This window comes from Lampetra planeri, chromosome 4, assembly GCF_965212315.1.
Source record: "Lampetra planeri chromosome 4, kcLamPlan1.2.h2, whole genome shotgun sequence".
NCBI classification, from domain to species: domain Eukaryota; kingdom Metazoa; phylum Chordata; class Hyperoartia; order Petromyzontiformes; family Petromyzontidae; genus Lampetra; species Lampetra planeri.
In genome coordinates this window covers 415,001-630,013 of record NC_136110.1, presented here as the reverse complement: position 1 = coordinate 630,013, position 215,013 = coordinate 415,001, and the positions used below count along the sequence as shown (strand labels likewise).

At 55.3% G+C, this 215,013-nt stretch overlaps 13 protein-coding genes across 17 annotated transcripts; 6 read left to right on the top strand and 7 right to left on the bottom strand.

Moving 5' to 3' along the window:
* Nucleotides 1–299: 299 nt before the first annotated feature.
* On the top strand, nucleotides 300–18,104 carry SUFU (SUFU negative regulator of hedgehog signaling). Its single transcript, XM_078592905.1, is given in 12 exon segments — nucleotides 300–1,851; nucleotides 2,574–2,980; nucleotides 10,572–10,706; nucleotides 11,725–11,803; nucleotides 11,805–11,862; nucleotides 12,696–12,838; nucleotides 13,416–13,501; nucleotides 13,860–14,200; nucleotides 15,211–15,376; nucleotides 16,045–16,183; nucleotides 17,326–17,397; nucleotides 17,542–18,104. Coding segments are annotated over 11 exon segments (1,455 nt in total). The 5' UTR covers nucleotides 300–1,851; nucleotides 2,574–2,840; the 3' UTR covers nucleotides 17,638–18,104.
* Nucleotides 18,105–24,111: 6,007 nt separating this feature from the next.
* Nucleotides 24,112–25,055, bottom strand: LOC144717994 (C3a anaphylatoxin chemotactic receptor-like). Its single transcript, XM_078593852.1, has 2 exons — nucleotides 24,925–25,055; nucleotides 24,112–24,499 (listed from the first exon to the last, which is right to left on the bottom strand). Exons 1-2 carry the CDS (start codon nucleotides 25,045–25,047, stop codon nucleotides 24,269–24,271), a joined length of 354 nt encoding a protein of 117 aa, XP_078449978.1. The 5' UTR covers nucleotides 25,048–25,055; the 3' UTR covers nucleotides 24,112–24,268.
* Nucleotides 25,056–32,878: 7,823 nt separating this feature from the next.
* Nucleotides 32,879–42,460, bottom strand: AS3MT (arsenite methyltransferase). Of its 2 annotated transcripts, none has more exons than XM_078592900.1 (11): nucleotides 42,384–42,460; nucleotides 39,320–39,386; nucleotides 37,821–37,948; nucleotides 37,030–37,180; nucleotides 36,294–36,430; nucleotides 35,827–35,896; nucleotides 35,214–35,295; nucleotides 34,969–35,097; nucleotides 34,435–34,580; nucleotides 33,561–33,677; nucleotides 32,879–33,246 (listed from the first exon to the last, which is right to left on the bottom strand). In XM_078592900.1, the coding sequence occupies exons 1-11, from the start codon at nucleotides 42,443–42,445 to the stop codon at nucleotides 33,142–33,144; spliced, it is 1,194 nt and encodes a 397-aa protein (XP_078449026.1). In that variant the 5' UTR covers nucleotides 42,446–42,460; the 3' UTR covers nucleotides 32,879–33,141. The 2 variants fall into 2 exon arrangements, with proteins under 2 accessions (XP_078449026.1, XP_078449028.1); XM_078592902.1 differs by having other exon boundaries at nucleotides 39,320–39,411; nucleotides 42,384–42,455.
* A 316-nt stretch (nucleotides 42,461–42,776) lies between these two features.
* Nucleotides 42,777–47,497, top strand: LOC144717514 (vesicular integral-membrane protein VIP36-like). The gene is given in 9 exon segments (XM_078592903.1): nucleotides 42,777–42,990; nucleotides 43,189–43,286; nucleotides 43,288–43,308; nucleotides 43,462–43,579; nucleotides 44,032–44,114; nucleotides 45,331–45,492; nucleotides 45,989–46,103; nucleotides 46,446–46,562; nucleotides 46,986–47,497. Coding segments are annotated over 9 exon segments (984 nt in total). The 5' UTR covers nucleotides 42,777–42,878; the 3' UTR covers nucleotides 47,144–47,497.
* Nucleotides 47,498–51,159: 3,662 nt separating this feature from the next.
* BORCS7 (BLOC-1 related complex subunit 7) lies at nucleotides 51,160–56,717 on the bottom strand. Its single transcript, XM_078592904.1, has 5 exons — nucleotides 56,375–56,717; nucleotides 55,632–55,694; nucleotides 53,070–53,113; nucleotides 52,810–52,830; nucleotides 51,160–52,226 (listed from the first exon to the last, which is right to left on the bottom strand). Exons 1-5 carry the CDS (start codon nucleotides 56,513–56,515, stop codon nucleotides 52,175–52,177), a joined length of 321 nt encoding a protein of 106 aa, XP_078449030.1. The 5' UTR covers nucleotides 56,516–56,717; the 3' UTR covers nucleotides 51,160–52,174.
* A 1,757-nt stretch (nucleotides 56,718–58,474) lies between these two features.
* LOC144717512 (steroid 17-alpha-hydroxylase/17,20 lyase-like) lies at nucleotides 58,475–65,519 on the top strand. The gene is made up of 10 exons (XM_078592899.1): nucleotides 58,475–58,645; nucleotides 59,701–59,980; nucleotides 60,441–60,561; nucleotides 60,763–60,904; nucleotides 61,561–61,805; nucleotides 62,271–62,357; nucleotides 62,543–62,830; nucleotides 63,173–63,342; nucleotides 63,831–63,934; nucleotides 64,860–65,519. Exons 2-10 carry the CDS (start codon nucleotides 59,724–59,726, stop codon nucleotides 65,174–65,176), a joined length of 1,731 nt encoding a protein of 576 aa, XP_078449025.1. The 5' UTR covers nucleotides 58,475–58,645; nucleotides 59,701–59,723; the 3' UTR covers nucleotides 65,177–65,519.
* Nucleotides 64,375–70,416, bottom strand: WBP1L (WW domain binding protein 1 like). The gene is made up of 4 exons (XM_078592898.1): nucleotides 70,149–70,416; nucleotides 68,693–68,795; nucleotides 68,070–68,231; nucleotides 64,375–67,316 (listed from the first exon to the last, which is right to left on the bottom strand). Exons 1-4 carry the CDS (start codon nucleotides 70,266–70,268, stop codon nucleotides 66,289–66,291), a joined length of 1,413 nt encoding a protein of 470 aa, XP_078449024.1. The 5' UTR covers nucleotides 70,269–70,416; the 3' UTR covers nucleotides 64,375–66,288.
* A 3,457-nt stretch (nucleotides 70,417–73,873) lies between these two features.
* On the top strand, nucleotides 73,874–90,966 carry OGA (O-GlcNAcase). 4 transcript variants are annotated; one of them, XM_078592897.1, is made up of 18 exons: nucleotides 73,874–74,133; nucleotides 76,569–76,620; nucleotides 77,250–77,347; nucleotides 78,212–78,342; nucleotides 78,650–78,821; nucleotides 79,261–79,359; nucleotides 79,956–80,240; nucleotides 81,047–81,199; nucleotides 81,858–81,998; nucleotides 82,184–82,635; nucleotides 82,994–83,326; nucleotides 84,038–84,212; nucleotides 85,989–86,074; nucleotides 86,726–86,830; nucleotides 87,242–87,333; nucleotides 87,707–87,905; nucleotides 88,348–88,507; nucleotides 89,079–90,966. In XM_078592897.1, exons 1-18 carry the CDS (start codon nucleotides 74,016–74,018, stop codon nucleotides 89,213–89,215), a joined length of 2,988 nt encoding a protein of 995 aa, XP_078449023.1. In that variant the 5' UTR covers nucleotides 73,874–74,015; the 3' UTR covers nucleotides 89,216–90,966. The 4 variants fall into 4 exon arrangements, with proteins under 4 accessions (XP_078449023.1, XP_078449021.1, XP_078449022.1 ...); XM_078592895.1 differs by lacking the exon at nucleotides 73,874–74,133 and adding an exon at nucleotides 74,209–74,775 and having other exon boundaries at nucleotides 81,050–81,199; XM_078592896.1 differs by lacking the exon at nucleotides 73,874–74,133 and adding an exon at nucleotides 74,333–74,775 and having other exon boundaries at nucleotides 82,184–82,623.
* A 12,214-nt stretch (nucleotides 90,967–103,180) lies between these two features.
* LOC144717518 (carboxypeptidase N catalytic chain-like) lies at nucleotides 103,181–115,188 on the top strand. Its single transcript, XM_078592907.1, has 9 exons — nucleotides 103,181–103,879; nucleotides 106,096–106,292; nucleotides 106,542–106,703; nucleotides 107,216–107,401; nucleotides 107,793–107,904; nucleotides 108,114–108,253; nucleotides 108,536–108,635; nucleotides 109,356–109,474; nucleotides 110,692–115,188. The coding sequence occupies exons 1-9, from the start codon at nucleotides 103,528–103,530 to the stop codon at nucleotides 110,758–110,760; spliced, it is 1,437 nt and encodes a 478-aa protein (XP_078449033.1). The 5' UTR covers nucleotides 103,181–103,527; the 3' UTR covers nucleotides 110,761–115,188.
* BBIP1 (BBSome interacting protein 1) lies at nucleotides 114,295–117,043 on the top strand. Its single transcript, XM_078592908.1, has 2 exons — nucleotides 114,295–114,630; nucleotides 114,960–117,043. The coding sequence occupies exons 1-2, from the start codon at nucleotides 114,603–114,605 to the stop codon at nucleotides 115,199–115,201; spliced, it is 270 nt and encodes an 89-aa protein (XP_078449034.1). The 5' UTR covers nucleotides 114,295–114,602; the 3' UTR covers nucleotides 115,202–117,043.
* A 663-nt stretch (nucleotides 117,044–117,706) lies between these two features.
* On the bottom strand, nucleotides 117,707–151,601 carry PDCD4 (programmed cell death 4). Its single transcript, XM_078592906.1, has 12 exons — nucleotides 151,339–151,601; nucleotides 151,106–151,222; nucleotides 142,465–142,788; nucleotides 140,972–141,066; nucleotides 140,409–140,522; nucleotides 134,613–134,834; nucleotides 127,240–127,337; nucleotides 124,835–124,949; nucleotides 124,304–124,411; nucleotides 123,741–123,851; nucleotides 122,792–122,931; nucleotides 117,707–122,224 (listed from the first exon to the last, which is right to left on the bottom strand). Exons 2-12 carry the CDS (start codon nucleotides 151,155–151,157, stop codon nucleotides 122,164–122,166), a joined length of 1,440 nt encoding a protein of 479 aa, XP_078449032.1. The 5' UTR covers nucleotides 151,158–151,222; nucleotides 151,339–151,601; the 3' UTR covers nucleotides 117,707–122,163.
* A 10,531-nt stretch (nucleotides 151,602–162,132) lies between these two features.
* On the bottom strand, nucleotides 162,133–173,813 carry LOC144717509 (uncharacterized). The gene is made up of 5 exons (XM_078592893.1): nucleotides 172,554–173,813; nucleotides 169,455–169,516; nucleotides 168,395–168,433; nucleotides 165,179–167,312; nucleotides 162,133–162,843 (listed from the first exon to the last, which is right to left on the bottom strand). The coding sequence occupies exons 1-5, from the start codon at nucleotides 173,667–173,669 to the stop codon at nucleotides 162,715–162,717; spliced, it is 3,480 nt and encodes a 1,159-aa protein (XP_078449019.1). The 5' UTR covers nucleotides 173,670–173,813; the 3' UTR covers nucleotides 162,133–162,714.
* Nucleotides 173,814–185,753: 11,940 nt separating this feature from the next.
* Nucleotides 185,754–197,774, bottom strand: LOC144717508 (uncharacterized). The gene is made up of 8 exons (XM_078592891.1): nucleotides 197,651–197,774; nucleotides 196,709–196,856; nucleotides 195,576–195,674; nucleotides 193,952–194,085; nucleotides 190,818–191,038; nucleotides 189,395–190,143; nucleotides 187,238–187,374; nucleotides 185,754–186,788 (listed from the first exon to the last, which is right to left on the bottom strand). Exons 1-8 carry the CDS (start codon nucleotides 197,675–197,677, stop codon nucleotides 186,615–186,617), a joined length of 1,689 nt encoding a protein of 562 aa, XP_078449017.1. The 5' UTR covers nucleotides 197,678–197,774; the 3' UTR covers nucleotides 185,754–186,614.
* Between the last annotated feature and the right edge of the window lie 17,239 nt (nucleotides 197,775–215,013).

Sequence of the window (215,013 nt, the reverse complement as noted above, 5' to 3'; positions counted from 1 at the left end):
AGTAGAGAGTGGGAACATGGGATCAGGAGCGAGCACTGGGGAGAGAGGAGGTGAGGAATGAATAGAGAGACGGAAGAGGAGAGACGGGAGAGGGGGGGGAGAGGGGGGGGGAGAGGGGGGGGAGATGGGGGTAGAGGGGGGGAGACTCGGGGGAGAGGGAGGGGGAGAGTCGGGGGAGAGGGGGGGAGAGTCGGGGGAGAGGGGGGGAGAGTCGGGGGAGAGGGGGGGGTCGGGGGAGGGGTGAGTCGGGGGAGTGGGAGGAGGGATCAGGGTCGCAGATGTGACGGCGTCGTGCTGTGTGGTCCGGGCCGAGGCCACACACATACACACTGTACACAGACAAAGATCCCCCGTATAGTCTTAAAGAAACTCTTGGGGAAAGTGCTGTTAGCGAGCACCTTTGAATGCCGGCACGGCATGCGAAGCGATGGGTGGCCAGCACCACGCCCGACCGCCTTTGTCTCCCTCGTGGCGATGTTTATACTCCGCACCAGGTACTAATTTGAGGCTGAGTCTACCTAGGGGAGGCCCATGCCTGGTTTAGATAGCCATCACTGATGTTGGCCGTGAGCGGCAATCGAACTCGGGGCGCGCAGCGCGCTAACCACTGCGCCACCACTCCGCACGACAACACACACACCGAGATCCACCCAGTGCCCCCCCTGCCAGCCTCTCTACCGAGCCCGGCCACACACAGCGCCACCCCCACCCCCCCCCTGTGTATCCCCTCTCCTCCTCCTCTCCCTCCTCTCCCTCCACTCCTCTCCCCGTGCTCGCGATTCTGCGTGGAGCCGCGCTCCACGACCGCCACGTACGTTCCGCGGTGCGTGCACACACACACAGCCACGCACACACCGGTACACACACACAGGTACACACACACACAGCCACGCACACACAGGTACACGCACACTCGCACACACACTCGCACACACACACACACAGGTACACACACACACAGCCACGCACACACACAGGTACACACACACACAGCCACGCACACACACAGGTATACAAACACACGCACACTCGCACACATCGGTATACACACACACCGGTACACACACACACCGGTACACACACGCACACACACAGCCACGCACACACACACAGGTACACACACACAGCCACGCACACACACACACACAGCCACACACACCGGTACATGCACACTCGCACACACACACACTCGCACACACACACGCATACTTGCATACACACACACCGGCACACTCGCACACGCACACTCGCACACACACACTCGCACACACACACACCGGTACACGCACATGCACACTCGCACGCAGCCACACACAGACCGGCACACACAGTCACTCACGCACAGCCACAGCCACTCATACAGGCACACACGCACACATAGACGCTCACATACTCGCACACACGCACACAGACTCACACCAGACACTCACACCAGACACACACACTCATACCAGACACACACACTAACACCAGACACACACACTCACACCAGACACACACTCACACCAGACACACACACTCACACAGACACACACTCACACCAGACACACACACTCACCCCAGACACACACTCACACAGACACACACACACACACCAGACACACACTCACACAGACACACACTCACACCAGACACTCACACCAGACACACTCACACAGACACACACACTCACACCAGACACTCACACAGACACACACACTCACACCAGACACTCACACAGACACACACACTCACACCAGACACACACTCACACAGACACACACACTCACACCAGACACACACACTCACTCAGCCACACACAGGACGCAGGAACACACTCGCACTCACGCAGTGTCGCGAACACTTACAAAGGTGATGTTACATTGGTGATGTTGGGCTGTGATGGGGGTGATGTTGACTGTAATGGGGGTGATGTTGGGCTTGTGATGGGGGTGATGTTGGCTATGATGGGGGTGATGTTGACTGTGATGGGGGTGATGTTGACTGTGATGGGGGTGATGTTGACTGTGATGGGGGTGATGTTGACTGTGATGGGGGTGATGTTGACTGTGATGGGGGTGATGTTGACAGTGATGGGGGTAATGTTGGCTATGATGGGGGTGATGTTGGCTGTGATGGGGGTGATGCTGGCTGTGATGGGGGTGATGTTGGCTGTGATGGGGGTGATGTTGACAGTGATGGGGGTGATATTGGCTGTGATGGGGGTGATATTGGCTGTGATGGGGGTGATGTTGGCTGTGATGTGGGTGATGTTGGCTGTGATGGGGGTGATGTTGGCTGTGATGGGGGTGATGTTGGCTGTGATGTTGGCTGTGATGGGGGTGATGTTGGCTGTGATGGGGGTGATGTTGGCTGTGATGTGGGTGATGTTGGCTGTGATGGGGGTGATGTTGGCTGTGATGGGGATGATGTTGGCTGTACAGGATTGACTCCAACGTGTTCGTACTGAGCGCTGACGTCACTCGCAGCTGGACCGCTCCTGTCCACGCCCCCCGACTCCCCCCTGCTCCTACTCCAAGTCGCCGCTCTTCTCTCCCCATCATCATCCTCATCCCCCCTCTTCTCTCCTGCAGCTCCGGACCCATTCGCTCTGGGTTCCCGACACATCATCATCGTCATCATCAGGGGCTCCTCGGACCCCCGCGGTAGAGACGTGAAGATCCCTGTCAGGGTCGAGTTCTCGGTTGGGGTTCGGGAGGAGTGGGGGGGTCCGTGCTCCCCCTAACTCTCCGGCGTTGCCCCGTGGAGCCAGGCTGGGGGTACCGGGGGGTGCGGCGCCACTGGGGTTCGCCCGGGGCCCTGGGCCCCCTACTCGCCCGGGGAGAGCGGGGCCCGAGGCCATGGAGGGGGCCCCACCGACCCCTGCCTCCCCGGCGACCCCCTCGGCCCCGCTGGGGCTCCGAGCGATCTACCAGGAGTGCCGGCGGGCCTACCCCGACCAGCCGAATCCCCTGCAGGTGACGGCCATCATCAAGTATTGGTGAGTGAACGGGGTGCGGGTGGCGAGGGTGGTAAGGGTGGGGAATGAGCTGGGTGAGATTGGTGAGTTACCTGGGTGAGTGTGGTGAGAGTGATTAGGGTGGGGACTGGGGAGTAACCTGGGTGAGGGTGGTGAGTGCGATGCGTCTCCTGGGTGAATGATGATCGCCTAGGGGATGATGGTAAACACAATGACGAGGTGGATGAGTCTGTGGCGCTATTGGCAAGAGTGCTACGTTATGCCAGCCTCACGCATATACAGCTGGCGGTGACGTCTCAACAGCATATTCTTAGGTTTTTTCGGTAAAGTCACGTAGGTAAAACATCAAAATTAATAAACAGCACTTGTGCCAGGCTAGATACACTTTGAGGCCACGTGAAGTGTTCAAGGCTCGCTGACAGGAGGTCAGACACCAGACTCAGGTGCCATGGGTTAAAGTAGGGAGCACCAACTGTGCTCCCTACTTTACCTACTTTACCTACTCGCAGTGTTTCGTCCTCCCGGCGTTCCGCTCGTTGCCGTGAGCGTCGCTCCTCCGCCCTCTGCAGTTGTTGCTGGAGGGCGACTGCCTCCAACTGCCCAGCAGCAGCGTCCTTCACGAGCCTCCTCCACAGAGGCCAATCTTGACACCGCTGGTGCCGGTCATCGGCAAGTCCACTCAGCTCCACATCTTCCTGTACCACATCACTCCATCTCTTCTCTAGCCCGTGCCGTGCCCGTTTAGCCCCGGAAGCTGCTGGGGCATGCGGTGGCTGGGCGTGCGGATTCCATGACTCAACGCAGCCTTGCCTGCCGGAGGAGCTCACCGATGGGACTGTGTCAATATCTTTAAACGATCTGTGAGCTCACACAAGCAAGCCTGGTTAAAGGCAGGATGGATCGTAGGCAGTACAACCTGAATATTTAAAACCGGCGCAGATGTTCTATTAGAGGGGTCCACGTTTCGCTAGCATAGAGGTGGAAGGGCATAACTTTGGCCGAGATGACTCGAAGATTTGTGTGGAGCGATAGTAGCTTCCACACAGCGTGGAGCAGCTGATGCAAATATTATGCCGCTCGACCGATTCGGAGTGAGACCTCTCTCGAAGCGGTGCACGCATACACACACACACATCTTCACACCTTTAACACACACACCCACATCTTCACACCTTTACACACGCGCCTTAACAATAACAGTAACCTCCAATCAAAACGCGCCGCCACCACACGGTTGACCACTCGCTCTCATCGAGAGAGGCAGGGCGACTCGGAGGCGCCCGGTGGAGGGAAGGCATCAGCAGCATCCGCAGCAGCATCAGCAGCAGCATCATCAGCAGCAGCATCAGCATCAGCAGCAGCGTCGAGCCGGCGCTACCAACAGTTGGTCAAGCTCTGCGGTCCTCTGTATAGTGAGGTGCTTCGGGCCATCGATGATGAGTGTCTACAAGTGGGAGGAAACCAGAGCGCCCGGAGAAACACTGCGAGCGGGCAGCAGGCTCTCACGCACAGATGAAACAGATGGAGATTAGTCCACGTTCGCTGTCCTCCTCGACGACGTCCACCCTGCTCGCCGTCCACCCACGGGACGGGAGTTTCGCGACGTCTGCGCGTGGTCCACCAACGCTCGCTTCTGCCTCCACAGCGCTGCGTGACAGGGCGAGCCTGTAGGTAGCAAAGACCAAGTTCCCCGTGTGGTTATGCCGACTATTGGGGGCAAGTGCTGTTAGCGAGCACCTATGAAGGCCGGCACCGCGCATGGGGGGGAGGGTTGTGTAGCCAGCACCGCCCCCAGCCGCCTTTGTATCCCCAGTTTTAATGTTCGTACACTGCACGAGGTACTCCATTAGGGCTGAGTCGACCAAGGAGAGGCCCAGGACTTTGTTCACATTTCATTCCCGCTGATGGTGAGGGGCGGGGGGAGGTGAGGGGCGGGGGAGGTGAGGGGCGGGGGGAGGTGAGGGGCGGGGGGAGGTGAGGGGCGGGGGGAGGCGAAGGGCGGGGGGAGGCGAGGGGCGGGGGGAGGTGAGGAATGTGGTGAGGTGAGGGGCGTGAGAAGGGGCAGGTGCATGATGTGGGGACTGACATTCACCCAAAGATCGCTGGTTTGACGCGTAGGCTGTGAGCGCTGTTAGCGAGCGCCTATTAAGGCTGGGAATGCGTGCGAGGGGGTGGTGTGGCCAGGACCACGCTACGGCCGCCTTTGTCTCCCCGGGGCTGATGTTTACACACTCGTCAAGGGCGTCGCGTTCGGGTGATTCGACCTGGGGAAGTCACAGGACCGGTTCGGATATTCGCCGCCGTTGATTCGTGGTGAGCGGGAATTGATCTCGGGTGGCCTGATTCACGCAGCGTTTGCGTCACCGCGTCCCAGACATACACACACATACACACGTACACACGTACACACTCTCACACGTACACACACTCACACAAAGACAAAGATCCCCATATAGCCTAGAACAGACTGTTGGGGCAAGTGCTGTTAGCGAGCACCTATGAAGGCCGGAATGGTACACGAACGAGGGGGTGGGTGGCCAGCACCACGCCCGACCGCCTTTGTCTCCCTAGTGGCGATGTTTACACACCGCACCAGGTACTCATTTAAGGCTGAGTCGACCTAGGGGAGGCCCAGGATCGGTTCAGATAATCGTCACTGGTGTTAGCCGTGAGCGGGAATCGAACCCGGGTCGCCAGGTTCATAGTGCAGCGCGCTAACCACTACACTACCGCTCCCCACACACACTCACACGTACACACACTCACACGTACACACACTCACACGTACACACACTCACACGTACACACACTCACACGTACACACACACTCACACGTACACACACTCACTCACACGTACACACACTCACACGTACACACACACACTCACACGTACACACACTCACTCACACGTACACACACTCACACGTACACACACTCACACGTACACACACTCACTCACACGTACACACACTCACACGTACACACACTCACTCACACGTACACACACACTCACACGTACACACACTCACTCACACGTACACACACTCACACGTACACACACTCACTCACACGTACACACACTCACACGTACACACACTCACACGTACACACACACTCACACGTACACACACACTCACACGTACACACACTCACACGTACACACACACACTCACACGTACACACACACACTCACACGTACACACACTCACACGTACACACACTCACACGTACACACACTCACTCACACGTACACACACTCACACGTACACACACTCACTCACACGTACACACACTCACACGTACACACACTCACACGTACACACACTCACTCACACGTACACACACTCACACGTACACACACTCACACGTACACACACTCACACGTACACACACTCACACTTACACACACACTCACACGTACACACACACTCACACGTACACACACACACTCACACGTACACACACTCACTCACACGTACACACACTCACACGTACACACACTCACTCACACGTACACACACTCACACTCACACATACACACACTCACACGTACACACACTCACTCACACGTACACACACTCACACTCACACATACACACACTCACACGTACACACACTCACTCACACGTACACACACACACTCACACGTACACACACTCACTCACACGTACACACACTCACTCACACGTACACACACTCACACGTACACACACACACTCACACGTACACACACTCACTCACACGTACACACACTCACACGTACACACACACACTCACACGTACACACACTCACACGTACACACACACACTCACACGTACACACACACACTCACACGTACACACACACACTCACACGTACACACACTCACACGTACACACACTCACTCACACGTACACACACTCACACGTACACATACACACACTCACACGTACACACACTCACTCACACGTACACACACACACTCACACGTACACACACTCACTCACACGTACACACACACACTCACACGTACACACACTCACTCACACGTACACACACACACTCACACGTACACACACTCACTCACACGTACACACACTCACACGTACACACACACACTCACACGTACACACACTCACACGTACACACACACACTCACACGTACACACACTCACACGTACACACACACACTCGCACGTACACACACACACTCACACGTACACACACTCACACGTACACACACTCACTCACACGTACACACTCACACGTACACACACTCACACGTACACACACTCACACGTACACACACTCACACGTACACACACTCACACGTACACACACACACTCACACGTACACACACTCACACGTACACACACACACTCACACGTACACACACTCACACGTACACACACGTACTCACACTCACACACACTCACACGTACACACACTCATACGTACACTCACTCACACGTACACACACTCACACGTACACACACACACTCACACGTACACACACTCACACGTACACACACACACTCATACGTACACACACTCACACGTACACACACACACTCACACGTACACACACTCACACGTACACACACTCACTCACACGTACACACACACACTCACACGTACACACACTCACTCACACGTACACACACTCACACGTACACACACACACTCACACGTACACACACTCACACGTACACACACACACTCACACGTACACACACTCACACGTACACACACACACTCACACGTACACACACTCACACGTACACACACTCACACGTACACACACTCACACGTACACACACACACTCACACGTACACACACTCACACGTACACACACGTACTCACACTCACACACACTCACACGTACACACACTCATACGTACACTCACTCATACGTACATACACTCACACGTACACACACACGTACACACACTCACACGTACACACAATCACACGTACACACACGTACACTCACACACACTCACACGTACATACACTCACACGTACATACACTCACACGTACACACACACACACACGTGCACACACTTACACACACTCACACGTACACACACTCACACGTACACACACTCACACACACTCACACGTACACATACTCACACGTACACACACTTACACGTACACACACTCACACGTACACGTATTCACACGCACACGTACACACACTCACACGCACACACACTCACACTTATACACACTACACGTACTCACACGTACACACACTCACACGAGCTATTTCACAACACCCACGCACTCACACTCTTACACTCACACACACGCGCGCGCACACATTCTCACACACACACAAAGACAAAACAAAGACAAAGATCTCTCGTGTAGCCGACACAGACTGTTGGGGCAAGTGCTTTTAGCGAGCTCCTATTAAGACCAGCATGACGCATGACGCCTGGCCCGCTTTGTCTCCCCACTGCTCACATTTACACTCCGCACCCCGGTACTCTTTAAAGTCCAAGTCGACCTAGGCCCAAGTACGGGTTCGTTTATCAATCACAACCCATTTTAGCCTTGGCCGGGAATGGAACTCGGGTGCCTTGGGTGGTAGCGTGGTGCGCTAAGCACTGCGCCACCGCTCCCCACACGATCACTCGCGGGCGGATCGAGAGCGGCCTGGGTGGTCGCGCTGACGTCTGCGGCACCCCCACCCCCCTCTCTCCACCCTCCACTCTCCCCCCTCTCTCCACTCTACCCCCACCCACCCCCCTCTCCCCCCACCCACCCCCCTCTCTCCACCCTCCACTCTCCCCCCTCTCTCCACTCTACCCCCACCCACCCCCCTCTCCCCCCACCCACCCCCCTCTTCCCTCCTCTCTCCTCCTGCTGCCTGCCGCTCCCTGCACCCACTCTCACCCCTGAGTCTCATGCACTCTCTCTCTCACCCACTCTCACCTTCTTCACTCTCCACTCTCTTGTGCAGCCCCGTACGCTCGCCCACGTACCCCCTCGGTCTACTCCCCCATGCGCCCTTTCCCCACCACGCTCCCCGAACTCTTCCTCTGCCTCTCACCGAACTCTCTCCCACTCTGCCCTCCACTCTCTCTCTCCCGACGCTCTCTCCCGACCACCCTACCTGGTTGAGTCTCTCATCCCACTCCCCTCACCCTCGCCCGCTCTCTCTCTCGGGGTCTCACGCACGGTCCCAGCCACTCTCCCAGCCACGCTCCCCTCTGCTGTCTCATAAACTCACGACTGCCCGTCAACCTCTCCTCCGCTCTCTCCCCAGCACTCTCCTCTCTGCTGCCCACTGTCCCGTCCACCACACTCACGCGCTCTCTCCCTTCACCCCCCCCGCCCCCCCCGACGCTCTCTAGTCGCACAGACAAACACAAAGACGCCCCAATCGTTTTCAGCATTGGAGGTTTTTTTTGGAGCTACGGGAGGAGGGAACCGGAGAATGCGGAGGAGACCTTCGCAGAACAGGGGGACATCTCAGCAACTCGGCTCGCACTCGGAAACACAGAAACCCTCCCTGCATCGCCTTAGCAAGTGCTGTTCGCGAGCAGCAACTGTGAAGGTCGGCACGGCGCACGAGGGGATGGCTGACCAGCACCACGCCCAGCCGCGTTTGTCTCGCGAGTGGCGATGTTTACACACCGCACGAGGTACTCATTTTAGGCTGAGTCAACCTAGGGGAGGCCCAGGACAGTCTCAGATAATCGGTACCGGCGTTGTTGGCAATCGACCCCGGGTCGCCGAGTTCGCAGCGCAGCGCGCTAACCGCTGCGCCACCGCTCCCCACTGCACGCCCACCTCCTCCCCGCACGCTCCCCGCCTCTGCTGGAGGAGCTGGGCCCACTGAGAGACGCCTCCGGCCCGGCCGGCGGGCACCGACTCCGGCCGGCCCGTCTCGAGGGCGCGATGGCCGCGGTGTTTGGCGGTGCGGCTCTCCGCGCGCGAGGAAAGGGGACCCGAGAACTCGAGGCTCAAAGCTCCGCACAGATGGATTCAATAATTCTCTATGCTGTCGTGTTGCCATCTGCTGGCCACCTCGAAGCCCCACGCCTACAGGCCGCCTCGTGCTAGCCAGGCACAACTCCCATCCACTTACGCACCAGGCGCAACGTTGCTTAGCCTCCGAGATCCGGCGCAGGGAGACGCAAATTCGTGCAGGTGAGCGGCCCAGGTGGGGCGCGTGGCCGTGGGGGGAGAGGGCGAGGGCATCGTGGATTGAGCGTCTCCGACCTGATAATAGTGGTGCTGATGGTGCTGGTGGTGATGGTGGTGCTGATGATAATGAATCTATTGCTTATTCTGATGGAGACACTGCTGCTGCTGCTACTGGTACTGCTGATGGTGGTGGTGGTGTTGATGACGGTGGTGGTGCTGCTGCTGCTGCTGATGACGGTGGTGCTGCTGCTGATGACGGTGGTGGTGGTGCTGCTGCTGATGATGGTGGTGGTGGTGTTGATGACGGTGGTGGTGTTGATGACGGTGATGGTGGTACTGCTGCTGTTGATGATGGTGGTGCTGTTGATGGTGGTGCTGCTGCTGCTGCTGATGATGACGGTGGTGGTGGTGCTGCTGCTGATGATGGTGGTGGTGTTGATGGTGCTGATGTTGCGTTGCGCGTGCAGGCTCGGGGGTCCGGACCCCCTCGACTACGTCAGCATGTACCGCAGCGCGGGGGACCGCGCCAGGGGGGTCCCGGAGCACTGGCACTACGTCACCATGGGGCTGTCCGACCTCTACGGGGACGGGCGTGCACACGAGTGAGTGTACACGTGTGTGTGTGTGCACACGAGTGAGTGTACACGCGCGTGTGTGTGTGTGCGCGCAAGAGTGTGCGTGTGTGTGTCGACGTGTGTGTGTGTGCAAGACCGTGCGTGTGTGTGTATGCAGAAGAGTGTGCGTGTGTGTGTCGACGTGTGTGTGTGTCGACGTGTGCGTGTGTGTGTCGACGTTTGTGTGTGTGCACAAGCGTGTGTGTGTGTGTGTACGTGTGTGTGTGTGTGTCGACGTGTGTGTGTGCGTGTGTGTGTCGACGTGTATGGGGAGCGGTAGTGTAGCGGTTAGCGCCACGCTGCGCTACGAACCTGGCGACCCGAGTACGCTTCCCGCTCGCGGCCAACACCATTGACAATTATTTGAACCGGCACTGGGTCTCCCCTAGGTCGACTCAGCCTCAAATGAATACCTGGTGCGGTGTGTAAACATCGCCACTGGGGAGACAAAGGCGGCCGGGCGTGGTGCTGGCCACCCACCCCACCACCGTCTCCCAACGTGCGCCGTGGCGACTTTAACAAAAACATAGTTTCGTTTAGACAGCACTTTCCCCAACGGCACGTGTAGGCTACACGGGGGATCTTTGTCATTGTACACGAGTGCGCGGCGCACACGAGACACCCACCACCACCCTCGCACCCTCTCCCCACTCACCCTCCCCACTCACCCTCCCTCTCCCCACTCACCCTCCCTCGCTCTCACCACCCACCACGCGGCCACACACGAAGTCGCCGCTCCCCTCACCGGCGTGACGTCCATTAGCGGCGAGTTCCATCCTCCCCCCTCCTCCTCCCCCCACCTCCTCCCCCCCACCCCCTTCTCCTCCCCCCACCCCTCCTCACACTCTCTTCCCTCCCCTCTTTGCTACCTTGACTCCTACCCCCTCTCCCAGCGCCTCTCTACTCCTCGACACTCCCTTTCCTCTCTCCTGCTCCTCTCTTCCTCTCTTTCTCTCCTCATTATTTTCCCTCCCTCCCCCTCCTCCCTCCTCGCCCCGCCCCTCAGGAGGGGCTCCCCCGAGGAGCTGAGCGGCTTCGGCTTCGAGCTCACGCTCCGCGTCCGGAGGGAGGCGGGGGAGAGCGCCCCCCCCCACGTGGCCCGCAGAGCTGCTGCAGGGACTGGCCAGATACGTGTTCCAATCTGGTACCACAACCACCACCACCAGCACAACCACCACCACCAGCACAACCAACATAACCACCACAACCACCACTACCAACACAACTACAACCACCACCGCCACCATAACCACAACTACCACAACCAGCACAACCACCACCACAACCAGCACAACCACCACCACCACCACCACCGCCACGACCATAACAATCACCACTCCAACCACTACCACAAACACCCACCACGACACCCACCGCAAGCACACCAACCACCACAATACCCACAACGCCACTACAACTCGTCACACGTGGAGTGTGTCACTGGTCACTCACCACAGCGGTCACCGCCCCCTTCGCCGTCGTCTCTCGGCTCGTGACGTCACGCAGCGTCCGCTGGGGGGGGGGGGGCTCCACAGACGAGGGGGGAGGCAGCAGCAGCAGCCACGCGGCTAGGAGCTGGCACCATCAACAGTTGTCGCCGCTCTGGGGTCCTCTATATATGAAGGCGTTTCCGTTCAATGAATCACGAGCGTTTAGATGTGGCTGTGAAACCAGCGCGCCCAGAGAAAACCCCGCGTGCGAGGTGGAAACGCTGTATCCCCCATAGCTGGAACGGGTGGGGATCAGTCCACACTTGGCCTGCACTGCCGTCCCCGCGCCAGCCAGAGGGACGCCTCCTCCTCCTCGGCGCCCACCCACGGGCCGGAGGGAGCTTCACAGCCCATCCGTGCGCGATCCACCAACTCCCGCTGCTGCTGCTGCTGCCGCCTCCGCAGCGCCGCATTACAGGCGCACGCTCAGCAACAGCGCCCCCCCCCTCCTTCCTCACCGCCCCTTTCTCACCGCCCCCCACCCCAGAGAACACGCTGTGCGCGGGGGACCACGTGTCGTGGCACGTGCCGCTGGACGGCTCCGAGTCGCGCCTGCAGCACATGCTGGTGGCGCCTGAGCCGCAGCTGCAGCCGCTGCGCAGCCCCCTCGGGACCCTCTCCTTCCTGCAGGTCCCGTGGGGGGGGTGGGGGGGGGGGGAGACAGGGGAGAGGAGACACGGGGAGACACGGGGAGACAGGGGAGAGGAGACACGGGGAGACAGGGGAGACACGGGGAGACAGGGGAGACAGGGGAGAGGAGACACGGGGAGACACGGGGAGACAGGGGAGAGGGAGACACGGGGAGACAGGGGAGACACGGGGAGAGGGAGACAGGGAGAGGGAGACACGGGGAGACGGGGGAGAGGGAGACACGGGGAGACACGGGGAGACACTGTTGGGCCGGGGTGGTATCGAACACGTGGGGACACGGCGGCAGGGGGAGCGACTTGGAGACGTGGAAGGGATGCGGGGGCCCCACGGAGACACTGAGACGCAAGAGGAGACACGGGGAGACACGGGGAGGCAGAGAGAGGCTGGGGGGCTGGGGGGCGGGGCACATGGGCACACGCAAAGGGAACACTCCGAGATGGAGGAACACGGGGAGACGCGGGGACAGGAGGAGACGACACGGGGACCGGTGGCCCGAGGGGTCCCACGGCGCGGGGAGTGCGTCTGACTGACGGCCGGGGCGGTGTCTGGCCCGCAGGTGGTGGGGGTCTGCGCCGAGGAGATGCGGGCGGCACAGCAGTGGAACGGCCTCGGGGTCCTGGAGCTGCTGTCGTCGGTGCCGGGGTATGTGCCCTCCTCGCAGGGCCCCCCACCCAGCAACGTGGGATGTGGCACCGCCTGCTCAGCTGGGCCGCGTGCCACCCAGTGACCCCTTTCCCGCGACTCCCCTGTGCCTCCTACCCATGCCCACGTGACACCCTCCCTCCCCACGACCCCTGCTGTGTCCCCCCCCCCCATCCCATGATCGGTCATGGCCCGTGAACCCTGTCACCGTCACCTCTCGCGACCTCTTCTGAATCTCCGTGACCCTCCGTACCCCTTTTATCTGCTCCCCGTAATCCCCTACGCCCCCTCCCCCTTCTTCCCTGCACGAACCCCCCCCCCCCGTATCCCCCCCCCCCCGTGTCCCCCCCCCGTGCAGAGCGGGGGGCCCCTGGCTGGTGACGGACATGCGGCGCGGGGAGTCGGTGTTCGAGCTGGAGCCGCGCTCGGTGGAGCGCGTGGAGCGCGGCGTGGAGGCGGAGGGCTCCAACCTGAGCGGGGTGAGCGCTCGCTGCGCGTGGGAGGAGGAGGGGGGGGGTGGCGCCGGCGTGGCCGGGGGGGGACACAACCTTCACCTCCACCACCACCCCGACTACAACCACCAGGGCCACCACCACCACCCCGACTACAACCACCATGGCCACCACCACCACGACGAGGATGACGACGACGACGACTCCATCATCCTCCCAGGCGGCGGAGGAGACACGTGCGGCGTTGGTGAGTCGGCCAGGGTTGGTGGCAACCTCACCATCCTCACCATCCTCACCATCATCACCATCATCACCATCCTCACCATCATCACCATCATCCTCACCATCATCATCATCATCATCATCCTCACCATCATCACCATCATCATCCTCACCATCCTCACCACCCTCACCATCATCACCATCCTCACCATCCTCATTATCCTCTTCATCACCATCACCATCCTCACCATCCTCACCACCAGTGGCGGCTCCTGCAAAATCTCTCAGGGGGGGCAAATGTCTGGATGATTTATAAGGATAAGGTCCACCCATGCAAAGGATAAATTAACAGCTTAAGCATGTAAAGGCAACTTCACTTCTTTAATATTAATGAAAAATAAAGTGACTCGTACAATACATCTTGTTTGTTTCTATACTCACTATTAATACAATCCACTCATGTTTCTTTTATTAAAGATTCCACTAGGTGGCGACAAATAATTTTATTGGATGAAACGTGCTTACGTATGATGACGTAAGCACGTTAGTGCGAGCCCTCCCGGAAGCCATAGAGAATGCATTGCAGCGCCCCCCGTTCGAAAAAAAACATCTTTGAATGTAAGTCTATGGGGCCACTCGGGGCGATTCTCAGCCGGAGTGAAATCGCCCAAAAAGAGGCGGTACTCCACTGAACGTGACATGACGCTGATTGGACTATATCCAGAGGCACAGTGACGGCTAGCGTGACTCTGTGGTTGAATGACATTGGTGGTGCGTCGCCCAATCGCCCTAATGAAGAAACCGCCCCTGCTCACCACCCTCATCATCATTATTGCTCGTTTACCCAGGGGGGTGGAATGCCCCCCCCTGCCTCCCCCCTGCCCCCCATTGCTCGCGAGTCGTCAGCGGCGTGCTGACGCTGCTGCTGCTGCTGCCCTGCTGCTGCTGCCCTGCTGCTGCTGCCCTGCTGCTGCTGCCCTGCTGCTGCTGCCCTGCTGCTGCTGCCCTGCTGCTGCTGCTGTGCCCGCGGTGCAGGGGGTGCGGGGGGCTGTGGGGAGGAGCGGTTTGCGTGCCCCGGGCCCCCCGGGCCCCCCGCATCTCCGGGCCTGGTGCCCCATGAGCTGGTGCGTGCCCGCAGGCTGGGCGCCGTCTGCCTCCAGCTCAACATGGAGGCCGCGCTGCTGGTGCCGCTCGCCCTGAGGTAACCGTGGCAACGCTCACCGACTCAACACCGCCTCAACACCGCCTCACCACTACCTCACCACCGCCTCATCACCGCCTCACCACCGACTCATCACCGCCTCACCACCACCTCACCAACGAATCACCACCGACTCATCACCGACTCACCACCGTCTCACCACCGCCTCACCACCGCCTCACCATCACCTCACCACCGCTTCACCACCGACTCACCACCACCTCACCAACGACTCACCACCGCCTCACCACCACCTCACCACCGCCTCACCACCGCCTCACCACCGCCTCACCACCACCTCACCACCACCTCATCAACGACTCACCACCGCCTCACCACCGCCTCACCACCGCCTCACCACCACCTCACCAACGACTCACCACCGCCTCACCACCGACTCACCACCGCTTCACCACAGACTCACCACCGCTTCACCACAGTACTGCAACCCTCTGCCTTACCTCACCAACCATTTCCGCCTCACCTGTACCACGACTTCACACCTCGGCACCGCACCTGTGCCTCTGCCCCCCCCTCTTCCTTTGGCCCCTCTCCCATCTCCTCCCCTTGGCGCCTCCCCTTGTCCCTCCTCACCCCCCACAATGGTCTCCCCCCCACCTCTCTTTCCCCCATCGTGTAACCCCTCTTCCCCCGCCCCCCCCCCCCAGGGGCCGCATCCTGCACGGGAGGCACTTCACCTTCAAGTCAGTGTCGGGCCTCGTGGCGCTGACGCTCGTGTCCAGCGCGGTGCACGGGGCCCTCGTGCGCCCCTCCTGCCCCCACGCCGCACACGGGCCCTGGCTGCAGGTCGCCTTGCACGCTCACCTGGGACTCGCTCACCTGGGACTCGCTCACCTGGGACTCGCTCACCTGGGACTCGCTCACCTGGGACTCGCTCACCTGGGACTCGCTCACCTGTGCCTCACCTGCCACGATAATCCCACCTGTGTCTCACTCAGCCATTACTGTAAACTTGTGCCACGCCCGTGAGCTTACCTGTTATTAAATATCAAATACTCTCACTTGAGCCACGCTCGCCTGCACCTCACCTGTACCACGCTCACTTGTACCTCGCCTGCACCTCACCTGTGTCATGCTCACCTGTGCCTCGCCTGTACCACAATGTGACGACGCCTGCATCATGCTCGACACACCTGCAACGCGCCGAGAACGATCGTGGGGTCGCGAGTGACGGGAGCTCGTGGCCAGCGACGTGGCAGCGCGCGGGTCGTGAACCCGCGTGGATCGTGAACCCACGTGGGTCGTGAACCCGTGTGGGTCGTGAACCCATGTGGATCGTGAACCCGCGTGGGTCGTGAACCCACGTGGGTCGTGAACCCACGTGGATCGTGAACCCACGTGGGTCGTGAACCCACGTGGATCGTGAACCCACGTGGGTCGTGAACCCACGTGGATCGTGAACCCACGTGGGTCGTGAACCCACGTGGATCGTGAACCCACGTGGATCGTGAACCCACGTGGGTCGTGAACCCACGTGGATCGTGAACCCACGTGGATCGTGAACCCACGTGGGTCGTGAACCCACGTGGATCGTGAACCCACGTGGGTCGTGAACCCACGTGGGTCGTGAACCCACGTGGATCGTGAACCCACGTGGGTCGTGAACCCACGTGGATCGTGAACCCACGTGGGTCGTGAACCCACGTGGATCGTGAACCCACGTGGGTCGTGAACCCACGTGGATCGTGAACCCACGTGGATCGTGAACCCACGTGGATCGTGAACCCACGTGGGTCGTGAACCCACGTGGATCGTGAACCCACGTGGGTCGTGAACCCACGTGGATCGTGAACCCACGTGGGTCGTGAACCCACGTGGATCGTGAACCCACGTGGGTCGTGAACCCACGTGGATCGTGAACCCACGTGGATCGTGAACCCACGCGTGCGGAGTTTTGAATCTTCCCTCCCCGCCGCCCCTTCCCACAGATCCTCATCCCGGATGAGTTTGCGCGGAGGATGCTGGGAGACATGAGCGACCTCGTGAGCGAGCCCCACAAGGTGTGGTGATGATGTTGGTCTTGTCGATGTTTATGATGATGTGAATGACGTTGATGTTGCCGCTGTTGTTTTTGATGTTGCTGATGATGTTGTTGATGTTGCTGATGATGTTGTTGATGTTGTTTTTGTTTTTCGATGTGGCAGCTGAAGCTGCCGCGTGAGTTCTCGTGGCCTGATCGGAGGCTCCGCCTCCTCGTGCTGCCGGACGCCGACATCGACAGCTTCAGCACCCCCCACTAGCCACGGCCCCCCACTCCAGAGCCCCCCACTAGCCACGGCCCCCCACTGCAGGGCCCCCCACTCTCCACGACCTCCCACACTCCAGAGCCCTCCACTCTCCAGCCCCCCCCCCCCCCCCCCCCACTCTCTAAGAGTCTCCACACCTCAGGGTCCCCCAATATACACGCACCCACCCCAAACACTCTCCAAGGCCCCCCACTCTCTCGGGTCCTCCACAATCTTCAGTGCCCCCCACATCCAGGCTCCCCCCTCCCCCCGGCTCCACACCATCCAAGACCCCCCCCCCCCCCATACTCCCCGAGGCCCCCTTCCTTGTGGGTAACATGCGGTGCTGTACATAGACTGTAATTAATATAGACTGTAATTATAGACTGTACCTATAGACTGTATGTGAGTCTCGTTGCTCCTCTTCCTGTGTCTCTTGTCGCCGGTACCCAACCAGTAGTGGACCCTCCACGTTACTGTGACAGGACCAAGTATGTTTTTATTTTATTTGTATTAACTCGTTAAGTCCCTGCACTGAGTGATACGGCCTCAAGGGGCGGTACTCGTTTTACGACCCCAAAGAGATAATGATGATGATGATGGTGGTGGTGGTGATGGCAGTGGTATTGATGATGATGGTATGGATGATAATGATTGCAGTGATGATGATGATGGTAGGGATGATGATGATGGTGGTAGTGATGAAAGCTCTATTCATGGCCGTCACTCTCGACCAAAGCGCACCGTCTGCCGTAGCTCTGGGGCGGACGTTAAAGACTCTGTGATGACGTCGCAGGCCCACCGCTCACCTAAACTCGCCTAAACTCGCCTGTAAATGACAGCCGTGTGTGTGTGTGTGCACGTATGTAGTATACGTGAATGCATCTGTCTATGTCAGGGGTCGGCAACCTGCGGCTCCGGAGCCGCATGCGGCTCTTTTGAACCTTGACCGCGGCTCCGGGGCGGATGCTAGCGAGGGGAGGAGGCGCACTGTGACACCTGCTGTGGCGTTGCCGCTGCTGACAGGTCGCCGCTCCGCTCCACACTGCCCGCCCGGTGACAGGCAATAACGTTGCCGTTGCTTTGTCACATGTTTGGAAGAAGTAACAACCTTCCTGGGCAGCAAAGAGCTCACCTTTGCTGAGCTGGAACAGCCAGAGTGGCTGGAAAAATTACATTTTATGGTAGACATGACAGCACATCTAAACACGCTAAATACAACCCTTCAGGGGAAAGGAGGCACAGCCCTGCACATGCTGGAGGAGGTTTTGGCATTCGAGCGCAAGTTGACAGTGTTTGTCAAAGATTTACAGAGAGGTACACTGTCTCACTTTCCCTCTTTGAGAGAGTTCAAACAAAGTCATGATACGATAAATTTGGAATATTTCAAGTCTGCAATCACCACAATGCAAAGTTCGTTTGGGAAACGATTCTGTGAGTTCAGAGAGGAAAAAACGACATTATCCTTCCCTGTCACTCCCCTGGCGATCGATCCATCCCTATTGAATATGACTGCATTTGCAGGTGTAAGTCAACCTGATCTTGAGATGGAACTGGCCGATATAGCCGACAAAGATATATGGGTGTCCAAGTTCAAATGCTTGACCGCTACTCTTGAGGATGTTGCCCGTCAGAAGGCCATTCTGGCTCAGAATCATAAATGGAGTGATATTGAAAACCTTCCCAGAAGGACAAACTTGTATTCGAAACATGGAATGCCATCCCCAACACTTATATAAACATGAAAAAGTATGCATTTGGAGTCCTGTCGATCTTCGGCTCCACATATGTATGTGAGCAGGTCTTCTCCAACATGAACTATATTAAAAACAAACATCGATCACGCCTCACAGATGACAGCTTGCAAGCCTGTGTGAAAATGAAGGTGACGTCTTACAGCCCTGATGTGCAGACACTGTGCACTGAGGTTCAGGAGCAAAAATCCCATTAACCAGGTAATTTAGCTATTAATTTGCAAAAATATATTTTACATTGTTAAGTGAAAAAGTCCTTTTTTTATTCAGATTGACAGCTGACTGCACGATCCTGTATATAGCAATAAGGTAAGAAACAATATATGCAGTGTTATATTTGTTTTAAATGTTGCAATGGTTTTGCGGCTCCCAGTTTATTTTTTCCTTTGGAAACGGGTCCAAGTGGCTCTTTATGTCTTAAAGGTTGCAGACCCCTGGTCTATGTGTACGTGTGTCTGTGTGTACGTGTGTCTATGTGTACGTGTGTCTGTGTGTACGTGTGTCTATGTGTACGTGTGTCTGTGTGTACGTGTGTCTATGTGTACGTGTGTCTATGTGTACGTGTGTCTGTGTGTGGGGGGCGGCAGTGTCGTGGTTACCACGCCGCGTTACGAATCCATGCCACCCCAGTGACGATTATCTGAACCGGTCCTGGGCCTCCCCTAGGTCTACTCAACCTCAAATGAGTACCTGGTGTAGCGGTGTGTAAACATCGCCACTAGGGAGACAAAGGCGGCCGGGCGTGGTGCTGGCCACCCACCCCCTTGTGTGCCGTGCCGGCCTTCATAGGTGCTCGCTAACAGCACTTGCCCCAACAGCCTGTTAAGGCTACACGGGGGATCTTTGCATATGTGTGTGTGTTATTTTGTGCCACATTTAAGAAAGCGGACGTTCAAGACGGGGGTGATTCGCCATTCTCTAGCGTAGGCCATCATGTACCTATGTTGGGGCATAAAGTGCATCATCATCAACTCGCCAGCGAGTGTCCGTGAGTGTGGTACATCGTCATCTTCATCGTCGCCCAATGTGTTCAAGAGCGGCCCGCGGAAGATGATATCACAGAACCACTTCTGAGGTTAAATCAAGTGACCACTTAATAGTAGTGGTGATCGTGTAGATTGGTAACGCCACAGTGTCTGCTCGTGGCTCTCGTAGAGACAGCGAGAGAGAGAGAGAGGGCAGGGGATGAACCCCAGAGCAGCGACAAGGCAGCAGCAGCAGCAGGAGCAGCAGCAGCAGCAGGAGCAGCAGCAGCAGCAGCAGCAGCAGGAGCAGCAGCAGGAGCAGCAGCAGCAGCAGCAGGAGCAGCAGCAGCAGCAGCAGGAGCAGCAGCAGCAGCAGCAGCAGGAGCAGCAGCAGGAGCAGCAGGAGCAGCAGCAGGAGCAGCAGGAGCAGCAGCAGGAGCAGCAGCAGCAGCAGGAGCAGCAGCAGCAGCAGCAGGAGCAGCAGCAGCAGCAGCAGGAGCAGCAGCAGCAGCAGGAGCAGCAGGAGCAGCAGCAGCAGCAGGAGCAGCAGCAGCAGCAGCAGCAGGAGCAGCAGCAGCAGCAGCAGCAGGAGCAGCAGCAGGAGCAGCAGCAGCAGCAGCAGCAGGAGCAGCAGCAGGAGCAGCAGCAGGAGCAGCAGCAGCAGCAGGAGCAGCAGCAGGAGGAGCAGCAGCAGCAGGAGCAGCAGGAGCAGCAGCAGGAGCAGCAGCAGCAGCAGGAGCAGCAGCAGGAGGAGCAGCAGCAGCGACAAGGCAGCAGCAGCAGCCACACAGCGAAGAGACGGCGCAACTCACAATTGCCCAACCTCTGCGGTCCTCTACATATGAAGGCGTTATCGGCCTATTAATGACGAGTTGCTTAAACGTGGGAGAGTAATCCGGAACAGTCGGAGAAACCGCACGCGTGCGAGAGTGGACGAAGCGGAGTCCACGCCGCTGCTGTACCGCCGTCTCCTGGCGAGCCAGGGGACGCCTCCTCCCGGACACCCACTGGAGGGAGGTTGTTGGAGCATCCAACTCCCCGTGGGGGGGGGGGGGGTCGAGGAGGAGGATCGCTGGGTTCACCACCGCTCCCCGCAGGCCGCGACCTCACGGTGACGACGCTGCCCTGCCTCGCCTGGAGATCGAGTCTCGTAGCCTCGCGGCGGCAGATTTGAGAGTAGGAGAAGACTCGTGCGTGAAACTGCAGACGAGTGGCGAGTGAGCAGGGAGTGTTCACGTGTCAAGCTATGAAGGTTTTTAGGGGGTGCGTGGGGTGTCTGCCGCGAGTGGCATCGCTGCGGTGTTTTTCTTGAGGCCGGTGCCGACACCGGCCGACGAATGTCGTTCCTTCTCACGCGGCTCTCCAGGTGGATGAAGCGTCGCCTCGCGGGGCGTCGGGGCGGGCGGGGGGTCTATGTCAGAGCGAGGGTATTCCAGATTCGGGCTCCCATTCTGTGAAACCAAACGGGAAGTTCCTCCCCCCCCCCGCGTCACCTGATGGGCATTCGTGTTCGTCTGTCTCCTCTCGCTCACACAGCCGAGAGAAAGAAGCCCGTGAAACAGCTGCATTTTAATCTGGTGGTAGTGCCTTACGCCGATTATCATCCCCGACTCCACGCTATGCACCCAGCTGGCAGCGTTGCGGGAAATACAGAGTGAACAATCAATCAATACAGAGTGAACAATCAACACAGAGTGAACAATCAATCAATATAGTGAGCAATCAATCAATACAGAGTGAACAATCAATACAAAGTGAACAATCAATACAGTGAGCATTCAATCAACACAGAGTGAACAATCAATACAGAGTGAACAATCAATACAGTGAGCAATCAACACAGAGTGAACAATCAATACAGTGAGCAATCAATACAGAGTAATAAATAAATATAGATTGAACAATCAATACAGTGAGCAATCAATCAACACAGTGAACAATCAACACAGAGTGAACAATCAACACAGAGTGAACAATCAATACAGTGAGTAATCAATATAGAGTAATCAATCAATACAGAGTGAACAATCAATACAGTGAGCAATCAATCAACACAGAGTGAACAATCAACACAGAGTGAACAATCAATACAGTGAGCAATCAATCAACACAGAGTGAACAATCAACACAGAGTGAACACTCAATACAGTGAGTAATCAATATAGAGTAATCAATCAACACAGAGTGAACAATCAATACAGTGAGCAATCAGTCAACACAGAGTGAACAATCACCACAGAGTGAACAATCAATACAGAGTGAACAATCAATACAGTGAGCAATCAATCAACACAGAGTGAACAATCAATACAGAGTCAATACAGTGAGCAATTGGGGCAAACTTGTGATGTGTAAATTCGGTAAAAGCGAAACTGAAGACAGTGAATAATGCATGGAATGAATGACTGAGTGAATGGAGAATGAGTGGAGAATGAGTGGAGAATGAGTGATTGCCATATAATGAGAATCTAAACTCAATGCGGGTTTGAACTGGGAGCCGATTCAGAGACACGAGCAGAGAGGCCTCGTGAGCTACTTCAGTGCCCCTGTGGGTTCAGACATTCACTCCAACGACGTCACCACAGCGCAACTGAGTCTCTTTGGAGGGTTTTTTCTTATTTAAATATGCGAAGCTTCACACTCACGTTTGCGCAAATTAAACTGGGTAATAAACCTGATAAATAATTATACATTAATCGACCTGTTCATTCTATACATTCACCTCTGACCTCTACACATCCACACTCGGCTCCTGGCACCACGTGACGTGAGCCACGTGGCCCGGTGACCTACCTGACCCCTCGGGCCTCCCGGGGCCCCCCAAGCACTCGGGCCCCCTGGACTCCGCCGCCCCTCCGGGACCCAATGACTGTCGCGTCCCTCCTCCAGGTGCCTCTGACCCTTCGTGACCCAATGACCCCCCAGGGCCAACCGGTCCTCTGGGTCCCAAGAATCCTCCTTGACTCAATGGCCTCCCGGGTTCGCAGGACATTGTAGGGCCCACTAACCCACCGGGTCCCAAGGACCCTCCAAATGGCCCTTTGGGCCCCACTGCCCCTCCAGGCCCAGCATTGCCACTTGACCCTCCAGGCCCAGCATTGCCACTTGACCCTCCAGACCCAGCATTGCCACTTGACCCTCCAGACCCTCGGGGTCCCGCCGAGGCAGCGGCCTCCCTGAGCCCCCGTGGCCCCGACGGGGCCCCGTCGGAGCAGCACACGACGGTGGGGGGCGGGGCCGGGTGGACGCGCGCCCCCCCCCTCCCCCTGCACCGCCGCCACAGAGCCTGGGGGGGGAGAGAGAGGTCACCGTCAATCGCGACTACTCATTCGTCGTCGTCGTCTTTGAGTGTTCATCAGCAGTATCTTCACCAATTAACCATCGTAATTGATTAGCTATCAAATTTCGATTTAAAGCTTTCGTGACTGCAGGGATTCCTCTTCTTGGTTCTTTCGGTAAAGTCACGTAGAAGGGAAATAATGAAATGATAAAAATTAAACATAATAAAATAATTCTCACGACGTTTCGGCCACAACGCAAGCAGCCTGTCTTTCCGACAGACCTGTTCTTCACCTGAGGACGGCTGTTTGCGTTGTGGCCGAAACGTCGTGAGAATTATTTTATTATGTTTTATTTTTATTATTTTATTATTTCCCTTCTATGTTACTTTACCGAAAGAACCAAGAAGATGATTAGCTATCATTTTAAACAATTAAATAAAAAATAATCGTAATCATCGTGACGATCATTGCCATCACCATCATCACACGTCAATATCTGCAGGTTGGGGAGCGTTTAAGGAGGGTGCGGAGAGTGTTCAGTGAGAGTTTATGGAGAGATTAGCTAGAAATTAACTTAGACAGTCGAGACAGACGAGACAGATCGAGATGGGAAAGTTCTGGTCTGGTATTGGAGATGAGTTCCCAGTCAGAGGGAGTGTCGGGAGATGTGAGAGTGCAGAGGGAGATGTGAGAGACAGGCAGAGACTTGATGATGATGGGGAGATGAGGAGCAGGGAGCTGGAGAGGGGGGCCCTGCCTGGAGCTCTTTGCGGATGCCCGCGTGCATGAGGCTGTAGATGAAGGGGTTGACGGCTCCGTTGGCGTAGCTCAGGAAGCGAGTGGAGAAGTGAAGATTCCTCTGCATCGACACGGGGCCCTGGGGGGCGGGGGGGGGGGCTCCAAGGGTTCAGAGTTCACCACTCACAGGCCGATGTGGGGCAGTGTCAGGGGTAGAGTGCTAGGCTGTTCGGCTAGTGTTGGGGTGTGGTGTGTGTGGGTGGAGGAGTGTGTGGGTGGAGGAGTGTGTGGGTGGAGGAGTGTGTGGGTGGAAGTGTGTGTGTGGGTGGAGTGTGTGGGTGGAGGAGTGTGTGGAGGTGTGTGTGGGTGAGTGGAGGAGTGTGTGGGTGGAGGAGTGTGTGGGTGGAGGAGTGGGTGGGTGGAGGAGTGTGTGGGTGGGGTGTGTGGGTGGAGGAGTGTGTGGGTGGAGGAGTGTGTGGGTGGAGGAGTGTGTGTGTGGGTGGAGGAGTGTGTGTGTGGGTGGAGGAGTGTGTGGGTGAGTGGAGGAGTGTGTGTGTGACGCACGGTAATGGCGTGTGCGTCGGCGAGCAGCACCATGGCCTGGTACGGGGTCCAGCAGACGAGGAACGCCGCCACCACGCACAGCATCATGCGCACCACCTGCACCGCCACCACCACCATGATCATCACCGTCACCACCATCACCACCATCGCCACCATCGCTATCATCATCATCATCACCACCACCACAATCATTATATTAATAATATTCACTTTCATTAAACATAATTATTACCGCCACAATTCTTATGATTAATAATCAACGACGTCTCCGTCATCACAGCGTGACGATCACTTGGGGTATACACCCGGGAGAGAATCGCTGAGTCCCAAGACTTTTTCAGGAGGGTCCTGCCAAGTTTCTGCAGTAGGGGGGCGATGATCGCTGCTGTGCCTGATCCCCAGTGAGTCATCAGCGGTGTCACTTTCCACATTTGGGACCGTGAAGCTGGCACGCAATGGCCAACTCTTCTTATGAATGAGGTCACGGGATCTTTAACGTCCATCGTGAATGAAGCAGACGGCGCGGAGTGCTCGCACTGCGGCTAACACACCCGCAGTATTAATCGGGGCGGCCGCTGGAATAGAACCGCGAACCTCTGCACCGAGAGGTGATCGCGCCCCCATGAGGCTGTGCGCCGCCACCGTAGGCAGACGATGATGGCCATGGGCATCTTCATCACCGCCACCATTGCCATCGCTTCACCACCATAATCACCATCATCATTACTACGATCATCTCCTGTGGGGTCTGCCCTCGAACAAATGCCCCTCATGAATGCCCCTCATCTCAAACTCCCTGTGGAATCATCTCTTATCAAACACCCTTGATGAAAAATCCCTTATAAAATCACCCTCGATAAAAATGCCCTCCTTGTCAAATGCCCTCTATTAAATGCACCTATCACATACCCCCGTATTTAATGTCCCTGTAGCATAACCCCCCCCCCCCCCCCACTATCGAATTGTCCCGCGATGGAATTGCACTTTGACAAACAGCTCCCCTCCATCCCACTGCGCCCCCCACTCTGCCCCTCCATCCCCACTCTGCCCCCCCACCCCCCTGCCCCCTGACCCCACCCCTCCACTCTGCTCCCCCAACCCCCTGCTCCCTGACCCCCACCCCTCCACTCTGCCCCCCCCTGCCCCCACTCTACCCCCACCCCTCCACTCTGCCCCCCCACCCCCTGCCCCCACTCTACCCCCACCCCCCCACTCTGCCCCCCCCGCCCCCTCCTCTCCCCACGCGCCTTCCACTTGGTCCTGCGCTGCCCCGCGTGCCCCCCGTGCAGTCGGCTGGGCTCCCCGGGGCGGCGAGCCCCCCACAGGGCGCGCGCGATCGCCGCGTACGCGAGGCTCATGGCGAGGAGCGGCGCGGCGTAGGTGAGCACCAGCAGCGCCGCGTCGTACTGCAGCTTCGTGTCGGGCTGCGGCCACTGCTCTCCGCACCAAACCTCCAGGAAGTCATCCCACTCGAACTGGCTGGACGGCGGGGGGGGGGGGAGATAGGAGGGGGCGGTGGTTGCTGTGCACGTGGCTGCTGCCTGTAGCCCCAGCACAGATGATGTTGTGAAACTCCCTCCTCGCCTTGGGTGGGCGTCGGGCAAGAGCCGTGACCCTGGCTCGCCAGGAGAGGGCGGTACAGCAGAGTGTGGACTCATCGCCATCTGTTTCCATCTGAACGGAGTGTTGTTGCCACCTCGCGCAAGGCGAGGGTCGTCTCCAGGTGAATAATAAACAGGACGCCGCCTCATCGTTAATCGGCTTCAAACTTCTTCAAACAAAACGCCGACGTAGCGGCAGGCATCTCCTGTGGCTATCCTGGGTAAATCAATAAACGATTACAATCATGATACTACGACCACTACTGCTGCCACTGGTAGCAAATCAATCACAGCCACCAGCTCGTGCCCATCGTCATCATCATCGCTACCACTATAACCATCACCACAAAGACAAAGCTCCCCCGCGTAGCCCACACATGCCGTTGGAGCAAGTCCTGTTTGCGGGCACACCTATGAAGACCTGCACGAAGCACAACTGGGGCGGGTGGCCAGCCTTTGTCTACCCAGATTCCGATGTTGTTTACACACCACACCAACATACTCGTTCCCGCACCTCCGATTAGCACGGTTGGCTACGTACGGCGCGAAAGAAGTTCAACATACAAACATACGTAAGGCTGAGTCGACCTAGGGGGAGGCCCAGGACCGGGTATAAATATTCCGCTCCCCTTGCAACCACCACCATTACGGTTCTCCTCTCAATCATCACCACCACCACCACCACGTGCCTTCTCTCCCAGTCACTCACCACCACTAGCACTACCACCACCACCACCACCACAACGTGTCTTCTCTCCCAGTCACTCACCACCACCACCACGTGGCTTCTCTCTCTGTCACTCACCACCACCACCACTACCACCACCACCACTACCACCACCACCACGTGGCTTCTCTCCCTGTCACTCACCACCAGCACTACCACCACCACCACCAGCACTACCACCACCACGTGGCTTCTCTCTCTGTCACTCACCACCACCACCACCAGCACTACCAGGACTACCACTACCACCACCACGTGGCTTCTCTCTCTGTCACTCACCACCACCACCAGCACTACCAGGACTACCACCACCACCACCACCACCACCACGTGGCTTCTCTCCCAGTCACTCGCCACCAGGTCGACCAGCCCCTGCCGGCCAGCGCGGCGTGCCACTCACTCCTGGTTGGTGAAGAGGGCGGCGGGCAGGTTGAGCGCCACCGCCAGGAGCCACATGGAGGCGAGGGCCCCCGCCACGAGGCGGCGCGGGGGCCGCGGGCTCAGGGGCCGCGTGACGGCGCGCAGCCGGTCCAGGGCCACGGCCACCAGCGTGAACACGCTGCTCATGAACGTCACGCCTGTGGGAGACAGTTAGCGAGCACCTATTAAGGCCACCATCACCGTCATGGCCGTCGGTTCCACCACAACCGCCATCGCCAAAATGACCATCATTACCACCATCACCATGACCACAACCATCACAAAGACCTCCATCATCACCACAACCGCCACCACTACCATAACGACTGTTACCATCTTCATTATAATCATCACAATGACAATCACTACCACCACAATCACCATCGCCAGTCATCACAATCACCACCAACAATCATCGTCATCACCCCCACCATCAACACCACCGCTGTGACCGCGGCGTGAGCGTGGTGGTGTGGCACGCACCCTGCACGTGGTGGTGGTGTGGCACGCACCCTGCACGTGGTGGTGGTGTGGCACGCACCCTGCACGAGCGTGGTGAGGTGGCACAAGAAGTCGCCGAACACCCACGTGGGCAGCAGGTGGTTGACGCACGCGAACCACATCCCGAACACGGCGCTCAGCAGGTCCGAGGCGGCCAGGTTCGCGATGTAAGGCCTCGTGGGGGGGGGGGGGGGTCCAAGTAGGGGACGAGGGGGCGGGGTGGGGGGGGGGCAATGGATCAAGAGGGGGGGCGGGGTGGAGTTTTTATTTCCAGCACAATTACTGTATTAAATCCTTTATATTAAGTTCACTTGCTTGCTTGCTTGCGCGCTTACGACCGTGCAAATCTTTCGGTCGTTTTTTAACCCACTTCCCGTGATCCAATCGAGCTGACATTTTGCACACAGACTCGTTGTGCGTGACAATTTATTTTCGTGAAAATGTTTTCCTAAATTTTCCACTTTTTAGGAATTTATTTTTTTAATATTTAATTTAAAATACCAATGTGATAAAAATGAAACTCTTACTCAAGAAAAACAGAAATGAATAATAAAATAAAACCGATGCTACGCATATAAAGGATTTATAGTAACAGACTTTGTTTTTACGGGTTAATTTTTTTTACAGTTGCTGAGCTCAGGCCACAACGCGTTACGCGGCCAGCAACAAACAGCGCGAGTGTCGACGTTGTAGTGGATACGAGTAACGAACGCGTCTCTCTCGTTGAGCAAGGTTACTGGAATGAGAGCTCGGGGGAGGGGGGGGCGACGATGATGGGAGGAGGGAGTGCGAGGGAAGAAGCAGAGATAAGTGAGGTGACCTGCAGTGTGGTGAGCGGGTGGGTGAGTGGGTGAGCGAGTGGGTGAGTGGGTGAGTGAATAAGCGGGTGAGTGAGCGGGTGGGTGAGTGAGCGGGTGGGTGAGTGAATGAGCGGGTGGGTGAGTGAGTGAGCGGGTGGGTGAGTGAGTAAGCGAGTGGGTGAGTGAGTGGGTGAGTGAGTGAGTGAGTGGGTGGGTGAGTGGGTGGGTGGGTGAGTGGGTGGGTGAGTGAGTGGGTAAGTGGGTGAGTGAGTGAGTGGGTGAGTGGGTGAGTGAGTGAGTAGGTGAGTGGGTGGTTGGGTGGGTGAGTGAGTGAGTGGGTAGGTGAGTGAATGAGCGGGTGGGTGAGTGAGTGAGTGGGTGGGTGAGTGGGTGGTTCGGTGGGTGAGTGAGTGAGTGGATGAGCGGGTGAGTGAGTGAGTGAATGGGTGAGTGAGTGAGCGGGTGAGTGTGTGGGTGAGTGAGTGGGTGAGTGAGTGAGTGAGTGAATGGGTGAGTGAGTGAGTGAGTGAATGGGTGAGTGAGTGAGCGGGTGAGTGAGTGGGTGAGTGAGTGGGTGAGTGAGTGAGTGAGTGGGTGAGTGAGTGAGTGGATGAGTGGGTGAGTGAGCGGGTGGGTGAGTGAGTGGGTGAGCGAGCGCGCGGACTAAGTTACTCATCCTCACCTCATTCCGAAGTTCGCGGGGCCGCGGCTGAGGATGAAAAGAATGAGGAGGTTCCCTCCCAGGGACAGCGTGAAGATGACGAGGTAAGCCATCACCTTGGCCGCCGTCTCGCCCGGCCCGGCCCAGGGGAAGCCGGGGTACAGCAACAGGGAGTCCCCCGCCCCTGCCGAGGACGTCTCCGGCGAGGAAGCAGAGGGGGGGCTCGGGGTCCCAGGGTCCGGGCTCGACCCCGGGTTCAGGGTCACCGCGCCAGGCAGCAGCAGCAGCAGCGGCATCGCGGCGCCGAGGGCCACCGCGCCCGGGCCTTCGCGTGCCAGGCCCTTCAGTCGTTCATCACCCAGCTCATTCGCTGCTTCGTTCGTTCCTTCGCTGCCAAGGTGATTTAAGACGTCATTCCCTCGTCGCTTCTTTGAACCCAAGTTCTTCGTTCCTCAGGTCCTTCGATGATTCACTCCCAGTTTATTCACTGCTGCACGGATCGGATCTATTCGTTCACCAAGTCTTTCGCTGTTTCATTCATGAATTCATTATATAACGCATGTTCTGCATTTACCACGGTCACCACTCATTCCATTCTACTGCTGCTTTCCTCTCCGTTGTCCCCAAGGTCCCTTGCTCTTTCATTCCCGAGTTCATTCTCCTCGTTCTTCAATCCGTTGTTCCTTCAATCCTTCAATCGGCCACGTCATCAATCGCTGCGTTCCCAAGAGCTTTCGTTAGTTCCCTCGCTCAGAGCGCGCGCGATAGCCACGCGCAAAGACAAAGGTCCCCCGTGTAGGCCACACCAGCTGTTGGGGCAAGTGCCGTTTGCGAGTGGGACCCGAGCGATGAAGGCTGGGAGGGCGCACCAACAGATGGGTGACCTGCACCGCGCCCGGCCGCCTTTGTCTCACCAGTGGCGATGCGGACACACCTCGTCAACGTTGCCCATTTAAGTCTGAGCCGACCTAGGTAGAGGCCGAGGACGGTTCAGATGTTCGCCACCGCTGGTGGTGGCTGTGAGCGGGAATGGAGCTGGGCTCGCTAAGCGCTGTGCCACCGCTCCTCAAACACACGCACTGACTCACGTGTGTACACTCACACACATACACGTGTGTACACACACACACGTCTACACAAACACGTGCACACACACACACACACGTGCACACACACACACGTGTACACACACACACACACGTGTACACACACACACGTCTACACAAACACGTGCACACACACACGTGCACACACACACACGTGCACACACACACGTGTACACACACACACGTGTACACACACACACGTGTACACACACGTGTACAAACACGTGTACACACACGTGTACACATACGCGCGAGGGCAAACATGAAGTGCTCGTAAAGAGCGGGCGGTAGGTGAAGAGGAGGGGGCGACGAGGAGGTGGGAGGTGTGGAGATGAGGGAGAGATGCGGGGGGGGGGAGACGAGGTGGTGGAGATGCGATGATGAGTTGCGATACGAGGTAGGGGAGAGGATTCGAAAGGTTGGGGAGACGAGGTGGAGACACGGAGACACGGTGGGAGGAGTTGAGACGAGGGGAGACGCTGCGAGGAGAGAGCGGGGAGCAGGGGGAGAGTGACATGGGGGGGGGGGGGGACGAGGAGATGTGGGGAGACGCGGACGACTCGAGGGACGTCGGGAAGACGAGTCCAGAGATGTGGGGGGGGGGGGGGGGGGCAGCAGCAAGGGACGAGCAGCAACCCGCGTCCACCGCAGCGGACCCCTGTGAAAGCGCCCCCCTTTGGCGAAGGGGGTCAAGGGGGATCCCTCTGTGCCGGGTGCGGGGCGAGGGGGCCGTCGTCTGCCGCCGCGCGAGTCGGAAATGAAACCCGGATCGCTCGAGTTTGCTCGCTTGTTGCTTAATTTACGGCTGTGTCCACTTCACCGCCACATCCACGGGCACACAGACTCCACCTGTGGCCTGTCACGTCCACGACCCCCCCCCCAACCCCCTCCTCTAACAACACACGCACGTGGACTCGCCCAGCCTCCCGGCTCCTGGTCGCGCTGGGTAAGCCACGAGCGGCGCAGTGGAAGGATCCACTCGGCCGCTGGTGGGGGGGGGGGGGTCACGTTGCTCTGCAACAATATTTACGACTAAACGACAAACACAGCCGCTCACGCGTGCGCAGAGTAACAGTAATTGCGTCGCAGCGTAACTGTGTTTGCCTGGCTCATAACGTATGGGTGAGTGAGCAAGTGAGTGTATGGGTGGGTGAGTCAACGGGTGAGTGGATGGGTGAGTGAGTCAAGGGGTGAGTGGATGGGTGGGCGAGTGAGCAGGTAAGTGGATGGGTGGGTGAGTGAGCGGGTAAGTGTATGGGTGGGTGAGTCAACGGGTGAGTGGATGAGTGAGTGAGTCAAGGGGTGAGTGGATGGGTGGGCGAGTGAGCGGGTAAGTGGATGGGTGGGTGAGTGAGCGGGTAAGTGTATGGGTGGGTGAGTCAACAGGTGAGCAGATGGGTGAGTGAGTCAAGGGGTGAGTGGATGGGTGGGCGAGTGAGCGGGTAAGTGGATGGGTGGGTGAGTGAGCGGGTAAGTGGATGGGTGGGTGAGTCAACGGGTGAGTGGATGGGTGAGTGAGTCAAGGGGTGAGTGTATGGGTGGGCGAGTGAGCGGGTAACTGGATGGGTGGGTAAGTGAGCGGGTAAGTGGATGGGTGAGTGAGTAAGCGGGTGAGTGGATGGGTGGGTGAGTGAATGGGTGGGCGAGTGAGTGGGTAAGTGGATGGGTAGGTGAGTGAGTGGGTAAGTGGATCGTTGGGCGAGTGAGCGGGTGAGTGGATGGGTAGGTGAGCGGGTAAGTGGATGAGTGGGTGAGTGAGCGGGTGAGTGGATGGGTGGGTAAGTGAGTGGGTGAGTGGATAGGTGGGTGAGTGAGCGGGAAAGTGGATGGGTGGGCGAGTGACCGGGTAAGTAAATGGGTGGGTGAGTGAGCGGGTGAGTGGATGGGTGGGCGAGTGAGTGGGCAAGTGGATGGGTGGGTGAGTGAGTGGGTGAGTGCATGGGTGAGTCAGTGAGTGGATGAGGGGATAGGTGGATGAGCCGGTGAGTGAGCGGGTGAGAGGGTGGCTGAGCAGGTGAAGCAGTTATGTGGAAGTGTCGCAGTTTCTCCCATTTCTTTTCACTAAAACGCAGTAATTTTACCTTCAATTGCGGTAAGTTCTTTGGATTGGCCGATAAGAATCGAGTGAATCATTCGCATTATTTTTTAGTTTTTTATTAATATTGCAGTGCGTTATTTGCAGTCGTGGTTGACATAACGTTGAGTTAACGCTGTCACTGCTGCTGCAAACCCTCAAGGGGAGAGACTGCTGCTGCGTGCATGCGGCTCGTCTGTGAACCCCGCTGGGGCCGCGACCACCATCAGCAGAGCGTAATGGTGACGAGCGGCCCCCAGGGGACCACGTGGGGATGCACGCGGGGGCTCGGGGCTCGTGGGGGCCCAGAGCCGGGGGCCGGGCCGCTCAGCAGCAGCTCCTGGCCCCCCCTCCCCCCGCACAGCAGCCCTGCACAGCCGCCCCCTTTGCTCCCTCTCGCTGGAGCAGAGCGAAGGGGTCCACGCTCTCCTCCTGCAGAGACACGGCGACAGGAGAGGGGGGTGGTGGTGGGGGGGGTGGGTACACAAAGGCGAGTGAGTGACGAGCGAGCGATGAGCGAGTGACGAGTGATGAGCGAGTGACGAGCGAGGTGACGAGCAATGAGCGAGTGACGAGCGAGCGAGTGATGAGTGATGAGCGAGTGACGAGCGAGCGACGAGCGAGTGACGAGCGAGCGACGAGCGAGTGATGAGCGAGTGACGAGCGAGTGATGAGCGAGTGATGAGCGAGTGACGAGGCGAGCGACGAGCGAGCAAGCGAGTGACGAGTGAGTGACGAGCGAGCACCTGCGCGAGGTCTCCTCCCTGCTGCTTCGTCGCCGGGCGGATCATGAACGCGTCGGCGAAGCGCGACGAGCGCAGGATGGCGGCCAGCTCAGCGTCCACCGTCACGGGCCGCCCGCCCTCAAACGACAATCAACCACGATCCACCATCAACCACCATCAACCACCATCAAGCACCATCAACCACCATCAACCACGATCCACCATCAACCACCATCACCCACCATCAAGCACCATCAACTACCATCAACTACGATCCACCATCACCACCATCAACTACGATCCACCATCACCCACCATCACCCAAAATCAACCACCGCCATCACGGGCGTCGGTGCCACCGGTGCCATCTCATTTCCCGCCGATGGCGCGCGGGGAACTGCGCCGGATAAACACGATGGGAGCCGCGGCAGGGGGTGGGACAGGGTGGGAGCAGGGAGGGGACGCGAGGGGGGTGGGGCAGGGTGGGAGCAGGGAGGGGACGCGAGGGGGGTGGGACAGGGTGGGAGCAGGGAGGGGACGCCAGGGGGGTGGGACAGGGTGGGAGCAGGGAGGGGACGCGAGGAGGGTGGGACAGGGTGGGAGCAGGGAGGGGACGCGAGGGGGGTGGGACAGGGTGGGAGCAGGGAGGGGACGTGAGGGGGGGTGGGACAGGGTGGGAGCAGGGAGGAGACGCGAGGGGGGTGGGACAGGGTGGGAGCAGGGAGGGGGACGCGAGGGGGGTGGGACAGGGTGGGAGCAGGGAGGGGACGCGAGGGGGGTGGGACAGGGTGGGAGCAGGGAGGGGACGCGAGGGGGGTGGGGAGGGAGGAAAGAGGCAAGAATTTAGGAAGGGGAGGTGGTGGGAGAAGAGGGCGGGAGGAGGGGGAGGACTCACGGGGAATGTGGAGTGGGCGTCGAAGGTGAACTCGTGCAGGCTGCCCTCGATGCCGCCGTTGTACACGACCTCCGCCCCCCCGGCCGCCACCGCGCCCGGCGGCACGCGGAACAGTCGGTAGGTCGCCGAGACGAACCGCGCCCCGCCTGCAACCACACGCAGCGTGGTGCGCGTGGTGGCAGGCGGGGCACAACAACAACAATAACAACAAACAACAGTCGTCATTTGTCACTAAGTGGTGGTAATATAACCATGGCGCTTGTGCCAGACCAGGTGCACTTTGAGGTCACGTGAAGTGTGGATGGCTCTCGCTGCTGGCAGGAGGTCACGGGAGAGACCCAGGTGCCGTGGGCTGACAGACGGGAATGACTGGCAGAGGCACGACCTGTGCGCCTCACTGTGCCATCTTGCTGCGTGTGAGCTGCCCACCGATCCGCTCAAGTTCCGGGAGGGGGTACCGAGAGGGGGGTACCGAGAGGGGGGTACCGAGAGGGGGTGCCGGGTGGGGGTGTCGGGTGGGGGTGGGACGCTCACCCATGTTCGCCTGCAGGTCGGGGGACACCTCGGTGAGGGTGGCGCTCACGAGCCGTGGACGCAGGAACCCGGCGGCGGCCGCCAAGGTCAGGAGGTCGCACCAGTAGAGAGCGCCGCCCAGACACTCACCTGCACGCAAGCACGCGCCGTGAAGGCCGGCGCGGCGCACGAGGGGGTGGTGCATGTCAGCGCTTCGGCCTGTCCCCGTGTCCGTGCCATCGTCCGGGTTTCGGCCGACGTCTCACCCCACAGATCCTTGTCCCTGCGGACGTCCTCGGTCAGCGTGCGGTCAGCGTAGATGTCGCTGAAGTAGAGCTCCCCGCCGTCCTGGCCACGCACGCCCCAGGGTGACACCGCCAAAGTATTTACGTCAGTTTTGTAACAAATGGTTTATTATTTCTTTATTATTCTGCTTATTTACCCAGGAAGGTCTGGGTAAATTATTTTCTCACGAGGGCTCTGCTAAGATTCCACAGGCGGGGGTGACGGAGTAAATCCACGGTGTGATTATTCAAATTTGGAGCCCGTGACGCCGGCACACGGTGGCTGACTCCTCTTCGCGTCACACCACGGGGCCCTTGACGTTCACCGCTCGCCAGACGGCGCACAGTCCGAGTGCCATGAGGTTAGAACAGCTGCAGTGATGCCAGGGCCGCCTGCTAGATTAGAACCGCAAACCCCTGCAAAGGTCATATCACCAACCTAAGTTGCTGAATGCCGGCACAAAAGCTCAAAACATAAACAGCCAGCAACAAACAGCACTCTTATCAAAGTTGTAAGTGGAGTGAGTTAGTGTGAGTGACTGGGTGGGTGGGTGAGTGGTCGGGTGAGTGAGTGGGCAAGCGTGAGCGATCATACCTTGAGAACCCGGAAGGCTTCGCGCAGCACTGGGCCCTTGTCTGGAGCCAGGTTCACAACGCAGTTCGATCTAGCACGGGCAGCAAAGACAAAAATCCCCCGTATAGCCTCAACATGCTATTGGGGCAAGTGTTGTTCGGGAGCACCTATTAAGGCCAGCACGGCACACGAGGGGGTGCTGTAAATGTATGTACACGAGTATTGGGGAGCAGTGGTGCAGTGGTTAGTGCACTGCGCTCACAGCCAACATTGGTGATTAATATCCTGTACTGGTCCTGGGCCTCCCGAGGTCAACTCAATATTAATCTAATACTTTTTTTCACCATTGGGGAGACAAAAGCGGTCAGTCGTGGTTCTGCCCACCCTACCAGCTTGTTCCGGCCTCGATAGGGTGCCCGCTAACAGCACTTGCCCACACAGTCTGTTGAAGGCTACACGGGGGACCTTCGTATTTGTGGGAGGCTCACACGATGACGTCGTAGGACTGGTCCTGCAGCCCCACGTCCCCGAGGCGCTCGATGTACCCCTCCAGGAACTCCACGTTGGGCCGAGAGAAGCCAAACAGCTTGGTGTGGTACTCCACGTAGCGCCGCGCCACCTCCAACTACAAATACAAAGATCCCCCACATCGCCACCAACAGGCTGCTGGAGTGAGCGCTGTCAGCGAGGGCCTATTAAGGCCGGCACGGTGCTTGGGAGGGGCGGGAGGGGGCGGTGACGTGGCCCAGCAGTAGCGCGTATGCTGCTCGTTGCAAAGGTTTGCGGTTCGAATCTAGCAGGCCTACCCTGGTTAATACCGCCGTGCGTATTAACCGTGCAAATACTACACGCCGTCTGCTTCGTGTAAAGTGGATGTTAAAGATCACATGACGCCATTCTAAAATGGACAAATCTGAAAAGTTACCCTGCAAATCACTCAATTGCGACCGCAGAAAATAGTGCACCCCACCCTGCTGGCAGCAGACTAATGTCCGCTTGCAGGCCGGGCGCTAAGTCACCTTGTGCCGCACAGGGACAGCAGCCACTGGGGACGCCCTTCGAATGTTTAGGATGAGATGCGACCAAAGGCGCTTTGCGTTGCCGAGGCATTGAAGCCAACGGCATTACAAATCGAACGATTATTCAAAATTCTAAGGAATCGCTGGAGAGTTGTCGGGGAAGATCGGGGGTTGGGGAGGGGGGTCACGTGGCCGAATGGTGAACCTGCTCGGGGGTCATGTCGATGCCAGTCACGTGACCATCCTCCCCGACCAGCTGACTCAGCGCGAAGCAATCCCTGCCGCTGCCGCTTCCCAGGTCCAGCACCCGGCAGCCGGACAGCTCCTCAGGCACCACCAGGCCACAGCCATAGTAGCTTCAACAACAACAACAACACGTCACCAACAACAACAACAACACGTCACCAACAACAACAACTGCTGCTTCACACGAGGCTTATCTAAACCAGCTCAAGCCTCCTGTCAATCACGTGACTTCCGTGTGGCCACTCCCGCTCTGAACCCCTCCACTCTCCCCGCCGCCCCCTGCAGCTCACCAATGCTCGTTCCTCCTCCATTCTCTTACCTGCCCTGCCCCTCTCCCCCCCAACATCTTGGCCCGGTCATCCCATCTCCTTCTCCCTCCCCTTGCTTCCAGGCGCTCCTCCTCCTCCTTACTCTCTGCTCCTCATCTTGAGCCTTGCCCTCCTCTTTGTCCGTCTTGGGGACTTCTGTTCCGGTTTCTCTTCCCTTTCCCCGCTCATCTCGCCCTCGTCTGTCTACCCACTGTGTCAGTTTCAAAGTCGTCTGTCTACCCACGGTGTGAGTTTCAAAGTCGTCTGCCTGAGCCGACTCGCGAGACAGGGAATTTTATGTAATATATTTTCGAGTTTTCGTGTGATGACGCAGCTATTTTTGTTATTTAATTTGTTTGCTTCATTGCAGTATTTGATCTCATCTCCCCTGGTTACACAAATCAAACTCCAGCTGGACACTGCTGCTGCTTGCGATGCTGACCGGGACACGACCTCGTCGTGGACGTTGGCCAGGGCGGCACGCACGGCGGGCGGCAGCGGCGTGGCCGGCGTCACGCACGCCTTCGTCTGCAGGTCGCCCTGGCTCTGCAGCCGCTTGCCGTAGTAGTGCTGGGACACGCGGGGACACGCGGGGACACAGTGAGATACAGTGAGACACAGCCACTCCCCATAGTAGTCGTGAGACACGCGGAGACACGTGGAGACACAGCCACTCCTCATAGTAGTGGTGAGACACGCGGAGACACGTAGAGACACAGCCACTAGGGGTCGGCACGGTTTGAACCGACTCAAACTGGTTTCAAATTGAGCAATCCAAACCAAACCAGCGACGACTGAACCAAACCAAACCAAAACCAAACCAAACTAAGCTAAACCAAACCTCTTAAGTTGGCTTGCACCAAACTAGTTTGAGCCGGTTCCACCCTGTCCGAGCCAAACCGAGTCGGTTTTCGTAGCCCCAAACCAAACCGAACCAGTTCAAACAGAGCCAAACCAAACCGATTTGGTTCGGTTCAAACCGCGGTTTGGTGGTTTGAGCCAAACCGTGCCGACCCCTAACAGCCACTCCTCATAGTAGTGCTGGGACACGCGGGGACACAGTGAGACACAGCCACTCCCCATAGTAGTGGTGAGACACGCGGGGACACAGCCACTCCCCATAGTAGTCGTGAGACACGCGGAGACACGGGCAGACACAGCCACTCCCCATAGGAGTGGTGAGACACGCGGAGACACGTGGAGACATGTGGAGAGACACAGTAAGATATGGAGACAGATTGATATGGAGATATACAGAGAGACAGAGATAGAGACAGAGACACGTGGAGGCATGTAGAAACAGTGAGACAGATTACAAGACAAAACATGCACAGAATAACAAATATAAACTTGTAAAGTAACGATCCATTGATTATTCACCCCTCGGAAACAGAAAATTCTGCGATTGAAAGGTCCAATTGTTCCTCCCGTAATTGAGTCGGTCGGTACACTCAGGCCCCAGGTTAGCAGCAGGTGGGTAGCTGAGTGGGTGAGCAGGTGGGCAGCTGAGTGGGTGAGTAGGCGAGCCGGTGGGTGAGCAGGTGGGCAGCTGAGTGGGTGAGTAGGCGAGCCGGTGGGTGAGCAGGTGGGTGTGCAGGTGTGTAGTTAAATGCGGGTGGGTAGATTAGTTGGTGGGTAGGTGAGTGAGTAGGCAAGTGGGTTGATACATTGGCGAGGGGGTGAATGGGTGACCGGTAGCTATGTGAGCAGATGGTTAAGCACGAGCGAGTTGGCAGGTGAACAGGTGGGTAGGTGAGCGGGTGGAAAGGCGGACGGGTGAGCGACTGAGTAGGTAAGTGAATGGGTAGGCGTGCAGGTAAGTAGCTGACTGTGTGGGTAGGTGAGCGGGTGGGTAGGTGACTGTGTGGGTAGGTGAGCGGGTGGGTAGGTGACTGTGTGGGTAGGTGAGGGGTGGTAGAGGAGGAGGAGGCTGCCTCTCACCTTCACGTCCTCGTGAACATCTCCCAGCGGGGACGCCTCGCTGGGTGTCGCCATATCGCGCGAGCTCCTGCACAGGGGACGCGGCGGTGAAGCTGAGTGGGGGGGAGAGTGGGAGAGAGAGCTCGGGGTGATAACTACGTCCTGCGAAGTGGTGTCGCGTTTCACAATTCTGACCCTGACAAGGTCACCCCAGTTGCCACATTCCAACCACAACCGTAACTCTCGCGCGCGCGACTATCAGCGCAGCTCCTCGTGTACAACTCTCACACCACACACGACATTCACACCGAACAACAAAACACGAGTCGCACACACAGCGCCAACTCGCAACACACGCAGCACGGAGCTCACAATCCGCAGCACGGAGCTCACAATCCGCAGCACGGAGCTCGCAAGCCGCAGCACGGAGCTCACAATCCGCAGCACGGAGCTCACAATCCGCAGCACGGAGCTCACAATCCGCAGCACGGAGCTCACAATCCGCAGCACGGAGCTCACAATCCGCAGCACGGAGCTCGCAATCCGCAGCACGGAGCTCGCAAGCCGCAACACGGAGCTCACAATCCGCAGCACGGAGCTCACAATCCGCAGCACGGAGCTCACAATCCGCAGCACGGAGCTCACAATCCGCAGCACGGAGCTCACAATCCGCAGCACGGAGCTCACAATCCGCAGCACGGAGCTCGCAAGCCGCCGCACGGAGCTCGCATCACCTCGCGTGGGGCCCCAGTGGCGTTGCTGGTGTAATGCGGGCGTAAGCGACCTTCCGGAGGTGACGTCACGGGGGGTGGAGTCATGTGACGTGGGGGGAAGGTTCGGGGCTTTAAGCGGGGAAACCGGAAGGGGAAGTTAGTCCGGTGGTGAATGGAAAAGGGTGAGGCCACGAGGGCGAACGAGAGGAGGGAGGCACCGCCGGCGAGCGGGGGCCGACCCCAGAGTACAGCCAGGAAGGCTGTGTGTTAGAGGCAGCGGTGTGGCTGCAGAGAGAGTCGCAGGAGCGACGAAGAGAGAGGAGAGTACAGCCAGGAAGGCTGTGTGTTAGAGGCAGCGGTGTGGCTGCCAGGAGGAGCTGCGGGGAGAGAGAGAGAGAGAGCAAGAAGCTGTGAGAGCTGCAGAGGGAGAAGAGCAGCAGCGAGTACAGCCAAGGGGGGCTGTGTGAGAGAAACAGCAGCGGAGCTGCTGTTGTGAATCGGGCCGACATTGGAGTCAGCACCGAGGAGAAGCTACCGAGTCAAGACAGCCGTGTGGGTGTACAGCACGAACCGAATAATAAAGGACACTGGGACAGACATCGTGCCCCAGTCGTTTATTACACTGTTGAGCGCCAGACCGGTCCGGGCGGCCCTTGCCAGAGCGGTCCATCCCGCTGGACTCTACCCGGGTTGTAAACTTCCAGCCCGAGACTCGCCTGTCCTCGCCTGCACTAACCCAGGGCCACAAAGCCCAACAAGGTCCCGGGATATGGTGGCCTGTGTCCTGTGTCCCTCAACCACCTGCCACTGTTTGGATAACACAGCAATAGCACTGGGGAGACAAAGGCGACCGGGCGTGGTGTTGGCCACCCAGCCGCTCGTGTGCCGTGCCGATCTTAATGGGTACTCGGGAACAGCACTTAGATCTTTGTCTGTCAAAGTAGTAAAACTCCACTCGCGCAGGGACAGAGAGAGGGCGACTCACACGTGCCAGGAGAGAAGGCAGCAGCAGTAGCACCAACTTCCCAAGCTCTGCGGTCCTCTATATACGAAGGTGTTAGCGACCAATTAATGAGTGTTTACATGCGGGAGACAACTCACGCATGCGAGGGGGTAACACTCTATCCCATACATTTGTAGTGACATAGAGTGGGTCACTAGGGCGCGTGGTGGTGCTGCTGGTTGCTGGCAGAGAGGGAGGAAGGGATGTCGGGAAAAGGTGACGGAGGGGACACGTGGGGTGGAGCCCAGAACCTTCTGGTAGGTTCCAGAAGTGGGCGTGGCCGTAGGCGGAGCCAGGCCACGCTGGGGTATAAAAGGGAGGTCCCGACTGTGGGTCGGGGTTGTCGTGTGGAATGGAACCCGTCGTGCCTCGTGCTCGTCCTCACCTCCTCGGCGTTGTTGGTCAGGCAGTGTGCCAGCTGTCCTGACCAAGTGTACAGTTATCGCCTGCGATAGCTGGAATAAACGAGAGTGCCTCCGACTACGAGTGTATCCGAAGTGATTCACGACACGTTATTGCTGTGCTGCCCTGTGCTGACGAGCCAGGGCACGGCTCGTCACCCTCGCCCACGGAGAGAAGGGAGGTTCGCAACGTCCGTGCGCGACCCACCAACTCTCGCTGCTGCAGCCACGCACACGGCCACCACCACCACCGCCCGAACGCCGGCGTGTGTGCCATGCTTGTGTGTGCCATGCTTGTGTGTGCCATGCTTGTGTGTGCAATGCTTGTGTGTGCCATGCTTGTGTGTGCCATGCTTGTGTGTACCATGCTTGAAAGCCGAGTTCGATTCCCGACCACAGCCAACGTCAGTGGCGAGTGGTGCCCGAACACGCACGGCCTGGGTCTGCCCTATGGCGACTCAGCCTTAAATGAGTAATCTGGTGCGGTGTGTACAACTTCGGCACTGGGGAGACAAAGGCGGACGGGAAGGATGGTGCTTCCCACCCACACCACCCTCCTCCTGCGTCGTGTCAGCCTTAATAGGTGCTGCGCGCTCATTCGACTGTGTTGGTGTGTCCATTCCACATTCCTGTGGCGGGAGACAGGAGAGGCAAAACCCTCCCCCTGTCCCCCCCCCCCCGCCCCCTGTCCCCCCCTCTCCCTGTCCCCTCCTCTCCCCCTCTGTCCCCCCCCCCTCTCCCTGTCCCCCCCTCCCCTCCTCCCTGTCCCCCCCTCCTCCCCCTGTCCCCCCCCTCCTGTCCCCCCTCCCCTCCCTGTCCCCCCTCCCTTCCCTGTCCCCCCTCCCCTCCCCCTGTCCCCCTCCCCCCCTGTCCCCCCTCCCCCTGTCCCCCCCTCCCCTCCCCCTGTCCCCCCCTCCCCCTGTCCCCCCCTCCCCCTGTCCCCCCCTCTCCCCCGTCGCTTTCATTACCTGCGGTCGGGATCGATGCCAATTACGAACGCCTCACACTCGGGCGCTGGTGATTGGCTCATCACGGGCACGTGGTCACGTACGTGGCCCAATCGCGATCCTCAGCGACGACCAGTGGCCTCGACGTCACAAGGTGGGCTCTACGGCCGCCATGTTGGTTCAGTGTCGTGTGCCCGGGAGCGGCGCGTGACGTTACCCGTGACGTCTTCGTGACGTCATCCCGTAGAGGAGTCGAAGCGGCGCGCACCCCCACGTAAGATGGCCGCGTTGGCAGCGCGAGAACGCGGTCCGGTCTGATCAAGGGGTCCCCCGTGGGGAGGAAGGCGGAGCAGGGAGCCCGACTCTCCCCGCGTCTCCTCGCGCCCCTCCGCGTCTCCCCGCGTCCCCCCCCCAAGTCCCAGTCCCCTCCCTCTCCGAGGCGGCCCTGCGAAGTTGGCGGCAGGGACCCCCACGACTTGAACCCCGAGCTCCCTGCAGCCTGCACCGCGTCTCGCCATGGGCCCCTCTCTCGTGCTGCTGCTGCTGCTGCTCCGCCCGTGCGCCGGTGACCCTGGCGAACTGGGGGAGCACTACAAGCGGGAACACAGCATCGTCAAGCCCTACCAGGGTGCGTGCCGACCCCACGCGGGTCCCCTTGACGACTCCACACGGGTCCCCTTGACGACCCCACGCGGGTCTCCTTCAACATGTTGATGGTGCTCTTGATGATTCTGTTGATGTCGGTGCTAACGAAGGCAGCATGGCTCTGCGAGACGTGATGTTGATGATGGTGCCGGTCATGGTGATGTTGATGCTCTTCATGTAGGTGCTGGCTCGGGCAGCATGGCCCTGTGGGACATGGCCGGGAGCACGATGGTGACCAGCCAGTACGTGCGGCTCACGCCCGACCAGCAGAGCAAGCAGGGGCGCGCTGTGGAACCGCGTGGTGCGGCACCCGGCACACAGCTGCACCCAGCTGCACCAGCTGCACCCACCCAGCTATCTCGTTCTTTACACCAGGGCCCATGGCAATCACACTACCCCTCTAACCTATGACCCCTGTGCTTCCCCGTCCTCTGTGGCCGCGCCCGACCCCCAGCCGTGCTACCTGCTGGACTGGGAGCTGCACGTGCAGTTCAAGGTGCACGGGCACGGCAAGAAGAACCTGCATGGGGACGGCCTGGCGCTGTGGTACGCGATGGACCGCATGCAGCTGGGTACGTGCCGTGCCCGTTGCGCACCGGGCGTTTCAACGCCGTCGCCAGCCGCGCCAGTATTTGGTGGTGTTGCCGTCATTGCTGCTATTGTTGTTTACAGCCTCAGCAACCTGATGTGTGCGGTGTCCTCCACGCTGCATCACCCACCGGTCTCTGTGATTCCCCCCCCCCCAATCACATCATCCATCCCGAACGCGAAACCTCCACCTTCTCCACACGCCACTCCTCACCCATGCCCCCCCCCCCACAAATGTCAAGCATCACCTGATCCCCCTTTCTGATCCCCCTTCCTGATCCCCCTTCCTGATCGCCCTTCCTGATCCCTGTTCCACACCATCACCCTCCAAACCCCACCACCCACCTATCACCCTTCTGACATCTCATCGCCCATCGTCCACAAAACCCACCGCCCACCACTTCACCCATCTCCCACCTGACCGCGCTTCCCACAGGACCCGTGTTTGGAAACAAAGAGAACTTCCGAGGGCTGGGGATTTTCTTGGACACGTACTATAACGAGGGGAAGAAGCACGAAGTGAGTGGTGTCCTCGTGCCCTTCCCTCCCCCCGTCTCACCGTGCTCCTGTCCGTGTTGCCCCGTCTCCTCTCCACACCCCTCCCCCCACCCCTCCCCCCACACCCTCCGCATCCCCCCCCCCACGAACCCCCCTCGACCCCTCTGCCCCCTACCCCACCGCAGGCAGCGTGTTCGGCAGCCGAGATTTCTTTCGCGGGTTAGGCATTTTTATTGACACCTACGCCAACAACCTTAAGGACGACACAGTAAGTGCCCCCCCGCCACTCCCCGCTGCGACTCTCGTCTACGCTCTCCCCCTCTCCGTTTGGCACCACCTTTCCCTGCCTGCTGCTTGGTTTGGTGAAACATCCTCAGCCCTGGAAGGTGTCAATTTCCCCTTTGGTTTTTCTTGTAACGAAACATTCGGCTTGCCTAACCGCCCCTGCGCGAGCGTGCCGCGTGAGCTGCTTGCGCTAACGGAGCGCCGACGGTATAACTGGGTGTGCGGGTGATGCTCTTGGTTGGTGGCTTGATGATTTGGTGAGCGAAACCTTTATCCGGCGGTGAGTATCTGCGTGTGTGTGCGCATGTGCGTGTGTGCATTCTTGGTTTCCCCGGGATCGTCCTCTTGGTGAGTGAGGAGGCAGCTGCCGACATAAAAGTCCCAGTTATTCTTAGCTGCGTAATAATAACAACACTAATACCAGTTCAACACTCAAGACTGCATTTAATCATAGTTTGTGTGTGTGCATTTGCACCGTGCGTACGTATACCCGATGGGGAGCTCTTGTGCAGTGATTTGCGCACTGCGCGACGGACGCGGGCAAACAGTTGGATTTGCGCTCAAGGTCGTCATCCGTTTTGAATATTTGAACCCATCCTGGGCCTCCCCTAGGTCGATTCGGCCTTAAATGAGTGGCTCGTGCGGTATGCTAGCATCAGCATTGGGGAGACAAAGGCAGCCGGGTGTGGTGCTGGCCACCCAAGACCATTTTCGCCGTGCTGGTCTTAATAGTTGCTCGCTAACAGCACTTGGCCCACAACCCTTTTTTTACTCAATTGAGACTAAACATAGCAATCATTGCCCCCTTTTGCTGACAAATGGCCCAGATCACTCTTGCAAATGAGACTCACAGTATATTGGTCTGTAAGTTCTCATTCTGGTTTGTAGTGGCGCGTGTGGGCTACACGGGCAATCTCGGTTGTGTGTCCCCGTGTGTGTGTGCCCGTGGCAGCGCGTGTTCCCCTACATCTCGGTGATGGTGAATAACGGCTCCTTGCGCTACGAGCACGAGAAGGACGGCAGCAGCACGGAGGTGGCGGGGTGCGCTGCCGCGCTGCGCAATGTCAACCACGACACCTTCCTCTCCGTGCGCTACTCCGCCCAGCGACTCACGGTACACACACGCTACACACACGCTACACACACGCACGCACACATCACAAAGATCCCTCGTATAGCCTTTAACGTGCTGCCACCTTTGTCTCCTCAATGTGCTGATGTTTATACACGGCACCAAGTACTTAAGGCTGAGTTGACCTCGGGTATGGCCCAGGACTGGTCCAAATATTTGCTGCCACTGATATCATTGGTCCCGAGCGGGAATCGAACTCGGGTCGCCGGGTTTGTAGCACGGTGGTGCTTACCACTGCGCCGCCATACACGGAAGCACACACGCACGGTACACACACGCACGATACACGCGTGATACACGCACGCACATACACGGTACACACGAGAGACAGAGAATCGTCCCGTGAATGCAATCGCGTCCCCTGTGAAATGACATGATTGGGGTGGGATGGGGGGGATCGGGCGAATCGTTACACGGCTGGCCGAGGTTTGGGCGGTGCCTCTAACCCCGATTCCCTCTCCCCTTGTCGCTCACTCAGATTAAGGTCGACGTGGACGATAAGGGCGAGTGGCGCGACTGTGTGGACGTGCCAGGCGTCCGCCTCCCCACCGGCTATTACTTCGGCGCCTCCTCCGCCACCGGAGACCTCTCAGGTGAGTTCCACGCGTCACCGCTCACTCGTGCGCTCACGACTCACTAATCCTTGTGGTCACGCCCTCGATCAGTGGTTCATTCACCTGTGCACACAATCACTTTCTCACCGCCTCGCTCACTTGTGTTCTCACTCACTGGCTCACCCCTGAGCTCGCCAAACTGATCGCTCATCATCTTGCTCACTCGATAAGCTTACTCACCTCCCTCACCTTTATGCTTGCTTGCCTGCTTCCTCACCACCTTGCTTACCATCTCATTCACCTGCCTGATCACCAGCTTGCTCACCTGGTCGCTCACCTGCCCGCTTACCTGTGCATCGGCGTGTGTGTGTGCGCGCGCAGATAACCACGACATCATGTCGATGAAGGTGTACGAGTTGAGTGTGGAGCACACCCTCGAGGAGATGCAGTTCGACTGGAGCTCCGTGGAGCCGAGTGCCGAGTTCCCCCACCATGCCCGTGAGGAGGGGGGGCTCGGTGGGGATGGGTAGCGGAGGGGAGGACGAGGCTCGTGATTGTGTCTTTGTTTACACACACGCACACAAAGTCTGTTAAAGACTAGATGGGGATTACGTGTGTGCGTGTGTATATGTTTCCGATTGTACAGTGGTGTGTACGTGCATACATGTATACACGTGTGTGGACACGGATGGTGGTGGTGCAGTGTTCCGAGTTTAATTCCCGCTCAACATTGGTGACAAATATCTGAACTGGTGCTGGGTCCTCACTTGGTCGACCCAGCCTCAAATGAGTACTTGGTGCGGTGTGTGTTGGCCACCCACCCCCTCGTGCGCTGTGCCGGCTTTCATAGGTGCTTGCTAACTGCACTTACCCTAAGAGTGTTAAAAGGCTACATGAGAGGTCTTTGTGCGTGCACGTCAGGTCTCTCCGACGAGCCCAGCTACCGGAACGAGCCGCTAAGCGGAATCAAGGTGTTCCTCCTCGTCTTCTTCGGACTCATCGGCATCGTCATCTGTGCCGTCGTCGCTGTCATCGTCCTGCAGAAGCGGCAGGAGCAGAGCCGCAAGCGCTTCTACTGACCCCGGGGGTCGGGGGTCAGCTTGGGGTCGGCGTAGGGCGGGGGGAGGGCAGCTCGGTGACTTGCTCGGAAGCGAGGAGGCGATGCTGCCGACTGCCCCAGACCGCCGGGCAGGGCTCCGAGATCTGGTGTGGGCTTTGGTTTCTGGATTCGCATTGATTTGGATTGGGGATCTGGATTCCGGGTCTGGTTTTAGAGGTCTGGTTGAGGATCTGGATTAGAGATCTGGTGTGAGTAATTGCATTGAATTGGGGATCTGGATATGGGATCTGGCTTCCAAGATATGGTTTGGGGAACTGCATTGATTTGAGGATCTGGATTAGAGATTTGGTTTGGTGATCTGGATTGGGGTTCTGGTTTAGGGATATGGCTTGGGGGGGAGGGATAGAGCGTAGTGGTCCATGACTTTGGCTGCGTCTGATTGGCCGAGTGTGCGATTGAGTGGAGGGAGGGGGCGATGGTGAGTGGGGGAGTGTTGTGAGGAGCTGTGAGGTGGGTTGTTGTGGGAGGTGTGATGCCGCAGTAAGCTTAATCTCTTCCGTCATTATCTCCGGAATTTTTAGGCCTTAGCTGGTGGGGCAGTTGAACTGATTTATTTTCGCTTCTTTAAAAGTTTCCACAGAGGACAAATATTGTCGAATGAGCGGTGAGGAGGGTTAGGAAGCCACGATGGTCGGGGTGAGGAGCTTGAAGTGGACGTGAAAAGAGTCTTATGACTGCGTCTGCGTGTCAATCATTGGGCCCCCCTCTTGTTTTGTCGTTTTAACGTGGAGTGGTCGCATCGTGCGCTGTGCACCCACCGTGCCGTGCTCTGCCAGATCCCGCAGCTGCTGCTGCATGGCAAACTGCGACCTCCAAGTTCTGACCAGACCATGTCCACCACTATCTGCTGTTCGACTCTCAGAGACAGACCCATAGACTGGTATAGCGACCCAGAGATTTACATCGAGGCCTATACACTCACACAGAGACTGTAGACTCGCACACGAACCCATAGGTCTGCCAGAACAGCATCCCACCACCGGAGACCACCCACATGCCTGTCTCGGTGGCCGCCCGTCCACGCATCCCACCCAGAGCTGACGTTTTTGCAGAGTTCACATCTACAACACGGACGCTGTCTATTTTCAGATCTGTAAAATGATGGGAAACCCCATCACAACAGAACAATCGATGCAGCCGGAAACAGATTTAACGGCACATGGAGGTGCGCTGCTTTGCGTGTCCAGACACCGTCGACTTTGTTCAGACCACGGCACGGCCACGTTCTCTCAACTCTCTGGGCTGGCGCTTCCAAAACGACAATGGCCATACAAGTTCAGCTCTTCTGAGCCAGTGGTCTGGATACGTCCGAAATCTTTACACACGCGATGCTGCACCACCTTCATGACTTGTCAAATCCGCTCGCACCGTTTCCAATGACAAACCCAACGGTGAAGCCCATGCGAGGTCAAAGGTGGTGGGGTGGGGAGGTGTCTTGCTGGCGGTCGGGGGCGCCACCTCAACGCGGCAGCTCGTGCCGTTCGTATCGCCCCGTGCTCCCTCCTCACGAGCCCCCTCCTCACGAGCCCCCTCCTCACGAGCCCCCTCCTCACGAGCCGCCCGTTTAATTTCTCAGCCGGGGGATTCCTATCTCACCGAATATTTCCTGGCTCGCCGCCTGACTGGGGTAGGTGGCACGGGACTCGTAGCCGCGGGCAAAGCCACCAGCAGGGGAGGGGGCAGCAGAGGGGGCCGCTCCACCCTGGACGTCGCACAAGGGGGCTCCACGACGGGGCACCCTGCCCCGGAGATTCCTGGAACCCTTGGGTGGCCGCGGTCACAGCGGTGGGGCGGGGGTGGGGGAGCCAACCCCTCTGTCAGGTGGAACCGTCCCCGAGTCGCGCGCGCGGAAGGACGCGCTGCTGCTGTGTCGTCGCCTTCGCTGCCACTGCTGTGAATATTCGCAAATGCACTGAACTCCCCCCACCCCACCCTCACGGATGTGAACTTTTCGAATCGGCTGCGGCCCCCAGTGGGGAGCGCAATGTGCCTTAACTCCGCGTTGTCGCAAAAATTCCACGATGCCGCGACCGCGCTCCCTGCGCCGCCACCGCTCCTCACGCTCGGGCTCGGTGGTGCGGCTGGCGCGGGGCCGGTGCGACCTGGGTCGTCGCGACCTGCGACCTGGGTCGTCGTGATCTGCGAACGGAGCTTCGGGCCCCGGCCGAGGAAGGGGCGTCAGAGGGTCGTGGGGTGTCAGAGGGTCGTGTGGCCTCACCCCGAGGGCCGCTGCGAGCGAGGGTCCTAGGCCGACGAGAGCGGCGGTTTTGAAATGCAACAAAAAATCTAAACGCAGCGGTCACATTCTATTTTTGGTACAAATCTGATATACGGGCAAGTGGGTGGATAGCCTGGAAATTTTGAGAGTAGGGTAGGGGGGTGGGTAGCCTAGTCGTGTGGGTGAATAGGGTAGGGGGTGGGTGAGTATGGTAGGGGGGGGTAGCCTAGTGCTGTGGATGAGTATGGTAGGGGTGGGTGGCCCAGTTGTGTGGGTGAGTCGGAGAGGGGGATGGGTAGGTGTTGAATGTAGGTAGGTGGGTAAGGTAGGTCGGTGGATGGTAGGTGGGAGGGGTAGCTTGGCTCGTGTGGGTACAGAGGTGATAAGGTGGGTGTGTAAGTAATTGATTTGATTTTAATGGATAATCTTTTTCACAATGACAATAATCGCGCTTGTGGAGTCTGATCACCTTCGTTGTACATGCATCGACTCGCCTGCTCTCGCACGCACGCCCCGATGCACGAATCACGATTGCAAGAATCGATGTCAATCAAATATGCATTCTATTTATATATACCTAGTAGGTAGATAGAGTGGGTAGGTGGGTGGACAGGTCCGTATATGGTTGGGTAGGTACGCGGGCGCACCGGTGGACGTAACCCATCTCTGGGTGTCGTTTGAGATCTGTTTACACAGCTCCGGTTTTTCTCAAAGTTCAATAAACGTACCCCGTGCCATACACCATCTCCTCTGCTTGGATTCATCATCGGCCCCGCGCGACACGCAGCGCTGTCGCGTGCGCCAACCCGCCCGGGCAGCGTAAACAACCGTGCCGGCGTTGACATTGAGCTGCCAGGCGTCTCCTTGGGCCCACGGAGCCAAGGCCTCGCCGTGCCGCCAGCGCTGGCGGTGTCTCCAAGGACGGACGAGGAGTGACGCTCAACGCTGGCTCCTCATCCACTGTTGTTCCGGTCCTTTGAGCAGAGCAGCTCAAGAGCAGCAGAGTCAATGAGCATTGCGGCATCGGCGCTCTGCTCCTGTTTAGAGCCCTGCAGAGCCAGTGGTAAATGATCCACATTCCTATGCCAGGGGCGAGTATCCCCATAGGGTAACCACTGTTGACTTCCCCCACTGGTAGTCATTTGAATGACCCCGGAGGAAGGGATAATGGGCTGAGCCAACTCCCTACCTATCAGGGTTTGAACTCGCGACTTGAGTGCGAGCGGTGAAATCTCCCGCCAAGTCACCCATCTGGTTCGGAAAAGTTTAGGGCAGTTATTACCGACAATTCGTATCACTGGCAAAGGCTGCCGAAATATTCTGCATTGTAAAACTAATCCCATAGCTGCTGTCCCTCGCATAAATCACATGACTGCACAAGGATGTGTATACTCTTGACCAATCACAGTTTATCTTTTCGATAAACTCTGTGGGCCCTGGGCAGACTCCACGCCGTCACTCTACCACGGCCATACCAAGTCACGGTAAACAAGTTGCCGGTGACAGTTGCTGACGAACGCCCGAGAGGATCACGGTCCTTGTGGACGAACCTGGAGGCTGGCATCACAAGCGGCTCGGAGCAGCCGGTTGGTACGAACCACGATGGCCACAGCCCCCAGAGACACGAGGCAACGTACGGGGGTCACACCGGGGCCTCGCTGTAGCGCGTTGGCCGCTCGTTGCAGAGGTTCGCGGTTCAAATGCAGCGCCCGCCCTGATTAATACTGCGGGCGTATAAACCATGCAAATACAACGCGTCTGTAGATTCCGTTTATTTTTTGTGAGGCCCATTGAGCCGAGCAGCTACATTTTTGTTCCAACGGTCACGCAGCCAAAACGACTTCGTCCGCTCAACAGTGCACGTCAAAGATCCCATGGCGTCATTCCCAAGAGCAGGCCGTTGTGTGCCGACGTCACGGATCACATTCACCACGTTTGAATAATTAAACCGGAAATTTCTCGATGGGAATGTACGTGGCAATGATTGCCCCCTTCCTGCAAAGACTTGGCAGGACCCTCCTCAAAAAATGTCACGAGGGTAAACGAGCGCAACACTCATCCCTACGGCACTCTTCGGGACTCTGGGCTCAAAGTCACAAATAAAGTTCGACACTCGTGCCGCACGAGCCCGCGCAGGTTTCCGCACACGACCACCAGAGATTCCACTCCGTTAGTTGCGTCGCGTTTTTCTGTAAAATGAGACTTGGGAGGCGAGTGAGAGCCGACCTCGCGTGGAACGATCGTGCGCACCACCAAATGTACAATTGCTTGTTTTTTTTACAGTGTACAGCATAGTTGTACTGTACATGCACCTGTTTTGACTTTGCATGTGACCGGGTGGCATATGCATGTACAGTTTTACACGTATGCTTTGCACGTACAAGTTGACACGGATGCGTGGCGATGACGCCTTCGTGCTCCCGTGCGTCTTCAATTCCAGTTGACATCGTCGTGAGACTCGAACTCTCTCCCAGGCCCATGAGCGGTTTGTCTCAGCGAGGCGACGCCTGTATTTACAAACAATTAAGGAAACTATAATTTTAACGCCTCTCTTAGGTCGCTATAACGAAACCAACGATACAAACATTCCGCGCGGACGAGAGAGACCGTGCAAGAGAGAGGGTATGGATGACACCGACGGTCACACGGACTCGAGAAGCCAAACGAAATTAATAAATTCTTAGAATGGAACCTGTCGGCCCCCAATCCGGCAATTCGTGGAATCGCTGAAGGGTGAATAGTTCCGTGGTCTGGGTGGAGGGGGGGCGGCCGCTACTTGAGCAGGTGGTTGAGTTGATCGAGGACGTTTGAGGAGATCTCAACGCTGGGGTGGGGGGTTGGGGGATGGTGGGGGGAGAGACGGGACATCACGGCGAGTGAGTTGGAGCGTGGGTGAGTGGTACTTATTATTTATTATTGCTCCGCAGTATGAATCAGGGCGGCCGCTGGATTCGACCAGTGAACTTCTGCAACAAGTGGTGAATGCACTTCCACCGGGCCACATCACCACTACCGTGTGTGCACGCCAAGGTCAACTCAGCCTCAAATGAATCCCTGTGGTTTTGTGAATGTGCATGTGCGTGTACACAGGAGCGGTGGGCAGTGGTTAGCACACCGCATTACAAACCCTAAGACTGAGTTCTAATCCCAGCCACGTCTAACATCCGTGGTCAGTGATACCTGAACACGTCAGGGGCCTTCCCGGGGTCGACTCAACTTGAAATGAGTACCTGGAATGGTGTGTATAAACATCAGCACTGGAGAGACAAAGGTGGCCGGGCGTGGTGCGTTATACACCACCCCCTTGTGCGCCCTTAAGAGGTGCTGCTCGCTCACGGCCTGTGTAGGCTACGCGGGCAATTGTCACCCTGACGTTTGTGTCTGCACGGACGGCTGACGCTACTCACTTTTTCTGTATGGACTCCTGCCTGTGGACACGCGCACACACACGCACGTACACACACACGCGCGTACACACACACGCGCGTACACACGCGCACACACACACGCACACACACACACGAGACTCAATGTTAGCGATGCTGCTCATCACGAGCAGTGCACGTGTATGCGTCACAGTGCCAGCGTTGGTAAGCGACGTACAATCACGTATACGCGCGTAAACACGCACATGTAATCAAGGACACGAGCACACGCACGCACGTACTGGTATTGGAGATGCGACGTTATTATCTGCATCTTTTTCATGTTCTGTAAAACACACACACGAGTCGTGCTCACGGAGAGTGCACTCTCACCGACATCGTCACCGTCGTCACCACCATCACCACCTCCACGTGGCAGGTGGAAGCTCTCCGCTCGTCAATATCGACGCCAAGGTTTCTCTCGGCGGCCGTCGACAGCCCAAGGGCAGCGGACGCGAGGTCGCGTGTGCGGCCCCCGCCCCACAAACACCACCCCACAAACACCGCCTCACCTCCACGCGCGCTGCAGGGACCCGCGGCCCGCATCTCCACTCGTCGGCGTGGACTTTTCGGATGGCTACTCGACTGGCATTAATTTGTAAAAGGTCGCGTTTAAATCGATTGGTTTGCCCCTGTGATGTCATGAATGCCATTGACTTGTTGTGAGAACTGTTCTCCGACTCACCCGGTAAGCGAGCTGGAACAATCGTAATTGGCCCATTCAACGCGAGTGCTTAATTTGTTTGGCTCCGTCAGGTGGTGGAGGGTTACCAGGCAATATATTTGGTCGGATCATTTCGTGGCCTGACCAGAAAATCAATTGTGAATTATAGCCTCACCTGAGAGCGGAGACTCTCTACACTTGAGAACCCGGTTCAATCGCAGGCAGCGTCTGCGACCCGGCTTTGAACCCAGCGTCTCAGCCGGCTGAGCATCACTGACCCCTGAGACACTCGGCCACCTCGGAGCCGATTTAGAAATTGGATCATCGTCCAATGAAGTTGGCCGACTGAGTTGTGGCCGGGTGGAGTTGCCGTGGTCGAGTGAGTGGTTGTGGCGGGGTGAGTGGTTGTGGCGGGGTGAGTGGTTGTGGCGGCGTGAGTGGTTGTGGCGGGGTGAGTGGTTGTGGCGGGGTGAGTGGTTGTGGCGGGGTGAGTGGTTGTGGCGGGGTGAGTGGTTGTGGCGGGGTGAGTGGTTGTGGTTGTGGCGGGGTGAGTGGTTGTGGTTGTGGCGGGGTGAGTGGTTGTGGCGGGGTGAGTGGTTGTGGCGGGGTGAGTGGTTGTGGCGGGGTGAGTGGTTGTGGCGGGGTGAGTGGTTGTGGCGGGGTGAGTGGTTGTGGCGGGGTGAGTGGTTGTGGCGGGGTGAGTGGTTGTGGCGGGGTGAGTGGTTGTGGTTGTGGTTGTGGCGGGGTGAGTGGTTGTGGTTGTGGCGGGGTGAGTGGTTGTGGTTGTGGCGGGGTGAGTGGTTGTGGTTGTGGCGGGGTGAGTGGTTGTGGTTGTGGCGGGGTGAGTGGTTGTGGTTGTGGCGGGGTGAGTGGTTGTGGTTGTGGCGGGGTGAGTGGTTGTGGTTGTGGCGGGGTGAGTGGTTGTGGTTGTGGCGGGGTGAGTGGTTGTGGTTGTGGCGGGGTGAGTGGTTGTGGTTGTGGCGGGGTGAGTGGTTGTGGTTGTGGCGGGGTGAGTGGTTGTGGCGGGGTGAGTGGTTGTGGTTGTGGCGGGGTGAGTGGTTGTGGTTGTGGCGGGGTGAGTGGTTGTGGTTGTGGCGGGGTGAGTGGTTGTGGTTGTGGCGGGGTGAGTGGTTGTGGTTGTGGCGGGGTGAGTGGTTGTGGTTGTGGCGGGGTGAGTGGTTGTGGTTGTGGCGGGGTGAGTGGTTGTGGTTGTGGCGGGGTGAGTGGTTGTGGTTGTGGCGGGGTGAGTGGTTGTGGTTGTGGCGGGGTGAGTGGTTGTGGTTGTGGCGGGGTGAGTGGTTGTGGTTGTGGCGGGGTGAGTGGTTGTGGTTGTGGCGGGGTGAGTGGTTGTGGCGGGGTGAGTGGTTGTGGTTGTGGCGGGGTGAGTGGTTGTGGTTGTGGCGGGGTGAGTGGTTGTGGCGGGGTGAGTGGTTGTGGCGGGGTGAGTGGTTGTGGCGGGGTGAGTGGTTGTGGCGGGGTGAGTGGTTGTGGTTGTGGCGGGGTGAGTGGTTGTGGTTGTGGCGGGGTGAGTGGTTGTGGTTGTGGCGGGGTGAGTGGTTGTGGTTGTGGCGGGGTGAGTGGTTGTGGTTGTGGCGGGGTGAGTGGTTGTGGTTGTGGCGGGGTGAGTGGTTGTGGTTGTGGCGGGGTGAGTGGTTGTGGTTGTGGCGGGGTGAGTGGTTGTGGTTGTGGTTGTGGCGGGGTGAGTGGTTGTGGTTGTGGTTGTGGCGGGGTGAGTGGTTGTGGTTGTGGCGGGGTGAGTGGTTGTGGTTGTGGCGGGGTGAGTGGTTGTGGTTGTGGCGGGGTGAGTGGTTGTGGTTGTGGCGGGGTGAGTGGTTGTGGTTGTGGCGGGGTGAGTGGTTGTGGTTGTGGTTGTGGCGGGGTGAGTGGTTGTGGCGGGGTGAGTGGTTGTGGCGGGGTGAGTGGTTGTGGCGGGGTGAGTGGTTGTGGCTGTGGCGGGGTGAGTGGTTGTGGCTGTGGCGGGGTGAGTGGTTGTGGTTGTGGCGGGGTGAGTGGTTGTGGTTGTGGCGGGGTGAGTGGTTGTGGTTGTGGCTGTGGCGGGGTGAGTGGTTGTGGCGGGGTGAGTGGTTGTGGCGGGGTGAGTGGTTGTGGCGGGACAGTGATGAGGGCAACACGGACTCACATCTTCAGATCTCAGGAGGGCATCCTCTTGGGCGGCCATGTTGCGTGCTGCCTGACCCAGGAGCTACACACGACACACCACACATCACATCACACACACAATACAACACCACACATCACACACCACACACACCACACTTGTTACACACCACACTCACACATCACACAATACAACACCACACATCACACTGCTTACACACCACACATCACACACACCACACAATACAACACCACACATCACACACCACACACACCACACTTGTTACACACCACACTCACACATCACACAATACAACACCACACATCACACTGCTTACACACCACACATCACACACACCACACAATACAACACCACACATCACACACACCACACATCACACTGGTTACACACCACACTAACACATCACACAATACAACACCACACATCACACACCACACTGCTTACACACCACACATCACACACACCACACAATACAACACCACACATCACATCACATACCACACATCACATCACACACCACACATCACATACACACCACACAATACAACACCACACAGGTTATACTGCACACACAACACAAACACCACTCACGCGACGCGCTATCCCACTGCAGTACAATGACGGTCACCGACTATGTCAACAGGAACATGTGTCCCGTCTCTCCCTGTCCCCCCGTGCCGTGTCTCCCCGTGTCCCCGTGCCGGGTCTCCCCAGGTTGTCCCCCCGTGCCGTGTCCCCGTCACCTCGGCGCTGCGGGACCCCTTGAGGATCTGCCGCGAGAGGGAGACGAGGTCCGCGGTGCCGGACGCGACCTTCTCGCCCAGCAGCGACTTGGCCGTGACGCCGAACGGGCCGGGACCCGGAGCGGGAGCCGCACTCGCCATCCCCCCCTCCTCCTCCTCCCCCTCTTCTCCTCGCCCCACTCCCCCTCTCCTCCCACTCGTCCTCCTCCCACTCCTCTCCTCGCCCCACTCCCCCTCTCCTCCCACTCGTCCTCCTCGTCCTCCTCCTCTTCTTCCCCCTTCCTCTCTCACTCTTCCTTCGCCTACACCGCGGGGACCGCGGCCATTTGCGCCGTCAGCCACGGGCGGGGACCGCGTCAAACTGCCTCGCCAGAGGAGTCCCCCCCGCCGCCCCCCCACCCCCCGCCGCCCCCCCGCCCGCCGCCCCTCCCCCTTTTTCTGTCGTTTCTCACCGAGAGTTTAGTCCGACTTAGTTGTTTAGTCATCGACCATTCTCAACAACTCCAACACGCGAATATCCCGTGTGCTCTGTGTGTACGTTGAACTTCTTTCGCACCGTACGTAGTCAACCGTGTTAATCGGAGGTGTGAGGAAAGGACAACAAACTACACAACAACAACAAACTACACAACAACAACAACAAGCTACACACAACAAGCAGCTCTGGGTGTACGAATTGTTATTCTGAGTCTGTGTGCATTTAACTAAAAACAAACACACCCGCCAGTAAAGTCTGGCACTGCTGATGAGGCATTGAAGGTCGAAACCGGTACAAGGGTTTTGGTCATTGATGTGTGGAGTTTGTTGTTGTAGTAATCGGCGAAGTATGGATGGGAAACACGCACTGTGGCAAAGAGCAGGGAGGAGCAGAGGGGAGCAGAGAGGAGCAGATGGGAGCAGAGAGGAGTAGAGGGGAGTAGAGAGAAGCAGATGGGAGCAGGGGGGAGCAAAGAGAAGCAGAGGGGAGTAGAGGGGAGCAGAGGGGAGCAGAGAGGAGCAGAGGGGAGCAGAGGGGAGCAGAGGGGAGCAGAGGGGAGCAGAGGGGGGCAGAGGGGAGCAGAGGGGAGCAGAGGGGGGCAGAGGGGAGCAGAAGGGAGCAGAGAGAAGCAGAGGGGAGCAGAGGGGAGCAGAAGGGAGCAGAGAGAAGCAGAGGGGAGCAGAGGGGAGCAGAGTGGAGCAGAGAGAAGCAGAGGGGAGCAGATTGGAGCAGAGAGAAGCAGAGGGGAGCAGAGAGAAGCAGAGGGGAACAGAGTGGAGCAGAGAGAAGCAGAGGGGAGCAGAGAGAAGCAGAGGGGAACAGAGTGGAGCAGAGAGAAGCAGAGGGGAGCAGAGTGGAGCAGAGTGGAGCAGAGAGAAGCAGAGGGGAGCAGAGAGAAGCAGAGGGGAACAGAGTGGAGCAGAGAGAAGCAGAGGGGAGCAGAGAGAAGCAGAGGGGAACAGAGTGGAGCAGAGAGAAGCAGAGGGGAGCAGAGTGGAGCAGAGTGGAGCAGAGAGAAGCAGAGGGGAGCAGAGAGAAGCAGAGGGGAACAGAGTGGAGCAGAGAGAAGCAGAGGGGAGCAGAGTGGAGCAGAGTGGAGCAGAGAGAAGCAGAGGGGAGCAGATTGGAGCACTGACGAGCACCGGGAGAGGGGCTGAGGAGGGACGCGTGGATCGCAGGCCACACGGAAAAGAGGCTCCGCATTCAGAAGGGAGACGGCGAATTGGCTTTTGCCTGGACTCGTCGTGGCGAGCAGCAGGGATCATTGGCGGTGGACGAGGCTGGTGACGGAATGGCAGCCCACGGAGGGGGAACGTGCCCGAGAGGACGACCACCCGTGCGGATGGAGCGACGCTGCTGCTGGCGCCAACGCGACCCTGGGGCGAGTTGGACAGCCCCGGCGGGCGGGAGGAGCAGCAGCCAGGAGAGCGAGTGGGGGGGGGGGGGGGGCTGGGAGTGGGGGGCTGGGAGTGGGGGGCTGGGAGTGGGGGGCTGGGAGTGGGGGCGGTGAGCGCGGTCGCCGTGCGCGTGTGAACCGTGACCGTGACGCGACTCCCCCCCCCCCCCCCACGTGCTATCAATGACCCCCCCAACCCAATGCTGCATCACCATCACCACCAGCACCACCAGCAACCACCATCACTCACTCACTCACCTGCGGCATCGCGGGCGCCAGGAGCTCCCTCCTCACTCGCCGCCGGCCTCTTGTGCCGCAGCGCGGGCCCCGCTGGGGTGGTGCCGAGTCCACAGTCGCACTCGGTCCCAAGCTGCGCTCGGTCATTGGGAGCGTCCAGGTGAGAGTCGGCGGGGTGCGTGAAGTGGGGCTGTTGAGTTGTGTCTGTGTACACGTATGTCTGTGTACACGTGTGTCTGTGTGTGTGTGTGTTGTGACTGTGTACACGTGTGACTGTGTACACGTATGTCTGTGTACACGTGTGTCTGTGTGTGTGTGTGTTGTGACTGTGTACACGTGTGACTGTGTACACGTATGTCTGTGTACACGTGTGTCTGTGTGTGTGTCTGTGTACACGTGTGTCTGTGTGTGTACTACTGCGGGGTGCGGTAGTGTAGCGGTGAGCACGCTGCGCTACGAACCCGGCGACCCAAGTTCGATTCCCACTCACGAGCAACACATATCTGACAAGTACCGGGCCTCCCCTAGGTCGATTCAGCCTCAAATGGGTTCCTAGTGGGATGTGTGAGCATTTCCACTGGGGAGACAAAGGCGGCCGGGCGTTGTGCTGGCCACCCACCTCCTCGTGTGCCGTACCGGCCTTAATAGGTAACAAAGTCAGAGTGATTTCCTTTTCAAATGCCTTGCTGAGCCAGTGGTGTAAATTCCACATTCCAATGACGCGCGGTGTGGAGTCGATGCATAGGACAACCGCTGTTGACTTGCCGAACAAAATGGTAGCTGTTTTATCGACCCCGGAGGAGGGATGATAGGAATGAGTGAACCCCCACCCTGACGAGGATTTGAACTTGCAACCTTGCAATTGAGAGCCGCTCGTTCTGCCACTGAGGCACGTGGCCGATGACAGTATAATACTGCGTACAGTGCTATAGGATTACTTGCATTATGGATCGGCGTATTGTTCACGTTTGTGCTAGTGCTAGTGCCTTACGCCAATAACCCTTACTCCAAGCCAGGCAGCCTCAGCAACGTCCCAGACAACACCGAGATGAGAACTCAATCTTTGATCATCATTTATTCATCATCATCGTCGTCTCGTCAAGAGTAACGACGTTCAGCTTTGTTCTCCACTCTTAAGCGGAAGCCTCCCAACGCCGTGTCGGTCTTCGGGGTAGTTTGACCATACTTCACCGCGTGGGTCTGTAACCATTACAGAGGGGGCTGTGGGAGACAACGCGATGCCGCCGCTGCTGCTGCTGCTGCTCGTGGTGGTTGTGTCTCTTCTGGTTGCATCTTCCCGCCTCTTCGCCCGCTCTCGCCCTGACCCCGGGAAGGGCAGCGGGGTTGGGGGCAGCGACAGGGCAGCAGGGCCTGCCGATGCTGCTGCTGCCCTTACGGCTCCGCCCTGCCTGCCCTGCCTGCCCTTGCTGGGCAGCCTGCACGTGCTCGCCGGGCGCGGCGCTCTGCACCTGACGCTGCACGAGCTCGCCAAGCGGTAGGAGTCACGGGACCAGCGCACCTCGGGTCGATCCCCAGGTCACCCAAAGCTGCCAGGGCCCCTCAGAGGTGCCTGGGGAGGCCCGGGCCGCGTGGGGTCGGCCTCCTCATCCCACCGTCCACAGGGAGGCTCGCTCTGGGGCCCTTTGTGTGAGGCCCCCGGGGGAATCTTCCCCTCTGTGTGGCCCTGAAAGCTGACATCATTTAATGATCGCGACACTGCAGTGGTCTTCAGTCGGGCGCTCTTGCGAACGACGTCTGGTAAACCGGCAGTATTTGTTTAACGAGTCTAGCCCTGCTGATGAGACCCAAAATGTCTAGACCGGTTCAGAGACTGCCGGCTCGAACAAACCGGTTCAGAGACCGCCGGCTCGAACAATTGCTGCTGGATGTAGATGAAGCGGTGGTCTACAGCGCTGGGCTCTGCGTTCACCCGCGCCCTGCCCCCCCCCCCCCAGGCACGGCCCCGTGTTCGCGCTGCGCCTGGGAGCGCACCGCGCGCTGGCGGTGTGCGCCCTGGGCCCCGCGCGGGAGGTGCTGCTGCGCAAGGGACGCGCGTTCGCGGGGCGAGCTCGCATGGTGAGGCCGGCGGCAGAAGCGGCGGCACGAATGTCACCACCAACATTGATCCTAGCTACCACCACCACCACTCCCTCCACTAACACCATCCTCACTAACTCCCAGACCACCGTCACCAACTCCACCATCACTACCATCCTCTATCCTCACGAACTCCATCACCGCCGCTACAATGTCTCTATGTTGTGTGCCGGGCCGCAGGTAAGCACGGACCTGGTGAGTCACGGAGGACGCGACATCGCCTTCGCGGACGCGAGCCCCGCGTGGCGCTTCCACCGCAAGGTGGTGCACTCCGCGCTGTACGGGGCCAGGCCGCCCGGGGAGGACTCCCTCCACGACATCGGTGGGCGCCGCGCTCACCACGCTCACCACGCTCGCCACGTCCACCCGCCACACTCACGATGTAAACACTCGCACCGTGATTCTGTGGACCATGCGGTCCCAGTGCCCGCGGTTCCACTCGGCACACAGCGGGCCAAGAAGAGGAGGCGGCACGGGACCACACACACGGCCTCGGGATCCATGCGTGCGCCTGGTTTTGCCAAAATCCTCACCAAAAATAAACTCTCACGTGCCGACTGCGTAACGCGCCCTGCGCGTTGGGGCGCGCTCTGGGCGTGAAGAGTCCAAGAGGCGAGGCCGGGCACCTCGCGTGTGGGAAACACCGCAGGGTGGTGGCATCGCTTGCGCGGGTCACAGTTTCGTGGCGTGATCATTACAGGGCGCGCGGTACAATTAGCGCCAGGCCCCGTGTGCCGCTAACGGTGAAGCGACTTGAGGTGGTACCGACGTCTGATCTGGTGCATGGACCAAGAGAGTACGGTAGGTGTTAGGGCACCCGGGAGGGGGGGGGGGTTAGAGCTCCAGCCTGTCAACAAGGAGGCTCCCTTAGGCGAGTGGCTCACCGGCTTGCGGCTCCCTTCGTCGAGCCCCGCGGGGCAGGGGCAGGCTGCGTCGAGCCGTCACGCAGTGGACGGAGCGTGGCCGCGTGTGTTGCAGTGAGCCGGGAGGCGCGGGGCCTCGTGGCCTGCCTGGAAGCCGCTGGGCTCGGCGGGGCGCGCGCCGTGGACCCGGAGCCGTGGGTGGCGCGCGCGGTCACCGCCGCGATGCTCGCGCTCGTGTTCGGCGCCGCGGCCCCCGGGGCCCCCGAGGCCCCCGAGGTGGAGCGCGTGCTGCACTTCAACCGCGGCATCGTGGAGACCGCAGCCCGAAACCACCCCGTGGACCTCTTCCCCTGGCTCCAGGTGAGCGGAGACGGGAGAGCAAGGTGGGGGGGGGGGGGTCCTGAGAGAGAAGGGAGGGGTCATGAGAGATAGAGGTCGAGAGTCGGTGGGCCAGTGTGGAGGGAAGAGCTGTGAACCGCCGTGCGGATGTGATGAACCTCTGCGAATGCGCGCGTGCGTTTGTGGGGAGCGAGGGCGCAGTGGGTCGCGCACTGCGCTACCAACTCGGCGACCCGCGAGTTGCATTCTCGCTCACGGCCAATCAGAGTGCCGACTATTTTAACCAGTCCTGGGCCTCCCCTAAGTCGTTTCGGCCTCAAATAATGACTCTGGTATTGGGGAGTCGAACGCGATCAGGCGTGGTGTTGACCACCATTGTTATCGTGTGCCGTGTCGGCCTTAATAGGCGCTCGCTAACAGCACTTGGCCCATTCGCCTTTGTCGGCTACCCGGAGAATCCTTGCCTGTGTGCTGCGCTCCTCTCAGGTGTTCCCCATCGCGCACCTGAGGCGACTGCGCGCGTGTGTGGCCGTGCGAGACGACTTCCTGCAGCAGAAGCTCAACGAGCACAAGGTGATCGTCACCAGCACCGTCAACTTCATCATCAATTTCATCATCACCGTCATCTTCATCATCATCACCGTCATCTTCATCATCACCGTCACCATCACCACCGTCAACTTCATCATCACCACCACCACCGTCACCATCACCGTGCCCACGTGGACCGTGCTCATCATCGCGTGCGCTCGTGCCAGGCCACGGGACCCGAGCACGGAGCGCGCGCGCTGCTCTCGCTGCTGCTGGAAGCGCGGCGCGAGGCGGAGCGCGGCGAGGAGGGTGCAGAGGAGGGTGCAGGGCAGGGTGCAGGGCAGGGTGCAGGGGAGGGTGCAGGAGGCGGCGAGCCGAGCGCGCTGCAGCAGCACGCGCGCCGCCTCACCGACGACCACGTGATGATGACCGTGGCCGACGTCTTCGGCGCCGGCGTGGAGACCACGGTGACGTCACTGCGGTGGCTCCTCGCTTACCTGGTGCACCACCCCGAGGCGCGTGCCGTGACGCACACTCACCTGCACACCCGCAACACTGAACTGTATACAAAGGCAAAGGTTCTCCGTATAGCCTCAACAGACTGCTCAAGCAAGTGCTGCTAGCGAGCACCTCGCGTACTGGGGGCTGGGTGGCCAGCACCACACCCGCCCACTTGTTGTCTCCCCACTGATATTTACAGCAGGTCCTTATTTTTGGTTGAGTCGACCTCGAGGAGACCCAAGACCGGTGCAAATGTTTGCTCCCTGTTTCAGGCCGTTAGCGGGAAATCGAGCGCATCACTAACCAGTCGTCCCACCGCTCCCCCCCCCCCCCCCGTGCCACGCTCTCCCGAGCAGGTGCAGGCGCGAGTCCACGCGGAGCTGGACGTGGTGGTCGGGGCGGAGCGCGCCCCCCGCGCCTCGGACCGCGCCGCGCTCCCGCAGCTCGCGGCGGCCATCCTGGAGACGCAGCGCGTGCGGCCCGTGGCGCCGCTCCTCATCCCGCACGTGGCCACGGAGGACACCTCGTACGGGGGGTGGGGGGGGGCACGGGGGGGGGGGGAGCGTGGGAAGACGCGAGGTGGAGGGATTAATGTGGGTACGGGGAGAGGGGACACGTGGGGAAGGGGCCAAGCGCGGAGGTATGGGGCAAAGGGTCACGTGGGCCACAGGGGGCCACTAGGAAACCACGTAGGGGGCACGGGGTCACCACATAGGGGTCACCGTGTCATAGGGGAAGTAGACACGAGGGTGTATGGGTGGAGGACACGGGAGTGCGACCTAAACAGGACCGTGGAGGGGGTAGAGATGGAGGACACGCAACGTGTATGTGCATTGGAACTTCTTTCGCACCGTATGTAGCCAACGGTGCTAATTGGATGTGCGGGGGGATTACTGGGGATTTAGGGGGGCCGGGAACTAGGGGGGCCGGGAACATGGGGGGCATGAGGACCCGATGTTTTGCTCACCCCTCCTCTCGCCTTGCCCCTACTCTGTGCACCCCCACTCCCCACAGGGTGGGGAATTTCGCGGTTGCCAAGGGAACGCGCGTGCTCGTGAACATGTGGTCCATCCACCACGACGAGGCGGCGTGGCCCGACCCCGAGCGCTTCGACCCAGGTCCACTCCAGCTCCTGTCTCCTGTCTTACATCTCCGACTCCTCCTGTCTGCCGTCTCTCATCTCCCATTTTCTGGTCCAGTTTCCCATCTCCCGGTCCCATCGCCCGGGCCGTCAGGAGCCCCTCTGCCGTTTGATCTCCGTGAGGAATGCAGTGGCCCGCGGCCCTGGTGGGCAGCCGGCACGGCGGCCCAGTCTCCGCACGGAGCCAAATAAATAAATAGTTTTGGTCCACTCCTCCACCCTGGCCAATCGGCTGTGGTGAACCCCTGTCTACAGCTGCCGCTGGGTAGACAGAGGCAGTGGGAGCCTTGCTCCATTGTTTCAGCTGCCGCGCAACCGGCGACCTCTGGATCGCATGTCCAGCGTGCGATCCGTTGCTGTGCTGTGGCAGCTGCCTCCTGCAGCCTCCTCCCCCTCAGAGTATCACCGTGAACAATATAAATCCACCGCTTTATTGTATCATCAGCATCGCCATCGTCGTATCGCCACCACCCATCGGTGTGTAACCAAGGCACACCACATCCTTCGGTTGACCTCTCGCCGTGGCTACTCGTCACGCGCCACCGAGCCAGCAACCCGGGAGTGGTGGACATCCTTCGGATCGGTGCGCCTGGGATGTCTCTGGGGCGGCCGGGCCCCCAGTCACTGCACAACTCTCAACTCAACCCCACGAGGAGTCACGGCCTTCGCGAGGAGGCCATCAACCGACCGCGTAGCTTTACTAAGATTTCTCAGGACGCCCTCTAAATCCATCATCGACCCCCCCCCCCCCCAATATGGGTCACGTGATCCAAACTCGACTGCCGCCCCCTCCCATTGGGTCACGTGACCCAAATTTCAGTGCCCCCCCCCCACCCCAAACTCCAAACCCTGCTAATCCAGTCTCTCCTCTTCCCATGTCGCCCTCCGCCGCTCCCCACTAGGCCGCTTCCTGCGCTGGGAGGGGGGGCGGCTGCAGGCGGGGGCCCCCGAAGGTTCCTCCTTCCTGCCGTTCGGGGGGGGCCCCCGCGTGTGCCTGGGGGAGCCCCTCGCACGCCTGCAGCTGCTGCTCATGTCCGCCGCCCTGCTGCAGAGGTTCCGCTTCGAGGCCCCCCGATCCGGGGTGGGGGGCGCCCTCCTGCTCCCGGACCTGGCCGGCGAGTGCGGGGTGGTGCTGCACCCACGGCCCTACCTGCTGCACGCCGTTCCCAGGCCCCCCCTCCCTCCACCAAGTAGCCGGCCACAGGGGAGGAGGCCCTAGGAGTTGATGGTGGTGTTGTACAACAATGTGAACGTGGGATGCAGGAAGAGGCAGATTTAGAAACTTTAGAGGGGAGTGGGTGGGGGGAGGGCCGTCCTGAATGAGTTTTGAATAGGGACCCACTAAAAAAACCCAAAAGGGAGAGGATGGCACCCTCACTGGGGACCGTGGGCAAGGTGGCCAGGATATGGCAGTATAGCAAGTGGGCACGCGGAACCCATCCGTGCGGACCGTGGGAACGTTGGCCCAACATCCCCAGGGGCAGGACCCTCCTGATGCACAGCGAGCCTCTCCTGGATTGCCAAGGATCAAATTGCGTAGGTAAATAAATGACTATACTGTAGTAATAATGTTATCGTTATTGTTGTTATATCGTGTCCCCTCTATTTGTATGGGCCACCCTCCTCTCGAGATACTTGCCCCCCCACACCTTATGAAGCGTTAACATGCAATGACAGAACACTTTTCATTTCCACGGCGACCGCATCTCCAGCTGCCGAGTCTAACGGCCGCATTTCACGGGGAGGGGCTGCGAGTGTGGGGGGGTCGGGGGGTGGAGGCAGGAGTGGGTGACCGCGGCCCGCAGTTCACCCCCCACTCCTCTCCGCGTTTCCGAGGATCGTGCCGCTACGCGTTGTCGGGCGCGTCGTCCGACGTTCCGCTCCACGTGCCGGGAGCAGCTTCGGGAGCCCCGAGCGTTCCGTGGCCCGGACCGAGCGATCGGGGTCAAGAACTCGCGACGGCGAATACTCGCGAATACGCGAGCGCTCATTAATTCGGCACATAGAGCGGAACGTCGGACATCGTGCCAAACAGCACGCGGCGGCACGGCCCCCGCACGAGAACAGATAGTGACCACGAGCCAGCGCATTCCACATTCATATGACGGGAGCCTCTGTACCACAGCCACTGCACGAGTGTCGCTATTAAGTTTACCGACCCCCCTTGAGATAATGATGATGGTGGGGTGGTTGTTGGGGGGCCCCCCGATTAGAATCCCAGCCAGGGTTTGAACTTGCAACCTTCCGATTGCGAGGCCCAGGTCAGGTTTTGTGGGGGGCCCTGCAGTCCAAGAGTTGGCGCAGGACCGGCTTATCATTGGTAGGGGGCTGTCAAGGGGTCCTCGCCAGCTGGCTGCTTTGGGAGGCGCTCGCCTGCCCCCCATTGTGGGCCTTGGCGCCCAGCTCTGCGGCGAGTCTCCCATGCACGAGTGCCACCTCTTTATCCTTCTCCATGACCTCGTCGTCACCATCATCATCGTCACACACAGGGTCAGGAGGTCGGACGTCGATCCCAGAATCTCCGGTCAGTCGGCGGTGACGAAAATGATCCGTTTCTTCACCATCATCGACATCGTCGTCGTCGCCACACCCAAACTCTCCCCCTCCTCCATCATCACGATCATCGTCATTGCCATGGTTACCAGGCGGTTCCTCCTGGTGTGTCATGGTCCTGCTCTCCTCTCCATCGGTGATCTCCACAGTGACGTCGAGACGAGGACAGAAGCGCGCTCGCTTCTTGCCGGAACCGGGCCTTGGGGTCACGCTTTGAGTCACGCTTTGGGTCACGTTCGGGGTCACGCTCGGGGTCACGTTCGGGGTCACGCTCGGGGTCACGCTCGGGTTTGGGGTTGAGGCTGGGGTCGGGGTTGAGGCTGGGGTCGGGGTCGAGGTCAGGGTCACTGCTACTTCCTTATCGCGGCTCGGCTCCACGCCGCACACTTCTCCGCCAGCACCTTGTCCTGCACCCTGCTCGCCGTGCTCCTCCTCCTCCTCTGGACCCCTCATCACCGGGGGTTCACAGCCCCCCTCATCATCCTCGGAGGTCGCGCTCCAAGTGGCGGTGGTGGCGGCCGGAGAAGAAGGAGGAGAAGGCGGCGGAGGGGCGGGAGGAGGAGGAGGGGAAGCAGAGGGGCGGTAGTCGCTGGGGTCCGTGTGGGGTTCGGGGGAGCTGTCTGCACGGTGAAGTATGACCATGGCCCCCCCCAGGCTGGAGTCGGAGCTGGCCGTGGGGGGGGGGCCCACATCGAGCCCCCCCTCCTGCTGGGGGCCCAGTTCGCTGTAGGGGGGCGGCGGTGACGTGTCGGCCTGGGTCAGGATGGCCTCCTCGTAGGGCGGCAGGTTGCATACGGCCATGAGGCCTGGACAGATGAAGCATCAACATGAACAGCAACATGAACAGCAACATAATCAACATCAAAACAACATCGACAATGTCACCCAACAACATCATCAACATAACATCAACAACAAAATTCACCACTCACGCCTATTCTACCAAGACGTACTTGGTCAGCATGCAAGAGTAGGCCAAATACCCTCTGGAGGGGTTCTCGACCTGGTTAAGGCTCTCATCTGGTTAAAATGCACTCATGCGTGGGGGTGATAGCGCATGTGTGCGCACGTTTCTGATTGTGTGCCCATGCCAATGTGTGTGCTCCTGTGTCTTTGTGTCACTACTGGCACAGCGAGGAGCACAGCTGGTGCATGTGCCAGTCATTTAAGTGAACCCATGGCACCTGGGTCTCTTCTGTCACCTCCTGCCAGCGGGCCTTCACACTTCCCGTAGCCTCACGGTGCACCTAGCCTGGCACAGGTGCCGTTCTGACGTCACCGTGTGGAATGGTGGCTGTTGTTGTATTCTTGCACGTACCCCCATTTGTGTGTGTTCGTGTGTGTCGCCTCAAATGAGCACCTGGTGCGATGTTTAGTGGACATCACCACTTTGGAGACAAAGGCGGCCGGGCGTAGTGCTGGCCAACCACCCCCTCATGTTCCGTGCCGACCTTCATAAGTGCTACTCGCTAACAGCCCTTGGCCCAACAGTTTGTTCAGGCTATACGGGGGATCTTTGTCTGTGTGTCTCTGTGTGACCATGCCCGTGCGCCACTCACGTATGTCGAGTGGGGGGCCCGGGTAGTTGCAGGCCCCCCGGTAGGCGAGCATGTCGATGCGGCGCTGCCTGGCGCGCTGGTGCGAGCGCAGCTTCGAGCGCCGGTGCCGGTAAGCGCAGCAGCAGCTCAGCACCACGACCAGCGTCCACAGCAGCCAGAACCCTGGGGGGCACGGCGGCAAAGAGAGGCCAACGCCTTCCCGGACCTCGCCCTCAAGACGCTCGATGCAGTCTCAAGCGAGACATCGCGCTATCCGACCACTGCTGAATCTGTCTTCGAATTCTCTCAAAAATCTATTCTGAATTGTAAACAGTTAGTATTTCCACATCCAATAAATATTCTCTAGGGTCTCTCGGGTATTCTCTGAACACTCTCTCTGGGGTCCCCTGTGTAAGGTGGTGGCCGCTGCCAGCCACTGGGAGCGGTACTACACTCACACCGCAGTTCGTCGTAGTAGTAGGTACTCACACCACAGCTCGTAGTAGTAGTAGGTACTCACACCACAGCCCGTAGTAGTAGTAGGTACTCACACCACAGCTCGTAGCAGTAGTAGGTACTCACACCACAGCTCGTAGCAGTAGTAGGTACTCACACCACAGCTCGTAGTAGTAGTAGGTACTCACACCACAGCTCGTAGTAGTAGGTGCAGCAGCCGTTGTCTCCGCAGCAGTGGCCACTCTCGCAGTAGTACTGCTGCTCGTTGAGACCCAGGCACACGTCCTTGGCCTGCGGGGGGCACGGGGTGGGTGGAGACGATGGGGGGCCGAGGGTGGGAGCAGGGGATGGGAGCAGGGGATGGGAGCAGGGGGTGGATGCAGAGGGTGGGTGTAGAGGGTGGGTGCAAGGGGAGGGAGCAGGGGGTGGATGCAGAGGGTGGGTGTAGAGGGTGGGAGCAAGGGGAGGGAGCAGGGGGTGGATGCAGAGGGTGGGTGTAGAGGGTGGGTGCAAGGGGTGGGAGCAGGTGGTGGGTGCAGGGAGAGCGTGAGGGTATTGGGGTCAGAGCTCGAATCAGGGCGTGGGCTCGTGGCAGGGTTGGATCTCCTTGTCGGGGTCGGAGGGTGGGGGCTAGAGCTCGGGTTGGGGATCAGCAGTGAAGGTCAGGGTTAGAAGTTAGGGTCAAGGTGTGGGTTGGGGCTAGGGTCAAGGTGTGGGTTAGAAGTTAGGGTCAAGGTGTGGGTTAGAAGTTAGGGTCAAGGTGTGGGTTAGAAGTTAGGGTCAAGGTGTGGGTTAGAAGTTAGGGTCAAGGTGTGGGTTGGGGCTAGGGTCAAGGTGTGGGTTGGGGCTAGGGTCAAGGTGTGGGTTGGGGCTAGGGTCAAGGTGTGGGTTGGGGCTAGGGTCAAGGTGTGGGTTGGGGCTAGGGTCAAGGTGTGGGTTGGGGCTAGGGTCAAGGTGTGGGTTGGGGCTAGGGTCAAGGTGTGGGTTGGGGCTAGGGTCAAGGTGTGGGTTGGGGCTAGGGTCAAGGTGTGGGTTGGGGCTAGGGTCAAGGTGTGGGTTGGGGCTAGGGTCAAGGTGTGGGTTGGGGCTAGGGTCAAGGTGTGGGTTGGGGCTAGGGTCAAGGTGTGGGTTGGGGCTAGGGTCAAGGTGTGGGTTGGGGCTAGGGTCAAGGTGTGGGTTGGGGCTAGGGTCAAGGTGTGGGTTGGGGCTAGGGTCAAGGTGTGGGTTGGGGCTAGGGTAAAGGTTTAGGGCCAGGTCTAGGATTGGCGGGCGGGATTAGGGTTCGGGGTTTTAGGGCTTTAGTCTGCGGGATGTACAGTAGCACTGTACTGTATACGAATTGGCAGCGGTGCTGCTGTTGCGGTAACATCGCAACCCGGATGGGTTCCCTCTATGGGGTCCTCTCTGTGGGATCCTATGGGGTCCCTTCCCGGGTTACCATCTCGAGGATGCCCTCTCCAGGGTCCTCTATGGTTCCCTAAAAGGGGTCCTCTTTTCAACATCCCCTCTCTCGGCTCCCCTCTATAGGGATCCCTCGACGTTACCCTAGGATCACCTCGGGTCCCATCTGTAGTATCCCCTCTCTAGGTCCCCTCTGTGGGATCCTTGCCACTACATCCCCTCTCCCGGATGCCCTTTGCTCACCTCGCAGCGGGCGAGCCGCGGCCACAGCGAGTCGCACAGCACCAGGGCGAGGAGCGCCGACAACCAGGTCCCTTCGGCACCCCCTCGCCGGGGTCTCTGCCCCCTTGGAAAGACCCCCATGGCCGGCAGTAGCAAGGGCAGGGGAAGGGCAGGGGAAGGGCAGCCCTCTGCTGCCCACGCACACGGGGTTGCTGCTGCTGCTGCCGCCGCTGGTGCTGGACTCCGCCGCCCGCCGCACACGTGCGCGGAGACCCGGCCTGGCCGCCAGGGGGCGCCCGCGACGGGGGTTCGCTTATCCCGGCTGGGAAATCTACAACGCCGCCCCGCATACCGAGAACGGCGCGGCGGTTATGCACCTCACATTTGCTAGAGCGGATAAGCGCGGGAGATTCTCGCCACCACCGCGGGCTCGCTGCGTCCCCTCCCGGTGCAACGGCTCCTCTCTCTATGGGGTCTCCTCTCTATAGGGTCTCCCCTCTGTGGGGTCTCCCTCTGTGGGGTCTCCCCTCTGTGGGGTCTCCCCTCTGTGGGGTCTCCCCTCTCTATGGGGTCTCCTCTCTGTGGGGTCTCCCTCTGTGGGGTCTCCTCTCTGTGGGGTCTCCTCTCTGTGGGGTCTCCTCTCTGTGGGGTCACCTCTCTGTGGGGTCTCCCCTCTATGTGGTCTTCTCTCTGTGGGGTCTCCTCTCTGTGGGGTCTCCTCTCTGTGGGGTCTCCCCTCTATGGGGTCTCCCCTCTGTGGGGTCTCCCCTCTGTGGGGTCTCCTCTCTGTGGGGTCTCCTCTCTGTGGGGTCTCCTCTCTGTGGGGTCTCCTCTCTGTGGGGTCTCCTCTCTGTGGGGTCTCCTCTCTGTGGGGTCTCCTCTCTGTGGGGTCTCCTCTCTGTGGGGTCTCCTCTCTGTGGGGTCTCCCCTCTGTGGGGTCTCCTCTCTGTGGGGTCTCCTCTCTGTGGGGTCTCCTCTCTGTGGGGTCTCCTCTCTGTGGGGTCTCCTCTCTATAGGGTCTCCTCTCTATGGGGTCTCCCCTCTGTGGGGTCTCCTCTCTGTGGGGTCTCCCCTCTGTGGGGTCTCCCCTCTATGGGGTCTCCCCTCTATGTGGTCTCCTCTCTGTGGGGTCTCCTCTCTGTGGGGTCTCCTCTCTGTGGGGTCTCCTCTCTATGGGGTCTCCTCTCTGTGGGGTCTCCTCTCTGTGGGGTCTCCCCTCTATGGGGTCTCCTCTCTGTGGGGTCTCCCCTCTATGTGGTCTCCTCTCTGTGGGGTCTCCTCTCTGTGGGGTCTCCTCTCTGTGGGGTCTCCCCTCTATGGGGTCTCCTCTCTATGGGGTCTCCCCTCTGTGGGGTCTCCTCTCTGTGGGGTCTCCTCTCTATAGGGTCTCCCCTATGGGGTCCTCTCTTCAATGTCCCCTTCTCTATGGGGCCCTCGCTGTAGGGATCCCCCCCTATAGGGCCCCCTCTCCACCCCCCACCCCTTCTATAGGGCCCCCTCTCCAGGGTATCCCCTCCAGGGTGGCACTGACTCCACGGGAGTTAAAACTAAACTCTGTTTATGTGGCCAGGTAATGCCTACAGGTAATGCCTACAGGTAATGCCTACTGAGGAAGCGACCTGGCCACAAATGTCAGACCAACGAAGTGGCTCACCATCGTGTGGAAATTGACATCCGCCAAATACTCTGAACGCGTGGTGATGTTGATTCTAAATGTGGAGGGAAACCCCCGGAGGGTCCGGAGAAAAATCCACGCGACCACGGAGAGAACACGCGAACTCCGAATATGACATGGGAGTTCTTGACCAGTGTGGCATGATGATGATGGTGGTGGTGTGGGTTCGTTTAAATGAAGATAGCTGTGAACGAACCGCAAGAGATGTGGGTGAACATAGGAGTACGGTACAACGGGTGGTGGTGTTGCCCTGCCCTGCTTAGCTTCCTGCATCTGTCTCAGTGGCGCGCTGCGGGTGGCAGTCCTCGCCTAGGGGACTCCCCAGTGGCACGTGGCCCTAGGCGGCACAAGGCGCACACTGCCAGTCAATCGCCGCGTTATTATGAAACGTGATAAAAAAAGAAACAAATGTATTGTAACATTGTGTAAATGTTTAGCCTCTTGTCATTCCACTGCTGGACGAAGGCCTCCTCACGCCGTGTCGCGTTCATGGGTGTTGTTTTGATCATACGGTTGAACTTCTTTCGCACCGTACGTAGCCAACCGTGCTAATCGGAGGTGCGGGGGAAGGACAAGAAACTAAACACAACAATCTGATTTAAATAAATGAGTTTTCACTTGAGGTTTAAAAGTGCGTAGCTCCAGCGGCTTCCTGTGAAGGTGCGGGCAGGGCCCCGTGTTGATGCGCGTTAACCACGACGCCACCGCTCGCTCCACAAGGCGATGCCCTGCAATCGCCCACTAACGCCCCTGCTGGAGAGAGCCCCTCTAGAGGGCACTTTGGCCGACTTTTCCACCAACTATGATTCTCTCAAAGTGCCTCGATCCGGTCGTGAGCCAGTGGTGCAAATTCCAGATGCCAGTGGCAGGGAAGAGTCGCTAACATTGACTTCATTAATCAAGATCGTCATGTTTTTTCTAGATTTGGAGCTTTCGTGACTGCAAGGATTCATACTCTTAGGTTTTTTCGGTAAAGTGACGTAGAGAAAAATAAATAATAAACATAATAGCAATAATAATAGAAATATTTTATAATAATAGAAATAATACTAGAAATACAATTATTATAATATTTTTATTTCTATTATTTTAACTTTTATTTATTTATTTTTACCTACGTGACTTCACCGACAAAAGCCTAAGGGTATAACATCGTCATGGTCTATGCACTGCTGGATGAAGGTCTCCAGACGCTCACGGCCCCGTGCCGCGCAGTGTTGGCGACTGTCAGGCTGGCTGGCGAGGTCTCGCGGCGACACGAGGCTGGGTTCGAGACCCCCACCCGGACACGTGCGAGGAGCGGTGGCGCAGCGATTAACGCGCTGCGCTACGAACCCGGCGATCCGAGCTCGATCCCCGACAGCAGAGACGAATATCTGAACCAGTCGCGGGCCTCCCCTAGGTCGACTCAGCCTCAAACGCGTGTTACCCGGTGGTGTGTAAATATCAGCACCGGGGAGACAAACGCAGCCGGGCGTGGGGCTGGCATCGCACCGCCCCCTTCGAGTGCCGCTCCGCCCTTCGTAGGTTGCAACTCGGTAGCTGCACTTGCCCCAGTTGCCCCAGCAGTCCGGTGAAGGCTACCCGGGGAACCTTTGTCTGCTGTGCTCCATTGACCGACGCTAACGGCGGGGAGCCGAGTCGGCGATCCGGCCCAGAGTTGCGGCGGGAAGAATCGATCAATCGGCAAAGGGTCGTGGGGACTCGCGCCCCTTGGAATCGACGATTGGAAGGATGGGAAGGAAGCGGTGAAGATCAATCACCCTCCTTCAATATTGACTCGCTCCGCTCTCATTGATTGACCAACTGTGCGCTTTGCAAAAATAGGAATCGATTTGGCTATTAATCGCTACGTAAGGTGATCGATTACTCTAATTGAGTCCTGTATCCTCTACAAGTGCGAATCGAGCAACCTTATTACTCTATTGACTACCTTTAAAATCCCGATAATCGTAAGAAATAAATTAATCGACCGTTCTCGACAAACTTAACCGATTTACCAACGCAATTACGAATCGGCGACCCTAATCGACGATCAATTAGGCCGGGAATCGACGACCCGCGCGAATCGCGAGGAAAGGGAATCGCGAGTGAGACCGCGCGCGCGCCCGCTCCACCGCTCGCTGCTCGGAATCTCCGCGGCGCCCCCCCCCCCACGCGGAGCCCCCCACGCGGAGCCCCCCAATCGGAGCTCGCGTCCCAGGCCGGCGGAGATGGTGCAGCAGGAGGGGGACCCCCCCCACGAGGCGCACGCGCCCCCCATGGCGCAGGGAGGAGCGGCGCACGGCGGCGGCGGCTCCAAGAGGAAATTCTCGTGCGGGGTGGTGGAGGGTAGGCGCACACACACACAGACACACACACAGACACAGGGTGGTGGAGGGTAGGCGCACACACACACAGACACACACACATAGACAGACACAAACACAGACACACACACAGGGTGTGGAGGGTAGGCGCACACACACACACAGACACACACACACAGACACACACACAGACACAAACACAGACACAGGGGGGGGGGAGGGGGAGCAGCTCCGGCGTGCTCTGTCCACTGCTGCACGGATCCGCGCGGTTAACACCGAAACTCGATTCATCCGTCAGATTCGTTCATCGGTCGCCGTTAGTTGATCCGCGTCCTTTATCGCCCAGATTGAGTCATGGGCACCGTCGTCGCTAGTCGTGGTAGATCCACTGCTGGATGAAGGCCCTCGCAAGCCGTCGCCACCCTTCTCGGCCCAGCGGTGGCAGCAACATCCATCGGGCGCCTGCACAACGAGCGGAATTTATCGACCCATCGCGTGCTGATGTTCATTATCTATGAGGAGTGTGCCTCTAAACATGAATATCGCCTTAATTGTCTGATAAAATATAATCAATCACTGCGCAGTGATTTAGAGCCACCACTCATTGGGAAGGGCCGATCGAAAAGTCCTGGGATTGTGTTGACAATTCCACGTTACTATGGCGGTGAGAGAACCCGCTGTGTAATTACGACAAAGCGGTATCTGCTTTATCTGCTGGTGGCGATGATGATTGTGCTGATGTGCACGTGCTGATGAGCGTTGTGATAATTGTTGTGATAGTGATGATGTGGGTGATGCTGCTGCCAATGATGAACCGCTGAATGGAGTGGTGACGATGATGGTGATCATTCTAGCGGTGATGAAAGCGGTGACGGTCGTGATGATGATGGTCGTGATAAATTGTTTTGTGGGGATGTGCTGTGTGGAAGGGTCATTGCCCGAAGCGTTGCCGATTATATTTAATATGTTTAATGTTCTTTTAAGACCGAATGTGGCGAGTTGTTTGGTGCTCCTGCTGCCACAGCTCTATATATAACTGTCATGTGCTCGGTGGTGGTGGCAATAATGGTGATGTCGATGGTGATGATGGTGGTGGTGGTGGGAGTGAGGAGGATGATGTTGTTGTTGGTGATGATTCGCCTCAAGTCGGGGGATTGAACCAATGCCAGCGCCTTGTAGTTCGACAACGCCTGCACTCCTCAGAGGGCTGACGAACCTTCGCTGCTTATTGCATTGCGTCAATAAAACGCGAAATGCACAAAAACAAACACACGCACATTACACGCACTGCTGTATAAACCTCGCTGGGGGTTTATGGTTTATATATTTACATTGCATCTTGAAATTTCGCCTGACCGAGACCCCCTTCGGCCTTTCCCTGCCTGCGGGCTCCCCCACGTCGGTCTCGGCGTGGCAACTAGCCCAGCGCCGCTGTGGCAAGGCCTCAGCGGTGTCGTAGTTGCTGCTTTTGTTCGTAATATAATTAAATTTTTGTGGTGGTTTTTAAATCTATAGTGCTATTTTTCTTCTTGTTTGGGTCAAATTAAGAATTGTAAAGCTGTCGCTACAGTGTTGATTGCGTTGTGAATGCAATCACGGTCTTTGGTGGTGCCGTTGTTGAATGGCGAGTTGTTGTTGCTGTGGTTTCTGTGGTTGTTGATTTGGGTGCTGACACATTCCTTAAAAAAAATCATGTTTTTGACTTTGTGGGTAATGGTGTTGTCATAGTTGTTGTGATTGTGTTTATTGTTGATGCTCATGGCATGCCTGTTGATGTTGTTAAAGTACTTGTAGTTGTTTGTTCCTGCATTTTTTCTGTTTTTGTGGTTGCCGTTCTTGTTGTCGATGCTGTTATTTTTCCCTGTTGATGTGTTCGTTGTTCTGGACGTGAACTTGCATCCACAATAACCGCATCTCGTGTTAACGCTAAAGGAGATGTGTATATTCGGCGGCGCTTCGGGCAATGACCTGAGCACGTGTGGGTTCCTTTTAAGGCATCATCATTATTACTGCTACTGATGAATGTGTGGAGTTGCTTGTTCGTTGTGCGTGTGCATCACTACCAACGCAGCAGCATCACCAAGTGATTTGTGTCAGCTTGTTTGAGGATAATACATTTATTTATTTAACACTAAAATGAAAAAAAATAATGCGGTGACAACAATTACAATCATAACCATACAAATGTAAGTCCTTGGTGACATTTAGACAGCAATCATTAATTACTGGCATATTCATTCACTCCACATCTCCCGAAGCTCTGTACCGAATATCAAAACCTAGCAACATCACATTGTCTCTGTTCCTCCATAGCACATCATCATCATTAACCGACTTCAGGGGTGCAGCATTCCAGACCCCTGCCACTGCCTCTTCCCTAAGTAGCGAGGAATCCCTAACGAACCCCTACTCTGGACTCCCTGGCTGGGGTCCCCTTCTCTCTGTCTCCCCTCTCAGGATTCTACGGGAGACCATGGACCATGGAGCAGAGGAAGAACCTCTTCAAGCGGTGAGGAACGTGGCGCCATGCACTCACCCGAGTCACCCCGAGCGCATTGCCTCACTGCATTCATTGCCAGTGCTTGGCTGCTGGCGTCTGGTTGTAAGTTGCTGGTTGCTTCGAATGCTGGTGCTCGGTTGCTGATGCTGAGTTGCCAATTGCTTTTTTTACTAGTTTCTAATTCCTGGCTGCATACATTACTGATGCTGTTATTTGCATTGTTTGTTGATGCTTAGTTGCTGGTGATTCGTTGTTAGTTGCTGGTGCTCAGTTTCCTGCTCCTTGGTTTGCATCGATTGCCGGTGTTTGGTTGCCTGTTGCGGTGCCATTGGAACGTACAATCCAATGCCACAGTAGTTACAGTACAGAACTAAACTGGGACTGCCCGCTCCAGCATGGATGGGGAATGGAAAGCACCATGGAGATGCAGATAATCACAAGGCATCAACGCTTTGCACCCTTGTGAAATGTTGAGCTTAATGAGTGCGATTTTTAAAACATTTCCGATATTTTAAAGATTTTAGGCCTCTCCCAAAGATGACACCCGTTACACGCGGGTCACGGTATTTCCACCAACGTTATTTTGAGGGCAAGTGAGCGGCGCATCTCATCATAGCGGATGTGCTTTCGCCCGGCAGGATGCAGCGCTGGGGCCTCAACACCTACATGTACGCGCCCAAGGATGACAGCAAGCACCGCATGTTCTGGCGCGAGATGTACTCCGTGGAGGAGGCCGGTAGGTGTTGTGGTGGCGGCCGCGGCAGCTATGGTGTCGGAGTCACTGAGACTCTCGGCTGCCGGCGTGTGTTGTGGTGTTCTGGTTCCGTTTCCTTGTAAATGGTCGCTTGTTCCTCGTGACCGCGGTTCGCAGTTAGTGCTTGCGCGTGTGTTCAGGTGGAGAGATGATTGGTACGGGGCAGGTCTGGGCACGAGAACATCCGGAGAGCTGAGGTTTAATCAATTAAATGACTTACAAAAGGAATTTGTCCAGCATCCAAATTCGGGACCCTGTTGAAAAATGGATTTGAGATCAGAGGGTGTCCTAGATAAATAAAGGAGGATTGTTTTTATTTGGCAGTATGGTGTTGGTTAGATATGCGTATGTTATAATGCCAAGATAAACCTCCTGTAACAACCCTCAATGCGCTTTCCTACCTCTCCCCTCTCGTCGCACTCTACTCCACGCAGTCATGCCTCTCCCCTCTCATTTCACCATACTCTTCTCGACACTGTCACCCTACTCTTCTCTACACTGTGCTGAGAGGCGCTTTCAGGAACCTGAATACATTTCTCAGAGCTGAGCCAATCGGCGTCAACAACCGGAAACACCAGCAGCAGCTGGCAACTCCTCACGTAATCGACTGAAGTGACCTGCTCCATTCAGTTCCTTAAGGAGCTCCCAGCACATTGAACGAAACGTCGGACATCGTACAACCCGAAAGCACATTGGAGAAGTCCACAGAGCGAGTCTCGTGCAGGGCTCTGGTGCGGTTCTCCGTAGAGGCTGGCTGGTTTTCGCTGGTTCCTTTGCGCCGCCGGTGGTGTGAGCCATGAGTGGCTAACGCAGGTCGAGCCGTGCGACCCGCCTCCCCTCCCACAGATCAGCTGATGTCACTGATCGCGGCAGCGCGCGAGCACGACGTGGAGTTTGTGTACGCCATCTCGCCGGGCCTCGACATGTCCTTCTCCAACCCCAAGGAGGTGGTGACACTCAAGCGCAAGCTGGAGCAGGTGCGCTCGTACCGTCTCGTGTGCCCAATTTTTCACTGTTCATGTCCACGTGTGGCCCCTTTTGTCAGCACGTTGCTGGACAAGGATCTCCCCACAGTCGCGCGGGTCGTTGGGGGTCATTTGACTGTACTTCTCCACGTTGGCCCACGTGTATATAATTTGTATACATATAAAAATATCAATTATCACGTGTGCGATTGGGTTCGTGTATTGCAGGCTTAAGAATCAACATTGAACCATGAGACGGGACATTCTCATTCATCCCCTCCTCCCCCCGTATTTCCCTTGCCTCTCCCCCTCCACGCAGGTCTCTCAGTTTGGCTGCCGTGGATTCGCCCTTCTCTTTGATGACATCGACCAGAACATGTGCCCTGCCGACAAGGAGGTGTTCACCTCGTTTGCCTACGCGCAGGTGTCCGTCACTAACGAGGTCTACCAGCACCTCGGCGAGCCCGCCTCCTTCATGTTTTGCCCGACGGGTGAGTGCGTGCGGCCGCCCCTCGCTCCCGCCTTGGCGTGACTCCAGCCCCAGCGGTCGTGTGTAGCGGGGGGCGGGGTAGTCGCAATACCTCTCGTTAAGATTGTTCAATGTTAATTACATTTTGTGGTTAGTTGTGTTGCTTGTAGGGACTTTAACCTATAGAAAACAGACCCATTTGATGAAAAGGTTACTGAAAACAAAAAACGGTGCTTAATGAATGAGTCCTTTTAGCCTAGGCGATGACGTCATATTCCACGGGCGAGCCTTGCTTCCCCATGACGTCGTCACGTGTGACGTCATCTCACGATGTCGCACACGACGGGTGGCTGGAACCCAAATTTGAATCCAGGCTCTCGGCGTCTCTGACCCCTGAGCCACGCGGCCTCCTGCCCTCCCTGTTGATTGCGAGTGGCTCTTTGTCTTGGTGCGGCGTGCAGAATACTGCGGCTCCCTGTGCTACCCCAATCCCGCGCAGTCTCCGTACCTGCAGACGGTGGGCGAGAAGTTGCTACCCAACATCGACGTCCTGTGGACAGGTGCGTACGCGCCCGAGACTCTCTCACACGGTTTTTAACGGAGGGCTTCGGTGGTGGCAGGGTGGCGGTAGTGCAGCGGTAACACTTGGGCCCCGCGGCAAGAAGGGCCTGGGTTCGATTGCCGACTCTTTCGGGTGTGCCTTTCCACCTGAAGTTTGTCTGTTCACCCCTCTTCTCCGTTGGTTTTCTCCAGGTTCTCCAGTTTCCTCGCGTGGCTAAAATAATCATACAGTGCAACTGTTAATGTATTTTACCAAACATCGCAATGCTGAAAAATTACCGAAAAAATTCTCAGTTGTCATTACACTGCACCATTATCCCCTACTGCAAGAACTTAGCAGGACCCTCCTGAAAAAAATGTCTTGAGACTCAGTGAGGCTTTCCTGGGTTAACAAGGACAATCACAGAAATAAAACAAAGTAAATCAACAACGTACTGGTTGAGATATAGATTGGCTGATCCTTGTGGTTTAGCATTATTCATCCCACTAACGTCCATAATCATTTTTAGGTGAATAGGGAAACCAGATGGATGGACCTGTCCCCACCATAGGAATATGTAATTTCCTCCACCGGTTCGGATGTGCGCCACCGCAGGCCCCAAGGTGGTGTCCAAGGACATCTCCCTGGAGTCGGTGGAGGAAGTGTCCAAGGTGCTGAAGCGCCGACCCGTCATCTGGGACAACATCCACGCCAACGACTACGACCAGAAGCGCCTCTTCCTGGGGCCCTTCAAGGGCCGCTCCTCGGAGCTCATCCCCCGGCTCAACGGCGTCCTCACCAACCCCAACTGCGAGTTCGAGGCCAACTTCGTGGCGGTGCACACGCTTGCCACGTGGTACCATTCCAACATGCACGGCGTGCGCAAGGATGCCGTCATGGGTCAGTTTTGGCGGTTGGCATTGTACTTGTTGTTGCGGCGGTTGTTGTTGCGGTTGTGACGGTTGTACGCATGTTGAACTTCTTTCGTACCGTACGTAGCCAACCGTGCTGGTCGGAAGTGACGGTTGTTGTGGCGGTGAGCACACACTGCAGCCAGAGTGCTACCTTGCTCCCCATTACACACTTTGCCACCCCTGTGATGAAATTTGTATTGTTGTAATGTTCTGACCTGCCCCGACTGGACATCTGTGAAAAAGATCAAACTCATTGGATTCCTTCAGTATAAATAAAGATTCTGATTATATCTCCGGTGATGAAATCGCGCTACTGGCTATGTTCCTGCAAAATTCAGCATTGATTTAAAATAATCCTAATCGCTGCTTATGGAGCTGTTCGTCATCTCGTGCCTTCATATTTACAGGAATGGCTGACCTCTTACACTCCTAGTTGACGTGCCAAGAATCGGTCGATCCTGAACTTGTGGTGGATCCGAGAAGTTGCCTCATATCAGGAAGTGCCAGGGAGCTTCAGTTGGGCTGCTCGCTGCCTCCCAAGTTACATCAGAATTGCCGCTGGCTCATTGGAATCGACAAAATCAAATTTAACGACCGTGATTTGTGCGAGAAAGCCGCCCTCTTTCACGCCGTCTCGGAGCGCTTCACGCAATAAGAGGCCTACGCCTTGCGTCTGATCTCAACGCTTTCCAAAGGGAACTTAAACCCGTAAAATGTTTCTTTGACAGGACTTGGCCCAACATCCTGCGTGGGTTACATGTGGTGTCTTTGTGCGCGTGTGTGTGTGTGTAGCAGGCAGCGAGGACAGCACGGTGTCGGTGCAGATCAAGCTGGAGAACGAGGGCAGCGACGAGGAGCTGGAGACCGACATCCTCTACAGCCCCCGCACGGCGCTCAAGCTCGCGCTCGTCGAGTGGCTCCACGACTTCGCCGCCCAGCAGCCCAGTGAGCCCTCCCCTCACCCGTCCGCTCACCTGTCCACTCACCTTTCAACCAGTTGAGCCCTCCACTTACTTGTCAGCTCACCTATCGGCCAGGTGATACCCTTACCTGACAGACACACACAACACCCCCGCCCACCCAGCAGGCACTCAAGTAACCTTATTCAAACAGTTGTTTGTATTATTGTTAGCTTTGGATTGGATGAAACCCAGGCTGCCCTTGCCAAAGAGGCGATGACGTTTCTCGTGTCTCACCGGACTCGTGTAGCCTGCCGGGTAAGGAAGGGAGATTCACCGACTCGCTACACCTGCCCAAGAGCCGACTCTGCTGGCAAGTGCTGGCTGAGACGCGGCTAGGGTTGATTAATGGTAACCTGCTAAACGGGCAACCGCTTTCAGAATTGGTTACTGGTTTCTGACCGATTCCCATGGCACGTCGGAGTCGTTTGTGGACGTACAAACAGCACAGTAGCCTAAGCCACCACGTGGTTGATTCTCCCACATTTCTTTGTTTCAAAGGTAAATGCGCTACATTTATTGGTCTGGATGTTTTTACTCGGCTACCAGTTACGCAAGCAATACTACTGTAACAGCCATGGTCGTGACCCCCCTCCCATCCTCTCCTCTTCCCTCCCTCCCCCTCCATCCCCCCTGCCCCACAGGGAGACAAGTGACAGGGAGCGGACCCAAAACCAGCCTCAGCAACGTCATCACCGTGTCCCTGCCGGCTGCCTCCATGGCAACCGTTAGCACCTCCATCTACCAGCAGCCCATCATGTCTTCATCCTCCACTACCCTGCCAGGTGGGGGCCCTCCCTCCAATTATAGTTGTAGTTTTTTAATACCATCCCCTTGTCTCCTCATCGCTCTCCAGCACTCAATCCCCACGTGTCCCTTCTCTCCCTTTGTCTCCCTTTGTGTTTTTCCCTTTGTGTGTCTCCGTGTATCTCTGCGCTTTGACCCGTGTCTACCCGTATCTCCCCAACAGCTTCCCCGGACTCCGCGATCGACCCCAAGCCGCTCTTGGGCATTGACGAGGAGGTGGAAGAGGAAGGCGGAGACCTCGTTAAAGGGGGGGACGATGTGGATGATGGCGGTGGCAGCGGCGGTGCCGTCGACGACAGCGCCGGTGCGAAACCGGTGGTGGAGGAGCCCATGGAGACGGCGGCGTGCGAGAAGCCAGACTGCGGGGACGCCGTGACCGCCAGCGAGCCCCGGCCGATGGACACCGACCTGGACGGCGCCGCGGGTGGCCCCGTGGCCACGGATGGGGGGCCGCCCGGCGGCACCGTGGAGGGGCCCGGCGGCACGGAGGAGGGGCCCGGCGGCACCGCGCCCGCCACGCCGCCCGACCGGGAGATGCGTCCGATTGATACGGAGCGTGAGGGAGTGGCGGAGAGCAGCCCGGCGCACGGCGTCAGCGAGGGGGTGAGTGAGGAGGTGAGTGAGGGGATGAGTGGACGAGCGAGTGAGCGGGTGATTGGGTGAATGAGCGGGCGAGAAAGGGAGCGAGTGGGGAAGCGAGCGAGTGAGCATCCGAATGTCACCATATTTGAAGTTGCTGTCCATTTTGCTTTTAAACAGAGAGGCAGTCAGAGGCAAAGGTCCTAAGCCTGAGTCAACTGCACGGACGGATGGAGGGAAGGGATGTTCCAGACTACAGTGAAGGGTGGGGTGGCGGGGGGGCAGTATTTAACGAGCCTGACCTCTCGTTGGGGTCATGCTCGCTCGATGGCATCCCGTCCGTAGCGTTCACCCCGCGAAGCTCCCCGTGCGTCCCTCTCTCCTCGCTCTCCAGGTCAGAACGCCGGACTTCCTGCGTGGCAACATCGATGCCGTCGTTGTTGAGGAGGAGGAGGATGGGAGGAGCATGCAGGCCGAGGCGTGGCCCATGCAGACGGACGATGTGATCCCGTGCGGCGGTGCCGGCACGGCGGCGGGGAGCGGGGGAAAGTCCTCGGCCGTGGATCCGGTGACGGCCGACGACCTGGACCTCCTCGCCGACCTCTTCTACCTCCCGTACGAGCACGGGCCGCGCGCCGCTCAGCTGCTGCGCGAATTCCACTGGCTCAAGGTCAACAGCAGCGCCGTGGGCTGCAGCCGGAGCGTCGCCGAGCCCAACAATGAGCGCGTGAGTGCAGCCGTCTGTGGTGCCGTGTGCGGTGCCGTGTACTGTAGTGTGGGAGGTGCTGTGGGGAGTGATAGTGGAGTGTTTAGCACGCTGGACTACGAACCCGGCGACCTGAGTTCGATTCCTGCACGCAGCCAACATCGGTGACGATTATCTGAACCGGTCTTGGGCCTCTACTAGGTCGACTCAGCCTCAAATGAGTACCTTGTGCCATGTGTGGCGTGCCGGCCTTAATAGGCGTTCCATAACAGTCTCTTAAGGTAATACGGGGATCTGTGATTTTGGTGCTGTGTGTGGTTCTGTTTATGTATGTGTAGCTGTATATCCGTGTTGCTGTGTGTAGTATCTGTGTGCGTGGGTCTCCGTGTTGATGTGCGTTGCTGTGTGCGCGTGTCCACATTGCCGTGCATTTAGTTGTGTGCGGCTACGTTGCTGTTCGTGTAACGTTATGGCTGTGATGCAGTGCCTGTGCTGTGTGGCTGTGTTGTTGTTTGTTGTATTTTCAGCTGTGTTGACGACTCCATAGTCGTGTTGCTATGTCAGTGCACATGCGGTCCCTGCGCTCACTTCCCCTCTCTCTCCCTGCACTCACCCTTCCCCCTCTCCTCACCCACCCCCTTCTCTCCCCACGCTCACCCTCCTTCACCCTCCCCCCTCTCTCCCCACGCTCACCCTCCTTCACCCTCCCCCCTCTCTCCGTGGCTCTCACAGGAGGAGGAGTGGCGAGCCCGTGCCCTCGCCTTCGAGGAGCTGTGTAACCGCGTGACGCAGATGTTCACGCGCCTCTCCAGCATCGCCAACCGCAGCGTCCTCTACGACCTCTACCCCTACATCTGGGACATCAAGGGCATCGTCTCCATGGTCAAGTCGTTCGTCAAGTGGCTGGGTGGGCACAACGCGGCGGTGTGCCGTCCACGTGGGGTCCTACCTGTGGGGGGGCTGTCTCTGTGGGCGCGGGGGGCGCCTCTTGGAGGAGAGGGAGTTATAGAGGTGATCGATAGAGGGGGCAGGGAGCCAGGTTTTTCAAAGAGTTGCGCGGGTCCTTGTGTGGCACAAGCTGTGGGCGGCACCCGCCGGCAAGTGGACATTGGTCTGCCAGTAGAGGGCGGCATTCCTCTGCGCGCTGTTCCGATTGCGCAGCGAGCCGGTGACGTGCAGAGGTCAAACTGCACGGTCGCATCTCCCCCGCGGGCACGGCCACCCATCCCGCACCGATCCCTCTCGCCACGCTCTCACCCGGCTCGCCAGCGCGGCCCGGTGCTCTCCATTCCTGGCCAAGCGAAGCTCACCAGGACTTGGCTTTAGAGAGGCGTGGCGAGCGAGAGAGCGGTTTGTGGGTAGAGTGGCGGCACGTTGGTCACCGGTGGGGCTCGGGTGGCGGCCCGTGTGGGCGGCGGGGCTGGTGGGGGGGGGGGGGTTCTTGCGGTGGTGCGCTCCCTCCCTGTCTCTCCCCAGGTGCCTGGCGAGGAGGCGGCGGGCACGAGCTCACTCGCGCAGGCAGCTTTCCCGGGGTTGTGGGCCAGAGTTCAGGGTCGGACGAAGGTAGGAGAGTTGGTAAGGGGGCGGCTGTCGAGGCCTGTGAGCCGGCGACCCGGTTCGGTCCCTCGGCCCCGAACCGGCCTCTTCTTCTCGGTGCGTTTGAAGTACGGACGCCCGGTTTCCACTCGCAAAGAGAAATGAAAGTGATAGAGGCTTCCGCAAAATCCCATGGGAAATCTGCAAACACAGCGTGACCCAGCAATAATGTGGGGTAGTGCAGTGTGGGATGCCTTTGTCTGTGAGCGTGTGGCCTGGCACAAGCGTCGTGGTGACGTCACCACCACTTAGTAGCGAATGGCGGTTGTTGTTGTTGTGAGTGTGTGTGTGAGCGTGTGTGTGTAAATGTGTGTGATATCATGGAACCGCCATTGCCAGTATCAAAATATAAGATTAGGTTTTACCCTTTCTGGAAATAAACCAGGTGTTCAGATGTTAAAACACCAAACTGACACCTTTTGCAAGGAACCACGTCTGCATGAACTACATATACTCGTGGTCCACACCAGAGACAGCTTTCCTTAGAGCCGAGTCTCAAACAGTGCTAGACCAGATGACTCCAAAAGGTGAACAGCACAAAGAGAATGCCACTCTCAGGACATTGAGAGCTCGCGGTGAGTAGCTACATCATGGGACCTCCTCTGCCAAGAACATCCTCTGATAGAATATGCATATACTATGCATATACTATCAGAGCATATTTTTTTATTGCATGTTCACCACAAGTATATGTGGTTAATGCAGATATGATTCTTTGCAAAAGATTTCAGTTTGGTGTTTTAACATCTTACCACCTGCTTTATTGCCAGAAAGGGTAGAATAAATTATTATATTTTGTTGTGTGAGCGTGTGAACGTGTGTGTGCGAGCGTTTGTGTGCGAGTGTGTGTGTGAGCGTGTGAGTGTGTGTGCGAGCGTGTGTGTGAACGTGTGTGTGAGCGTGTGAACGTGTGTGTGCGAGTGTGTGTGCGAGCGTGTGGGTGAGCGTGTGAACGTGTGAACGTGTGTGTGAACTTTTTCTGGTTTCGCCCTTCGCCACGATTGCTCGCGCGTCGCGCCTATGGACCGGCGGTGCACGCCGTCTCGTGGTTGTGACTGCGCGTGCCGTGTGCCGTGTGCCGTGACAGGGTGCCGCAGCCAGACCCACTCGCAGTTCCTGAGCGGAGACCAGGAGCCGTGGGTGTTCCGCGGTGGTCTCGCCGGCGAGCTACAGGTGAGCCAACGCTCGTCTCGCTACATCCTCGTAATCATCATAATCATCGCTCGTTCACCTTCGTCGTGCTGGTTGATATCGCCGGGTGTGTTCAGCGTACAATGCTCCGCACCGTCCGCTTCACGCTGTGCGTTCAAGATCCGGTGATGTCATTCGAAGGGGAGTTGGCCACTGCGTGCCCGCGTCCAGCCTTCAATATTCACTTCCCTCGCCCTCCATTTCCTTACCCCTGCTGCCTCATCCAACCTCAACTACGGCACCTCTCTCCTCTATGGCCTCCCACCACGCCCCCCACACCCCCACCCCCCCACGCCCCACCTCCCCACCCCCCCCACCTGCCCACGCCCCCCACCTCCCGACCCCCCCACCTCCCCACGCCCCCCACGCCCCCACGCCTCCCACGCCCCCCACGCCCCCCACGCCCCCACGCCCCCCACGCCCCCCACGCCCCCACGCCCCCCACTCCCCCCACGCCCCCACGCCCCCCACGCCCCCCACGCCCCCACGCCCCCCACGCCCCCCACGCCCCCCACGTCTTAATAGCAGGTGACCCACCCTGCCCCTGCCAGACCGGGGCAGGGTGGGTCACAGGTCAGCTCGACGCGTCAAGTCGCCGCACTGATTCCCTGTCGTGTCGCGTCGCCCGCCCAGCGCATGCTGCCCATCGACGGCGCCAACGACCTCTTCTTTCAGCCGCCGCCGCTGCCCCCCACGGCCAAGGTGTACACGATTCGGCCGTACCTCCCGCAGGACGAGGTGAGCCCCCCCCCCCCTCCTCTTCTTCCCCACCCTCACCCCGGCGGTGCCGCCTGACCGGTGCCGGTGTTGGTGCAGGAATCGCCTTTCCCTCGGCGCTCGGCGTATATCCGGGCAGTGGACCGCGCGAGTGGTCATGTGACCACCAACGAAGAGGGTTGGTGGATCGCAGGAAGTTGTGTGGGCCTTGCTGGCCTCTCGGGGCTGCGGAATTGTAACTCGGTGTTATCCCCTTGATGTACGCGGTGGGTTTTCGCCACGCTCCTGTTATTTTACGAGGAAATTTGCCCAATATGGCAGGACCCTCTGTAAGAGCATCTTGAGACTTGGCGAGGCTTGGCTGTGTAGACGGGGGTGGGGGGGTGGGTGGGAGGCAGAGAGACGCGAGCGTTCCTGTCGCGTCTTCGCCAGGCCGCCGCCTACAAGGTGTGCCGGGAGACGTACGCTGACGGCTTGGACGGGACGCAGCTCTTCCCGGACAACCCCGACCTCATCGGAGACCGGTGAGCTTCGTGTGGCGCTCCTGCCGGCACTCCAGCCAACAGTCACACGTGAACGCTCGTCTTGGCTTTGAAAACCGCTGTTTTAGATGTCTGTAATGCGTCGTGTCGGCCGTGCGTAACTTCCCGTGCTTCGCGTGCGTTGTGTGAAACGTGGCGTGCGTGTGCGTTGCGTAGCGTGTGCGTTGCGTAGCGTGTGCCGTGCGTGTCGCGCGGTTCGTAGAGACGAGCCTGACGCGTAATGCGCGTTACGAGTCGCCCGTGCCGCGCGTGACTCTCCGCGCGTGACTCTCCGCGCGTGACTCGCCGCGCGTGACTCTCCGCGCGTGACTCGCCGCGCGTGACTCGCCGCGCGTGTCCTGCGTCTCGCGAGCAGGCTGGTGGGCAGCCTGCTGTCGCTGAGCCCCGAGTATTGCTTCGTGCTGGAGGACGAGGAGGGCGTGTGCGGCTACGCGCTGGGCTCCGTCGACGCCAAGTCCTTCTTCAGCCGCTGCGAGGTGGCCTGGCTGCCGGCCATGCAGGACAAGTACACGCGGCCCGCCGCCACCGGGGACGACGCGCTCTCCCTCTCGCTGGTACGACCACGGCGATGATGACGCCGCTCGCGTGTCCCTCTGTCGGGACGCTGCCGCCACGGCCGTGTCACGGTCAGCGGCACGCCGGACCTGCTGTCCGTCAATCTCCTCGCGCAGCAGTCGAAATAATTAGCACGTACAGATGGGTTCACCGGTCGCGTGTGCTGGGGTAAAGTGTGAGTGCTCTCCCATCTTCTGTTGTGCAGCAGCAGCAGCAGCAGCTGCTGGATATGACGGGGGGATGGTCGGAAGCTTTGGTAGCGAGGCGCTGGCGACCACGGTGGCGGTGCTGGTGGTGGCATCGGCGGCATTGGCCACGGTGGCATCACTGATCGTGCTCCATCCCTGTCGCCCTCCCTACTTGCCGTGCTCCCTCCGACTCGCCTCCCACTTCACCTCCACCCCACCCCCTGCCCCCACCACCCCCCCCCCCTCCGCCCAGGAGGTGATGCTGAGCTTCCACGAGGAGGCGCGGGTGCCCCCGGAGACGCTGGTATCGCGCTTCCCGTCGCTGGTGCGCGTGGACATCCACAGCCGGGTCACCGACCCCAGCGTCGCCAAGAGCATGATGGGCTGCCTGCTCTCGTCCCTCAAGGCCAACGGTACCGCTCGCTCGCTCGCTCGCCACTGCTGCCGGGCAGCAGGCGAGCCCAGGCGGCGTTCGCCGCGAACATCGCAGTGCTGACTAAACACCTCCACGTTACTCATTGGAGATCACACGCAGCAGCAGCAGCAACGTTTCCCCCCTACTCCTGCGAGAAATTGGCAGGACCCTTGAGACTCGGCGAGGCTCTCCCGGGTAAACGAGCGTATTTATTATCATTCTTGTAATCTCAGATAATGATGCTGCTGCTGTATTTGTTGTAATGGACCACCCCAGGGTTGGACCGGGCACTTGTGCTCATGAAAAGCACCACCGTTTCTCATGTGCAGTTGTGCAAGGGCATCGTGTGCTACGTCTGCCATGGCGAGATCTGGACTAATACATTAATAATACAATTGTTCACACACGCACGCTCACACACACGCTTACATGCGCACTCTCATGCACACACATACTCTCAAACACATACATTCTCACTCTCGCACACACACTCTCACACGCACACTCTTACACACACGCTCTCGCACACACGTACACACACACACATTCTCACACGCACGCGTACGCAGGATCGCAGGGTGCGTTTTGCGAGGTGAAGGCAAGCGACAAGGGCAACACGGAGTTCTACACCAAACTCGGATTCTTCGAGGTCCCCATGGCCGAAGGCTTCTGCAAAGACGCCGTCCTCCTGGGCCGCCCCATCTGACCCCTCCGCGCCGTCCCCTGCCCCCCGTGCCGGACTGGCTCACGCGACGGGCGGCTGTGGCGGCGGCGGCGGTGGTGGCGGCGGCGGTGGCGGCGGTGGTGGTGGCATTGCAGCTGGCTGGTGGAGCTGGGATCTCCCACTCGGTTTGGCGAGTAGGGGCAGTGTGGAGGTGTGCGTGTGTGTTCCATGGCGGTGTGTGTGGCACGGTGTGCTGCCCTCCTCCTCCTGTCAGCAGCTGCTGGGCGGGGCTAGGCTGACACAAACGGTTGCGAGTGTGTGCGTGCGTGAATGTCTGTTGGGTGTAAGCGGGGATTCATTTCTTGCACAATATTTTTCGGGTCACTCACGGACTGGAGTAGGTGGCGTGTGACGAGTCGACAACACATCCATAGCCAGAGGTATAATGGATGTGGTGTGCCTTGTGCGGAAATATTTTCTGTGTCGCCAACCCAGACGGACTGGGTCGAATATAAGCTATGGAGGTGTAATATTCTGGCAACGTCCGTGTGTGTGTGGGCGGTGGTGTGAGTTGTGTGCGATGCTGTGGATTGTGTGAGCTTTGATGTGTGGTGCTCTGTGTGGTGGGTGACTGGGTGGCGTGTGAGGCGTATGGTGAGTGGTGTATGTGGTCGGTGGTGAGGTGGGTGGTGTGTGCCAGGCAGTATGAATGTTGCGAGTGCCGTGTGTTGTGCGTGTGTGGTGTGGTGTGGCTGCGTGTGTGGTGAGGTGTGGTGCGGTGTGTGGTGCGGTGTGGTGCGGTGTGCGAGTATGGTGTGGTGCGGTGTGCGTGTATGGTGTGGTGCGGTGTGCGTGTATGGTGTGGTGCGGTGTGGTGCGGTGTGCGTGTATGGTGTGGTGCGGTGTGCGTGTATGGTGTGGTGCGGTGTGCGTGTGTGGGGCGGTGTGAGTGACATGCGGTGCCTCGCGTACTTCCCTTGGGCAGCTGCCGTCGTGGGGAATTTGCAAAACCTGGACCCGGAGCTTTTGATGGGCCGAAGTACTGAGTCTGGATCTTCCACGTCAGTGTCTCCCCGTGTCTTTGCTCACCCTCCGTGCCTCTCCGAGTCTCCCCCCAGCTCCTAATGTCTCCCCAAGTCTCCCCCTACCGCGTCTCCGATCACCCCTCGTGCGATGTTCACAACCAAACTCTGATTTTTGTTTTTATACTCGTTCTAAGCGTTCACTCTCCTCTTCATCCCGGATAACGACGATGATGATGATGATTGTTTTTTGTTTAGCATTCCTTGAATTAATTGTTCGCTAAACCTTTTTACGGATCTCCCACCCTGATTTATGAACGTGTGGGTTCCGTTGTTTTGACGGAAATATAAACGTTCACTGATGACGCTGACGATGACGATTTTGGCGATGACTACGACAACAGCTCTGACGACGATGGCGTTCGTGACGATGATGGCGATGTTGGCTACGATGATGTACAGGTTGTTGGTGCTGTTGACCCAGATCTCACTCCACTGCCCATTGCTGCCAAGGTTGTCTCAGGCTGCCCCTGATCCCCACTGCTGCCCCTGATGCCCCTCATCCACAGTGCTCATGCCCTGCCCTGGGCAGGCCTCGGAGGTTGACCTTCCATCAGTGCAAAGCGGTGTGGCGTGGGGTGCAGCGTTGTGACCCGAGGGTGCAGGGCGGCGTGGCGTGTGGGATCTGGGGGGCTCGTCCCGTGTACATTACCTGTACATACGTTCTGTGTAGTAATAGTAGTAATAGTGTAATAATTCTCCGGAGACGGATTCGGAATCAGTCCTCTTTATTTTCACTTGACGGTACACTTGCTCCCACACGCTCCGTTGCTGGCAGACAACGTAGCGTCAGCGGACTCCCACCAGCTCCCACCGCGCACGTGGCACCCGGAGCCCCGTACGCGCGTGGCTCTCGCCCCCGTTCAGTTCCCAGACTCCTCCTCGATCCTTCCTCTCTCTCCCTCTTAATCCCTTCGTCACGTGGTCCTCCCAGCCAATCCTCCATGGACAATCTCGACCGTTCTCGATGGTTCCCTGTCAATCCCGGGACCACGCCTCTTACCCGGGTCCCCATTGGCTGGGGTCCCAATTGGCTGGGCCAATCACTCCTGCTGACATGCCGTGATCACGCCGGCCCCACACTCCCTATCTCAACCCTTATTGGCTACAAGCAGGACCGGCAAGCCAATCCCCCACGTGAACCCACGATAGCTGTTATTACATCACCCCCCCCCCCGGTGAAAAAAATAGCCGTCTCGGCTGGGAAAGGGTGATAAACCAATTCCGAAACATATTATTAGGGCACCGAGGTGCGTTTAACGATATAAGGGTGAACCGGCGTCCCTGCGCCTACAACATATAAAAAGTCACCCATACAACAAAAACAACGACATACATTAGGGCGCCCCTGCAGCGCAGTAACAACAGGGAATAAAACAAACGACAAAGCGTTAACGAAACGGGAGAGATTTCGACCGCGTACGCGACGCGGGACCCCCTCCGCTCCCAGCGCCTGATCCCTTTGCTTCCGGATGGACAGGAGGTGGTAGGCTTGAAGAAGAAGTAGGTTGTGGATGCTTGGTCACGTCCAGGTCAGGTCTCCTTGGAGGGGGGGCGGCTCGGGCCACCTCAGCCCTCAGAACCTGTTCATCTGTAGGAGGCACAACACAGTCCCCCTTGGGATCAATGGGTGTGACAAGCGGCGTGGTCGGCTCGACGGAACCCGGCAGGTCAACTAATGGGGATGAAGGGCCGACGCGCGTCAACATAGGGTTTGAGCCGTGAGGAGTGGACATACCACCGCCGATTTTCATACTGAACACGGATACTCTGCAAGTTCCGAACATCTATTAGTGTTACAGGCCCCCGCCACGGCCTGTGCAGTTTGGGGGATGTGCCCGCCGGTACCTGGGGGCAGTGGAGCCACGCTCGGTCCCCCACTGACCAAGACATGTGCGTATGCGATCGACGCGCATAACGTTCGTTCCTCGCCTGAGCACGGGCTGTCGCACACCGGGCAGCCTCTCGCGCCTCCGTCACTCGTTTAAGCGAGTCACGCACGTGGTCAGGCAAGGAACGGGACGGCCGTTTGCCTGGCTCACCCAATTGCACGTCGATGGGTGGAACATTTTCACGGCCATACATCAAAAAGAATGGTGAGTATCCCGTGGATGTGTGCGGAACCATGCGGTAAGCCGCTAAGACGCCTGGTATGTGCAGGTCCCAATCGGTTTGCTTTTCACTGACCGTCTGACAGCATAGCCGAGAGGGTGCGGTTAAATCGTTCCACCATACCATCTGTTTGTGGGTAGTAAGGAGAAGTGCGAATTTTCTTCGTACCCAACGCGTCACAAACTTCCTTAAGCAATTTGGAAGAGAAATTCCGCCCCTGATCTGTGAGCAACCTTTCAGGTGCCCCCTTGTCCATGACATACCCGTTCAAGAAAGCGTCGGTAATGGATGCTGCCGTCTGGTCGGGTAGGGGCCAGGCCATCGGCCATCGAGAAAAATATTCCACCCCGACGAGAAGGTATTTATTGCCCCTCGCCGACGGGGGAAACGGGCCCAGAATATCGAGCGCGACCAATTCGTTAATGCGGGACACCTCAATGGAACGTAACGGTGGTACATAGGGGTTACGAGGCGGCTTCCTCTTTGCACAGTCCTGGCATGAGCGAATAAAATCATTGACGTCTGTTGTCATACCGGCCCAAAAGAAATCCTTCTGCAGTGCGGCCAAAGTCTTTTGGACGCCGAGGTGCATCAATTTATCAGCGTGCAAAGCACGAAGCAGGTCGTAGCGAAGTGAAGTAGGCACGACCAAGCGTGGCCGATCAGACAACCCGTCAGTACACATTAACAATCCCGACTTGCCTCGGATCATCTGCCATTTCCAACCCGCCAATCGAGATTTTTGTTTCCCTATCAATTTCCGTAGTGGAGACAGCGAGGCATCAGCCTCCTGCTCACGTAGCCAAACCGCGTGCGGTAACCGCAAGATATCATCCGTGTCCACCGACCCTTGCTGGTCGTCCTCCTTCGCTTCCGCCCCTGCCTCGTCATCCGCTATCGCCCCCATAACCGGACAAGGCGAAGCGGCCGGTGCCGCACAGCGGTGCGTGCCCGTCAGGCAAGCGCACGGAGGAAGGAGCGGCAGCCTTGAGAGCGCGTCAGCGTTCGCATGACGGGCCCCCTTTCTGTATGTAATATCAAAGGAAAATTCTTGTAACGATTCCAGCCACCTGGCCAATTGGCCTGACGGTTGATCTAATTTCAAGGAGTATTGTAAAGCCGCATGATCCGAGCGAACTAGGAATTTCCGTCCATACAGGTACGGCCGGTACAAACGGACAAAGTGAACAATTGCCAAAAGTTCCCGTCGTGTCACGCAATAGCGTGTTTCCGCAGGGGACAAAACCCGGCTGCCGTACGCCACTACTCGCTCTACCCCGTCCTTACGTTGCGACAAAACGGCCCCAATGCCGAAATCACTAGCGTCCGTATCGAGGATGAACGGCTGTGAGAAATCTGGGTAATCCAGCGTTGGCGCCGTGGCGAGGTGGTCCCGAAGTGCCATAAAAGATTTTTCCTCTTCCGCTCCCCATTGAAACCTTTGATTTTTGCCAGTCAGAACATGTAATGGCTTTGCCAACGTCGCAAAATTTTTAACGAAGCGGCGATAATAGGAAGCGAAGCCAATAAACCGCCGAACATCTCCCACCGAAGTGGGTGTGGGCCACTCTCGTACGCATTTCGTTTTCAGCGGGTCAGTGGATACGCCGTCCGAACTGACGATATGACCCAAGTAGCGGACAGAGTGTTGCAGAAGGTGGCATTTTTTAGGTTTAAATTTAAGGTCAGCCGTACGCATTCTTTGAAAAACCGCCTCTAGACGTTGGAGGTGTTCTTCGAACGTGCGGCTGAAAACAATTATATCATCAAGATATATGAGGCACGTTTCCCACTGCAGTCCAGTCAGCACCAATTCCATGAGCCGCTGAAACGTCGCCGGTGCCGCATTCAAGCCCATAGGCAACCGATTAAATTCAAAGAGACCTTGCGGCGTGCGGAATGCCGTTTTTGCCTTCGACTCATCGTCGAGGGGAAGCTGCCAGAACCCCGAGGACAAGTCAAGGGTAGAAAAAAACTTAGCACCCGATAAAGCGTCCAACGAATCATCCATCCTCGGTAAGGGGTATGCATCCGCCACCGAAATTTTGTTTAACCGGCGGAAATCAACACAAAATCTTGTACCGCCATCTTTCTTCTTTACCAGAACGACGGGCGCGGCCCAGGGGCTGTTGGACGGCGAAATGATGTCCGCCGCCAACAATTCATTTACCGCTCCGCGCACGTGATCCCTTTCCGCCGGGCTCATGCGATGAGGGTGCATAGAGATGGGAGGCGTCGCACCGGTGTCAATATGGTGCGACAAAAGCGACGTGCGGCCGAGGTCCAAATCATTTTTACTGAAAACATCAGTGTACTGTTTCGATTTAAAGCTTTCGTGACTGCAGGGATTCATCTTCTTGGTTCTTTCGGTAAAGTCACGTAGAAGGGAAGTAATAAAATAATAAAAATAAAACATAATAAAACAATTCTCACGACGTTTCGGCCACAACGCAAGCAGCCATCCTCAGGCGAAGAATGAAACACCCCAAGCTTGGAGCGTATATTTAAGCTGGGTTAGAGGGGGGGGAGGTGGGAAGAAGAGCGCCTAAACAAAATAATTTGCATATCAAGAGGAATTCAGCATATGGAAAATGCGTAGGAGGTGGGCGGGGGGGGTTCCAAATCAATACTATGCCCGTGCATTATGCAGGATTAGCAGCATCAAAGGGGGGGGGGGAAGGGGGGGAGCATTAACAAAGGAAAGGAATGTTAATAGTATATATTAACATTCCTTTCCTTTGTTAATGCTCCCCCCCTTCCCCCCCCCCCTTTGATGCTGCTAATCCTGCATAATGCACGGGCATAGTATTGATTTGGAACCCCCCCCGCCCACCTCCTACGCATTTTCCATATGCTGAATTCCTCTTGATATGCAAATTATTTTGTTTAGGCGCTCTTCTTCCCACCTCCCCCCCCTCTAACCCAGCTTAAATATACGCTCCAAGCTTGGGGTGTTTCATTCTTCGCCTGAGGATGGCTGCTTGCGTTGTGGCCGAAACGTCGTGAGAATTGTTTTATTATGTTTTATTTTTATTATTTTATTACTTCCCTTCTACGTGACTTTACCGAAAGAACCAAGAAGATCAGTGTACTGTATCAACAATGAACGCAGGGCGTTCCTTTGTTCGTTCGACAAGGAAGAATTTTCTCCGCACAAATCTGCGATCCAACGTTCTTGAGAGCGATCGTGTGGGGGCCTACCAGCGGGCATTCGTGCGCGCGGCGCTGCGTCGCAAGAGGCGAAGTCGGTAGTGGCGTGAGCCAACACCGACCCCTCTGGAACAATAACGCGGTCAGGTCCCCCATTTAACACCTGTATTAAAGGTGCTTGACCCGGTCGTACGATCGTTTGCGCCGCCGCTAAAGAAAATGATTTAGATGCCGAATTAGATGGGGATAGCAGCACGCCTTCTGCACCCTTCCCCATTCGAAGGGGTTTTCGGTAACGCAACGGTATCAACATCTGTGCTCCCGGCGGTACTTCTACCGTAGCAGCAACAACGGCAGTGACTGCGTTACCTGTAGGCGCGCTGGCCAACAAGGAAGGCAGGAACGCCATACGACGACCCCCCGGCATTTCTAAACAGTCCTGGTCGACTCGTATTTTCAGCGGCATCCGACGCAGGAAATCAGTACCGAATAAGCATGGAACAGCTAGCGAGCGAGAGATTAACACAGGTCCTGCGGCGGTAATATTACCGATAGCGATGCTCACATCCACCTGGCCACAGATACCCATGCTTCCCCCATTCGCGGCGACACACGCATCATTAACCCTACGTATCTGCGACGCAGGGATGGACAACAGATGGAAAATAACATCAGAAATGATGGTGGCCGACGCGCCCGTGTCCACTAAGATGCGCACATCAACGCCGTCGATGGTACCTCGTACCGTCGACGAGCCCGAAGCCGCAGCTACCACCCTGTGAGCCAATTTTTTCCACTGCGTAGCAGAGCGCGTAACTGTAGCGGGGGAAGTAAATTTTTCCCGAGGAGTGTGAGAATGAGTGCGAATGGATGGGTGATGTGACAGGACCTGCCGGGTGTCCGATGTGTGCCGACTCGCCCGAGGTTGTTGCAGCTCCGCGGCAGGTGGAGGAGATGGAGGTCCCCTCGTCGGAGGAGGCGACAGCAGAGGCCGACAGCGGCAGTCACGGGCGAAATGGCCCCGTCTGCCGCACTTGAAGCAAGCCGCCGACGTCGGCCGGCGGTCGGACGACCCGGCCCTTGCACGCGGACGGCCCATGTAGTTGCCACGCTGGTCGCGCAGCCGCCGTCCCGGACTCTCGTGCTGAACAGCAGCAGCCAGCATGTCGTCGTCGCCCGAGTCGTCGGAGCAGTGGACCACTAGTCGTGGAGACCACCCCAAAGGTGGCCCGTCGATCTCCGGCTTCCCCGTCCACGCCGCCATCTGGTCCCAACGCCTGATATTAAATTTTGCGTCCAGGCAACGCGCCACCCATCGCGATGTAAGTGGTTCGTGGCCGCACACTGGCAGCGAAATCTTGAGTTCCTGAGCCAACTCCAGCATACGGGAGAGGATGAGAGGATCCAAATGGTCGGCCGTCGCGTCGGGGTAGGCAGCCATGGCCAGCGCCATCAATGCCCCCCGATAGGCCAACGGCGATTCCTCCGATGCTCGGCGACGTAACATAAATTTTCTGGTGGCTGACGTCGGTGGGTCATAGAATTCCGCCATCTCCACGAACGCGTCCCGCAGTGTCTTCTTCTTGGCCGCCGGAATGGAACGGAAGACCCCCAGAGAAACATCGTCGAGCAGTGTAGGTAGCGCTCCCAGTGCTTCCTCCTCCGTCCAATTGACGGATCTAAAAGCTGATTCAAAGCGCCATGTGAAAGCACTCCAATCACCTCCGGCGATGAATTCTTTGATTTGTGGAAGGCGATGTCCGCGGTGGCAAGCGCGCGCCGCGGGCGTCTCCGATTGGCGTTCCCGCTCTCCACCCGTATCAGACAAAATGGCGGCCGCGTGGCGGTAGGCGCGCCCAAAATGGCGGCCGACGGCTCTGGCGCAGCTGCCCCACCCAAAACGACGGCGTCCTCCCGCGTAGCAGAAGGAATGGCGGACGCAGGTTCCTTCACCGGACTCCTTCCCACGGCGTCCAGTCGATCGGCAATCTGGCGGCCCGCGGCTGGTGAGGATGCCACGGCGGTCACCAGACTAAGCAGAATGGCGCGTAATGATTCGATCTGCTCCGCCATCAGCCGCCACTCGTCTTTTGTTCCTGCAGCGGTTGCATCTGCCGTCGGTCGACGCTGAGAGACGTCGAGAGGTACATCTTCAACAGGCGGCATAGGGGCTGTAGCTCCCAACAGCTCATCTTCATCCGTCTCGACTTCCTCCTCCGATAGAGGCACAGGCAGGTTCTTTTTTCTGGGGTGCTTGGACATCTTGACGATCGTCCAAACAGTCGCAGAAGTACTTCTGACACCAATGTAATAATTCTCCGGAGACGGATTCGGAATCAGTCCTCTTTATTTTCACTTGACGGTACACTTGCTCCCACACGCTCCGTTGCTGGCAGACAACGTAGCGTCAGCGGACTCCCACCAGCTCCCACCGCGCACGTGGCACCCGGAGCCCCGTACGCGCGTGGCTCTCGCCCCCGTTCAGTTCCCAGACTCCTCCTCGATCCTTCCTCTCTCTCCCTCTTAATCCCTTCGTCACGTGGTCCTCCCAGCCAATCCTCCATGGACAATCTCGACCGTTCTCGATGGTTCCCTGTCAATCCCGGGACCACGCCTCTTACCCGGGTCCCCATTGGCTGGGGTCCCAATTGGCTGGGCCAATCACTCCTGCTGACATGCCGTGATCACGCCGGCCCCACACTCCCTATCTCAACCCTTATTGGCTACAAGCAGGACCGGCAAGCCAATCCCCCACGTGAACCCACGATAGCTGTTATTACAATAGTAATAATAATGACGACAGCGACCACGTGGTTACCACTGTTTCTGTTCCCCTTTTTTTGCGAATCGGAGCATAAACGATGATCGTGGTGATGACGATACGAATAAAAATGTGGTGGAAGCAACAGGAAGAATAAGTGCCCTGGTGTCTGTGACCTCAGATGAATGGTGGCAGCTGCTTGGGCGCGCTGTGGAATTTGGCGAGAGTGGGGGTTGGAGGCGGCGGCAGCGGCGGCGGTGGTGGTGGTGGTGGCGCTGCAGGGTCTGCGTGGAAGCACGGCGCGAGATTTCCCAGTGGCTCCCTTCTGCAACCCATACACACCCAGTCACACACCCAGTCACACACCCACTCATCAACTCGGACATCCACTCACCCAGTGACCAACTCGTGGACTCACGCACCCACTCACTCACCTACACACACACCCACTCACCTACTCGCCCACTCATCCACTTAACCAGTCACACAGCCACTCACCCAGTCACACAGCCACTCACCCACTGACCAACTCACCTACTCACCCACTCATCCATTCACTCATCCAGTCACACACCCGCTCACTCGCTACACACATACACCCACTCACCAACTCACCTACTCTCACACACTCAACACCCACTCACTTGCCTACTCACTCACCCACTCACCCACCCCGACCCACCTACTTCTCACTCGGTGTACACTGGTGCGTTAGACAGGTGTGGTAGTGCACACCTGTGATTAAGCACTAGAGGTGATGGTGGAAAGATTTGTGAAACTCCCAAACCCTCCTAAGGCTGCAAGGTGGTCAGGATCACGACAGTGGAGCCAGTGGGTTTGCAGACCCGTCTGTGCGGACCCGTGAGTGCTACCCCCTCGTATCCATCCAGCGGCGCTGTCTCCGGGTTCGCTGCTGCCACGTGAAGCCAAACTTCCCTGCATTGAGCATCGAGGCAGTCGGTGGAGTACATCTGCTTTGCAGCCCTGCAGAGCCTGTTGTAGGAATTCCACAATCCTATGGTGGGGCCAAGTCTATCCATAGGACCACCACCGTTGATATCCCCACAAAGTGGTACCACTGGAGGGGGAGAGGAATGATGATGATGATGGGCCGAGTCAAGCCACCCACCGCAAACCTTGAGTTGAACTCACGACCTTCCGACTGCTGCTGCGAGGAGCTGAGCCGCCTGGATAAATATTACTAGTGGGGGGGGGGGGGGGGGCACTTGTGAGTGTTCTCGATGGGGGGTTCATCTGTGGGGTCCGCGAGCCCCCCCGCCACCTGCCTCCCCCTCCCCCCTCAGACACTGGGGGCCGCGCTGGCAGCGATGACGCAGCTCCTCGCGAATGTCTCCACCTCGCATTCCTCGCATGCGGCGGGCGTTTCGGCTGCGCAAGCCGGGGGCGTGCGGTCATCGCCACGCACTCCACTGCTGGATGAAAGCTCTGTCCGCCGTCATGGGGGCGGCGGCGGTTGTTTGAACAAACCTCGCCACGCTGGCCGACGCGGCTTGGTAGATGTCCCCGGTTGAGATGTCGCTCGCCGTCCATGCGGGCCGTGGCCGGGAGTCGAACTCGGGTTTGTTCCGGGCTTCTTCCTCGAGCGCTGCTGTGCCAATTGCTGCACCACAAATCCACCGCAGCTGCAGCCTGACCACTGTGCAGCCCCCCCCCCCACAACTCGGGGTACTCGGTGGGTCCTGGAGAGACCGCGTGGCGCCCCCCCCCCCCACCTTGATTGGCGGGGATGGACAGGGCAGCCTCACTCGGGGTACCAATTTGCGGTGGTACCTCGCCTCTGGTATCTCGCCTCTGGTACCTAGTCCCTGGTACCTAGTCCCTGGTACCTAGTCCCTGGTACCTGCCAGCGCAGCTGCCTTGCCTGTGACTCCACCGTGAAGTCGCCTGTGACGCCACCTTGAAGTCGCCTGTGAGCTCCTCGCTCGAGTTTGGGTTGCGCTGCTCGGGGGGGTCGAGGTCCTCCCCCGAGTCTCCTCGACCCCCAAGTTTTAGTCGTCTTCCTAAAACGCTCTCCCAGTTCTTCTGGGTGGTCCCAGTGCCAAGTGCCACCTTCAACCGCAGGTCAGTCGGTTGACCTCTCTGCCCTTTCTACTCTGAAGGAGGGCCATTGCCCGAAACGTCAGCCCGTTGTGTATGGTGTGTGTTATAAGGCAGCGTTAGCGACGAACGTGGGGAGTGAGTTTTTCGCCACTTGTACAGTTTGTTTATTTGCATTTAGCACTTTCAAACATTCCGCCCGCGTTGTTCCTCGAGGCGAAACGCCTCGGTTCGTCAGGGGCCCCGGGCTGCGGCGCTCTGGTGGGGATCGAGCGCCGCGGGCGATGTCGCCTTCATGCCGGTGTCGTGCCGCGAATCCATCCCCCATGTCAGTGGCATTGTTTCCGATGTGGATCGTCACTGCGGATTTCACGTCGTCAACACCAACAACAACGTGGATGTTGTGCACCGAGCTGCTGCTGCTGCAGCATCGTCGTCTCTGCAATCCGCGTCACTCGCGATCGTCGAGGAGGAGCCGCAGGCGAGCGGCGAAGTCGGGAACCCGGCGGCGATGAACCAGCGCTGACAACGAGTGCCCCAGCTCTGCGGTCCCCTCGATATATTCAGAACATTTTCGGCCAATGAATGAGTTGTTTGTATGTTTGAGAGAACCGGAGCACCCTGAGAAACCCCACGAGTGCGAGGGGGCAACATCCGATCCCGTGCAGAAGGAACAGATGGGTCGTCAATGGACCAAACCCATCGATTTTCATTAAAATTTTTCACACAAAGCAGTTCACGTTGTGTTTGCCGGGTGGTCGGGTGAGTGAGTGAGTGAGTGCAAGTGTCGTAGCTATAGGGGGTGCAGGCGGTACGACTGCACTCGGTCCCAGACGCCGGGCTGTGAGAAGCGGCTCACGGGCGCCCAGGGAACTCGCCGTGCTGCGCCACCGAGTGGCAGCAGCCTGAGAGGGTGGATGAGTTGGCTCCTGGGTGGGTGACGACTGAGTTCGTGACGAGAGTGGTGCCGGCACGAGCGGCAGGCGACACAGACAGCGCCTGCCGCGCACGACGATCGCCCATCCGAGCACCGTCCAGGCTCGCGGCCTGCTTAGCCTCCGAGGTCGGGCACATTCCGGGTGATTAGATGGATGCCATCTTCACTGTGGAGCACGTGCACTGCGGCGACGTCGTGTTACATCACGAGGCGTTGAAGAGTGCCCCGCGGAGCCACGATGGACTTCTGTTCATCTCCAAGTCGCCCTCAATGCGCCCCAACCCCCCCACCCTCGTGTGAGACCTCGGAAGTTCGTACCTCGCTGTTGAGACTGCTCTGTGGGGTGGCCAGCAGATGGCAACACATCGATGGATTCGTGAATCCGTTTGTGCGGAGCTTTTGAGGCGTCGCCCCCTCGTGTGCAGAGCACGCTGCTGGCGCCTCACTCCTCTCGCGCTGTTTGCGTTGTAACTTTCTCACCCGCCCCTACCGCATATGTCTGAAAAAGAGCTTCACATCTCGTCGGATTTCTCCAGGATGAATGAAGATTATAACTCTGATAGTGGTGGTGACGTCGCTACGGCGCTCGTGCCAGGCTAGGTGCACTTTGAGGCCACGCGAAGTGTCGAAGGCTCGGTCCAGCAGGTGCCACGGGTCGACTCAGGCGACCGGCGGATGCCACCGCCCGTGTCCCCCACTGTGCCAACTGCTCACTTTATCCGCCCGGCGCCCCGCTCGTTGTTGTGAGCGTTGTTGTGCACGGAGACGACCCCACCCCGTGAAGGCAGAGAGAGGGAGGGGGGAGCCAGAGGGCTGCTGCCCGCACTCGGGGCAGCCACCGCCGCCGCCGGTGTCTCAGCGGCCGTGCCGGCTCGACCGGTCTCCGGCTCGCAGCGCTCAGAGCCAAACTCCGCGGCGATGACGGAAACAAAACGACGGCGGCGACGACGACGACGAATAAATATCGAGGTGAGTGAGTGAGTGGTGAGGAGGAGCCGGGGGGGGGGGGGGGCTGCGGCCCCCGTGAGGCGGCGCGGGTCGAGGTCACGCCGCAGGAATGAGGCCCCGACCGGTTCGGGGACCAGGGACCCCCTAGAGAGACCCCCTACAGAGACCCCCTAGAGAGACCCCCTACAGAGACCCCTACAGAGACCCCCTACAGAGACCCCTACAGAGACCCCCTACAGAGACCCCCTACAGAGACCCCTACAGAGACCCCCCTAGAGAGACCCCCTACAGAGACCCCTACAGAGACCCCCTACAGAGACCCCCTACAGAGACCCCTACAGAGACCCCCTACAGAGACCCCCTACAGAGACCCCTACAGAGACCCCCTAGAGAGACCCCCTACAGAGACCCCTACAGAGACCCTCTAGAGAGACCCCCTACAGAGACCCCCTACAGAGACCCCCTACAGAGACCCCCTACAGAGACCCCTACAGAGACCCCCTAGAGAGACCCCTACAGAGACCCCCTAGAGAGACCCCCCAGAGAGACCCCCTACAGAGCCCCCTATCCCGCCAGGCACCTTACCCCCCCGCCTCTTCCGTGCACTCTGCAGGCTGCTGCACTCGCCACTGCACCCAGCGGGTGCGCTGCTGCATGTCGAGGCTGAGTCAACCTGCGGCGTCAATCGCAGTGACGTCGGCCGTGGCACAGCGATCGACCTCAGGTCGCCGGGTTCGAAGCGCAGCGCTGCGCTCTGCGCCACCGCTCCCCACGCTGCCTCGCCCGGAGCCCAACCCAGCCCTGCCGCTCGGAGCCCCGAGGGGACCCCACTGGGGCCCCCGGTTTGGACCCCTGCCGCTCCTCGTTAATGAATCTCCCGGGCGTCGTCAATGATTGTCGGGCGCGTGTGGAGGGGGAGGAGCGGGTCCGTGCTGACACGGGGGGGGGGGGGGGTCACGGAGCGAGCGACGCACCCGAGCCAGCGTCACATCAGCGTCCTCGGCGTCAGCAGACATCATCACAGACGACAGCCGTCATCATCACGTGTAGTTACTCCACTCATCGTTCAGTAAAGCACACGGTTATAATCATCAAATAGTAACCGCAATCATCATCAATTACCATCATCAACGCTGACAACCACTACCACCGCCTCCATCGTCACCACCACCACAATCGACCTCTTCTCCACCACTGAAACACGAGGAGCGACCAGCACAATCCTCCTCCTCCTCCTGCTCTGCGTGGCTCCTCCGTGCCCAGTCGCTCCTTTCCCTGCGGCCGCCGCGTGGCAGCTCGGCAGGAGATGGCTCCACGTGCCGCTCCCCAGCGCCTCCTCCTCCTCCGCGCCTCCGCGGCGCGACCCCCGCTGCTGCTGCTGCTTCTTGTCGCGTGGCTCAGCTCGGTGCGCGCGGTGCCATTGTCCGAGGACGGAGGCGACTACCACAACCACCACAACCTCTCCAACTCGGCGGCGGCGGCGGCGTCGTGGTCGCCGTCGTTCGTCCACCACGACTACGAGGCGATGGTGCGCGCACTCAGGGCCGTGGCGTCGCGCTGTCCCGACGTTTCGCGCCTCTACTCCATCGGGCAGAGCGCGCAGGGCCGCCACCTCTACGCGATGGAGATGAGCGACAATCCGGGCACACACGAAGTCGGTGGGTGACGGGGGTGGGTGGGTGGGGGGGGTCCCGACTGCACCGACACAGATCACGGACCTTGACCCTGTGGCCCCTGAAGCCTCAACTGGGATCTCCAGCGCATGACCTGACCCGGACTGTGACCTCGTCCCCTGACCCCTAACGCTAAACCCTGACCCCGTAAACCGAACCCTGAATCCCGAATCCTACCACTGACCGGTGACCCCAATACCGACCCCCGACCTCCCTCACCGCGAGACGCAGAGCTCTGGACGATTAAGTTGTTGCTCATGGAGTGGTTGGTGTTGCTGTGGGTATTTAGTAGTTGTTGACTTTGGTTGTTGTTGATGTCGTAGCGACGTTGTTGGTGTTTATGTTGTTGATATTGCGGCTGCTGATGTTGCTCCGTGCTGCCGTGGGCATGCGAGTCCCGGTCGGAGTGTGAGTGGATGAGTGAGACAAAGGCGGCCGGGCGTGGTGCTGGTCACCCACCCCCTCGCGTGCCGTGCCGGTCTTCATAGGTGCTCGCTAACAGTACTTGCCCCAACAGTCTGTTAAGGCTATACGGGGGGGGGTATTTGTATCTAATGCGTGTGTTGAATATGTGTGAGTGTTGAAAGTTTGTGTGGTGAATGTGTGTGTGGTGAATGTGAGTGGTGAATGTGTGTGTATGTTGTGTGTGTGTGTGAGTGGTGAATGTGTGAGTGGTGGATGTGTGAGTGGTGAATGTGTATTCTTTGAAACGCATCTGGATTATTGCCAAACTCCCCACCCCGCCAACCTCCCTCGTGTTTGGTTTTCATAACTTTTTGTTTAGGGATAATATTGACTTTACGTAAAAAAACATTTCAATCAATAGAGGCTTTTTAAAGAGAAGTATTCCCGTACGGATGATCAAAAAAGTCCAACGCCTTCATCCTAACACCCTAGACTTATACGATTGGTGAAGTAAGTACTGTATTGGCCTTCTGCACAGCATATTCGTTCTAAACACACAGGCAGCCCTGTGTGATTGATTGCTGGTAATTCTCGTGACATTTTTGTCTTTACATTATGATGACATCATTCATGACTTTGTCACAGCGAAAGCTAATGAGCGATTAGTGTTTTATGAATTTACCTTGAGTCTAATACATTTGTTCATTTTACGTCGATAAATAAGTAAACATGTTTGATTATTTAATACTTTTTTTCTCCAATATGTCATACATACTTGGGCTGCTCTCTCCTATTCGCCTTGGGCCCCTCATAGCCTCAACCCGGCCCTGGTTACAGGCAGCCACGTGCAGCACAGCGACAGCCACCACAACCACCACCACCACAGCCACCACCACAACCACCACCACAACCACCACCACAACCACCATCACCACAGCCACCACCACCACCAACCACCACCACCACAACCACCACCACCAACCACCACAACCACCAAAAAAACCTACAAAGACCTCTGCGTGGCCTGAACAGACTGTTGGATCAAGTGATGTTAGTGAGCAGCACCTATGGAGGCCGGTACGGCACACGAGGGGGTGGGTGGCCAGAACCACGCCCAGCCGCCTTTGTCTCCCCAGTAGGGATGTTTACACAGCGCACCAGCTACTCATTTGAGGCTGAGTCGACTTAGGGGAGGTTCCATGACCGGTTCGGATATTCGTCACCGGTGTTGACCGTGAGCGGGAATGGAACGCGGGTCGCTGGGTTCATAGCGCAGCGTAGCGCTACCCGCTACACCACCGCTCCCCACCACCACCACCAACGCCGCCGCCGTCGCCGCGTGGCTCGCGACTCACGCCGGTGCCATCCACGCCGAGCCACCCGGGAGGCGCTGGGAACTTGCTCCCGCGGAGCCAGCAGGGCGAGCGGCACGCAGGGCCCCGTTCCAGCACCGCACGCCTCCTCCTACGTCAGACGCCGCGCCTAAACCGGCGCAGGAAGCCTCCGCCACCTTCGGAAGTGCTCCTCCGCCATCCCGGCAGCGGCCACAGCGACCCGCGGGCGTCACCGAAGCTCGGCACCTCGTGCAGCGCGCATCTCACCACGGGGCTCGCCGCAGCCATCGGCGAGACCTCCCTCACGCTTTGCCCGAACATCTCCTCACGCCCTCCCCTCACTCCTGCCACGACGATGGAGGTCTTCCTCGCCCTGACCCAAGCTCCCCTCTGGACACCCCGACCGCTACGTCGGTGACGCACCAATTAATTACCGCCGTCTGTGCCCCCCCCCCGCCTCAGGCGAGCCGGAGTTCAAGTACGTGGGCAACATGCATGGCAATGAGGCGCTGGGCCGCGAGCTGCTGCTGCACCTGCTGCACCACCTGTGCAGCGAGCACCGGCGCGGCGCGGCGCGCGTCCAGCGCCTGCTGCGCTCCACGCGCATCCACGTGCTGCCCACCATGAACCCCGATGGGTACGAGGTGGCGGCCGCACAGGTGAGGGGGGGAGGGAGAGGGATGGAGTTGCGGGGTCTGTTGCGATGTTTACACAGAAGGCCCGGGACCAGTGCAGAGAATCGTCACTGGCAGTGGCCGTGAGCAGGAATCGAACTCGGGTTTGCGGCTTCGTAGCGCAGCGCGCGCCTGTCTCGCGTACTTCATGCCGGCGTGCGTGACCCGTGGCACGCGACGCTCCGTCGCCGTTAAAACCTCCACGCTCCCCCGTTACGGCGTGCAACCCCGCAGAGCCAGGGCGCCGAGGCCCACTGGTACACGGACGGGCGAGGGAACGCGCGCGGCGTGGACCTCAACCGCGACTTCCCCGACCTCACGGCCGTCTTCTACCAGCACGAGCGCGGGGGGGGCCCCAACCACCACCTCGCGCTCCCCAGCGGCTGGCATGCCCAGGTGCGCGCCTCCGGGCGGGGGGCTCTGGGGTCAAGAGGTCACGGGACCGTGGCGAGGGCGCCTCGTTGGGAGGTCACGAGGTCGAGAGGTTGCAGTCACGGGAGGGGGGGGGGGCATGACCCGGTCACGTGAGTTGTGACTTTGGACTGTGAGGTCGAGATGACCTTTTGGGTCAAGGTCGATAAGTAAGTGCGTCCACAGGTGTGCAGTATGGAGGTGTCCAGGGGAGCGGGTGCACGGACGTGCAGGCGTGTATTCACCCTCATCGGGACTCATCAGCGTGGTGGCGTTTGCTGCGGCCACGAGCCGCTGGGATCCGCGTGCGTGGGGAGGCCTCACGCCCTTTCGCCCTGGGGACCCCCATTGGCTTCCCGGTCGAGTTCTGACAACAATCTCTCTCGCCGTCCGCACACACACGTTTTACTGAACGTCGGCGGACGGGCACGGAGCGGGCCGACCGCGTGGTTCCCGCTCCCCCCTCACCCCCCGGCCCCCGTCCCCTTTCCGTCCAGGTGCAGCCGGAGACGCGCGCCGTCATCCGCTGGTTGCGGCAGCACAACTTCGTGCTGTCGGCGAACCTGCACGGCGGAGCCGTGGTGGCCAACTACCCGTTCGACAAATCGCGGCGCGGCCGCCAGCCGCTGCCCTCGCGGCTCCACCACTACGCGGGCACCCCCGACGACCCGCTCTTCCGCCACGTGAGCGCAGAGACAAACCCCCCCTCCCCCCGGATAGCCTTCATGGGCTGTGGGGCAGTGCTGTTAGCGAGCAGCAGCAGCAGCAGCAGCAGCCCTGTGACGGCCATCACGGCGTGGCACCTACTAGGTGGTGGGGGGGAGCGGGTGGTCAGCGCCACACACGTCTTCCCAATGGTGATGTTTACACATTAGGTACAAATTTAAGGCTGAGTCAACCTAATGGAGGCTCAAAACCAGGTCAAATATTCCTCACTATCATTAGTCGCCGTTTTTTGTAGCGTGGTGCGCTAACCACTGTGCCACCCGCCGCTCCCCACAAGCTCACACACAGCTGCACACGCAACTGCACAGATCCGTGTCCACACGTTTGAGGCCGTGCCGTTTCACGCAGCTCGCCATCACGTATTCCTACGCGCACGGGTGGATGCACACGGGGACCAACTGCGGGGACTACTTTCCTGACGGCATCACCAACGGCGCCAGCTGGTACTCGCTGAGCGGGGGTAAGGATCGTCATCAACATCAACATCACCACCATAATGATGAACGACATCAACCACATCACCAACATCAGCATCACAATCAACATCAACACCATCACTATCTTACTCATTACTATACCATGAAGCACATATCACCTGTGCCGGGTACTCAGGGGGTACTCACTCACCTGTGCCAGACTACTCAGGGGGTACTCACTCACCTGTGCCAGGTATGCAGGACTTTAACTACCTGCACTCGAACTGCTTTGAGGTGACACTGGAGCTGAGCTGTGAGAAGTTCCCCCAAGCGCAGGAGTTGGCACGCGAGTGGCAGGCCAACCGCGAGGCACTGCTCTCCTTCATCGAGCAGGTGGGCACCACCACCCACACCGCGCACACCACTCGCGCTACCTGCAACACCACCACCACCCGCACCACCCACACCACTGGTGACCACCCACACCACTCGCGCTACCTGCACCACCACCCGCACCACCCGCACTACCCGCACGACTCGCACCCCCACCTCACCACCATCGCTCACAGATGAAAACAGGTGAGCCGCGAGGCTACCGTCGACGATGACCACGAATGATCAATGATGACCCCTGATGGTCGCTGACTGGACGCTTTGGCGTTGGTGGCGGTGCAGGTTCACCGCGGAGTGAAGGGGGTGGTGCGGGGGGTGGGGGGGGTCGCGCTGCCCGGGGCCCAAATCTCCGTGGCCGGGATCGCTCATGACATCACAGCAGGTGAGACACGCAAACACCGCAACCGCCGCTTCAGAATGACTGTGTGTAACGCACGTGACGTCACTCCATGTCGACCAGCCCCCCTCATTAATAATCATGAACAGGTGACGTGGTCATCCCCCCTCCATCAATAATTAGCGGGTGACGTCACTCCACATGGGGGGGCAAGGCGCCTCCTCCAACCTCCTCGGCGTCAACTTACAACCCTCACTACAAAGGCAGAACCCTCACGTCACGTGATCTTCGTAACGCTGTTGAGACATCAAAGTAAAAATGACGTCATGATGAACAAGGGATTATAACCTTAAAATGAAATAGGTCTGTGTCACCGCGCCCTTACAAATTGCACGCGCATTGATGCAGTGAATATCACGTCGCGGGCTGCTTTTCGCTTGCAAATTTCAGATTTACTGCAATACACCCGTCCTTGGACGGGCAAAAGGCTAGTCACAGATTAAAGACAACCACCACAACAACCACAACATCATCACTACATTCACTGCAACTTTTCGCACCACCGATTCGCGCGGTTGGCTACGTACGGCGCGAAAAAAGTTCAACATACATGAATACGTAGTGTTGTAATCACAATAACCATCGCGAGGATAGAGAGACAGACACAGGGATACAGAAAGAGGGACATGTACCCCCACGCAGGGACACAGACCCCTGGTGTGGGAGTTCTCCCCGGGGTGGTCACGATGTCGTGTGTCCCCGCAGGGACGGACGGGGACTACTTCCGACTGCTGCTGCCCGGCGTCTACACGCTGAGCGCATCGGCCGCGGGCCACCTCACCGCCACCGCGGACGCCATCGTCACGGACAGCGAACCCAGCGAGGCATGCAAACACACACACACACAGATCCCTCAGGGAGCCTGCACAGGCTGTTGGGGCAAGTTCTGCGAGTGGGTATCACCTACGATGGCCGGCATTGATGCTCAAGGGGGTGGGTGGCCAGCACTACACCCGGCCGTCTTTGCCTTCCCAGCGCTGATGTTTACACACCATAGTATGGACTAAGTTTAAAAGTGAGTCGACCTAGAGGAGGCCCTGGACCATTTTAGATATTCATCATCAGCGGTGTTGTTAGCTCTGAGTGGGAATCGAACCCGGGTCACTTGGTTCATAGTGCAGCGCACTAATCACTGCACCACCGCTTCCCACACATGCACACAAGCACACTAACACGTGAATGCCTGACCGCCTGGGTAGAAACACGGACGCATTCCACAGAGCACAGTGCTGAGACATGAGTTCAATCATTCACGGAGGTTATGAAATCACGACGACCGCCACTGCCCTTACCAGGCATGCCGAGAGGAAGCTTGCGGGGCCGCAATGTGGTTTCAGAATGGGTTGGTTCTGGACGGACGCGATTTTCTTCGTCCATCTGCTACAGCAGAGGTGTAGGGAATTTCAACAGGAATTACATCAATGCTTTATTGACCTGGTCAAGCCCTATCATACCATCAGTAGGCCAGGGATCTTGGTTATTCTTCATTCTATTAGGGTCCCTTACGCTCTGCTCACAATCATTAAGGGCCTTCATGATGGTGGGCAGGCCAGGTTAAAGCTGCGTGGCCGGGAGTTGGCTCGAGAAGAGGCAGATGTAGAGCTGAGTGGACTTGCCGAAGACCGATCAAAGCAGTGTCAAGATTGGCCTCTATGGAGGAGGCTAGTGAAGGACGCGACTGGGTGACTAGGCAGTTTGAGGCAGTCGGCCTCCAGCAATAACGGAGGGCAGAGGTGTGATGCTCACAACAACGAGCAGAGCACCAGGCAGATAAAACACAGCAAGTTCACACAGTGGGGAGCACAGTTGGTGTATGTGCCAGTCATCTTAGTCAGTTAACCCATGGCACCTGGGTCTGTTCCGTGACCTCTTGCCAGCGTGCTTTCGACACTTCACATGGCCTCAAAGTGCATGGCACAAGCACCGTGGTGACGGCACTGCCACTAAGTGGTGAACGGCGGTTGTCGCTATTGTGTGCGTGTAGTTGTGTCCGTACACCTAACACGATGCGTGTACACGTGTGTGTGCTCCTTCTGCTCAGGTTGATTTCCATCTGGAGCCTCTTCCAGCACGTGAGAAGTCGTCATCGTCCTCGGCTTCAGAAGATTGAGAGGCTCAGCAACACAAAGCCGACCTAGAGGAAGCCAAAATCGGAGTTACGGGGTCAGGCTGGGAGGTGTGGGGTTGGGGGCACGGGAAGAGACAAAGGGGGTCAGTGTTGCCAATTCGGTGATTGTTGCTGTAAATTTGAGTTACTTTTTTGGGTTCCCCAATCACATTTTATCAAATCGACAAATCTTGAGACTGAGCGACAACATGATGCAGGGTGGGGAGCGATTCCAGTGTGTGTGTCCATAACCCTGTGCCAGGTCACCCTGTGCCAGGTCACTCTGTGCCAGGTCAATCTGTGCCAGGTCAATCTGTGCCACGTAGGGGTCGACCGAACGTTAATAATTTACTTTCGGCCGAAACTGAAGCCGAAAACGAAAGTTGAACTTCACTTTCGACTGCGACCGAAACAGAAAGGTATATAACCGAAGTTACCGAACACAAGATTTATGAAATATGTCATGATGCAATGCTACTTTAATTAAAAAGAAATCTAGAACTAATCATTCAAAGCCTGCAGTAAGAGTCGCTAAATATCAAATATTTAGATGTTACTTACTTAGGAATTATATCCAAACAAACAAATGTTGTAGTTAAGAAACAACAGTTTTTCCGCATTCTTGCCCAGCAGGTTGCTGCTGCGTCTTGCTTTGATCAGAATCGACTTTAGTGAAGTGATCCCACACCGTGTGTTTCGACATTCTTCACGGTGATTAACTGCTCCGTTTATTAACTTTAATTTTCTACTTCACTCAGATTCGTAATTTCGTTATCACTAATTTGATACGGAACTATTAACTAACTGAATATCAATATTGTCAGACTTCGAATCTCGGTATCAACACGCGTGTAGACTGAAGCGAACGCAACACATCAGCCAAGGCGGGCAGGCGGCTGGACACAGACAACAGAGAGGCACTTTGTTGTCGTCCCGCCAGAGAGACTCCACCCACGGATGTAGATGCAGGCTGCCGTCTGTTGACCGGTCGTATCTACATTAGCAGACCGTGCTAGCGGCTGTAACCTCGCTCCCAAGCTGCTGCTGCTGACGTGTGTGTGTTTGCAGACTATCGCATAGGATTGCCGAGCGCCGATAGACGTAGCACGAGCGTTATATTCTAAAAATAGATCTTCGGTTGACCACTGAAAATCAGTTCTAGATTTGAAGTTTTCGTGACTGCAAGGATCCATACTCTTTGGTTTTTTCGGTATTTATTACTGTAGCGTAATTTTGCTGGAGCGATTACACCTGACGCCGGATGCTTGTGTTGCTTCCGAAACGTCGTGATTTAATTTAGTTGTTTTATTTTTATTTTGTTTTCACCTACGTGACTTTACCGAAAAAAACAAAGAGTATGGACCGAAAATCAATATCAGTTTCGGCCGAAACCGAAACCAGACCGAAAGTGAAAAATGGACTTTCGGCCGAAATCGAAAGTTTGCCGAAAGAGGCCATTTGCCAAATTTCGGCGCCGAAATCGAATTTCGGTCGGCCTCTAGTGCCAAATCACCCTGTGCCAAGTCACCCTGTGAAAAGTCACCATGTGTGATTTTCCCTCTCACTACTTTTCACACTGTACAGCGACATTCTTGTCAGTTTGGTGACTCTCACCTCTCACGTGACACTCACACTGCCAGGCCAAGCGGCCTTCACCACAGCCCGTGTCTCAAGTCACCCGCGGTGGCTAGGAGATGTTAACTCCCTCGCCCAGTATACAGGAGGCCGTGGGTTCGATCCCCACCCTTACGCCTGCTGCTGCCGCTGTGTATTTGGAGTTTAAAGTTCTCCCCGTGGTCGCGGAGATTTCTCTCCAGGTCCTCTCGGTTTGCCCTCCACATTTAGAATCAACATGCGTTAAGAGTCAACATTTTCACGTGACAAGCCACTTCGTTGAGTTATCATTTGCGGCCAGGTTGCTTCTAAAGAATAGCTATGTAGCTCAGTGGGCCTTGCCCGGTTAAATAAATAGTCGTAGTCGCCACTGAGAAGCCTGGGCCAATGGAGGCAATTCCACATTCCCATGGAGGAGGCAACAGGCGATCAGTGTGGACTTCTTCCAACAAAGCGGTGCTCGTTTGTGTTTGGGCATCCGAGTCTCGGGCTCGCTGCCGTCCCCCAGCCCCAGTCGCCACGTGGATCGCGCCTCCCACGTGGAGCTGTCTCTGTGTCTCCCACGCAGAGCTGTCTCTGTGTCTCCACGTGGAGCTGTCTCCCACGTGGAGCTGTCTCTCATGTCGAGCTGTCTCCCACGTGGAGCTGTCTCTGTGTCTCCCACGTGGAGCTGTCTCCACGTGGAGCTGTCTCCCACGTGGAGCTGTCTCCCACGTGGAGCTGTCTCTCATGTCGAGCTGTCTCCCACGTGGAGCTGTCTCTGTGTCTCCCACGTGGAGCTGTCTCCACGTGGAGATGTCTCCCACGTGGAGCTGTCTCCACGTGGAGATGTCTCCCACGTGGAGCTGTCTCCACGTGGATCGTGTCTCCCACGTGGAGCTGTCTCCACGTGGAGCTGTCTCCACGTGTCCCCCACCCCCGCTCCTCGCCCCCGCTCCGTCTGTAAGGGGACGACGCTGATCTAATAAACAACACGAAGCCGTGGGCGGACATCGCCAACGCGCACTCGCCGTGGCTGAGGGGAGTGGGCGCCGTCTGTGCGGCGTGACCCAGGCGGAGATTTGGGGAAACTCGGAGAGATCAACTTGACAAGCCACGTCCTGTAGACCCATCACTGCCGACTGCCCGGAGCTAATTCGTACCCCAATGTAAGAACTGTTCATCAGGAAACTTGTTTTAGATGTCATTCTCCTCAGGCCCCAAATGCAGTTTTCAAGTCTTACCGCCACTCTGTCTATCTACTGGCCTCTCTACATGCCATGAAGAAGGGCAATTGCCCGAAACGTCACCGATTTTATATTTTAACCCCATTGCAACCTCATTTGCCAGTAGCAAAATTTGATAATTGGTTTTTTACCCTTTTATCTGGCAAAAAAACTGACACATTTTTTTTTTTACAAGGAATCATGTTTGCATTGATCACAATACCTGCGGTCGGAATGCAAACAAAAACACAACTCTGATCATGATATGCACTGTCCTTGAAGTTGATTGGTCCACACTCGAGACAGCTTTTCTTAGAGCCTAGTCTCACATGGTGTTGGACCAGATGACGCCAAAAGGTGCATTCCGACTGCAGGTATTGTGGCCAATGCAAACATGATTCCTCGTAAAAAAAAGTGTCAGTTTTGTTGCCAGATAAAAGGGTAGAAAAACAATTATCATTTTATATTTGTACTGTAACATTGCGAGGGGGAGAGAATTTAAAGCGCTTTGCCCCCCCCCCCCACTCGGTGACGTCACCATCCGAATCCATTTCCCGCGCTTTGGCCGCGTCACGTGGCCGCTGTTCCCTCAGGGACGGCGCGCGCCACCGTCTCCACGGCAACGGGGCGCGCCATGGAGGAGGGAGGAGTTTCGGATCATCTCCACCAATCACGCGGCGAAGCCGCCACGTGCCCTCCCCGTCACGTGGCGGGTGTTGGCCAATCCGTGCGCGCGCGAGAGACGGTGGTAGCCGCGAGACAACGGCAAGAACCACCACAACTACACCAATACAACAAACACCACCAATACAACCACCACAGATACCACAATAACTACACCAATACCACAACAACGACACCACAACTACACCACCAATATAGCAACACCAATACCACCACAGGGACCACTGCTGCACAAGGAGAGCCATCAACACCTCACCACGCGGCACTCCCACACCGCGCAGTTCTGCCGCTTGGCGGTGCAGCAGCAGCAGCGGAGGAGGCGGCGGCGCGTCTCGCAGGGAGATGTTCAAGGAGGTGCTGCCCAAGCAAGGTGAGGAGAGGCCCGCGGGGAGCGCTCAGCCGCTCATCCCCTGGGCCGAGGGACCCCGCCTCTAGTCGTGTCTCCAGCGGTGTGTGGGGGCTCTACGTTCACAGCACCCCACTCTGCTCGCCACCATTGCTAGAGAGGGGTTTATCCGCCTCTTGCACGCTCATCCGATTTGCTGGCACGGTACCGGGTCGGAACCCTCGAGGCTTAATCCCCCCGTGGCATCCGGTGCCGAGAGTTGTCCGATGCGGAGGTCGCGGTTCCGAGTCATGGTGTCGCAGCGTGCGTGTGTCGCCCCCTGTCTGTCCGCCTGTCTGTCTGTGGCGGAGCAGGGCAGCTGTCCGTGGAGGGCTCCCCGAGTCTCGCCATGTGCAAGCCCAAGCTGCTGCCCCTCAAGTCGCTCACGCTCGAGCGCATGGAGCAGCTGCAGCGCGACGCGCAGCAGGAGGTGCGCAGCGCTCAGCAGCAAGAGCAGCAACAGGAACAGCAGAAGCAGCAGCAGGAGCAGCAGCAAGAGGAGCAGCAGAAGCAAGAGGAGGAGCAGCAGGAAGAGCAGAGCGAGCAGCAGCAGTAGCAGCAGCATGATGAAGGAGCAAGAGCAGGAGCAGCAGCAAGAGCAGCAGCAGGAAGAGTAGAGCCAGTAGTAGCAGCAGCAGGAGCAGCAACAATAAGAGCAGAGCGAGCAGCAGTAGTAGCAGCAGCAACAGTAGCAGAAGCAACAGCAGCAGCAGGAAGAGCAGAGCGAGCAGCAGCAGTAGCAGCAGCATGATGAAGGAGCAAGAGCAGCAGCAGGAGCAGCAGCAAGAGCAGCAGCAGGAAGAGTAGAGCCAGTAGTAGCAGCAGGAGCAGCAACAATAAGAGCAGAGCGAGCAGCAGCAGCAACAGTAGCAGAAGCAACAGCAGCAGCAGGAAGAGCAGAGCGAGCAGCAGCAGGAGCACGATGGAGGAGCAAGAGTGGCAGCAGGAGGATGAGCCGCAAGCGTGTGGCAGAGCAGACCGAGAGTCTGTCATCCCGACCGGGAGCTCCCTCTCGTGACGCTATCTCAGAGTTCACGATCTTTACACGATTGGCGTTTGCTCGAGCAAAACGACGTCGTTGCTGTACGGTAAAAGGATGATGTTGAACCCAGTGACCGACTCGTATTGAAGGTTAACACAAACACACCCAGGCTGCTTGTCATGAGCTGGCCCAACACGTTTGAAACGTATTTGTGAGAGACAAATCCTTTACAGATATCAAGGGCAGTGCGTGAGCACACTGGTGGCGTTGCTACTGCACTGACGCGCCAGGGATGCCATGCCAGCGATATTCAAATGTGTTCTCCTTAACTGAGGTTACACCTCGTGTTGGGCGGCCTAGCACACGCAGCCTGGCTAATGCAGCTACCACGCAGCTACCTGGGCCGCGTTTCCCCGCAGGTGGTGTTGGTAACACGAGGCCGCACTGGCATCCGGCGGCGAGTGAGCAAATCCCGCTTGCCCAGCCGGCCGCACGACGCCGTGGGGCTGCATAGCAGCGCCTGGATCTTGCGAGGATTTGGGGCGGAGGTGTTGGTCACCGTGGCCATTGTGGGGTGACCGGTCCTCGCTGGCAGGCGTCCAGTCGCTGTTGCCTTGGCTGATGGGGATTTAATTGGGGTGGGGTGATTCGTAGCTCACTGCACTTGGCCGGTCAGCACTGGCCATGTTCAGGGGTTGTTTATCGACTTCAAGTCGATGTTAATAAACCCGGATGTAAACGTCGACTTCTGACTATTCTCACGCATATTTACCCAGGAAAGCCCCACTGGGTCTCACCACTTTTGCAGGAGAACCCTGCCAAGTGTTTGCAGTAGCGATCGATGATTGTCATCGTAATCCCAGTTGAATAATTTGCAGGTATTTTTTTCAGCACTGGCATGTTTGGCCAATACCACTTCTGCTGCGTGTGGGTGTTTAGCTATGCGAGTAAACCCATGTAGAACAGAAGGACATACTAACAATTTTTGACTGCACCAGCTGACGTTATGGGCTTGGCGACGCCGCCAGATTGGTGCGTGGTGGCTGCAGAATCTCGTGGCTAACTTCCGGCCGTGTGTGCCCCCTCCTCCGCTGCGGTCTGTGTGCTCCATCTCTGTGCAATGCTCTCATGAGGATGTCGATTCGTGTTTTCCTTGGGCCTCCTTTTGCGCCTTGTTGCCTCGATGTGTCCAAACACACAAGGACAGGAATCTGCTGAAGGATGTTTATTAATGTCGTCTAAGTTAACACACGAGCGTTTAAGGACAATGTACTGCAATGCTTGTGTTGACCACCAGAGGGCGACCGTCCTGTTAATCGCTCACGAGGAGAAGCCGGGTCTCGTAAGAGGTCATGGTCAAACCGGTTTTTGCCGAGGGAAAATAAAACAACCATCGTGGTGTTTGTGGTGAGAATACCTTTTTGCGAGCTGGGTTTTCACTCTAAAGTGTAAAGGGGCATGAGATGAGCTCTTGGAATTACACACTTGGGCTGGGTGTCGGCCACAAGTTGTTTGATAAGATGCAACCACCTTATTGAAACGTATTCACATTCCAGAACGCCCACCATCACGGCAGTGATTAATTGGAACGTACGGGAGCGTTCGTGCGCTGTGTAACGCAGCTTTGAATGAGCTGTTCAGTCTCACTGGGTGTGTAGCACAGCTGTTTGAGTCACGTGTCTTCATTTAACTGATTATTTAACGTGACTTCCTTTAGCGGGCGACACGTGAAACACGGACCCACCTTTGTCAATTCTAGATTTGAAGCTTTCGTGACTGCAAGTGCTAAAACCGTCAAGTGTTGCCAGGGCAAAAATATTTTCCCCTTTAGTTGTATTTACCCGATTAGTGCAGCTAAGAGGCTGGTAGCGACGGTAAATATTTGCGGCCGCTTTGCAATTGTAGGCTTTGTGGCTGCGGGTCGTGAAAAATGCAGTGGGGGGGGGGGGCGTTATGAAATGTCGCTGTGGGCCGCGTTTGGCGCACAAGAGCAGAGGTTTCCCACCAGGTTCAACTCGACGGTCACCGAGAGACTGAGTGCACGCGTTGTTGGCATGAACAAGCAGCGGATGCGTCCGGTTTTACTTCAACGCGTTTATTTGAGTTTCTCACTCCGGCACAGAGCCGGGAGGGTTCGCTTCGGTTTGGTCAGGGTCTCGACGCGGTCATCATCGCACGGACAGAAGCGTCGTTATCGGCATCGCGCCTCGCCTCCTCCCTCCTCCTCCACGAGCACACCACCACCACGACGACAATAACCACGGTTCACGTCAATCCACCCCCCTACCCTCCCAAGGGAAAACTCAGAAGTTAAACACGGCGGCTGTGCCGTCAACACCAACAGTGAACACAACGTGGGCTGCGCTCAGGGCCAGAGGTAGGGTTGAGGGTAACGCTGGATGGACAGCAGGTTTGGTCATTTCCAATTGTAGCCATGTCACCGTCACCGTGTCGCTGTTGGTGTAACAGCGCTTGACCGGAACAAAGAGCACCGCTCCCCGCACCTCCCGTCCACCACCATGCACGGATGGACACGCACGCTCACACACACGTGGGGCCATGCACGCCACCCGTACTCCGAGTCCGGGGCGAACAGTGCGGGGAGCCCACTGCACTCAGCGTTGGCGTGGAGCCGAGGTGAAATTCTGCGAAAGCGCCACAGGAAGACCGACCACTCACTGCGGACTTTGCACGAGTGGTGGAAACGTTACACCCCCCCCCCACACCCCTCGAATTCATGTCCATTACAATCAGTTTATCAATGATGATTACATGTCACTGAGAGCAGGTTTTCTTTGTGTTAAGAATCATGGCACTAACCGTACCACAGAGCATGGGCTGTTACTGATAGCGACTGTAGACGTACAGCCGCGGGATCTGGCGGCGAGGAGAGCGCTGTTGGTACAGCGAGGTGTGGCCGCGTCAGTGGCTCTGGTCACGATGACGCCTCGAACTTACAAGCAAAATTGCGGGTCAATTTAGTGGGGAGGAGGTAGAGATGTAGGCGTTGATCAAGTTTCACCTGACAGCCGGAGCCTGTTGCACTGCACCCACGCCATCCACACTTTAACGGTTTTTTCCCACCGACAATTTCTACAAACGCTTCCCAACCACGAGCGCTGGACGTTAACTCTGGAGTGATCGCCCTGCCCGCTCGCCCGCCCACCCGGAGTGACGACCGGGCTTGAGGGACGATGAGATCTGGAAGCCACCGTGAGCCGTGGAGAGGGGCGAGGACTCTCCCACTCGCCGCCATGCGTCGGCGCCGCTCGGCGCCGCCTGCCCAACATAGATTGGACTCGTTCACATTTTTGCCTTCGGAAACTGTGCAACACAAACACAAGCTTATTACAGATAGCCCAAGGGCAGACGCAACCCAAGAACTGCTGACTGGATGCAGCTGCAGCGGAGGTTTCTGTTCACAAAGTCAAATTGGCAATGCTTGGCTACTTCCTCTTTGGCCCAAATTGACAGTGCTGTTTGTTGCTGGTCCTTTTGACTATTGGGCCATTGCTCAACCTTGCCCAAGCCGAGCCACAAGGTTGAGTGTTCGGCTCAGCCCGGTCTTGGCCGTAACACTTGGCGACGGACTCAACAAGGCCGTTTGGTTGGCAGCAATTGATCCACCCCCCAAGATTCCACAAATCGAAATTGCGGGGTCATAAGCCATCAAACTGCGGCCGTGTTTTCACCGACTTGTGTGGTTTCCCGTTTCCAGTCCCACTTGTTTTGTTTATTTCCATCATCCCAATTGTCACAGCAGCTTATCATTTTAATTTTTTAAAGTTGATGACACACGATCCAACGCATGCATCATGAGCATAACAATGAATTGTAATACCCGCATCGATGCGTCGGTGCCCACCCACTTGGACAGCCTCACGTAAATGTTGTCCGATCCGCAAGCCAAATTCTGCCTTGCCAGCGCCCCCCACCCCCAACTCTCTTCTGCAGCTGCAACCTGGGCCCCCCAGAGCTGACGCAGAGCCCCCGCCCTCCAAGACACGCAAAGAGTCACGGCCTCGAGATAATTCGGCCCCTCAGCCCTGCGGGGACCAGTCAATAATAACTGGGATGCGCTTTCTGTTTTAGTGCTACAGATGTTTAAACAAAATAAAACGTACCCGCCTACCAACCGTTACCCCGTCTCTCTCCGCCGGCGCACCTCCACTGAGGGGCGCTCCCACCACCCCCCCCCCCCTCCAGTGAGCGGCGTCCGACGAGGAGAGGGGGGTAAGGGCCAGGCCCCCCGCGATTTCGCGGCGGTCTCGCGCAGGCCGCCCCGGACGCGAAGGAGCCGTCAGTCTTGCCGCTGCCCTCGACGTGGGCCAACAGAGCGGAGCGGCGGCGCCCGTGGTGGTGGCGGCCACCACCACGGGCGCCGCCGCCACCGCCCTCCACGAGCTTCACCCCCACCCCCCTTGATAAGCGCAAGCGATGACAACATACAAAACTAACACCATAAAAAAATAGCCTGAAGGGAAACATAAACTTCAGGGAGCTTTTTTTTACATTTTTACCTTTTTTCATTTTTTCTTATTTTTTTTACACCCGACTTTATACACGTACATTCACAAACGCCCCGGCGTGAATATGTTTTCCCCGTTAAGGGCTGATGCGCACGAAATTGTCGTACGACGGTAAAATCAGTTTGCGAGTGTGAATGGGTACAGCAGGGCCTGGCAGCACGCCCTCGGGTTGCGCGTAACACACGGGATTGCTGGGAGAGGGGGCCTGGGATTCGGGGGCGGCCCATATTCCGCCCTCCTGCCGGTGTGCCTGCGTCCACACCACACAGCGAGACGCCCCCCATCGTGCCTAGCGACTGGCAGTTGTCTCACCTCCACCGTCAATTGTCGAGGGAGGGTTTACACAAGTCTATGCACGCTCTACTTCCCCTCCCGGCAGTGTTTAACATATCATGGCCTCGAAGGAGTAGAGGGAAAGCCCGCCCCAACACACCGCTGTGTGCGTGCGTGGAGACACCTCCCCCTCTACCAAATTTATAAATGTCCCGTTCAAGACTGGGTTTGGAAGACGTGGGAGTTACCCACACTTTACTCCACCACCAGCTGGCAACCGCGGGTTGTACGGCTTCACTCCTGGGTGGACAGAGGCAACAACAGACCTCACCAGTCAAACGTTTCAACGACTACCTAGGAACCTTATCCTCGCAATGGCGGCTCCGATTTTGGTAAACAGGGGTCCCCCCCCCATTGGTGGCAATAACATCGACCAGAATTTAGTTGGCAGATTCAAGACTACGAATACATCTCTGCCAAAAACAAATAAAAAAAATGCCCGCGTACAATGGTGGCGACGGCAGTGGTGGCCGCAAACCCGGCCCCGCGAGCCTCAGGCAGAGCGTTCCTTCATTTCCAGATCGCCCGACTCGACTCGCCATGCCGGAATGGGCGTGGAGGGTGACCCGCGAACACGCGGTGCCGTGAACATCAACGGGGAGAAGGAAGCGGTCGTGTATGGAGGCTGGGTGGGGGAAAGAGTTCCAGACCAATCAGCTTGTAACTTTAGCTACGATCCTAACTCGAACTCCTTCTACCGACACTTCACTCGGCAATCTCGTCCTCCCCAATACCTCGTTGGCTTCCGGTTCGTTCTCACTTTTGAGAGTTCACAGTGGGGTCGTGAAAGGGACATTGGGCTCATTATAAAGATTTACAACTCCTCCATCAAGAAGTGGCTAGGGAGGGGGGGTCAAGGCACAAAACGTTGCAATTTGCGAGGGAAGCATAAACGAGCCCACACGTGGAGCCGGGTACAGCTGTCGCCCTCCCGAGAGGGCTCGCCAATCCGAGGCCTGCCCTGCTGCCGCCTTCCACACGGACACAGATTCATCTCGAATTAAGTGCAAGAGCCACGCCGGACACAGTCTCTCCGACGATTTAAACAAAAACTTAGCGGACCCAACTCTCACTCGGAATTTGCCGCCTGTGCACGTTTGTTGGCCGTGGCGCCCGTGGTGACGTTGCCACGGGTTTCCAACTCTCATTTTCCCTTTTCAGTTGGACGACGTAACCTAGGAAACACAGCAATGTCAAATATTGTAATTCTCAAGAGCTGGAATTTATCCCAATTAAGTTTAAGTACCATGTAAAAGTGTTTTTTGTGTGTGGGGTAAACAGTGACCGGGCTGAGACCGTAAACTCGCTACGCCTCATCGCAAGGCAGCTCAGCTGCCTTCGATCCCGAGTGAGAAACCCAGCGACGGTGCCTTGTCGGCAGCCCGACCCTCGAGCCACCCGGGCCACCTGGCCGACAGTCACAACTGCCCACGGCTCAACCAAGGGGCAACGGGAGAAATGAACACGTGCGGCAAATTCGACGTGACGAGGACTCATATTTAGATATTTAGCAGTTTCTAGGGAGTCGCTGAGTGAGCACTGGAAACCGGGCAGTCCCGGGCGGTGTGGTCCGGTGATGCGGCAGGGGGGGGGGGGGAGGTTGTGGGGGGTAGGTCGAGGGAGGGAGGGGAGGGGGGAGGAGGCTGTGCCGATGATCCGCTCGGAGTCCGTACTCTAGAAGGCTTCCTGCTTCACTCTCCCGCCGTCTCCCTCGCTCACAAAGCGCTTGCGGCCCCTGCACGCCACACGTTCAGGCACAGGTGTCACGCACAAGACGTGTTCATCACAAGCATAATTATTACCGCTGTGTATTAACCATAAAAATACTACGTGCCATCTGGTTCACTGTGGATGTTAAAGATCCCCTGGCGTCATTCAAAGAATAGTAGGCCAGTGCGTCATGGGCTAAATTTAGAAAATGTGAAAATCTACACTGAAAATTACTCCGTTACTATCACGCACAGTAGCAATCATGGTCCCCTACTGGCCGCAGATGAATGCCCACTTGCAGGCCAGAGCAGTCGCTGTGTGCGTGCACAGGGATAGCGTCCGCTTGGGGGTGCCGCCTTTTCGAATGTTTGAGACGGAGCGCAACGTAAAGGGTTCCGAGATGCTCAAACATAAAGGAGGCGCCCTATCATAATGAAGAACTTCAGAGAGCTCCCAAACAACATTTATCCCTAGAGGTAACGCGGGGGGGGGGGGGGCATGGGGGACCTAGCGGATAATGCGGGGGGGGGGCATGGGGGACCTAGCGGATAATGCGGGGGGGGGGGGGCATGGGGGACCGGTGTGCTGGTACCTGATGGGGCAGCGGTCGCGCAGTAGCTTGGTGACGACGCCGGCCTGGAAGCAGCTCTCCACGAACCTCTCGAGCAGCGCGTACGCACGTGGCACGTCCAGACTGATGTCGGGCAGCTCGCCAAACACGCGCTCAAAGCCCTGACACACGCACAAACACGGTTAACACACCACTCACAGTCGCATCGATTTGCAATGCTTTCCAACAACATTTAACGCCACCACTTTCTTTAAATGATGAGAAAGCCCATCACAACATTCAAATGCAGGATGGGATTCCTGCTGTTTGTGAGCACATCTTTACTCGTTGTTTGCATTCACTCCGTTGGTCTGCAGCGGTGGATCACGACAACCCTCGTGAACAAGATCCAATACAAATAGTGATAAAAGGTTGTCTTGCTATTAGGAACTTGCCCTTTAAAAAAACGGCCAAATTGGTCAAGGGGTAGTCCAAAACCTGATGATGATAAAAGCCCAGCGATGGTGGGAAAGCCTTTTCGGCCAAGGCCAACGTCGCATGACACGCACCTCGCTTCCCTGCGGGGCGCAATGCCGTGGACTCGTCATCTCACGACATCACACGTTCCCGTGCAGTGTGATGACGCCGTCTTGCTGTGTGGATTGGTGGTCGACGTTATAATGGCTAACTAATGCTGCCATGTGCAAATGCACATTGGAAATTGCTAAAGAATCCATGCGTGTGTGCTATTTTCCTTCCATGTTAACAACTCGGTGCATCACAGGTCCGCTGGGCCGTGCGAAGTAACGGTTGTGCATGCAGAGTAATGGATGTGTGATTTCCGTAGTAATCGTTGCGTTTGTAAAGTAGTGCTTGAATTCGCTTAGCAACGATCCCTGCGTCTGTGAGCCAACGGCCGTTGTGATCGTGTTGCACATGGTTGTTGTGTCGCCTCGTAGCGGCCGCTGCGCTGGTGGCGGCGTGCGCGTACTCGGTTCATCTGGTCCAGGGTGAGGACCCCGGTCCCCCAGAACACCTTGAGCAGGTTGACCATCATGGAGGACACGGCCTCGCCATTCGACTCCAGCACCATCACCACCGCCTGCACGACACGGCGCCAGATTTCAGACACGAGACACGGGGCCAGTCAGCCGAGCAAACGAACGAACACGGCGACACACACGGGGACACACGGCCGCCGATGCCACCTCCAGAAAGCCCCCCACCCCCTGCTCGTTACACAGCAGCGGAATTCCCATGCGCGCTTGTGCAGCTGGGGCTGCGCATTGCCTCGTTTCTCTTCTCGAGCTTTTGTCACGCACTGCTGCGGGCATCGAAGTTCAAACGACGACGCTCCCAGCAGTGCACGGCCAAAGCTCCAGAAGAGAAATTCTCAACACCGCGCTCAGATCGCAATGGGCTGTGAAGACCTGGGTGTCAAAAAATTAACTGAAAATTTACTGACGACATCGTTGGTATATCGGGCATGGCACAAGCGGCGGGCGGCGCAAGCGGCGGGGTGGGGCGTGTGGGAGCGTGTGTGGGGACGCACACCTCGAACACGAGCTCGTGGTGGAAGTGCGGGACCTCCAGCTCGCGCAGGCAGCGCTCGGCCTCCTTCACGTCGCCAGACAGCAGGTACTCCTTCAGGAGCAGCGTCATCTACACGCACGCACGCATGCACGCACGCCAGTGAGCACTTGTAATAATTCACCACCCTCCCAGAGCAACCGCGACGAATTGTTGAAATTGGAAATTGCTCTGATTTCTATTTGGTTTTTTTGATCCAATTTCCATGTGCCTCATTGTGGTATCGGTTTTTTGTGATTGCTTTGTCGTCTTGGTGACCCGGGTCACTCTTGCAAATCAGACTCTACCCTGGTCTGTCGACTTCTCACCTACGCGGGGATCGTTACTTATTTTAGAATCGTTTCTTTTTCCCCTCCCTGTCTCGTTTGTAATGTTGTGTGTGTGCTCTGCATCATATACATTCTACATGACCCACTAATAACAAAAGAATGAGATCACGATTCTACTCGTGGCGAATCATCCAATCGCGACGAGGGGGAGGGGTAGGCAGCGCACCTCTTTAACGAGGTGCTTGACGGGTCGCTGTCCCCCGCCCACCCCCCACACATTGTCGAGCCTCATGATGCCGCGCTTGATGCTCAGCAGCACCGCAGCCCGCTCCAGCGCCGCCCTGCACGCCCGGCGGCACGCGGGGTGAGCGGGGCCAGTGACGACAAACACTACGATGCACAACGACACCAAGATTTAACACGAGTCTCAAAACTCCTCTGGAGGAGAATCGGCAGCCTTGACTCTATCCCCAACCCTAACTCTTAATACTAAACCCCAACCCCATCCGATAATTTATTCCTATTCATTGCTGCCATTAATACGCGCGATGGCACCACCTGGGACCCAAAAACGATTGCGATTGGTAGCAGCAGTGTATTTCCCTACAGTGCCCACAGGCTATCCTTGCTTATTTCCAACCACGCAGAAATGTCGACTGAACCATGCGAAGCTCAAGGAGATGCTTACTCTCCCTCACAAAGACCTGAACGATATTAAAATCTACATTTTTACGTCACAGTTATAATTCCATATTTTGGCTGGTGTAAAGAAGACATAAGAACAAAGTAATGTATTTTTTTTATGAATGAGGTCACGGGGTCATTAATGTCGACTGTACAGCATACTGCGAGCTCTGGTAAGACACTCCTGCATCGGTGGTGGGGAATACGTGGATCGTGATCCACGGGTGGATTGCTAAACATTTTGTTTATGGATCTCAGGACAAATCAGAACAAACACAGACATCATAAGCAGACAATTCTCGTTAATGTTGATGGCAAATCCCTTAGAAATAATTACAGTAAAAATAACTTCTACCAACAGATGGCGCTAGTACATCGTACTGTGAGTGCCTAGTTCCTGCGCCTCGATTGTATTCCATTTGCGAAATGTGCGTAATAAATTGTTTATAATCATTATTATTACAGTAAATTACAGGGTTAAATCCATCCGGGTAATTGTTATGTCATAGCTATCTGGTGGCTCGTGGAGCCTGTTGAGATCGACAAGGATGGTTCGTCACAGAGCTTGGGAGACTGACCATCGCTGTCCTGCACCATGAACCCGTGTGTGGTTGACTAGACATCAAAACGAGTGGCAAATGGTTCTCCAGTGCAGTGAGTCGATGGTTCCAACCTGGTCACCCAATTACTGAACAACAAAAACCCATCGCATTCAATTTGAGATTTTCACTAAACTGGACAAAAAGTGTCGCAGGGCACATGGGAAAGTGCAGCGCTCCCAGCAAGTAACGTGACGGTCTTTCAGCAGTTGTTGATATCCTGCTTCTAAAGGATGACGCGCCGCTTGGCTAGAGTTCTCAACGGACACTTCGCCTCGTGATGAAGAACACGCAATTGTAATAACATGTGCGGGAAGACAAAAACACACGATACACGTGGCAAGCGCGTGCATTCCCAACCCATGGGCACTCTCGGCACAACACGGACAACGCCGCTTTAATAAATTGCCGAGCTCAGGTTTTTTTCCGCCTTTGCACTAAAGGCTGTGTGGGCGCTCAGCGACTCGTGCCTAACGTCCGATTCACAGGACCAGACAAACGGATCTTCACGTCTGCCCAGGCAATCACATAAACACACAAACGAGCCCTCTCACTTACACAAAGACAAAGCTCTCTCGTATAGCATAAATAGACTGTTGGGGCAAGTGCTGCGAGTGATCGCTTATGAAGTCGACCTCACAAATACGCGCTCTCACCAACACACACACACGCACGCTCTATTTAATTCCAGCCGCTCAATTTCTGTCATGTCATGAGTTGACGAAATCTTATTTGGAAAGATGACATGGCATCACCTTGTGTCAGAAAGGTGCTGGAAAATGACATCACATTTTGGAATATCCTTTCGATAGTCCCCCCCCCTCTTAACTACATGAGCTCACTGTTAACATGCCCTGCAAAGGGCGTTTGTGGAATGTCGATATAACAAGAACATTTCCAGTTTTATTGAAAAAAAATTAACACCACAACATTATTGCGATGGTTTATTTAGCGCAGCCATCGGTGACCCAGCTGGGACCATCAACTCGCTACTCCCAAGAGACTGGTTTAACTACAAGCAGATTGTTTGTTAGCTTTCGGGCATGAGCTCGTGACAAGGGTGGCTATTTGGTAATTGTTAGGGGTAGAGCTAGTCCTAGTTGCTGGTTGGCTAATTGGTTAGCTTTTTGGATAGGGGTAGTGGAAAGCTGGCGAATTGGTTCAAGATTATGGGTAGAGCTAGTACTAGTAAGCTGGCTGACTAGTTGGTTAGGGTTAGGCTCTTACTAGGGCCTCGTTGGCTATTTGGTTAGCATTAGTTGCCAGGACATGTGACCAGCTGTCTAGCAATCGCAGCCCGGCCAGGTAAGAGGAAGGCGCGCCTGGGCGGCACCGCGGCCTTGCCCACCTGGCGTGTGGGCAGTCCACCTTGCCCTTGTGGCTCTCCAAGAAATTTGGAGGAAGGACCTCGTCGGCCACCGCTCGTGCCACAAACTGCCCGACCATCTGCACGACAGACACGCAGAGACACGCACGCAGGATAAAAATGTTAGGCAGTGCACGACAGGCAGGGTCAATGACAATGACCGGCATGGCAATTCACGCTGTTTGTCGGATATCCAGGCCAGTGCAGTGGCCACGAATGAGTACATCATCATCTCCCACCCACCCACTTCAATCCAACACGCACACCTATAGATTATAGCCTGTCACTTCACTGCTGAATAAAGGACTCCTCATGTCATGTGAGTCCGAAGGGTTATATTTGACCATACTTCACCACTTTGGTCAATGCAGGCTGATGAAGGACGCTAACCCAGATCACTTACGCAAACGAGACTATCCTTGTCTCCCGAGTTCTCACTGTTAAACAAAATTAACGTGAAGGTGGGGAGCACAGATGTGGCAGCAGCGCAGTCTGATGTATTTTGCGGCACTGTCCTCTGCTGACCACCACTTAGCGCAGCCCTGCAGCCCCAGGTCCTGTGTCCAAGGCTTTCCGCTGTACATGGGGCCTGAATATTGTTTGATATGCGCGATGTGTGGTTCGGCAATGTCAACCAAGGCTTGCAGTCAAGTCCCTCCAATCACCCTTCACTCGGTGGGAGGTCACTCATTCTGCTCTGCTACCTCCACCCCAAGATCTTAAACTACTTTCCAACAGCCACCCTTGCTGTGGATTCCCAGCTACTATTCAAGTCCAGCCTCAACACCTTCCTCTTCTCTCCTCTGCCTAGGACTGACTGCATCTCTATCAACAAAGCACAGCCACGGTTCCTATACAGCAGCGGTGGCCAACTGGCCTCTTCAATCCACCACATGTGGCTCTATCGAAGGGGTAGAACGTACTATCGCAGTAGCAAAGAACAATAAATGTCTCCTCCTGTCCTGTGGCAAAAACTCAATATATGGGTAATTTTGGGCTCGGTGTGTTACAGGTTGGTCATCCCTGCAGTACAACATCTCGTGTGTGGTATATTGTTTTCACGGAAATATTTTCGGCATGCTTCAACGTTTGGTCAAGTCGCTCTCTCGAGGACCAAACTGTCCTCTCTGACAAGCGCCCTCAACTGAAGAGTTTCTGGACTGCGACAGAGCAGAGATGCGCCTGCAACTCTGTGGCCCTACTTACGTCACTCACTTTGAAGTGCCCCACACTTTGAAGTGAGATCTAAATAGCGGCGGTAGAATAAGAGCCTCATTTAAGTGATGAACATCAAAGGAGAGTTTGTGCAAACTCTTAAAATCCTGTCCACAAATGCTTTAGCTTGCACGATTACTTGCCTGTACCCGTGACTATGTGTTCAATTACGATGCGATCTTCATTCACGCTCTTTAAATAGGGCTCTACATTTATAACATTCAATGTCTGTTCTCTGGTAAATATCAATAAAATAAAAAATGTTGGGGCCTCAAGGCACTGCCGCCCAACCCCTGGATCCACTACGGACACGCACACACAGCCGATTCCCACATCTGCAGTCCTGGCTCGTGAAATCAAACGGGGCTCAGCGGTGAAATCTCACATGATAACCGAGGCTGAATTTTCATTTCCCATGGCTTCCTCCTCGCTCATGCAACGGTTCAACCACCTCATGGTGCCCGCGTGCGGTGACTAAACCAAGCTGGCGCTGGAGGTCTGGCACTGAGATCAATGGCAACAAAAAACCACGCGCGCCATGTTTCTACGAAGTGGGAACCGGGCTGGTTCTGTTTGTGAACCGAGCTCACCCCCGTATTGCCGAGCATTAAGGGGCTTGCTGAAAATAATATTGTGAAATAAAGTATCTGGTGCCATGGCGGCAGCACAGTGGCAACACTTGTGCCTCGCAGCAAGAAGGAACTGGGATCAATTCCCGACTCTGGCACCTTCCTGTGTGCAGTTTGTATGTATAAAGAGTATAGTTTGTATGTTCTCCCCCGTTCTTCATGGGTTTCTCTGGTTTCCTCCCAGAGTTGAAAAAAAAAAACACAATATAATTGGTATTGGTCAAACATCCCAATGTAAAAAACATACCTGTAAAATACTCAATTGAGATTACACTGAGCACCATCGCCGCTGACTCCAACAACTTTCAGGATCCTCCTGAAAGAATCCTGAAACTCAGCGAGGCTTTCCTGGGTAAACAAGCTTAGGAATAATAATGTAAAATTACATGTTCCTACAGGCAGTGCTACTGGGCCACTCCAACACCAAGATGGCTCGGTAAGTGGGCTTCCAGCACTCCCTCTCGTAAGTGAACAGCACAACATTACCCGGGCCGACCTCGTTATTGTTTAAAGCAAATTCGTTATCAGAATACATTTTGGTGGTCATTTACAATTCATCGAATCACTCCAGGGGGAGGGTGGGGGGATAAATCTATACACGAGTGCCATCCTAAAAACAAAACTAACAAAAGCAGGAGTCACGGGACCTGTGTTTTTCCACTGATGGGGGAATTTACTATTTGCTGGCCCGGTGGTTTGCTAGCCCCTTTGAGAAGGTGGAGGAGGTTGCCGGTGAACAGTCCTCTCGGCCACCGAGCAATTGCCGTGCGTGGGCGGCCCGTTTTTTTTTTAACGCTGTTTGCTGTGGCTTGACCTTACCGGGGGTTGAATGTGGCCACACAACAACATTGTTGCCAGTTCACGGTCGCGCTCCACCCAACATTCTCAAGGAGCCACACTCCTGCCTGCTCTGTTATGTCAGGCCAAGGCATTTCGGTATCAAGAATCCACATTATAGACCCGAAAACAGAACCATTCTTGGTTCGTACTGCGGGGAGTGGATCATCAATATCTATATGTTTATGCCGAGGTTGGCGAGCAAGCCAGTGGTCAGCTTCAGGAGCAGCCTGGTGCATATCGTGGAGATTTCACACTAGCATAGGGATCAATTTATGCACACAGAGGTCCATAGACTTACATAGGTACTCAAAGGCTCGCATAGAGATCCGTAGATTTAAATAGACAGTCTTATTTTGTATGGTGGGGAGTTGATCAGCAACGTTGGGTCCCGTGTTAAGGTTGGCAAGTCAGCCAGTGGGCGGCTTCAGGAGGAGCCTAGCGAATAGGCGAAACAGCCGTGCTCCGAGACGCTTCCCTACGTTACGGGTGCAACTTAAGTGTTATTATTGTTGTTACATTAACACACTCAATAAAATGTAGATGTTTCATCACCAACGTCCACCTCTACTCCCTTTGCAACAAGTGGAAAATATACTACATATATTTTGGTACTGGCAAAGGAGGTCCCATGATACTACAATGCCTTTTTGAACTAATTCATTCTCTGGGTCCACCTCCCCATGAACTTGTTTTGTGCACACAAGATAAAGATCCTCCGTATAGCTTTTAGAGACTTTTGGAAAAGTGCTGTTAGCGATCACCTATGAAGGCCGGTACAACACATGAGGGGATTGGTGGCCAAGCACCACGCCCGGCCGCCTTTGTCTCCCCAGTGGCGATGTTTACACACAGCACCAGATACTCATTTTAGGCTGAATCGACCCAGGGGAGGCCCAGGATCGGTTCAAATAATCGTCACTGGTGTGGGACGTGAGCGGGAATCAAACTCGTGTCGCTGGGTTCTTAACAGCGCGCGCTAACTGCGACACTACCGCACACACACATGCACACATGCACTCACATACGCCGAGATAAAGATCCCCGCAGAGCCATAAAGACTGAGCGAGCACCTATAAAGGCCAGCAGTGCACGAGTAGGTTTTGTGGTCAGCAGCACACCCGGCCACCTTTGTCTCACCAACAGTGCTGATGTTTACACACCGCACCATGCAAAGGGGTCCAGTGCAGGTTCAGATGACACTCGCTACTGGCGTAAGGGGAGGCTATGCATTGAATCCAGGTGAGTATAGCAGTGGTCTAACTACTACACTCCCGCTCCCCACACGCACATAAACACGCATGCAAACACACATACATGAACAACCAAATACACACGCACATGGAGGCAACACACACAACAATTCCACACACAGACGTATAGGACACGCACACATATGCCACATTCACAGGCCACGTGAGCAGCAGCAGCAGGCATCAACATTCTCCGAGGTCCCATCTATCGCTCCTTTAGCGCTGACGTCGCATATTCGGCCTTCCACCATACACGGGAGGAGCGCGGGGTGGTGGGGGGTGGAGGGGGTGGGGGGGAACTGACGGCAGTTCCGTAAACATAGTGAGCCGTTAGTTATGCAACACGGCCTGCCCATCACACACTGCCTCGTGGCAGCAAACACGCAGGGCAGGCAACGGGCCAGGCACACCACACGGCTGATGCAAGCTGCACATATGCGCCGCATACATCACCACGTAGGGGCCTCGGTTGCCCCCTCTTTCCCAAGAGAAAGAAAATAAATGCCCCTCCACTCTTTCTGCTGTTTTCTTTCTTTCCCCAGATGTCAACGCCCGCATGCGACGCGCCAGGTGCGCTAGCCGCGGCCAGCGCCGACAGCGCGGGCCCAAAGGCCCAAAACGTCAAACGGCCAGCAACATAAACAGCACTATCAAAGTTGTGAGAAATAAAAGAGTGCAAAGCATTTCTTGAATCGAGCAAGATGTGTAAGAGCTTGGGAAAAGAGACGATGGGAGGGAATTCCAAGTTGGGTATTGCAAGGGAAGAAGAAGCAGGGGAAGCAGCCGCGAGAGCAGGGGCCCAGAAGTTGCGCAATAAACTTATTGTTGCTGTTTTTTATGCTCTTAACTTAAGCAGCCAACCTTTGAAATGGGTCCAAATTCTCACAGCGCGGGCCCTCTCTCACACTCACGAGCTGTGAAAATTAGTATTTACCCCAGGGTAACAAGCAAGTGCAAATGTCTAACTTTTTTTCTCTCCCGTGCAAAGCTCCCACCACATATTATGATGGTCAACACACGTTCATGTAGCCGTGAGGCATAGCAAGCAGCAGGAATGTAGTCGTGCATTGATTACATTCTACATAAATCGAATCTTGTACCTAAGAATATGATCATTTGGAATTCACGCTAAATATATGAGAATGCCCTTTTAGAGTAACATAACACACTAGGCAACCCCACAGACCCTACACATAACAACAAAAACCCCATGCATAGCCCTACAAACCCGAGACAGAACTTTTGTATCTTTGAAGAATTGCTTAACATGAGTAAACCCACCTCCCGGCCCAAGTGTGGATATTAATTATAAAAAAAGATTTTCAAAGGGCTTTCATCAACATCTATTTCCTAATTTTCCTTACAAATGTACAAAGCAACTGTCAGACCTAGCCTGTTGGCATTCAGCGTCCATCACCAAATATTTTGTCTAAATGATGAAATCCTTGGCAGAAATAACACAGATATGATGTTAATCACTTGATACAAATTTCAGTTTTTTCTACAATCTTCACACTCGTAATCACTATCAGCACTGAAGAACGTTAAGTTGATAAAAAGTGCATGAGGCAGAGGCCCACGGCTCACACCGATGCGTATCAGCAGTTGTGCGGTGCGTATCAGCAGTTGTGCGGTGCGTATTGCACAAACCACCACCGCTGACGGCAGCAGCAGTGCCACAGGTCACAAAACAAGATTTACAAATCTATATTTAGAAAAACTTTTTTAAAAGACACGCTTTTATGAAATGTACTAAAAACATCGTGATAATTTTATTTTATTATGTTTTAGTTTTATTATTTTATTATTGCTCTTCTACGTGACTTTACCGCAAGAACCAAGAAGATGAATCCCTGCAGTCACGAAAGCTTTAAATGGAAATGTACTAAAAAGTTACCATTTTTTTTAAATGTTCAAGTACTTTGCATTACATCACGTAAAGATTCATAGCAGCCATCCAGCAGTATATCGACCCCGAAGCTTGCCATAACGTAAGGGACCGTGGGCAATTACAGCCAACGTTAGTTGACCGTGGACAATTTAGACCCAAGGCGAAACATAACAGAGTGAGTTAAATAAAAGCGTGTAATAAAAAAACAAAGGCCCCACTGTCTTCTCTGGTGTCAAACATTCTCGGAACGAGGGAAAAACGGTGGAGGCACAAGCTGTGTACTCTGCAATACTCCGCTGATAAAGCTTCCAAACTTTACGAGAAACGACGTTGACAAATAACAGTGTATTTGGAATGACAAAGTATTTACAAGCTATCTGCTCTGATAAAGCATTGCCATCGCTTCCATAGCGTTTCTTCAGGACAACAGGCTTTGGCAAGTCTCTGGCTATTTCTGCTGTGGTGCGATGCATAAAAAAAAAGCAGGCACAGTGCCTCCCCCCACAAAAATGCAGTTACGATGGCGTAGGACGAATCACTTCTCTTTCTCCTCCTTTCCTCACACAGCTCGACTTTGCAACTCTCTCGTATCGTCTCGCCTCTCAAATACCTTATTATAACTGTGCTCAAATCAAGAACTGCACTGGACCCCTTTGCATGGTGCGGTGTGTAAACATCAGCACTGTTGGTGAGACAAAGGTGGCCGGGTGTGCTGCTGACCACAAAACCTACTCGTGCACTGCTGGCCTTTATAGGTGCTCGCTCAGTCTTTATGGCTCTGCGGGGATCTTTATCTCGGCGTATGTGAGTGTCTTGAAGTGTAATTATTATCATGCTGTTTGTTGATGGCTGCTTTGCATTAAGGAGGCCTTAATGTCTGTGCTCAGCAACTGTTGCATTCGCAAGCTCCCACCCCATCACTCCAAGGGGATCTTCTTCGCACACCCCCAGGATCTTGGGCTGGCCATGGCCAGACGTGATATCGCATAGACTCGCACACACGTGAATATCCTTTATCCACATGCACACACAAGGAAACACAAGCGCACACAACGACAACCACCGTTCAACACAAAGTGGTGGTGACGTTACACCTAGGCTGACAAGTCAGGGTAAAGGCCCTGGTGTGTTGGGTTAACAGAGTGAGATGACACTACCTAGCAGTGGTGGTGCACACCTGTAATCCAGCACTGCAAAGGGAAGGGTTTCCTCCCAATTGTATAAACATTAATTGGCTGAAAACTACAGCGATGATTGCAGCGTTTGGGCAATTGTTGGTAGTACCGGCTCACCTGTCTGGCTGCCTTCCAGCTTGTTTGCAAGAACGAGCACGCTACATAAAACTAAACATTAAACACGACCAACAGATCCACCACCACCTGTGCTCCACACTGTGCCAACACAGATGCACGCGCACACAGATCTCCCATATCGCCTCAACAGACTGTTGGGGCAAGTGCTGTTAGCGAGCCCCTACGAAGGCCGGCGCTGTGGCACACGAGGGTGGGGGTGGCTAGCACATGGACGCACCTGCGGGGCATCGGGCGTGTCGAGCATGAGCTCAGGGAGCTCTTTGAGGAGCCGGTTGAAGGCGCGATTCATCTCGACGGGGCTCAGCTCGCGCCCTGCCAGCTCGGCAAGCAGGCGTGACGTGAACTCGCGGTGGCTGGCGCGGCCCTCCAGCGACAGCGACACGGCCAGCACCGGCAGCTGCGGCTTGCGCGAGCCCAGGTTCAGGTCGCTGAGCAGCACCTTTTGGGAGAGGAGGGGGCGCGCACGAGGGGCGGTCAGGGGTCATCGCACTGGAAGAAAAACCACGCACACACATCAGAGATTCTGTAACGCTTACAAACGTGCAGTTGTCCTCGAAAATATTTACTTAACGATAACGTTACCCTCCGAAGCCGCATAGTGAGATGATGCCACACATGATGATGCCATCACCTTGGCCGAAAAGGCTAACTAATTTAGTGCCGTTTTTTATTTTTAATCGCCAAGTTCTCTCCAACCCTTTGATCAGTTCGGCTGGTTCTTTACATGGTAGGTCCCCAATAGCAACACAACTCTAAAATATATAAAAAAAATTGATTTAAAACTTTCGTGACTGCAGGAATTCCGTAATAAAAATAAAATAAACACAAAAACCACGACGTTTCGATCGCAACACAAGCGATGACGACCGCTTGTGTTGCCATCGAAACGTCGTGGTTTTTGTGTTTATTTTTTACTTTATTTCTGAAAGAACCAGAATAAGTCTACATGATAGACTGCCAGTACGCTCACCAGCTTAAAAACCAGGCTACAGTCTACATTATAGACTGCCAGTACGCTCACTTTTTTATTATTACTTTTTCTATCTACATGACTTTACTGAAAGCACCAAATAATATCATATATTTTATTTATATTCGATCAAATTTACGAGTTATCATGACCCCTCCCTGGGGAAGCCCTCATCTAGCCTTGGATTGATTTGAGTCAATCAATCTAAGATTCATAACATGCTATTCTGCAACAAGCTGTAGATATATTTGTTGTTGAAGCAGGGCTCACGTGGGATCTGCCCCTACTAGAGACAATTCCCTGCACCACGACGTAAGAACCAATCGATTCTTGAATCAAACCGCAAACCCCAACTGTGACAATTCGCTGAGAAACGCTGGGCAGCCAAATTGTAAAGTCCTAATACACAGTACAAGTAACCCTGGCTCCTACCACCTTTTCTGTCCTGGTACACTATTACATGTTCACGCATCGTTGAGCTTGTGACGCAATCAGTTTAATAACAGAATTTACAACTCAACCGAGTCGTTGGCGTCATAATTTTTTCAGGCGCGACTCGACGCAATCCCGGTGAAGATTCTGACTCGCGCGAGTGTGTGTGTGTGGAGCTCCGTTTTGGCAGCTGCTTCTCTTTTGAATATGCTCGTGGGCATCTGCAGCAGGCATCTCAACACTCCTGCTACCCCCCCTCCCACCTTTGAACTGTTATATTTTGTCAACGGTTTCTGAGCCAGGGCCCAAAGGCTGAAAATGTCAGGCGACGAGCATAAAACAGCACGGACAAAAGTCGCAATAGATAAGAGCGTAACACGTATCTTGAATTGAGCAAAGTTACTGTAATCAGAGCTTTGGGGAAGAGAGACCGCAATGGGAAAGAATGACAGTGGAGCAGTGCGAGTGAAGAAGCAAAAATAAAAAATCTCGGTGACCTGCAGTGTGGCGAGTAGGAGGATGAGAGGCGATGTGACCTGGAGTGTGGTATTTGAAGTGTGGACGAGACAAAACCATAATTCTGGAAGACCGAGTCCTAAAGAAAGGCGCAGGAATAACAAGGTGCTGGGGCGGGAGGGTGGTTGGCTAGGGGGAAAGAACCCATCGTCCTCACGATGGATCAACAAGGGGCCGCAGTGAGGGGACCCGAGACAGGACAAGCACAGATGGATGGGCAAGAGGCCGTTCATCACTGCACGCATTCCTCTACTTTTATCCGGCGGGAAAGAAACTCTTCACGAAATAGGTTTCCAGGAAAGGGGAGGTCGGGGGCATATACTGGAAGGGGAGCAGGAATCTTTATAATTCAGAATTTTTAAAAGAAACTGTTTGTGAAAGCACACTCACAATGCACAACATATACTGAAACACAGTAGAGATGTCTCCTTCACGATCTGTTCCTCTGCATACATTTTCTTTACACGTCCCATCAGCCACAGCACTCGTAGTGCTCTTTGCCTGGTGAGGCAAACTGTGTGTGGGGCGTGCTTCTGGGCGCATTGAAAGACAGGGGACTGCCCAATGGGCTCTTTTTGGCTCGCCCGCAGATTAATGTCTCACCATTGTGCGTCGCGAGAGATTACAGCGCGTTCACCAGCGTACAGCAGTAATGTGAGCACCACGCATGCCGATAAGATGCCTATAAATAGCCCGCCCAGCGTGTTACTTACCAATGAAGGCAGGGATGCTTGCTGGAGGTAATCGTAGCAAACATGGCAGGTCTGCCACTGCCAAGGAGACTAGCGTCGGCATTGATCAGCAACAACGGCAAATGTAGCATGTGCAAACCCGCAGCGGGCTGCTGTTTAATGTAGTGTCAATTGAGACAAAAAAATCCAGTGTTCGTGACCCCCTCAAGAAAAATGCAACTCCACGCAAGTGGAAGGCTGCCTCGCACCTTAAAGTCAAGACCCCCTCCCATCAGCCATCTCTCTCTCACAGCTGAATACACACAACACAAAGCCTGCAGTTTGGCATTGGTAAAATAACTTTGTCGCGCAAAAGACGCGCACAAGACACAAAGATCATGCCACGCCACCAAATGTTACAGTCGGGTGGGTTTCTAAGAAAGGAACGAAAATACCAACTCCCGCTACGCCAAAGAAACACGAGCACTCAACAACTGCCGCTCGGCGTGATGGGGGTGGAGAGACCTTCTGTTGGGAGCACAGGTCAAGCTCAAGTTTAAGGGCGCCGCTCCGTGCCTGGGGCCTGGCTCAACCAGTTGGGCCATAAACGTCCACGGGGCAAGCTCACATTCGTCGCCTCACCTCAAACACTCTCCACTAACGGCCAATAGGCAGATGGGGTTCTCGCGGAACAAAAGGTCGAGCGGGCCGGCACGCCTATGCGACGAGCAGCAAGTGTACGGTGGGGTCACGTACGGGCAGGCGTGTTTATCACTCGCTGGTCTGCAGACGCAGCCCACAAGCCCATCCTAACACGAGGGCTTCCCAGCCTTCCACGGCTCACCGCCAACCAACGCCCGCGCCTCGCCTGTCTCCCCACCACCGTGCAAAGCTCACAAACACCCACAAGCTCCTCCCACCACAGCCAAACCCGCCCTGCCACACCCCCCAATCCAGCCAGCCACACTCACCAACAACAACAGCACTCACAACTTGTGACACCCGTATCGTTATACTCTCTCTCCAACGTGTATTCGTGTTGTTCCCGCATGTTATTTGGCGATGTTGCATGTTATAACATAAACCTCGAATAGCAAAACTAATATTTGTCCAGCTAGCTGCTAAAATCATGAATACCTACGTCAAAAGACGTTCGTATATGCGTTAAATGCATGCTTTTTGTTTTTCGTTTATTGTCCTTCCCCCGCACCCCAGAGGAACACTGTTGGCTACGTACGGTGCGAAAGACGTTTAACATACATGCATCAGTTTGTGCAGTGTGTGCTTACTGTATTGTCAACTCCTGTATATTACAGGACTGTCCATCCGTGCCACCATCTTACGCCCAACCATCGCCCCTCCCCTTCCACACCTCCCCCTCCCCTACCACCAACACAATTGCATTGTACACATTGTAGAGTCGCGCGCGCGTTCTCTGGTCGGTTCGGCAGGTTGTCGCTCCCCCCCCACCAGCCATTCTCTCCATCTCCCACGAGCACCCCATTATCCCCCAAAGCCCGACCCTCCACCCCAAATCCCCACCGCTAATGTGAGTACTGTATATACTCCAGGGGGCGAACGAGACTGCGTGAGGACTGCAAGGATTACTTTATAATTTAGACGACCTGGTTTCGGCTAAATGTGAAATCCTGTAAGTGCCTGGCTACACAGGGTTTTACTATATACGCTCCATTCCACATGCTGGTGGTCCCCCCAGCATGTGGACCGAAACGTGAAGGCATCTTGCCGATCACCCGGTGAAGCCTGTAAACAATCGGAGTGCTACCCAGCACAACCGAGAAAACCGAGACCTCTCTTATGTTCTATACCACAACAGCCGCCATTCGCCACTAAAAGGTGGTGACGTCGTAGCGGCGTGCCAGACTAGGGTGCAGGCCACGTGATGTGCGGAAGGCTCACTGGCAGGTCACAGGACAGACCCAAGTGTTATGATTGGACTGTGTAGCCTACACAAGCTGCTGGGGCAAGTGCTGTTAATGAGCACGTCAAGAGGGGTATGAAGCACGAGCAGGTCGGCTGTGGCCAGGACCACACATGGCCAACTCGGGCTCCTATTTGCCGATGTTCAATACACATTGCACCCGGAGCTAATTTAAGGCCGAGTCAACCTATTGGATGCCCAGGACAGGTTTCAGATATTCGTTACTGAAATAGGCCGTGTGTGGCAACTTAACTCGGGTCACTAAGTTCGTAGCGCAGTGGGCTAATCACTGTGCCACCGCTCCCCGTACACACACACATAGGGGGGCCGCACAGCCGTTGTTTTTCCCAGCGCACCTGCCCCGTGTCCCATGCACCGTGGCGCTCTCCTCTCAGGCGCAAGCCGAGCGGGTTGTACAGCCTGCGCCATCGTGTTTACCCAGCGCCAGCGTTTGTGAGCTCAAGGCCAAGGCTGGGTGCACCTTCACCAGGTTACGCAAGCACACCACGCGCACAACCTGCGTGCACTTAAGCCAGTAACGTCTATCACTGTCGGGTTCTCTTTGAGATGCATGGTAGCACGGTTCATTGGGGCGACTTGCCCAAGCCTGTTTTCCTGCAAATAATGTGGCAAACGCACACACACACGCGCGCACAAAGATAAAAAAAAAGATCCTCCGTATAGCCTTAACAGATTGTAGGGGCAAGTGCTGTTAGCAAGCACCGATAAAGGCTGGCACGGCACACGAGGGGGTGGGTGGCCAATACCACGCCCGGCCGCCGTTGTCTCCCTAGTGGCGATGTTAACACATCGCAAAAGGTACTCATTTGAGGCTGAGTCGACCTAGGGGAGGCCCAGGATCGGTTCAGATAATCGTCACTGGTGTTGGCCGTGAGCGGGAATCGAACCCGGGTCGCCAGGTTCGTAGCGCAGCACGCTAACCGTTACACTACCGCTCGCCACACGCGCGCACACACACACAGACACACACGATCCGCCGCGACCTACTTTGTCGTGAGGACAGCACGCCCAACTGGCAATGTGACACTCGTGGACACGCGTTGACAAGCGTGTGCACGAGAGCACATGTGCAGACCGCATAATGGCAGAGGGGAGAATGAGGTTAAACAGCATCGACTTGATTGGTGTTCAAGGTATGCTGCTCAAGAGAACCTCTCATCATTACCAATGTGTCTACGTGAGCACAAACCGTATGTACGAGGGGGGAGAGGCAAAGCCGACTGAAAACTTGTTTAAACTATTTTAGAGTTAATGAAGCAACAGAATTGGCTGGTTTGGTTTGAGTAGGATGGAGTTGTATAACGTGTTAGGGTTACGAACAGCGTACAAATACTTCTGAGATCTGTTCAGGCAGTCTTACTTCTATGCACATACTGGGAGGCGTACTTGACGTTTCGCCCACGAACTAATTGGTGCGGTGTTGCCGACGACCAAGCTGCTTGTGGTGGGGGCGGTGCTCACCATGACCTCGTTGGTGTCTCCGTGCTCAAAATACTCCTGCACAATGGGGGTCACCGTCTTCTCAAAGTTGCCGTCCTCCAGCTCCGGGACCACCGTCTCGTACACGCAGTTCTCCTGCACACGCCGTACAGAGGCTCAAGACGGTTTTTCAGGAGGGTCCTGCCTGGCTCTCAGAATGTTGCTGCTGTGTGTGATCCACAAGGAGTCGTTTAAAGGTTATTTTTCAGCATTTGGATGTTTGGCCAATATCACTTTCATTGTTTTTAGCTGGTGTTGTTGATGTTGGTGCTGGGGGGCCCCTGTTGCATTTTCCTGGCTTGTGACACGGGGTTGCTTAACCTCCTGCTGTTGCCCATAATTCCATCCTGACTCTCCAACCCAGCCTCCGTCTACACGAGCATAGGTTTTTTGTAAGGAGTCTTAAGATGTGATTGCAATTAGACGCTACATAAATGCAGTGTTGTCATTGTTATAATATCTAGCAGGCAAAGTAATGAGTTTCCTATGTGCCCCTTTAAAAAAAGCCGCTCAAGTTGAGGAGGCGCAAGCTGCTGTTAGCGCACCTGCGCGTCGTCGTAGTTCGGGTCCCGGGCATCAACGTTGATGTCGTCGTAAATTTGCCCGGGAACGCCCCAGACACCTTTGCCTCCAGCCCCACCTGCCACAACAACATCATGACACACCAACAACAACATTACAGCAATGGGAGTTTCTGTGACATGGTAGATAGATATGTAACCTCCCGGCTCCCCTCTACCATCTACCCTCCGGCCATTCACTGACTTGACAGTTACATCCTTTAGACCATCTCGTGTCGTATGGTTTGTTTAATTATGCTCAAGGACTTTAGTTTGTAAATAAAGGTGGAGCCCTGAAATGATCGACCACACCACTGCTGGTGGAGGAGCCTATGTAATAGGGAGCTCTACACAGCTGCTCTCTAGAGCAGTGGTGCGAGCAGGCAATTCCAATGCTGTATCCTTGGCTTGTTTTAAATATGGATTTAAGAGTTTATTGTGATTTCATGCTACGAACAGAGGCGGTTGGGGGGACAATTAATAAACTTAAACCATTATTTCAACTGCAGTTCCGGGAGATCAAACTGGCGACCTCTGGATTTCAAGTCCAGTGTACTCACCATTTAACACCAGGACAGCATCACACACGGTTCAATGCATGTATATTATTTGCATAAAAAAATATTCGAAAATTTATAATTGCATGGCTTTGTGGAACATCACAGATCGTTAATCACATCGTTAGCGTCTTATTCCAGCATGTGTACCCACAAAACAAAGCTCCTTTTCCATGAATTCCCTGCCATCTAATCCACTGAGGTGCAGCCTCCCTTGCTAAATTGATGAGACAGCATTGGCCAATGCCCTACACCAAAGTTATCTGCCTCACTGTTACGCAATACCTAGGGTGGTTGTTCCACAATGACACAAAAAATTAAGCAGTGAATAAAAAAACGCAGTCCACTTTTCGCCATATCCCCCCCATTCAACGTCCGTGCGCCCGGAGCCATTTTAAATGGCTTTGCAGGGTCCAATTTTATCATGAGATTATATTATCGACCGAATAGCTGAACATTCTTTCCCATTTCAAGTGGTGTAAGTGTGAGGCTGCACAACCCGTGCTGAACAATGGCACAACCTAATGAGGATCTCAATACCCCCCTACTGTGTCTTTGATTTCATAATTTCCCAGACGGACACATCCACCACTTGCTCGAGTCAATCCACCAAAGGGGGAACAGGATGAGCATCGACAATGTACACAGCTGCAGTAACCCACAGGGGGCTGCTCAAAAGGAGCAGGCATAATCCACTACCCCCCATGGACAGGAAACGGCGCACGGTGGGGTTTAGGTGGGGTCTAGTTCATTACCGGGAGGGTCACATTTACACACGACGCCGCCACAAACCCATTCATCACGACGACCTCAATGCGCAGCACACAGCTCCCCTAACGGATGGGACCGGTGACTCGAGGGAGGCGGGCGGGCAGTGCAAGCTGTACAACAGTGCCAGCAACAACAGCAACAACAACGCACCTTTCTTGGGTAGGCCTCGGCCCTTGTTGGAGCGCGAGCGCCGGTCGAGCAGCGGCAGAGCCTTGCCGCGGGGACTGGTGGGGCTCACCGAGAGCGTGCCGGCCCCACCGGGCCCGCGCACTCCGTCGCACCCCCGCGACTCCTCGGACAGCGACTCGCGTCCCGAGTCGCGCGACGAGCTCTTGCGGAGGCGGCGCTTCTCACGCGCGCGGATCCTCGCCTCGTGCAGAGCCTTCTCCTGCGGTGACCAGTTCCCGTTCATCTCCTCGCCAAAGTCCTCCGAGTCATCCACGTCGTCGTAGTCGTAGGCATCCACAAACTCCGCTGTGCGCAACGAGGGGTGGGAGTAGAGTCAGCAGCGGCAGCTAAGAGGTGAAGCTGAAGAGTCTGAAGAATCACACTCCGCCATTATAATTTTGTCATTATTATTTAATTTCTGTAAGAGTCATTCATGTAAATTGCATTTTATAACGCTGAACATTGAAACCACACCCATTTAACAATTGCTTTTCGTATTATTTATATTGCTTGCAGGCCACGTAACAATATGCCTATAATTAGGATTCAATCCAAAAATAAACGACTCCTATTTGTTTCACCTGTACCGTTTGCAGACTTGTAACAATTCACCTTACCGATTCGATACATGATCACAATTCAAGTTAAGAATTTACTCATTTGTTTAATTTGTGTTGTACATGCAGGCCAAGTAACGGTCTGTCATGTCACTATTTTGACAAATCGTAACCATTCTGGGCCACGATTCCATAGAAAATAATGTATTGTTGATTACGTTGGCCATACATCAACATGTGGAGAGAGAAATAGGGGGTAAGGTGCAGGGACAGATTAACGTATTACTCGCCAATGTTGTTCGGCATAGCCAGTAACCAAACTCAGGCGGCTGGGATCATAACGCAGTGTGCCAAACCACTGCGCCACTGCTCCATCAGTGTTTAAAAACAGACTATGGAAAACTACAAAACACACTCTTAAATTTGATTAGTCAACTTAACTCATGTAGATATTAAACTATGTTCAAAAGTAACTTTTAAAGATCACTTTTTGACCCCCAAAACCACCAACTACAAAGAGCAAGGGAAGATGGGATTAGTGGTTAGGGCAATGGTTCTCAATATAACGGTGGGGGGGGGGGGTGCCCGCAGGCTGCGACACGGTTACAGTTCGGCCACGTTGCATTGATAAAATACACATGAAACACATACCTCACTCACACAAAACACTGATATCCAACATGAAAAAAATGCCTGACACCGTTGTTGAAGGGAGGTGTGGACATGTTATTTTTATGTATCGTAGCCTCCGTAAGCTGGGGGGGCACGCGGAGGCAGGGAGATGGGGTGTGGGAATGGACACATGGACCTGCGCTTCGGTGCTGTGCCGAGGCTGTTCCTGGGCCAGCAGAGTCAGTTTTCCACTATTCATGACACCGAGGCATCAGACCTAGGACTTTGGCAGGGCTTTAACTTTAATTGGCTCAAGAAGATCCAGCTAAGGATGTGGTGGGAGATGAGCACAGCAGATGTGACGAGAGACGGAGCAAAGAGTAGAGGAACGTGGAAAGAAAATCCAAGCAGCTGACCCCTAGAAGAAGCATAACCACTTATGATCATTTCCTCCAATATGAAACGGGGCATACGGCATGTTTATTTTCTATATAGGGAAGTGGTATTGACGGACATGTTGAGTTTTTTTGTTGTTTGTGCGTATGCTCCACTGCCAGCGTAATATCACAAAAATGTGTCCCCTTATGATCAGGTCAGCGCAGGTAAACTTCAAACCCGATGTGAGCATGCCATCTTTTGTAGCTCTCCAGTCACATCAAGTTTTCAAGTTTCAAGTTTCATGTATTAGGTATAGTTCTAGATTTGAAGCTTGATACAGTAAATTTAGCTGTGACGGTCCCACCTGATGACGGAGACTTGTGTTGCCTCCGAAACGTCGCGATTTATTATTTTATTTATATTATTATTTGTATTATTTATTTTCACCTACGTGACTTTACCGAAAAAACCTAAGAGTATTAGGCGTAGCCCTGTGAGCCATGCGGCTCTTGAGTCGGGTGCAACCGCAACAAACAAAATACGAACGGAGAACATCTTAAAGCGATGACGCGCAACAGAAACATCCTGGATAAAGCAGCAAATCTTCCAAAAAAAAACGGTGTGTGCAAAAATCGCAGTGTGATGCAAGTCAAACAATAACAACCTTAATACAATTTAGATTACCCATGTTTTCGAAATCACCAATATAACGCTATAAAAACAATGTAACAACAGTAATTATGACTGACGTTTTCTACACTCTTACATCAGGATCTGATTTTGTCTACGACGATATCAAATATCATCAAATTTTCGATAACTAAGTCCAATCAATAACTCACACTCGAAGCCAAAATGTCAACGTTAATGGAAGTGGCAACGCATCATAATGTAGCAGCACCCTCCTGAAAAAGTCTTAATGACTCAGTTAGGATTTCCTGAGTAGACATACTACACTATTACTAACTACCATTAAGTATCTTGATTTGAAGCTTTCGTGACTGCAGGAATTCATACTCTGGTTCTTTCGGTAAAGTCACGTAGATAGAAAATAATAATAAGGTGACGGCCGCTTGTGTTGCGACCGAAACGTCGTGTTCTCTTTCGTTATTGTTTCTATCTACGTGACTTTACCGAAAGAACCAGAGAGTACCATTAAGTAGTTGTTGATAATTACCAATACGGCTACTTCAGCATTGCTGGGTTTCTATGGTGCATGCCAATGCTACGCCCAATATTGTTTACATCAACATTACGCAACCACACAGCGATCCTGTGCAAGTAAAACTCGTCACAACCAACCAGTGCAGGATTGGGACAATTACACCATCATTCACCGTGGAACCTCGCAATGGGAACTAATAATTCTCGTAAACACCGTGAACGGCAGGGGATACAAAGCCTGTCGACTGCTCCACCCCCCTTACACGAAGCAGTGCTTTTTTGTGGAGGATTCCACAAGCATCAGGCTCCACACGCCTCCTCCTCCCTGTGCCTCCGCCCTTCCCTCCCCACGCAGCACGGAACCCGAACAGGCACCACACGGGCCTAGTAAACAATGGGCAAGTCTGGACTTGTGCATTCAATTTGGTGTGAGGTTTGACTGTTTTTTTCAAATATTTCCTTAGGCTAATGGGCACAAAGATTTAATCAGATGGTACAAACGAGGAAGACGGTGCAGGCAAGGTGCTGGAGATGGGAATACACACAAGAGGTGGAAGTATTAAAATACCCTCTGTACTGTTACATTATAAAAATGTAACAGCACAGAGGGTATAAACAAAAGAACAGTACAAATGAGACAAAGAGTTTAAGACAAACGGCGAAGACTAATCATACAGCACACGACGGTAGATTGTGAAAAACAACAACAGTACAATTCACGTAAGACAGTACAAAATAATTCAAACAAGAATCGATCCAGGAATCCATCTTGTTTGACTTCAGGAATCGATCCTTATTAGACTTGTGAGCGGGCTGGTAAACATCGCTCAGAGCCCATCCTCCTATTGCCTCCTATTGGTGCAGCCGGCGTTGTGCTCCCCCACCCACGTCAGCCCATTTTCCAGCTACTCAGAACTGTTACGCTCAAACCAATCCCTGTTATCTCGAGCGACAGGGGCTCCTGCAGGGCCCAGTGATCTCAAGTTCTTTGCGTGGCGGGGGCCATGGGCAGCCCACAAAACCCAACAACGGCAACAGAGAGACGCCTCGACACGTCCAACATTCGGGCAACAATCACCATCGCAGGCAATTATTATCCAAAACGAAACGGCCTCTGCCGTGTCGCGACCACCACGGTGCACACAGCAAGGTCGCTTGTGTGCACAAACACACGCCACAGTACTACGTTTAGTTATCGAGTTGCAAGTGGAATGAATAATGAACATAATTGACAGATCAATAGCATGATAATGCACCCTTCATTGTGTCAATAATCGAGTATGATGAACATATTTCGATACATCCACAGCGGCACGTATCCATGAAGAGCTGTATTGGAAATCAACTGCTGCCTGCGGGCTAATCCCCATGCCATGAGGATCGTTGGGGTTAAGATGGCTATACTTCACCACGCTGGTCAGCATGGGTTGAAAGCAGGAAGCAGAGACACGAGAGCATAGAAGTACAGCGCAACAATGCATTTGCTTGCTGACATTTAGTCCTGCAGCAACAGCAGCCCGTGGCGGCGTGTGCTTGATGAATGGTCGCTGCTCAGGTAAACGCTGCGCAGGCTCGAACCTGCTTAGCTGTCGAGATCCAACTCGCTCAGGTGCATTCTGGGTTTCACGTTTATGCAAGTGACCTGGCGTAGCAGTAGTGTATGATAATAAATACATCTCTAAATGCATCAATCTTACAATTGTGATGACGATTACAGTGACAAAGACGAACATCTTTCAACAAAACAATCAGCGTGTGGTTAGAATTTACGTGAAAAAGCCGTCTGTCAGCTACCGTCCCAGGCAAGATCACCCCCCCCACCCATGTCGAGGCCAAGGTTATGCACCTTACAAACACACCAACTCGAGTTTCTGAGAGGAGGGGATTTGTACAGCTATTTTATTGTCATTTGCTCGAAGTTCTGCTTTTGGTTCCAGGGCTATAAGCAGAACGACAAACATGTTTTGTTATGTTGATCGAGATACGGTGAAGTGGTGTTAGGTCAATGATTTAAGTAGTAAAATCTGCACGTATAGAACCACATTTAAAACTGTTCTTCTCAAAAGCGTACCAACTATCCCTCCTCGGGGTGGTATTAACAAATTGTTTGTAAATAGGGCAAAGTAATCACCGTGCTCGTTAGAAGCCAGCAGCAGCTCACGCACAGCGACTCGAACCGGATCCAACTGACTGTGCGTGCGCGTGTGTTCGTGCGTGCATATAAACACGTGGAGGGCACAAAGGGACAGACTGGGTTGGATTTAGCGGATAGAAGGGGATGGGGGTTTGTGTTCGGGATATCTGGTTAGGGTTGGGGATAGTTTTTGGACAAGGTTAGGGAGTTAGGTTAGAGATTAGGTAAGGAATCGGGTTAAGGGACGAGGTTAGAGAGTTAGGGGATGGAGTTATAAACATATTTAGGGGGTTACAGGATATTATGGGTGTAGTAGGGGATAGGATTAGCGGTGGGGTGAGGCTCTGGGCGACTGATTTAGTGCAACGCTATTTTTGCACGACCGCACGCCAGTGTTGGCGGGCCCACCACGGTGCGCAGACGCTGGCGAGAGATCCACTCGTACACCGATTGGTGCCCCGGTGTCCTCCTACCCACGCCAAGCAAACACTGCTGCCTCGCACGGTCCAGCAGCACCCCCGGTTTACCCTGCTCCTCAATAGGCGCCTGAAGGCTGGGGCCGTCCTGCCTAGTAGTAAATACGTGTCATTGTCAGCAGGCCCCGCGCGCTCCGGCACGCTGGGCCCCCCATGCCTACGCAGCTCGCCCCCCTCCACCCCTCCACCACCGAGGGGCGGGCGAGTGACGTCTCCCGTAAACAACTGGGCCGCGAGGGGGCAGCCAGGCCTTGCGTCAGGCTCGGCCCCTTTGTTGTTGTTTTGCACGCACACGCGCACACACACACGCGCGCGCGCGCGCACACGCGCGCACACACACGCACACGTCCCCTCCACCCCCTCGGACTCGCAGGCTGGTTATCCCCGGGGGGCTTGCTGCCCTGTGCCGGGGCGAGCGCTCGCAGACATTCAAGGTTGCGAGGTCAAATCCTGAGGAGATTGGACTCAGCCCATCATCCTTTCCTTCGGGGTCGATAGAATAGTACCACTTTGTTCGGACGTGAACAGTGGGTTGTCCTGTGCATAGACTCGCCCTCGCCCATAAGAATCGGGCATTTCCACCAGGGCTATGAATAGGGCTAGGGATAGGAAATGAGCACCACCTCGATTATGATTTGAGCAGGAACTCGATTGAAATGTAAACTGATGAGTTAATTTCCACACATGTTGGCCAAGCCGATCCCATTGAGTTCCAGAACCGGGCTGAAATGTTGCACTCAAATACAGCTGACTACGGGAGCAGGTTGAGACGTTACACGTCTGTACAGCATAACAAGGGAGAGAGACCTCGGTGAACCGGTCCGAGCAACCCACACAGGCGAAGCGACTCAAATACACAGCAGCTAACACACACACACGCAGGCAACAACTGTAAAAGCGTGCAAACATTTCACAAACACGAAATCGTAGCACAAGTTCGGACGAAGCGGCCCGTGATGACACCAAAGTGCGCACATCGCGAGCCGCGGTGACGACTCAAGCCGCATTCAGCTCACCCCCAATACTGAACCACTCGCTTAAAATGTGAAATTGCCTTCAAAAGTTATACCCAAATAATCCTCGTGTAGTTTTAATGCATCTTAAAGCAAAGATTTGCGTTAAAATGCGTATTAAGAGAATGCATGCGGTACTTTACCATTGTTAACGATTTTTATCGATTAATATCAAGGGGGTTCTCTTCCCCCACTTGCAAAGGGGGCCACGGCGTTAAGCAACGTCCAATTCACAGCAGATACTTGTTCTAATATTATATTGTCGTTCAGCTGCATTGTGTCGCCGTGTCTAATTGTGCTACGAGTTGGTATCGTGCTGACGCAGTGCTACCGGCCGTCTCGCTGCTACTGCTGCATTGTAACTCTAATCTCATCTGGTTACCGAGTGAGTTGTCGTGTTCCTGCAGCAGTGTTCTGTGTCTGCCGTTGTCCCACTGCGTCATCACCCCGTGTCCCATTGCGTAGTCGTCCCGTAACCGCGTCAGTGCTACCGCTTATCGCCCTGTAGTTGTCTCAAGCCGTCGTACCGCGCGGCGTGGCCGAGTCGCGTTGTGTCGAGGCTGTTGCGTGCCTGCTATGTCACAGGGCTGCTATCGTGCCGAGCTCAGACGCACTGTGTTACACCCCGTCGTGTCCCCGTTGTGTCCACGTTGTCAGCTCGTATGCTGTGGCATGACATCACTGCGTCGCAACAGAGTCCCATTGTGTCCGTGCGTCTCCCCGTTCCGTCCTCTTGAGGCCCTTGCCTGTCGTGTGCTACTGTACACTCGTGTGTGGTTCGGCTTGTGGTGGTTTGCGTAGTGTTGTTTATTGTGCAGTGCTGCGTAGTGTTGTTGTGTGTGTGCTGTAGTGTTGTTGTGTGTGTGCTGTAGTGTTGTTGTGTGTGTGCTGTAGTGTTGCTGTGTGTGTGCTGTAGTGTTGCTGTGTGTGTGTGTGCTGTAGTGTTGTTGTGTGTGTGCTGCAGTGTTGCTGTGTGCATGCTGTAGTGTTGTTGTGTGTGTGCTGTAGTGTTGCTGTGTGTGTGCTGTAGTGTTGCTGTGTGTGTGTGTGCTGTAGTGTTGTTGTGTGTGTGCTGTAGTGTTGTTGTGTGTGTGCTGTAGTGTTGTTGTGTGTGTGCTGTAGTGTTGCTGTGTGTGTGCTGTAGTGTTGCTGTGTGTGTGTGTGCTGTAGTGTTGTTGTGTGTGTGCTGCAGTGTTGCTGTGTGCATGCTGTAGTGTTGTTGTGTGTGTGCTGTAGTGTTGCTGTGTGTGTGCTGTAGTGTTGTTGTGTGTGTGCTGTAGTGTTGTTGTGTGTGTGCTGTAGTGTTGCTGTGTGTGTGCTGTAGTGTTGCTGTGTGTGTGTGTGCTGTAGTGTTGCTGTGTGTGTGTGTGCTGTAGTGTTGTTGTGTGTGTGCTGTAGTGTTGTTGTGTGTGTGCTGTAGTGTTGTTGTGTGTGTGCTGTAGTGTTGCTGTGTGTGTGCTGTAGTGTTGCTGTGTGTGCTGTAGTGTTGCTGTGTGTGTGCTGTAGTGTTGCGTGTGTGCTGTAGTGTTGTTGTGTGTGTGCTGTAGTGTTGCTGTGTGTGTGCTGTAGTGTTGCTGTGTGTGTGTGTGCTGTAGTGTTGTTGTGTGTGTGCTGCAGTGTTGCTGTGTGCATGCTGTAGTGTTGTTTACTGTGCAGTGTTGTTGTGTGCATGGTGAAGTGTTGTTACGCAGTGTTGAGGATGTGTGGCGCTGTGGCGCTGTGGCGCTGTTGTTTACGTCACCGCCACTGCTCGTGTGTACGCTATTGTTGTTGTTGTTCAGCCTGTGTGTGACTTGTGCACTGCACTCGCTCAGTCTATCCTTGCTCGACTGTGGCGGTGGGATCGCGTCGTGCACAAATCACTCCCCCGTCATCTCCCGGAGCGAGCGTTGTTACTTTGTTGTGTTTTTGGAATTGTGTTATTACGCCACTTGGCGTGTTACTGTTGTGTACACAATGCAGCATGGCAGTGGCGTTATGTTTACACAAGTACGTCGTTGTTGTTGTGTTAATGTATTGTTGTGTTTTTATGCATAAATCAGCAGCCCATCTCCCGGGGCGAGTGTGACAAAGCAGTGTGGCCATGTCGTTACACCGTGGTGTGTCACATCTTGTGTTGCTTTACGTCGACTGCTTTGTGTGTCAATCACCCTCGGGCTCTCCCTCTATCATGATGCACTACGCGTCCGTGTTGTTCATTCTCGTGTCGCTCGTTGTGTATGACACTTTGTGTTGTTGTTGTGGTTGTGTTGTGGTTGTGGTTGTGTTGTTGTTGTGTTTGACCCCCACCTCCCGGGGCGAGTCTGCCCGCGGGCCGGGCCTCCACGGTCTCGGCGGCCATGGCTCGGCTCGGCTCGTCGGTGGCGATGCCCCTCGCGCCGGACGACGACGACGGAGACGAAGTTTCTGGAAAGCAAAGCCACAGCACCACCACCACCACCATCAACAACACGACTCCTCCACGGCCCCACGCAACTAATTGTAATTGCATAAATTGCCCAAAGATTTCCTCAGTAACTTACAGTGGCGAGCGCCTCTTTTTTTTCCTATTCAATCGCCTCGGAACAATAACAGCAGCAGAAGAAGAGGTGATGTTGATAATACAAATAATTACTTTTAAAAAAAAAAGTTCGAGATTTCGAATCTACAACGATTCGGTTGCAATTAATGACAGCGTGAAGCGAAAAAAATAGTGCGTTTGATGTTTGTTGTGTTTTGTTAGTTTAATGTTGGTTGTGAGGTAAAGTAACTACAACTAAGCAGGACCAGGGACTGTGTGGAGAGAACGCGGGGGCGCCTTTTATATAGCGGGGGGGGGGGTGAGGGGCGGGGCGGGGGTGAGGGGGCGGGGCGTGATTGACACGTGAGCCCCGCCCCCTTCGCGTCACAGTTACCGGGCAGAGGGATGCCAAACGATCGTAGAATCGATCCAATTGCAACGATTCCACCAATGGATCGATGTAGATGTTTACCATTGTTTTGTACATAAACATTTATGGCGCTGTATTCAATGTACTTTGGAATCAGCAGCCACAGGGTCAATCCATTGCTGGATGAAGCCACCCCCCATCCCCCGCCGCAATCTCTCACGATCCTGCGAGCGATGTCATAATCCAGCCAGCACACGAGCTCACTCTACCGCTCCATCTCTGCGACGGACGTCTTCTCGGGCGCATTTGCCAACCTTTAGCTGCCACTCCGTTACCAGGCTCGACCATCGCTCCTTCTCGCCGCCACGTGGCCTGCCCGAGCCCACTCGTGGATGCAAACCTGCGTGCGTTACATTTCGATTTAAAGCTTTCGTGGCTGCAGGGATTCATATTCTTGGATCTTTCGGTTAAGTCACGTTGAAGGGGAATAACATTTTTTTTTTATAATTTTATTATTTCCCTTCTACGTGACTTTACCGAAAGATCCAAGAATAAGAATCCCTGCGTACGTTCTCTCGTCGATGCGTTCCTCCTTCCATCTCAGCGTGGTGGGACGCAATTCCACTCGCCGTGATTCTTTGCGTACTTTTCAGATTTGGCTTCATGTTCATAGTCAATGCCCCACATGTCTCTTCATCTACGCGTCACAGCAGGTCATACGCACGGAGTTAAATATCCCTCACACACTCACGTGGCTATGTTTCGTTACAGTTTTCAAAATCACTCCATCCGGAGCTCGCTCGTCTCTTTATCCATTACTCAGATCCCGGTCCGCCTTTACTACTTGTCAATACTTACCAGAGATTCACAAACACAACAGCGATGTTGTTGGTGTGAATCAACTTTGCATGCGACGCAACAGAATGGAATCGACTCACGAATCGTTTTAATTTGAATCGTTAGAATCCATTTTTGTTCGTGGCTTGAATGCGGGCTCCGAACCAAGCCGCCCAAGTTCGATTCGCGCTCACGGCCACCATCAATGACGATGATCTGAATCGGTCCTGAGGCTCCTCGACTACGACTCGGCCTCAAACGAGCGCCTGGTACGATTTGTAAAAATCGCCACTGGGGAGACAAAGGCGGCCGGGCGTGGTGCTGGCCACCCACTCCCTCGTGTGCCACAGTGCCGACCTTCATGGGGAGCGAGTAGCAGCACTTGCCCCAACAGCCTGCTGAGGCTATACGGGGGATCTTCGTCTTTGTCCCCCCCCCTCAGCCCCACGTGACCGGAGGCAGCGCGCGCCCACTCAAATCCCCCACGGCCCCTCCCCCCGTTCTCCACCCTGGGCGCTACCCCCCCTCCCTGCTTCCTTAACCACGTGACTAGCGACAGCACGCGATAGAACGCCCCATTGAAGGGGGCCCACGTGATCGGAGACACCGCGCGGCTATTGGCTGAGCGGGAGCCGCGGTGAGGGAGGCGTGTCCCGCGGGGAACCAATGGCAGGAGGGTGACGTCACCTCTCGCCCATAACAACAGCGGCAGCTGTAGGGGAGCGTGGGGTGGTGGTTCAGCTCTGCAGTCCAGACTCTGGTGGAAATTCCACATTCCGATGGTGGGGGGCGAGTACGTCCAAAGGACAACCCAACTGCTGTATTCATCTTCTAAATTGTAAACGCGTTCATTTAGAACACTAAGACAGGTGTGAAGACCTTGATTTGAAGCTTTCGTGACTGCAGAAATCCATACTTTTTGGTTATTTCGGTAAAGTCACGTGGGTTTTGTTTGATTTTATACCGACGTGAACCAAATAGTAGAGAGGTGTGAAGGTGTTTAAACACCAAATAGATGAAGCTCTCGCATGGCACGAGCCACACACAGTTGTGGCACAACGTGCTCTGATCTATAATACTGTACACGCATTGCCTCTGAAACTGGCCTACACCATGACAGCCTTCTGCATGGCCTTGTCTCAGCTGTGTTAGACCAGAGGACGCCAAAAGGCGAACTTCTTTTTGTGTTTAGTTTGTTGTCCTTACCCCGCACTCCCCGATGGGCACGATTGGCTACGTACGGTGCGAAAGAAGTTTAACATACAGTAGTGTAATATCCATACAACCCCAACCAGAATTTGGTTTCGCGAAATCCCGACTGCTGCGAGTAGCGCGCTCTACCGCATGGCCACGTGGCCAGGGAGGTGAAGTATGGCGTGGCAGGGTCGTGAGGGTTGCTACGGATATGGGAGGCCTTCAGCAGAGGATTGATCAAGGCAGAGGATTGACGAACATTTAGTAATACTGCACTGCGTTGAGAATACTGTGTAATCACAAGACATTCACCAATTACTGCCCTTAAAATACACAGAAGGCGACGTGGCGGGCGATAGTCCTGAGGGGTTCCACCTTTCCCGCTGTAGACCAAACCCGGGCATTGAAATTGGCCAAATATCCAGAGAATTCCCTTGACAAAGGGGGCAGGTATAATCAATATCTGCAATTGCCCGGATTTCACAATATTACCGTAATGAACGACGTGCTCACCCAGAGGAATGTGGAATTTCCACTGGTTCAAAGCAGTGAAACACGAAAAGCTGCCAACGCTGCTGACAATTTCCATGGTTCAACGTAATTCAAAAATTGCCAACGTTTTCGTGAAGGCCTTCATCCAGCAGTGTGTAGAGCATGGCTGATTGATGAATGGCTTGTCACGTGATCGTCCTTGCTGTGGTAACACGTGTTACGCGCTGTCCTGGTGTATTGTGGGAGTACAACAACAAGACATTTGCATCAGCAGCCTGGGGGTGGGGGTATGTTTTTATTGCAGCACGTGTTTGTTTAATCGGCCAAACTCTGGACCGGTATCGATTAATCTGGGGTTCATCAGCAGAGCAAGGCCTCTTAAATGCCGACGACTGCTTGGTTGCCGGGTGTCACAGTCCAGAGCCCTCCGTCGATGCCGTGCTGTGGCCCCAGTCGCAGCAGAAACACGGCACTGCAATGCGCTGGGCAGATATGATGAGGCCCAGAGAAGTAGAAACCGGTAACAATCAACCCGGCGCCTGCACACGACCTCATTTCATGGCTCCATCTCCGAGGTGGGGCGGAGGGACTCTGGGGCGCGTTCCATTCCTTGGCTGACACCCGCGTCCTGAGCCTCACAGCCCATCGACCGTCGTGTCCCTTCTGGCCGTGACGATGGCATTCACCTGCGGTCTGATCTCCAATCCACGTCCTCTTCTTTCTCTCCGTCATTGTAATTTGAATCATGCAACTATCTATGTTTTCACAGCCACTGAGCACTGTGTTTAGGAACAACGGCGTGGTAGACAAATCACTTTGACCCAATAAGAAGTTGGTAAGCAACAATGACCCGCATTAATTCGGGACTCCACGACTATTAAAAAAATGACACCGCAAATGAATCACCAAATCGGGAGCACGCACACACAGCAGCACACACAGCACACAACACAGCAGCACACACAGCAGCACACACAGCACACAACACAGCAGCACACAACACAGCACACACAGAACACAACACAGCAGCACACAGCAGCACACACAGCACACAACACAGCAGCACACACAGCACACAACACAGCGCACACACCAGCACACAGCAGCACACACAACACAGCAGCACACACAACACAGCAGCACGCAACACAGCGCACACAGCACACAACACAGCAGCACACAGCAGCACGCACAGCACACAACACAGCAGCACACAGCAGCACACACAGCACACAACACAGCAGCACACAGCAGCACACACAGCACACAACACAGCAGCACACAACACAGCGCACACAGTAGCACACAGCAGACAACACAGCACAGCAGCACACAGCAGCACACAACACAGCGCACACAGCACACAACATAGCACACAGCAGCACAGGCTGGACCACACAGCAGCAGCATCGCCCTCCTGCTGTGAAAGCACGGCCGGCTGTGTCTCGCGTGAATCACGTCTCGCCTTGCTGCACTGTGAGCGCCACGCGCTACGAGAACGCCCGGAGCCAGTGCAACCCAATATATACAACATCGTCACCGCGCCGCGGCTGCGAGATGTTAACTGCCTCGCCTCGTACAAAGGTCGTGGTTCGATCCCGACCCTGACGCCTGCTGTGTATCTTGAATGTCCATGCTCTCACCGTGCTGCTCCGGGTTTCCCCTCCGCATCTATAAACACGCGTCTCTCGCGTATTCGGCTGCTGTGAATTCCCACGTGATACGCCACTTCGTGCCGCCATCACTTGTGGCCAGGTCGTCTACGAAAAAGAGCGATGTCGCTCCGTGGGCCTTACCTGGTAAAGTAACCAGATCAGAGATTCATTACAACCAGGGGTCAACTTCAGCCGGGTCTGTCCGGGTCAGTCACCCGGAAAACCCGCGGTCCGCATCCGGCACACTGCGTCCAGTATACCCCTCGGCACGTGTGTGTGGATACGGATTGAGCCGCGTGGCTATTCAAGTCCAGCAGCGGCTCTGGACAAATATTCAGTGAAAACGTAAGCCCTGGTTACCGACCACGGGCTGTCGCAGTTGCTCTGCTTGCAGTTCGCAAGGCCCCATTGCTGAGTAAACGTTTGCACAAGAAGATCAACAGTGCGTGGCAGATACCCGAGGCTCCATCCACCTGTATGGCGCTCCTCGTGCCGTGGACGGACCGCTCTCGTCCACCGGAATGTGGAATTGACATATGAGCATGTGAGCAGGGAGTGGCTGTCGACTTGAGACTGACGACCTGGTGCGTGGCCAAAGTTACCCAACCCGTTCACAATACTCAGGAGCAGACGGCGTGTGTGCAGTGTGTGTGTGTGGCTCAGCAGCTCCAGTCCCACGAGTGCGGAGAAGCCACGTGGCAGCCGCCACGGTCACGCGCCACGTGGGCACGCGGTGGTCGCGCCAGTTCCGCGACACCAGCAGCACCACCACCAGCAGCAGCACCACCACCAGCACCACCACCAGCAGCACCAGCAGCAGCACCACCACAAGCAGCACCACCAGCAGCAGCACCACCACAAGCAGCACCACCACCACCAGCACCACCACCACCACCACCAGCACCACCAGCAGCACCACCAGCAGCAGCACCACCACCAGCAGCACCACCACCACCAGCAGCAGCACCACCACCAGCACCACCAGCAGCACCAGCAGCAGCACCACCACAAGCAGCACCACCACCACCAGCACCACCACCACAAGCAGCACCAGCAGCAGCACCACCACCACCAGCACCACCACCACCACCAGCAGCACCACCACCAGCAGTACCACCAGCAGCAGCACCACCAGCAGCAGCACCACCACCAGCACCACCAGCACCACCAGCAGCACCAGCAGCAGCACCACCACAAGCAGCACCACCACCAGCAGCACCACCAGCACCACCACCAATATCACCACCACCAGCAGCAGCACCACCACCACCAGCAGCACCACCACCACACCGGCCCGAGAGCCACACGTGCCGTGGAAATCCGCGGAAGCTACAAAATCTACGAGAGCCGCCCTCAAAGTAACAGGCGGCACTGCGCGTGGAGGAAAGATAAAACAAGCGCAGCCCTGCAACTGCCTGCGCACATGACGGCTGACCTTCACTCGTGGAAGGTCTAGATAGCCCCTCTAGACTACAGAATGTTTGGCCTACTCTTCCACGTTAGTCAACATCTCAGAAATGGCGAGTACGGAGTACCCACATTTTATCCCAACAACGGCGAATGAGAGCAATGTTTGAAGGTAATAATCTTTAAAGAACCAAGCCAAGATGCAACCTTGCTCTCGCTTCGCGTAGGCGGTGTTTGTAAGAGACGTGGTTTTAGGGTTTAGGGGCCGTCCATAAATGACGTCACGCGATTTTGGACGATTTGACCCCCCTCGTCACACATCGTCACAAATGTCTGACCCCTCCCCTCCCCCTAGATGCGTGACGTCATTTATGGACGGCCCCTTACGGCCATGCTAGTGTCTGACTGATGCAGTAGTTGCGTCAGTCGGGCTGCAGCTGGGAAAGGGATTCTGCGGATTTCTGCTCGTGGTGTTGTTCTGACCCCAGGGGTCGTCTCAGGCGGACTCCGCGCAGACCCCCTCCCCCCTCCCCCCGTGGACGTGCAGACAGCAACCGCCTCGACACGTGGCCATAGCCACAACAACCACAAGCCCAGCCAGCAACCTCAACCACCAACAACCATCACTACAACCACCACCAACAACCACCACCACCATAAAGACAATGACCACCACCAGCAACACTACCACAATAACCTCAACAGAGACCCCCCCTGTAGCCAGTATCGATGAAGGCCGGGACACAGGGGAGTGGGTGGCCGGTACCACGGCCGGCCGGTTTCGTCTCCCGAGTGGCGACTTTCTCCACCGCAGCAGGCACGCATTGAAGTCCGAGTCGACCTGTCGAAGGCTCAGGACCGGTTCTCATATTCGCCACTATTGGTCGTGAGTTGGTTTCGAACTCGGGTGGCCGGGTTCGTAGCGCAGCGCGCTAACCACTGTGCCACCCCTCCCCACGACCACAAAGAACACGAGCACCACCTCTTTCATACCCAAGGCCACCTCGGCAGGCACAGCTGTTCTCTAAGAACACTTCCCGGCCAGACACCTCCCCTGTGCTCAAAGCTGAATCGAGTCACTTATTATGTATACAGGGGAGTCTCAAGACTCTCTTTCAGGAGGGTCCTGCCATTCGTATTATAACTCTGGCTCACCCAGGCAAGCCTCACTGAGACTCGGGAGGGTTCTACACAATGAGTTGTTATCGGGGGCGATGTTGCTACCTCTGTAATCCCAATTAAGTAATTTGCAGGTAATTTTCAGCATTTGGATGTTTACGGTCAATGCCAATTGCATTTCGTGTGTTGAGCTATGCGAAGAAAACGAAGAGCCAGGAGGAACCCCATGCAGAGCAGATGGAGAACATCAACCTCTCTACAGAATGGTGGCCTCCGTGTCGGAAATTGAACCTCGGCCTCTATTGCTGAGGAACGAGTTTTACAACTGCGCTGCCACCCTGCACTTGTATATCCGAGTGTTTTGCAATTTGCACGTGAATTAAATACTTGGGTGCCTGGAGAAGACGCAGGGTCAATGAGATGGGGGGGTGGGGGGTGAAGTGACTCGACTTGCGGTACTGCCATCTACAGGTCACCTCCATCACACAGCCAGCGCACGTGAGAGCGAGTTTCACAAATCTCGTTCACCAAACCTCGCCTCCTTCCACATGCATCCTGCGCGTAGTTGTGGGAAATATCCAAAGCAAACCAAAGTCACTATACTACAAACCAAAGTCACTATACTACAAACCAAAGTCGTTTCGTCGATTATATTCTCAACAACGACGCGAATGGTTATTGTTGTGTATTGCAGAGTTGTGCGTCAAACTAGGGCTCATATCTCACACAGAGGGAGTCCTTGCCCGTAAACATTTGGCAGTTCACCAGTGTTGGTGTAAGAATGCCTGAATCTGCTGATGAGGCCCTGAATGTGAAAACCCGTCCGAAGGTTTGCTAGTGCTGAACCAAAGGTTCATGCAAGCCCGACTGCTGATGAGGCCCTGAATGTGAACATCGGTAAAATTTTGCTTATGTTGAACCAATGCGGCCGACGTTCTGTACTGCCTAGAGGGTCGTACCGCTGATGGGATGTGTAAAAACGTTGTATGTGGGGGGTCAGACGGCGTGTGAAGGAGTATTCGGATTGCCTCCCACGTACTGGCTCACACGTGCGTGCCACCTAGCGTCGCGATGAGGAAACGCGGCTTTAGGGACGGTACTCCGGGGCCCAGGCCTGCGGCGAGCAGCATCCCCAACCTCACCAGACACTCCCCCTCTGTTACCGACCCGAGCTCGCCCTGTCACTGAACCGAGCACTCACCCAAGGGGCAACACTCTATCCCAGACAGATGGAACTGGTAGGGTCGACATCTGTGCCGCATTCTCTTGGCGAGCAAGGGGATGGCTCCCCCTCAACGCCCACGTGAAGGGAGTTTCACAACATGTGTGCGATCCGAGATTTGAAGTTTTCGTGACTGCAAGGATCCATACTCTTTGTTTTTTTTCGGTAAAGTCACTTAGTAGGTGAAATAAATAAAAAAATAAAACTAAATTAAATCACGACGTTTCGGGGGCAACACAAGCGTCCTAAATAAAACAGAGTATCTGTGCGATCCACCAACCCTCGCTGCCTCCGCAGTACTTTGTTGGAGGCGTGAGCCACTTCTGCAGCACGGCTCAGTGTTAAACGTTTGTACACTTGACAGTTTAATTTGTTTCGCTACGTTTGGTGGTGAAGGGTCTTACGACACATTTTGACAGATGATTACAGGGACAACCGAAAAATAAATAACTTGATCACTGCTCGATGTAGAATGCAGCATCAAAGTCACTGCACATTAATGACTAAAACTCGATGTAAGGAATATACACAAACTTTTAATTCCACACCAACAATTCAATTAAGCCACACATTTATCAAGTTTCACAATGTTCACAGGACCGGTTCAGATACGTCTCATCGCTGACAAGAGTTGTGGCTAGGGCAGGGGTCGGCAACCAAAATAACAAGAAGAGCCATTTCTTTCCAATTCGGTACAAAATTCAGTATTTCAAGAGCCGCAATGCATCTGAGTACATACTGTACATACGTACATATCGTCAAGAAGCAGTCCGTAAAGAGCCGCATGCGGCTCCGGAGCCGTACGTTGCCGACCCCTGGGCTAGGGATTAAAACTTGGGTAAAAAGGTTAACAGTACACTGTGCTAACCACTGCACCGCCACTGCACTCGCAAGCACGTAATTCACAAAACGCCCTGACCGCGGGATGAACGAGTGGCCGTGTCGGCTCGTCACGAGGGGGTGCAAATTGAGTTGAGTGTCTCAACCTTGCCATGAGCACGAACAGCCAAGCACAACGCTCACATGCCCACCACACAACATCATATATCCCAGCACACTTTGCACAACGCAACAATAACTTGAATTTGTAAATAACCCACAATATAACAAACGTCAGAGTGCAGAATAACACACGAAGAATGACACACCCTGCACAGTACAGGCTTCTTGAATGCGGTTCCTTCTCGCCACAGCTGCTCACATTCATCTCCCTTCAAAGTCTTAGCAATCATTTTACCGATTTATTTACACTACAGTATTTACGCTTTCAGTTGTTTCCAGGTAAACGTGTAATGAATGATTTGGCCACATTTGTGTCGTTAAAACCCTTCACCACCCACCAGAGCGAATTATCGTTTCAGCTGACCAGTAAGGTGAAGAACAATTCTCACAATCACAGTTCACAATTTGATTACAAATCACATTTTTTCTGACTAAATTTGGTTGAGATTTATTCTTACCAGGGACCTGAACCAACAATTGGCACATTAGACACCTTATAGCAAAACAAAGTTAATTAACCATGTTGGGCATAAAAACCAAACATGTTGATGTTTAAATCAGGACTGGAATGAATGGGCTTATGGAATAGAATCACTGAAATATAACCATAGAGGTCACAGTTCAAGTGTCCATGTCGCGGTTAGTCCTACCAACACTGGTCACCAATAAAAAAAACTACCAATGACCTAAGACTGATCCCTCTTAGGGCCAGCAGTGACAGTTGTAGCTGCCAACGTCGAGGTCCTCTCCTCTGTCAAGCAACACGTCCTCGCCAAAATCTGTACACGCTCACTGGAATAGCACCAGCAGACATTTGGAGCACTGTGGCGAGTCAAACGGCAAGGAGGCGACAAATTGAAGACAGCGGACACCCTCTACACAACCGCGCCGCTGCAGTCAAACGCCCGGAGCCACGCGGGAGCTTCCTCGCAACAGCACGGGCACTGGACGACTTCCCCGCGAGGAGACGTGGCGGGATCAACTCGGGGGGGCGGACCGCGTGGAAAAACTCTGAACCGACTTGGCACACATGTAAGTAGCTCAAGGTCCAACCTGGCCACGTGGTGGTGCTCTACAAAACCAGAGCTGCTGCTGCAACCGCTGTAGCGAGGTGGGGCCGTGCGACACCTCGTACTCTGCCCACTGCTGGAGAAAGGCTGCTGCACTGTGCGAGATCTTGCAGCGGGCGACCTGTGAGCAATGACATGTGCTCGCCATTGGAAATAATGTTGACACTAGTGGTCCGACAGGAGTGGCTGCTGATTTACTGGTTTGCCAATGTCCCAATTCAGCCAAGAGCACCAAATGATTTACTGACATCTCTGTAACACATATATGACTGCACTGATTGCATCACAGATAGACTATAAAAGTGAATCTGTACTTGGCAGGGGAGGGGTGTACAAATCTGTTTGGGGAATGCATTTCCAGCATACACTCTGACAGCCCTCAGTGGGTATGGTCGTTGTTAAATAGGAAACAATTCTTTAAAAAATGTGTATGCCTTTGATAAATGCGTAACATTATGCATGGGGAATAATTTATTTACAATTTGTGCAGATTACACGTTTGTGTTACATTCAGTATCCTGAAACGAATGAGACGGCACAAACATGGTGGAACAAATGAGCAACGGTAAAAACAAGGCAGTAATAACCGACATAAATCAATTGATCCTGGAATGGAATCGCGACTCCCAATCATGACTAATCGTGGGTGACTGTACACATGAGTTCACTTGTCTACCCAGGAAAAGCCTCGCCGAGTCTCAACACTCTTATTCAGAAGGGTCATGCCAAGTTTTTTCAGGAGAGGGTTATGTTGGTGCTGTGTGATCTCAATTGAGTAAGGTGCAGGTATCTTTTTAGTACTGGGATGGTCGGCCAACACCAGTTACATTGTATATGTTGTAGCTATGGGAGGAAACCAGAGAACCCAGAGAAAACCCGTGTGCAGAACAGGGGGTGAGAGAACGTCCAAACTCCACGCAGAAAGCTGTGCGAGTCGGGAATCGAATCCAGGCCATTCTTGCTGCGAGGCACGAGCGTTACCACCGCGACACCCTGCCGCCTGTGTGCGGGTGAATCATTACACGGATAGTTAGCGTGCGTCAGCGCGCCAACCGCCACCGCTGCTGTTGTATTCGTCTTTCCAGGCAGGCATGGCGCTGCGATACGGGCCGAGTGGCGCCCTCTCACCACTGTGGCGGTCGCCACTCGCCGGGTTGTCCTGTCGGAGCAAAGAGGACAGAGAAGATGGACACGCAGGGATCAGAACGCGGCTGAAACGCTCACCGCCTTGCCGGCAATCTCCCGACAGCTGTGTCATATTAGGTCTGACGGACCGACATCGCCAAGATCCTGGGTTTATATTCGAGTATCATCTGGGTAGAAACCCAATGGCAACCGTTCAAATAAGGCAACAGAACTGGATAGGAAATATCGTAAGAGGTGAGGGCTTGCTGGGGGATTCCAAAATGCTTCCGGACTCACGGTCCACTGTCGATCCTCAAATAAAAAGATTCACTTACAACCTTATCATTTGGTGCTCTGTCTCAACAGCAGGGCCTTGGCTGCCATATTCTCCATCCTATTCTGCTCTCCATCTGCTTCATTTCCACAAATGACCCATTTATTCCTCCCCATTCTTGGCCTTCCACTCATTATTTTTCCTTCCGTTCCTGTTTCTGTAATGTCTTTCATCAAACTACATCGTCACAGAATGTGTCCAAAACAGTTCCTCTTTCACCTTCTGATGACTTATTCATTCTTCTGTCGTTGACGCCATCCAAGATTTCCATCAAGCAGTATAAAATATATAAATTAGACGAAAAAAAGTGTACCTGGGACAGTTCCGCAGAAAACTTCCCATGGCCTTGCAGACCACCTGGAGTCTGATGTTTACAGGTTGGAAACCACTGCACTAGACGGTAGGATGACTGGAAAAGGTTGAGATTTGTAGAGGAATGCACCCCTCGACATCTTGAAAATTGGGATTTTTTTACCCCTCACAATTGATAAGCACATGTCCAATGTCCCAAAACGTCAAACACAAAACAACACATCAAACTCTAAATATAGTAGTTAACACGTTTCTTGAATTGAGCAAGTTTACAAGAACTTGGGGAAAATGATTATTCCAAAATTTAGCACGAGGGAAGGAGCAGAAAGAAAAGTGTTTTGGCCTGCAGTGTGGTTAAGTTGTGTTGTTGTTGTGATCCGCAGTGTGGTTAAGTTGTGTTGTTGTTGTGATCCGCAGTGTGGTTAAGTTGTGTTGTTGTTGTGATCCGCAGTGTGGTTAAGTTGTGTTGTTGTGATCTGCAGTGTGGTTAAGTTGTGTTGTTGTTGTGATCCGCAGTGTGGTTAAGTTGTGTTGTTGTGATCCGCAGTGTGGTTAAGTTGTGTTGTTGTGATCCGCAGTGTGGTTAAGTTGTGTTGTTGTTGTGATCCGCAGTGTGGTTAGGTTGTGTTGTTGTTGTGATCCGCAGTGTGGTTAAGTTGTGTTGTTGTTGTGATCCATAGTGTGGTTAAGTTGTGTTGTTGTTGTGATCCGCAGTGTGGTTAAGTTGTGTTGTTGTTGTGATCCGCAGTGTGGTTAAGTTGTGTTGTTGTTGTGATCCGCAGTGTGGTTAAGTTGTGTTGTTGTTGTGATCCGCAGTGTGGTTAAGTTGTGTTGTTGTTGTGATCCGCAGTGTGGTTAAGTTGTGTTGTTGTTGTGATCCGCAGTGTGGTTAAGTTGTGTTGTTGTTGTGATCCGCAGTGTGGTTAAGTTGTGTTGTTGTTGTGATCCGCAGTGTGGTTAAGTTGTGTTGTTGTTGTGATCCGCAGTGTGGTTAAGTTGTGTTGTTGTTGTGATCCGCAGTGTGGTTAAGTTGTGTTGTTGTTGTGATCCGCAGTGTGGTTAAGTTGTGTTGTTGTTGTGATCCGCAGTGTGGTTAAGTTGTGTTGTTGTTGTGATCCATAGTGTGGTTAAGTTGTGTTGTTGTTGTGATCCGCAGTGTGGTTAAGTTGTGTTGTTGTTGTGATCCGCAGTGTGGTTGTGTTGTTGTTGTGATCCGCAGTGTGGTTAAGTTGTGTTGTTGTTGTGATCCGCAGTGTGGTTAAGTTGTGTTGTTGTTGTGATCCGCAGTGTGGTTAAGTTGTGTTGTTGTTGTGATCCGCAGTGTGGTTAAGTTGTGTTGTTGTTGTGATCCGCAGTGTGGTTAAGTTGTGTTGTTGTTGTGATCCGCAGTGTGGTGGTTGAACGCGGTGTGGATGAGAGGAAACAGTGTCTGGGCGACAGTCTAACACAGCCAAATAAGTTAAATGTTCACGGGTACAAGAGTTTAACGCACAAATTATTGTTTCAGCTCTCACCAGTAAGTTGAATAATTTATCAGAACCAAAGTTAGCAATGAGATACATTACATTTAGTTTGCAACTACGCAAACCAACTTAGGGATGGAATCCAGGAAGTCAAAATAACCGCGTCGCCTGACATCGCTTCTTAATTGCGACACGGCTTCTTAACCGCTACACGGATATTGACACTTTCGACAATGGCCAGAGTGGGGTAGGAGACTTACACTGCCCCACTTGTCACAGTCTTCGCTCTCCTCCTCCAAGAGACAGCGCTTCCTGCCCGTCATGCCGTGCCGCTCCGGGGGTGGCGGTAGCGCCACCCTGTGGCTCTGCTGCGACGGAGAGAAGCACCATCGTTCGTAGCCAGAACCAGTAACAGCACCAGTAACGAAACCAGCTCTGGCGCCGCTGCTGCCGTCGCCGCCGTCGCCACCGTCGCCGTCGTGCTCCTCGGTTTCCCACGGAGCTTGCGATGTGCAGCTCACCATGTCGTGAGATTTTGACAGGAATGGGGCGCCTATGCCGGCATGATCGGTGGCCCTAGTAAATCTGTTTCCTCCAGAAGTACGAGGAGGACCAGACATCCTATCGAGGCCAGACATCTTGGCAGAGCCAGACATGCCTCGAGAACCAGACGCACCGTCTGACCCATAGGACAGTCGCGCTGCACCGGAAATGTCGGCACCGGCAGATCTCAGCGATCCACTGAAAGAGCTGAGAGAGACTCTCTCCCCCAAGTATGTACCACCACCAGGACCATCATCATCACTACCATACAGGTCAGTTTCACTACCGAACCCATCCACCCTGCCCCCACCGGCTCGCCTGTACACATCGTCACTTTTACCGTACGTGTCGGCGACATAACCTTTGCCGCTAACTCCACCGTAGTCATCAGTTTGGCTGTACTCGTACACATTAACGCCGCCATACGACTTGGCTACAGGGTACCTGCTGGCCCTGCTACCAAACTCATCGGCGTTGCTGCTACTGGCTGGTTCGGATCCACTGTAATTTCGGCCTCTGTCGTATCCACCGTACGCACCGATACCGGCTCCACTGGCTCCCCCACGGCGGTCACTGCTGTATGCAGTGTCATCACAGTATGCTTCTACACCACCATGCATGTCACTACCAGGCATGTCATCGCCACCACCATACATTCTAGCGCCACTACCAGACACCCTGGTCATACCAAGCATGTCACCCCTACCGGACATCCCAGCCCTACCGGACATCCCAGTCTGACCAAATGTGTCAGTACCACGAGGTGACATCCCAGCCCTCCCAGACACACTGGAACCACCGTACATGCCGGAGCGGTCACTAACATCAGCACCACCAGGCATCCTGGCCATGCCAGGTGTGTCACCACCCCCAGACATTCTGGCGCTGGCATACATGCTGAACCTATCATGAACGTCGGTCCCACCAGACTTGCCGGTTCTATCAGATATACTGGCATCGCTGTGCATTTCGGCACGACCAGATATTCCAGCCCTATCAGGGATGTTCCTGGTACCACCATACATCCTGGCCCTACCAGGCATGTCATCACTGCCACCAAACACGCCAGGTCTATCAGAAGCGTCAGGCCCACCAGACATGATGGCCCTACCAGATAATCCAGAACCATCGGGCATCCCAGCCCTACAGGTCATCCCGGCCCCACCTGACATTCTGGTCCCACCAGACATCTCGGATCCACTGGACATCCCAGCACCACCGGTCATCCTGGGCCCACTGGTCATCCCAGGCCCAGTGGTCATCCCAGCCCCACTGGTCATCCTGGGCCCACTGGACATCCCGGACCCACTGGTCATCCCAGCACCACTGGACATCCTGGGCCCACTGGTCATCCCAGGCCCAGTGGTCATCCCAGCCCCAGTGGTCATCCTGGCCCCACTGGTCATCCCAGCCCCACCAGACATCTTGGACCCACCGGTCATCCCAGCCCCACCGGTCATCCCAGCACCACTGGACATCCTGGGCCCACTGGACATCCCAGCACCACCTGTTATCCCAGCCCCACTGGACATCCCAGCACCACCGGTCATCCTGGGCCCACTGGACATCCCAGGCCCAGTGGTCATCCCAGCCCCACCAGACATTCTGGCACCACTGGTCATCCTGGCCCCACCAGTTGTTACGGCTCCACCGGACATGTTGGCCCCACTGGACATTACAGCCACACCGCTCACACCGACATCAACTTTGGCAGAGGTTGCGGTGCTATCCTCTTCCGTATCGCTTTCCAGCTCCATCTCCACCACGGCGGTGTTGACCGCGGGATCACTGGTGCCGTCAGCATTTTCTGCCTTCTCTTTGCTGTTGTTGTTTTTCTGTTCGCTGCTTTTGCTTTTTAAAAATTACATCAGAAGGAGGAAGAAGAACAAAAGGTTGGAGTTAGGGTTGGATTCCAGGTAAAGAGATCTCTCAAATAATCAAACAATTTGGTTATTTCAACACATAGCGGGTTTTCACAGCCAATGCTATTATTCATAATCGATGTTTGGTTTAGGCCACGTAACAACCTAAACCAATTTTTGCTGTACAACTCTCCACCACCTGACAAAGCCTAACATATTAAGTCGGCACGTGTGTACAAGCCTTTAATGTGACAAGTATTATTATGTCAGTTCACACCGGTAAGTTGAAGAACAATTTTCTCGACCAAATTTAGAAATTAAACAGGGGTGACAGAGCAGTAAACACTTGTGCCTGACAACTAAATTTAGCCTGCGTGTGATTTCCGACACTGGAGCCATTCCGTGTAGAGTTTGTCTGTTCTCCCCCTGTTCTGTATGGGTTTCCTCTGGGTTCCCCTGTTTCCTCCCAAAGCTCTACAAACCCTCACAATGTAACTGATATTGGGCAAATCGGAATCTTTATTTATCCTCGAGGAATCCGATGAGCTATGAAGCTCTTTTTTCACAGATGCGCAGTAGGGGCCAGTCAGAAAGTCACAAAACATCCCTCATGCTAAAACATTATCTGAAAATGGCTCAACTGGGATTAATTACAGAGAGCAAAATCGCCCCACTACTGTGATCACTTGGCGTGACCCTTCCTCCAAAAGTCTTATGACCCTATGAGACTTTCCTGTGTATACAAGTGTAATAATAAAATAAAGATACTAAATGTAATTGTAAGAATTGTTCTGAATGTACAAACAAGAATGAAATATATTGCTTGAGGGACTGCAGAACTTGGGAAATTGTTGGTAGCGCCGGCTGATTCCCTCCAGATTGTCTGTGGTTCCTTTGCGATTCTGAGATACAGTTTGAATGATGACGCTACATAAAACTAAACATCATCATCATCATCATAAGTGTTACTGCTTCTATCTTGAGCAGCAGGAGGTTGTGTATGAGTCTACTGAGCTATGAAAGTCCATTGCAAAGAGAAACTATGGGAAAACTCGCGTATTGTTCACTCACCTCTTTTCGTACCAGTTCTCCGGCTTCCACAATGGATATCTAAAAAAGAATTACAAACATAGCAATAATAACTTAGGCACTGTTGTTATAGAAATAATTCAAAATGGTACAGCAATTCCTTTTTTTGCACATATGCTTCATTATAAGCACAATGACATCATAAACCGCTGGCCCACATTCGTCATTTACACTGCCTCATAATGGAAAGTTAAGGAGTTGATATTGTGGCCAATTATCCTTCTTCACAAACACCAATATGTCTTGGCTATAACAGTTCCGTGCTTTTACTTTTTGATTAACCCGCCCTCCCTGCATCCATGTGGCTTTCAACCGGCCAGGGTAGATCAGCAGTAGAGCTCTCAATTGGAAGGTCGATTGTTCAAATCTTGCTTAAGGGGTTGACCTCTTACCCATCATCACTCCCTCTGGGGTCGATAAAATTTATACCACTTTGTGGGGGAAATCAAACAGTGGTTGTGTTATGGAAAGACTTAGCCCCACCATAGCAATAAAGAATTTCCAACAATGGCTCTGCAGGACTTTAAACGGGAAATGGGTACCGATGCCTCAATTTTCAATAGAGAAGAAAACCACTTTTGACTTTGACCTTATGGCCTGCTTCAACGTGTGAAGTTTTGGGAAAAAAACCCTTCATGCAAATAAAATAATGTGATGCCAATTAAAGCAAATGGATGCACTCAAGAGGTGGAAGCAGGCCTCAAGTGTTGTGGGGTGGTTGTATTAGTGCACATTGTGAGCGAGGGTGTGGCTGTCATTCAACAAATCACACGGCTTCACACTGCACACAGTTATTGTGCCGCAGGTCATAATCCTCACAAACACAACGACTAGACTGTAGTCTAAAGACGAGTTGGCGATTATCAATAAAAAATAAATTAGTCCTTTGCCAATCCATTGCTGGTTGAACGTCTCCAACACACCATGTCGATCATGGTTTTTTGTTTTAACATACTTCACCCCATTGGTGAGTGCGATTTGGTGATCCACTGCTGGATGGTGAATCCACTGCTGGATGAGACAAACAAGTTTGTGCACTCACTTCTCCTTGATGAACTCGCAAGAGGCCTGGTGAATGCGTCCAGAAATGTGCTTTGTCCAGTCCTGCACACGCACATGCACATGGCGAGGGGGGCGGTCGTTAGCCAAGGTCACCTATAAAGGGCCCCAACAGCCAACAGGGCAAAATATTTCATGCCAAGTAACTGCGATAAGTTCAACTGCATCCAATGCCTCTTTTCCACTGGAACATCCAAGCTGTGTTGGGGCCATGCCACATCACGAGTCGGTGTGACGCAGGTCCTTTCCCACTGTACAAACCGAACCGTGCCCCCACACGCAATTCTCGACGTCAAGAAGCATGTAGATGATGCGGTAATGCTGTGTCCTCGCCATGTACCGATGCCGCACGCAATGTACACTTCACTAGCCTCACTCGTAACATGGCTTTGAAGCGAGCCAGATTCGGATGCGTTGTTTGGCCAGCTTAGCGTGGCTTGGTTCTGGCTCGGCCCAGTGAATAGCCAGTGGAAAACCACCTCATCGAGTTTACTAGTCACGAAAGCTACCAAATGTTGAAACTGCTTCAGAGAAAATACCTACCTTTGATGATAACTTGATAATCTTTCTATTTTTGAAATATGTTTAAAATAAACAGGTCCAAAAAGTATTTCATACATCTACACAAATTGTGGAAAAGAAACTGACAATATATATAGGTTTTTGAATGTCAAGACAAAGTACGGAGAAAAAGCAAAACTTTCTGAAAGATAAGCGTTTTGAAATAAGTGGGCGTAAAATAAGTCCAAGTGCTCACACAAACAATAACAAAGTGATTGTGGAGGAGCATGTGTACGTAAAGCAGGTGTCAGGTGAGAGGCTCACACACTAAGTGGAGACTTAAGAATCTACCCTAAACACACCGGGGATTTAATCGCGTAGAGGTGCTAAGCAGCAAGCCAGAGAGAGCTATTGTACAGAATCACAAAGGAAAAAAACTTGTAAAATCCCGACACTTACCTGCGGAGTTGAATATTACATCCTCGGGGATTTTTCCGCGGCAATAAACACAGATTAGGATTTCTGGCGCGCGTTTTGCGAGGGCTGTCGGCTGAGCAGGTGCGTGCGTATGGCGTCTGTTCATGTTGTGCATGAAAGTGTAAGCGGGTGGGCGGGTGTGCACGTGCACACTTGCCACCGCAGGCGCACTTTGTAACAGCACGCGGCCTCTTGTATACATGGACACGGGTATATATCCTTGTGCGTTTTACACATGTGTCCATTCAATTGTACGAAGATATATATTTATTTTTACACCTACCTGATGCACTTACTTCTTGAAAGCACTCGCACACACTCCATGTGTTCAGAAGATGATTCTTAAGGCAATGTTTAAAGTGTCTCAATGGGTTTATGATTCGTAATTATTTTTTGCGTTTGGCCACAAAATGATCTGACCAAATTTGCGTCATTAAGACTCTGCACCACCTGACAGAACCAAAAAATTAGTTGTGTGTGCACGTGTTTAATGCGAAAATTATTGTTGAAAAACGGTTCTCAAAATCAAATTTAGTCATGAGATAAATATAGACTAATTTGGTTGTGAGAAATGTTCAACCTACCAGTGAGCTGAAACAATAAGTGGCATATTAATCACTTGCACAGGTGACAATATAACTTGTTTGGCTGTTTAGGTGGTGCAGGGTCTTAACAAAAGAAAGTTTGTCTAATAATAATGTGGACCTTTAACCCATAAAATCATCATAAGATTGGCAACAAAAACCTACACGTGAAGTAAATGGGCTAATTTAATCTCTTGGTTAAATAAATGATACTGACTGACTTACTTTTGCCCTGCATCCTAAGCTCAACATTCATCCTCGACAGGACAATCCTAAATGTTTAACCAGGAGGTGGCCAGATGAATGAGGAGCCTGATACTGTTGGGAGCCTGGCTTCATAACAGGGTTTCGTCCACCCATTATTATAGCGGGTTTTCAAGTGCAGTGACTTAATGGTGTTATCCTGTTCACCAATGAGCGCAGACAAAAAACAATTTTGTTAACTTTGCCAGTTAGCCAGCATTGGTTCAAGCAAGCCTGTCTCTGAATGTCAAAACCAAAGTTATGCTTGTGTTGAATTGATGCTGCTGAAATTATGCACTCCCACAAGGCCGTATTGACTGATGGGATGAATAAAAAAACGTTTTTTTGTGGAGGAACAGATAAATGAAGGGGCATATTGTGCGCTTCGTGATTTAAGTTTGTATTGTCACTTAAATCGACAAATTCCAGCTTAAATGACCAAATACAAGCGGTCTCCGGCTTACAACGGTCGAATTACTAAGATTCACATTTACATCGTTTACATGCCACCATTTATCGATTTACGACACAAAAACTTGATTTACGAATCATCTTCCGACATGACCCCGAACACATTTGAACAGTCAGTCTGGTTTCCGATATGACTTGGTGTGGAGCTTTTGTTATTCTCAAGTATTTTTGTGGATTTTTACCTATTAAACCCTAATTCTAGATTTGAAGCTTTCGTGACTGCAATGATTCATATTCTCAGGTTTTTTTTTCGTGACTTTACCGAAAAAACCTGAGAATATGAACTATTAAACCCTGTTAAATAGGGCTGAAGAGAAATACATTGCCAAGTGATGCTTCTATTGTTTTCGACTGTCATTGGAAAAAATATGGTCCTGATTTACGACGATCCAATTTATGACGGGGTTTCCAGAAATGCATTGTCGTAAAAGTGGGGACCGCCTGTATCTTGGTTCTATTGGAACGTGACGTACTGTACGTTCTTTGCAGGGCATAGAAGAGGCGCACCACCTCGCACGGTTAAAGTGGCAACTGAAGTGACTTCAGAAGCAGCTCCGACGTCATCTCCTGGAGCCATTTTCTGACATAAGGCAAGTGGATTGCTCTGCTGAAAGAGCTTAAAATACAAACTTCATCATCTAATGATCATATGATGCCGAGCACAACGCAAGACGGATATAACTTGGGAGACACAAAAAAATCCCCCAGCTTAACCCAAACAAATTGCAACGGGGAGAGGCAGCAAAGTTTGGCAAAACACGCTGCGTCGCAGCTCAAGGGATTAGCCCGACATGCGAAACACTTACCCGGATCCCGCTCAGGGGTTTGTTGCAAATGCAGCAGGTGTGCGGGAACTTTGGCGGTCGGCGCCCAAAGTAGTCGTTCTTCTGCTGAGGGGAGGGGCAGCCAGAGTGCGTGTCCTTTTCTCCATGCGTGTAGTCCCACACCTTCGGCCGTTTTTCCTCCACAATCGCCGTCGCTGACTTCCTGGAGGAGGTGGCGGTGGTGGCGGCGGCGATGGCGGAGACGGCGGCCGCCGCCTCGCTACTTCCCATCACGGTGCACGCGACGTTCATCAGCTTGCGATTGCTGATGTCTCGGAGGATCTCGAGCGAGCGGCCAGGCGTCAGCTCCTCCTCGCGGAACGTGCCCAGGTCCTGGAGGTCATCCAGCGTGAGGCCCAGGCTGGTGAGCAGCGCCGCCAGTCGTTGCTTACGGTTGGGCGCGCTGGATGGGCGCCGGTGCGGGCCCGAGTATCCGCCGAAGTTAACGAGCAGGTCGGTGGCCGTCTCGCTGTCGTCCTGCTCCTGCCTGTCTGCTTCCGAGAAGCCGGGCTGGACTGGGGAATGCTGGTCGCGGGCCTCCATGGGTGGGCGTCTGGCGAGCCCTCGCTCGTACAAGCGTGGCGGTTCGGGCACGTCGGGGTAGCCATCGTGTTTGTAGGGGTCGTCGTAGTAGGGGTCGTCCCTTGGCGCAATTCTCCATCTCTCCGAGAATGCTTCATTCCGCGTGCTAGCCTTATCCGGGCCTGGAAACCTGTCCAGCGGCTCCCTCACATAGGGGGCCTCCATCTCATAGGCTTCCCCCTCTTCTTCTCCCCTGTAGCCTTCCTCGCTCTGGTAACGCTCCTCGGTATCGTACTGACCTTCGTGGATGCCATAGTTTTCGTGCTCGTGGTGGTGGGACTGGCGCGCGTACGGGTCCGGTGCTCCGTATGGCTCTCCCTGCTCGTAACGCCGGCGCATTGCGTGTGGCTCTTCCTCCACGCGTGCCATCTTCCACGGTGGGGACCCAGAGCGCCGGAACCCACCTGGGCAGAGCCGCTGAGAGGGGTGGCCCCACGATGATGGTGCGCCTGGCGCCATATGTGACGGCGGGCGGCGCACATTGCCAAAAGTGGCTAGCTCTGGTGACCGGTGCATGGTGGTGGTACGGTTGGTCACAGCGATTCGCCGAATCGGGAAGAAAGCGAGTCCTAGAGTCTTAGCGCTAGGCCAGGCAACGTGTTTAGATTAATGGTTTGGCTTAGGCGGGATCTGTGCTGCCGTTTCCACTCGTGCCTTGGGCAGTGGCTCCTGTGTGCCACTGCGGGGCGCGGTGCTAAGAGGCTGCAAATCAGAACAGAGCGAGCAATGGTATGAACGGAATACGGTAACAGAGAAACGATCAGGCTTACCTTCCATTTGTCCATCGAAAACCATTCATCAAAATGAAAACAGCACTGGTCATCCACAAACAGGATGTTTTTTTCTTTCTTGGAAAAAAACACAGCAATGTTCAATTTGCTGTAAATACTCACAGTGATCGGCAATATTTGAGAGACAAATTGGTGATGGAGATTTTGTCAGTTCATCTTCATAAAAGTCCAGCTGATTAAATAAAATGACCGACTGATTTCCAAAAGACACAGCATGGAGCACAATACACGAATCAACGTCTACGAATAAGAATAAAAATAGTTTATGTTAATAAAAAATCATAGCCTATAGTTTAATATTGATATAGATTCGACAAAATTACACAATTGTAAATTCGATAATCACACTTTATATTGTGCATTCACACCAATGCATATTCTATTGTTGTGCCGCTATATATTTATAAAATTCATAATACTATGGATTCTATAAATTTACATCACTATAGATTCTACATTTGCATCATGTAGATACTATAGTTAATTAATTATATAATCTATAGAACCCATATAGCTATAGATTCTACAGATTCACGGCACTTTAGATTCTACATTCATACCAATGTATGGATGTGGAACTTATAGAAGGAACACATGATAATTAAATTATTACTAATCTATTATATTATCTATTATATTACAATAACCCCCCTTCTCCGCCTACGATTTCTGCACCTGATGGGTTCAGTGATGACGTCGTCTTGCTCTAAGACCAGAAGCAGGTGGATGGCTTCACTATTCTGGTAAATCGCCCGATTATGTTGGATGTAATAACCAACGAAACGTTGTATTCAAAATGTAAATGTTGTGGATTTGCTCTCAAACACCTGCAGGCTCAAGCAGTGACTAATTGGTGCGTTGTTTACGTGACAAACCTTACTGACTGTGTCGGGTGGTGGAGGGTTATACTTACGCGATCTGACCAAACAACCTTTATCATGAAACATGCTCTGCCTACGATCCATCCTGGGTTTAACCAGACGGGATTGTGTGAGGAGTTCACAAAGATCTGGACAGTCTCATCAGTGAACTCTTCCGGCAGGCGAGGCTGCGTTGACTGGGTCATGGATCCCGCATGCCCAGCCACCGCACGCTCGAGCAGATTATGTTTGTTCGGCAGGTTCGAGGGACGAAACGCGCGCGGCACGAGCTCGAGAAGAGATCGATTGATGTGGTGCAGAGGGATGTGGAGCTGAGTGGACTTGCCGACGGCTGGTACCAGCAGTTTCAAGATCGGCCTCTATGGAGGAGGATCGTGAAGGACGCCACTGGACCATTGGGAGGCAGTCGCCCTCCAGCAACGGAGGGCAGAAGAGCGACACTCACAACAACGAGCGGGGGGGGGCGAGCTGGGTGGCTAAAACGCAGACTGGGCACAGCAGGAAGCACAGTTTGTGCATCTGCCGGTCATCTCAGGGAGTCAATGTGACCCGCCAGTGCACCTAGCTTGGCACAAGCGCCGTGGCGATGTGACCTCCACTTAGTGGACGGCGGTGGTTGTTGTTGTTGTGGTAGTGTCGTGGTTCGAGCACTGCGTTATGAAACCCAGAGACTCGAGTTCAATTCCCGCTCACCACCAACACTGGCGAATATTTTATCCGGTCCTGGGTCTCCCCTAGGTCGACTCAGCCCTGCATGAGTACCTGGTACGGTGTGGGCATCAGCACTGGGGATACAAAGGTGTCCGCGCGTGGTGTTGGCCACCCACCCCTTTGTCGGTCGTGCAGCCTTCATAGGTGCTCGCTAACAGCACCAATAGGCGTCGTTATTGTTGTTGTTATTTGGTCTCGCAGGTTTTATATTTAAGGCCTCACCTAGGCCCCGACCTCCCGCCCCGATGCTACCGCACTCCCTTACCTCGTCCACCTCCTCCTCGCTCGTCTTCCACCTCCTCGCTCTTCTCTGTCGTCTTCCACCTCCTCCTCGTCCACCTCCTCTCCTCCTCCACCTTCTCTCTCGTCTCTCTGTCTCTCTACAGAGACGAGGACACGGCGGAACGGAATGGTGCCGGTCACCACCCCCCGTGTAGCAGCGGCGCGCTGGGTGCTCCACCGCGGCCCGCGATTGGCTGAGGCGAGACGCGCGCGGCAGCAACGGCGCCGCTGATTGGCTGCCTGGTAGCGTGATGTTCCAACAACGATACAATGTTCCAACAACGACTTAGTGTCGCTGTGGAGAACAGATTCGTGGTTCTTCACTGGAAGGCCCGCGGGCTACTGGCGGCCCCTAGTGGCCTTCAGTGCGGCCCCTAGTGGCCTCCAGTGGCCTTCAGTGCGGCCTCCAGTGGCCTTCAGTGCGGCCCCCAGCGGCCTTCAGTGCGGCCCCCAGTGGCCTTCAGCGCGGCCCCCAGCGGCCTTCAGTGCGGCCCCAGTGGCCTTGAGTGCGGCCCCCAGTGGCCTTGAGTGCGGCTCCCAGCTGCCTTCAGTGTGGCCCCCAGCGGCCTTCAGTGCGGCCCCAGTGGCCTTGAGTGCGGCCCCCAGTGGCCTTCAGTGCGGCTCCCAGCGGCCTTCAGTGTGGCCCCCAGCGGCCTTCAGTGCGGCCCCAGTGGCCTTGAGTGCGGCCCCAGTGGCATTGAGTGCGGCCCCCAGTGGCCTTCAGTGCGGCTCCCAGCGGCCTTCAGTGTGGCCCCCAGCGGCCTTCAGTGCGGCCCCAGTGGCCTTGAGTGCGGCCCCAGTGGCATTGAGTGCGGCCCCCAGTGGCCTTCAGTGCGGCTCCCAGCGGCCTTCAGTGTGGCCCCCAGCGGCCTTCAGTGCGGCCCCAGTGGCATTGAGTGCGGCCCCCAGCGGCCTTCAGTGCGGCCCCTAGTGGCCTTCAGTGCGGCTCCCAGCGGCCTTCAGTGCGGCCCCTGACGTGCGGCGGCCTCCGACAAGACGCAGCGCCCCATCACCGTGCTGCTGTCAAACCCCAATGGGTCGAGATTTGAAGCTTTCGTGACTGCAAGGATTCATACTCTTAGGTTTTTTCGGTAAAGTCACGTAGGTAAAATAATAATAAATTAAGTAAAAAATAAAATAGTAAATGAAAACAAATAAATTAAATCACGACGTTTCGGAGGCAACACAAGCTTCCTTCATCAGGTGTCAAAAGGCACAACAAAATAACCGTAGCGAGAGTTATTTGTGATGGGACATTAATATATCACTTCAGTTATTTTGCTGTGCCCTTTTACACGTGATGAAGGAAGCTTGTGTTGCCTCCGAAACGTCGTGATTTAATTGATATATTTTCATTTATTATTTTTTACCTACGTGACTTTACCTTAAAAGCCTCAGAGTATAAACCCCAATGGCTTCAAACGCGTGGCGGCCTCCCTCACACGGTCGTTGTCTTATCGGCCAAAGTGGTCCCCCTCTGAAAATTAGTGAACATCACTGACATCGAGATGCAGAAAATACACCGCCCTCATATGTTCGTCTCTCCGTGTAAAAAAACAATTATCACAATCCCTCAGCCTAATACTTTCTACAGCATTGTTTGAAGATAACGACTTTGATTTCACGGAAAAAGTGTGAACAATCCGTGACATTTCAGAGTAAACTCGCCCCGTCTCCATTCCTCTTCCCCCTGGCCTCAGTCCCTCCTCGGAGTTGGCGACTTCACCGACGTTTGAGGGATTTACCTCAGAAAATGCGCGACAATTTCCAAAGTTTTTGTCGCGTAAATGCCTCGACAATCAGAGTTTCTGTCAACAGCAAAGAAACTTCAGCCACACTAGTAACCACTTCGTGAAATGGAACATTTTGTCCAAATTTCCCGGTCACAATACCACGAAATGTTCCACATTGGAGTGGAAAACGAGCGGGTTTTTGAGCCACCTCGCTCTATTAGGGAAGATCATGACAACGCATATACCTCCAACAGGGGCAGTTATAATTGACATTGCAAAATCAAAGTTATTGCAAATTGATTTGCAAAACACTCGAAACATTTGCAACCTCTGCCCGCCCTCCACACCGCGCCGCCCTGTGGCCACACTCCGCTCCACTCGTCTCGCGTGGATGTCTCTGTCTGTCTGTCGCTGTCTCTGTCTCTCTCTGTGTCTCTGTCTGTGTCTCTCTCTGTGTCTTTGTCTCTCTTTCTCTCTCTGTCTCTGTGTCTCTGCAAAGTCACACCGAGGTGGTCAAGCCGCGGGCTGTATCGCTGTGATGTCTCCTTCGGTCGCTTCTGGATGACCAGTCGCACGCCACTGGAGAGTTTTTCATGTTCCATTTGTGCCTCGTCAAGTGCATCTGCATCTGCTGCCGTGGTTTGTGCAGTGGATCGCGGTTCCAGGGTGGGCCGTGAGCTTCGCGGAAGGCCAAACCCAAGGATCTTCTTGCGTTGGGTCATTCACAACAAGGCGGTGGTTGTTCATAGGGGTTGCTGAAGGCGAAGCGTGTGGGCCCAGCGGGGCTCTAAGTGTGGGCCCAGCAGGGCTCTTAAGTGTGGGCCCAGCAGGGCTCTAAGTGTGGGCCCAGCAGGGCTCCGCGTGCCTCGGAGCGGTGACGAGGGCCGTCATCGAGGTCCCGGTGAATCAGCTCCCCGGGGGACTTCTTCCCGGGGGACTTCTTCCCGGGGGACTTCTTCCCGGGGGACTTCTTCCCGGGGGACTTCTTCCCGGGGGACTTCTTCCCGGGGGACTTCTTCCCGGGGGACTTCTTCCCGGGGGACTTCTTCCCGGGGGACTTCTTCCCGGGGGACTTCTTCCCGGGGTGTTGCGGCGACCGGGTCGGGCGGAGAGACGTGGGGACAGCACGGACAGCCAGCCGGGGTGGTGGTGGTGGGGTCGCCTCGTGGCCTCCAGTTCAGTGGCACATCAGCAAGTGGAGTGGCGAGCACTTGTGTGGGGGGCACCCTGGTGCACAGCGTGGGGGGGGCACTCTGGTGCACAGCGTGGGTAAAAATGTCAGCCGTGGGATGTTTGACCAATACACATTACATTGTATGCAGGGTTTGTGTCTGTGTGTTTAAGATGTGGTCTATGCGTGGGTGTTTGAGGGTGTGTGTGAAGGTGTGTCTTTGTGTGTGTCTTTGCGTATGTGTCTGTGTGTGTGTATGCACGTGCGTCTGTGTTGTATGATTGTCTTTGTAGAATGTGCATTTGTGTGTGAATGACAGCAGGTGGCGCAGTGGTTAACGCAATGCGTCAATAACCCAGAAACCCGAATTCGATTCCCGCTCACGGCCAACCGGTCATGTGTCCCTCCTAGGTCGATTCAGCCTCAAATACCTCGTGCGGTGTGTAAACATAAGTATCGGAGAGACAAAGGCGGCCGAGCGTGGTGTTGGCTACCCATCCCCCCTTGTGGCATGCCGGCCTTCATAAGTGTTCGCGAACAAAACTTGCACCAACATTCTGTTCAAGGCTACACTGGGGATCGTCTGTGAATGACAGCGTGAGGAGCAGGGATTGTTTGAAGGAACCCAGTGTGTGCGTGTAAAGGTTAGGATTGTGTGTGTGCAGGTGTGTGTGTGTGCGTGTTTGTTAAAGTGGAGGTGAATACGAGCATGTCAAAATGTGTCACGAAAATGTGGTTAGCGCACTGCGCTACGAACCCGGCGACCGAGTTCAATTACCGTTCACAGTCCTGGGCCAACATCAGTGGCGAATATCGGAATCGGTCCTGGGCCTCCCCTAGGTCAACTCAACCTTAATTGAGTATCTGGTGCAGTGTTTAAGCACTCGGGAGACAGGCGGATGGCCACCACCCCCTCGCAATCCGTGCCTTCCTTCCCAGGTGCTCCCTGAGTGCACTTAACGCAACAGCCGTTGTCGGCCACAGGGTATCACGTGGTGCGAGAGGCAACGAGTCTCGGGCAATAACAGGCGACGAATGGTGATGGTGGCAAACGCAAACATGAACATCCTAAGAGGGACGCAAAAAGGCTGATGAGTCAGATGCCTTCTATGACCTCTCCCAGGTGTTGGCTAAAGCAGCCCCTCCGGATAGTCATATTATTGGGCACTTTAATGACTCGGTGAGTCATGTCGTCAGCAGTTTGGTGGAACGATTGGAAGGCATGGGCCAGAGCAGCTCAAGAATAATAAGTGAATGCTGCGATGCACGCTGTTCCATCAGAGGGACTTCCACACACCACCGTGGGTGGAAGCATGCTGTATTCAAGCGAGAACATCTGCTGACCTATACAACGACCGAACAGCGAAAACGGGCTGTGTCGTTGACACCAGGACCTACCGTGGAATCGGTCTGCCCACTCACCATCGGCTTGTCATCTGCAAGACGCGCCTGCCATTTTTCTCCTGCGGTGATGAGCGTCCACCTCAGACCCCATTCAAGCCCAAAAACCGCCTGGTCTCGGTTAGCTAATGGAAGTTGCAAGCGAGAATGTCATCATCGTTTGCAGCTGGGGTTGGCATCGCCTCCCTCTCCTCCCGATGCCGATAGGAATGGGCCATGTCCAAGATCGCGACTCCTGCAGCTGCAAGGGCTGCTTTGGGTGCGCAGTCCAGACCTCCCCAGGGACCGTGGCTGATGGAGGTGTTCAGGCGAGCTGGGAGAAAGTGGCAGGTCCGCTCTCACCCTCTACAGCATCCCACGTCCGAGAATGAGGGAGGGTTACTGTAGCCTTCGCTCGGAAGTTCGCAGAAATGTGGGGCCCTGCAAATCGCAGATCACTAGTTCACGTTGATTTATGTTGGCAAATTTAACGAACTTTACTGAACTTGATAGCGTGTTAGTTCCGATTGCGCTTTACTTCGTTTCTGTACTTTGTTTTAAGGGCTGAGTCGACCTAGGGGATGCCCATGACTGGTTCAGATAGTCATTGACGATGTTGGCCGTGAGCGGGAAACGAACTCGGGTCTTCGGGTTCTTAGCACGGTGCGCGATAACCACTACACTACCGCTCCCCACAACGACTCTTCCGCGCGCGTGCGCGCGTGCGTGCGCGCGCACGTGTGTGTGTGCGTGCCCTGCGTCACACACACGTACACACGTGCTCAAACGGCCGTGACTGACACGGAGACCTTCATCCAGCAGTGGACTGACAGTGCGGCTGTAAATGATGATAAATGACGAGGCGGTTCCCCCCGACTCCGCCGCCGCCGCCGCCGCCTCGGCCCCGTCCCCGCGGCGCTTTCGCGCGACCCCGTTCCGGACCCGTCGTCGTCTCATCTCAGCGGCCACCCGCCCCCCCGGGCGCCGTGGGGGTTGGGAGCCAAGATCTCGTGAAGCATTTGCAGGGCTCAAGGTCACGGCATCGTCGCATTTTTTTCCCTGTCCCCGGCCGCCCCGAGGCCACCGACTGAGAGGTCCCCCCTGCTCTTGTGAAGTCGCTGCACCTGAGATCAAGACACCGGCCGCCCTCCACCAACCCGCGCCCGATCGGGAGAAGCGAGGGGGGGGGGACTCGAGTCTGTGAAGTTCACCGAGACCCCAGCGGCGCCTCCAGCACGGGCTGTGCTTTCATCACCATCGCCACCAACACGGGGTTTTTATAAATATATACGGGTATATATATAAAATGCCACCGCGAGCCACCATAGCACGCATATGCATGTTTACCAATCCGAATTCGTTCAAATATGAATTAAATGTGCACACGCTGCACGCGCCTGATGATGGTGACACGCGTCCTCCGTGGCGCGAGGATATTCCATCGTCACAGCGGGCGGCAGCTGGATGCACCGGATCTCCTGCCATCAGAATGTGGAAAGTCTCGCGAATGGCTCAACAGGCAGACACGAAGACGAGCGGTGCCCCACTGCAGCGGGCAATTCACTGGCAGAGCATCGTGGAGAAGCGCCGCTTCGAGTTAGGCCGAGAGACGTGAACAAGAGAACACGTGGTGAGAGAACACACGCAAGTTAGAGACACCACATCGATCTCCATCTAGCAGTGGATACATGATGATGATTGCACTGAGGAGCCGCAATAAAGCAGATGAGAGGACATACGCAAGTGAGTGACAGGTCACGTTGCCTGCTTAGAGACGTGGACCTGTGTGTGGCGGGACGCGTCAGGGCCGCTGGTCGAGACGAACGACGGCGTGGCAGCCAACGGAGGGAGACGCGACTGAGACTTCACAAAGATAGATTCAGACGACATGTTCTCGGTTCTTTTGGTAAAGTCACGTAGATAGAAAACAGAAAATAAAAATAATAAATTAAAATGATAATAATATTTTCAAATGTATTTTACTATTTTTATTTTATTGTTGTGTTTTGCTTTGATTATTTTCAATGTATTATTTATATTTTTTTATAATTTGTATTTGTTATTTTAATTTAATTATTTCCATTTTTGTTTTCTATCTACGTGACTTTACCGAAAGAACCAAGAACATAAATTCCTGCAGTCACGAAAGTTAAAAGTCAAAATTCAGACGACATGGGGGAAGCCTTCATCAAGCAGTGGATCGATCCTGGCCGACTGATTAATGAGTTCAACCTGAAACCTACAACAAAGCACGCACACCACCACCACCACCACCACGCGGACTCGCCTCTCACCACTCACGCGCGGTGCTCGGAATGGGTTTGAGCCCGGCGGGGCTGTGCTCCCTCGGCACTGCGGCGACGACTCTCGGATGGGCGATCCGCCAGTTTTATTTGCTTCTTATGGACATTTCTACAAAGTGTTCGGCGCAAGGTTACACAGAGAAGTGTTGTGAGACGAGAGACGTGACACCAGAGAGTGACGAACGATCTGCCTACGGGTTCCAAAACGCGTGACCGTGCGCACGTAGAACACGGCAGTTGTACACGTAGATCACGGCTCTCGCGCACGTCGATCACGACTCTCGTGCACGTAGATCACGGCTCTCGCGCACGTAGATCACGACTCTCGTGCACGTAGATCACGGCTCTCGCGCACGTAGATCACGACTCTCGCGCACGTAGATCACGACTCTCGCGCACGTAGATCACGGCTCTCGCGCACGTAGATCACGGCTCTCGCGCACGTAGATCACGACTCTCGCGCACGTAGACCACGGCTCTCGTGCACGTAGATCACGGCTCTCGTGCACGTAGATCACGGCTCTCGCGCACGTAGATCACGACTCTCGTGCACGTAGATCACGACTCGTGCACGTAGACCACGGCTCTCGCGCACGTAGATCACGACTCTCGTGCACGTAGATCACGACTCGTGCACGTAGATCACGGCTCTCGCGCACGTAGATCACGACTCTCGTGCACGTAGATCACGACTCTCGTGCACGTAGACCACGGCTCTCGCGCACGTAGATCACGGCTCTCGCGCACGGAGCCTCGTGCCGCCGCGATCTCCTGCCAACAATTTCAGAGCGACTTCAACTCCCGAAGGAGCTCCCGGCGCGTGGCAGCGAAACGTCGGACATCGTGCCGAACGACGCCATCGCGCACAGCAAGGCAGCAGCAGCAGCACAACCGCGGACACCCACGCGGGGAATCCTCACGGTTACGCGGTTTCATTTTTTACGATTAAAATTAACGATTCTCTTGACGGACTTTTTGCAAACTATAATGCATCTTAAAGCGTGAACACCATGACATTCACTCCGCACGTAGCCGGCTTTCACAACCGATGGTTAAAACATTTCCTCTATACATGTTTAAAAATAAAATTAATATCCAAATGTAGGTATTGACCAATGAAAATTAATTTTACAGCCTTAACACAAATTTATCTTAAGTTCACGAAACAAATTGATCTCAAGTTCTTAACACAAAATTATCTTAAGCTATTAAAAAAATTGACCTTAAGTTTATAACACAAATGTATCTTAATTTTGATCGCAAGTTGCGAACGCGAGGTCGGTAAGGCGAGCCGCCACGCAGCCCGCGTGCAGAAAGAACCCCAAAGTCAAATCCACAAACCCAGAGACACAAACCCAGAGACACAAACCCAGAAACACAAATCCCGAAACACAAACCCCGAGACACAAACCCACAAACACAAACCCCGAAACACAAACCCCGAAACACAAACCCCGAAACACAAACCCCGAAACACAAACCCAGAAACACAAACCCGAAACACAAACCCAGAAACACAAACCCAGAAACACAAACCCAGAAACACAAACCCAGAAACACAAACCCAGAAACACAAACCCAGAAACACAAACCCAGAAACACAAACCCAGAAACACAAACCCAGAAACACAAACCCACAGACACAAACCCAGAAACACAAACTCCGAAACACAAACCCCGAAACACAAACCCAGAAGCACAAACCCAGAAACACAAACCCAGAAACACAAACCCACAGACACAAACCCAGAAAAACAAACCCAGAAACACAAACCCACAGACACAAACCCAGAAACACAAACCCGAAACACAAACCCGAAACACAAACCAAGAAACAAACCCAGAAACAAACCCCGAAACACAAACCCACAAACACAAACCCCGAAACACAAACCCCGAAACACAAAACCAGAAACACAAACCCAGAAACACAAACCCGAAACACAAACCCAGAAACACAAACCCAGAAACACAAACCCAGAAACACAAACCCAGAAACACAAACTCAGAAACACAAACCCGAAACACAAACCCAGAAACACAAACCCAGAAACACAAACCCAGAAACACAAACCCAGAAACACAAACCCGAAACACAAACCCGAAACACAAACCCAGAAACACAAACCCAGAAACACAAACCCAGAGACACAAACCCAGAAACACAAACCCAGAAACACAAACCCCGAGCATAGCAACGGGAGGTCCCCAGCGCGGCAAGCAGCGCGGCAGAGTAAACCCTCAAATTGCTCACTCCAACCATCAAAGGCTCAGTGAGACGCCTTAATTGGCTGAGTGTTTTGACGCCCTCCCATAATCAATCAATCAATCGGTCAATCAGGTATGTCCGCCGTTGCTGGCCAGGTAACACCCACTCCCCCCCACCAGCACTCACTCCACCCCGCGGACACGTACAGGCGGCTCCCTACAAACCTTGGGGAGGAGGTGGTTGAGGAATGTGAGAGATGGAGGACTGGCGAATAGGTCCGATTTAATTACGATTAACGCCGCCGCCACCACCACCATCACCGCCACCTCCTCATCCCTTCCCTCCCTCCCTGAGACAATTATTCCATCAGTGGCTGCCGCGCCTGGAGATGTCATTAAGAGCGCGGGGGCGGCTGGATACGGGGAAAGGTGAGGACGAGCCCGGGGCAACGTGGCGGCCTGACACGAGCAGGGTGGAACAAAATCATTGTGGTCATCATCATCAGTGAAATCAGCTCTAGCAGTTGCTTCTTCATCATCATCACCAACCACCATTTTCATTACCATCGTCGACATCATCAGACAAACGTCGTCATCTCCGCCCTGCAGGACGCCTCCATGAGTGGCGTGGAGATTCCGCGAGTCGCCCCCCCCACACACACCTCGTTCACGATGAGCAGGAATCCTCCCCCCCCCTCCCCCCCTCCCCCCCTCCTCCCCCCCCCCTCCTCCCCCCCCCTCCTCATCCTCCTCGCGCGGAGCCCGGGGCCTCGCGGCACCGTCTCCACGTGGCCAGAGACACAACATCCCAGGGGCCCGTCTCCCTGCACACGACCCGTCTCCCTGTCTCCCGGTCTACCGGTCTTCCTGTCTCCCCGTCTACCGTGCTCGTGTGCTTCCCTGGAACACCGCTCGTCTCTCTGTCTCGTTGTCTCCGTGTCCCCCACGTCGCTGTGTGTGTGTCTCGGTCTCTCCCCTATGTCTGTGTCCGAGTCTGCGAGTCTCTGTCTTGGGTCAGTCCGTCTCCCCCTAAGTGTTCGTCTCTGTCCCTGTCTGTCGCCTAATTCACCCATTGATGCAGCACACACCGAGTCGGCGTGATGACCTTGGTTCAAATACAAAGACCCCCCCCGTATAGCCTTTAATATAATGTTGGGGCAAGTGCTGTTTAGCGAGCACACACACACACACAGAGGGCATCACGGGCAATGGCAGTGGTGCCACCCCGCCTCGCCATCGCTCCCTTCCTTCTGCCAGCCCGAGCCGAGCCCGAGCCACAGCTGAGCCGCCGCTCATGCATCTTTGAAAGCAGCAGCTCAAGACAAAGATCCCCCGTGTAACCTTAAACAGACTGTTGGGGCAAGTGCTGTTTGCGAGCAGCACCCTTGCAGGGAAACGAGGTGGGTGGCTAGCACCACGCCCGGCCGCATTTGTCTCTCTAGTGATGACTGTTTATACACCGCACCAGGTACTTAATGGAGGTTGAGTCGACCTAGGGGAGATCCAAGACCGGTTCAGATAACTCGTCATTGGTGTTGACAGGGAGCGGGAATCCAACTCGGGTCGTCGCGTTCGTAGCGCAGCGCGCTAACCACTGTGCCACTGCTCCCCAGTCGCATTACCACCACCATCACCTTTTCGGACTGTTCCGTTAGAGATGAACATTTGAGTTTATTGGCTACGGGGGAGTTATCGTTGTCAAAGCGCAGCAAGGCGATCGTAGCGCAGCAAGGCGATCGTAGCGCAGCAAGGCGATCGTAGCGCAGCAAGGCGATCGTAGCGCAGCAAGGCGCCGCTGTGTTTCACGCGAGGCACAAGCCTGCGCTGCTTTCACAGCAGGCGGGGGGGGGGGGGGGCGATGCCGCTGTGTGTGAGTGTGAGTGCACATAGCCTGGCACAAGCGCCGTGGTGACGTCGTCGTCACCGAGTGGCGAATGGCGCCGTTCATGTCGTGGGGATTGAGTGATTTGGAGTTACGAGACAGAGGGCGGCCGCGCGCGGCTACAGGAGCGACTCCCTGCCGGGCTGAGCGGAGTGCACGATCACGGGGCGAGCCAGCAACCCCTGGCCCTCGTCGTTGCCCCCCTCGGCCTCCTCCTCCTCCTCGTCCTGCCGCTGGTCGGGGTCGTGCGTGGCGAGGGGGACCAGCATGGGGCGGGAGAGGATGCGCAGCGCCTGGCCCAGGGACAGAGGGAGAGAGCGAGACGACTGAGCGAGACTCTCCCGGCTGTGAAACGACGCCTGGACACCACCTCAGCACGTGCAGGGCGCGCGGGGCGTTCACGCGGCCACTCTCTGACTATCGAAAGCGATAACCGGTCCTGTCAAGATGATGATAACAAGTTATAATCGGCTTCACAGCCTTTACGGCAAGACTACAGGATGTGGTTAAGATGTTCAAACACCAAGCAGACACGCCAATTATCACCACGCCAAGGCATCGCCACGACAAGGCATCGCCACGCCTGCATTCACCACACACCATGCTCGTGGTCAAACATGCACACAAAGCCGCCTGGAAACAATAATGATGTGCACGCATTGTCCTTGTGGACACGTTCACCGGCTTTCGCCTAACTCCCCGAGCGGCTGAACAGGACGAGGAGAAAGTGCGGCTGCCTCACCTGGAGATAGGAGGGCGGCGGGGTGAGCCCCGGGGGGTGAGGCCTGGTGAGGGTGCGCAGCGCCTGCAGGTAGCCGGGGGGCGGGGTGAGGGAGTTGTCCAGCCGGTAGCCGTGGGTCGAGAGAAGCCCGTTCAGCTCTGGGGGACACGCGGGGCGGGCCAGGGAGGGGCGAGGGACGTTTCTTTTTTCATTTCATGTGTTAGGAGGTATAACCCTGTGAGCCACGGGGCTCTTGACTCGGGTGCAACCGCAACAAAACGAAAACATGAACAAGAAACATCTTAAAGTGACTACACGCAACAGAAAAAATCCAGGAAAAACCAGCAAAGTCTTCCAAAGAAACACGTATTCCAGCGCTGTGTGCAAAACTCCCAGTGGGATGCAAGTCAAACAATAACAACCATAAGACAATGTAGATTAAAGTTATCAGGCTAACTCTGTAATACAACAAATAAACATGGCTAAACCAAAACGTTTTCAAAATCACCAAAATAAAGCTATAAAACAATGTATCTGTGATCATAGGAACTGTGATTCAAATTTAACAATAAACGATATCCATAACATGTACGACCAAACTTTGCAGCCGTATCTGGCTGCATGAGTCACTCCATAGCAGCATGTGTATCAGTAGCAGAATCAAAAATTGCAATCCACCTTTAAAGATCAGCACACGATAATCAAAACTCTTGATCATACTTTGCAGCGATCATACTTTGCAGCGGTCATCCGGAACGATACATTTGATTTCAGGCCACTCTGAATAGCAGTGGCAGCTGGGGGTGTACAACTCCTCTAGCGCAGTTTTGAGTGAAGATCTCACAGGTAGTGATCCAAGTTGCAGTTTATTGGCGATAGCACTCGTGGGGAGAGGGGGTGGGGGAGGGAGGGGGTCAAGGGAGGGGGGTTCGAGGAGGGAGGGGGATAGGGGAGGGAGGATGTGGGAGGAGGGGGGAGGGAGGAGGCGGCGAGGGAGGATGGGGGAGAGAGGATGTGGGAGGAGGGGGAGGGAGGATGGGGGAGGAGGGGGTGATCAAAGAACTTCCTTCCCCCGCACCTCCACCTCCGATGAGCCCGGTTTTCTTGGTATGGTGAGAAAGCAGTTCAACACACACTACACACACTACACACACTACACACTAACACACTAACACACTACACACACTATACACACTAAAAAAGACAAAGATCACCCATATAGCCTTAACAGACTGTAGGGGCAAGTGCTGTTCGCGAGCACCTATGAAGGCCGCAACGGTACACGAGGGGGTGGGTGGCCAGCACCACGCCCGACCACCTTTGTCTCCCTAATGGTGATGTTTACACAACGCATCAGGTACTCATTTGAGGCCGAGTCGACCTAGGGGAGGCCCAAAACCGGTTCAGATAATCGTCACTGGTGTTGGCCGTGAGCGGGAATCGAACACACACTACACACAGTAACACACACACACTACACTCACACAGTAACACACACTATATACACACACTACACACAGTAACACACACACACTACACTCACACAGTAACACACACTACACACACACAGTAACACACAGTAATACACACACAGTAACACACACTATATACACACAGTAACACACTACACACACTACATAACTTCCCCTCTAAGCAATGCTGGGTGCTGCGTAGAGGGGTGATAATTGAATGACTGATTTGTGCGAGACTTGCATTGACGGATTAAATAGTGAAACGTGACTTAATGAAATTGTGAACGAGTTAATGAATGAAACAATTGCTTAAGGAATGAATAAACGAAGAAATTGATTGGATGTTGAAATTTAATGCGTGAATGAAATAACGAACTAAAGAGTATCTTAAACTGAACGAACGAATACACGGATGTAGAGCGATGTATTTATGTAACGGCATTAGCAAATAAATAAACGTTGAATGGAATGCACAAATTATTGATTGAACGAATGGGAGTGAACGAGTAAGTGAATGAGTACGAATCAGTTAACCTGCGAGTGAAAGGGTGAATGCAGCTTCCCCACTGACCTCCGCAGTGGCAGAGATCGGCCCAACACCGCCAGGTGCACAGGTCACAGGACGAGGGAGGAGCAAGGACAGTTCAGGAGAGGGTGAATGAATACATGAATGAATGAATGAATCAGTGAAGGAGATCCCCGCTACCTGCGAGGTCGCAGAGCATCGAGGACCCGGAGTCGAGTCGCTCCTTCTCCTCCACGGGGGTCACGCTGTAGCGGTCGACTCGGCTCGGGCTCCCTCCACCAGGGGCCCCTCCACCAGGGGCCCCTCCACCAGGGGCCCCTCCACCAGGAGCCGCTCCACCAGGGACCCCACTGTGAGCTCCACCTTGGGGCCCGCTCTCACCTGCACCGTGGGCCTCCCATTGAGCCTTGCCATGGGCCCCAATGTGAGCGCCTCCTTGGGTCCCACTGCGAGCTCCACCGTAGGTCCCGCTGTGAGCTCCACCGTGGGCCCCAATGTGAGCACCTCCTTGGGTCTCCCATTCAGCCTCACCGTGGGTCCCGCTGTGAGCTCCACCGTGGGTTCTGCTGTGAGCTCCACCGTGGGTTCTGCTGTGAGCTCCACCGTGAGCCTCGCTTTGAGCTCCACCGTGGGCCCCGCTGCGAGCTCCATCGTGAGCCTCGCTGTGAGCTCCACCGTGGGTCTCGCTGTGAGCTCCGCTAGGGGCCTCGTAATCGAGCGAGCCGCGCCACCTCGCGGGATTGGGGTGCGAGTAGCGGTCTCTGGGCCGGGAGCGGGAGAGACAAAGGCGGTCGCGGGTGGCGGAGAGGCCCCCCTTGACGGAGGAGAGGAGGCCAGGGCGCCACTCCACGAGCCGCAGGGCGAGTAGGGCGAGCAGACTCACAATGGCCGTGCTCACGATGAGCCAGCTGACTGCCAGCATGGGACCACTGGCGGGAGAGGAGGGGGAGGAGAGGAGGAGGAGGAGAGGGAGGAGGAGGAGGAAGAGGAGGAGGAGGAAGAGGAGAGGGAGGAGGAGGAGGAGGAAGAGGAGAGGGAGGAGGAGGAGGAGAGGGAGGGAGGGAGGAGGAGGGTCAAGCAGAGTGAATTAATCACCCTCGGCAGCATCACCATCAGCAACAATAAGAGTAGCAGCAGCATTGGCATGATTATCCTCATCATAATCAGCAAGTCTCATCAACAGCAGCTGCAGAAACACGACAACAGCATCATCCTCATCGATTAATCATCATCAGTAGATCAACGGTACCATCATGTTCAACCTCAATATCATGATCGACACCAAAGATTAGCCGTATAGCCTGCACAGACCGTAGGAGCAAGTTCCGTTCGCGAGTAGCACCTATGAAAGCCAACACGGCACACGAGGTGGTAGTTGGCCAGCACCACGCCCGGCCGCCTTTGTCTCCTTTGTGGCGATGATTACCCACCGCACCAAGTACTCATCTGAGGCTGAGTCTACCTAGGGGAAGCCCAGGAACGGCTAAGATAATAATCGTCATTGGTGTTGACCGTGAGCGGGAAGCAGACCAAGGTTGCCAGGTTCGTCGCGCAGTGCGCTAACAGCTGATCGTCAGCACCGTCATCACCCCACCGCCCTCACCTCCTCTCACGGCACGAGATGAAGGCGCTGCGGTTCCCAGGACACGTGGAGACATCGCTCCACGCGAGGAGGTCCCTGCACCTGTGGGTGGCCTGCTCCCCGCGCTCCCCCCGCTCCCCCGTGCAGGGTGCCTGAGCCACCCAGCGGTAGGGGTCGGGGTCAAGGGCCGCGGGGTCGAACTCCCTCTCCGTGACCTTCACCTCGTCCGTGGGACACTGCAGCTAGGGTCGAGGATCACACGAGCAGCAGGGAGGGGGTCGACTCGTGGAATCTCAAACTCCTCCTGCCGTCTTTGGCGCTCCACACAACGCAGTTCTTTTATTTTAACACATCCCATCAGCCGTATGGCCTCCCTCCTCCCATGAGTGCTCACAGCAGCAGTGGTTCAACGCAATCAGAACTCTGCACTGGTTTCAACTTTCAACGTCTCATCAGCAGAGTCGAGCTTTGCTTGAGCTATTGCTGGTGAACTTCCAGAAGAGTATAGGCGAAGCCCCTGGCCTGTGTGAGATGTGGGTCCACACTGTGACACCGAATTTCAAAATGAAGGTGATTTTGGGAGGGTCCTAAAATATTTCAATGAAACTATTTTAATGAAACTATTTTTTATTTTACCAGGTGAGGCGCGCTGAGCTACTGTAGAGCTGTTTTCTAAAGCGACCTGGCCACAAATGATAGCTCAACGAAGTGGCTTATCACGTGGAAATGTATTGCAGCCACATACTCTAAACGCATGTTTTTCTAAATGTGGAGGGAAAACCCGGAGGACCTGGAGAAAAATCCACGTGACCGCGAGCAGCATATGCAACTCCAAAAATACATCTTGACTTAAAGCTTTCGTGACTGCAGGAATTCATATTCTTTGGGTCTTTCGGTAAAGTCACGTAGATAGGTTCAAATTAATAAAAATAAAATGTTTATTTTATTTGTATTAATTTGGATATTCTTTGGGTCTTTCAATAAAAAATAAAATGTTTATTTTTATTAATTTGAACCTATCTACGTGACTTTACTGAAAGACCTAAAGAATAAACAAATATACAGTTTAACACGTAGGCTTTCAGGACCAATATCATCCATAAAACTGTTTTTTGGGGTTGGATCGCGTAAATATACCATAGACGTCAGGGTCGGGATCGAACCCACGTATCCTGAATACCAGGCGAGGTAGTTCACATCTCGCCACCGCAGTAGGAGGTGATGTCGCTGCTGTGTGATACACGTTGAGCGATTCCCAGGTAATTGCTCAGCATTGGGATGCTTACGATCAATACCAACGTCACTGTGTGTGTGTGGTTTGTTGTGTCTATGGGAGGAGTAAACTGCAGAACCCCATGCAGAACAGGAGGAGACCAGACAGACTCCACAGATACACGCACCTCACTCTCGCTCGATCACCCTCACTCACTCAACCACTCTCACTCACCCTCACTCACTCACCCACTCTCACTCACCCACTCTCACTCACCCTCACTCACTCAACCACTCTCACTCACCCTCACTCACTCAACCACTCTCACTCACCCACTCTCACTCACCCACTCTCACTCACCCACTCTCACTCAACCACTCTCACTCACCCACTCTCACTCACCCTCACTCACTCACCCTCACTCACTCACCCACTCTCACTCACCCACTCTCACTCACCCACTCTCACTCACCCTCACTCATTCACCCACTCTCACTCACCCACTCTCACTCACCCACTCTCACTCACCCACTCTCACTCACCCTCACTCACTCAACCACTCTCACTCAACCACTCTCACTCACCCACTCTCACTCACCCACTCTCACTCACCCACTCTCACTCACCCACTCTCACTCAACCACTCTCACTCAACCACTCTCACTCACCCACTCTCACTCACCCACTCTCACTCACCCACTCTCACTCACCCACTCTCACTCACCCTCACTCACTCAACCACTCTCACTCACCCACTCTCACTCACCCTCACTCACTCAACCACTCTCACTCACCCTCACTCACCCACCCTCACTCACCCACCCTCACTCACCCACCCTCACTCACCCACTCTCACTCAACCACTCTCACTCACCCTCACTCACTCAACCACTCTCACTCACCCTCACTCACCCACCCTCACTCACCCACTCTCACTCAACTACTCGCACTCAACCACTCTCACTCACCCACTCTCACTCACCCACTCTCACTCACCCTCACTCACTCAACCACTCTCACTCACCCTCACTCACTCACCCACTCTCACTCACCCACTCTCACTCACCCTCACTCACTCAACCACTCTCACTCACCCTCACTCACTCAACCACTCTCACTCACCCACTCTCACTCACCCACTCTCACTCACCCACTCTCACTCAACCACTCTCACTCAACCACTCTCACTCACCCACTCTCACTCACCCTCACTCACTCACCCTCACTCACTCACCCACTCTCACTCACCCACTCTCACTCACCCACTCTCACTCACCCTCACTCATTCACCCACTCTCACTCACCCACTCTCACTCACCCACTCTCACTCACCCACTCTCACTCACCCTCACTCACTCAACCACTCTCACTCAACCACTCTCACTCACCCACTCTCACTCACCCACTCTCACTCACCCACTCTCACTCACCCACTCTCACTCAACCACTCTCACTCAACCACTCTCACTCACCCACTCTCACTCACCCACTCTCACTCACCCACTCTCACTCACCCACTCTCACTCACCCTCACTCACTCAACCACTCTCACTCACCCACTCTCACTCACCCTCACTCACTCAACCACTCTCACTCACCCTCACTCACCCACCCTCACTCACCCACCCTCACTCACCCACCCTCACTCACCCACTCTCACTCAACCACTCTCACTCACCCTCACTCACTCAACCACTCTCACTCACCCTCACTCACCCACCCTCACTCACCCACTCTCACTCAACTACTCGCACTCAACCACTCTCACTCACTCAAACTCGTACAAATGCCTCTCAGAAATATGCACTGAAGAAAGGTGCTCCCGAGTCTGGAATCGAACCTGTGGGAGAGGGGAGGGGGGGGAATGCCTCCCTCACCTGTGGGAGGGGGGGGGGAGTGCCTCCCTCACCTGTGGGAGGGGGGGGGGGAGTGCCTCCCTCACCTGTGCACAGGTGAGCGAGGCGTCCAGCCCCTGGGCGCACACTCCCCTCCAGCTCCCAGCATGCAGCGCTTCCAAGTGGCCCTGGCACGGGCCCCACCCCCCCAACACCCGCACCCGCGGCCACGTGACCTCATCTGGTGGGGGGGGGGAAGGGGGGGTCATGCCTCTTGTAGCGGGCACGCAGGCTGCGGCACGCGTACCGTGCAGGAGAATGTCGAATGTGTGCGGGGAACGGCAGTTCGTTACCACACGTGACTACACAACCAGGTGAGCTGATGGTGATTGACGTGATGATTGTCTCTAGGATGACGATAGTGATTGCTGAGATCACGATAGACCAACTGATGATTATGACTAAATTTTTTAATAATGGGAATCACCTCACGCACCCCCACTCACCCGAGGAGGTGGGTGGCCAGCACCACACCCGACCGCCTGTGTCTCCCTAGTGGCAATGTTTACATACCGCACCAGGTACTAATTTGAGGCTGAGTCGACCTAGGGGAGGCCCGGGACCGGCTCAGATAATCGTCACTGGTGTTGGCCGTGAGCGGGAATCAAAATCGTGTCGCCGAGTTCATAGCGCAGCGCGCTAACCGCTACACTACCTCTCCCCACACTCACACACACGCGCACACACACAGACACACACACACACACAGACACACGCACACACACACACAGACACACACACAGACACACGCACACACACACACGCACACAGGCACACACACAGACACACGCACACAGACACAGACAAACCGAGGTGGGTAGATAAGCGAGTCGTGGAGTGAATGGGTGAGCGAGTGATGTGGCGAGTGGTGGTGAGGGTTCGTGATGATTGTGTGGGTGAGTGGTTGTTATGGTGGTAGTTGTTGTAACTAGAGCCGTTATTAGTACCACTGTCTTAGTGAGTGATGGGGTGAGCGAGCGACGAGGTGGGTGAGTGATGGGGTGAGCGAGTGATGGAGTGAGTGAGTGATGGGGTGAGCGAGTGATGGGGTGAGCGAGCGACGAGGTGGGTGAGTGATGGGGTGAGCGAGTGATGGGGTGAGCGAGTGATGGGGTGAGCGAGTGATGGGGTGAGCGAGCGACGAGGTGGGTGAGTGATGGGGTGAGTGAGTGATGGGGTGAGTGAGTGATGGGGTGAGCGAGTGATGGGGTGAGCGAGCGACGAGGTGGGTGAGTGATGGGGTGAGTGAGTGATGGGGTGAGTGAGTGATGGGGTGAGTGAGTGATGGGGTGAGCGAGCGACGAGGTGGGTGAGTGATGGGGTGAGTGAGTGGTGGGGTGAGCGAGTGATGGGGTGAGTGAGTGATGGGGTGAGCGAGCGACGAGGTGGGTGAGTGATGGGGTGAGTGAGTGATGGGGTGAGCGAGCGACGAGGTGGGTGATTGATGGGGTGAGGTGAGTTGCGAGGTAGGTGGGTGGCTGGCTGGATAGGTGAGCGAGTAGTCGTTGTGACTATCCTGGTTGTTGTTGTTGTTGTCGTCGTGATATAAATGTGGAACAAAATGTGACAAGCGTGCAACGCCCTCGTGCCCGGAGAGACAGCGCACCACGTGGATTAGACAACACACGTTCGGCACGTCATACTGAGACCGTTGTTGTTGTTGTTGTTTACCGGTGGTAGTGGCCGGGTCGGGTTCGCACCCCAAGGTCGCCGCGCTCTCCCACGAGCAGCGCAGCACGGGACACGCGGCGCACCGGGACACGAACTCCCCTGGGTGGAGTAGAGGGGAGCACAGAGCGAGTGTGAGTGAGGCTCAGAGTGAGGGCCGAGAGAGAGAGTGTGAGAGTGAGAGAGTGTGAGAGAGAGTGTGAGTGAGAGTGTGTGAGAGAGAGTGTGAGATTGAGAGAGTGTGAGAGAGAGTGTGAGTGAGAGAGAGTGAGAGTGGGTGAGAGAGAGTGTGTGCGAGAGTGTGTGTGAGAGTGAGAGAGTGTGAGAGTGAGAGAGTGTGAGAGAGAGTGTGAGTGAGAGAGAGTGAGAGTGTGTGAGAGAGAGTGTGCGAGAGTGAGAGAGAGAGTGTGAGTGAGAGAGTGTGTGAGAGTGAGAGAGAGAGTGTGAGTGAGAGAGAGAGTGTGTGCCAGAGTGAGAGAGAGAGTGTGAGTGAGAGAGAGTGAGAGAGAGTGTGAGTGAGAGAGAAAGTGTGTGTGAGAGTGTGTGAGAGTGAGAGAGAGAGTGTGAGAGAGTGAGAGAGAGCGTAACTGAGAGTGTGTGAGAGTGAGAGTGTGTGAGATGAGTGTGTAAGAGTGTGTGAGAGTGAGAGAGAGAGTGTGAGAGAGTGTGTGAGAGTGAGAGAGTGTGTGCCCAGCTCTCCGCTCACAATGAGTCGAGTGCCGGGTGGCTAACGTGCAGAAAGCTGGCACAGGTGGTGGATCTGTGAGTCAACTCGGTCAGCCCAAGGCACCTGGGTCTGTTCCGTGAACTGCCAGAGAGCCTTCCACACTTCACGTGGCCTCAAGTTGCACTGAGCCTGGCACTTAGTTGGCAAATAGCGGTTGTTGTTGTTCATAGGTGTAACTCGCGAACAGCACTTGCCCCAACAGTCTGTTAAGGCGATACGGGGGATCTTTGTCTTCGCATGAGTAAGGGGGAAAGAGAGAGAGCTGAGTGTGTGGATATGTGAGGCAGGAGGAAGCGATGGGAGATTGAGGAGTGGGAGGGAGGTGGGAGGGAGGTGGGAGGGAGGTGAGAGGGAGGTGAGAGGGAGGAGAGAGGGAGGGAGGAGAGAGGGAGGGAGAGAGGGACCCCACCGAGGCAGCGCACGCTGGGGTAGAGGAGGTCCCCCCCGTAGAGCTGGGGGCTTAGAGACCCCGCGTCCATCTTGGGGGGCCCGCACCCCGCCCCCTGGCACAGCTCCTCCGCAAGGCGCCCCGACGCGTTCCATCCACTCACGCAGAGCTGCGGAGATACACGCTCACCTCTACACTCACCTCTACACTCACCTCTACACTCACCTGTACACTCACCTACTCACCTGTACACTCACTCGCTTACCTGTACACTCTCACCTCTACACTCACCTCTACACTCACCTGTACACTCACCTACTCACCTGTACACTCTCACCTGTACACTCACCTACTCACCTGTACACTCACTCAGTCACATGTACACTCACTCACCTGTACACTCACTCACCTGTCCACTCATTTACCTGTACACTCACTCACCTGTACACTCACTCGCTTACCTGTACACTCACTCACCTGTACACTCACCCACCTACTCACCTGTACACTCACTCAGTCACCTGTACACTCACTCACCTCTACACTCACTCACCTGTCCACTCATTTACCTGTACACTCACTCGTATACACTTACATCAGGGTTGGCGTCCGGACTGGGATGTTGTTTGCTGTTGAGGTCAGGTTCAGGGGCAATTCTGGGATCAACATCTTGGTAAAATCTTCTTGGTTCTTACTGGTGGTAGTGGCCGGGTCATAATAAAATATTTAATAATGTTTTATTTTTATTACTTTATTATTTCTCTTATACGTGACTTTACCGAAAGAACCAAGAAGATGAATCCCTGCAGTCACGAAAGCTTTAAATCGAAATCTTGGTAAAAGTTAAAGATGTCGGTCAGTGTTAGGATTAAATTGAGGTCAAAGTTGATGTTTGGGGTAAAGGTGGGGGCCAGTGTTGGGATCAAGGCTGGTCCAATGTCGGGGTGAGTGTCGGGGTCTCACCGCGTCCCACCGCTCCCCGTGCCGCATCTGCACCAGACCCTCACAGGGCCCCCCTGCGCCCACCAGCCTCACGCGGCGGGCGGCGGTCACGGGCCCCGTGACCCCTCCTCCCGTGACCCCTCCTCCCGTGACCCCTCCTCCCGTGACCCCTCCTCCACCTCCGGGCCCCGTGACCCCTCCTCCCGTGACCCCTCCTCCACCTCCGGGCCCCGTGACCCCTCCTCCCGTGACCCCTCCTCCACCTCCGGGCCCCGTGACCCCTCCTCCCGTGACCCCCTGGGGTCTCGCTGTCCCCGGGTCTCCCCCGCTCGCTCCTGCACCGCGAGGAGAAGGGGGGCGGCAGGCAATGGTTGAGTCTCACGGGGGAGCTGCCCCACTCCCGGGGGAGCGGGGCGGGGGGGTCAGAGGCGATTGTTAAGAATCGTGTTGCTGGGATTATAAACCCTGGGGGGCACGGGGGGGGGGGGCGTGTAAACGGAGACGTGCGCGGTGCGGTGTTACGAAACTAAGAGTGATGTGTGTGATGCCATCACAATCACACACACACACACTACAAAGACACTCCTCCCCTTATAGCCTGAACAGACTGTTGGGGCAAGTGCTGTTAGCAAACACGACAACGCATAACCGTGGCGATTACACACCGCACCGGGTACTCATTTGAGGTTGAGTCGACCTAGGGGAGATTCAGATAATCGTCACTGGTGTTGGCCGTGAGCGGGAATCGAACCCGGCTGGCCCGGGGTACGTAGTGCAGCGCGCTAACTGCTGCCATACGCAAGAATAAAACGACCATCACCACCATCACCACCAGCACCACCACGGATCGCGGGCCACTCATCACAGAGACGCAGTGATGGATGAGGCGCGGGTGACGCAGTCACTCACTGCCACGCAATTAAACAACGTCACCTGCGGGGGGGGGGGGGTGTTTGGGGGGGCAGGTGGGACCTAGAGAGAGTTCAGTCGGAAGGAGAGGGGGGCACGAAGAGAGAATAGGGAGACGAGGGGAGGGGGCAGATACAATTAAGAGAACACGCGATGGCAGCGAGAAGCAAACACGGCGCAGCACAAACAGCAATCAATCACGGGCGTCTCGGGGGGCGGGGCGGCTGTACGACAGCTCCGTGAGAGGCGAGGAACTCTCTCGGTCACTCACGGGGGGGGGCAGGCGGCCGGGGTTGGGGGGGGGGTCGCGGTGTTGTTCATTTAACACGCGGCGCGAGCTCCGGCCGACTGGCGCAGAGTTTCTGGACAGAGATAATCGTTTTGGTTCACGACATTATTTAGATAACGCGTGTTTTATGAGATGTTTTATGAGATGTTTTATGAGATGTCGTCGTGTTTGCTTTGTGGGTTGAGAGGTTTAATCAGCGACACGGGGGGGGGGGGGGGGGCACACCGCCCCCCTGCCCAGCGGTGTGAGCGCTGGGACTCATGTCATGCGTATTGCGCCGCGTCTACCTGTGTCTACCTGTGTGCCTGTCTACCTGTGTGCCTGTCTACCTGTGTAGCTGTACACCTGTGTAGCTGTACACCTGTGTGTGTACCTGGTGCAGTGTGTAAATATCGCCATTGGGGAGACAAAGGCGGTAGGGCGTGGTGCTGACCCCGCATTTATAGGTGCTACTCGCTAACGGCACTTGCCCCAACAGTCTGTTAAGGCTATGGGGGGGATCTTTGTTTTTGTACTGTATGTGTGTGTCTTTGTGTGTGCACCTGTGTGTGTCTTTCTGTTGTGCTTTCGGTGTCTTTAACCCTCTGCTCACGATCATTAAGGACCTTAATGATGGTGAGTGGGCCCGGGTAAAACTACGTGGCCGGGAGTCAGAGCCTTTCCCTGTACACCTTGGGGTGCGACAGGGATGTCCTCTGCTCCCACATTATTTAACATCTATTTTGACCACGTAGTTCGTGAAGCCTTCAATAGCTGTACCGGGGGAATTTCCATTTGGTACAGATATAATGGGAGGCTGATCGACGCCCGGTGCGATCAAGGGATGGCTCCCTATTGGTCAACCACGTTATGTATGCCAATGATTTGGTAATAGCTGCTCATTCAGAGGAGGAGTTGGACACGCTGCTGCTGAGACTGGAGCGTGCCACTAAGATGTGGGGCCTTACCATCAGCCCCACCAAAACTAAGCACCTGCCTGGGTATTTTGTACCATTGGACACTCCACCCACACAACTCCCAATCGGTGATGTGGCAATAGTAGAGAGAGTGGAGAGTTTCCCATACCTGGGCAGTGTGTTATGACCGGCTCCAGTTTAACAGCAGAGGTCTCACTCCGAATCAGTCGAGCGGCAATATCTTTTCATCGGCTGCGTAACGCTGTGTGGAAGCTACCTGGTCTGTCGCTCCGCACGAAGCTTCAGGTCTTCTCGGCCACAGTCATTCCCTCCCTTCTCTACGCTTGCGAAACGTGGACCCCCTTAATGGAGCATCTTCGTCGGTTAGAAACATTTAGGCTGTCCTGCCTACGATCCATCCTGGGTTTAACCAGGCTGGATTGTGTGAGGAGCTCACAAATCCTTGAAATATCTGGGCAAAGTCCCATCGGTGAGCTCCTCCGGCAGGCAAGGCTGCGTTGGCTGGGTGTGTGTACCTGTGTATGTGCTGTATGTGCTGTATGTGTGTGTATCTACTGTATGTGTGTATGTATGTACTGTATGTATGTGTACCTGAGTCTGTGTGTATGTACTGTATGTGTGTACTGTATGTATGTACTGTATGTGTACCTGTGTATATGTGTATGTACTGTATGTGTGTACCTGTGTATGTGTGTATGTACTGTATGTGTGTATGTATGTACTGTATGTATGTGTACCTGTGTCTGTGTGTATGTACTGTATGTATGTACTGTATGTATGTACTGTATGTGTACCTGTGTATGTGTGTATGTACTGTATGTATGTGTACCTGTGTCTGTGTGTATGTACTGTATGTATGTGTACCTGTGTCTGTGTGTATGTACTGTATGTATGTACTGTATGTATGTACTGTATGTGTACCTGTGTATGTGTGTATGTGTGTGTACCTGTGGATGTGTGTATGTACTGTATGTGTGTGTACCTGTGGATGTGTGTATGTGTGTGTACCTGTGTATGTGTGTATGTACTGTATGTGTGTGTACCTGTGGATGTGTGTATGTACTGTATGTGTACCTGTGTATGTGTGTATGTACTGTATGTGTGTGTACCTGTGTATGTGTGTATGTACTGTATGTGTGTGTACCTGTGGATGTGTGTATGTACTGTATGTGTGTGTACCTGTGTATGTGTGTATGTACTGTATGTGTGTGTACCTGTGGATGTGTGTATGTGTGTGTACCTGTGTATGTGTGTATGTACTGTATGTGTGTGTACCTGTGGATGTGTGTATGTGTGTGTACCTGTGTATGTGTGTATGTACTGTATGTGTGTGTACCTGTGGATGTGTGTATGTGTGTGTACCTGTGTATGTGTGTATGTACTGTATGTGTGTGTACCTGTGGATGTGTGTATGTGCTGTATGTGTACCTGTGGATGTGTGTATGTACTGTATGTGTACCTGTGTATGTGTGTATGTACTGTATGTGTGTGTACCTGTGTATGTGTGTATGTACTGTATGTGTGTGTACCTGTGGATGTGTGTATGTGTGTGTACCTGTGGATGTGTGTATGTGCTGTATGTGTGTGTACCTGTGGATGTGTGCACTGTATGTGTCTGCCTGTGTGGGTGGGGCAAGTCCCCCCGACTCACCTGCGCCTGTCGCACACACCACCACCATCACCACCATCACCACCTTCATCACCATCACCACCTTCATCATCGCCGCCATCATCGTCATCGAGCTGGCGAGGCGGGGAGGAGCGGCTGGGGCTCTGCGCGGCTCTCTGCTGCCTCAACTCCTCGGCCTCGAGCCTCACCCCGCCACGAGGCCTCACCTGGGCACCGCGGTGACGTCACCGCCTCACCTGGGCACCGCGGTGACGTCACCGCCTCACCTGCCGAACCGGTCCCAGGCCGAGAGCGAATAAGGAAATAAATAAATAAAGGCGCTGGCCCAGAGGTCACCACTACACAGAGACTCACTACCACTACACAGAGACTCACTACCACTACACAGAGACTCACTACCACTACACAGAGACTCACTACCACTACACAGAGACTCACTACCACTACACAGAGACTCACTACCACTACACAGAGACTCACTACTACTACACAGAGACTCACTACCACTACACAGAGACTCACTACCACTACACAGAGACTCACTACTACGACACAGAGACTCACTACTACTACACAGAGACTCACTACTACGACAGAGACTCACTACCACTACACAGAGACTCACTACCACTACACAGAGACTCACTACCACTACACAGAGACTCACTACCACTACACAGAGACTCACTACCACTACACAGAGACTCACTACCACTACACAGAGACTCACTACCACTACACAGAGACTCACTACCACTACACAGAGACTCACTACTACTACACAGAGACTCACTACTACTACACAGAGACTCACTACCACTACACAGAGACTCACTACTACGACACAGAGACTCACTACTACTACACAGAGACTCACTACCACTACACAGAGACTCACTACCACTACACAGAGACTCACTACCACTACACAGAGACTCACTACTACTACACAGAGACTCACTACTACTACACAGAGACTAACTACCACTACACAGAGACTCACTACTACTACACAGAGACTCACTACCACTACACAGAGACTCACTACCACTACACAGAGACTCACTACCACTACACAGAGACTCACTACTACGACACAGAGACTCACTACCACTACACAGAGACTCACTACCACTACACAGAGACTCACTACCACTACACAGAGACTCACTACCACTACACAGAGACTCACTACCACTACACAGAGACTCACTACCACTACACAGAGACTCACTACTACTACACAGAGACTAACTACCACTACACAGAGACTCACTACTACTACACAGAGACTCACTACTACTACACAGAGACTCACTACCACTACACAGAGACTCACTACCACTACACAGAGACTCACTACCACTACACAGAGACTCACTACTACTACACAGAGACTCACTACCACTACACAGAGACTCACTACCACTACACAGAGACTCACTACCACTACACAGAGACTCACTACTACTACACAGAGACAAACTACCACTACACAGAGACTCACTACCACTACACAGAGACTCACTACTACGACACAGAGACTCACTACCACTACACAGAGACTCACTACTACTACACAGAGACAAACTACCACTACACAGAGACTCACTACCACTACACAGAGACTCACTACCACTACACAGAGACTCACTACTACGACACAGAGACTCACTACCACTACACAGAGACTCACTACTACTACACAGAGACAAACTACCACTACACAGAGACTCACTACTACTACACAGAGACTCACTACCACTACACAGAGACTCACTACCACTACACAGAGACTCACTACCACTACACAGAGACTCACTACTACGACACAGAGACTCACTACTACTACACAGAGACTCACTACTACGACACAGAGACTCACTACCACTACACAGAGACTCACTACTACTACACAGAGACTCACTACTACTACACAGAGACTCACTACCACTACACAGAGACTCACTACTACTACACAGAGACTAACTACCACTACACAGAGACTCACTACTACGACACAGAGACTCACTACTACTACACAGAGACTCACTACCACTACAAAGAGACTCACTACCACTACACAGAGACTCACTACTACTACACAGAGACTCACTACTACGACACAGAGACTCACTATTACTACACAGAAACTCACTACTACGACACAGAGACGCGCATAGAGACAACAACAAAGCCATCACTCCAACCATCAAGAAGAATCCTCTTGTGGAGCCATTCAAAACCATCACCTTACCCTACATTGCGGGGATCACAAAAAAGATCTCCAAAATCCTGAATAAACACAAGATCCAGGTCTGCTCCAACACAGTACATAAAATCCGTGATCTGCTCCCGTCTGTAAAAGATGTGGTTCCAGACATACAGTACCCTGACGTCTACAAACTAAGTTGCCTCTGTGTTAGCAGTTACATTGGAGAAACCAAACGACATATCTGGGACTGCATCCGTGAACATAAAGCAGACCTGAAACACGGTAGATGGAAATTCCTCCAGTACAGCTATTGAAGGCTTCACGAACTACGTGGTCGAAATAGATGTTTGAAAATGTGGGAGCCAGAGGACATCCCTGTCGCACCCCAAAGTGAACAGGGAATGGATCCGACTCCCGGCAACGTAGTTTTACCCGGGCCCGCTCACCATCATGAAGGTCCTTAATGATCGTGAGCAGCGGGTCAGGGACTCCGAAAGCACGAAGAACAACCCAGATCCCAGGCCTACTGATGGTATCATAGGCCTTGACCAGGTCAATAAAGCAGATATGTAGGTCTTGTAGGAATTCCCTACACCTCTGCTGTAGCAGACAGACAGAAAATATGGCATCTGTGCAGGACCGCCCTTTCCCGAAACCACATTGGGGCTCCGCAAGCCTCTCCTCAGCGTGCCTAGCAAGGCGATGTTGAATAATCCTTGCCAGGACCTTTCCCGGCACACTGAGGAGTGAGATGCCCCTGTAGTTATTGCAGTCTGTGCGGTCCCCCTTCTTAAAGAGGGGGACCACCAGGGCATCCTTCCAATCCTGCAGAACCTGTCCATTGGTCCAGACTGTTGTTATGATGTCAAATAGGGCAGTCTGTGCACCAACGCCACCCTCCCTCAGCATTTCGCTTGGGAGATCATCTCTGCCCGGTGCCTTTCCTGGTCTCAGACTCCGGATCGCCTTCAGTACTTCCTCAACAGTTGACACCTCAGCCAGCCACTCACAGGGGGTGACTTCTTCTTCCAATATTTGAGGCACCGCAGCCTCAGCAGGGTCATCCCCACTTTGTCCCACGATGTTTTCCAGGTTGAGGAATTTCCCCTCGCCCAGGACTTCACAGAAATGCTCAGCAAATCTGCAAACCTGTTCCTAGGTGTCGGAGATTGGATCACCGTTCCTTCCCTTAATGATGGTAATAGGTGTGGTGCTGCAGGTTACTTTTTTGATGGAATTAAATAATGATTTGTGATCATGGGCCATTGAGGCAGACTCCATCTCCTCAGCAACCCGCGACCACCAACCATCCTTGCAGCGCCTCACGGCTCACTGAACCTCCGAGCGAAGGCTGCGGTAAGCCTCCATTCTCTGAGGTGGGATGCTGTAGCCGACGAGAGTGGGCCTGCCGCATTTTCTCAGCCAGCCTGACACACCTCCTCCGTCAGCCAGGGTTTCTGGGGAGGTCTGGACCGTGTACCCAAAGCAGCCATTGCAGCTGCATGAGCCACAGTTCTAAACCTTGCCCATTTCCCCTCGACATCAGGAGGAGTGGGGGACGATGCCAACCCCAGCCGCAAGCAATGATGAAATTCTCGCTTGCAACTTCATCAGCGAGCTGAGACCATGCCGCTATGGGTTTGAATGGGGTCCTGGGTGTACACCCACCACCGGAGTGGAAGAATGGCAGGCGCATCTTACAGATTACAAGGCGATGGTCAGTGGGCAGATCAGCTCCACGGTAGGTCCTGATGTCAAGGACATGGGCCCGCATCCACTGTTCCGTAGCGATGTAGTCCAGTCGATGTTCTTGCTTGGACCCGGCATGCATCCATGATGTTGGAACAGCGTGTTGGTAATTACAAACCCATGGGCTGCACAAAAATCTAGCAGCCTCCTACCATTGTTATTGAGCTGATCTGGCCCATGTCTTCCAATCACTTCAGACCAGGGGCTAGCATCATGACCAACTCGGGCATTGAAGTCACCCGACAAGATGACTCTATCCTGAGGGGCCACTTTAGCTTGCACCTGTGACAGGAAGTCATAGAAGGCATCTGACTCATTGGCCTTGCCTGCATCCCTCCACGGATGTTCGTCTTCGGTGGGGGCATAAGTAACCACGACCACCACTCCTCGCCTCTGGTTGATGGGAAGGCGAGCCCAAAGTAGCCTGGGGCTTACAGCTTCCCACACCTCACCGCCACGCTCCCATGCCCAATTCATTCTTTTGTTCAGAAGAAGAGCCACTCCCTGTTGTTTGGCAGTCTCCTTCCCAGAGTAGAGGACTGTCCACCCCTCATGGTGGCAGGAGCCAAAGCCGGTCCACCGGACCTCCTGAATACCACAGAGATCCAGGCGGTACTGATCCAGCTCCCGACAGAGGAGTGGCAGCCTCTCCTCCGCAATGAGCGTTCGAACATTCCACGTGGTCATCCGAAGTGGCTTTTTGTTGTTTCTGGAGGAGCCCCGTGGGTAAGGATTCAGTCTCATGGCTCCGCCAAATGGGGTTTGGCCAGGAGACGTCATAGATGCCTGTCTCCCCGGGGCCTCTGGCACAAGCTTAATAAGTTTTTTGCATCGTAGTTTAGTGGTAGTTGATTGAAGGTGGAGGGGTTACCAGCCCCTCGCACCCGTCCAGAGCCCCCATTGGGCCGCTGTGGTGGTTACACACGCCATGAAGGGAAAGGCCAATCTAAATTGGCCCTCCCCCCCTGCACTACCCACCCCAGCGTTGCCGTCCGGCACCACGAGGAGGTAGGGGGTTGTTTTTGCCGCACTCACATACACTCACACACACTCACTCTCACACACTCTCTTTTTTTACGATCAGAGGAAACAAGAAGATGCTCGGTGTAGTCGGCACTTTGCTTCGTTCATCATTTCGTTTTTTTATGCTTTGCTTTATGTAAACCTCTTTTTCTCTCTCTCTTGTGCACACCACGCCCGGGAGGGAGCTGACAGAGAGAGAAGAGGGGTGGAGAGCGGGAACAGAAACACGATGGGAGAGAGAAGTGGGGGGAAGAGGGGCAGAGAGAGGGGGGGGGGGCAGGGAGGGAGAGTTACAAGAGAGAGAGAAAGTAAAGGGGAGAGAGTAAAGAGAGAGGAGAGAGTTACGAGAGAGTGAGTCAAGAGGAGAGAGTAGGGAGGGAGAAAGAGAGAGAGGCAGAGGAGAGGCGAGAGTAGCGAGAGAGAGATAGGGGAAAGGGATATAGGGAGAGGGTAGACAGTGGAGGGGAGAGCGGAGGGGAGAGCGGAGGGGAGAGCGGAGGGGAGAGGGAGAGAGTGGGGAGAGTGGAGGGGAGAGGGGAGAGAGTGGGGAGAGTGGAGGGGAGAGAGTGGGGAGAGTGGGGAGAGTGGAGGGGAGAGGGAGAGAGTGGGGAGAGTGGAGGGGAGAGTGGAGAGAGTGGAGAGAGTGGGGAGAGTGGAGGGGAGAGAGTGGGGAGAGAGTGGGGAGAGTGGAGGGGAGAGGGGAGAGTGGGGAGAGTGGAGGGGAGAGAGTGGGGAGAGTGGAGGGGAGAGGGGAGAGAGTGGGGAGAGTGGTAGGGGAGAGTGGGGAGAGTGGAGGGGAGAGGGGAGAGTGGGGAGAGTGGAGGGGAGAGAGTGGGGAGAGTGGAGGGGAGAGTGGGGAGAGTGGAGGGGAGAGGGGAGAGTGGGGAGAGTGGAGGGGAGAGAGTGGGGAGAGTGGAGGGGAGAGTGGGGAGAGTGGAGGGGAGAGGGGAGAGTGGGGAGAGTGGAGGGGAGAGAGTGGGGAGAGTGGAGGGGAGAGTGGGGAGAGTGGAGGGGAGAGGGGAGAGTGGGGAGAGTGGAGGGGAGAGAGTGGGGAGAGTGGAGGGGAGAGTGGGGAGAGTGGAGGGGAGAGGGGAGAGTGGGGAGAGTGGAGGGGAGAGAGTGGGGAGAGTGGAGGGGAGAGTGGGGAGAGTGGAGGGGAGAGGGGAGAGTGGGGAGAGTGGAGGGGAGAGAGTGGGGAGAGTGGAGGGGAGAGTGGGGAGAGTGGAGGGGAGAGGGGAGAGTGGGGAGAGTGGAGGGGAGAGAGTGGGGAGAGTGGGGAGAGAGTGGGGAGAGTGGGAGGGGAGAGGGGAGAGTGGGGAGAGTGGAGGGGAGAGGGGAGAGTGGGGAGAGTGGAGGGGAGAGAGTGGGGAGAGTGGAGGGGAGAGTGGGGAGAGTGGAGGGGAGAGGGGGAGAGTGGGGAGAGTGGAGGGGAGAGAGTGAGGAGAGTGGAGGGGAGAGTGGGGAGAGTGGAGGGGAGAGGGGAGAGTGGGGAGAGTGGAGGGGAGAGAGTGGGGAGAGTGGAGGGGAGAGTGGGGAGAGTGGAGGGGAGAGGGGAGAGTGGGGAGAGTGGAGGGGAGAGAGTGGGGAGAGTGGAGGGGAGAGTGGGGAGAGTGGAGGGGAGAGGGGAGAGTGGGGAGAGTGGAGGGGAGAGAGTGGGGAGAGTGGGGAGAGAGTGGGGAGAGTGGAGGGGAGAGGGGGAGAGTGGGGAGAGTGGAGGGGAGAGGGGAGAGTGGGGAGAGTGGAGGGGAGAGAGTGGGGAGAGTGGAGGGGAGAGTGGGGAGAGTGGAGGGGAGAGTGAGAGAGAGAGCAGAGAAAGGTGACGGGGAGGGGGTGAAACGGAAGATTTGTGTTCGTATTATGAGTTAGTATTAGTTAGTATTATGAGTTAGTATTATTCGTTAGTATTATTAGTTAGTATTATGAATTAGTATTATTCGTTAGTATTATGAGTTAGAATTATGAGTTAGTATTTTTATAACGGGAAACGAGAGGAAAGAGAGGACAAACAGAGACGAGAGGGGTCAGCGAGATGAGACGAGGAGAGATTACATCACTACCATCATCAACACCATCATTCATACCATCATCATCATCACCACCATCACCAACATCACCACAATCACCACCATCATCACCATCGTCATTATAACCATCATCATTACTACCACCACCATCACCACCATCACCACAATCACCACCATCATCACCATCGTCATTATCACCATCATCATTACTACCACCACCATCACCACAATCACCACCATCATCACTATTACCACTATCATCATCGTCACCACCACCATCACCACCATCATTATCATCACCACCACCATCACCACCATCACCACCATCATCACCACCACCACCACCACCACAAAAGCCTCGAAGCGCGACACTTTGGTCACGTGCTACTGGCGCGTATACACAGAGAGAGAGGGAGGGAGACAAAGGCGGACGGACAGGAGGGATACTGATGATGGTGGTGCTGAAGAGAGACATCCGGGCCCGGGGGGGGAGGGGTCAGAGAAGGAGGAGTTAAGGGTGCGAGGGGAGGGGGGAGGTCGGTGGTGTGGGGGGGGGGTCAAGGGGGAGGGGGGGTTGGTGGTGTGGGGGGGGGGTTCAAGGGGAGGGGGGGTTGGTGGTGTGGGGGGGGGTCAAGGGGAGGGGGGGGTTGGGGGGGGGGGGGTTGGGGTGGTGTGGGGGGGGGTCAAGGGGAGGGGGGGGGTTGGTGGTGTGGGGGGGGTCAAGGGGAGGGGGGGGTTGGTGGTGTGGGGGGGGGGGGGTGTCTGGTTGATGTGAAACAGACTCCGCGGTGATGCATCGCCCGGACCCCGACTCCCCGTCGCCAAAATGCCCCCCCCCAGCCCCTCCTAGCCCCACCCCCCGCCAGCCCCCTCACAGCCCCCAGCTCCCCTAGCCCCCCCCCGCCAGCCCCCTCACACCCCCCCAGCCCCCCTAGCCCCCCCCGCCAAGCCCCTCACAGCCCCCCCCCCTTTAGCCCAGATGTTTAAAGGCCGCCCCTGCCCCGCCCCGCACGAGGGAGGCCCCCACCGCCCGCCACCGACCACGCCACCAACCCGCGCGCGCGTTGAACTTCTTTCGCACCGTACGTGGTCAACCGTGCAAATAGGAGGGAAAGGACAACACACATTACCACCACCACCACCACCATCATCGTCACCATCACCACCACCACCATCACCACCATCACCACCACCACCACCATTCACCACCACCATCACCACCATCACCACCACCACCATCACCACCATCACCACCACCACCATCACCACCACCAACACCATCACCCACACACCACCATCACCACCATCACCACCATCACCACCACCATCACAACACCACCACCACCACCATCACCACCACCATCACCACCACATCACCACCATCACCACACCATCCACCATCACCACCACCACCACCACCACATCATCACCATCACCACCATCACCACCACCATCACCACCACCATCACCACCATCACCACCATCACCGTCGTCACCAGCACGACGCGCCAGACGGACGTCGCCGTCCCGCGAGCGCGCGACGTCGCCTCTCCACCGGCCAGTGAGCTCGCTGGCAGCGTCACTCGGACGCGCTAACAAATTGAAGATGAAACAACGACGACGGCAATTAACTCACGTGGGGGGGGGGGGGCTGACCTCCACCCCCGGAGACATTCGTCAACAGCACAGCGCGCGCGTCCGCCTTCAAGGGAACGATTACTCTAAACAATAGGCGACGTTTCAGGCAACGGTCCTTCTTCACAGCACATAGAGGGGGCCGGAGAGATGGAGTGACCTTTCTGTTTGCTGTGAGAGGTATTTAGTTGCCTCCCTTATTGCTGTGAAGAAGGACCATTGCCAGAAACGTCGCCTATTATATAAGTCTCAGTCTGCTGATGAGACACTGCATGTTGAGACCAGTCCTTGCCTCGAAGCATCGGGCAGTTCGTCAGCATTGGTCCCAGCTGAGTTTGACTTTTATGCGCAACCGACCCACCAACAACACGGTGGCATTAGAAGAAAAAAAAGTAATTGGTCGACGTTTCAGAAATGTACCTTCTTCACAGCTTTCCTGTGCTGATGGAACACTTAGTGTCGAAACGGGGCCCACAATGTTGCTTGCACAGAACCAATGCTGCTTGAAATGACGGACTCCCAAGAGGCAGTGCGTGGGGCTCATGGGATGTGGAGAGAGGCGGGTGGGAGACTATCGATGTATTCACGGCATCGTCCGTGGCGCTGCACGTGGCCGTGGCGCTGCACGTGGCCGTGGCGCTGCTCCCCAGGATGACACACGGGCAGCAGCAGCAGGAGGGGGGGGGGGTCCCACGTGACCCGTCACCGGGTCCCCTCCCTTCCCAGCCCGAGATGTTCACTCCACGCGGGACTCATTGTGCGACGCGCGGAGTTTCTCACGAGAATTTCACTGAGGGGAGGGGTGGCCCGGGGGGAGGGGGTGAGGGGGGTGGCCCGGGGGGGAGGGGGTGGCCCGGGGGGAGGGGGGTGAGGGGGAGGGGTGGCCCGGGGGGAGGGGGTGAGGGGGGGGTCGCCCCCCGCCCCTTTTCGCCCCACCAAGCGCAGAGACTCTCAGAGCGGAGTCGCGAATCGACCCCAATCATTTATTTATATTATTTATATATATAGCAATTAATTCACAAAGTCAACCAGTCTATACTACAACCACTGTTGATCTTATCCCCACAAAGTGGTACTCGTTTTATCGACCCCAAGCCAAAGGGATGATGGACGTAGTCAACCCCCACACTCCTATCGGGATTTGAACTCGCGACGTTCCTCCTCAACATTCACCGAGACGCCGGTGTTCAATACAACAACAACGACGACAACTACAACAACAACGACAACAACAACGACAACCCTCGCTGCTCGCGGCTCGCGGCGCTGAGCGAGGGACACGTCGGAGTGCTCTCGCCAGTGGCGCGTGGCAACCCCAGCGGCGTTCGTTTCACAGGCCCGGCGGCTCTGCTGATGAGACCCATCCGGGCGAAACCCGGTCCGGAGTTGTATCGCTGAAAGCGGCTCTGGTGTCGGGCGCAATCGAAGGTGGCCGTGTTGACACGCGGGCACAGAGAGACCCAGGCGGACACAGAGACCCACGCGGGCACAGAGACCCACGCGGGCACAGAGACCCACGCGGGCACAGAGACTCACGCGGGCACAGAGACCCACGCGGGCACAGAGACCCACGCGGGCACAGAGAATCACGCGGGCACAGAGACTCACGCGGGCACAGAGACTCACGCGGGCACACAGACCCACGCGGGCACAGAGACTCACGCGGGCACAGAGACTCACGCGGGCACAGAGACCCACGCGGGCACAGAGACCCACGCGGGCACAGAGACCCACGCGGGCACAGAGACCCACGCGGGCACAGAGACCCACGCGGGCACAGAGACTCACGCGGGCACAGAGACCCACGCGGGCACAGAGACCCACGCTCCGATCCCCTCCCGTCTCATCACGAGCTGCCAAGCGCTGCCGTCTCATTAATTAGGAGGCTCTTTTATTTTTGAAAGACAGGCAGAGAGGGAGTGGGGGGAGAGAGAGGGGGAGGCGGTGGGGGTGTGTGGGGGATGGTGATGGGTGATGCCCCCCTCCCTCAGCCCCCCGTCCCAGCGCCGCCCCTCGTCGGCACGAACTCTCAAAAGGCTTTTCTTCTGCGATGAGAGACGACACCACGGAACTTAATGACAACTCGACGGGGCAATTAACATTTCCCTTAACGAGTCGCGTACCCCACCCCCAACAGCCCCCCCCCCCGTCATTAGGTCCCGAGGGCTTCCTGCTGGGCTTGAGTCAATAGACGAGCCCCGCCCCCCCTCACACAGGGAGACACAAAGATAGTGAAATATCCCTCCCGTATGACCTCGGAGAGCGGAGGGGCAAGTGCTGTTAGCGAGCGCCTACGAAGGCGCGCACGGCTCACGAGGGGGTGGATGGGTGGTCAGCACCACGACCGGCCGCCTTTGTCTTCCCAGTGGTGATGTTCACACCGCACCAGGTACTAATTTGAGGATGAGTCGACCTCGGGGAGGCACAAGACGGTTTCAGATATTCGCCACTGATGCTAGCCGTGGTCGAGGATTGAAATCAGGTCGCCGGGTTTGTAGCGCAGACACACACACACAGACACAGACCCCTATCGCCTTCACAGACTGTTGGGGCAAGTGCTGTTAGCGAGCACCTATGAAGGCCGGCACGCTAGGGGGTGGGTGGCCAGCACCACGCCTGACACGCACACACACACACAGACACACTCACACAGGCACACACACAGACACACACACACTCACACACACAGACACACTCACACTCACACACACACACATAGATGCTCACACAGACACACTCACACATGCACACACACACAGACACACACACACATAGATGCTCACACACAGACACACACACACACAGACACACTCACACACACACATAGATGCTCACACACAGACACACACACTCACACACACATAGATGCTCACACACAGACACACTCACACAGGCACACACACACACAGACACACTCACACAGGCACACACACACACTCACACACACATAGATGCTCACACATACACAGACACACACACACAGACACACACACACAGACACACACACACACAGACACACTCACACAGGCACGTGACCGCTCCTGGTTGTCCCCGGCGCGCGCCGGGGTCGATATCGTGGCTCTCATCTCGCCTCGTGCGCGCGCGGACCACGTGGCCGGGGGTGGGAGGGGTGGGGGCGAGTTGTGAGTGGGGCGCGGGGGGTGAGAGGAGTCGACCCCCCCCCAGCTCTTGTCTCGTGGCTGCCCCCACGAGGGCTCCCCGGGGCTGTCCCCACGAGGGCTCCCCGGGGCTGCCCCGTCCTACTGCAGCGAGTCTCGAGCGCACGCCCGGCACTCCCCTGGCGTGGTTGGTGCTTCGGGAGAGCGTTCGGGTTTGCCTCGGGTTAGAGTTCAACTCATGTCAGGGTTAGGCTGCTCGGAATAATACTCTTTATATATCCTGGAGGAATCCGATGAGCTATGAAGCTCTTGTTCACAGATGGCCAGTCGTGTCAGGGTGAGGCCAGTGTCAAGGTTAGGAATGGTGCCGGGGTCTGGGTCGGTGGGAGAGTTAATTGCAGAAGTGCTGAACTCACTGTGACACAGAGAACCCGCTCCTTCCTCTACCCCCCCCCTCTGCGTCAACTCCACGTGGGGAGGGTGAGGAGGGGTGGGGGCGGGGTGGGGGGGAGGCGGATTAATGGAAACTTGAAACACAAATCCCAAGTTCATGCTCCTTCACGCGTCCCACTGACAGCTACAGTGACGTGTGTCTCTGTGCTTGTGTCTTTGTCGTGTGTGTGTGTCAATGTGTATGTATGTCAATGTGTGTGTGTCAATGTGTGTGTGTGTCAATGTGTGTGTGTGTCAATGTGTGTGTGTCAATGTGTGTGTGTGTCAATGTGTGTGTGTGTCAATGTGTGTGTGTCAATGTGTGTGTGTCAATGTGTGTGTGTCAATGTGTGTGTGTCAATGTATGGGTGACTGTGTGTTAGTGGGGAGCGGTGGTGCAGCGGTTAGCGCGTTGCTGCGATACGAAAATTGCGACCAGGGTTCGATTCCCGCTCACGGCCAACACCGGTGACGATTATCTGAACCGGTCCTGGGCCTCCCCTAGGCCGACTCAGCCTGAAATGAGTACCTAGTGGCGATGTGTCAACATCGCCACTAGGGAGACAAAGGCGGCCGGGCGTGGTGTTGGCAACCCACCCCCGTGTGTGCCGTGTCGGCCTTCATTGGTGCTCGCTAACAGCACTCGCCCCAACAGTCTGTTACAGTGTTCCAGGCTACGGGGGGGGGGGGGGGGGGTCTTTGTCGTGCAGTGCTGATCGCGCTGCGCTCCGAACTCGGCAATCCGAGTTCGATTCCCGCTCACGACCACCAACACCGGTGACGATTATCTCAACCGGTTCTGTGTCTCCCTTAAGTCGACTCAGCCGGTGTGTAAATATCGCCACTAGGGAGACAAAGGCGGCCGGGAGTGTTGCGAGCCACCCACCCCTCCCTCCCCCCCTCGTCTTCCCATGCGTGTTCCACTGCTTCAGCTGCCATTCCGCCACCGCTCTCGACCACGCGGCAATGATCCTCGCGGTGCCCACAGCGACCCCCCCCCTCCCCTCCCCTTCATTCGCAGTCCGTGCGAGGCGTGCGGGCAGCGCGCCCCCCCCTCTCCCCCCTCTCTCCCCCCCTCCCTCTCGCTCACTCACTCTGGGTTATTCCATCTTTCAGGATTTGCTCGCATCCGGTTTCTCGCTCCTCGTGTTCTCACCCCTCCTCCTCCCCCCAGTCATTGCCGACAGCTGAGACTTAAACAGGAACGCGTAGGAAGAGAATGTGTTTAAAAAAAGTGGGACGCGATCTTTCCAAACAAGGAAGGCAGCAGCTTCATAACTCTTCCTCCTCCTCCTCGTGCTGCCCTCTCGTCTAGCGGGGGGCGAGAGGGGGGGGGGAGTCCTGTGGAATATCATGGACTTTCATCGACTCTCACGCAGAGCCAGAGACTTGCATAGAGAGCCGAAGGCGTACATAGACACACACAGAGATTTACACAGAGG

What these genes read in the sequence shown, in the direction of transcription:
- PDCD4 (XM_078592906.1), bottom strand. Translation starts at nt 151,157, where the DNA reads ATGGCCGCCGAGACCGTGGAGGCCCGGCCCGCGGGCAGACTCGCCCCG. An exon ending in ACCACGAGCTCGTGTTCGAG is followed by an intron (nt 123,852 to 124,303) that starts GTGTGCGTCCCC and finishes CGTGTCGTGCAG; the next exon opens with GCGGTGGTGATGGTGCTGGA. An exon ending in CCCTGGACCAGATGAACCGA is followed by an intron (nt 122,932 to 123,740) that starts GTACGCGCACGC and finishes TGCGTGTGTCAG; the next exon opens with GGCTTTGAGCGCGTGTTTGG.
- WBP1L (XM_078592898.1), bottom strand. Translation starts at nt 70,268, where the DNA reads ATGGGGGTCTTTCCAAGGGGGCAGAGACCCCGGCGAGGGGGTGCCGAA. An exon ending in CGCGGCTCGCCCGCTGCGAG is followed by an intron (nt 68,796 to 70,148) that starts GTGAGCAAAGGG and finishes TGCCCCCCGCAG; the next exon opens with GCCAAGGACGTGTGCCTGGG. An exon ending in GGGCCCCCCACTCGACATAC is followed by an intron (nt 67,317 to 68,069) that starts GTGAGTGGCGCA and finishes TCATCTGTCCAG; the next exon opens with GCCTCATGGCCGTATGCAAC.
- LOC144717509 (XM_078592893.1), bottom strand. Translation starts at nt 173,669, where the DNA reads ATGCACCGGTCACCAGAGCTAGCCACTTTTGGCAATGTGCGCCGCCCG. An exon ending in AACCCCTGAGCGGGATCCGG is followed by an intron (nt 169,517 to 172,553) that starts GTAAGTGTTTCG and finishes GTGCGTGTGCAG; the next exon opens with GACTGGACAAAGCACATTTC. An exon ending in GAGAACTGGTACGAAAAGAG is followed by an intron (nt 167,313 to 168,394) that starts GTGAGTGAACAA and finishes ATTTTTAAAAAG; the next exon opens with CAAAAGCAGCGAACAGAAAA.
- LOC144717518 (XM_078592907.1), top strand. Translation starts at nt 103,528, where the DNA reads ATGGCTCCACGTGCCGCTCCCCAGCGCCTCCTCCTCCTCCGCGCCTCC. An exon ending in CCAGCGGCTGGCATGCCCAG is followed by an intron (nt 106,704 to 107,215) that starts GTGCGCGCCTCC and finishes CTTTCCGTCCAG; the next exon opens with GTGCAGCCGGAGACGCGCGC. An exon ending in TGCTCTCCTTCATCGAGCAG is followed by an intron (nt 108,254 to 108,535) that starts GTGGGCACCACC and finishes GTGGCGGTGCAG; the next exon opens with GTTCACCGCGGAGTGAAGGG.
- OGA (XM_078592894.1), top strand. Translation starts at nt 74,613, where the DNA reads ATGTTCATTATCTATGAGGAGTGTGCCTCTAAACATGAATATCGCCTT. An exon ending in ACGCGCTCTCCCTCTCGCTG is followed by an intron (nt 87,906 to 88,347) that starts GTACGACCACGG and finishes CCCTCCGCCCAG; the next exon opens with GAGGTGATGCTGAGCTTCCA. An exon ending in CTCGTCCCTCAAGGCCAACG is followed by an intron (nt 88,508 to 89,078) that starts GTACCGCTCGCT and finishes ACGCGTACGCAG; the next exon opens with GATCGCAGGGTGCGTTTTGC.
- LOC144717508 (XM_078592891.1), bottom strand. Translation starts at nt 197,677, where the DNA reads ATGCGGCACGGGGAGCGGTGGGACGCG. An exon ending in CGACCCGGCCACTACCACCG is followed by an intron (nt 194,086 to 195,575) that starts GTAAACAACAAC and finishes CCCCCCCACCAG; the next exon opens with ATGAGGTCACGTGGCCGCGG. An exon ending in GATGCTCTGCGACCTCGCAG is followed by an intron (nt 187,375 to 189,394) that starts GTAGCGGGGATC and finishes CGTGTCCCCCAG; the next exon opens with AGCTGAACGGGCTTCTCTCG.
- LOC144717994 (XM_078593852.1), bottom strand. Translation starts at nt 25,047, where the DNA reads ATGATCATGGTGGTGGTGGCGGTGCAGGTGGTGCGCATGATGCTGTGC. An exon ending in CCGACGCACACGCCATTACC is followed by an intron (nt 24,500 to 24,924) that starts GTGCGTCACACA and finishes CCCGCCCCCCAG; the next exon opens with GGCCCCGTGTCGATGCAGAG.
- LOC144717512 (XM_078592899.1), top strand. Translation starts at nt 59,724, where the DNA reads ATGCCGCCGCTGCTGCTGCTGCTGCTCGTGGTGGTTGTGTCTCTTCTG. An exon ending in ACCTGGTGCACCACCCCGAG is followed by an intron (nt 62,831 to 63,172) that starts GCGCGTGCCGTG and finishes TCTCCCGAGCAG; the next exon opens with GTGCAGGCGCGAGTCCACGC. An exon ending in GTGGCCACGGAGGACACCTC is followed by an intron (nt 63,343 to 63,830) that starts GTACGGGGGGTG and finishes CACTCCCCACAG; the next exon opens with GGTGGGGAATTTCGCGGTTG.
- AS3MT (XM_078592900.1), bottom strand. Translation starts at nt 42,445, where the DNA reads ATGAGCCAATCACCAGCGCCCGAGTGTGAGGCGTTCGTAATTGGCATC. An exon ending in TCGACATGACCCCCGAGCAG is followed by an intron (nt 36,431 to 37,029) that starts GTTCACCATTCG and finishes TTGTATTTGTAG; the next exon opens with TTGGAGGTGGCGCGGCGCTA. An exon ending in CAGGGACAAGGATCTGTGGG is followed by an intron (nt 35,098 to 35,213) that starts GTGAGACGTCGG and finishes GCTTGCGTGCAG; the next exon opens with GTGAGTGTCTGGGCGGCGCT.
- BBIP1 (XM_078592908.1), top strand. Translation starts at nt 114,603, where the DNA reads ATGTTCAAGGAGGTGCTGCCCAAGCAAG. An exon ending in GGAGGTGCTGCCCAAGCAAG is followed by an intron (nt 114,631 to 114,959) that starts GTGAGGAGAGGC and finishes GTGGCGGAGCAG; the next exon opens with GGCAGCTGTCCGTGGAGGGC.
- BORCS7 (XM_078592904.1), bottom strand. Translation starts at nt 56,515, where the DNA reads ATGGCGAGTGCGGCTCCCGCTCCGGGTCCCGGCCCGTTCGGCGTCACG. An exon ending in AGGGGTCCCGCAGCGCCGAG is followed by an intron (nt 55,695 to 56,374) that starts GTGACGGGGACA and finishes TGTCGTGTGTAG; the next exon opens with CTCCTGGGTCAGGCAGCACG. An exon ending in CAGGAGTCCATACAGAAAAA is followed by an intron (nt 52,227 to 52,809) that starts GTGAGTAGCGTC and finishes CCCCCACCCCAG; the next exon opens with CGTTGAGATCTCCTCAAACG.